This window comes from Eptatretus burgeri, chromosome 17 (assembly GCF_056783735.1).
Source record: "Eptatretus burgeri isolate ZD-2024b chromosome 17, Ebu_testis_v1, whole genome shotgun sequence".
Classification (NCBI taxonomy): domain Eukaryota; kingdom Metazoa; phylum Chordata; class Myxini; order Myxiniformes; family Myxinidae; genus Eptatretus; species Eptatretus burgeri.
In genome coordinates this window covers 44,398,110-44,647,256 of record NC_140977.1, presented here as the reverse complement: position 1 = coordinate 44,647,256, position 249,147 = coordinate 44,398,110, and the positions used below count along the sequence as shown (strand labels likewise).

Genomic DNA, 249,147 nt, shown 5'->3' with positions numbered 1-249,147 from the left:
TAAGCCCCGTGGCTTCGCCTTTGACCCCCTGCCTTCGACCTTTCACCTCGCTCCCCATTGGCCCGAGAAAAAGTGGGCGTGAATGCTTTTTGATCCATAAATTTGCATATAGCGATCGCCCTCCAACGCCCTGGAGGCGGGGCCAAATCGCCCCTCGCTCACCGATTGGACGGAACAAAAGTGGGCGTGTGTCGTTTTTGATCCGTTTTTGAAGTGGAAAATCCGAGTCGTGACCCTCTCGGACTAACGCCGGGAACCAGTCACAGGTGGACCTTTCGGTCTCACCGCGATCGAGCCAATCAGCCCCCGCGTGGGATAGGGTTGCTCGCCAAATTCGACCTACCTAAGTACCCACACGGAGGGTAGACCGGGCGATCGCACCTCGCCGCAGGTCGACTTTGGACACGGGCCACTTAAGCGACCCGTTCCGTACTATCGGGATAACCGAGCGGTGTTATCGTCGGCCTCGACGGTTCGATTTATTATCGGGCGTATTCAGCCCACTACCAACCCTTTACGTGAAGCAAGATGAGGATTCAAAGAAAGAAATGACGAAGCGAAGCGGGAAACAGTTCAACACAAAGCACATTTATTCGCGATGAACGGAGAGCACACATTCAATTCCACCAAAAGCACATAGAAAAGGAAAAGAAACACAATGCAAATTTTACACAAAAAGCAAATGCGACAATGCAGATCTAATACCGATTACGCGAGCACACGGCAACACTTATACAATTTTACTTCACAGACGGCGCCGACAACACACATTCCCAAAAACAAAAGAAAAGAGAACCCTCAAGGATGAGGCGGGCCTGAGGCCGAGACCGGGTCGGGCCTACCCGTCTGGTGATGAGACGCGGAGCGGCGATGGTGCCTCAACTCCGCGGGCCTCGCGGACAGTGTCTGGTAGGGGGTGGGAAAGGGGCCACCTTGGTCGCACTATCTCAGTGCGGGGGGAAACAGGAGGGGGTTGCTGATGCTCGGGGTATAGAGGATTTCTACTCTGCCTCGAGTCCCGCGACGAGCGTCTCCACCTCGACCAGGTCGCGCCGTCGGCCTCCCTGGTGTGCAGCTCCCGGCACGACGCGAGCACCCCCTCGTCTGCCCTCGCCGCCTCTCCACAGCTCCGTCCTCTTCGCTCCGACTCCAACGCACACGACTCCAACGCACACGACTCCGACGCACACGACTCCGACGCACACGACTCCGACGCACACGACTCCGACGCACACGACTCCGACGACGACGACGACGACGACGACGACGACCAACTCCTTCTTGCTTCTTCTTCCCAACTCCACCGACTGCGAAGTCTTAACCCTGCTCTACTGACGAACGCGGTCGCTTATATAAGCCCCGTGGCTTCGCCTTTGACCCCCTGCCTTCGACCTTTCACCTCGCTCCCCATTGGCCCGAGAAAAAGTGGGCGTGAATGCTTTTTGATCCATAAATTTGCATATAGCGATCGCCCTCCAACGCCCTGGAGGCGGGGCCAAATCGCCCCTCGCTCACCGATTGGACGGAACAAAAGTGGGCGTGTGTCGTTTTTGATCCGTTTTTGAAGTGGAAAATCCGTGGTTTTGTACACGCTGTTCGGCGCGCGCCCTGCACGAGTCCAACACCAGTACCCACAAGCGGCGCAAGAACGGTGGCGATGCGACGGTTGCGAGGTGTGACGTGAAGCGGCGCCGCGGTGGGTGGTTGATGTTGTGGTTGGTGGTGGTAACAATGGCGGTTGGTCCAAAATAAAGATAGTAAAAGAAAAACGGCTATCCTGAAGAGTCGCAGCACGCATGAATAACATTTATTCCCACTAGACAACGGGTTTGGGCCTAACTACACATATACTTACCGAGATATCTCACCTGAGGGACCTGAATGGTGGTTTGCGAATTTGGTAACCACAACAATATATATATATATATATATATATATATATATATATATATGTATGTATATGTATATATATATATATATATATATATATATATATATATAATATATATATAATATCTTCTATATATATATATATATATATAATATCTTCTATATATATATATATATATATATATATATATATATATATATATATATATATATATATATATATATATATATATATATATATATATATATATATATATATATATAGTCAAAGCTCGTTACTATGCCACCTCGCTTCTATGCCACTCTCGCTATTATACCACTTTTGCTCGGTCCAGACAAAATTCAATACAAAATAAATTTACTATGCCACCCCCTACTCTCGCTACCATGCCACTACTGTGTGACTGTTAAAAGGCACGAGTCATGAAAAAGTCTGTATTGCGCAGTGCTCGATTATCACACTCACGTCCAAAGGCGAAGCGATGAACTACAGTCCAGCTGCGCACAACATAACTCAATACGTACGCGCATAGTCAGACTGTGTCAAAACACGCGATTCTTCTCCCCGTTGCCAGCCACAACAAGCCAATCACAACACGTACAACGAGACACAAAAAAGCGCGAGCACACACACAGACACGCAGGCACACGTACAACAGTGACATCATTTTTTTTTCCAATTCAGCCCATAATGTCAGCTCAGAAATGCAAGCGAACCGACTTTACGCTGAAGGAGAAGAAGGAGATCATCGATGCCGCGAAGAAGGAGCCGAATCAGTCCAAGTTGGCCAGGGAGATTAGCAAGAAATGGGGCGTCGAAGTTAAGAGAACCACCGTGAAGGGCATTCTCAGCAAGAAGGATGCAATCGAGGCTGCAATCAAAGCTGGATTTCCATCGAAGCGCATGAAGTTGACGCAGGCTCACGACCCGAAGCTTGATGAGGGAGTGCTCATGTGGCTGAAACAATCAAGAGGACAGAATGTGCCTGTCAGCGGCGATCTGATCAAGGAGAAGGCGATGAAACTGGCCGAGCTGATGCACATCCCAGACTTCATGGCGAGCGACGGTTGGTTGGGCAATTTCAAGAAGCGCCACGGCATCACGTTCAAGACAGTGCAGGGCGAAGCTGGAGCGGTGGATTCGCAATCCCTTCTTGAGTGTCAACAACAGGTTCTCCGGCCCTTACTCGGGCAGTTCTCCGCAGACGACGTCTTCAACCTTGACAAGACTGGACTCTTCTGGCAGCTGCTTCCGAACAAGACCATGGCTTTCAGGGGAGAGCGGTGTACTGGAGGAAAGAAAAGCAAGCAAAGGATCACTCTTCTGGTTGGGGCAAACATGAGCGGCAGCGAGAAGTTCCCTCTTCTGGTGATTGGCAATTCCAAGAAACCCCGTGCCTTCAAGAACAAAGAGATCCCGGTCAAGTACAAGGCGAACTCGAAGGCGTGGATGACGGCGGAGCTTTTCGAGGAGATGCTGCATGCGTGGGACGGACGACTCGGCCAGCAGGGACGCAGAGTGCTGGTCTGTCTCGATAACTTCTCTGGCCACCCTCCCGAGCTCGAGCTGAACAACATCCAACTGGTCTTCTTCCCACCCAACACGACAGCCAATTCGCAACCAATGGATCAGGGAATCATAGAGAACCTCAAGCGCCACTACAAGAAGCTCCTGCTATGCCGCCGGCTTGAGGCCATAGACGAGGGAAAGGAGTTCAAGTTCACGTTGCTCGACGCTCTACACGTCGCCCGGCGTGCTTGGGAGCAGGTCGGCAAGTCGACTATCAGGAACTGTTTCGCGAAGGCCAAGTTCATCGAAGAGGAGATCCAAACTGAGCCACAGGATGCGGAGCTGCCCGACATCTGGGAAGCTCTGCCTGCCGAGGAAAAGATGCACGAGAACGAGGAGATCGAGCTGTCTGACTTTCTCGAAGCCGACGAGCGCCTCACGACTGGCGGGTATTTCACGCTGGAGGAGATTGCGGAGGAGATTCTGTGCAGTGAGGAGCCGGTGGAAAGCGAAGATGACGAGGTAACTGTCGAGGAGGAAATCGTTCCGTTCGAGGAAGCCCAGCGCGCTTGTAGCACCGTCCGGAAGTTCATGTAGCAGAGAAGCAGGAAGCCCGGTGTGATGCAAGCGTGCGATCGGCGAGACAACGAGATGCATGAGATCCGCCGAAAGAAGATGCACCAGCCGACGATTCTTGAAAGCTTTCTGTGTCGTGAATTTCTCGCCATGCCATATGTTAGTGTGTGAACTTTGTTAGTGTGTGTATGTTCTCCGTTCGCTTAGCTTATACAACAGTCGTGCCTTTTGTTTGCTGGAATAAATTTTGTCTAAAGATTAACTACAGATGGGTAACTTGAGAAAATAAGGCCGTTTTTACAAAATCTCGTTACTATGCCACTCTCGCTACTATGCCACTTTTGCTCAGTCCCGACGGGTGGCATAGTAACAAGCTTTGACTGTATATATATATATATAGCATTGTTATCCGGCATCTGAGATTTTGCCCCTGCCAGTTCACAAATATGCCGGGAATCTAAATGTTACATGGAATGATACAAAAGAGCAGCTTATTAAACTTTGCCTGTGAAAAATAGATTAAACAAGTAAAAAGACATAAAATGTCATCGCCCCCGTTGTTTTAGTAATTTTGGTGTATGGAGTGAAAGGGCGAGTCCATATTTACGTACAAATATAATGGACGCCAGTCTACTTAGCACACCATGAAGTAACCTGAGTTGGTCAACATGTTTACACATGCATCCACCATCGTACAACTTCACAAGAAACATCATTTCACCAATGTTATCGATAATGATGCCGGATAACCACTTAGTTCCACATCTGGAGTTCAACACGTACACAGGATCATTGATCTGGAAGTTGCGGTATACAGAAGTTTGGTTGTGATTACGTTTCTGTTGATCCTTGATATTGTTACGAATTCTGGCCCGTCCGGCATGCGATCGGCCACGTAACTCAAATCGCGACCGCGTCGCCCACCGGACGGACAATTCAGTCGTGACCCTCTTGGAACTACCGCCAAGGAGCTAGCCACGGGTGGGGGTTTAACCTCACCACAACCCAGTCCGCATTCTACCCGCGCGAAATAGGGTGAATCGCCGAATGTCGATATACCTAAGTACCCGCGCGAGTAGCGTACTGAGGAGTTTTACCACGCCGCAGGTCGACTCCGGACACGAACCGCTTAAGCGGCTCGTCCGTGCTGCAGGGATAACCGAGCGGAGTTATCGTCGAACTCGATGGTTCAGATTATTTACCGGGTGTTTTAAGCCCACTATCAATCCCTTACGTGATGCAGGATGGAGCTTTCAATAAGGGAAAAAAGGACGCAACGAAACGGGAAACAGTTCACCCAATGCACGTTTATTTCACACACACAAGCAAGCACGTAAGGCAGTAATCCAATGACACAAAATGCAACAAAACAAAAGTACTACTACCGACTATAATTATTTACAACACTTAAACAATTATACTTGTCGGACGGCGCCACAGCATTCATTCAAAAGCAAAGGAAATGAAAGCCACCCTCACAGGCAAGGAGGCAGACAGGTCTGTGGACCAAATGTGCGCGGAGCCTGGAGGAGCGGCCAGGTCCACGAGACCAAAAAGGTCTTACCCGCGTCCTCGTGACGCGATGGCGGGCAAGCCGCAATGTCCGCGCAGCTGCGCCCCGACTCCGTGCCCCTGGCGTGGTGGGTGAGCCCTCTCCGGCGTGCTCCGCGCCAGCATGCTCGGGTTGGCACCACGGTTAGGGTGGGGAAGGAATGGGGCCACCGGCACTATCTCAGCGTGGATGGGGGGGGGGAATTGTTTATGCTCAGGGTCGAGCGAGGGGAATGGCTGGCTGGCTTGGTCGCTTGTGAGAGCTTAGGTGGGTCGATTCCACGACGAGACGAGCCCAGCGACGAGACGAGCTCAGCGACCAGCGACGAGACGACACCACACTACTACTCTCCAACCTCGACGACGACCTCCGCCTTCACTCGATCCGAACCCGTCTTCACTCGACCTGAACTGCCTTCACTCGACCCGAACCCCACGCGCGTTGCCTTGTGCTCGCGTTTTTATAGACTGGAGGAGGAACCTGTATGCAGATTTTATGATCAAAACGTGACTGGAGGCGGGGCCACGCCACCCTCTGTTCAGCCATTGGTGTGGCAAAAAGGGGCGTGAGCCTCTTTTGATCCGAATTCTCTCCCGTGAAGAATCCACATTCATCGCGCTTGGAGGCGGGGCCATACCGCCCGATGCTCGCCCATTGGACGGAGAAAAAGGGGTGTGAACCCTTCCTGATCCGAATTTCTCCCTGAGAGGAACTCATTCGTACCCGCGGCTCGACGCGTTCGGCATCAATTTCCGAATGGGCCCTGGACAGCACGACGTTTGGTGTTGACTGGTGGTGTGGGGTCGATGGTTGTGGAAGGAGAAAGGCGAAGGTGGTGGCTGGTTTGCTGTGGTGGTTTGGTGGTTGGCGGGCGTCGTTTGGGAATGGCGGTGAAGCGATGTTTGCGGGATGGAGTTGTGGAGGTAAAGAGGCAAAGGTGGTGGTGTTTGAGTTGTTGGCGGCTTAATGGTCCAAAATAACAATAGAGAAAGAAAAATGGCTAACTCAAAGCGTCGCAGCCCGGATGAATCACACATATTCCCTCTAAATAACAGGTGTGGGCTAACTACACATGAACTTAATGATATATCTCACCTGAGGACCCTTTATGGTGTATTGCGAATTTCCACAGCCGTAACAATATTCTTGACCTTGACCTTTACATCTGGGTACACTAATGATAACCGTGTTGTTAATTCATGACCCATCAGAAGCTTGGCATGTGAGTGTAGTCAGGAGGCCCAATGCAGAATAGTGTACGACCCTGCTGATTCCGTGTTAGAATAGTGCAACAGGTGTAAATTGACTGTCCAGACACACAGAAACGTGAATCAACTTGTTGCCAACTCTGGATATGGATAGTATGGCCGCCATGACAGTTTACAAAATGGTCGCCATTAAATACACTTTTCGTCATATTTCAGCCGCAAATTGACATGAAATTACAAAATTAGGGTCGATTTCCATGTTTTTGAGCATGCCTGAGCTGATGGGAGTATAGAAAAAAACATTGCTCCATCCATTTTCTAAAAATAATATGACTTGTTTTTCACTATATTATTTTTAAAGAAATGTTCAGGCTCGAATTAGAATGTCTGATTATACAAACCACAATCAATGAATTTTACAACTTTGCTATAAAATGAACCTAAACTACATAACTGTGTGTTTTTCTGTTACCCAGGACTAACTGAAAAATGAAAGCCGCAAGATTTCTCACAGGGGGTTCAAGGGATCGAGAAGAAGAAGAGCATGTAGACTGGAATAAATGCTTTATTTGCCAGGACAGTTCAAAAACTAGCAAGTCAACGCCACTTCGAAAGACTACAATCGTTGGTGTGAAAACTGTAGCTGAATGTTGCAAAGAAAGAGAGAAATATAATGACGCTAAATATGTTGACTCATTCTCAAGAATCAGAAAATATTCTGTACCGGAGCACGTCGAAAAGATTCAATGGCACAAATTCTGCTATAGTGACTTTACTCACGCACAAAAAATAGACAGACTGAAGTCAAGGATTCAGCCACAATCTGTGACTTACGCAGAAGAAATACCCACAACATCAGGTTCCTCAGAGAAATACCATGTCCCAAAGTCACTAAGATCCGCGCACAGCGCTATGGATTGGTCAAAATGCGCTTTCTGCCAGACTGACATTCCTGGAAAAGCTGGTGTCCTGACAAATGTTGAATTTGATCACACATCATCCAGGATGCTTAGTTTGGCCCAATTTGACCCCACCATGCGTCACAGCTTTGCAGGTGTTTCAGACTTGATGGCAGCTGAAGGTAAATATCACCTCAAGTGTTATGTTTCTTTTCGCAGAAAGTATAAAAAGGAGAGTGGAGAGAAAAACCAGTCTCCTGAAAGCATCTGTTTCAGAAATGTGATGAACCAGCTTGAGAAAGAGCTGCAGAAGGGATATGTGTTTACCCTGAAAAACATCTGGGAACACTACAGCATGCTGTTATTGAATAATTTTGGAATTGAGGCTGGAGCCTACAAAAGCTACAATTTCAAGCAGAAAGTGGAGGTTCACTTTGGTAGTGACAAGGTGACATTCGTGCAGCCATTGGATGTCACAAAACCCCTCATAGTTGCGTCCTCAACTGTGACAAAGTTTGCCATGAGAACCGCCACGAATGATTTATCTGAAGAAGGTGAAAGTTCTGAAGAAGATGAATTGGCCCAGTGCAGTCTGCCTCATCATGAGAACGAAATCCTTAGCTGGATCTTCAGAGTGGGCATAAAGATTTACAGTGACGTAAAATACTCTCCAGGGCATAGCATTATCGGTGGACTGAACACAGAAAATGCAGAGCGAATTGTACCTGAAACCCTGTACATGCTTGTAAAGCTTCTTTGTGGTGGTGACAGCACTGACAAGATGGACAATGAAGAAGCGGATGAGACAGATACCAAGAACAAAGTTCTGAGCATCTGCCAAGACATTATTCATGTGGCTTCAGGACACTGATGTCCTCATTCTCCTTGTTGCCTATCAGCCGCATCTCAGTCCCTTTCTCTGGATGAATGCAGGGACACCCAAAAAGCAACACTACATTCCCATTGACTCCATCAATATCCCAGATTCGCAGAGGGAGTCACTTTTGGCATTTCATGCAGTGACAGGTTCAGACAGCACAAGCCAGTTTGCTGGAATTGCGAAGCGCTCTGCATGGGCTGTCTTTCAAAACAACTCCCACCTGTTGAATAACCTAGGCAAAGAGGAAATTCCTGATGAGAGTGTGATTGCAGATGCTGAGTCATTTGTCTGCAGGCTTTATGACCCTCATGGCCAAGATAACTCAATTCAGCGAGTCAGATGTGATCTGTTTCTCAGTCTGACCAAAGCTATTGAGAATCTGCCTCCAACTCGCAATGCTCTGATTCTACACATCAAGCGAGCGCACTACCAGACTTTTGTGTGGAGAAGAGCCTTGGAATCTGAACCACATCTACCTGCACCTGAGAACTGTGGGTGGGAACAGGTCGTCAAAGATGGCAACGAGACATTTCAGCCGCGACTCATGACTGCACAGCCTATTACTGCTTACTGTGTAGAACTGACGACATGCAAATGCCGTGGGTCATGCTCAACTCGACGGTGCAAATGTACACGGAATGGACTGCCTTGCACGAAAGCATGTGGATGCAAAGCCCTTTGTAGGAACCCGTTCAGTGTACAAGCCGATCAATAGCTCTGAAAATTGTACTTGGGTGTTCTCACAACACTTTTCTCTTCTGCAAAGCAACATAATTTTGTGTTGGAAAGAATCTGACAGCTGTTGAAATAACCTTTGACTGACTGTAAACCCATCTCCATCAATAGTGCTAAACATTTTCTTTTTCACATTTGTTGCTCGTATGTGCATTTTCAATTTCGTCTTTAAGTTGTCAATTATGTGAAAAGTTGTGATCCAGTACAAAAATAAAGCACAAAATAGTGTTCCTCGTGTCAGATTACATAGTATTTCACAATCATGACAAATTTCTGGCTCGTACAATTTGCAGTAAGAAAAAGACTAAATCTGATGGCGGCCATTTTGATTACTGTCATGGCGGCCATAATATTCAGATGCAGACTTGGCAACAAGTGGAACTAGACTTGGTCATGCCTAGACTCTTCAAAAACACCAGTTGCACCATTCTAACATGAAATCAGCAGCGAACCTATTTTCTAGGCTAGCTACAGATTTTGGCTTCTAGACTAGTGACCGGTGGTTTGATGTGGTCTGGTGCGGTAGTTTAGCAACACACGAGCTGGACGAGATTGAATGGAGCCTTCCTTTACGTGGCTTAGACCATTCTTGATCTGAGCAGCACGTTCGGCTTGACCATTACTGGCAGGTTTGTAGGAGGCAGATGTGCAGTGCTTAATGCCATTCATTTTACAAAAGTTCTGAAACTCTGAACTCGTAAATGATGATCCATTATCTGATACAGTGGAGTTTGGAATACCATGTTGCACGAACATGGTACGTAGAGCTTCAATTGTTACAGCAGAGGATGAGAACACGAGAGCTTCAATCCATTTTGAATGGGCATTAACTACGATAAGGAAAAGCTTCCTTTGAAATGGACCACATGGCTAATGGAGACTGTGGTGGTATCGTGGTGTGGGCTTGACAAGTGTATCAATGGCGTGCACTGGACTCAATGTCACTGTCCAAAACAGACCACTAAAAATGGGTTCGGGCAATCACCTTCATGACGACTCTACCTGGATGAGCATTGTGGAGTTCACTGATAATTTTCCAGCGGAGTTTAGGCGGAATTATCACTCGGCGACCCCCAAAGCAGGCAGTCTGCATCAATAGAGAGCCCATCCTTCTAGATGAGGTACGGTTTCACCACTTCCGCTCATGATGCCCAATTACCTGACAAAACACAATGTTTAATTTGTGACAAATCTGGATTGCTGTTGTGAGCACAAGCAATCTGCTTAGCGGTTACAGGCGCCTCATCGTGAATGACGTTAGCCAGGAGATGAATGATATCGCCAGATTGTGGAGGTTCTGGGATGGTTACGGGAAGCGGCAAGCGACTGAGCGTGTCAGCACAGGACATTTCCTTACCCGGACGGTAAACCAATGAATAGTCATAACCGGCAAGGGTCAACGCCGAACGTTGTACACGACCTGATGATGTGGGCAGAATGGCTCTGGTTTCTCCTAAGAGACTTAACGAGGGTTTGTGATCAGTCTCAATGGTAATATGTCTTCCAAAGACATATTGGTGCATCTTTAAGGTGCCCCAGATGCACGCTAACGCCTCTTTCGACTTGAGCAGAGCGACGTTCAGTGTCAGATAGGGTTGGTGATGCGTACGCAACAGGCTGGAGATTACCGGTTCCATTTCTTTACAACGCACACCCGATGCCGTATGAAGAGCTATCACAACTGAGAATAAGTTCCATGGATGGGTCGTAATAGACAAGTAACGGCGAGGAGGACAGCATGGTTTTAGCAGCCTTGAACACTCTTGTTTGGGCAACTTCCCATTTTCAGACAACGCTTTTCCTGAGGAGAAGGGGTAGAGGCTCGACGGTTGTGCTTTGTTGGGGTAGGAAATTACCAAAGTAGGTCAACATACCCAGGAATGCAAGAAGTTCTGAAATGTTTTGTGGCATTGGTGCATTCGCAATTGCTTCAACTTTGCTCGGAGAGGGAAAAATGCCTTGACAGGAGATGTGATGACCCAGGTATTCAACTTCACGTGTCATTAAAGGTACGCTTCTCACACCTTAGGCATAATCCAGCTTGTGACAGCCGATTGAGGACTTCGTTTAGGTTCTCGAGGTGTTCATGTTGTAACTTGCCAGTCACTAGTATGTTGGCCTGAATACGAGTGTCTTTGGTGCAGTTTTCAATCATGTCTCCATCTTGCGTTGGAAGATTGGTACAGCAGAGTGAATGCCAAATGGGCATCTGTTGTACATGTCGAGTCCTCGATGAGTGTTGATGCATGTATAGAGCTTGGAATCATCATTCATTTCCATTTGAGCATCGGCATTAGTCATGTCAAGCTTATTGAATGTCTGGCCACCCATGAGAGTGGTGAACAGATCCTCTGCCTTGGGCAAAGGGTAGCTATCCAGCTTTGAATAACAGTTGATCGTCGTTTTGTAATCCCCACAGATGCGCACTGCTCCATCTGCTTTGAGTATTGGAACGATACGTGCTGCCCATTCGGAGTACTCGACTGGTGAGATGATGCCCTCACTCTGCTGGCGGTCAAGCTCATATTCGATCATTGATCGCATCATGTCAAGCACAGGTCTAGCCTTATGGAACAATGGCTGAGCATCTGCAGAAACATGAATCCTCACTTTGGGCCCTGCAAAGGTGCCAACACCATCGCTGAACAGGCCAGGGTACCTGTTGAGCACGGTGTCGTATCCAGAATCAGAGTTGGAGACTCCACGTCACTCCAATGAAGTCTAATTAATTGGTAACCAATCTCGGCATACTGTTACGTTAGCTGAGCCAACTACAGGAACCACCTCCTTGGTGTATATTCTCAAGGCAGTAAATGCAGACTGGAGTGCAGAGTTCCCCATTGTTTTTTTCCTTCCCTCTCCTGCTCCTCTTGTCTCCTGCTCCTCTTGTCTCCTGCTCCTCTTATCTCCTGCTCCTCTTGTCTCCTGCTCCCCGTGTACGTTCTGTGTGTTCACTCTCATTAGCCTCGACAGTGTACACACACCAAAAAAACAATGACCGGCTAACGAGAGTGTGCTTGCTGATGAAGCCACGCGGCCGCCATATTGGGACTCCCTACCGACGGAAAGTTCCACAGTAATCGATGCAAAAAATTTTAATACCAGAATCGTTTTGCATTCTCCCTTTACATAAATCATTGCTGTGTTTACTAACGAAATATATCATGAACGAATGAATGACAGTAGGCCAAACTTTAGACATCATAACTCGGATTCAGCTCCGCCTGAGTTTAAGCTGCACTGCATCTCGATGCGGTAGTACCAAGATGGCGGCCGGTGACTTCAGTAGTTTCCAGCAAACTGGTGATCCAGTGAAACGGTATTTTGATCAGTTGTGACGTCGTATAAAAAAAAAATTAAAAACGAAAAGTAAAATTACCACCCATATTTCTCTGCGTACTGAGATGCTATTGAATACATTCATGCATAAGAAAGAAAAAAAAATACTTTTGGTAAAGATTTTACACGGGATGACACTGTAACCAGACGAAACCATCAAAACCATTCCGTGTATCCCACCCTCTTCAAGCTTGATCTAAATTCTAAAAGACTAGTGCGTGCCCATACGTGCGTGGCCGTACGTGCAAACAAAAAGAAAAAAAAAGAAAATAATTGTGATGTCATAGCACCTGTCATTGGTTTGGTAAATAATATGGGCACTTGGGAAACAGCTGAAACGGATGAAGAGGAACGATATCAAACCTTGAAAAGGCATGTACTCAGGAACTCAGCATCAATTGTGACGTCATATCAAATGTCGAAGAAGAATTGTGACGTCAATTGTGTCATATCACGGTGTCCTGTCATTGGTTGGGTAAATAAATGGCCATAACTTGGAAAGCACTTGTCCGATTAATATCAAACCTTGAAAAGGCACATACTCAGGGCCCCAGCAATATACCTGGCAAGTTTCAATTAGATCGGACCAGCGGTTGTCGAGAAACAGTGGTCGCAGACAGACAGACAGACACACAGACGGAGACACACAGAGATTTCTGGAATTACAGATACTAGTACGTGCCCGTACGTGCAAAAAATAATAATAAGAAGAAGAAGAATTGTGACGTCATAGCATCGTGTCCTGTCATTGGTTTGGTAAATAAATGGCCATAACTTGGGAACTGCTTGTCCAATTAATATGAAACCTTGAAAAGGCACATCCTCCGCGCCCCAGAAATATACCTGGCAAGTTTCAATTAGATCGGACCAGTGGTTGTCGAGAAACAGTGGTCACAGACACACGCACGCACGCACGCACGCACGCACGCACACACACACACACACACACACACACACACACACACACACACACACACACACACACACACACACACACACACACACACACACATATTGCTGGAATTATAGATAGATGTGCATTAGTGGGGCAGATCTTCTTCTTCTTTCGGCTGCTCCCGTTAGGGGTCGCCACAGCGCATCATGCGTATGATCCGCATAGTGATTTGGCACATGTTTTACGCCGGATGCCCTTCCTGACGCAACCCTGGTCGCCTCTTACGACACAGGGATCTGGTACACCTATTTTTAACCGGGGTATACACCGGCCCAGTACACTGGTTCTCATTTCGCCGACCTCGGAAGGATGACAGGCTGAGTCAACCCCCTGGTGTATTAATTCAGTGGCCCAACGGGGCTTGAACTCAGGACCTTTTGGATCCCAAGCCGCTGCCCTAACCACTGCGCCAACACCAGGCTCTAGTGGGGCAGATATGTAACAAAAATTGCTCGAGATGTTCACATCCGGCAGAAAGTTTGAAATTTTGCATATAGGGGTATTTTGACATGCTGAGTTCAAAAATTGGCGGATCCAAGAGGTCTGACCAATGGACCGGCCGCCATTTTGAATTCCAATATGGCTGCCAAGACGAAATGTTGAAAATCCCAATCTTGGGTTCTAAATGACCTGTTGGTGCTCAAATTTTGTACACAAGGGTATGTTGACATGCTGAGTTCAATAAGGCAATAATTTGAAATGTCTGACAAATGGTATGGCCGCCATTTTGAATTCCAATATGGCCGCCAAGACGAAATGTTGAAAATCCCGGGTTCTTTGCAAAAGCAATACCAATTCAATGGATCCCTAGTTGACGAATCATATAACAAGTCAAAGAGCTCATTTCAAAGTATATTTCGTACCAGTTGGCAGCCGTAACATGCTGCAAGCTTTTTTCCATCCGTTTTACTTCTCCTACTGCTCATCTCGGAAGCATTGTCCAGAGCAGAAACATAGTCGTGTGCATGGTAGATTAGCAGCAGAATATTTGCAATTTCCAGCACACCGTTTTTTACACTTGCACTTGATCAGTTCTCGGCACCCTTTTGACGCCTCTGGCATTACTGTCCAAAATAGATGCCAGACATCATCTGCATTTTTAGCCCATCCCCAATCTGCAGGTGAAGGCAGCTCTGAGTTAGCAATTTGGGACTGTCCCCAGATGTGACCGGCCTGAAAGACTGCCCTCTCCACATGTTGACGCAGTGCCCCTTTTGTCGGTGGAATATTCTCCGATTGCCGATTTCCCTGAGCAAACAGCTGCTTGCGTGCTTCGTTCACTTTCTTTAGAGGGGAAGTTCTACTGTACAGAACAACGAAGAACCTCTCTATGTTGTCCATGTCATCATCTGTTACTTCTGCTGGTGCATGTGAGAGATGATTGAAGACCTCCCCCAAGTTTGGCATGGAATTCCATATGCTCCACACAGTATTTTTGCCAATCCCACATATGGCAGAAACAGTATCGCATCCGGAAACAGTATAAAACATAAAAAAAAATTATTGGAATGTCATGTGAATGTTCAGTTCCGGCAGAAAGTATTAAATTTCGCATGCAGGGGAATTTTGGGGCGCTGAATTTCCCAAATTTCTGCTGTCTTCGACAAAATTACAAACCCATCAGTAGATTCGAGATGCAACAATTTTCCAGTTATCATAATAATGCTCAAATGATTTAACATTATGACATTACCGTACACTGTGCTATTAAAGCAATGAAAACATCAGTTTGTCTTGGCGGCCATATTGGAATTTAAAATGGCGGCCATATTGGAATTTAAAATGGCGGCCATACCGTTTGTCAGACATTTCAAATTTTGCATTATTGAACTCAGCATGTCAACATACCCTTGTGTACCAAATTTCAGCGCCACAGTTCATTTCGAACCCAAGATAGGGATTTTCAACATTTCGTGTTGGCGGCCATAGTGGAATTGAAGATGGCGGCCGGTCCATTGGTTTGATCTCTTGGATCCGCCAATTTTTGAAATCAGCGCCACAAAATACCCCTGTATGCGAAATTTCACACTTTCTGCCGGAAATGAACATCTTTTTCACATATCTACCCCACTACTTCTGGAGAATGGGAAGTGTGTTCAGTCATCAATTCGCTTGTACAGCGCTCGTCAAGCGGCTTAAGCACTCAAGCAAGCACTCTATTCGAAACGGTTGATAAGGAATGGTTGGTTTGGAAAGCGATAGCTAGCTGCTTGGTAAATGAACACACCGCTCGAGTTGTATCTGGCATTTTGGAAAGCTTGGAAAAAAAAAACTTTTAAGTACTTCACGGGATGTTTGAGCAACGAGGTGTTAAATCATGGAGACGAAGTGCCAACAGGTATTTCGTTAAAACAATTTAAAGAAATAATAAAGGGTTTTTTTTTTTTGCTGGAACAAAAGGGATTGTTCGAGCAGGGGGATGGGGGGAGTCATAATTCCCGCCATTTTCGTGTATGCGATAGATCGATACCATTGTGTACTTCGGAGATCCATGTAGATCTGAAAAGATTTTTTTAATTTTTTTAATCGCAACACAATCATGACAATACGAGGAGAAGAAGAGGAACTTTTATTTGAGATCCATCACATGGGTCGATTTATAAAGTGATTCTGTGAAATATGAAAAGGTGACGAGGAATGGGGGTGTCCTGCGTTACAAGTATCTTACTTCCGGTCTCGATCACGTGTTCTTGGAGATTTGGATCTTCGGAGCGCTTGTTCCATTGACAGCCGGTTGGACGAACAGGGAGAGGTTGTTGTTGTTGTTGCTGCTGTGGTTTGTCTTCTTCCTCCTCCCACCACCACCACTACGGACTCTGCGCTGAAGGTCATGAACCGTGATCCCCCGAGCCCGGCTAATGCAAGTCCCTCGGACTCCAAGTGGAGCTCTGTTGGATGGAACAAAGGGGGTCCAGGAGGGGCTGCTGGGATGTGTGGGTTCAAGATCCTGGACGTTCAGAACCTTCCTGTTGGATGGGATGAAACTGACACGGGACCAGGTACCGGGGTTCTCTCGTCTCTGCACACGAAGTGTTTTGTTTATGATGTGGATCGGGTTGCGTATGTCTCACGTTGCCATGGCAACCTTTAAATACAGATCGGCTATTGTGATGACAAACGGGCCGACTGCTCGTTCAGGTACATCTTGACCCGAGGACCATTAGCTTGTCCAGCGATGGGAGAATAATGTTGTTGTTTTTTTTGCAACGTGATCGCACAATGGAACGTGGAAAGAGTGGGGTTGCAGAGGGACCGATTGTTTGCGTACCTTTTATTTAGGCGGTGTATAGGTAATTGTCAGCTTCCTCGATCACTCCTGAAAATAAAATAAAAATAACCCGGGTTACTTGCATGAAGCGAAAACGTACCTACTGCTGATGATTCCAAACACCTCGCTTCACTGGAAGACGTGGGCACGTGAATAATAATGTAAATGGTGGGGACTTGTAATACCCTCCCCCCACCTGGAGGTGGCGCCACACGATACACATTTACAGCCCCTGTCCCAACACCACCAGCAAAGATTAAAAAAAAACCTACCCCCATACATTAATTGGGGTCATGCTGATCCTATGTAGCAATTTTGGAGGAGTAGCGTGACAAACGCACATCGCCACTACCATGGCCAAATTCCAAATTCCTGCCCCGACTCGGCCTGGCCAGCCCGTTCGTGAAGACTCGGGCCAAACTTTCCCCTGGCCGACCCCGCAAGAAAAGGTGGGTTAATAGTGGGTGTTGAAGAAGAAGAAGTTGTGTATTTGTTTCTACCAGGAGGGAGGGTTGTGCGCAGTGTGACCACTCCTCATTTTCATAAATGCCAAGGTGAGCCAATGAAAAAAGCCAAGAATTCACAAGGTTTCGGAAAAGCGATGACAATAGAAAACCTACAGAAAAACCAAGACGCCCAGGTGAACAACGAATATAGCCAAGATCTTGTGAAAAAAAGCCAAGGAGTGGTCACACTGGTTGTGTGTCATGGAGCATGTTCTCCACATGCGGCAAAAATCTTAATAATCCTCTCTGGAACAATCGTGTCAGGATCTGCACGTCTAAAGATCGCTTTAACATGCACATTGGAATCCTCAACGTGCGCGAGTGTCATGCCGATAGGCGACGATGTGACCGATCTAATAAGGCCGAGCAAACCTTGGACACTTAACGTGATCTTAGCCCCGCAAAGGCTCGATTGGTGTTGGATATCAGAGCCACGAGATGAAGCTACCATGGCAACCAGGATTCAACCAGGGAGGAGGAGGAGATTGGGACCATACTCTGTTGAGAGCGTTGTTGCTGCTTAACCAGTCTCCTTGGCTATTGGGCACAATCCTGGACGGGTCAACACTCCGACACAGTAAACCAGCAAGCTGGCACTCATTTTGCCGACCTCGGAAGGATGACAGGCCGAGTTAACCCCACCTGGTGTTAATTCAACAGCTGAGCGGGATTTGAACTCGGGACCCTTGGATCCAAAGCCCACCACCCTAACCATTAAGCCAACACCAGGTATACTCAGAGAGCAACTATTTTTAATTATGTATTTTGAAGAAATGGCTGTAATACAAAGATGAACCAGTTCGTATTGGGTGCCAAAGATCGAACGTAAAGGTTCATGTGCCCTTTGAGAATCTTTGCTTTGTTTAAAAGCAGGTTGTGTTTCTCGGCAGAATCTTCTATTGTGGTGGTGAAGGTGGAATCTGAACTACCAAATGGTTCTCCCTCAGAAGGTAAGAATCTAAAATGATGTCATTTCAAATGGAAGGTATTTACAGGAATTGTTTAGCAGTGCTGTACTTGGATAAAATTTTATGCCATTTTGACTGATCAAATTTGCCAGACGTCCTTAGAGTCTAGTATTGGTGACATTCAGAGAAAAATGGCGATGCAACGGCAGAGCTAACTTCAACCCAACTTCAACTTCAAGAAAATCTCTTTGATTAATGTTTCTTTTTCTCAAAGAAGAGATGCGGAAGGTTCAGCACTGGACTATTCCATTCGACCCATCGGCTTTGGATGGTTGCCATCACGCCTGCTATTCAAAGTTCACGAACGAAGCTAATATAGATTGTGCTTGGAAATGCAAAGCAAGAGTTGAAAACATCCTTCCCATGTCCTTTTTCGAAAGACCGTGTGGGGTCAGGTTTTCTATCAACTCTAGTTTGATGACCTCATTGAAAAGGGTACCCTCCGCAAAGGGACAAGCACTCCTCACCCAGTTGCAACGAACAAGCAGCATAATGCTCGAGTAGATCGCGACTCCCTTATTCGACGACATAAAGTCGATGGAGCACGTGCATATTTGTTGTTAAATGTCACATCATCCACCACCGCCACAACGGGGTCTTTTTCATGCAGGCGTTGATTGATTGTTTGGCCACCTCCCACGTCGGACCACTGGAAGGATTTGATGAAAATCTCGTCCAAGAATTTGGAGCTTCCCCCCCCTCCCCCCCCCCCAAGCAAACGATCATCTGCAGTGACATCTTGAAGACACCGATCAAGGGCCTCAATAAGAAAATGATAACCCATCGGAACCTCATCACACACCAGCAAGTCTGCACCCTGAAGAAGATGACGAGTTGTGTGCTTTCATTTATATTGCAAATATAATTATCTTGAGGTGGGATGGGCGAACGTAAAACAGGTGTACGCAGTGAGCCCAAGCTTAATAAGTGCTGAAGCTATTCCCGAAGAAGCTGTTGCACGAGCAATTTGACCATTCTTTTGAAACGTGGGATAAAATTTCTCTGCCATCAGTCTTACTTTTGATGGCTTCAAAGGCAATTGGCTGATATGCGGTAATATGTTTTAAGTACTCATTCATGAAGTCCTCTGTTGCCGGATCTATTTCCTCGACATCGAGGTCGTACTGATTGCACGGTTTGCTAACTCCTTACCCTGATAGTCCCTGTTGCTGTCTGATACCGGAAGTCCTCAGAATCATCATTAACATTGTCGGTGAGCAGCTCCAGGGATTCTGTCGGTTCATGGAAAAGTAAGATTGTTTTGAACAGGTCTCTTAAGCATAACGGTGACTGGGGTACCTGCAGCTTCGGCTAGACACTCCATTCGTTGGCGTCCTCAGGTAAGTTTAACACCTGGAAAGCACGCTTGATGGTCTCACAGACTTGTCTGTTGATTGTCTGCAGACCATCAAAGCACATAGTACAGGCCTTGTGATGTAGAAGATTTCTCTTTCTTTGGTTCGGGTCGACGGTGAAAACTCTACCTATTGAATGTGGCCTTGTTCCTACGGAAGCTACTCTCCACTGACAACGTTTCTGCTCCTTCTGCCAGATGAAGTGAACAGGGGAATTGCAATAGAGGATGATATATATATATATATATATATATATATATATATATATATATATATATATATATATATATATATATATATAATATATATCAGTATCTTCAGAGTTCTTCTCAAAGAAGGCGGTTGGCTTTGTATGCTGTGGCCGGCGCTGCTTTTGGATTGATGGGGTTGAACGTTGCGCACCGCTCATTCGGCAAATAAACAGAAAATGGTTCAACTGACATGGAGTTGCCACGCGTCAAAAAGCCGAAGATTCTCCAGGCTGCTCCAATAAATCAACACTGCTCATAGCATTTGATCTCATCTTCCCGTTCATCCATCGCAAATCTGATTTGATAAACACCTGCCTCAAAGCTGATTGTGGCATCGTTATCATATTTAAGTATATATCATATGGATGTATTTTACAACTTTTATTGAGATGCAGTGTTCAACATTTATGTAGGTGTGATACTTCAGGAACAGCCATGAATTATTATATGGCACAACGCTTTGATTGTCCACTTGTACATTTCTGCGAGATGCACTAACCACAGCTGTTAGACCGCCGTCAGCTGTACTTCAATGTATATGGTTGGATCAGAGTAATCCTCAAGTCATGTTCGAAGGCAGAAATCTTTTTGGAAGTTTTTCGAACAGACGCCGTCAACCGTACTTGGACAATTCCTGTTCAGCTTCCCAAACTGTCGATGCAGCATTAATTACTTAACGCACTGGAAAAGCTCTTGCATTTATTTGTGTATCACCAGGGTTGGGGAATTCGGCGCTGATAACTTTGTTTGTCACTCTACGTGTACTGTTCGCCATCAAGAATCAGTAGGAAAAGGGCATGAGGCCAAAAGGCCACTATTGAAACTTAACAGTATGCACGTGAGCCCTCAGATGACTGAGTACGCCGTTCTTGATGTCAGCCAGTAGTTGATGTAACTTCATTTTGAAGACTTTTGCAGTCAAGTTAGGTTGATCTGAAGCTGTTTGCCAATTTTCCAGTTCGCTTACCGTTTCATACCAATTCACATTGCAGGTGAATGTAATGAGCAGCTTTGGTTTGGCAAATTTTCGGACATTTGCCACGGGACCTGGATAATGCTTCGACATAAAACCTGGGCTTCCTGTGAATGTCGATGGAAGAATCGCATAACGACCAGCCCGTTCCACATCACTTGCAAGAATAGCATCCTGCAGACCATTGCAGAGATCAGCTCAAAGTTGATCTTGATTGAACTGAAGATGGTGCAGATGACCGGACTCAATTTTTGCCGACACAGCGACGCAGTGCTGCTGAAAAAGGTGAATGCAGCTGCGTGAGATATTATGGGTTTCACCGGTCCAGGTCATGAGCGGGCTTCTCGAACCCGCTTCCCGACCAATGACCATGTAGCCGATGAGCCGCAGATAACTCCGTGGCACGACAGGTTGCGAAACAACCACAGACGCCGTCTGAGACTATTAATTTAGGTATGGGCCTCGCGTCCAAATCCCACGTTACCTTCCTGGCAAATTAATGCCCCCAGATGAGGCCTGTGCTCTCAACGCCCCACTCCTGTCGATCAGAATGGCCAAGCGATACTGTCGGTGGGACTTTGGCTCATACAAACCATCACGGAACTGCGGGACAGAACTGCTATCCACTATTTACTAGGTTTGGGCAATTCTTAAATTTGAGAATCGATTCTGATTCTGAACTGCTGTCTCAATTCCGATTATTCAACTAAATCTAATCAATTCATCCTTGTCACACACCCAACCTGCTCAATTGGTTTTGTCCGAATCTATCTATAACTTTGAGATACCCTGCACACAGACAAACAGGGGTGAAGAACATAACCTCCATCCATCTTTGGTGGTGGAGGGAATACAGAGAAACAACATGAGCGTAAATTTTATGTTCATGCGTCAATAAAATCGGTGGCATGATTTATATTGTATAAATACAAATCATGCCAAAGTAGTAAAAGTTGATTCAAATTAATTCAAACCTCCAGGAAAATTGCATTCAATTGGATTCAAAAAAATTCAATTGGATTCAACAACAAAATATTGAACCTGGTTTACCCAGGCAACACATGACTGCAACATCGATGTATTAATGTATGACTTCGATGTATTCATGGTTTACCCAGGCAACACACGACTGCAACACACAAAATAAGGCAACACACGACTGCTCCTCAATGGCTCCCAACTTTTTTTTTTATTTGCTGTCAATAAATATGCCGCAATATATTTGCTGTTAATAAATATGATTTTGGAATTTCACAATACTCTGTACAGACATAATAGCCTGATGCTGTCTGTCGGATCCCTGGAGAAGTCCGACTCGCATGCACACAGTTCGTGAGTACATTATCTACTCATTCTCTTCACAACTTGAACAAACTAGACACACAAAAACTGACTTGTCTTTGTCTGTTTTGTAAAGAATGACGGGAGATGCTTGTGATGTAATTTGCTGAACCAACAAACGGATTATAATTAATGGACGAAGTGAGATAAGGCATAGTAGGAATCAATTTCAGACACTTGGAACTGCTACAGGCGGATAATCTGCTCTGTAGAATTTCGGGTTCGATTCCGGGTCCTGATGGAGAGCATCGATTCTCACTGGGTAATCTATTCTTTCACCTAAGCCTACTATTTACACACTTTTTTTCTAACCAATGGAGAAAAAAGATGATTGGGCAGGTTGGAAACAGTTTGTCAAAGATTTGCCACAAGCAGATATATACAAAGATTGATCTTATCCTCAACATTTAAGCCCCTTTATCAGACATCTTATCGTGAATCTACACACTTAGGTGCCTCATCCACTCCAGGAAATGAGATAAGGAAGTGTGAGAGACAGAGAGAAGAATAAGGCTGGGCTTGTTTGTGACCCCTCACTCACTCGACATAAGCCTGTCGGCTTGCGGTTGTCTCAATGTGAAACAGGGAGGAGGAGAGAGAAGAGGGGGTATTTATGTGATGCGGGTGAATGCTTGCGGTGCAACAGAGGAAATTGTGAATGTGAGTCAGTAACCCAGTCCTGAACAGGTCGTGGATGTAATTTGTGCATTCGAAGTGAACGAATTGGAGGTAGTGATATAAAGCAAAAGAGAGTGAGTCAGTGTATTGGCCAGCATGTCCAGGGAAGATGCTCGTTCTTGTAGAGGCTCCGCCTCGGCTCCCTGACTTTCCCAGGACACATACCAAGTCTTGGAATTCTCGTGCTTGTAAAGTTCCATCGGGAAGCATGGTTCTGGGGCCCGCCCTCTTGATCATGGCTTGAGCTTTGGCAATGCTGTCTCCCCATTTGTGTGCTCTTGTTGCCACGCTGCACTCATTGGCCAAGTCCATGGTCTGGCAATGAAGCTTGCACCCAAGTTCGCCCATCTGTGGTGCTTTATTCTGCTGCTGCTTATCGACAAGATTCATACTCATGGTCCGCTGTTCATGATGCGCTGACTTTGATTTGTAGTGAGTTGCAATGTGGCTCTTGTGAAGTGCAATGTTGTGTGCTGCAAATGCGTGTATGGATGCGTGCGTGCGATTTGCCCCTCACACCCCAATTAATTTTTTTTTTAATGTTGTGAACAAACATTGGTACATCACGGGTGATGAAAGTTTTGGTCAAGTTTAATCGGAATCGCGTGTGTAGTTTCAGAGAATAAGTTATGAGTGTTGACGGACGGACTGGTAGTTTTATATATTTTTCTTTATGTATAAAATGTCTTGTGGAATAAAATATGATGTACCATCCCATAAGCTCACCGGAACTACGTTCCAAGTGAGCTAAAACGAGGAGGAGATTGGGAGCATACTCTGTGCAAAGCGTTTGTGATGCCGAAGCAGTCTCCTTGGCTATTGGGCACAATCCTTGACAGGTCGCCACTCCGACACGGTATACCAGCATGCTGGCACTCATTTTGCCGACCTCGCAAGGACGACAGGTCGAGTTAACCCCACCTGGTATCAATTCAACAGCTGAGCGGGATTTGAACTCAGGACCCTTTTAGGATCCAAAGCCCACCACCCTAACCATTAAGCCAACACCAGGCGTAAGAATCAGTAGGAGCTTTAAGAGCTTTACAGAGATCTTAAAAAAACCATCCCTGGGAATATTATTACAAACTAACTGCAATTGGAAGCTGTCTGGCGATCCTCAAAAGAGCCCTTGGAACAAAATTTTGAGAACAAGAAAACCTCACGAATTGGTCCATGAATCATCATCCTTTACTGAAATGGAGGCTTATACTTCGAGGCCTGGGAAGACTCCGTTCCACCTTCTGAAACCTGCATATGGAGATAACACACACACACACACACACACACACACACACACACACACACACACACACACACACACACACACACACACACACACACACACACACACACACACACACACACACACACACACACCTCAATTGGGACAGAGAACGTATCGTTATAAATGCCCAAGACCAAGGACATTACACAAATGGCTTTAATAACTGAGCGAATCAGACAAGTGTAGTTTTTGCGAGGTAGAAACAGCATGAGCCACCTCCTGTCGGGATGTGGAAAACTCAGGTCAGAGCAGCTGTACATACAAACACACAGCAAGGTATGTCGAGTAATCCACTGGCACATCTGCAGAAATTTAAATATCTCAGTTTCACAAAACTCCTGGAAATATGAACCAAAAGCAATCATTGAAAACAAGGACATAGTGATCAAGTATGACCTGATGATCCCATCCAGTGTGAACATAGAAAATAAAGCACTGCGACTGGACATCATACTCAGATACAAAAATGAAAAGAAGACATTCTTCATTGAGGTTTCAGTACCCAGTGATTTTGGTCTCAACAATGCAGAAATCAATAAAATGACCAAATATCAAAACCTAAAGAATGAAGTGAAAAGATCCTGGAGCTGAAAAGTGCCGAAATTGTACCATTGATAACTGCAGCAACAGGAATGACAAATACGAACCTCACAAAGATCCTGCACACCATCCCTGGGGACATTACCCCAAACAAACTACAGTTGGAGGCTGTCCGGGCTGATTGACGATCCTGAAGGCGATCAGAACAAAACAGGGCATTTCCACATCAAAACAGTGGAATGTTTAACACTATCCGTTCTCCTATCATGATTTGGGCAGTGTATCAACAAAAGAATACTGCCTCGATCACCGAGGCCGATCTTCACAAGGCCTGTGATGCCTATCGGCTCAAGATCCTTTCAACTGTTGTTTTGTTCATTTTACACTCTTGTAGAAAACTTGTAGAGAGGGCACGGCGATAGTGAATGTGACTGCTTCGAAGATGTTTTTGACTTCGCATAGCAGTAAGCACCAAAAATGGTGGCCATACTACAGAAATAGCGGGTAGAGTCAGGCAAAGTGTCCAAACAATTGGTGGAACCCGCACTGATGCACGCACACACGCACCACTCCTTTTATAGCATAGATGAGCTGAGTTTTGTATGAAAGTAGAATATGGATATGAAAACAATTTAAAATGGAAAAGCATCACCCTGAACATGACATATACAGTATACAAAAATCAAGAAGCTGTGATGCTCTAAAACATTGGATTTTGTTCAGGTGCAATGGATGCCAATGAGGGGATACATCTCCATGATGACTCTCTTCCAACGTCGGACAACATCCAAGTGAAGGAAGAGCTGAGTGAAGATTCTTGGAATGCAGAGGGTGAGTTCAAAGAGGTTTTAAAATTTTCTTTTGGATTTATGTTCCTAATTCCACCTTGTTCATATTTATTTAGTCCAGAACAAGTCAAGATAATTTTCCTTGAGAAAAAAAAAAAGACGAAGGTTGCCCTCATCAGGTATTTGTCAGAATGTCAAAACTTGCCATGAAAAACAAGTGAGAGATTTGATGAGAGCAGTTTTGATTGTGTTGGTAGATTGACTTCCTGTAAGGTGTATGAATGGGGATTTTGGAAGCAAACACAATCCTAAGGTTTTCTCAGCGCCTCCTGTGTGGTGTGCGAGTTGTGGAAAGACAGTCAGTGGGTGTACCAATGAATCACCCCAAACAATGATTCTTGCAACCTTATTACAGGTATTGTAGCAGATGCATCGTGAATGCAACACCACAAATGTTTGTACAACAAAATGATTTTCCCCACATTTCGTAAATAACAAAACAAAAGAATGTAAATGTTTTTTTCTTTGACCCAAGATCCTGCATCAGGTGATCCGTTCAATTTGGGCACACTGTCTTGGTGAACCACAATAATTTGGCGATTTGTGGTTTCATATGCATCACATTACGATCACAAACGCAACCAAGTCAGGTGCATCGAGGTGCTACATTGAACTGAGTTGGAGAATAATATAAATCGGGAACACAACGTGAAATTTGATGACAATGGGAAACGGTTGAAGTATATTTATTTCATTATTTACATAAGTCATGACGATGGAAGGTAGAGCCGATCCATTAATCTTCATGGTTGTTTTACATGTGATTTCTCCAAAGGGACGATTCATTCTTTAGTTAAATTATCTATCTACCGAACTGACTGTTCACACAAGTCAAACACTGAATGTCTGAGAAAGATATGTCGTTTTCTTTCATATTGTCTACACCTGATCCTTAGCCCACACTTCAAAGTGAAGAGCAAGACTCAAAGACCTGATTACCTCCACCACCGAAAGTGGACGGACGTTATGTTTTCACCCCTGTCTGCTTTTCTGTCTGTCCGCTTGTCTGTCTGTGAACAGGATATCTCAAAAAGTTTTGTACGGATTCGGAAGAAACTTGGTGGATGGGTTGGGCATGTGACAAGGAAGAATTGATTCAATTTTGGTGAAGATCCGAATCTGAGGATTTAAAAAAAGTGATTCTTCAGCATTGAGAGATGGGGATAAAACGAGTATACAGCACGATATCTCATAAAGTTATGAACGAGTTGTGAGAAAACTAGATGGACAAGTGGGATAGGTGACAAGTACAAGCCGATTCGATTTTGGTTCAGGTCCGGATCCAGATCCAGCCTATCAGTGGGATACGAAACATAAACCGTTCAGCCTGACGCTGGTATGCACTCAACTGAGTGCCGTTCTAGTTTCCCAATGGGATCGTGGAGGTTCCCTGTGAAAATGTCGTTGAACTAATCGGTCTTAGTCCCATGTTTTGTTGCTGAAACTTTTAATTATGTTACACTTTTATACCTCTCTCCCCACTGGCATGGTTAAATATTTGCAAAGAATAAATGATTTGCTCAAATATGGGTTGATTGGATTCCAGGTGAAGTCTTCATAAAAGTGAAAGTTTACTGATTCATTGTTATTGAAAATGCATCATGTGTTGTGTGTTTCGCATTCCTGTGACAAATCTCCTTTTTTTTTTTTTCTCTTCTGGCCAATCCTCAGAGAGATGGACACCGGTCTTCAAGATGTTCTCCTTTACCAAGAATAGTCTCACGTCCACTGAGAATCCTTTGCAGCAACAGATGAAGAGTAACGGTATGAATTCTATGGATTATAAAGAGAAAGGTATTCATGGCAAAGAACCGATGAAGATTCCCACTTCTGAAAAGACACACACGTGCACCGTGTGCAATCAAACATTCGATTGCATTTCAACATATCAGGAACACACGAGGATCCACCCTTCAGAGAATCAGTTCAAGTGTTGTGTATGTTTCACATTATTCTCTGACATCTCAACCTATCAAAATCACATGAGGACACATATTGGTGAAACACCGTACACGTGTCACGTTTGCAACGAATCATTCATTCAGAACTCGATTTACCGGGCACACATGAGGACACATCCTGGAGAAAAACCATACACGTGCCTTATCTGTAATAAATCATTAAAGTGGAAGTCAGCATTCCAGGCACACATGAGTAGTCATACCGGCGAGAAACCGTTTCAATGCACTTTGTGCAACACATCATTCAATAACATCACAGACCGCCACGCACACATGAAGACTCACTTTGGGGACAAGCCGTACCAGTGCACTGTATGCAGCAAATCATTCAGTAGGAATGCGAACTGCCAAGAACACATGAGGATTCACACTGGAGAGAAGCCGTACAACTGCAGTGTGTGCAATAAATCATTTAATCAATCCACAAACCGGCAATCGCACATGCGGATTCACACTGGAGAGAAGCCGTATAAGTGCCCAGTGTGCAGCAAAACGTTCCTTCGTTATTTGACCTGCAAGGAACATGTGAGTATTCACACCGGAGAGAAGCTGAATAAGTGCAGCGTGTGCAACAAATCCTTTATTCATTATTCAACCTACAAAGTACACATGAAGATTCATACCGGAGAGAAATCATTTAAGTGCAGCATATGCAGTAAATTATTTCGTACCTACTCGACCTGTCAGAATCACGTGAGGACCCACACCGGCGAGAAGCCACACAAATGCAGTGTGTGTAATAAATCATTTATTCAGTACTCAAACTGGCAATCGCACATGAGGATTCACACCGGAGAGAAACCGTTCAAATGCAACATCTGCAATAACTTTTTTCGTACAAACTCTCATTGTCGGAGTCACATGAGAATCCATACTCGTGAGAAGTCGTAAATGTGTGGTACGTGTCTTGAATCGTCATGCCACAAGCAAAATGTCGGGTCACAATAAGCGCATGAGAATAAACACGTTTGCACCTTTGCAAACAAAACAAATAAGAGCAACAAGGATAGATCACAACGAGGAGAAGAATAATGGACAACAACAGAATGAAGAAGAGGAAAAGGAGGTTGACGATGAATAGCGCAGGCTCGAAGATCATCTGGCTAATAAAATCGAGGACATTAAATTAATATCACCCAGGCAAAGACCACAACTCCACCAAAAAAAAAAAAACAATAAACAGTTGAAGATACAGGTTAGGAGAATATACCAAGCAGTCACTAAAATGCTTCCAAAATCACCTCATCTTAGAGAAATTAACGATGTGAATTTTTCAGCAGCACGGTGTATCCAAGAGACAATAACAGGCAAACGACGACACAAAAATGATAGATCTGATAATTATCTGACCAGAGACAAAACATCACCGTGGAAATAGAGACTTGAGAAGCAGAGAGGTGAAACGCCGATCTTCAATCATGTGACCTATGACTATGGTCACTGACCTATCCTCAGTGACCCTAGTCATACGGTCACTAAGGACAGGTGTGACCGATCCTCCTCGCCATGTGACCTATGACTAGGATCACCGGGGATGGAAACGGGACAAATGGAACAATTCAAGAGGGGAAACAGAAGTCCAAAGCTCAAGGAAAGAATCAGATAAATGAAAAAGAAATAAAACAGAAAATGAGGAGCGAGAACCGTTTGCTGCTTCCAGTAAGCTCCAAATACAACAGAGAGCAGGGAAAATAAGAGCGAGGATTGCTTTGCAATACATGTCCCCTACCGGTCCCAATGAATGTCGAGAGATAAAAATTTGTTTGCGTTTTAACGCATGCTCAAGCCAAGACGAGAACAAAAATGAAGAAGAATAAGAAACCCTATAACCCATCCTGTTTGGGTCTTAGGCAAAATAAAAGGAAAAGGAATTTTCATTTAGCGATATATTTTGTAGACTAGAAACCAATAAAGACAACTAGGATAACAAACCGGAGAAAAAAAATTAGTTTGCTGTAACGCACGCTCGAGCCAATACCTGAACCAAATTTAAAAAGAAGAACCTCACTAACCCACTGTGTTTTGTTTGTTTCTCGGCTTTGCCTATTTCATGTTAAAAACTAGAAGGGCAGTCTTTGACATCGTGACGTCACCAGATATGCCTCCGCCCACATTATTACGTTATTATACATGCTTGTACCAAGTTTGATTTAAATCCCTGAACCCAGATTCAAAATACAAAATAATTCTGGTTGCTGACAATGTATCCGATTCAGGTTGAAATTGAAAACATTTATTTCCCATGACTACTTGATCATAATTGTGACATTTCATGTCGATTGATGAAGTGGTTCAGGAGAAATAATGTTTTAAAAGATTTTTATTCAATCCAATATGGCTGCCAGACCATGTGACCTATTAATTATTCATGAACACCATGGTATCCCCAAGCCTTGGGAAATGTATGTGAAGTTTCCCCTCGATCTGTCCAGCCATTCTGGAGAAGGTGGTTTTTAAAGGTTTTCAGGTAAATCCAAATATAGCTGCCAAACCATGTGACCTATGACGAGGGTCTGGCGATATATCGATATACCAGTTACATCAATATATTTTTTTCACATCAATTGCACTGGTATTGGAATTCTGAATATACCAGTATACCGAAAAAAACAAAAACCGGTATATCGCCAGCAAATCGAAGAAGATTTGTACAATCTTTCAATACCATATATGATTTTAAAAGCTTTGATGCACTCGGCGTCTCGGCTACACCTGGACCAGTGGAACGTATGATGTCAAGATGTAATAGGAAGTAAATACAGTAGGTTTTAACTTTTAACCATCGACAACCAACAACAAGCAATCGTGCTTTTCTTTGCCGTCGTGGCAGTTTCTAAAGCAATTGCCAATTGGTTATTTATATGAATTGGATGTGCTTCAGAAAGCCTGTGGCGAGTCATTGATCTGCGGAGCGACACCGGTATGATAGCAATACTGGTATAATCATACCGTTACAGCATTCTGTGATCGTCATACTGGTATGGCGATGGATCTCGGCCTGTGCCGATTGGCAGTACTGATCTCCCTTTAAAACAAAATAATTTTGAATACAAGTTGAAGTTGGAAGTAAAATAACCGTTCTCATTATGGGGGGGGGGTTGGGGGGGAGCTCCATGTGGCAATACTTAAAAAAATTACTGTGCGTCAATGATGTGTACATCATATATGGATACGAAATGGACCATTGGACCATTGTATACTTTTGGAACCTGCATAAAAATTAATTATTAATTATTATTATTATAAATGATGCTGATATACCGGTACATACAACATCATAGGTGGAGAACTTTTTGCTCCTCATGGATAGGTGATTGATTCGCGGGCGCCAGCAGTGACCACTATTTTCGTTGTCTGTCTATCTGTCTGTTTGTGACTCTCTTCAGAGCATAGCTCCGTGTCGTTTGATGCGATCTTGATGAAACTTGGACACAAGCTAGATATCATGGTCCAGTTGTGTCTTTTTGTATGAGGGGCGTCCCACACCCCTTGTGGGCGGAGCCACGCCCACTTGAACTTTTTTCTCGATTTTTTTCTCACAATTTCGTTTCCTAAAAGCTCTGTGTAATGTCCATAAGTACAACATATAAAAAATCCGATTTGATTTGGTCAATTTTTACGGTAGGGCTTCCTCAAAAGCTTCCACTAACTCAATTGTACCTATTGTGGCATTGTTAAATAATGCCCGCAAACCATTGTCGCCTCCTGGCTAGTCATACCTGTAAAGTTTCCCCTGATTCTTTTGAGCCATTTTGGAGAAGATTTTTGAAGGTTTTTTTTATGTTAAAAAAATATGGCTGCCACACCATGTGACCGATGACATCATTCCCCCCCCCCATTCAATTTAGTTCGAGATGACCCTCAAAAAATTTAATTCTGAATCGGATAAAGCGTTCGACTTGTGCAATTATGACGTCATATTGAAGCCACGTATGACAGCATCAAAAAAAAAATCACACTTCAAGTCAAATTTATTTCCACAATCATCAATAAATTACAAAAATGAGTAGTTATGACAATATGAATATGAAGTGACATGGAGGAGTCCATGTTAAAAGCCAGGCTTGTATTTTATATACCCCTATTTCATACATATGATTGAAACACATACATGTTTACATACACTTGGACTTATTTGAACAACACAGAGAGAGAGAGAGAGGAAAAAAAAAAAAAAAAAATATATATATATATATATATATATATATATATATATATATATATATATATATATATATATATATATCTAATTGATCCATATCCAGTAAATACAACATAAATTTCACCATTATTTTACTGGTGAACAGAATAAGATTGTGTCAGCTCTATTTATTCAATAGTACTCATTTCAATTAACGTTTAAATGAATAAAGGCCGGGAGTTGATTTCAGGTTAAAGTTGAATTAATTCCAAAATTTGGGTCCCTCAAAAACTAACGTTTTCTTTGCAGAATTTGTTCTAACTTGTGGGAGATTGAGCATCCTGGTTTGTCTTGTAGCGTAAGTGTGGACTTGATAATTTTCGGTCAACAATTACATGAAGTTATTCGGTAATTATTGTCTAACTAGCTGGAACATAAGGGTTCCCAACTGATACAAGTCCAATTAATTGATCTTTAAAATCTTGTTTTCAATAAATAAAGTGTGTGTGTGTGTGTGTGTGTGTGTGTGTGTGTGTGTGTGTGTGTGTGTGTGTGTGTGTGTGTGTGTGTGTGTGTGTGTGTGTGTGTGTGTGTGTGTGTGTGTGTGTGTGTGTGTGTGTGTGAGATTGATAGTCTTTGTTGCAAATAAATCTCATAACTCTTTTGAATCATTGAAATCTTATCTATCTGCAACTTTATGGAATTTTTCCAAGCAAATAAACAATAATTCAGTCTTGAAAAGATCAGAGTGGAATATAATGAAAGAAGTATTTCTTTGGGGATTAAAAAAAAACAACTTATTAATGATGCCAGCACTTCGAGAAATATTTTTACATAAGTTATTCACGTGCATTGTCAATGACAAATTTTCATCAGTTACAACACCAATAAATGTGGTGGTCTCTACCTTACATAAACATTTTTTGTGAATAAGAATGTGTCCCAGAAGCATGGAGATTGTGTTACTAAAAAACATATAGTTGGTTTTATTTGTGTTTAACCCTTTGAACCCTGAGCTCTTTGGACTTTCGGCTCCCCCACCCTGGGCTCCTTGAGGAAAAATCCGGCCACTCGGGTATATGGAGGTTTGAATAGCTGCTGGTAAACTGGCCGCTCGTTTATATAGAAGTTTGAATAGTGGCCGGTAAAACGGCCGCCAGGGTTCAAAGGGTTAATGAGGGCTTATTAGCCGCTATCCAATGAAAAACACCTTTTAGTTGAGTATTGCCATTCAACTAGAATGTATGGATCTGGGTGAGGGAAAAAAAAAGAGATTTGAGTTGTCAGCAAATAACATTAATGACTATATATTGAAGGATTTGTAAAAATCGTTAATATAAATACTGAACAACAGAGGCCCCAATATCGAGCCCTGTGGGACACCACATGTGACCAGCTTATGGCTCGATTCACAATTATTTAGCACAACAAACTGTTTTCTTTTTGTGAGGCAGTTCTCAAATCACTCCAAGGTCTTACCTCTAATTCCATAGTTCAATAATTTATGCAGAAGAATGTTATGATTGATGGTATCAAAAGCCTTGGCGAAGTCGAGGAAAATACCAATGGTATGAGAATGATTATCAATGGCATTTACAACTTCATCAATGAATGCAAGTAAAGCATGTGTGGTGTTGTGTTTCTTATGGAAACCAAATTGTGAATTATGCAGAACATTAGATACATTCAGAAAGTTAATGACTCAAATCAAAAAATAATTTTTTTTTTTCAAGAATTTTAGGAAAAATTGTTAATAATGAAATTGGGCGGTAATTGCAGATCTCTTGAGAGTCGCCCTTTTTAAAAATATGAACAATTTTGGTGATTTTCATTGTCAGGTGCAACTCCAGAGGTGAGGGACAAATTAAATATATGTGTTAACGGAACTATACTTTCAGAAAGTATATGTTAAACCAGGACATTATTCATTCTATCATGACCTGTGCTCATTTTGTTTTTGAAATGACTTTTACAATACTCTTAATTTCATCTGCATGAGTTGGAAAAAGAAATAATGAATTTGTATTGGGACGTTTGTCCAAAAAATCAGTAAATATTCTGTCTGGAACAGGAATACTCTTGGCTAAATTTTGTCCAATATCTACAAAATAATCATTAAAATGTTCAACAATAACATTTTTATCCTCAACTTGAACATTATTTATGTCAGGTTGTTTAACTGAAGTATCTTTCCTATTATTACTCATAACTCCATTTATGATTTTCCCAGTGCCCTTAATATAATTTTTATTCTCATGTATCTGCTTTGAGAAATAATCTCTTTTTACATTTCTGAAAAGTTTTGTAAGTACATTTTTATAATTTGTGTATTTATGCCGTGTTTGCTCAATGGGGTTTAATTTATACTTGTAATATAACTTTTTTTTTCCATTCATTGATCTCAATAATGATTTGGTGATCATGGAGAAGATCTTGAAACTTTCCTACAATTTGAGGATTTCAATATCTGTAGAGGGATTGTTTCATCATAAATATGAGTTAATATTTCCATAAATTTCCATAAATGGAGCACTCCTAGAGTTTTAAGCTGATGTGCAGTTTTGTTACACTTTGTCAGATATTCAATTAGTCATTCCAGATCAACCAGTTCGCTGGAGGATCACCATGCTTTCTTGTTTGAAGGAAACTTTTCGTCCCGTTAACCATAATTCTCGTTGATAGATGTTTCTTAAGAAGATCTTGGGCGACTGCTGCGAGATGACTCCTTTCTTTCTTCATTTTGGGAGGGCGGTCAGTGCTGACAGATATTCAATTGATACCGGGGTCTCACCTTTGCCATTGTTGTTCAAAAGCACAAAGTATTTCTTCACGGTCCTACATCCGGGCGAAGCTTGGGACTGGAGCGTTTCTCGATGGTTCCCTGTCTCTCGATGAGCAGATGTTTCTCTGGTTCCTCGTTGTTTTAGGCCATGGGCGAGATATGGTCCACGTGCACCCCCCCCCCCCCACAACCCTTCGACCCCATATTTTTCTGAAGCCTTAGGGTCCCCTGAGCATGAATTCAACTGGTAACAGTGAATAAACTGGGACTCACTATCCATTTTCCAACCATATCTGACGGTACCCTCAAAATGTCAACTTTTCCTCAGTTTCGCACATAAAAAATCCCCTGACTGATAAGATCTCTGCAGTTGCTCAATAAGCATTAATATTAACAAATTATATATCAAATGAAAGATTATCACATGCAGATTTTCAAAATACAGTCATCTGTCAAATTTAATAGTGTTATGTTTGTCCCAAGAAGTGATGAAGAGGAGTACCTCGCCTTTACTTTTGACAACTCAGATATCTGAAATAATAACGTACATTCATGCTCTGATTTTACATTTTACCTGACACAAACAAATAAATATTTCTATGATATCACAAATTTTACTACCTTTCTATTGATACCAAAATTGTCCCACACCAACTGAAGATGTACCAGGTATTACGTCTTAAACATAAGTTCATCACTGTTGCAACACCCAACATGAAGTCACAAGTAAGATGTAAGACTGAGAAAATATACCTTACTTCACATAAAGAATATAAATTATAAGTTTATTTTAGAAAAAAAAATTGAAACTTATTATGTCATGTCCACAAAATGTCATTGTGCATGGATTACGCATAATATTCATTATCGCTATCGTCATCACTCTCCAATGCCTGCTCTTTCTCATCAAATGCATCCATATCTGAATCCTCATCAGAGTCGGTGTCATCAGGTGTGACTTCAGCAATGTCAGCCAGTTGCCGTGGGAGGACATCTCCTTAATACCACAGAGGATCAAGGTTACCATCCTTTTCCTCCCAACCATGTCCCTGACTGGCCTTCGGAATCTGTGGTTATGGAATATGCGCGGTCTACCAAATCCGTACTTGGTGGTTTACTCTCCGAATGTGCTGGGTAAGAGCTCGCTTACAAGGTGGTAAGTTAGCCATATCCACATTCCAGTCATTAACCATCCCATAACGGAGTACAAAACTGTACAAGAATGCTTGCGTGCTGCTGAAGAGGCCACCAGAGAAGTTGGACAGCCTTATGCCATTACTACATTTGACTTGGGAGTTTGCATGAAGGCCTACCCATTAGTGTGGAACTCACCAGACAAGTATGAGAGCCACATAATTCTAATTGGCACATTCCACCTCGTATGCGCTTATATGAAGATGATTGGCAAAAATATGGCTGGGTTTGGGTTAACAGATGGTCTCCTAGAAGCAGGACTAATCAGTGGAGGATCTTTGGGTGGTGTGATGTCCGGGAAGCACTACGACAGAGCCCGACATTGTCACAAGATTATGTTGGAATGTCTTGAAAGATTGCTCATAGAGGAGTACCTCAAAGATAAAAGCACTGATGATCTGTTCTCGTCTCTCTCTGATCAATCATCAGATAAGCTACATGCCCTAGTAGATTCCCACAGCCAAGATACTTTGAATGCTGTCTTGATGGACAATTCAATTGTCCAATTCATAGAGCAGTATGCAGAATTCAAAAAAGGAGTCGCAAATGGATGTTTGGGGAAGACTGCCCAGCTGTGGTTGTCATACATGGACCATGTCTGTTTAAGTCTATCACACCTTGAAGCCGTAAAGACAAACAACTTTCTTTTGTATGCTGCATCCATCATTCGCATGACGTCTCTCTTCTTCAGTTTCGGTGGACAGAACTATGCAAGGTATCTGACATATTTCTCTGTGTTCATAGCTAATATAGACAACTCACACCCAGGGGCAGTATCACTGATCAAGAGAGGAGCTATCAGTGTCGCACGCTCTTTTATCCCCGGCAATCGTTGTGCAGTGGATGAAACCATAGAGGAGACCTTCATGAGGCACGCTAAGTCACATGGTGGTGCTGGAACTAGTGCAGCAGGTACATGTGGACTACTCACCAACTACGAGGCCTACCAGAGATGGGTTAGGACAACACATGCAAGGTCTCTTTATGTTGATGCTGCACTTGGAATGGTTCACATGTTGGACAGTGGAGAGGGAACAAAGCATTGTGATACACGTCCGACAAAGGTCACAAAAGGAGAGAAGTTGGTGAAAAGGGCCAAAGATGCCATAGGAAGTTTTCTTAATCCTTTCAATATAGAGACAAATTATCAATTGTTGATACTCTCATCAGGAAGTGCTGCATATGATGCTGTTTCAGACGATGTTCTAAAGGCTGAATCTGTTGGTGAAAAAGCACGGGATGAATTTATTGAAGCCCTACTGAAGAATAGTAAAGATTTTTTTGAGCCTGTGAAGAGACTGAACCTCAAAACTCTGAGTGACATGAACAAGGTATCTAAGATGAAGACAACCAAGAATACGGTTTTTCAGTACAAGCAACAGGGTAATGTTGCCTTTCAACTCTTTGTAAAGTCACAAAACCAGGGCTTACAAGTCGATATGAAAGAACTGTTGACATATCCATTAACTCCCATACCATACAGCATCGCTACAGCTGATGGATATCTTGCTAAGACTGACAAAGCAAAGGCATTTCAAAACCTGATCAAGGATTGTCATGATGCTGATGTACCACCAACCAATGAAACATTGACTCTGTATGATGGCAATGCTTGCTTCTATTAGCTGAAATAAATACCAAGCAATTTTAGTCAGATCTCTTACAAAGTGTTTGACATCATTGGAAAAACAGGAGATGTGGTATTTAGCACTGATTAATATTTGCCTGATTCAGTGAAGTCGATGGAGAGGCAACGTCGGGGCTGTGGAGAAAAGCTTTTACTTACAGGTGAAGCCACGAAGAGAACACCTGATTGGAAATTGTTCCTGTCAAATTATGAGAACAAGATACAGCTCATCAAACTTCTGCTTAGGCTCTGGAGTGGTGATAACTATGCATCAAGGTTGCATGGAAGGCGAGTGATCTTTGTATGTGAGGGCATCGCATATTTGCTCACATCTGCTGATGGCCAAACAACAATTAGAGAGGAGCTAGCACTGCTGAAATCAACCCAGGAAGAAACTGACTCTTATGATACTGTATGTTCAGTATGCTAGACTCAGAAACTATCACTTTGTCCGAGTGAAAAGTCCAGACTCAGATGTATTTTTCATCCTATTACACTATGCTGCCTTTGTTCATGGTACAACTGTCCTGTTTGACACAGGTAAAGGCAACAAGCAGAGGATGGTAAATGTCAGTGAGCTCGCTACAGATTTTGGCCAGGAAAAGTGCACAGCTCTCATGGCACTCCATGCTTATAGTGGCTGTGACACCACTACTGCCTTCCGAGGAATTGGCAAACTTAAACCTGTGAAAACTCTTCTGCGCTTTCCAAAATATATCTCTACTCTGGAGAAACTGGGCGATGCTTGGGATATTCCTGATGAGCTCATTGATGAGTTGGACACCTTCACGTGTGCCATGTACGGTAGAGCGTCAAAGGTGTCAAAAGTTGATGATCTGCGACTCATTCGTACAAACGAGCTCTGTGCCAGGCAAAGTCGTCTTGTGCCTTCAGGGAATGTGGATATGGCTAACTTACCACCTTGTAAGCGAGCTCTTACCCAGCACATTCGGAGAGTAAACCACCAAGTACGGATTTGGAAGACCGCGCATATTCCACAACCACAGATTCCGAAGGCCAGTCAGGGACATGGTTGGGAGCAAAAGGATGGTCACCGTGATCCTCTGTGGTATGAAGGAGATGTCCTCCCAGGGCAACTGGCTGACATTGCTGAAGTCACACCTGACGACACTGATTCTGATGAGGATTCAGATATGGATGCATTTGATGATATAGAGCAGGCATTGGAGAGTGATGACGATAGCGATAATGAATATTATGCGTAATCCATGCACAATGACATTTTGTGGACATGACATAAGTTTCAATTGTTTTTCTTCAATAAACATAATTTACATTCTTTATGTGAAGTAAGGCATATTTTCTCAGTCTTACATCTTACTGGCGACTACATGTTGGGTGTTGCAACAGTGATGTACTTATGTTTAAGACGTAATACCTGGTACATCTTTAGTTGGTGTGGGACAATTTTGGTATCAATAGAAAGGTAGTAAAATTTGTGATATCATAGAAATATTTATTTGTTTGTGTCAGGTAAAATGAGCATGAATATACGTTATTATTTCAGATATCTGAGTTGTCAAAAGGAAAGGCGAGGTACTCCTCTTCATCATTTCTTGGGACAAACATAATGCTATTAAATTTGACAGATGACTGTATTTTGAAAATCTGCATGTGATAATCTTTCATTTGATATATAATTTGTTAATATTAATGCTTATTGGGCAACTGCAGAGATCTTATCAGTCAGGGGATTTTTAACCTCCGCCATCTTCGAAGATGGATGGAGGTTACTGTTTTCACCCCTTTCTGTTTGTTTGTTTGTGAACAGTATTACGGAAAAACTCCTCGACGGATTTCGACGAAACTTGGTGGGGGGGGGGGGTTAGGTATGGTCCAAGGATCATGCCATTAAATTTTGGACTTGGTCCCCCCCCCCAAAAAAATTGAGAATTTTTTTTTTTTTGCATTTGTACATGTTTTAAGTGATTTCCAACCCCCCCCAAAAAAATTACCCCCCCCCACCAAAAATAGAGAATTTTTTTTTGCATTTCTACATGTTGTAAGTGATTTCCAATCCCCCCCCCCAAAAAAATTGTTTGAGAATTTTTTTTTCATTTTTACATGTTTTAAGTGATTTCCCACCCCCCCCCAAAAAAAATTGTTTGAGAAATTTTTTTTTTTTGCATTTTTACATGTTTTAAGTGATTTCCAACCCCTGAAAATTGTTACCCCCAAAAAAAAGGGGAAATTTTTTTTGCGTTTCTACATGTTTTAAGTGATTTCCACCCCCCCCCAAAAATTGTTAGAGAAAACAAAAATTTTGCAACTTTTTTTCAACAAAATTTCGATTTTTTTTTTCATTTTTACATGTTTTAAGTGATTTCCAACCCCCCCCCCCCAAAAAAAAATGGAGAAAAGAACTATAACTCTGTCAGCACTGTTGACATATTTAATGAATAAGTTATAAGGTTCACTTGAGTGACCCAGCAGTATTGGCGGCGGAGGTTTTGCACTCTCCCGAGTGCTCCCCCTCTAGTTTTATGTGTAAAACTGAGGAAAAGTTGACATTTTGAGGGTACCATCAGATATGGTTGGAAAATGGATAGTGAGTCCCAGTTTATTCACTGTTACCAGTTGAATTCATGCTCAGGGGACCCTAAGGCTTCAGAAAAATAGGGGTCGAAGGGTTGTGGGGGTGGGGGGGGGTGCACGTGGACCATATCTGGCCCATGGCCTATTTCTCCTGGATGGCAAACAAAGCATTTCCAAGGGGGATTTTGGCAGCAACCTTTTGAGGGATCTTAAGTTAGTTTAGGAAAACTTTCGCAGTAGTTTCGTACACGTTTTGATCGGAAGAGAAAGTAACTCCATACAATAACAGGTTTTGCTTCCTCGGATGCACTTCCTGTTGGAGAAGCTCGTCTTCGAAATCCACTCTGAGATCCAATAAGTCTCCTTTAATTTTCGGCAGTTCTTTCTAAACAATAGTGAACCTTGCTGAGGTGTCTTCAACCGAATGCTCCAATTCAGCAACCACATGCTTTGTAGCAGCCAGATCGAACTTCATTTGAGTTATCTTCGAAATAACATGGTCCAGCTTCCCATTGAGTTAGAGTGAAAGATCAGTGAATATCTTCCACATTTCTTTCATGAAGGATGAAAGCATCTCTTGGATCACAAGTGTCCCATAAACCTCTCCAACTGTCGGTGGATCATCAGCAGCAGCAGCTTCAGTGCCAATGGCTGCCACAAGCATTGTACCTCTCACATCCATCTCCATCCCGGCCGATAATACGAACAGCTTTCCTTGATTATCAGGTTCCTTGGAAGATACCTGATTTCTCCGGTTGTTGTTTTTTCTTCCTTTCTTCCGGTTTAGGCTTATAGTAGAACCTTAGGTGGTGTATGTTGCACAATAAATATATTAATAGTGAAACTTGAACAGAGCCCGACATGCCGTACTGCGTTCACCAGCCCGCCATTAAGACCACTTGCTTCCAATGAGGAAATACTTGACGTGTGCCAAGTTTCAATTTTTTCCATGGAACGGTTTCGGAGCTAGAGGTCCAAAACTTTTCTTTTTTTTCGAACATGGCTGCCACACCACATGACCTATGATGTCATAACTATCATTAAAACGTTCCACAAGCTTAGTCACACCTATGGTGAAAATTTTGTGTTAATCGGATAAGCAGTCATAAGGAAAACAAAGAAAATTAGCATGGACGGACAACCCGAAAACATAATGCCCCCAGCGACTTCGTCAGGGGAGGCATATTAACCCGATGTACATACACGAAGCAAAAACGTGCGTACGGCTTATGTGCATATATAATACATCATGGTTATATGCCTGGGATCATTCCAATTCCAGTGGGCCATGGACTAACACCCAGGCCAAAGGCCTGAATTATGCTGATCTGTACTGGTTTTTGCAATGGTGGCGCCTGATTTTATTAGGGTGGAGTCAGGCCAGCTGTCCAGCCAATGGGTGTAAAGTAGTGGGATGGAGTCAGTGCAGCTGAATGCTGACCCATATATAATGTGATGTTTTCTAAGTTGAAAACGGGTATAACTCTGTGACAAATTGATGAAATGCCCTGAAATTTTAACTCCTTCTGTAACTTATCAAAATAAAGCCATGCACCAAGTAAGTTTCGGTTGCATATGTGAAAGGATGTGGGGGGAAAACGTCTGAAAAACCACAGGTGGGATAGACAGAGAGCAAACCTATAGTCCTCTCCAGTGAACCGGTAGGGGACGAAGAAAAAAAAAAACGATGATGAGGCCAACAACAGAAGGAATGAACAACAGTTTGAAAATAACCTGAAAAAGTTCTGCCAAGAGCTCAGGAAACAAACAAAATGTGGCAACTCCCCTTAAAAAAGAAAACCTAAAAATACATTTTGGAAAGGTATATTTGAAAATGAAAAACAACAGTTTGGATATGACACTTGGAACAGAAGAAGCACTGTCTACAGGAAAGGCACCCATTGCTTTTAATTGTTGAAGAGAAAATTAGAAAACATCTCGTAAAAGTGTCAAACCTCAAATGCCCAGGCCCGGATGGGGTTCCAAACTTATGGCGAAAATAACTACATGCGCTCCACCCTCTCTATGCTTGAGCATTTAACACATTCATCCAAGGGGAACAGCCAGTGGATAAATGGTTCACAGAAGGCAGCACTCTTCCATTCCCAAAATCAAAAGAAACCCATCTACCCCGTTAAATTTAGACCAATAACATGCTTACAAACAACATACAGTGCCTATAGAAAGTCCACACCTTAACCCTAACCCCTAACCCTTTCAAAATTTTCACCTTTTGTTGCCTTGCAGCGTGGAATCAAATTGCATTGAATCGGACTCTTTCCACCTTTATTTACACATCATAATCCACAACTTCCAAGTGAAAAACAAATTTCAGAAAATTAATTGAAAATACAAAACCAGAATAATCTTGCTTGGATCAGTTGTAACATCAATTGTAAATAAATAAATTGTAACATCAATTTTACACATCACCCTTATAACATCAATTGTAAATCATGCAATGGCACTCAGGTGTAACCAATCACCTTCAAAATTAGCCCAGTACACAAACGCCACAAAAATACACAACACAAAGCTACACAAACACCACACAAGTCCTGGTGAAGGTCTGCAATCTCTGATTGCTCTTTTTCTTGTTTTCATTTGTGATGCCTGACTCATTTGGCAGTTTCCTCGACAAAAAAATACAATTCTCTGATTGACTCGTCAATTCAATGTTAAACTATAACGAGGTCGATGGCACACCATCGCAAATCCCCAGGCTTCCAACCTTAAGCTAAGTTGAAAGATGGCAAAAGGTTCCACCAATTTTTCCCCAATATCACATTTTGAGTTCCAAAAAAATCGTTCATTATTTCATGCGTCCACCAATATTGATTGCATATATAGAGTTTCATTCATAATTGCATTTTTCGACCTTTTTGATTGGAGCGAGGCCAAAATATTATTGCTTTTGCACCTTCGTGCCATGTGGTGATCATAACTACCGAGTTTGGTGAATTTCTGCACAACCATTTCGGAGGAGATAGCGTGACAGACAGACAGACAGACAGACACGATTATAATACCACCACCGTGTTTTTTCAAAAAGTGTGGGGATTAAAAAAAGGCTTTAACACTTCTCTTGATTTTCACACCAACTGTTCCCACATTTACTGTATTTGGCAATTACATTTAACCTTCCTTTCCTCTGCATTTCCCTCATCTCCTCCAATTGGCGTATCTGTTTTATTTCCGATCAAATTTTACCACTTAACCCTTCTCGGTCTCCAGCATATTCCGACTGAAAAAAATCGGAACACTTCAACCTGAATAAGGTTGTAAAAGGAAAGAATGATGAAAAATATTGTCTTCACTTTGAGGAGAATTGTGAAAATGTGAAAAGGATTGAAATGATTTTGAAAGTTCACATCTGTAAAAACCTCTTGTTTTGAAATCCCTTTTAATTTGTTGATTCTCAACATGATTATTTGCAGTGTATATTATATATGAGCTTCGACAAAGTATCCAAAAAGAAAGGAACAAAACCTTGCAGTCACAGAAAAACAATAAAAAAAACCCAATAATTTGCATCTGTTGCAGTTGCTATTCTGACATCGTTCAACACTCACTTCCATTTTTGAGAGTTAAATAATTCATGATTTGGTCGACTGGTTTGTTCTTTGTTGCAAGACACTGGTCCGACTTCACTGATCTTGCCCTCTGTTAGCCTAAGCTTCGTCGTGTTATGATCTTCAGCCTCTTTTTGACCCAGGCATCATGGAGAGATCAAGGGCTGCACAGATCTCCCTTTGCATCTGTGAACCCCGGCTTCATCGTTCTGTGTCTTTTGGACTCTTCTCCTGGACGTATACAGTGTTGTGAGACTGAACCTCTCACTGGCTCTCGTTTTCTTTATTCTGTTGCCAAGAGCGTGAGCTCCAAAGAGAATGAAAATGGGAACCACGCTGTCTCTCTTTCTGGCTTCATTTTATCTTTCAAGACAATTGCTGCTTTGGAAATCTAATGATGATTTCATGTTACAGTGCTGTATTTGTATTTTTGCCTCGAAGTCTATGTAACCAGCTTCAATAAGAATAATGCTGTCCTGATTGTTTTTGTTTTTATTTGATGGAGGTTTTCAATGTCTATGATCATTCAGCCTCAAATTTTGATTTGCTTTAAATGTTTCTAATTTTGATATTTCTGCATTGTATATTTAATAGATGTAGAATTCATTAAACACACCTGAGAATGGATGTTGTGGAGTTGTTAATATTGAAATTCTTGAGGTCAAGTTACCTTTATATATATATATATATATATATATATATATATACATATATATATATATATATATATATATACATATATATATATATATATATATATATATATATATATATACATATATATATATATATATATTATCATATATATATATATATATATATATATATATATATATATATATATATATATATATATATATATATATATATTATCCCAAAAGTCACCGAGCGATTTCGAAAATAAATAACATTTCTGTTTTTTTAAATAAATTATCATTATTTTTATATCAAAAGAAAATTTACAAAATAGAGATAAATTTGCTTTATTCATGAAAAATGATGGTGCTTAGATGTCCTCCATTTTTGGCTTCGCAGAGATGTTCTCTTTCGATAGCATTTTCCATAACAGCGGACAATAACTCTGGCTGCAGCCCTCAAATTTCTGTACAGATGTTGTCCTTGAGCTGCTGAATTGTATGGGGCTTATTGATATATACACGCTCCTTTAGGTAACCCCAAAGAAATAATTGGAGGTGTCAAATCAAGAGAACGTGATGGACAAGAAATTTCTGAATTTCGCGAAATTATTCGGTGTCCATGCTCTTTGGGTGAGAATAATTAATCGATGAAATTTAAAATAAAATTCCACGATTTTAGTTCTTTGTTCAGTTGTGAATTTTTCCATAGGTAATTTCCAAATGTTAATCTAAATTCTGAAAAAAAGAAAAGAAAAACAAATTATTAAAAAAACAGAAATGTTATTTAATTTCTAAATCCCGAGGTGACTTTTGGGACACCCTTATATAATTACACACACACACACACACACACACACACACACACACACACACACACACACACACACACACACACACACACACACACACACACACACACACACACACACACACACACACACACACACACACTGTTCCAAAAAGACCTGGACAACTTTAGTTAATATTTAGTATCTCCCAATCTCAACCTCCCCATAATTTTTATTTACACTTGGTTTTTATATCACATGTTAATCTGCATTACATTAAGACATTATACATGCCATTCATCACCCCAAGATCCGAAAACCTCACAACCCGCTAACCACAACGTCACCACCACACACGAACTGCCCACCTTCATCCATCATCACCTTATCTACACCCCCCCCCCCGGACAGACGCTGCCTCAGCTTAGAAGAACGGGCGGAGGTAGCGCAGGAAACTGCGATGGCGGCAAGCACCTCCATTCTCCGGACTTTATTAAAACTTCAGGACAACAGGCCCGAATTGGCCATTGGCGTCCTGTTGCTAAATAATTGCTCCGTTCGCTCTGACAAGCAATTATGAGCTCCCAGCGTTCGCCCCTGTGCCTGCAACGTGTCCCGAGCTCTCAATCATGTTAATCACGGAAGGTCCATTGCATGCCGTGGTTGAGCGACCAACTGGGCAGGAATCTTTGGGAAGGTCTGGCGTGGGTGGGGTGAAAGCAGTGATGCGCCAATCGGTGGCTGAAATTACCCAAACAGGCCATTTTTATCCACTTTTAGACCCCGCCCTTGCTGAATATATATTTTTTTAAGGGACAGAAGGGCCGCTCCTTGGTGTGTTGGTGTTGGCTCCTGTCCTGTCCTGTCCTTGCGCTTGCTCAAATGGTGGCGCTCATGTGGGCGGGTTGGACGTAGGAAGCTGGATTGTTGGACGGACGGCGCGAGCGCAGTAATTAGGGCGAAAGCCAAGCCACACACACACGCCCTTTAGATTCTTACACAGTAGGCTATTTATGTCACGCATTTTTTTCTTTGCTTTCACGATGTATCTTTCACCTTGAACGCAGGAGCTCCATAAGGCTTTTGCTGCCACCAACTGTGCTTTAAGGGCACCACCACTGACACTCAGTTTAGCAGTTTCCTCTTGCACCACATGCACTACGAGCACCCACTGCACCTCCATGATCAAGCACCTTTGGACACCATCAGTACTCCTCCTTTTGTCCCCTCCCTTTAGCATCTGTGTTGCGGAGGCACGACTGCCCTGCCCGGTGAGCAAAGTGGCCGATAAACCTCATCCTTTCTCTTTCTATTCTTATCTTCTCTGTCCGTGGTTGGTCTGATTGGGCACCGATGTCTCTATGTAGTCAGTAGGTTAGGCATAGAGCACTCTTCATTGCTTACGACCATTATCTTTGTGTACATTTTTACTTCCGCCACCAAAGATGTAGATTATGTATTCAAAATTCGGACAAAACTTGGTGGACAGGTTGAGTGTGTTGCACGGACGAATTGATTCGATTTTGGCGAAGATCTGGATACGGGAATTATTTAATTTTAAAAGTGATCCTTCACCATTGAAAGATAGGGCTCAAAAACGATATATAGCATGATATGTCAAAAATGTATTGGGCCCGATATGTTCTCGTGGATCGGGCATTGCATGGCGGAAGTATGCGCTCCACCGAGTGCCCTTCTAATTTTTTTTTTTTTACTGTATTCCCCCTTTTTGCTTGCTTATGCATTAAAATTCTGCATAGCACCGTACCTTCACATTTTACATTGTCCTGTCATAATAAATCCCCTTTTGGTGAACTTCATTTCCGACATGTCTGTGTTTATCTTTTCCTCATTGGTTCAGTGATGGTTGCACCGAGGTCAGTCTGGGAGGTTATAATTCCCCAATGGATTGGCTTTCATCCAAGTCCAGTATGCACTCGCGGATGCTCGGCCACCCCAGTTAAGATCTAATTAAGATAAGCTTAGTGCATAGCCAAGGGCGCGTCCCCCGATCAGGAGACTGCGTGACCTCCGGTTAAACGGAGGACACTGGACCACATGGTTGACTGGCATTAATGGTTGCCTCGCAAATCACCACGACACAACGTTATTCGTGTTCGGTTGCCTCAGGCAAGGTAAGTCTGAGGGGAACCGAGGATAGCCCCTCGTAGTAGACCCAAAACCAGTGGCCATAACAATATGTATCAATTTGCATATTAGAGCAATAGGGGTGTTAAAGAAGCTGTTCTTGTTTATTTCCAAAGACTTTAGCATCATGGAGTATGGTAGTAATCCATATCGATTATAGAGGGATGATACAGGGAAAAATGGCTGCTCATTCAAATGTGAACACAATTGTCTGCTCATAAGCTCCTGATTGATGTCAAATAAGCATTTCCGCACACGATATGTGATAATTCACATAGTGGACTGAGCCAAAATCTAGGATTGAGGAGGGAGGGGACAGGGGTCGAATGTACCTGAAGCTGAATTTAATAATATAGATGGATTTAATCCATACGAAAATAAGGAAATATTTTAAACATTCAACATTTTATGACTGAAAAAAATTGCATTCAAAAATAAAAAAACCACTGGAAATTACCGCTCTGCATAAAAAAGGTGCTAAAACAGATCCCTGCAACTACAGACCAATCAGCCTTCTCCCAATCATCAGCAAGGTTATGGAATCCATCATCGCTTCAGACATTAAATCCTTCCTCTTCTCCAATGGCTTGATTTCCGATCATCAATTTGGTTTCAGACCAGGTCACTCTACCCTGGATATGCTGCTTCTGCTCTCTCAACAATGGATGGAGGTCCTCAATGCCAGACAGGAAATCAGAGCCGTATCCCTGGACATATCACGTGCTTTTGATATGGTCTGGCACCCTGCCCTGCTCACCAAACTCTCTTCCTATTACCAAATGTCCAAGGCCATCTCCACTCTTGGCTCGCAGACTTCCTCTCCTGTCGCAGCCAACGTGTGGCCCTAAATGGAGTTCTCTCATCCCCTCTTCCTGTCCAGGGTGGAGTTCCTCAAGGCATTGTTCTGGGCCCTGTTCTTTTTCTGGTTTTCATCCATGATATCTCCGACTCTGGAAAATCATCTTTATCTCTTTTTCTGATTACTCCACCCTCTGCCGTACCATCGGTCATCCCTCATATCAACAAGCATCAACTTCTTCACTCTCTACATATATGGGTAAAATCACAAACTTGTCCAACACATGGAACATGTCTCTCAATCCTGCCAAATCTCACACTCTCACGATGTCTCTCTGAAAGGACCATCTGGAAAACCCCCATCTATTTTCTCAATAATCCTCTTGAAGAAGTCTGTTCATTCAAGCTTCTGGGTCTCACTATCTGCCATGATCTTTCCTGGAAAAGCCACATTTCCAACTTGGCTTCCAAAGTCAGTCGCCGACTGGGCATCCTCCGTCATGCAAAGTCCTTCCTCAGCCCACCTGAGCCCCTGACCACATACAAAGCTTTCGTCCACAGCCTGATGGAGTACTGCTTTCTCCTCTGGACTGGTGCTCCTGCCTCTCACCTTTCTCGGCTTCACGCTGTAGAAACCATGTAATTTGGACCATTGATATCTCTCGCGATGAGGCTGAGTCTTTGGGCCTCTCACTTTCTCACCACAGGCAGGTCGTTGGTCTTTGTCTTCTTCCGTCTCCTCTCCGGTCTCGCCCCCCTGCTCTGTCTGCGATATGTCCCCAAACCCCTCCCCCCCCGCCATATTTCCGTAGGGCGCTCAATGTCCGCCAACAACTTCCTTCTGGTAAAACTACCAAAATCACGAATCATTTCTCACCTTCACTTTCATTCTTCTTTTTTCCCGCCTTTGGAATAAACTCCCTCACTTTGTTCAATCCAATTATTTCCTCCAGGTCTTCAAAACAGCTGTTCACCACCACCTCTTGTCTTCCCCCATCCAAAACCACAATCTTTCTAGCACCATTAATCTACCCCAAACCCACCTCCTTCAAATTCCCTGCCTTCCTTCCTGAAGGTCCTGAATGTAAGGTCCTGACAGTCCTTGTGGTGTCCATCTTGTATTCCCCGTGTTCCCCACCCCATCCCTCTCCCTTCCACAGATCTCTTAATGACGCTGTTCCCCTCTGTTTTGTCCTTCCCTCTCCCGCCCATGTTTTCTGCCCTCCTTGTTGTGCGTTGTGTGTTAGCTCTCATACGAGCCTCAACAATGTATACAAAAAAAACAAAGCAAAGGCTGTCTGCATAAGCTTCAGGGATATGTATAAAATTTGGTGGTGTGTGATTCATCACAGCTTTTTTAGATGCTGAATAATATACAACACACGAAGAAGAAGATCAAAATAGAAATGCAAAATGCACAGCCTTTTATATTTAGTCTTCTTGGTTTTTTCTTCTTTTTTTTGCCGAGCGCAGGCAGGAACGCAGTCCGACACCGAGCTGGAGCGACTTTTACATGTAGTTTAAGCATTTAATGAAACCAAATCGAAAGTACAAATCAACCCAACCCCATTCCCTCTGATGTCATTCGGTTTTTAGCTCACCTGGAACGTAGTTCCAGGGAGCTCATGGGATAGCTCGTCATCCGTCCATCTGTCCGTCCATACACATATACTTCTCTGAAACTACACATCGAATTTTCATGAAACTTTACCACAACGTTCATCACCGTGTATGTACCAAACTTGTTCATAGCATTAAAAAAAACCAACCACAATCGAGCACTAAGGGGGTCTTCGGGGGTTGCCCCCCAAAATAGGTATTTTCTTTCTTCTCAGAAACTACACACAATTTCTGTGAAACTTGATCACAATCTTCATCACCCGTGATGTACCAAAGTTTGTTCATGGCATTAAAAAAACTGAAAATCAATAGGTATTTACTTTCTTCCTTGTTACATATTTTGTGGGTTATCCGTGCCTTCCAGCGGTTCCCTGGTTACCTTAACCAGCTGCTACCAGGTGAGTGCCCTCGCGTATTGCCCCTATATTTTTTGTTCTAAGTTTATCATCTGCTGTGGTTCGCAATGCCACGCGTATTGCATGACAAGCAAAGGTATGTATGCAATTAGAGTGGTGTTTAAGCAGCAAGCATGTGTTTACTTGACACAAATGCTGATCAGATTGTGGTGTCGTGTTGTGGCATCATAATGTGGTCTCATTCCCACCTTGTTAACCTCCGCCATCTTCGAAGATGGATGGAGGTTACTGTTTTCACCCCTTTCTGTTTGTTTGTTTGTTATCTTGCCAAAACGAAGTTTTTGCAAGATATGTGAGTCAGCTCGTATGTTTTGTTTGTTTGTTTGTGAACAGTATTACGGAAAAACTCCTCGACGGATTTCGACGAAACTTGGTGGGGGGGGGGGTTAGGTATGGTCCAAGGATCATGCCATTAAATTTTGGACTTGCCCCCCCCCCCAAATTTTTAGAGAATTTTTTTTTTTTTTGCATTTCTACATGTTTTAAGTGATTTCCAACCCCCCCCAAAAATTGTTACCCCACCCCAAAAGAAATTGGTAGAGAAAAAAAATTTTTTTTTTTGCATTTCTACATGTTTTAAGTGATTTCCAACCCCCCCAAAAATTGTTACCCCACCCCAAAAGAAATTGGTAGAGAAAAAAAAATTTTTTTTTTTTGCATTTCTACATATTTTAAGTGATTTCCAACCCCCCCCCAAAAAAAAATTGTTTGAGAAAATTTTTTTTTTTTTGCATTTTTACATGTTTTAAGTGATTTTCAACTCCCCCCCCCAAAAAAAAGAAATTTTTTTTTGCATTTCTACATGTTTTAAGTGATTTCCAATCACCCCCCAAAAAAACAATTGTTAGAGAAAAAAAAATTTTGCAACTTTTTTTCAAATAAATTTCGATTTTTTTTTTTACATGTTTTAAGTGATTTCCAACCCACTCCCCCCTAAAAAAAATTTTTTTTTTGCATTTCTACATGTTTTAAGTGATTTCCAACCCCCCCAAAAAAAATTGTTAGAGAAAATTTTTTTTTGTTAGACAAGGTGAAATTTCAAAAGTATTGAAATTATTTCGGAAGTTCACATCTGTAAAATGTCTTATTTTGAAATCCCTTTTAATTTGTCGATTATAAACATCATTATTTGTATTGTGCATTATTAATGGAACAATGCACTGCAGTCATGGAAAACAATAAAAAAGTGTATCTGTTTAAGTTGCATTGCTTTTATTATCACTCTTCCAACATCGTCCAACACACTTTCATTTTTGAGAGTTTAATATTCATGATTTGGTTGATTGGCTTGTTCTTTGTTGTAAGAGAATGATCTGAGTTCACTGATCTTGCCCCTGTGAACCTATGCTTGGTCGTGTTACGATCTTCAGCCGCTTTTTGACCCAGGAGTCGTAGAAGGATCAAGAGCTGCACAGACATCTCCATGCCACTGTGAACCCCCTGCTTCATCATTCTGTGGTCTTCGGGTTCTTTTGAATTCGTCTCCTGGATGTAAACATCGTGTTGTGAGACTGACTCTCTCGGTGAATCTCCTTTTCTTTATTCTGTTGCCAAGAGCTTGAGCTCAAAATAGAATGAAAATGGGAACCCTGTATATATACAAATATGTAAATCCTGTTCAAATTTTAAGTCAATCGGATGACAATTGACTTTTAGAAACTCGGCCTATGTTGACATTTAGATCTCAAAAATAATTGTTGATTGAATTCATTGACCCGATATGCAAATCCTCTTCAAATTTCAAATCAATCGGATGAAAATTGACTTTTAGAAAGTCAATTTTGTTGATCTAAATGTTGACATTTAGATCTCAAAAATAATTGCTGATTGAATTCATTGACCCGATATGCAAATCCTCTTCAAATTTCAAATCAATCGGATGAAAATTTAGGATTTCAGAAATTGAACCTAGTTGTTGACCTATGTTGACCTTTTAGCCAATGTTGACCTCAAAAATAACTCGAGGTTGAATTACCAGCGATGCAAATCCGCTTTAAATTTCAAGTCAATCGGATGAAAATTGAGGATTTTAGAAATTGCATCAAAGTTGTTGACCTTTGGCCTATGTTGACCTTTAACTAAATGGTGATTGAATTCAGTAACATGATATGCAAATTCAAAAATTCAAGTCAAAGGGATGAAAATTCAGGATTTTAGAAATTTTCAACTGAGTTGTTGACCTTTTGACCTTTTTCACCTCAAAAACAAATAGCATTTTCTTGGACCACCAACTCTTCGGTTTGGTGAAGATTGGTTTGAAATTGTGACCTGAAGGTGATTGACGGTGAGCGTACAGACAAACAAACGGAAGCGATAAACATACTTGTCAAAAAATGTTTTGTGTTGTTTTTGCCAAGTAATAACACCCGTGACCAACCAACGTATTTGCAAAATCTTCAATTTTTCGCAAGTAACAGATGGACAGGAATGAAAACACAATCTCCTTCTACTTTCGGTGATGGAGGTAACTAGGACAGCACTCCGTAGAGTGCATGCCTCCGCCAGGCTGAACAGTTTACAGTTTGTATTCCACCGATGATAGGCTGGATCTTGATCTGGACGTGAACCAAAATCGAATCGGTTTGTTCTCGTCACAAAACCAACCTGTCCACCAAGTTTTGTCATAATCCATCCACAACGTTTCGAAATATCATTCTGCATATTGTTTTTGGTCCAATCTCTCAATGGTGAAGAATCGGTTAAAAAAAATAGGACCGCGTGTCCTGACGCTCACCTGGATCAGGAAGGAGCAACAGTCACTGAAACCTCCCGCAGATCCCCTCAGAGGCTGAGACCCTGATTTTAATTTTTTTTAATTCAGTGAACAAACTTTAGTACATCACGGGTGATGAAGGTTGTGGTCAAGTTTCATTGAAATCGGGTGTGTGGTTTCGGAGAAGAGAACAAATACCTATTTGGGGGGCAACCCCCCGGAGACCCCACTAGACCCTAATGGTTTTTATTTTTTAATGCCATGAACAAACTTTAGTACATCACAGGTGATGAAGGTTGTGGTCAAGTTTTCATCAAAATCGTATGTTTGGTTCAAGCGATAACGACTGAAGTGTTGACTCACTCACGGACACTGCTCAACCGCATTTTACTAACGAATGTTTGCGAACGCAACATTAGAACATCGTCTGTGGATTGCAGGTTTTACGGGAGCTTCAAGATGGCGTCCGGTGACCTCATTACACGCACTAGACCCGCTATCCCATAAGCGCGAAGAGACCAGGTATAATCACCTGCAGGCTCAGACTCGGACATCGTGGTCTCAACTCGTGTTTATATCGGGTCGTGAGTCACGCGTCCCCACCCGGTGCTGCGACCAGTGTAATGACCTGAAGACTTGGAAACATCTCCATGCAATGCCCTCTGCACGGGAACCCACATGGTGCCTCATCCATCGAACGAGAGAGATGGGGATCAGTTCGATTAGTCGAACGGAACCATAAGCACCCTCGACTCTGCAAAGCGTTTTTAAAATTCGTTCAAGAAATGGAGAAAACGATCAAAGGTTTACCCGGACCGGATGGCCCCGTTATTGTTGATGATTTTTCGCTACGTGGCGTATATAGAGTCTCAGGTCTCTGAAAATGCCTTTTAAACCTCAAAGAAGAAGAAGAAGAAGAAGAGGTTCGATGGGAATTTGAGTGATTCCCGACAAATCAGAGGAACGTTCAATTCCTTTTGTATTCCCGGGAATCGATCGATCCACGTGGTTCGGTGACTCAAGATATCGGGATCAAGTTCGTGTCCGAGAGAGGGTCCATGAAATCGGGAGTTGGAACCGAACGTGCTCTTGGTTCGTCCTGATGGTCATCAACTGAAAGCTCTCCGAGTCCGAGCTGCGCCAACGATCCCACGTCCTGGGACTCCGAGGTCGGGTGATGATGGAGGGAACGGAGGCCGTCTGGGATGCTGGGATCTGCGGATTCAAGATCCTCGACGTTCAGAAACTTCGTGATGGAGGGGACGGCACGGATTTGGAACCAGGTACGGGGTCTTGGACAGACGAGTCACCCTCTCAGCGGAATCTATTTATTACATACGCACGGTGCGGACGGAATTGGGGAGGGGGGGAAGCACCCATGTGGTGGGGAGGGTCGAGGGTCATGACCTTTTAAAATCAAATAAAACTAGAAAGTATCTCAAAATACAAAGATGGTCCGCATTGTACTCGAACTTAGCTTGACGAGAATGAGGGAGGGAGGGAGAGAAAGAAGGAGGGAGGGAGGGTGAGAAAGAGGGAGGGAGAGAAAGAAAGAGGGAGGGAGAGAAAGAGGGAGGGAGAGAAAGAGGGAGGGAGAGAAAGAGGGAGGGAGAGAAAGAGGGAGGGAGAGAAAGAGGGAGGGAGAGAAAGAAAGAGGGAGAGAAAGAGGGATGCAGGGAGAGAAAGAAGAAGGAGGGAGGGAAAGAAAGAGGGAGAGAAGGAAAGAAGGAGGGATGGAGATAAAGAAAGAGGAAGGAGGGAGGGGGAGAGAGAGGGAGAGAGAGAGGGAGAGAGAGAGGGAGAGAGAGAGGGAGAGAGAGGGAGAGGGAGAGAAGAGGACAGATATATATATATATATATATATATATATATATATATATATATATATATATATATATATATATATATATATATATATATATATATATATATATATATATATATATGTGGAGGTGACGTTGGCAAAGATAATGATGTTATCTTTTTAAAGGCTGAACATGCACAAATGAACTCGTGTCAGAACAGCTGTACACACGACACAACAGAGTTTAAGATGTATCCGCTGGCACATCTGCAAAAACTTTGATTTCGCAGTTCCAGAAAATTTGTGGGAAAATGAACCAAAAGCATTGACTGAAAACATGGAAGTACCTACCGCTCACGTTCGACCTCATGATCCCATGGAGCATGAACATCGAAAACAAAGCATTGCAACCAGATACCATTGTACGGTACAAAAAAGAGAAGGCATTGCTGATTGAAGTGTTAATTCCAGTGATTTTGGATTAAATGATGCAGAAATCAAGAAAATGACCAAATACCAAGACCTTGAGTGAAGTGAGAAGACCCAGGAAGCTGAAGAATGCCAAAGTTGTACCAGTGATAGTTGGAGCTACGGGAATGATGGAGAAGAACCTCAGAGAGATTAAAAACCATCCCTGGGAATATTTCGATAAACAAACTACAGTTGGAAGCTGTCTGGCGCTCAGTGACGATTCTGAAAAGAGCCCTCGGAACAAAACTGAGAACAGAAAACTTCACAGTTTGGTCCATGAATCGTGACCCCTTATTGAAATGAAGGTGGATACTTTGAGCCTGCCCTGGGAGGACTCCATTCCACATTCTGAAACCCCATATATGTAGATACCAATCAACGACACACACACACACACACACACACACACACACACACACACACACACACACACACACACACACACACACACACACACACACACACACACACACACACACACACACACACACACACACACTTTGAGACCTGTTGCGGGAGCATTTAAAACCCACGCTATCTACCTGGCAAAGGCCTGCCTATGCATGCATGCTCGTACATGCAGCGACCTTTGCACCCCACCGGTCGGCTCACTCTGAATCTGATTCGTACATGCTACTCCCCTCAACAGAGGGGGAGGGGTGGGGGACCAGGGGGAGGGTTGGATGAGAGATAGAGACAGAGACAGAGACAGAGACAGAGACAGAGTCAGTGTCAGAGAGAGGGGTGATTGATTCCGGCAGATGTGATGTCCAGTTTATCGTCCATCCGAGAGACATTGATGAATTACCCTGTCTGTGAAACACCGGGATGACGGTTTATACCTGGGTCGGGATTCAAATCCAGGCTGCACAGAGTGAGCATGCATACCTCTCGGCTTTCCTGCCATGGTGTGGCGATTCATTATTTCACAACCGAAAAGATTTTTACCCTCGCTGAACGAGAGGGTATTGCATTTGGGTCCGTTTGTCTTTGTTTGTTTGTTTGTTTGTTTGTCCGCCCGCACAGAAGCTTCGTGTTTTCCAATGCAACCGCTTGTTGGATTGAGCATAGATTTTCACCATTGGTGCAACTACTCATGTGAAATGTTTTAAGGATAATTGTGACATCATAGGTCACATGGTATGGCAGCCATGTTGGAAAAATGGAAAAACTTTGGACATCTGTATCTGAAACTGCACCAAGGAAAAAATTTAAACTTGGCACATGGCAAGTACCTGTTGCAAGAGCATTTTCATGGGGAATGAGTGTGCTTTTTTATATAATGATGTCATAGGTGCCTTCATTATGATGTCATAATTACATATGTATGAAGATGAATTTCATCTGTTCAATATTCTTATCAAACAATTGATGAGACTGAAATAAAATTTTTGTCCACAGGACTGTAACAAAAAAAGGTGTGTGTGTGTGTGTGTGTGTGTGTGTGTGTGTGTGTGTGTATGATGATGATGAATGTAAACAGTACATTAATTGGCCCATATAGTGTTTTGGGGTCAACAGGTCACATTTTGATTTGGAATCCCTTGTTTATTTACTCAAGACTTCTCCCTTCAATGTCCACAAAGTGTCCACTTCCTGGGGGTGGTGGGAAGGTGGGTGATTATTTATGTGAACATGAATTTATAAGCTGCTCCATGTGGTTGTTGTTCAAATCAAGTCTACCCCAAGTAGAAGTTTTCACCCCAAGTAGATTACCCTAAGTATATATATATATATATATATATATATATATATATATATTTTTTCACCCCCCAAGTAGATTATTCAAATCTACCCCAAGCTGAGTTGACTCGACTCTTGAGAGATCCATGAGTGACTGAGGGAGGATAATGGGGAAAACTGTGTAGAGGGATGCTCCAAGCACAGTTGGAAATTGAGATTTTCAGATATTTGGGGACATAGCAGTGATTCATAATCCCTAGAATTGGGGGACATTCGGGGAGATTGCAGTGGTTAGAGAGTCGAGGATTGTGACCATGCAGGAGGCAGTCGAGAAGAGAGAAGTCTCATCCATCTTTCGCAATCTGATCCTCTGATAGCCCCGGGTTAAGTTGTGCATTCGCTTTGGTTTCAGTTCGGCAACGTTTCGGCAACATTTCCAACACTCCATGAATCTGCAGTTCGACTTCACCAGTTTTTTTTTTTTATGATGCCGACACTTCTCAATGTTCTCTCACACTGTGCAAGCCTGTGTACTGGTGGCGTCCTCAGGACTTCTTCATGGTTTCTATCAAATGGATCTGCCAAGATGGCAGTTTGTGTGCCATGAACACCTTCAGGGTTCTTGTGCTTGACCCCAGTGCACGACTCTACACTCTGCCGACACCCCCAGGATGCGTCCATTAAGCTAAAGGTTCTGCTTGTCGCTGAAAATGGTGTCTCCTTCGACGTGCTCTTCCCACCTCTCCATCCTCTGTCCCCCTACTCTCAACACCTTGAGCAGGACTAACTACTCTTGGTTTTTCTCCACTCAATACATTTGCTGATAGGGAGTTGTTACTAGTACACTTCTTTTTTTTTTAGCTTAAAAGAAAACCTTCTGAGAGATTTGAGAACATGCTCCTGCTCGGTGTGCGTGTGCGTGCATTTTAGTTATTGCCTTCTTTTTTTAAAGCATGATTTGTTTCTTGGCAGAATCTTCTATCGTGGTGGTGAAGGTGGAACCTGAACCGACAAATGGCTCTCCCTCACAAAGTAAGAATGTAAAAGTAAGAAAATATTCATCTTGGAGGTAGCAATACTGGATGATGGGAATTGTGTTAAAAGTTGTTCTGAAGTTTGGATTGCACACTATTATCTTTTGGCCTTGTATGGTTTGCTTTCCTTAACTTACCTTCCCCAAGAATACCTGGGAGGTTTTACGATGACTTGATCAAACCTGAAATGAATCCTCCCAATGTGCACATTCATATACAATCTGCTGGGTTTCTGGTAATATGTTCCTCAATGAACGGGCTTTTTAAGATGTTTTTAAAATGTTTAAATGGAAGATATGTTTGCTGATGGTTGGAAAGCTGTAAGAATCATAAACTTCAATATACAAAATTGGGGGTAAAATAGCATTGTGTGCACAAGTCTTGGGATTAATTGATACCAATTGAACATCTCTGCAAGGTTTCCTAACATCGAACCTGGTCTCAGCAGTGATAGAGATTTAAATAAACTTTTAGTTTTTTAGCCGCGTCTCGCGTAGCGAACGTGGCTCTAAGAGAGCTCGGCGTTGTTGTTCTTCTTCTTGTTTTTCTTGTTGTTCTTCTTCTTGTTGTTTTGTTCTTTTTGTTGTTCTTCTTGTTCTTTTTGTTGTTGTTCTTCTTCTTCTGGTGAAGACAAAACCTTTAGAACTCGGCTCTTTTATATACAGGATCCGGATCTTCTTAAATACTAAATAGCTGTACACATCCTCACATAGACGGTGCCTTTTGAGAGCGTGTATCATGAACTTTTAAATATATTCGGACATTTGCTTTAAAGTTTCGAAAAAGTTCATGTTACTATTTAAAGATTATTCCATTTAATGTATTGTAATTTCGTAAATACACTATATTTCGTAAATACGTAAATACACTATGACGGGTCTCACTATTGGCTTAATCAAGGCACGTGACAATTTCCAAAGAAGTTGTTGTTGTGTGTGTTTTTTTTTTTTTTTTTCCTCTTCTTGTTCTTGTTCTTCTTCTGGTGAAGACAAAACCTTTAGGACGCGGCTCTTGGACAAATTTGTCCTTATTTTATTGTTGTTTGCTGTTTTTCACGAGACAGAAGTACGTCAAATGCAGACTTCATGTGACGGACATCCTGTGGCTCTTGATCACCACATCGGCACTTGAAATGCACATTGTCTAGAAAATTATCTGACACCTTAACTGAGTTAAACTGCCGTGGATTCTCTCTGTTGAGACCACAACGGTCAACAATGGCACAAAGTAATGCCATGCTGATTGCTTGACATCAGGCATAAAATGGCCACTGGAAAGCCCTCCCTCTCTCTGTGGCGAATCCGGTAAATGGCCGGAAATTACTGACACTGCTGTGCATACAAAAAATATTGGAGTCGGCATGATTTTTGTTGGAGGTTGGGTGACCGGAAACTCGGCGTTTTCATTTTGTTTTTTTTTTTGCATCGAAGGATGTGGAAAAGAGAATGGCAAGTCAAGATTGAAAATGGGACAGACCAAAATTATTGACAGATCTGGCTAAACGACATTTCAAACAAAGAATGGTGCATTATTATGTCTTTTATCCATTGGGTCATGCTATTGTTTGTGGCAGTGTCTTTGCTACCAAAAGTGAAAAAACTCCCATCTTGAAATTCCATAAATGGCTGCACATTAATATGAATACAAATTTCCTTTTCGTTTTTGCATATCGAAGTCCAGGCTTGTGGAAGAGCGAGAACACACAACAGATCAGGACGCAACAGCATAAAAGGAACAGGAGAAGAAGAGGCAGAAACACCAACAGCAGAGCTGAGGAACTGCAAGGGGGAGTCAAACTCTCAAGAAGGATAAACTGGAAATTTGGGGGAGGTGGGATGTGGTTTAATGGGGTAGAAAAGATCATGGTTTTGGATGGGGGATGGTGGTGAACAGAAAGTCATCAGCAAGGTCTTTGTCTTACTACTTTTATATTGTCATCATATCTATTGCAATGAATGGGAGTTGAAGCCAGAACTTTTCAATGATTGTTCTTCACACAGCAACTCCAGAACTAGATTTCCATTGTGAAATACTTATTTTCCAAGATGTTGTAAATTTGTGACTGCTCCAACACCATTATGAAGAGCCTCTAATACAATATGTGGTGCCTGAAGATATCGGATCATTTGTACCACATCCTCGTGACAAGAAGACAGAATCTGGAACTGATTACAATTTGTCTGGAGATATTGGTCTGATATAATTGGAATGTCTTTTTAATCCTGAGAAATCTAACCATCTCCTGTTGTTGTGCCTGAACGATTGTTAAACAAACCCACCTATGTATATCCACAATCAGGCACTCAAAAAGGTTGGGTATTTTGAACTCAAGGTGTCACCATCAACGATGACCTCTTCAAGGCTGACCCAGATGCAAAATGGCCTAAAAAGTCAGCCGAAGATCCCACCAAGTCATTCCTTGAAAAATCTGAATTTTTCACAGCATGCAATCCTTTGTCTGTATTACAATGGAGTAGTGCTCTCCACTCTGAGCTGGTGTTCCAATTAACATTTGTCTCTCTGGAATTCTGTTAAACATGAAACTCTCAAAATTCTCATCTCCCACTATGAGGCAGAAACACAAGACTTGTTGCACTCGCATCACAGATCGGTTACAGGATCTTTGCTTTAATAATAATAATAAAAAAGGCTTTATTTTCTCTTCTTCTGTCGAGCTCCATCCCACTTTCAGCCTGTGACCCTCCTGAGCATCCACCAAGAAGTGCACATTCTTTTATTAACTGTCATGTGGAAAAATTCCCTAAATCCATGCTTGGACCACCACCTTCATCCTTTCTTCTTCTTTAAAATTTTTTTTTTTCCATTTCATGGAGCCACATTTCTGAGGCTGGTCAATTCCTCCCTTCAATTCCTGTGTTAATTTTGGTGAAGGACCACCATCTAATGTCATCTTCCATCCCCACCCGCAATCTTTTCCTTCAGCATTAATCCAACGTAACCCAACACTCTAACTTACACGTGTCCTCCCTTCCTTCCTTTTCATTCCCTTGCTTGTTGCATCCACTTTCTGCCCCACTGTCAGTACATGGCTTTATTACCTCCACCACCAAAGGTGGAGGAGGTTATGTTTTCACCCCTGTCTGTCTTGTTTGTTTGTTTGCTTGTCTGTTTGTGTGCAGGACATCTCAAAAAGTTGTGGATGAAATTTGGTGGGCAGGTTGGGTGTGTGACGAGGACAAACTGATTAGATTTTGGTGAAGATCCGGATCCGGATCCGACTACGATAATTTTTAAAGTGATTCTTCACCGTTGAGAGATAGGGCTAAAAATGATATATAGCATGATATCTCAAAAAAAATTGTGGATGGATTCGGATGAAACTCGGTGAACATGTTGGGTGTGCGACAAGGAAAAAATATTCAATTTTGGTGAAGATCTGAATCTGGATCTGGATACAAGAATTATTTAATTTTTTAAGTGGTTCTTCACCATTGAGAGAGGGCCAAAAAACGATATATAGCATGATATTTTTAAAATGTATTGGACCCGATATGTTCTCATGGATCAGGCATTGTGTGGTGGAGGTATGCGCTCTATAGAGTGTTCTTCTGGGTTTTTTTTTGTTCTCTTGTTTTTCTTGCAGGAGCTGAGATTCTGTTAATATACCAAAAATAAAAATAAAAGATAAACAATCATTCATGCTGACCATGGTATGTGTTCAAGAATTAAAAATGCTGTACTTCTTGAACATTGGATTTTGTGCAGGTGAAATGGGTCGCATTGAGGAGACAGAGCTCCCGGATAACTCTGTTCCAACTTCGAACACTGTACGTGTGAAGGAAGAGCCGAATGAAGAGCCTGGAAATGCAAATGGTGAGCTCAAAGAGTCTTTTGAAGTACAGAACAATTTTTACTTGGATTTTGTGTTCCCATTTTCACTTTTACTTGTTCACATTTCTATAGTCCACAACATAATGAGATAATTTCCATTTTGAAAAAGAGCAAAGGGTCTTGAAATGCTTTTTCTTAGAACGTCAAACGTCGCCATCAAGAAAACGTGAGAGATTTGATGAGAGCTGTTCTGGTTGTGTTTCGAGAACAATTTACTAGAAGGTGTGTCCGATTGGTGATTTCGGAAGCGGAAACGATGCTAAGATCTTCAAAGCAGCTGCTGTGTGGTGTGCTGTTTGTGGTATGACGGTCAATGGGTGATTCAGACAGTGATTCTTGCAACCGTTGTGCAGATATTTTTGCAAACGCATCGTAAAGACAATACCGGAAATCTTTCCATGACAACACTCTTTTTTTTTTCCCCCACGTTTAGCAAAGTACAAATAAAAGGAAGTAAATGCTTTTCTTTGACCCATGTTACGCCAACAGGTGATTCGTTAGATTTGGGCACACTGTCTTGTTGAATCCCATTAATTTGTGGTATCATATACAACCATAATCGGGTGCAAATAAGTGCTATATTCAACTGAGTTGGAGAATAAAATAAATTAGGAACTCAAAATGAAATGTTGATGACAGAGAGAAACGATTGAGGAATATTTATTTAGTTGTCTGCGCAAGCCAGGATGGTAGAAGGTGGAGCCGAAGTATTGATGTCCAGAGGTGATTTTATAACCGAGACTTCTCCAAAGGGATGACTCGTTCCTTTGTAAATTGTCTGTCTGCCGAACTGACTCTCCACGTCACTTGAAAACTGAAAGTCAGAAATTTTTTTCTTTTTTTTTTCTTTCAGACTGAATATACTAAATATTTTGCCCACATTTCAAAGCGAAAAGCAGAAAATAAAGACCCGATATTTTCTCAGTGGGGTCATGAAGACTCCCTGCGTCAAGGTCTCTGCACAAATCGGTCTCGGTCCCTGAAGTCTCATTAATAATTTGCATTTTTATTTTTGGACAGTGTCGATGTTCGTGGAGATTCAAGAACACAGAATAGGCCAGGAAATAACAAAGGGGAACGATGATATCGTATCCAATCTTTGCCTTTCTGCGATGGCAAAGTGATACTTGAAGGGATAAAGGATGTGGGGAAGAATAAGAGTAAGGGGAAGATACTGGGTAAGCAAGATGGTTGCAGCTGCAAATCACAGGAAGAGAAGGCAAAACCAGAAACCCAGAAAGAAGAAGTGTGCAAGTGGATGATCTGAGATGCTGATGAACAGGTGTCGTGAAGCCCTGGACAGAAGAATGACATTGAAAAGACTGAGGAAGGTGGTTCGACAGGTGGGGGGAAAAAAAGAGGATTGAATGAGTGAAAGTGAGCAGTGAGTCTGCATTTTTGTAGTTTCACCAGAAGGGGGTTACAAGCATTTGGGGAGGAGGGAGGGGAAGGTGTGGGGGTGGAGTGGATAGAAAGATCATGGAAAGAGCAGAGGGTGCAAGATCAGAAAATAAATATATATTTTTTTCTTGTATACAGAGTCGAGGCTCATGGAAGAGCTGGAACACAGAATTGATCAGGACGCAACAGCACAAAAGGAACAGCAGAAGGAGAAGGGCAAAATGCCAACAACAGGGCTGAGGGACAAGATAAATGGAGACAGACAACAATGCATGAGGGGTAGGGGAGAATTCAGGGGGTGGATAATATGGATATAGAGGCAAACTCTCAGGAAGGAAAAACTGTAAATTTTGGGGGGATGGAGGGGGTGGCTTAACGGGTGTAGTAAATATCCTGGTTTTGTGTTGGGGATGATCTGAGATGCTGGTGAACAGCTGTCTTGAAGATCTGGAGAAAATGACATTGATGAGAATGTGGAAGTTGATTCCACAGGTGGTGGGGGGAAAAAGAACAAATGAGTTGAGGTGAGCAATGATTTTCTGGATCTTGGGAGTTTCAAGAGCAGGGGGTTTCTGATGGACCACATACACTCTGCAGAAATCTGGGGGTTGGGGTTGGGGTGGGGGGGGTGACAAAGCATGGAGAGGGCAGGAGAGCAAGACCAGAAAGGAGACAGAGAGACCACCGACCTGTCTGCGGTGGCAATGTGAAAGGACTATTGCCTAAACTTCGTCGTGGGAGATTCCAATGATCTCTCCTTTTTATTGCAGGAGCTGCGATTTTGTTAAGAAGATGAGATAAAATAAAATAAAAACAATCATTAATGCTGACCAAGGCATATATTCATTCAAGAGTGAAAATGCTGTACTGCTCGAACATTGGATTTTGTGCAGGTGGAATGGGTCACGTTGAGGAGACATGGCTCCTGGATAACTCTATTCCAACTTCGAACACTTTGCGTGTGAAGGAGGATCCGAGTGAAGAGTCTGGCAATGCGAATGGTGAGCTCAAAGAGGCTTTTGAAGTACTGTACAAAACAAATTTTACTTGGAATTTCTGTTTCCATTTGCAGTGTGCATTTGTTCCCCAAAAAATCATTTCGTAACATTACAGACCGCCACATACACATGAGGATTCACACTGAGAATTGTGAATCACCTACTTACCTAATCTTAGAAAAATTAACGATGCGAGTTTTGCAGCAGCACTGTATGTCCAACAGAAAATAACAAATAAACAGCAACACAAAAAATATAGATCTGATAATCTGACCAGAAACAAGACACCACCATGGAAACAGAGACTTCAGAAGTGGAGAGACCAACGGGACAAATAGAACAATTTAAGAGGAGAAACGGGAGTTCAAACCTCATGAAACAAATCGGACTAGTAAAAAATAATTACAACATAGAAAACAATAGACTAGAACCATTAGCCACCCATAATAAACTCCAAATACAACAGATAGTCAGGGAAAATAGAAAAAAACAACTTTGAGGCTAGCAACAGAAGAAATCGAAATAAAGTTTGAAAACAACCCAGAAAAGTTCTCCTGAAAGCTGGGGAAGCAGAAACAAAATGTGACAACTCCCCGCCCCCCCCCCCAAAAAAAAGAGGACAGAAAATTTTTGGAAAGGTCGATCTGTCGACTAAAAAGAACACAAGATGGAAGCAGAGTGGATACGCACACCTTTTAGGGGTTTCCTTCCCTTTGGTGTACATATGTTGTTTGTGGTGCCAAACTCAGCACGTTTTCCAATGACTGCAATCCAAGCTTTGAGCTTCACGAGTCTGAACGAACATACAGGTCAGCTACCATACGGATGGATCTTTGTCAGTCGGTGTTGTGACTTCTGAGTGGCATTGCAGTGATCACATCAACAGCGTAATATTTTTGAAACTTGTATTTTAAATATACAGATACAAAGTCAAATGAGGAATTTCACCATTACACACAATGTCCAACTCCGATTCCCGCATCGAGTTATTTCCTCCACCCAGTGTCCCAGTCCTGCCGGCACAACTCCCACATGTTCACCTCATCCTTTGGGGCTCTCGATCCTTTGATTCCCGTTTTGGTGTCCTCTCGTATGGTGGCCCGTCCAGTTTGATTTAAAGAGCTCAAAGGAATTCTTTCCTGATACACAATCTGAATGAGTTTTAAACAACCTGATTTGCGATTGGCTTAATGCGTTAACAACCGCTCGTATTAACACCTCGTTCACTCAGAGTTGAATCGAGCATGGGGACGATGGAATCGCACAGCTTGTCATATATCACCCGTCTCTCTATACCTCCCTCTCACGGATTTATGTAGTACTAGACGACCCGTGAACCCGTTGGGTTCCCGTTGTGACAGCGGTTGATAAAAAAAAATCATTTCAAAAAAAAAGAAAAATAAAGATAGCTCAGGCGAACTATACCTTTGAGGTTGTTTGCATTGATCAAATAATCCCGAAGTATACTTGACTGAATCGGGAATTGATTTTTTAAATAATTTTTTTCGTTGCCTGATTTAAACGAAACTTGATATTGCGCGTCAATGTGAAAAAAAACGGAGAAAAGAAAGTCGAAGAAATCATTGTGCGTAATCTTCTAAACACAATTTTATTTATTAACGAACACTGATGTATTAGATCAAAATGGCGATGTTTATTTTATTCTTAAAAATAAATCGTTCTTTGTCTATAATAAATGTTTGAGATTTAAAAATAAATCATTTCAAGAAAAAAAAGATAGCTCCAGCGAACTATACTGCTGAGGTTGTTTGCCTTGATCAAATAATCCCGAAGAGTACTTGACTGAATCGGGAATTAATTTTTTAATTTTTTTTTTTTGCCCGATTTGAACGAAACTTGATACTGCACACCGCAGGTGAATGGTGAGTAAGGTGGCCCTAAAATTTTTGTGCTATCGTGTACTGTTTTGGCTGTATTTCAGGAACATACATACATGAATACAAGATGAGAGTTTTGGTAATATATAGATCACAGAACAATCCCATGCATTCCAGCAAATGTGATTCTCGTCTTTACTGGAAGGTTCATCTGAGAACGTTCCAGCATCTTCACGAATCTCACCAGGTAGTTCATAGTACAATACCGCCATCGACAGTGAAAATTAAAGTAGCTCATTACATCAAGAAGTTTTATGTTACAATTTACCCATCCGTGCTCAATAAAACTTATAACATGTAACCGTCACTTTTAATCATTCATTTACAGGCACTTATAAAAGCTTACTACATCTAAATTTTAACTGACAACTTGGAAAAGAAAAAGCACCATCTACAGGAAATAAAGCCAATGATAATTATTGATGAAGAGAAAAATGGAAAACATCTTGCAAAAGTGCTGAACTTCAAATGCCCAGGCCCGGATGGGATTCCAAACTTCTAGTGAAAGCAGCTACATGCTCTCCACCCTCGCTACGCTCGATCATTTTACACATTCATCCAAGGGGAACAGCCAATGGACGAGTGGTTCACAGAAGGCAACACTCTTTTAATCCCAAAACCCGAAGAAACCCATCTACCCCACAAATGTAGACGAAAAACATGCCGACCAACAACTTACAAACTTTAAAAAAGGTATAATTACCAATGCAATTTACGACAACCTCATTCAACAAGGAGCTTTAGAGGTAGAGCAGAAAGGATGTAAGAGAGGATGTTATGGAACAAGAGACCATTTATTATTAAACAAAACCATACTCGGAAACTGCAAACTCCGACAAACTAACATATTCACAGCCAGGATAGATTACAAAAAAGTATTTCATAGTGTTCCATATTTATGGATCATAAAATTCATGCAAGTGTATAAAATTTACCCCCAAATAATCACACTGATTGAGACGGCAATGATGCGCTGAAACACAACACTGATACTACCTTACATGGAAGGAAAGATTGAAATCCCAGCAGTAAAGATATGACATATCTTACAAGGTGATAGCCTTTCCCCCCTCCTGTTATGTTTCCCTCTGGACTCACTGAGTAACCTCATCAATGAACAAGGATACGGATACAATCTGACATGCAACAGACAAATGACCAAAGAAACAAGAAAGGTGACACACCTATTGTACAAAGATGATCTAAAACTCCGCACCGAATGATATTAAATTGTCAGATGAACAGAAACTAGTAAAACAGTACTCAGAAGACATCTGGATGGAGTTTGGTCTTGACAAGTGTGCCGAATGCACATTTGTACAAGGAAAAAACAAAAAGAACAAACAACATCTCAATCGATCAAAGTACAACAATACAGGAACTAGAAATTGAAGCATCCTACAATTACCTCAGAATAGAAGAAGGCCCCCAGGTACAACACAAAAAATGCATAAAATAATCAGCAAAGAGTACCCACACAGAATATGACAAATTCTGAAGTCATCCCTCTTTCCAAGAAACAAAACCAAAGCTATAAACCAACATGTAGTGCTGCTTTTCCAATATAGCTGTGTAATTATAAACTGGCTGCAATTGGAGATCAACAACTGAGACAATCAAAACAAGGAAACTTAACTATTCACAAGATATTCTATAAAAAACCAATGCATATTGAGGCTGTATTTACCGAGATGAGGGATAGGAGGTGGTCTGGTGAAGCGTAACTAAGTGCACGGAAGAATGTGTCGGACTAGCGGAGTAGGTGAAAAGCTTAACAGACTATCAAATGATATTTTAACACAAGCAAGAAAACAACAAATCAGAAAATGTATCCTTGATCCATTTAGCAACAAACTTCCATAAAGAGGTGCAAATTGCAGATACAACACAGGAAAATGAAACGGAAACAAATGCAGCCCCAACTGGAAGGGCACTTGGTGGAGCGCATAGCTCGCCACGCAATGCCTGATCCACGAGAACATATCAGGCCCACCACATTTTTGAATGAGAAGGGCACTCGGTAGAGCGCATACCTCCGCCCTACAAAGCTTGATCCACGAGAACATATCGGGCGCAATACATTTTTGAAATATCATGCAAAATATCATGTGTATCGTTTTTGGCCCAATCTCTCAATGGTGAAAAATCACTTTTTAAATTAAATAATTCTCGTATCCAGATTCAGATTTGGATCTTCGTCAAAATCAAATAATTTCTTCCTTGTCACACATCCAACCTGCCCTTCCAAATTTCACCCGGATCCGTCCACAACTTTTTTAGATATCTTGCACGCAAACACAAACAGACAAACAAGAAAAAGACATCGTGATGGCATACTTGCAAAATCCACCCCCTCTCCAAAGGCTGCCATGGATACATCAAATTGTCCATTTCATTATGATTAAAATTGACAATCTTAATCAAAGCTCAGGTTAATCGGATGAAAATTGATTATTTTTCAGATTAAAATTGATGATTTTAGAAGTTTGACCTTGAGTTGACCTTTTGACCTCAAATATTTGCTTTCCCAATTCAGTGATGGACTATGCAAATTCTGTTCAACTTTTAAGTTAATAGGATGTAAGTTGACAATTTTTCAGTTGAAAAATTATGATTTTAGAAGTTTGACTTTGAGCTGACCTTTGACCTTTTGATCTCAAAAACAGTTGGTTTCCCAATTCAGTGACACAATATGCAAATCCTGTCCAAATTTCAAGTCAATCAGATGTAAAATGACAATTTTAGAAATCTGACCTCAAGATGATCTTTGACCTTTGAACTAAGAAGCCTATTCATTTTGAGGTCAGACTACCTCTCCAACTTGATAAAGTTTTGTGATGATTGGTTTAGAATTGTGACCTGTAGGTGATAGACAAACAGACATACAGACAGACAGTTTGTTTATTTGCCTGACAGAATAACAAAATCGACTGACCAATGTACTTGAAACAGAAAGGGGTGAAAACATAACCTCCTCCATTTTCAGTGGCAGAGGTCATGATTGCAAAGAAAAAAAACAAAAACAAAAACGTCAAAAATAAATATCAGTTTCAGTTATAAATTCTGACAAATGGGAGAATGACAAAAGAGCATAAAGATTAAAAAAAGAGCTTTACAGGACAGGGATCGACAAGGAAGGCTCATTGGAATGGGTAAGAAGAGGTCAAATTAGTTGGGATGGAGAACGAGTCATCATAAATGCTCAAGACCAAGGACACCACGCCAATGCCTTTAAGAAAATGATGGGATTGAATCAATCAGACAAATGCAGGTTTTGTGGTGTAGAAACAAAAAATACCAGTCACCTCCTTTCGGGATGTAAAAAACTCATGTCGGAACAGTTTTACACAGAAAGACATGATGGCGTCTGTAGAGTAATCCACTGGCACTTCTGTAAGCATTTCAACATCCTGGTCCCAGAGCAGTCATGAAACACAAACCAAATTCGATCCTTGAAAATGAACTTTTCACGCTCATACATGACAAGATGATCCTGTCAAGCGTGGACATTGCAAACGAAGCATTGCGTCCAGACATGGTGTTCAAACACAAAAAGGAAAAGTATGCAATTTTGATTGAGGTTTCAATTCCCTAAGACTTGGGACTAAATGCTACAGAAATCAGGAAAGTGACCAAATGCCAGGATATGAAAAATGAGGTCAAGAGGACTTGGAAATTGAAGAAAGATGAAATTATACCAGTGATAGTCGGAGCTGCAGGAATGATTAAGGAAATCCTCAATGAGTACTTAAAAATTATTCCGGAGAATATCACTACAAACAAACTTCAAGTGTAGGCTTTCAGGGGTTCAGTGAATATTTTGAAAAGAGCCCTTGGAATGAAGCTATGTCAACGAAACTTCATAGTTTGGTTCATGAATCATGATCCTTTTACCAAAAAGGAGGTGGAGATTTTGAGTTGTGGGAAAACTTCCTCCCACCTCCTTGAAACCTGCAAATGGAGATAACGACCAATGGGATAAGCTGTGTAAGTGCACTCTGTGCATTACAGATCGCCACCTGCACACACCTCACGAGGTGTGAGGCATGGAGGGTGAGCAGTACTTCATCAAACTGTGGATGAAGGCCGTGTTGGTGGATAAGAGTTCAGCTTTGGATGACGGAGGATGTGTCAAGGAAGGTCTTTGCCCAGTTGCCCAATTGGACTCGCTTTGGAAGCTAGCTTTGAAATGTGATTTGCACAAGAAAGACCACGACTGAGAGTGAGACCCAAGAGTTTGAGTGACTGAACTTTTTTGAGAGGGATGATAAGAAAGTGGATTAGTGGGTTTGCCATCTGGTCATTTGGGGTGTTGGTGGGGGGGTGTAATTAGGATTAAGACATATTCCAAGTGTTGACCATTTGTGATTTTTTGCCAAGGTCTGAAGGGAGGGAAGGGACTGCTGCCTGCCGCCTGGTCATCAAAAGTACCTACTATGCTGTATAAATAGCAGAAGTGAAAATGGTGAGGTGGGGGCGCGGGGGGAGGAGGGGGTCTTTACCAATTTTTGCTCGCTTTTAGTGGTGAACATGGCCAAGACGCATGATTTTAACAAATTTTTCAAAACAAAGGTATACACATTCGCACAATTAAATTCCCAGGCACATGACAATTGACCTGGTCTGAATTCCTCGACAAAAAGTGACAAGCACAATTACGCGCGATCGTAATTGCACTACCGAAAGATGTCACTCAAGATGCTACAGCTGAGAGTGGAGTCATCAGCAAAGAGGTAAAGAGGATGAGGAATAGGATTCGGCCCAAGACTCCTGGGGTGTTCTCGCCTTGATAGGGAGAGGAGATGAGAGGATCCCTTGAAGAGTTACTTCGCTGCGAGAATAGGGGTAGTTGGTAAAGCATGTGTGGACTTAACTTTTTTTTTTAGTTTTTACTTTTTTATATACCTTGGTCGAGGCTCGTATGAGAGCTAACACACAACTCACAGCAAGGAGGCATGAGACAAGAGGGGCGGGAGTGGAAGGGACAAAACAGTGGGGAACAGACACATTAGGTGAACTGTGGAAGGGAGAGGGATGGGGTGGGGTACACGGGGTAAACAAGATGGACACTACAGGGACTTTCAGGAAGGAAAGCAAGGAATATGAAGGAGGGGGTTTGGGTTGGATTAACAGGGGTAGAAAAGATCATGGTTTTGGATGGTGGAAGATAAGCGATGGTGGTAAATAGCTATTTGAAGACCTGGAGGGAAGCGTGGGATTGAAGAGAATGTGGGAGTTTGTTCCAAAGGCAGGAAATGCCGGACATAAAATCAAAGCCATATCCCAAGACATATCGCGTGCTTTTGACATGGTCTGGTACCCTGCCCTTCTCACCAAACTTTCTTCCTCTGGAAACCAAGGCCATCTCCACTCATAGCTCACAGATTTCCTCTCCTGTCGCAGTCAACGTGTGGCCCTAAATGGAGTTCTTTCATCCCCTCTTCCTGTCCAGGCTGGAGTTCCTCAAGGTAGCGTTCTGGGCCCTGTTCTTTTTCTGGTTTTCATCAATGATCTCTCCGACTCTCTGGAAAATCCTCTTTATCTCTTTGCTGATGACTCCACCCTCTGCCGTACCATCTGTCATCCCTCAGACCGGCAAACAGCAGCTTCTTCGCTCACTGCAGACCTGGGAAAAAATCACAAACTGGTCCAACATGTGGAACATGTCTTTCAATCCGGACAAATCTCACACTCTCACGATGTCTCTCCGAAAGGACCCTTTAGAACCCCCCCTCCCCATCCACTTTCTCAACAATCCTCTAGAAGAAGTCCTTTCTTTCAAGCTTCTGGGTCTCACGATCTGCCATGATCTTTCCTGGGAAAGCCACATTTCAAACCTGGCCTCCAAAGCCAGTCGCCGACTGGGAATCTTCCATCGTGCAAAGTCCTTCCTCGGCCCACCTGAGCTCCTGACCACTTACAAGGTCCGCCAACAACCCGCTTCTGTTAAAACTACCAAAATCATGCGTCACTGCTCACCTTCACTCTTTCATTCCTCTTTTTTCACTCCCTTGGAATATACTCCCTCACTCTGTTCAATCCCATTCTTCCCTCCAGACCTTCAAAACAGCTGTTCACCACCACCTCTCATCGCCCCCCCTCATCCAAATCCTCGATCTTTTCTACTCCCGTTAATCCACCCCTAACTCACCTCTTTCAAATTCCTTGCTTTCCCTCATGAAAGTCCCTGTTATGTCCATCTTGTATACCCCATGTTCCCCACCCCATCCCTCTCCCTTCCACAGATCTCCTCATGCCTCTGTTCCCCACTGTTTTGTCCTTCCCACTCCACCCCTCCTGTCTCATGCCCTCCTTGTTGTGTGTTATGTGTTAGCTCTCATCCAAGCCTCGACAATGTATACAAAAAAACAATGAGGAATGAAAGAATGAAGGTGAGCAGTGATTCTTGATTTTTGGTAGTTTAATCAGAAGGGGGTTGCTGGAGGACCTTGAGCGCTCTGTAGAAATACAGATGGGACAGATTGCAGACATGGCAGGGGGGGCGAGGCTGGAGAGGAGACAGTGGAAGACAGAAAGATCACCGATCTGCCTGCGGTGAGAGAGTGAGAGACCCAACGACTCAGCCTCATCGTGGGAGATACCAATGATCTTAAATGCCTTGGTTTCCACAGTGTGAAGCCGCCAAAAGTGAGGCAGAAGAGCAGTACGCCATCAGGCTGTGTATGACAGCTTTGTACATGGTCTGGAGGTCAGGTGTGCCAAGGAAGGACTTTGCACAACGGAGGATGCCCAATCAGCGACTGGCTTTGGAGGCCAGCTTGAAGATGTGGCTTTCCCAGGAAAGATCATGGCAGATAGTGAGACCCAATTTGAATGATAGGACTTCTTTAAGTGGATTGTTGAGAAAGTAAATGGGGGCGGGGTTGGGGTGGGGATTTCCAGACGGTCCTTTCGGAGAGACATTGTGAGAGTGTGAGATTTGTCAGTATTGAAAGACATGTTCCACGTGTTGGACCAGCTTGTGATTTTATCCAGATCTACAGAGAGTGAAGAAAGCTTCAGCTTGCTGATCTGAGTGATAACAGATGGACGGCAGAGGGTGGAGTCATCAGCAAAGAGATGAAGAGGATTTTCCAGAGAGTCGGAGAGATCATTGATGAAAACCAGAAAAATAACAGGGCCCAGAACGCTGCTTTGAGGAACTCCAACCTGGACAGGAAGAGGGGATGAAAGAACTCCATTAAGGGCCACACGTTGACTGCTCCAGGAGAGGAAGTCTGCAAGCCAAGAGTGGAGATTCCTTGGATACCATAGGAAGAGAGTTTGGTGAGCAGGCAGGGTGCCAGACCATATTGAAAGCACACGATATGTCGAGGGAGATGGTTCTGATCTCATGTCTGGCATTGAGGACCTCCATCCATTGTTAGGAGAGCACAAGCAGCATATCCAGGGTAGAGTGACCTGGTCTGAATCCAAATTGATAATTGGAAATCAGGCCATTGGAGAAGAGGAAGTATTTAATGTCAGAATGCGATGATGGATTCCATAACCTTGCTGATGATTGGGAGAAGGCTGATTGGTTTGTAGTTGCAGGGATCTGTTTTTGCACCATTTTAAGCAGGGCAGTAATGTTTGCTGATTTCCAAGCATAAGGCAGATGACCTTGAACAAATGAGAGGGTGAATAGAACAGAGTACGAGCATGAGCATCAGAACAGGTTTTTAGGACACGTGGGCTGATGCCGTCTGGACCAGTTGCAGAATCGGAATCGAGGTGTGCTAGTAAGGTCTCCACCTTGTCAGTAGAAAAGAACACAGAGTCCAAGAACAGCTGGGTGCGACTTGCTAAGGTTGGTACAGAAAGCGATGGGATTGCTACACAAGATTTAGAAGCAAACACAGAGTTTAGGCATTCAGCCTTTTCATGTGCAGTCTCAGCTGTGCAGCCATTTGAGGTCCAGTGTCAGCTGTGCGGCCAAGAGAGGGGATGGTTGAGGAACATGTATCAGAGGCAGACTTAACTAGATGCCACCAGGATTTGGAGGAGGGAGACAGGTTTGAGAGTTCAGGCTTGAGATTAGAAAAAATAGTTTCCTGGCTCTCCTCAGGGTAGACACACACTTGTTCCGAGCGTTGTGGAAAGAATTGAGATTTCATCCTGTGGGATTTGCCTTCCATGAGGCGAAGGCAAGTTCTTTCAGGACAACTGCCTCACCACAAGCTTCAGTTTACCATGGGCGGGAGGAAGTGTAGGACAACTGAAGACGAGGGGGGATAAATCTGTGCATAAGAGAGAGCAAGTTTCTTTGAAAGAATTCCCGGGATGAGTTGATGTCAGAGAAAGTAGAGATGGGAGACCAGTCTGGAAGTTTGTTGGCTGCTTGAAGACCTTGCCAGTCGGCTTGAGTGAAATGCCAGACTCTGCGATGCTGAGGTGGTTCTCTAATAACAGCCAGAGATATGTTTGCTTCAATCGGTTCATCTGACCACATGCTTGTCAAAGTATAGGAAGCACAGCAGACGTTTTCTGGGAAATTGGTGATTCCATAGGCAGAAAGTTTGTAGAGCAAGGCTAGGAACTAGACTATTGAATGCTTGAAATATGTCCAGAGAGACGACTCTGGTCTCATGTCTGAGATTTCCTCCAACAATTGTTGGGAGAGTGGAAGCAGAATATGCAGGGTAGAATGACCTGGTCTGAATCCAAATTGATCTGATATGAGGCTGTTTGTGTTTTTTTTTTTTTTGGGTAGGAGGGTGGGGTGTGGGGTGAGGGTCAAGTGGAATTGAAATTCCTTTTGAAAGAAAGAAAGGGGGAAACAAAATGCAAAGTTAAGCAGTGTCAAAGTGAATGCTTAGGAGAGAGAAAAGCCAAATGAGGCACATGTCTGATCAGTGACAGAATGGGCACGCTCACTGGCTGAGGCCTTGGTGGGTCAGCCAGAAACAACAAAGACACTTCCAAACAAAGTAGAGATAATGCATGAAAATTCGATGAAAACTTAACAGTATGGGGATGAAATTAGAGCAGAATGGCACGACGATTCGCTCCGGAAAACTCAGCTTTCATGAACCGATGCCCAACATGGTCAGACCAAGAAACAAAACTTTTCTTCGTACGGAAACTTCATTTGTGTTGCACTTTTGTACCACTCTCCTCATTCGCATGGTTAAATTGCTGTATTTGCAAAAGTAAGTATTCTTTACTCAAAAATATGTTGATTGGCTTCAGGGTGAAGTCTTCATGAAGGTGTAAGTTTCCTCATTTGAGGTTAGTAGGGTGAGTATACTGATTCTGGCTCACTTTTCCCCATGTAAGTGAATGGGGAATTTTCAGCGATTCATATTTTTTTCCATAACAAATAAACCCCCTTTTTAGCCCAAGGTATATTTATTTGTCTCCCCTTTTAACCTAGTGGCACTCTATTCAAAGAACCAATGCAACAAGATAAAGATTTGTTCAAGTAGCAAAGTAGTAATGTGATTTGTTAAAGGTGATTCTGAAGAAATATCTGAAACATGTAAGCCGAGGGACACTTTTTTCAAATAACCAATGCATATTGTTTAGCTCACTCATTGAACCTATAAAGATTTGTTCATTCTCAAATTCCTTCAACAGTTTAATTTTCTTTGCACAATAATCCCCATCTAAAATATTTAAAAATAAAACATGTGAATCTTTATATTTTTCAAGATACCCCTTTTGTGTCATTATGAAATGATATACTTCTCTTAATGATCTCATCTGACCACCTCCTGAGTTGCATATCATTTTGAGATTGTAGTAAATTATTTTTCCATTGTTCAATTGATAACCATCAAATTTTTCAGTCCATTCAAGGATATTTATTATTTTCTTTACATCCTCTAACTTACTGGTTTTTAAATTGATTCGCTTATTTGTTTTATTTACCTTTGTTTTAGTTATTTTTTCAATAAGACTTATTTGATATTTTTCGCATTCATTATGTTTTCCATTTATATACCAAGACTGAGATTTTCTCCAATCTTTAGTTTGATTAATACTTGGTTCGACCATTTATATATTGTGAAAAAGACGGCGGTAGCCCTTAAAAACCTGAACCCATATTCCCATCATTAAAACTTGTGTCCATATGGAACACAATCTATTCTATTCACTCTATCATACAATATCCATATGGAACACAATCTATTCCATTATCTAAAATAAATCTATCATCAAAGGCTCCTAATGCCTTTTTATTTACTTCTTCACTATATATCTTATGTTTATAACTTCTTATTGTATTCATTTTCCTATATTCTGCTTTCTTATTCAAACAATTATAATAATTTCTAAAAGTTATTGATTTCTTTATTACATATTTCTTTATTCCCTTTAACCTTTTATCAATCTGATCACCATACTTATAAGCATATGCCTTTGCTCTCAATCCAATAAACTCACTCATTACTTTTCCACCCAACTCATCCTTAAACTTACCAATAACCTTTTCATTATTTTTTGAAAATAACTCGCTCTTCTTACTAAAATTACTTGTATCATATACTCCAATATTTTTCTTCATATCTTTATAAACATCATCAGTTTTTATATCTAGAATAAAACTATCAGTGTCCATATACAACAATGAAACATTTTCACCATTTTCTTTCTTCAAGTCATTATACAAATAATCATACATCAATATCTTTGATAAATCAAGAACTGCTGTTCCAATAAAATTGGTTTATCCATGACAATACTTTCCTTTTTCATATGAATAGCAGAAAAGTTCTCTGAAAAAACCTCTTCTCTCTCAAAACTTGGTTTATTTATCAATCTAGAAGCTTCTTTCCAAGATGTTGCGAATCTAATGTTTTGTCTGTTTCTAACATTTTCCATAGTCGTTCCAAATACAGCATTATTCATTAATTTATAAAAGTCCCCTTCAAATTTTACTTTTGTATTTGCTCTCATATCTGTATTGAATTTAATATATTTTTCCATCAAAGGACTTTGTTTAAATTTTAAAACTATGAATTTTAGCTACTCTCAACCCAGCAGATAAATATTGTCTCAAGTTCCTTTGATGCAAAGCATATCCCTCTTTATCATAGAATGTTGTTAATAACTTTTCTGTTGATTTACCTTTCATATTAAAACTTTTATGATAATCACTTAACCATTCTTTCTTTGGGGTTTCTTTCTCACATGCAAAAGGAAGGTCTTTATGCTTATTATGAAGATCACTCGGGTACCTCAAATCAACTTCAAAATAATAACCTTCTTCTTCCTCATTCAATTCCTCTTGAGAAGAAATAACAATATTCATCAAAGCCTTTTCATAATCCTTTTCTTCCACCCACTCTAATTTACCATAAGGCAGAGATTGAGACATTGCCCATCCATACAAATTATTAGCATCAAAATACATCAAATAATTACTATCTTTTTCACTCTCATAATTTGGAAGATATTTATTATTTGCTTGAGCATATCTTTTTGAACATACTTGTGATATTCCACCTCTCTTAGACTTCTCAATCATCAAAAGCATATCTACATCACTGATTAAATCTATATCTTGTTTTGTCATTTTCAGCATTGCACTCCAAGCTAAACCAGGAGCTGTGAAATAGTGGGCAGGATCTAATCCAAAACAATTTTTATTATGACAGAGTGATCTAAAAGCTTCAAACACATCAGCTAACAATAAAACATCTGTTTTTAGATCCAAATCATGATATTCTCCAAGGTTCTTTATCTTCAATATTTTCCAAATTTCTTGTGCGTGTTTATATTCCTTATCACTTATATCACTTCATAAAGGTTATTATAGAAACTTTCTTTTGAAGGAAGTTGTGTTTCTTTAAATTTCATAAATGAATCCATATAATCATAAGGATAAATTCCCTTACTTGTAAGAATTTTCTCTTTACTTTGAATTTCATTCCTTGTTTGAATTTCCTCTCCAGTTTGAATTCCCTCTTTAATCAGAATTTCATCTATAATCAGAATTTCCTCTTTAGTTAGAATTTCATTCATTGTTCGAATTTTCTTTATAATTAGAATTTCATCTTCAGTTAGAATTTCTTCATTAATTTCCTCATTAATTAGAATTTCCTCTTTACTTTTAATTCTCTCTTTAATCTGAATTTCCTCTTTAGTTAGAATTTCCTCTTTTGGAAAGAATGAATTAAGATTTGTAAAAGAGCCCGTGGAGCTTAGATTTGATGCGAGGTTGGCTAGTGGTGTTCCCATAAACTTGTAAGAATCTAGAAACCTAATACGAGTTAAAGGTTTTGTGAATATCATTTTTGTAAATGAAATATACTTTTGACTTGTGTTTGTTATGGCAGAAATATTCCCTGGTGTTTTTGAAAGTTCATTTATAAATAGATGTGTATCATAGTTGGTGCTGTTGTGAAGAAAGACTGGAATAAAAGAAGGTCATTTATAATTAAGATTACAACAGGAATGAGCGGGACCTCTATATTTACCAGTAAGATGACAATGATCCCTAAAGGCCCAGTCACACCTTGACGTTTTAGCCAGCTTATGCCGATTTTTTTGTAAAATTTGTCTAAAACGCTGGTACACGTCCAATACATTATGGGTAAGTTTTGATAACATTGAGAGCACGCTAAAAAACACTGCCATACGTCATTGTACGCTGGCTTTAAACGTTGTACTCTTCGGTTGTCCTCAAATTTTCGATGCTTGAAATTTTAAGACTTATGCCAGCGTATGACACACACGTTCCGCATAACGCTGGCCATAAGTTGTAGGCACGTCACGCGATCGTTGACACACGTCGACACACGTTACTTGTGAGTTACTCATAAGTCGAAACACGTCGAGGTAATGTTTAGTGTACCCGAAACTTATTTCTAACCTATGAGTTACGTGTTGAACTCACGTTACGCGATCGGTGACACACATCGACACACGTTACTTGAAAGGTACTCATAAGTCAAAACACATCAAGGTAATGGTTAGCGTCAGTGTTCCAGACTCCCTGTTTTTTTTTGTTTTTTTCTTCCTTCCTTCAGTATGATGGTGATTTTGACACTTCGATTTCTAGTGCGGTTATAATATAATATAATTATTAGGCTGCCGCTCAACGATTTAAATCATAACCGCACTGTACACTGAACACCGTCATACCGAAGAAAAAAAAACCGGGAGTCTGGAACACTGACGCTAACCATTACCTTGATTTGTTTCGACTTATGAGTACCTTTCAAGTAACGTGTGTCGATGATGTGTGTCAAAGATCGCATATCGTGCGTACAACTTATTCCCATCGCATGCGGAGCGTGTGTCATACGGCAAGTACGTCGTAAAAATTTCAACATGTTTAAAATTACAAGACGTACTCCATTTAATAGGACGTATGATAGCGTACTTTAGCGTTCTAGTCACGTATATCAAACTTAGCCATACTGTATTCGACGTGCGCCAGCGTTTTAGATGCATTTTTCAGAGGTTGGCATACGCTGGCAAGATCGCCAAGGTGTGACTGCGATGTTGACACTTCCATTTCTCCGGCGGTTATGATTTAAATTGTGCGGCAGCCTTTTCATAACCTGCGATGCGTGCAGCGCGCTATGCATAAGTTAGACTATCGTTGGGCATAGGTTGTGAAGGTCAACAACAGGTTCAGCATTCGTTGGTATAAGTTATCTATAACACAACGAAACGTTCTGTGTCCATTACTAATATGTTATGCATACGACCAACTCATTATGAATACATCCGAATCTTAAAAAAAAAAGATCAAAAGTTCAACGTAAGGCAGCGTTTTACATACATTTTAATACGTTGCCATTGCTGGGTAAAACGTCAAGGTGTGACTGGGCCTTAACTTTAGACTCCTCAATTTCCTCCTCACAAATATGACAGATATTGTTCTTGCTAAATTCTAATTTTTCTTCTTCGGTTAATTTCATCGGTTCATTTGTTTCTTTCATTTATTTAGTTAGTCTTATGCAATCCTTTTCTAATCGTTTTACAAACTCTTGTGAAGCTTTTTTCCACTATAATGTTCAAGTTTATTATACATTTCTCCAACAGATGATTTGATATAATAACAGAAACCACAAGGAATATGTTTTTGATATTTATTTGTATGTGATTCTTTTGGATTAGGAGAAGCAGTATTTATCTTTTTTAGGATTCATTCAAAATCAGCGTATATCACAAATGGGTGCATGATAGATTTATTATAATCTTCAAAAGAAATCTTTTCACCAGGTTTAGGCATTTTAATTACAGCTGATTTATGATTACTACAATATTTTGAATGTTGTTCTAATCGTTCTTTTGTATGAAATGAATTAAGACATCGCTGACAAGGATATATTTTGTTTGCTGTTCTGAATACCTGAGAAGAGATTAATCTTGATAAATTATTGATGAATGTGTAATGTGAATTCTTTCCAACACTAAAATATAAAAGGTCAATGTGTGTTTCTTCATTTTTATAGTTGTTTGAAATTTTTAATATTTGAACTTTGTTTGTATCCGTTAATCCATATACATAAATAGAAAGATTATTCTTCTTCTCAAATTTCAGAATATCTGCTAGTGGCATTGGGAATTTAAAATCTTTAATGTCCAAGGTATTCTCATATTTCATATATTGTTTGACTCTTTCTGAATTACATTTTGGTGGATGGAAGTGAGCAAGAACAGACCAGAGAAAACATTTATTATCATTGTTCTTAATATTAACAACTGCCTTGTTTAGTTTTATTTATTTTGGTAATTCAATATAAGAAGAAGCTTTAAGAGGGTTTGATTTTAGAATGTGTATGCTGTATATCTAAAAAGATGATTTAAAAAAATATTAAATCCACTTCCTACCACTGTATTATCAACATCCTCCTCTTGTCTTGATAGTTCTTCATAAACCCCACTATTCAAAAAATCTTCAAATGATGTTATAAAATGAAGATCTGTTCTCATATAAGGAGTTTGTTCTTCATCTTGTCTTTTCATATTCATTTTCACTCCCATATAAAACTTTAAAGTTTTCATTTCTTTTACTGTCTTTTTAATAACTTTTTCAACATCAGGTTTCACTATTTCAATTGATTCAGTTATTGATGATGGACCAGGTTCTCCAAATTGAAAAATCCTTATTTTAATATGATTCTTAAAAGCTCCATCAGTGTTTTCAATAGAATAGTCTCCCTTTACTTTAATCTCATTCTTCTTCTGTTTTTGTGATTGAAGGTGATTCTTATAACTACTCTTCAAAATATCATTTGAGCAGATATCACAATGTTTTCTTTCCAACTCAAGAGGAGATATTTGTTTGAAAAGATTGAATGTGTGCTTGTTGGTTTGAAGGTGTTTTTTATAATATTTATATTCGTGATTACAAACATCGCAGTACGTTGTATTCACCATATTTATATAATAAAACTTTGCTAAAACTAAAATTTTCTTCATGAAAATTTTGTTCAACTTATAGCTGAATCTGTGCTTAAAACCATTTTATCCTCCAACTTTTTCACTTAATAAATACAATGTTTCAAGACACAAAAGACAAGTTTCAATCAATCTCTTCATTTGTTAAAGATACTGAGAAATATGTCAAGGATGTAAAATTGAACAAAGATAAATATAACAACTATGGATCAAAACAATTATGGCGAATAATAGAGTTCTTCAATTTCCTTCAGTGGAAGGGCTTTTAGTATACCTGGAAGAACATCAATTAACAAAAGTATACCTGGAAGAACATCTCGAACAAAAGTTTCTCCTCTCCTTCTGGCAATATATTCAAAACTAGAAAAAGCAATGAAACAAGAAAAAGTATCAAAAATAAAAACCTTATGGATGAAGCTTTCGAAAGAAAAGATAAGACCATCTGTAATATGCAAGGATTTTGTATTTTTTTCAACAACCCTAAAGATATAAATCCTAATGAAATAAAGGGTGTTAATATATCAGGTGAAATGACATTTCATTCAATTGTCGTTCAGGATCATTTTAAAATTACCTTTAATATAAAAAATGTAGCAGTTGAATCTGTTAATGAAAAAAAGTATATAGATATCGATGGTAATGTTTTTTTTCTACGAATTAAATACGAGTCAATATTCAACTGAAGATTTTGAAGATTATGAGAATGAGTATGATACTGAGAGTTTGCATTCAAACGATAGTTATGATACCGAGAGTTTGTGTTCAAACAATAGTTATGAAAGTATAGATGATTCTGAAAGTATTGAAGATGATATTGAAGATGAATTTCAGTTTAAGTAAAGTTTTACTTTATAAATATGAATAGTTTACTCGATTTTGAGCCTCTTGAATTCCCTGATTCTCCAGATGACAAATTTGAGAATTGTCCTGCGTGTGAAAGGCGGGGATAAAACACAGAGTCAAAAGCCTATAAACAATGTATATTCTGTGATTATCTTCTAATTAATGATAATAAAAAATATAAAAAGGAAAATAATTCTTTTATATTTACACCAAAAATGAATTACTTTACAAGATTGATTCGAGAAATGAATGTAAAGTATGAGGGTGATAACACACCTTTCCTTACAAGGGAAGAAACTGAACGTATTAGAGAAATGTTCAAAGGATTGTTGTTATATTATTAATGGATGTGATTTTCAGGGAAATATCAACACAAGATATTGCATAAATAAAATAATGGATTATCTTGAAATTAAACCTGAACTTAGGATAAAATATAGAGTTTCTAAAAAAGCCAATAATAAATTAAATAACCTGTTTTCCAAATATATAAATGAATGATTTTTTACCCATTTGGGAAAATAAGATAAAATTTAACAACCATAAAAATCTCCCAAATTCATTAAGATGCCTCATAGTTGGTTCAAGTGGATGTGGAAAAAGCCGCTTACTTTTAAAGATGCTCCTTACTCCCAACTTTTAAGATTATGATAATTTAATAATTTTTACAAAGTCAAGTTTTCAACCTGAGTATCAACGACTCTCACAAGGTTTTAATGCTGCTCTTCAAAAAGAAGATATAATCGGTTTATTTAAACTTCAAAAAAACCGAAATGATTATAACATTGAAGATATAATACAACTATTTTGTGATACACAGAGATGTAAAAAGAAATCAAAACCGATAACTTGTATTCTTAGTGATAATACGGATGATATACCATCTCCCCAAGATTTGGATAAATCTAAAGAGAACCTCGTTATCTTTGATGATTGTGTTAATAAGAGAAACCAAATGGTAATGGACAGCTGCTAAACAAGAGGGAGACATTCTTCTTGTAATTGTATTTATCTTAGTCAATCGTACTTTCAACTTCCTCGTCGTTCCATCAGATAGAATGCTAATACTTTTATTTTATTCAAGTTACATTCAAAAGATATAAACAATTTTTGGAGAGATAATTGTTCTACATTACGTAGTAAAAAGGAATTTGGGGATTTCCTGAAACACACGACTGAAAAATATAAATATATTGTTGTGAAACAAGATGAGATATTAAATGATATTTTTCAATCAATAAATGGACGCGAAAGAAAGAGCAAGAAGATTTAGAGAACATCAAGAGTTGGTTTCAAAAGTTGTAAAACAACAGGAAGACATAAAGAAGAAACGCAGACAAAAACTAACGGGTGAAGAAGCATTTGAAAGAAAACAAGAGAAATTTTTATACCACTTTTAAAAACTTCCCAAGAAAAATTATAGATGTTTCCACAGTTCCCACAATAAAATGTACTCCTTGAAAGCTCCAAATGTTGAAAGATTTCAGTCAAATGACGGAGGAAGAATTAGAGCATATAGGAGAATTAGAATATGATGATGAAGGATTATTTCAACAACTGGAAGAGATTAATCGACCCCTGATTATATTGTGAATGCTCTTCAAAACAATGAATATTCAGCAGATTCAAAAACCAAAGCAGGGCTCATTCCAACAGAACAATCAGCAATATTTCATCTTGTTCAAGAAAAGGTATTGATATTTAATGATGAATTAAGGTTCTTGAGTTCTGCTCAACCCCCTGTCAAACTAACTCCGAGATTAATGTTTCTTCTCACAAAAGATGGAAGACAAGGTTCAACTGTGAGGGATGAATCAAAGTATATTGATAAACCATTGGATATGAGAAATAATGATGATAAAGTATATGTTGATCTGCTGAACTCTGTTGATTATAGGGTTATTCTTTCTGGTAAAAGTCGGAAGAATGAGAAGGAGAAACACATTATTCAGGCTTTAAGTATCCTTGGTTCAGGTGTTAGTTTTCTTCCAAATGACCCATCACAATTAGTTAATAGACTGCTATTGTTGTTCGGCAATAAGAAGGCTGGAAATAACAATTGTTTTAACGAAGCATCAGCCATTTTAGACCAGTTGATGAACATGAAAATAATTAATAAATATCAATATAAAGACATTTTATCTCTTATTAAATAAGATGAGAAGCACATTCCTGAGTTTCAATTTCACAACAAGCGACCACACATCTTCATTCCCATACCCACTATAACTTGACACAACAAAAGAAAATGAGGCATCTTTATTGTCCATGGAAACTTATAATACCTTATTTAATACAACTGAAAAAAAGGACAAGTTTAGTTATAATCCGGGAAGCGGATACAAAACGATAACAGTCTCACACGGCGCATATGAGATTTCTCAAATATCTTCCGACATTACTCATCTTATGAAAGAACAGGGTGATGAACCAAAAAATATTGTTATAGACATTCAAAAACATACTTCAAAATCAACGATTAAACTTAAAAATAACTACAAGGTTGATTTCACAATTGATAATTCATTTAGAGAGTTATTGGGTTTCTCCTCAAAAAAGATTGAAACTAATGGGATGTTTTACAGTGATAATGTCATTCAAATATCCTCAGGAATAAATTCGGTGTTAATTCACTGTGATTTGATTGATGGTGCTTATAATGATGGAATAAAAACAAATACAATATTTTCATTCAGCGCATACTCAACCCCAATTGGTTATAAATTCAATATGGAACCCAAAAATTTGGTTTATCTCCCTGTGTCAGGAAAAACCATACACAGAGTAAATTTTAGGATAACCGACCAAGATAATCGTATGATTTCTTATAGTGGAGAAGTTATATCCATCAGAATTCACCTACGTGAAGTTTTCCAATAAATAAATACGATGGTTATTGTGAGGAAACACGAGTTGGGAAAATATAAAATAATTACAGGGGATGGGATGTTCCTTTCCCCATACTACAAGGGCAAAGGTATGTATCTTGGTTGAGGATACTATAAACCTACAAGACAAAGGGGTGTCGGACATCAATTTAGAGGAGATGGGATAATTGATACTCTAATGGGTATCGGTTCAACTATTCTTAAACATAAAGACCGAATTGGTTCAACTGCTTCTGCTGTGGGAAATGTAGCAGGTGCTGTAAAGAGCATAAAAGATGCCCAAAAGGAATCTCATAAATTACAAGCAGTAAAAGAAATTAAGAAAGGCAAAACTCAGTTGTCCCCCCAAGAACGACAGAAAATAATTTGAATACTTGGATCAGGGTTTCAAAAGTTTTAACATCTTTTTTTCCCAAATAAATACAAGTATGGAAGCAATTAATAGTATCGATGATACTATTATTATCTCAAACTCCACTAAAAAAGAAGATTACTTCAAGGTAAATGCAATAACTGGAACAGACTGGAATGCAAATGATACAAAAAGTTTTGAAATAAATAATCAACAAACCTATTTGAATCTATCCGAAAGTTTCTTGTTGTGTAAATTTACATTCACTAAGGCTGGGAATAACACAAACTCTACACTCGTACATTATTTCTTCTGGAAATGTTTGATAGTGTTCGTTTGTACATTGGAACACAAGAAGTTGAAGCGGTTGATTATGTCTCTGCTGTATCTGAAATGATGAAATTTACACTATATTCATTCGGTGATAGAATGCAAAAGGGGGCTGTCGAAGGTTTTATTCCTGATATGTCAACGGGAACAAACACAGACCCTTGATATAGTGAAATAAAAGGAATGTATAATGATGATACAAAAGTAGGTGATAGTTTTACTGTGGCAGTTCCTCTTAAAAATATATTTGGATTTTGTGATCATGATAAAGTTCTGTATGGTCTTAAAATTAGATTTCAACTACAAAGGAATGATAATGAAAATAGATTACTTTTTGGTGTTGCTAGTGCTTTTGGTGATCAAAATAAATTTGTAATTGATGAAATGAGTTGGTATATTAGTGAATATACTCCAACATCTCTTTTGTTTTAAGATTAGAATAGAAAACTTAACTCAAAGAAACCACTCGGTGTATCATACCTCAAACGAAGATGTCAGCACGTTAAACTCAACCAAACCACTTACACGTGGAATTTGGGTGTTCTGGAAGGAAAGCCACGATATCTGTGGATCATTTTTAAAAAGCCAGATGGTGATACTGCGACTGATAAGAATAATGCATTGAGTGATAATGCTAAGGTGAAACAACTTCGTGTTTCTCTAGATGGAACATTTTACCCATGAGATAGATTGTAAATTAATTGGGAAAAAAATGATTTTGCTGAAGCATACAAGTCTTACCAAAAGGTGTGCAAAAGTAATGGAAATAAAGAACCTATTTTGGATATGACAGCATTTAAAAGTTTGTATACAATCTATGCGTTTGACCTGAGTGCTCAAAAGGAAACTATAAAGTCTAATCGAGTGGATACTTCCCTGTACATTGAAAGAGGAGAGAGAGTGAAGAATTTGATACATATTGTTTGCTTTTGGAAGAAACAGAATTGCAGGTTAATACAGATAATGGTGTTATGATTAGTCTCACATAATTTTTTTGTTAAATAAATGAGTGGCAAAGTACCAACTGGGGTATATGTTAATCAAATCAATCTTCATAAACTATCATCTTGTGTTCAAAATCAAAAGCCTTGTACGATTAACGTTAATACAATTCAGAGAAAAGGAGCAGTAAGGATTTATGTTTTGCTCACAAGAGAACAGGTTAAAATATTGAACGATGCTGGCTCACTTAAAATTAAAATGACAAAACCAATGTTGAAGAAATATTCAATAAGAGAGACGAGTGGAGGATTTCTCCCATTTCTAATTCCTTTATTTGCTGGTTTAAGTGCGGTTGGAGCATTGACGGGTGGTATTTCAACAGTGGTGAAAACTGCCAACGAAAGGAAGGCTCAACTCCAGGCTCAAAAAGAATTGGAAAGACATAACAAAGAGTTGGAGAAACAAATTTGTGGAAGTGGTGTAATTGTAGATTTTGCTGAAAAACTTGAAGGTCTGCCTGATAAAGCGAGATTGTTTGTTGGAGATATGCTTTCTTCTATCGCACAAGCAGGTGAAAAATTAACGAAAAGGGGTAATGGATTATATCTTTCTAATAAATAAATGAGCATTGATGAGTGGTTTAAAGAATTTGGAAAGAATACAACATCAAATTTACAACTTGTCAAATATTGTAAGAAATTAGAAATTCGTAATGTGGTTATTTGTATGAGAGATGAATTAACAAACGTGCCAAAACATACAAAGAATATTATTATGAACTTTGAAGATAATAATCGGAACGGTTCTCATTGGGTTTATATTTTTAATAATCAAGACAAATATTATTTTGATAGTTTTGGTCTTCCATCACCTGTTGAAGTCATAAAATTCTTCCAGAATGGTGTGTATCAAACATTTCAAGTCCAATAATTAAATTCCAAGTGTTGTGGTCAATTATGTCTGTATGTGTTGTTTCAACTCGCCAAAATTTTTTTTTATGACATTATTTTTAATCTAATATAAATGACTTCTGTTGGGAAAGATGGTTCTATCTTTGGTGTATCCCAAGAACTGAATATTGATTTATCAAATTATTACACAAAGGCACAGGCTGAACGACATAAATATAATATAACCAAAAATATTAACATGAAAAATGCTTATAAATTAAAAAAATTATCCAAGCCCGACTGACGCGAATGACTTGGTGAGATGAAGTGATTTGTCACAATATATATCCTTAAATAAAACGGCCATGTATTCCAAAGATACAGAAGTGTTGATTTTATCTCCAGGTCATACAGAATTCACAGTTCGAATTAAAATAAATTTTTATAAAGAAGGGCTTATCGTTTGCATGAGACTAGAACAATGGGGGTATGATATGAATGATTTAGGGTATAATTGGTCATTTAAAATTGACCTTGAAGACCTGGAACAATTAAATCAGTCTCGTAAGGAAGAATATTATCCACTTGGTATGGAGAATGAGTTTTGTGGAGCCACGATTAGTGAACAACAAGTAAAAGAATTTAATAAGGGTAAATATAATAATGGTTTTGCCCTAGTTTATATCATGAAAACAGAAAAAAACAGGATTATATATAATAAGTAAGGAAATACAAAATGATTTAACTATGGGAAGATGGGGAGGTGTTTCGTGTCATAATATTATTCTAACATATATTTTTAATACATAAATGACGGCAAGAAGGCTTCAAGAAAATTATCATTTCTATGTCCAAGCATAGCTTCAAGAAAAGGGTATTCTGTGTTTTAATAAATATGTTCTACAACATAAGAATGAGGTATTTTCAATAAAAGATTGGCTTTATGCTGATGTTGATAAACTGACAACTTTAGATTTAATTAGAATGTTAAATAATGAAAAAATTATAAAGTTAAGAAAATGTAAGGCTCTTTTAGAAATTCAAAAGAAATTTTATTGGTTTCCTTTTGTAAAAAAAATATTTTGGATACAGGAATAACAAGAAATCCTGACGAATATATGTATGATATTCTATCGGGGTGAAAGTGATTCAAGGATAGTAAGGGACGAGGAAGTTGAAGAGAGAGGAGGAGAGGGAGAAGAAAGAGAAAGAGCAAAGGGAGAAGGAGGAGAGAGAGAGGAGAAGAGAGAGAAGAGAGAGGAGGAGAGGGAGGAAAGAGCGAGACTGAATAAATATGAAAATATGGAAACCAGTGAGATTAGAAAAAAAATTGGTGGTATTACAGAAAATAAGTCAACCCACCGAGGAGGAAAACAAAGAATTGACAAGTCTATTCGCAGTATTTTCGACAAGACCGTTGACATCGTTTTCATGGAGAGGATATTGATGTTAATCAAAGTTTTTTTTTTTTTTTTTTTTTCTTTTTTTTTTTCTTAAATAAATGGAGGAGAGAGTGAAGGCATTTCTTATGATTCTTTATGTTTTAAAAATTAAGATTCAAATGTGCATGTTGGAAACTAAAAAGGTTTTTGCACTCTGTTGGAATTTTTCTCATAAATAAATGAGTTATTGTCTCAAATGTAAAAAGAAAACTAATACTAAAAATATTTCATATATTAAAAGTAAAAATAACAGCGTTATACAAAAAGGTATATGTTCGGTGTGTGGTTCAAAAAAAAATCAATTTACCTCCAAACACAAACTCGGAGGAGATATACAAAAGTTTTTATCAGGAAGTAAATTTACAACTACTGGAATACCAGGGGAATTACATCTACCAGGGTATTCTTTCTGTGGTCCAGGCACAAACTTGGATAAAAGATTAGATGAGGCAGACAATCCTAAATCCTGGAGTGAGCCCATCAATAGAGTTGATGAAGTGTGCATGAGACACGATATTGATTATGGGAATACCACAACTTTGGAAGAAAAGCATGAAGCCGATAGAGAAATGTTGTATAATTTGTCTCTGATACAAAATCCAACCTTGAGAGAAAAAGTTGATAGGTTCATCGTGAAGAAGATGATCAGTGCTAAATTGAAACTTGGACTTGGAAATTCAAAAAACTTATAGACTCTAATGATGTCATTAAGATTGAAGAGCAATTAGCTGATGAAGTACATAAACCAATATTCACAAAGTTTCAGAGAAGGAAGGTTTATTCCAAGGAAGTTGATTATTTCTGGTCCGCTGATTTGATTGAACTCAATTATGATAAGGGGTACAAGTATGCTTTAACCGTTATTGATTTGAGGAGTAGATATGCATGGGTTGTCCCATTAAAAAACAAAACAGGTAATACTTTTATGTTAGCCTTTCACAGATATTTAATAAAAGTAAGAGAAAACCTAAAAAATTGTGGACTGATGAGGGTAGAGAGTTTTATAACAAGACATTTATGAATTTTCTAAAAAATAACAGTATTACATTATACAGTACCTTTTAATGAAGGGAAGGCCGTTGTTGTTGAACGTTTTAATCGTACCTTAAAAGAGAGACTATATAAAAAATTCACACAACTCAGTTCACAACAATGGTCATCTTTTATTCAGGATATTGTGGATAAGTATAATAACACGATTAACACGTCATCAAATATGAAACCATCAGAAACATTTACAAAATTAAGATATGAAAAGAGATTAATGTCAGAAAACCTAAGTTCAAAGTTGGTGATATCGCAAGAATATAGAGGTGGAAATCTCATTTTGAAAAAGGTTATATTAAACGATGGACGAATGAATTTTAAAAATTGTTTATGTAATAGATACGGTTCCTTGGATTTATAAGATATATGATTTGGAACTGGAAGAGATTTTAGGTTCATTTTATTCACAGGAATTACAAAAGACAAAGATAAATTGAAAATTTTTGACTCCGCCCCTTTTTGACTCCGCCCACACAAACCCCACCCACATAAACCCCACCCCACACAAGCTCCACACAAATCCCACCCCACACAAGCTCCAGATACAAGCTCCACCCACATAAACCCTGCCCACACAAACCCCACCCACATAAACCCCACCCCACACAAGCTCCACACAAACCCCACACAAACCCCACTCACGCAAACCCCACACAAACCCCACCACACACAAACCCCCCACAAGGTCCACACAAAAACCCCACCCCACACAAGCTCCACACACACAAACCCCACACAAGCTCCACACACACACAAACCCCACACAAGCTCCACCCACATTCATTATATTCACATAATTAGTGATTAGTTAATTAGTTCCCCACACACATGTTTATTTAATTAAAAAATTATCCACCCATCCACACAAGTTCCACCCATCCACCCATCTCTCCACCCATCCATTTATCCACACAAACCTCATCCACATAAACCCCTCCCACATAAACCCTGTCCACACAAGCCCCTCCCATACAAGCTCCACCCACACAAACCCCACCGAAGCCCCACCGAAGCCCCGCCCACATAAGCCTCTCCCACACAAGCCTCTCCCACACAAGCCCCACCCCCCTCATCCCCCCTGTGCGCCCCCACCTTTGACCCACCACCTCCCTCATCCCACCCCCACCCTTCCCCACACACACACGGGGAGGGGAGGGGGTGGGATAAGGGGGTGATGGGTCATTGGGGGAGCGCACCTACCCCCCCCTCCCTCCCTTCTTCATGTCTTGATTCTTTTGTTGTAATTCAAAATCAAGTAATTATAAACAAAACAAATATAATTAATCAAAATTGAAAACATTAAATATTCATTTGCGAGAATGTATAATCTTTCCCAGCAATCTTCTTCAGATGTCTTGTGATTTCGAAACTCAGACACCATATTCTGTTTTGAAACAAAAAGTGGATAATAATTAGGTTTTATAAAGATAATTACATGGTAATATTAATAAGCCTGGTGTTGGTTCTAAGTTCAAGCCTCGTTGACCACTGAATTAACACACCAGGAGGCCGACTCACCCTGTCATCCTTCCGAAGCCAATAAAATGAATTCCAGTGTACTGGCATAACCGCGTCCAAACTAATGATGCAACCAACATAAGGCGACATTCCAAAGAGAGTGATATTAATAAAATAATAAATAAACAAATAACTAAATAATAATTCAGAAACATTTACCTCCAGAAAATCATGTGTTGTACCAGATTGCTTCAACAGCTTATGTTGTGTGATTGAGCTGAAAAAAATAAAATAATGAGTCAAGGGTATAGATGGAGAGACAGACAGACAGAGGTAGGTAGAAAGACAGACGGAGAGACAAACAGACAGGGACAGAGAGACACACACGTGTCTCACCGTTGCTTTAATTCATTTGAGATCAGAGGCCGTGATAAGACTTCGTACCAGTCATTAAAAATGTTTTTCAATTCTCTTCTAAGATCATTGACTTCTTCAATAAGAGCATTAATTTCATGCACCTCGTCGTGATATGTAAACTGCTCTTCTTCTAAGGACCTGCCAGGAAAAAATATATCAGGATAATCACGATTTAATTTATAATCAATTGCTTCATCGTTCAAAGAGGAGCCCATACACAAGCTTACCAACTTTGTGTTGAGATGTTTTGTTCGTCGGAAGAAAGATCGCTCATGTCTCAGTTGTAAAAATGAAAATCCCGTCTAGCAGAAACTTTGTCTGGCGAATCACTTATAAGGCAATGATGAGGAAATTGCCTAATCATTGGGTGTGGCCACAGGAAATGACACTTCGGGCGAGACAGCTTGGAAAATAATTGGGCAATATATTCTCAAATTGTATGAATCATTTTCAAAACATACTTAAAATGCCCTAAAATGATTTTGATTAAACTTATGTTTAAAAGCCTGTTAGTGTTCTGATTTAGTATCTATAAACACGAGACCTTGTCTCACAGAATAGTTCCTATTTTTTCACAGCATGACTGTCCAAAAACACTTCCTCATTTTCACAGCACGACCGTGTCGAAAAACACTTCCTCATTTTCACGGCACGAACTGAAAACATTTGAAACAAAACTTTTTTATGGCGTGGTTTATGCACAAAAATGATATGCAACTCAGGAGGTGGTCTGATGAGATCATTAAGAGAAGTATATCATTTCATAATGACACAAAAAGGGGTATCTTGAAAAATATAAAGATTCAAATGGTTTATTTTTTAATATTTTAGATGAGGATTATTGTGCAAATAAAATTATACTATTGAAGGAATTTGAGAATGAACAAATCTTTATAGGTTCAATGAGTGAACTAAACAATATGCATTGGTTATTTGAAAAAGAGTGTCCCTTGGCTTACATGTTTCAGATATTTCTTCAGAATCACCTTTCACAAATCACATTACTACTTTGCTACTTGAACAAATCTTTTATCCTGTTGCATTGGTTATTTGAATAGAGTGCCACTAGGTTAAAAGGGGAGACAAATAAATGTACCTTGGGCTAAAAAGGGGGTTTATTTTTTAGGGAAAAAAATATGAATCGCTGAAAATCCCCCATTCACTTACATGGGGAAAAGTGAGCCAGAATCAGTATACTCACCCTACTGAGGTTGTTTGAAATGCATCCTCATGTGTTGATGCTGCTTTTGCATCCCTATGACGAATTTTTTTTTCTCCTGACCAATCTTCAGAGAGATGGACACCGACCTGCAGGATGTTGTCCTTTACCAAGACTAGTCTCACATTCACTGAAAATTCCTTTCAGCAATGCAGGAAGAGTTATGGTGTGAAGTTTATGGATTGTAAACAGAAAGGTATTCACCGACAAGAACAAATGAAGATTCCCCCTTCTGCGATGAAACGCACGTGTACCGTGTGCAATCGATCATTCGGTTGCTTTTCAAGTTATCAGGTACACATGAGGATCCACCCTTCAGAGAAGCAGTTCAAGTGCTGTGTTTGTTTAAAATTACTCCCTGACATCTCAACCTATCAGAATCACATGAGGACACATATTGTTGAAACACCGTACACATGCCATGTTTGCAATAAATCATTCATTTACAACTCCTTCTACCGGGCACACATGAGGACACATCCTGGGGAAAAGCCGTACAAGTGCATTATCTGTAATACATCATTAAAATGGAAGTCTACATTCCAGGTGCACATGAGGATTCATACTGGAGAGAAACCGTTCCAATGTCATGTATGCAATAAATCATTTCGAAGTGACGACAAATGCCAAGTTCATGTGAAGACGCACACGAGAGAAAAGCCATACAAGTGCAGTATCTGCAATAAATTGTTAAAATCTAAGCCAACGTTAAAGGTGCACATGAGGACTCATAATGGAGAGCAACCGTTTATGTGCACTTTCTGCAATAAATCATTTCGAAAGAAGGCCAATTGCCAGGCACACTTGAGGACACACACCGGAGAAAAGCCATACAAGTGCATCATCTGCAATAAATCGTTAAAATCGAAGCCAACGTTACAGATTCACATGAGGATTCATAATGGAGAACATCCGTTTAAGTGCACTTTCTGCAATAAATTGTTTCGAAAGAAGGACAAATGTCAGGAACACTTAAGGACACATACTGGAGAAACACCCTACAATTGCACAATGTGCAATGAATCGTTTAGTAATGTTACAGATCGCAACGTACACATGAGGATTCACGCCGAGGAGAAGCTATATAAGTGCACTGAGTGCAGCAAATCGTTCACTAGGAATGCACACTGCCAGGTATACATGAGGATTCACACAGGGGAGAAGCCTTATAAGTGCACCGTGTGCAGCAAATCGTTCAGTAATATTACAAATCGCCAAGTGCACATGAGGATCCACGCTGGGGATAAGGATAAGCCGTATAAGTGCACCGTGTGCTGCAAATCATTCAATAATATTACAGATCGCCAAGTACACACGATGATTCACACTGAGGATAAGGAGAAGTCGTACAAGTGCACTGTGTGTGGAAAATCGTTCAATAATATTACAGATCGCCAAGTACACATGAGGATTCACATTGAGGAGAAGCCGTACAAGTGCACTGTGTGCAGAAAATCATTCAGTAATATTACAGATCACCAAGGACACATGAGGATTCACACCGAGGAGAAGCCGTATAACTGCACTGTGTGCAGCAAATCATTCAGGAGGAAACAAAACTGCCAGGAACACATGAGGATTCACACTGGGGAGAAGCCGTATAAGTGCACTGTGTGCCATAAATCATTTATTCAGTACTCGACCTGCAAGGTACACATGAGGACACACACCGGGGAGAAACTGTATAAGTGCACCTTGTGCAGCGAATCGTTTATTCATTGCTCAACCTACAAGGGGCACATGAAGATTCATTCTGGAGACAACCCACAAACGAAACCTGCAAATGGAGATAGCAACCAACGAGACGAGTCATTCCAGTGCAGCATCTGCAATAAATTATTCCGTACAAGCGTGATCTGTCAGAATCACAAAAGGACTCATTCTGGAGAGAAGTCATTTGAGTGTAACATCTGTAATAAATTATTCCGTACTAACTGGAAACGTCAGAATCACATGAGAACCCACACTGGCGAGAAGCCGTATAATTGTGATATGTGCAATAAATCGTTCAGCAACGTTTCAGGCCGCAAGATACATATGAGGACCCATACTGGGGAAAAGCCGTACAAGTGCATTTTTTGTAGTAAATCATACATTGGCTATTCATCCTGTCAGGTACATATGAGAACCCACACTGGAGAGAAGCCGTACAAGTGCAGTGTGTGCAACAAATCATTCGGGACTAGTACGTCCCGCCAGGTACACATGAGGAGCCATACTGGGGAGAAGCCATTTAAATGCACTGTGTGCAGCAAATCATTCAGTAGGAAGCCACACTGCCAGGCACACATGCTGATTCACACTGGGGAAAAGCCGTATAAGTGCAGTCTCTGCGATAAATCATTCCGTGAGAACTCGACCGTCCGGAAACACATGTGGACCCACACAAGGAAATGTTGCAGACCCACCCCAGGAGAGAGAACAATGTTGGCTGGCTAACCCAGATCAAATAACACGTACACAGACTGGAGGGAGAAGGGTAAGCAGAGTTGAGAGGAGGAGGAAGACCAAGATTATTATCTGCGTCGGCTGAAAGAAGAGCTGACCAACAACCTTGAGATGAGATGAGATGAGATTGATACCACTCAGGGAAAGACCATGACAATAATTGAATTGAAAACAACAAAATGGCCAAAAATACTCATGAGGGGAACCAACTGAGCACTCAAAAAGCTGATACCAAAATCATCTCCCTTGAAAGAAATGAACACTGTGTGTTGGAGCAGCACTGCTCATTTAGGAATTTTTTTTGGAGAGAGTTCATAGAACACCTTACCCTGTGCAGTCTTGCGAAAAAGAACATGTGAAGGGTCTTTTGCACTCTTGATTTGCATTTCTGAGCACGATATCTTTTATATTTTTTGTGAACGTTGAATATCAGGCACGAAGGCAACCAAAAGAAGCCGATTTATCAAATGGAACAGTCTATGGCTGAAACTTCTGTCAACTTTTCTTGGAGAAATTGACGATTCTGGAAGCATCTTTGAGAAAAGGATACACTAAGCAAATATCTTTGGACGAAGTTAGCTGTGTGGTTGTATCACTTGATGCCACCATTTTTGTCTGAATCTTGCTGTTACTCCACCCTCAGTGCACGTGGAAAATTTTTGCCTAAGTACTGCTACGCTGACGGTTTTTGGAAGTGGAAACAAGGCGATTTGTGTTCTACAGTGTTCAAATATATAATTAAATAGAAAGAAAAGAAGTTTTAAAAGTTGTAGGAAAATAGAAAAAAAATACTTTTTTTTTTCGGAAGTTTACTGCCGTTGATGCACTGTCTTTTACACCACCCTATCTAACACCAACAATAGAAATTCTAGCAGGGAAAACTAATAAACTACAATGAAGCCAACAATAGAATGCAAACAACTATCTGTTTCAAAATAACCCGAAAAGATTCTACTGAGAACTCACAAAGGGAAGCAAAATATGTCGGTACACGACTTTTGAAATGACGTGTGAAAATCTAAACGAGACCTTTTGCGCATGTGCTGTGTGTGCGTTTTCAGTGATTTGGTTCTCTCCACCAGGCATTTTTAACCTTCTGTTGCTAGTATGAAATGTGTAATTCAAATAGTCTTTTTACCATTATTTTCAGCATTTTGACGAAACAGAATCAATTTCAAAATGGTTAACCATAACTGTTCTGAACATGAATGCCAACCAGACACACAGCATTGTAGTAAATGTGAGAAATATCAGTTGATGAGAGGTATCTAGTTCCTGTCAGTTCCTGTTCATACAAGTGAACGGTGGCAGTGGATATAACACATACATGCATTCCTACCATTTCCTGTTACCAACAGATGCAAAAAGATCTAGTGTAATTTCTCCTACGGCCCTAGAACCAAACAAAAAAAAAAGTATTTATGACTGCCTTCACTGCCCATACAGCTTCCATTTACACCCACCACCCTTCCTCCTAAACATGCAGATGAATATTAAATATCATTTTAAACTTACCCTGCACATTGACAAGCCCCAGATATGACCTTCCCATCAGTGTTAAGAACCAACTGTACCAGATACAGTGTCTCCCTCTGGGAAGTCTGCCTGAATGTTGGGAATGACAGCATTGCCTTTCTGATTTGAGACGTTCATAAAATACATCTCCAATCCTGCCATGTTTACGCAAGATAATCCCGTAAGGTTCAAAGTCCACTCGCTGGTAACGATGGTCGATGGTCTGTGTAGAACGTGCCTGTCTCCGAATATTAGGGCCTTGCACCCGTCCACGTCCTTGGAAGTTTGCAGTATGGACTGCAAGCTATCAGCTTTTTGGATGAGTTGAGAATCACACCATTTGATGAGATGAGAAAAGGCAACGGATGAATGGTTCACAGATGGTAAGACCTTCCTCATCCCAAAATCTGAAGAAATGCAAATATAGCCTCACAAAGAAGCCTCACAAATATAGGCTAATAACATGTCTACCAACAACAGACAGACTTTTAACAGGAATCATCACAGGAGATTTATCACCACAGAATACAACATGGGGGTCGAGAAGCAGAGCAGAAGAACTGTAAGAAAAGATGTTACGGAATGATAGACCACCTATTACTTAACAAAGCCATACTCTAAAACTGCAACTTGTGAAGCACCAAGTGGTGCACAGCCTGGATGGAATGAAATTTTTTTTTTGATAGTGTCCCACATTTGTAGAGGGTAAAATGCATGCAAGTGTACAGAATAGATCTCCAAATGTTCATACTGATTGAGAAAGCAATGGACCTCCGAAATACAACATTAATATTACAGCACAGGGAAGAAATCTAAATACCATGGGTGAACATACGTCGTATGATCTTCCAGGGAGATAGGCCTCCCCCCTCCTCCTGCTTTGTCTGGCACTGGAACCACTGAGCAACCTCATTATTGAGTAAGGACATGAATACACCTGAGCATCCAATGGAATAACAGCTAAAGGAACAGGAAAGGTGATGCATCTACTGTATATTGGTGATTTAAAGCTATTCACATCAAATGATGAAGAATTGCAACAAAAACTAAAACGAGTAAAACTGTACCCGAAAGATTTGGCCTCGACAAATGTGCCAAACACAGATTCGTAGCAGGTAAACCAACGAAAATGGACAACATAAATATCGACTTAAGAATAATACAGGAGTTAGAAAACAATGCATCATACAAATACCTCTGAGTGGAAGAGGGCCACCAAATATGTCACAAACAATTACCAAGGAATTCCCTTTTCAGAGTGCGGTCAATCCTAAAAACATACCTCTCCCCAAGAAACAAAATCAAAGCTGTATCGCAACTTGCAGTACAGTAATACCCCGGTTTTCATCAGTGATGCATTCCTGAGAGGTGCGACGAATATCAAAACCATGGAAATCAAAGCAATTTTTCTATAAGAATTAATGGAATAAGTGGGAGTGTATTCCTAACGTCGCCACTTCAGGTATTTAGCTTTTTACGTCCAACATTACCCTTTTTTTGTGTGAGATATACTCGGATGAAAATCGTGTTGCACATTTTGCACTTTCAGGAATTACATCGGCATTTTTATAGATGGTATAATTGTAGTCGGAGGAAAAAACTTAATAACCCTGCAACATGAAAATATATTCAACAACATCTCATTTCACTTCAAAGCTAATACCTCTGCCTTTGAGCCACAGATACATCCTCGTCACTTAAAACGTGCTTAAAAGGCATGATGCTTAAGGATCATAGATATTTCATGATAAACTTCACAAACCGTGATGATATCGCAAAACATGCCATAGTCTGCATGCCACGAGAGCGAAACAAAGACAATGGATTGTATGGTGAAGCTGTGAGTTCATGCATGCATCTTCATCTTAGAATCTAGATGTACCCATGATGTTGCATTAAATTTCTAAAATACTGTTTTTGACACAAATTTTACAGGGTACAATAACATACAGTACACTCTTAAAAAATCCCCAAAATACTGTACATAAATAATATATTGTACTCCACAATACAGTACATTTCTTAATGCACAACACAAAGTCGTTTGTCAATGAGGTAGGTGAAGGCGAAGGTTGAGACGACAGATACGAGAAAAGGACACATGCTGGACCTGACTTAAGTGTGGGATGAGGCAACGGAAATCAGGTCGTGGTATAAATAAAATGACAACGTATTTGCCAAACACCATAAAAGGGGGAGATGTATATCGGAGTATTACTGTATTATTGTTCCAATGCAGTTGCAGAATAGTAAACTGGCTACAATTGAAAATTAACAAGCTCAATACCAAAACAAGGAAACTCACGATCTACCAAAAACAGTGCATCCCAAGATCGTACCTGCCAAAACAAGGAGGTGGTGGCCTGATGAAGTCGAGCCAAGTGCACAGAGCGACGATTGTAGGATTGGCTGAGCAAGTGAAAAGTTCAACAGATTACCGAATCGAATTTGTACACAAAGACAAGAAGCCAATAAAAGTATCTATATTTCCATCCATCCATTGGGACCATACTCTGCAGAGCGTTGGTACTGTCTAAGCAGTCTCCTTGGCTATTGGGCACAATCCTGGATGGGTCACCACTCTGACACAGGATACCAGTAAGCTGGCACTCATTTTGCCAACCTCATGAGGATGACAGGCAGAGTCAACCCCACCTGGTATTAATTCAGCAGCCAAGCAGGATTTGAACTCAGGATCCTAGGATCCCAAGCCCACCACCTAACCATTAAGCCAACACCAGGCATATCTCTATCTCACCTTGCAAAAAATTTCCAAAAAGTGCGAATAGAAGATGCTACACACAAAATTGAACCGTCAATGAATGCAGACCATTGATTGCAAAGAAGCCAAAGGAAAAGTACAAAAATGAAATGTTAGCAAATATACACCAACAAATGCGAGAATGACAGAAGAGCAGGAAGATTTAAAAATTAGCTGGACAGAATTGTGATGGTCAAAAAAGGCTTATTTGAGTGGTTAAGAAGAGGTCAGCCCAGCTGCGATGGAGAACGAGTTGTAATAAATGCCAAAGACCAAGGATACTACCAATGGCTTTAACCATTGGTAGTGTCCTTGGGAGGATTGAGTAAATTGGACAAGTGCAACATCTGAAAGGTAGCAACAGAAAGCACCATCACCTTCTCTTGGGATGTAAAAACAACTCATCAGAACGGCTGTCCAAACAAAGGCACAACATAGTATGCAGAATAATCCACTGGCACATTTGCAAAAGCTTTAATATCTGCCCGGTCTCAGAAAAATCATGGTTACACGATGCCAAAAGCGTATTTACATAATACTCACATACGGCTTGACCATCCCATTAAGCGTGAACATAGAATGTCATCATCATCGTCACACCATTTGAAAGCCTTTATCCTTGAGCAAGTTTAGCTTTGTGCGGGCTCCAATCATGGTACCCTTTCTTGTGGCAATATTTTTTATGGACGGATGCCCTTCCTGACACCAACCTTTTAGTCGCCTTTGACCCTGTAGGGATAATTACCAGTATACTGGTGCTCATTTCGCCGACCTTCGGAAGGATGACAGGCTGAGTCAACCCCCCTGATGCTAACTCAGCAGCCAGCGGGGCTCAAACTCAGGACCCCAAGGATCCCAAGCCACTGCCTTAACCACTGAGCCACACCAGGCTCACCGTGAACATAGAATGTAAAGCATTGCAACCGGACTTGGTACTCAAATACAAAAAGGAAAAGATGACATTGCTAATTGATGTACCTGTAATGGAAACTCTTGTCAAAATAATGTGGAGACTAGAAAATGATCAAGTACCAGGATCTGAAAAATGAAGTCAAGAAAACCTGGAAGCTGAAGGGTGCCAACATTGTGCCAGTGATTGTTGTAGCAAAGGGAGTGATGAATAAGAACCTCACTGAGATGTTAAAAATGATCCTGGGGAATATTACTCCAAACTACGATTGGAGACTATCCGTGGTTCAGTGACGATCTTGAAAAGAACCATCGGAATAGAACTTCACAAACATGGTCTGTGAAACGTGATCCTTTCCTGAAATGGAGGTGGATGCTTTGAATCATGGGAAAACTCCATTCCAAATTCTGAAACGCACGAATGGATATTACAACCAATGGGAGAAGCTATGTCGGTGAAATGTGTGCAGTGTTCATTCCTTATACATTTCTTCAACCCTAACAGCTTTAGGCAAACTCCCTTTGCACCATCGATGTGTCAACTTCACCTCTTGATCGTTCAGTTCTTTTCTCACTCTCGATCTCTGTAAATCCTCCTGTGATGAAGCTGAGTGTCTCGGCCTGTTACTTTTGCTTTGCAGGCCAGTTGGTGGCTTCTGTATTCTACCGCCTCCTTTTTAGTCTTTCACCCTCTACTCTATCTTGCCTGTGTCCTTCCCAGGTTCCTGCAGGGCACATATGGTCTGCCAGTAATGCTCTTCTTGTTACACTCCCAAAATCCAGGCACACTGCTCATGTCCACTTATTTGTTTCTCTTTTCTCTCACCTGCTGAACCAACTTCCCCAATCTGTTCAGTCCCATTCTTCCCTGCAGGGCTTCAATACAGCTGTTCCCCAGTACTTCAGGTCATCTCCAATTCCCAACTCATGATCTCTTATAACTCAAATGACCCCATTCCCAAGCCCTCCTTTCTTCCAGGTGATTGTGATATTTCCCCCTTTCCTTCACTTCTTTTCATTTGTTAGTTGTGGGTTGGTTTGTTCTTTTTCTGTTTAACCCCCACCCTGCCCTTCTTCTTCTTACTGTTTCATTCGGCTTGTTCACCCCATGTGTCCTTCTCACCCTCCCCTTTATCTCACTCTCACTTCTGCTCTGCTGTTGGTGTTTTTCCATTTCCATTTTGCTCAAGCTCTTCGAGGATCCTCAATTGTGCATACAAAAAAAACCTTTTCCGATGATTATCTCATTCTCGTATGATACAGAGCTCTGCATCGAAGCAGAAGCTGAATAAGTGCCACCTTCCACAAAATAACAGGATAAGCTCGAAACAAATAGAAGCGATGTAAATGGAGTATATAAGACAAGGAGAATGTCTTCCAATGCAAAGTGGATTCCACGCATACAGGAGAGACGGAAACATTCAGGAAAGGAAAACGTTTCAAGAATCAACTGAAAAAAAGTCCAAAATATCTTGGTGGAGACAGTTTCATTTAAAAAGATCACCACAGGGTGCATCTACGCGCTACGGTATGCTGATACCTATCAAAAGATAGAATTAAGGAAATAATTGAGCAAACCAGACAAGACCAGTGGGAAATATCCCCAGACCAAATAATATAACAAAAAAATGAAAAACTGGTCCAAAGAAGAAAAATGGATGTTGCTGTGGGTGAGGGAAATGCCAGACAAAAGTGTTCAAGATGAACGTGGGAGCGGCTATTTTGAAAACATTGCCAGTGTAAAGACCACATCTGGTGACCAATCCCAAATTTGATGAGTAAAAATATCCCAACAGAAAACGTTTCTCAGATGAAGAAAACAAATGAATGGAAGATGAGGTGAAAGAAGTAAGAAGTGACCAGTCACCAGCAGGAGCAGCACTGCTACCAATGCCACAATGGATGGGTTTGACTTTCACTTGGAATGATGGCTGCGCAATGCAGCCTTTCAATGAGAAGGTCCCAGCACAGCATCGTGCGCTACACAACCAATGAAGGGGCAGAAGACAGTTGTGACACCCGAGGGAGAGCCAGAGTGAGAAACACAAAATAAATGCGAGGCCGCCCAAATGGAAATTGAACAATGCTGTGGAAGCGGACACTCAAGAGGAAAAAAATGTGACAAATTGAACAATTCAAGAGGGGAGATTTAAGCTCCAAGCATAGACGGGGAATCCAAAAACAACTTATCGTCAAATGAAAAACCTTGAATTTGATTACTTGGAATCGATCGCATTGGAATTAATATGTTAAAACAAATAAAAACACTCATGCAGTACAAGACTCAATCAACATGGACAAATATATATATATATATATATATATATATATATATATATATATATATATATATATATATATATATATATATATATATATATATATATTGATGGAAGTTATGATTAATCTGGCAAGATATCATGATAAGAGGTTAAATTGCTCACTGGAATTAGACTCTGAATAGGTGACATCTTTTTGATTACCCAATTGGTCTCCGCTGGCAATGACCTCAGTTCAATTGGCCACTCCTCAAGTGCACCAGCTGTTGTTTTTTAAGTGCACCAACCTCAAGTGCACCAGCCTTTAAGTGCACCAGCTGTTGTTTCAAGGTGTTTTGGAGCTTCAACAGCAGTAATGCATCGTTCTATTTCCGTTGGAATTCTTGGATGAATATTTGCGTTAAACGTTTATAAAGACAATCCCGAAATGAAACAAAAATAATTGTCTGATTAAATCGTCAATCCAATGTCAAAAAACAACTTTCACACCAGTCTCTGTTTTCATATCTATTGATCACACCTATTCCCACCTTTACTGTATTTGTCAATTATGTGTTCACCTTCCTTTCCTCTTCTTTCCCATCTCCTCCAACGAGCATATCAGTTTAATTTCTCATTGCATTTTACCACTTACCCATTCTCGGTCTCCCACCTATGTGGAATGACAAAGTTCAAAACACTTTCACCTGGATTAAGGTTGTAAAAGGAAAGAATGTTGAAAAAAAAAAAACCTTCACCTTGGGGAGAATGGAAGAGAAGGTGAAATGTCAAAAGGATTGAAATTATTTTGTTAGTTGACATCTGTAAAACCTCTTATTTTTAAATCACTTTTAGTTTGTTCATTATTTTGCGTTGTGTGTTATTATCAATGTCATAAAACATTGTAGTCATGGAAAAATAAACATCTGCACCTGCTCAGTATTACCGTTTCATTATTGCTGTTCCGACATCCTAAAACATTATTATTTTTGTATGCAGTGTTGAGGCTTGTGGAAGACCTACATCTCAGGATGAAACAAAACGAAAAAAAACAGTATGAATTTGGGGGAGAGGGGTGGGGAAGTGTTGGTGGAACATATCAACAACAGGATTAAATAGAGTGAGATTGGATAAACATGGGATGTGTGGAAGGGCAAGGGGGAGGACACAGTGGTTGAACAAGATGGAGAGCCACAAACTCTCAATCACAGAAGTGGAAATACTTAACAAGGTGGGCTTGGGGTGGGTTAATGGGGAAATAAAAGGTCATGGTTATGGATAGTGGATGACCTGATCAGATGATGAACAGCTTTCTTGAAGCCCTGGAGGGAAGAGGGAAATTGAAGGGACTGAGGAAGTTGGTTCCACAGGGTGAAAAAAAAGAGGACCAATTGAGTGGAGGTGAGGAATGAGTCTGGATTTTGGGAGTTTCACCAGAAGAGGGTTGCTGGGAGACCACGTGCACCCTGCAGAAACCTGGGGGGACAAAGCATGGAAAGAGCAGAAAGGAGGCGAAAGAAGACAGAGACGACTGACCTGTTTGCGATGTGAAAGTAGTCCCCCTCCCTTGGTCAAAGTCCCCATGCTAGCTCGTTTTGGCTGTTTAACTTTAGTATGACCTGAATGGCAGGGAGCGAGCCAGGAGCGTCTACCAAGACAAACACCACCTCCACCTGCTCGAGTTATTGATTGACTGTCTTGGCTTGTCAAATTCTATATTTCTGCCATGTACAAGTTGAGGCTCATATCGTATTATTTAAGACTTTCTCGACTACTCCCTTCTTCTCTTTATTTGCGACTCCTAGCTTGATCAGAAAAGTTATCGATGATGTTGGTGCAAACCTTTGGCAACCGACTTCAAACGTGATACAATGCACATTCCAACTTCTTTCCTTGCATTTGGTTATAAGTTCTGAATACTTTCCCATCTTGGATGTTGTTTTCCCATGAGTCGGTCAGCTCATGAAGCATGACCAATTTTTTTTTCCCCTGACCATAACACAATGCCTGGTCTCAGGTTTGTTTTTGCTACTGCTGCAGAAAGACCATTTGTTCTCATAGGTCCACAGCTAGCTGCCAATTATTAGCTTTACCAAGGATTCCAACTGCCTTGGGCTTGGTTTTCTTCCCCTTGGATGCATATTTTCTCGCTTTCACAAAGGGATTCAAAATGTCTTCTTTTTTGTTTGTAATTAACATTAGCCTTCTGGACCTCTCCTAATAATAGCTGGACTTGTTTCAGCATTTGGTTGTGTCTCCAGGTGTAGAGACGCCTGGCAATTTGACAGGATATTTTTCAATGATCCTATCTTGTTACATTTCCGGCATCTCTCTTTATTCACTTCTTTTTTTTTATAAATAGCCGAGGCTCGTAGAACAGCTCGTGCACTGAACGGATCAGGACGTAACAGACAAAAAACACGATGCAAAACACACATGCATGGGGTGGACAGGATGGACACAAGGAATCTCCAAGAAGGGAAAACTGGAAATTTGGAAGGAGGATGGATTGGTGTGGGGTTAACGAGGGTAGAAAAGATTATGGTTGTGAATTGGGGACAATTTGAAATGGTGATGAACAGCTCTCTTGAAGACCTAGAGGGAAGACATTGAAGAGGATGTGGAAGTTGGATGTGATTGAAGAGGATGATGAAATCCAATGTGGCTGCCAAACCATGTGATCTATGACATCATAGGTGGGAGCGTTTTGTTCTTCATAGATAGGCGGTCATAGCAATGTTTTGCCTTGATCTGTTCAGCCATGTCAGAGAAGAGTTTTGAAAGCTTTAAAAATAATATATATGGCTGTCGAACCACGTGACCGATGATGTCATGGATTTTTTTTTCTGTTGACCAATTTATCCCAAGATTGTCCTCAAAATTTTTTCATACTGATCAGATGTAGCGTTCTACATATGCACTTATGACGTCATAACAAAGGCACCGATGACATCATGCAAAAATCACACTGATTTCCCCATGAGGAGTACTTGCCATGTGCCAAGTTTCATTTCCATGGCGTGGTTTTGGAGATAGAGGTGCAAAGCTTTTTTTTTTTCTTCTTTTTTCCAACATGGCTGCCACACCAAGTGACCTATAACATCATAATTATTAAAACATTCTACATGAGTAGTCGCTCTTATGATGAAAATTTTGTGTCAATCCGCCTTAAGCGGTTGCAGAGAAAAACCGTACTTAAGTTCTGTGCGGACAAACAAACAAACAAACAAATAGACAGATAAACTGACCCAAACACAATACCCTCTTCTCTGGTGAGGGTAATAATTCCGTGAGTGATAATGCTCATGTGAAACAACTTAGAGTCTCTCTGGAGGGATAAAAATGATTTTGCTGAAGCTTTCAAAACTTATCAAAAGGTTTGTGAAAGCAAAGGAAATAAAGAGCCTATTATAGATATGGTTGCATTAAAAAGCATATTTACAGTATATTGACATGAGTGCTGAAAAGGAAACTATAAAATCCAATAAAGTAGATACCTCCTTATATATTGAAAGAGTAGAAAATGAAGAAATTGATGCTCTTGCTTGTTTTTAGAAGAAACAATTACAGATTCATACAGAAAATGGTGTTATTAGTCTTACATCAATTATTGATACCAAAATGAGTAGGATAATGTCAATGGGAGTATATTGTTCTGGTTGTGGAAACTGACCCTGGAGAGTCACATTCAACATATAGGTAATCCTGAGTTCGTTATTTAATTAATATGTGTGTGTACATAGGACCCTTCCCTTTGTGTGTGGGATGTGGGAAAATGTGTTGTGTGAGTTTAGCTAGGCTTTCCCCATTCATTAAATTCCTCAACCTCCCACTTAGCTTCCATCTGATTTCCCATCTTTCTAACTCAATCCATCTTTCAATAGATCAATGAATCCATCGCCAATCTCCTTGCTCCAAAACTGTCATCCACTGTACCTCCGTTGCTCCACACCCTCTCAAACCCCCAAAACCTTCCTATCCTTGGTTTAACCTCCATTCCAGTCACCCATAACCATTCCTTCCGTTTTCAACACCCATTCAAATCTTTTGCCCACTTCTCACTTTCCCAAGGCCCAAACCACACTGACGCCACAACCACACCAATGCCATAATCAGGCTGACACAACATTATCGCTATCGACAAACAACGCCACCCGCCGGGAAAATCACCATCACAACATTGCCAGTCGGCAACCACAATGCCCCCACTGAACCTTGATGTCGCACAACTGCCTTGGGATTGCAATCAACGCCACTGAGATGTGACATCATGCTGCAGCAAACAGTAGCCAATGAGGATGTCCCTCATGGGGTCAAGGAATGCGTGGCGACCCTTGCTCCCTGGAGCTCCGCCTCCCATGAACTCTGCCCCCATGAAGCCATGCCAGGCCCAGGAAGCAAGTGACTGAAGCTGTTTGTGTGTGCTGGAGATCAAATCAGAAGGAAAGCTGCCTGCCTGTTCATGCTGAGGGAACTGACTGAGCTGGGACAAGCTGTGATGAGCTGGGACAAGCAGCACTGTGCTAAGACGAGTTGCACTGACCAGCGACAGGCGGCGTGGGGCGAGATGGGGCACGAGGGCGAGGTCTTCAGCGTACCATAGCTCCACATTGACTTGCACGATCTTTTATTGTGCTCTCTCTACAAACACCTAATCTCTAATTTGGGTGCACAGAAGAAAGAGTATCAACGATTAGTATCTGATGTATTAAAAAAAAATTTAAAAGAAAAAAATGCAGGTGGATGACCCGAGACAATGGAGAAGCATGGTAATTTTGTGTGCCGACGGACATCGAAGCCGGTACACCAGGAAAAATCACAGCACCATCAGAAAGCATCCATAAATGAAAATATGAATAGATTTCAAAAAACAAAGAAACAAACAAAAATCAAATGCAGGTGTGAGCGACCCGGAGAAGCACGGTTCGTTATTGCTTACAATGTGTAAGCATACCCCACGAGTATATGATGAAGACGCAATGAAAAAACGGTTCTACGTAATAAGCAATGGAATACCAACCGATTTACAACAGGAAGATGTGGAGGTATTTCATGTCAACGTATGAATCTTTCATATATTTCTGAAATATAAATATTTCTTGAAACATAATTGTTTTTTTTCTGATGCATAAATGGCAGGAAGAAGGATTAAGCTTCAAGAAAATTATCATTTTCGTGTTTAAGGATACCCGCAAGAAAAAGGTGTTTGTTATTGTAATAAACATGTTCTACTCCACAACATAAAATAAGAGATTTTCAATAAAAGATTTGCTTTGTACTGATGTTATTAAACCAACAAATACAGATTTTAATTAGAATATTAAATAATGATACGGTTCAGAAAGTTGAAAAAACAAGGAGCTCTTTTGAAATTCAGAACAAATATTATTGGTTTCACATTAAGATTTTTTTTTTTTACAAATGCATGAATATCCAGAAATCAAGATGAATATTATGTTAATTAGGCCTAAGTCACATTTTGGCACGGCGGCCGTAGGGTCTACAAAATCTACGGCCACTAGCAATTATAGGGCGGCGCAGTATTTCCACGGTCACACAATGTAGCAGTCACATATGTTTTTATTTTTCGGGGAGCCGCACGGCGTATTTAGAAATTGTGGAGACCGAAAACGTGGGGGAGCCGTACGGTCTTTGATTTGATGTCGCACGTTGACCTTAGGGCCCCCCTGCGGCGGCCATAGAATTTTCAAGGGAGACGCAAAGCGACCGCAGGGCCTAAGGCGAACGTGCGGCCAGATGGACGGTAACGAGTGGGTATATATTCCAGTTCTTTTTTTTACTGAAATAAAAATATAACAGTTCGGAATATACCAGTATATATAACTGAATATACTATAACTATAAAATATAACTGAATATACCAGTTCGGAGTATAGGCAAAACACCTATACTCCGATCTCGAGCGGCAGCGCACGGTCGACGCAGACTGCCACGGAGGCCGTACGTAGGACGCACGGGGGGCGTAGGGGAACCGTGCGTCGACCCTGCGTTGCCCGCAGGTAGTCACACAGACCGCAAGGCGACTGCAGGGGGCCCTAAGGCTAATGTAATATATTTTTTAATTTTTTTAATTTTTGTAATTTTTGGGGGATTGGCAAAATTCATTTTTCATTAATAAGAGCCTACGGCAGCCGCACGAATGACGCTAGCCCACCGTACGCCCTACGTATGGTCGACGTGGAACACATCTACGTCACAGCTTGGCTTGTCGAATTGCTACGGCCAATGTAGAAATGAAAAAGTTATAACTCCGTGCTATAATTCCACGGCGACCACTACGGCCTGTAAAAGATAGCCATACGGTGTAGGGCCACCCTGAGGCCACCTCAGAAACTCTGCGGCCACCGCACGTTTCTGTCAATTCAGGGGGGGGGGTACGGCCGCCGTATCCTAGCCGTAGAGCAAATGTGACTTAGGCCTTAGAAAGGGGGAGGGAAGGGATCCATAGCTAGAATGTGGTAAGAATAGTATGGACCATGTGTTTGAGTAGGTTGGATCTACACTTGCTTTAGATATCTGTCAGAGGTAAGAGGTACAACTTGCACCAAAGAGATTGTGGTTGTAAACCTTAGAGCAGAATAGGGTATGACTGTGTTCTGTAAAACATCTTGTCCAGGCTAGGCAAGGTGGAGGATTTAGGCACAAAGCACCCAGAAAGTGCTTTGCGCTATTGAGGGACATCCATCATGAGCTGTTTGGCTGGAGACCTGCAAGCCATGGTGGCAAAGTCAGCTGCGCTGTACTGGAGAGGATCAAAATATTTTACAGGGGCTCCTCCCTAAGGGGCAGGGTGGAAAAGGGCAGTGCCACCCACTGGAAGAGGGCGGCCAATGCTGGGACCAGAGGGTGGTCACTGGGGCTCACAAGCCACGGATGCGCATGCACCTGGTAGATTACGTTTAGAGCTGTGGAGATAACATATCTTTCTCTCTCTTTCATTGCACCCCATGGAGAGACTGTTTTGGAGACTCATGGAGACATCCCTCCTCATTGTTATACTCTTGTCTCCTGGCCTCCTTATTGTCATTCTCCCGTCCAAGCCGCACGTTGCACTGTGCCATGCCATCCTGCATGACACAAGTCCAAGACCAGCTCTTGTCTGCTTAAAGTCCCCAAATGCTCCCTTTGTTGTGTGGATCGGTATTGTAGCACCTACCTTTCCTACTGCACTTCCCTACTTCTGTTTGGATCTGGTATCGTCAGCGCCATATCAGGGAATAGTTTTTTCTTTCCCTTTTCTATTTATTTATTTATTTATTTGTTTGTTTGTTTGTTTAGAGGGTCTAGGGCATGGATATACAGACAAATGCACGCGACACAATGTAGGACTGTTAGATGAGACAAACGCAGCCACTGAGCTTGGAGGAAGTGATAACACATCTTGGGGCACTCTGGGTAATAGTGATGTCACAACAATGACATTGCCTTTCTCACCGCACTTAGCGGGGAATTTCCTAAGGAGGAATTTACTCCACCCCATGGACGCCAAACTATGGGGATTGTCTGTGCTCTATCCTTTAAAAGCTGAATGTCAATCAAAGAAGCAGAACGTGCCATTCTAAGGTCTTTGGTAGGACTCTACCAGGGTTTACGTTTTGAAAGTATATTTTACAGCCTCCGGGTTGGTCAATTGCCCGGTCCGAATCCTGATGAACCACGTCAAAGCGGTCGTGGCGGCAGACTGATTTGATTGTTCCTAGTCAAATCACAGGCTTGTCAGACTACGATACCATACTCCAAGGGAACCACAGAGCCAGTATACGTGTCACATTTGTCTGTTCACTGGGTGGCCAATAGTGTAATTGCCAGATGCCGACATAGTCTCACCCTTAATGCTCATCACCCTAACCCAATCTGCCCTTCAACAGGTTAGGTAGGTCAGGTATGGGAGCATGCACTGGAGCAATGCGTCGCTGCATCCACTTTCTGCCAGTACTCCAGGGGTCTCCGTCTGGCCATCCCCCAGGCAGATGCCTGGCCCATCCCCATCTTGAGATGCTGATTAACCTGCTGCAACCACGAGGAACGTGGTCGGCCCATTGGCCTCCTCCATTCATGAGGCTCCCTCACAGAGAGAATCTGGTGAGCAGGATCAGCATCAGGAAAACAAGTCATGTCCATACAGCCACAGCTGACGCTCATGGACTATGCAGGTAACAAATCTCATTTGAGTCTCAGCAACCGCTCGTTGGACACCAAGTCTGACCAGCGAGAGCCAAGGATTCTCCGAAGAGACCTGGTTCCAAAGGATTGAAGTCACTGTCTCAGATCCCTGGTCAGAGTCCAAGTCTCACATCCATAGAGTAAGACTGAAAGCACCAAGGACCTGAAGACTCGGACTTTCGTCCTCCTGCACAGGTACCGGCAGCGCCACACCCCATGATCCAGTGAAACCATGACTCCCCAAGCCCAACCCAACCATCTATTGACCTCGACCTCACAGCCAGCAGAGACATGAATATCACTGCCAAGGGAAGTGAATCTCTCCGTGAGCAAAACAACCTCACCACAAACGGGTGCAGACAAGATAGCAGCATCCAAGATGTCATTGAAAGCCTGGGACTTAGTTTTAACCCAGGAATCTCGTAATACCAATGGCCCCGACTCCTCATTCAGCACCTCAAGGGCCCCCAAAGAGATATTCAGAGTCTCCACAAAGAGGACTGCATCATCTGCAAAATCAAGGTCAAAGATCTTGACATTCCCAAACAATGCACCGCAGCCTTATCTGTCCAACATCCTCCCAAGAATCCAGCCCATACAATGCTGAAAAGTGTGGGGGCCAGTACACACCCCTGACTAACTTCCAGGAACAACTGGAAATAAGTGAGAGATGGTATCACCACATCTCACAGCACTCTCAGTACCAGAATATCGTTCAGACATCAGATTGATCAGTTTTGGTGGCACCCCACGAAGACCAAGAATCCTCCAGAGAGCATCCCGATTCGCTGAATCAAATGCTTTCCAGACATCAACATCAGCTGCAAGCAGCCCCTGCCGAAACTCTCATCTGAATTCAATGAGGACCCGAAGAGCAAGGTGAGGATACAGTCAATTGTTGACTTCTTTGGTGTAAAGCCTGACTGCTCCCGGCGCTGGTGCTCAAGCAGATGGTGGCGAACCCTATCAATAATTATCCAAGTGAAGACCTTGCCCAGCACTGAGAGCAGCTTCACCCCTCAGTCGTTGTTGCAGTCCTGGCGATCACCATTCCCTTTCCAGAGAGGGACAACAATGCCCCTCATCCAGTCAGTTGGGATAATGCCTGTGTTCCAGGCAGAGCACAGAACTGCACGAAATGATACGAGTACAGGTTCAAGTTCAACATGGATTCCACCAGTCTTGAGAAGTTCAACATTCCACCAGCCTTGAGAAGTTCAACATGAATGCCACAGATCCCAGGAGCTTTACCCCATTTCAACCAGTTCAACGCAGCCTGTGTTTGCACAAACGAAGGTGGATCACAGTTGATTGGAGGGTCAGCAATAGGAATAGTAACACTCTTGACATCCAACTCGACAGCTGGTGGATCAGCCTGATACAGCCGCCCAAAGTAGCTGGCTCTGCGAGCCTTCACTTCGCACTCCTCAGTCAAGAGCCCGCCACCCTCTGCTATAACTACAGTACTCCGAGGGACGGGCTTGGAGGAACGCAATGCGTGAAGTCCCCTGTAAGCAAGACGAGAATCACTTGACCACAGGTGATGCTCGACCCCCTCACAGATTCCTCACACATAGGCCTCCTTGTGCCTCATCCTCCAGTGACTATCAATGAGCACATGGTCAACCTCCTTTGCCACACCCCAGCGTTGGAATACCAAGCCCAGCGATGAGCTTGTGGGCAGTGAAACCATGAACCAGCCACCCTAAGTCCATGACTTCTTGCAAAGTCAAGGAACTTAGTGCTATTCTGGTTCACAGTTCCAGACCTATGGGGACCAACACATGTCTCATAACCATCCCTATCAGTTCCGTTTGATGCATTGAAATCCCCCAAGGCTAGAAGAGTATCTCGCCTGGGGTAATGATCAACCACAGACTCGAGCATGGCATAGAATATGTCCTTCATGGTGAGATCACTCACCTCAGTCGGAGCATAATCAGAGACAAAGGAAATGACACCCAATGAGTGATGAATGCTTCATCTCATAATACGCTCGTTGACCGGTGTTACCTCAATTATCATTGGAGTCAGCTTATTGAACACAGCTACAGCAACTCCTTGGGCATGATAAACGTCAGAGTGACCAGACCAATAGTCGGTGGAACCACCCGCCTTGATCTTGCCACAATCTGGTCTCTGAACCCCAGAGACTACTGCAATACCGATGTCCAAACGCTTGAGCTCAGATGATAACAGACAGGTGATCATCCTCTCTTAGGGATAGGACATTCCAGGCACCCACCCAAAGGGACCGCCTCAGGTTAACCCAAGGAGACCACCGTCTGGTGGACGACACCTCAGCACCACCCCGACACACATTACCACAATTTGACCCAGGAAGGTAACCCCATGGTTTTCCTCCTATCATCAAGGAGTGGAGGTCCCGAAGGCTTGCCCCAATCCTGTCATCCTGTGAGCTGCCCTGCAGAGGGCAGCTGCACAGGAGTTACTCCCACGGAGTGGGTTTTCAGATTTATTTTTTGCTTTTGGTATGTTTTGCGGAATGAAGGGTTTTACGGTGGCCAGAGTGCAAATCCTGCCACCACCCTCCGAATAAAAAAGTAACCCAATTGCAGGAGGACGTTCACAGACACAGACTTTGGGCACTAGATATGGATGTCCGTTGGCTCACAAGGAGCTCCTCTGCCCTTTGACAGTTTTGTTTTTAATCCTGCTGGGTGTCCATATTCATACACCCTCCTCATCAGAAAACCTGGTTGGGGAGATGGTTTAGTCGCCAACAACCCGACAGAGAACAGGTTAGTACAGGTTTACATGATACCTGTAGCAAGTCACAGATCTGCTCTGGCCTGATCTGACAATAAATAACGGGCCATTTAACAGGTATATATATATATATATATATATATATATATATATATATATATATATATATATATATATATATATATATATATATATATATATATATATATATATCAGAGCCACTAAAATGCATCCGGACACCACGTGGTTTTAAAATGTTTTGTCAATACCGTGCAACAATTCATTCATAACCCAAACTCTTTCACGCTCTTGACTCAACGAACAATGCACTAACACAGGCTCCGCTGCGAAGCTTCCTTCTCAAGTCACATCCTGTGGAACCTGGTCTTGCCTTTTATAGAGTAGGCTCACACCCAATTTGTGATGCACTTAACCCGTTCCCGTTTGGCGCTGTTGTTGTTACGCCCAGTTCGTAGGTGGGGCTGAGCTCCTCCCCTCCCCTCCATTCCGACCCATCACTCAGCGCTCGGCGCGCTTTGGTGTCATGGTGGCTTTTCCACCTCTCGTGCTGCCGGCCTGTCGGATGCTTTACAAGAACAAGAAAAACAGATTCCAAATGTCGGAACATTAAAAATGGAATGAAAGGAAAGCGGTTTTAGAGACACACACACACACACACACACACACACACACACACACACACACACACACACACACACACACACACACACACACACACACACACACACACACACACACACACACACACACACACACACACACACACACGGAAGACAGTATCTTTCTACACATAATATGATGCATATTCTACATGGCAATTTGGGAAATAACTACCACGATACTCTGCAAAGTTACTCCTGAGAAGGCATTTCCACAACAATATATTTTACCGCCTCTCCTCCAGTCTGATAGGCTCCCTCTGTACTTTCATCCCCAAACCCTCTCCAGCTCCAGGATGCATGCATTCTTCCAGTAAACGTCATCTGTAAAAATTCACCAAATACATGCGAACACCACAACCTTCACTTTTTTTTTCTCCAATTTGTGGAACCGCCTTCTTGAAGCTGATCAATTCCAACCTTCTATCCGGGGATTAAAGTTGGCGATACACCACTATCTTATGTAATCTCCCATTCCTACCCAAAGTCTCTCTGGTCCCCCCCCATCCCTCCTCCATTAATTTGACGCGACTCAATGCTCTTGCTTCCAGGTTTCCTCCACAATTTCCTCTTCATTCCTGTGCTTGTTGCGTCCACCTCCTGCCCCAATGTCAGTACATTGCTCTATTCGTCCTTCTCTCCTTGCTCTTGCATGAGCTGTTTTGTTTTTAATATTAATATTTTTTAAAAATAAAAAAACCATCATTAATGCTGGACAGAACATATATCCAAGAATTAAAATGCTGTGACGCTCTAACGTTGGATTTTGTGCAGGTGAAATTGGCCAAGTTGAGGGGATGTGTCTCCACGATATCTCTCCAACTTCAAACACCATCCTTGTGAAGGAAGAGCCGAGTCCAGATTCTTGCAGTGCAAATGGTGAGCTGAAAGGCTTGTTAATATATACAACGATTTTACCTTGGATTTCCTGTTCCTAATTCCTTCTGGTTCACATTTATTTAATCCATAACATATCAAAATAATTTCTGTTTTGAAAAACAATGAAGTTTGCTCTCAAAAGGATTTTGTTTCGAACGTCAAAACTTGGCATCAAGAATATGTGATTGATTTGATGAGAGCAGTTTCGTGTTACGAGATTGATTTGTTGCAAGGTGTATGAATGGGGATTTCGGAAGGAAAACAATCCAAACGTCTTCTCAGTGGCTGCTTTATGGCCGTGTCATTTGTGTTGAGACATCGGTCATCCTTTAGTGGTGATTCTTGCAACACAGATATTGTTGCAAATGCATCTCGTGAATACAACACCAGAAATCGAAATGGTATAAACTATTTTTTCTGGCTTTTGTTCAACAAATTATTTTCTTTGACCCAAGTTCCAGCAGCAGGTGATTTGTTAAATTTGGGCACACTGTCTTGTGAATCAAAATAATTTGTAGTATAACATACAACCAAACTTGGTGCATATACAGGTAAGTGCTCGATTCAACTGAGTTGCAGCAAAATCGAAATGAGAAACGCAAACTGAAATTTGATTGCCATGGGAAACAGTTGAGGCACATTTATTCATTCATGTATTTATTTGTTTATTTACTTGCTTATTTGCTTAGTTATTTACTTGCTTGCTTACTTACCAACCAAATCCATGGTGGAAGAAGGTGTAGTCAATCCATTCATCTCCAGGGCTGTTTTGCGAGTGAGACTTCTCCATCGACTCACTGTTTTGCTAAACTGTCTGTCTACCTCCCTGACTCCATATAACTCGAACACTGATATCATCGGTCAAAGAATGATGTAATGTTTTTCTTTAGGACTGATTATACAGCACTTGATATTTTACCCACACTTCAGTGGAGAGCAAGAAATAAGCACGTGATTTTCCAATGTGATCATGAAGGTTCCCTCTCAAATGGTCGCTCGACCAATCGGTCTTTGTCCTTAAAGTCTCAGTAACACGTTTTATAACTGGAACTTTCAATTAAGTTGCACTTTTATACCTCTCTCCCCACTGGCATGGTTATAGTTTTTGCAAAAATAAATTACTCCAAAATATGTTGATTGGCTTCCAGGTGAAATATTCATGAATGTGCAAGTGTCCTGATCCATTGCTGTTTCATCATGATTGTAACTTGATGTGTTGATGCTGTTTTGCATCCCTTTGACAAATATCCCTTTTTTTTTCTGACCAATATTCAGAGAGACAAACAAAGCTATTCAGAATGTTATCCTTCACCAATAATAGTCTCACGTTCATGGAAAATGATTTGCAGCAACAAAAGAAGAGTAACGGTGTGAAGTCTATGGATTATAAACAGAAACGTACTCATCAAGAAGCACAGCTGATGAAGATTCCCAATTCTGAGAAGAAATACAGATGCAATGAATCATTCTGTTCTCTTTCAACAGATCAGGTAGACACGAGCATCCACGCTCCGGAGAATCAGTTAAAGTGCTGTGTATGTTTCAAATTCTTCTCTGATATCTCAACATATCAGAGTCACATGATGGCACATCGTGGTGAAATACCGTACACGTGTCATGTTTGCAACGAGCCATTTGTTCAGAACTCATTCTACCGGGCACACATGATGACGCATCCTGGGGAAAAGCCGTACAAGTGCATTATCTGTAATAAATCATTAAAATGCAGGTCAATATTCCAGGAACACATGAGGATGCATACCGGAGAGAAACCGTTTAAGTGCACTTTGTGCAATAAATCATTCAGTCAGAAATCAAACTGCTACATGCACATGCGTACACACACTGGGGAGAAGCCGTACAAGTGCAGTGTGTGCAATAAATCATTTATTCAGTCGGCAAACCTGCAATCGCACATGAGGAGCCACACTGGGGAGAAGCCGTTTCAGTGCACAGTGTGCAGCAAATCTTTTATTAATCGTTCAAACTGGAAGATGCACACGAAGACCCATATTGTTGAGAAACCGCACAGGTGCACTGTGTGCAATGAATCATTTATTCAGTATTCAGCTTGCAAGGAACACATGATGACCCATGCTGCTTACGGAAATAGAGGTGGGAAGGAGTCCTGTCAGGGCTCCACTCCACCTTCTCAATCTCGCAAATGGGGATTACAGCCAACAGAAAAGCCATATAAGTGTACTATGTGCAGCCATTCGTTTCGTCTTAACGGAAACTGCACGGTACACATGAAGATTCATACTGAAGCGAAGTTGTTCAAGTGCAGCATCTGTCATAAACCATTCCGTACCAAGGCGCACTGTCAGAGTCACATGAGAACCCATACGGGTGAGAAGCCGTACGTGTGCTGTTTGTGCAATAAATCATACGGCAATCGTTCAAGTTACAACAGACATATGAGGATCCACACTGGGGAAAGGCCATATCCGTGCACTTATTGTCATAAATCATTCATTGACTATTCATCCCGCCTGGTACATACGAGAGGCCACACTGGGGAGAAACCATATAAGTGTACAGTGTGCAACAAATCATTCAGCAAACGTGATCACTGCCAGTTACACATGAGGACCCATACTGGGGAGAGGCCATATAATTGCTCTGTGTGCAACAAGTCATTCCGAAAGACTGCACACTGTCGTGAACACATGAGGGTTCACACTGGCGAGAAGCCGTATAAGTGCACTTTGTGCGATAAATCGTTCAGTCAGAAATCAAACTGCCAGTTGCACACGCGTACACACATTGAGGAGAAGCAAAAAATGTGTCGCCTGTTATACAACCAACAACTACTAGGTTACAGACGAATCACAGAAGATTAAATTAACAGAGCTGGAGCTTAGAGGAGAAGGAAAAAATCCTCCAATGCAAATCATATTCTGCACATGAAGCATGGGGGACTATTGGTAAAGGAGAAAGATTCGTGAACCAATTGAAACGAACAAAGCTGGCAGCCAAGGCCATAAGAGTTCCATTAACGAATTCACTGCATTAGCATCAATGTTGCAAAGATGCTTGACCCAGGAAGAGAGACTAAATAAAATGATTTGTTTCATCTCTCTTCCTAACCAGGAAAGAATAATGGAAACAACTGGCAAAGCAACACATCGAGAAATTGAAGACATAAACCAGATGACCCAAGGAGAGAGCATGAAAAAGAAAATCTGGACAAAGAAGGCAAAATAGACATTATTATTGGCAATGGAATATATCAGACGAAAAGGCATGATAAAAGAAAGTGGGAATACGTGGGAACAGGCAGCAGTCCCGCAGCACTAAACACAAAGAAAAAAGAAAAACAATATCCTCAAACAGAAAATATTCACAGAAAAGGAACTAAAAATAAGAAATGAAAAAAAATTGACGAGGCAATAAGAAATGAACCTACCATCAATGCCACAATGGAATAATGGGACATGCATTTGGGATGAGATTCCCAGAGTACAAACACCCAAAGAAAAGGAACAACCATCAGAATTTACTGGGGTTACACAGAAAATAGAACAAGAGAGGAAAACAGAAACGGATGAGATTTCAACTTTCGTCAGAATAACAGAAACGGAAATTGGGCAACAGATTAGAGAATTGAATCAAGAAACAAAACTGAAAACTCCACAACAGGACCAGAGAATGACAAAAGGAAATTCTGCAGCAGCACTGTATGTCCAAGAGAAAATAACAGGCAAACAATGACACAAAAAATATAGATCTGATAATCTGACCAGAGGCAAACCACCATCATGGAAACAGAGACTTCAGAAGCAGAGAGACTGACTGAGGGCAGAAATGGGACAAATAGAACAATTCAAGAAGGGAAACAGAAGTCCAAAGCTCAAGAAGATAATTAGATAAATACAAAAGAAATACAACGAAGCTGCTCATAATAAGCTCCAAGTACAACAGATAGCTGGGGGGGGGGGAGAACTATGATGAGGCCAACAACAGAAGAAATCAACATCAACATTTTGAAAACAACCCGAAAAAGTTCTACCGAGAGCGAGGGAAACAAACAAAATATGACAACTCCCCTCAAAAAAGCGGACCAAGAAAAATTCTGTAAAAGTATATTTGAAGACAAAAAAGAAAACAACAAGGAAGCAGATTGGATATGACACTTGGAAAAGAAAAAGCAACAGCTCCAGGAAATGTAGTCAATGATAATTGATGATGAAAAAATTAGAAAACATCTCATGAAGCGCTGAACTTCAAATGCCCAGGCCTGGATAGGATTTCAACATTCTGGCCAAAGAAACTACATGCTATCCACACTCACTACACTTGAGCATTTAATGAACTCATCCAAGGGGAATAGCCAATGGAAAAATGGTTCACAGAAGGCAACTCTTTTAATCCCAAAATTTGAAGAAACCCATTTACCCCACAAATATAGACCAAAAACATGCCCACCAGAAACTTACACACTTTAAACAGGTATAATCACCATTGCAATTTATGACCACCTCACTCAACAAGGAGCTTCAGAGACAGAGCAGAACGAATGTAAGAGAGGATGCGATGGAAAAATGGACCATTTGTTGTTGAACAAAACCATACTCGAAAACTGCGAGCTCTGACAAACCAACTTATTTACAGCCTGGATAGATTACAAAAAAGCCTTTGATAGTGTCCCACATTCAAGCATTATAAAATTCATACAAGTGTACAAAATTGACCCCCAAGTAGTCACACTGATGGAGAAAGCAATGATGCTCTGAAACACAACACTGATACTACCTCACTTGGAAGCAGAGATTGAAATCCCAGGAGTAAAGATGTGACGTGGTATATTACAAGGTGATAGCCTATCCCCCCTCCTGTTTTGTCTGGTTCTGGATGCACTGAGTAACCTCATCAATGAATAAGGACATGGATACAGTTTGACATGCAACAGAAAAATGACCAAAGAAACAAGAAAGGTGACACACCTACTGTGCATGGATGATCTAAAAGTCTTCACACCGATTGATGAGAAATTGTCAGATCAACTAAAATTAGTAAAGCAGTGCTCGAGGGACATTTGAGTGGAGTTTGGTGTTGAATAAAGTGTCAAATGCACATCTGTACAAGGAAAACAAAAAGAACAAACATCTCAATCGCTCAACGTACAACAATACAGGAACTAGAAAACAAAGGATCCGACAAATACCTGAGAATTAAAGAAGGCCCCCCCAGGTACAACACAAAAAAATGTATAAAACAATCGGAAAATAGTACCTATGCAGAATAATACTAATTCTGAAGTTACCCCTCTCTCCAAGAAACAAAACCAAAGTTATAAACCAACATGCAGTGCTGGTATGCCAGTATAGCTGTGTAATTATAAACTGGCCACAATTGGAGATCAACAAAATAGACACCAAAACAAAGAAACTTCTAACTATTCACAAGATGTTCTACAAAAACCAATGCATATTGAGGCTGTACTTACCGAGAATTGCTGAGACGAGATGGAGGCAGTCTAACGGAGCTTAACCAAGTTCACAGAACAACTTGTGTCGGACTAGCAGAGTATATGAAAAGCTTAACAGACTATTGGATGAGATTTGTAAACGAGCAAGAAAACAACATACCAGAAAAGTGATCCTTAATCCATTTAGCAATAAACTTCCAAAACAGGTGCAAATGATGGATACTACACAGGAAATGAAACAGAAACAAGTGGAGACATTATTATTGCAAAGAAAAAGAAAAAAAGGAAAACCACAAAAAGAAACATCAGCAGATACTGTATACTCTGACAAATGGGAGAATGACAAAAGAGCAGGAAGATTTAAAAAAGAACTTGACAGGACAGGGATCGACAAGGAAGGCTCATTGTAATGGTTAAGGGGAGGTCAAATTAGTTGGGATGGAGAACGAGTCATTATCAATGCTCAAGACCAAGGACACTGCACTAATGCTTTTAATAAAATAGCAGGATTTCGCCAATCAGACAAATGCAGGCTTTGTGGGGTAGAAACAGAAAGTACCAGTCATCTCCTTTCGGGATGGAAAAAAACTCATGTCAGAACAGCTGTACAGAGAAAGACATGGCAGCATCTGAAGAGTAATCCACTGGCACATCTGTAAACATTTCAACATGATAGTGCCAGGACAATCATGGAAACACAAACCAAATCCAATCCTTGAAAATGAACATTTCATGCTCACGCATGACAAGACGATTCCGTCAAGTGTGGACATTGCAAACAAAACATTGCATCTGGACAGCGTGCTCAAACACAAAATAGAAAAGTGAGTGTTGTTTATTGAAGTTTCAGTTCCCAATGACTTTGGACTAAATGATACAGGGATTAGTAAAATCACCAAATACCAAGATCTGAAAATTGAGGTCAAGAGGATGTGGAAATTGAAGAAAGCTTAAATTGTACCAGTGATAGTCAGAACTACAGGAAAATCCTTACTGAGTACTTAAAAAGCATTCCGGGGAATATCACTCCAAATGAGCTACAAGTGGAGGCTGTCAGAGGTTCAGTGAAGATTCTGAAAAGTGCCCTTGGAACGAGGCTACGAGAACGAAGTTTCACAATTTGGTTCATGAGTCATGATTCTTTACTAAAATAGGAGATGGAGATTTTGAGTTCTGGGAGAACTTCCTGCCACCTCCCGAAACCAGCAAATGGAGATAACAACCAACGGGAGAAGCTGTATAAGTGCAGTTCCCATGATAAATCATTCCATGACACGTCAGCCTGCCGTGCATGCATAAGGACCTTCCCTAAATGACCTCATTGACGAGCAAAAACATTGATATACCCTTATAGCTGACAGAAGAATGTCCAGAGGAACAGGAAAGGTGACACATCTACTGTACATGGATAATTTAAAGCTCTTCTCACTGAATAACGAAAAGTTGGCAGAACAACTGAAACTAGTAAAACGGTACTCTGAGGACATTCAATTGTAATTGTGAGTGCACATTCGTAGCAGGTAGACCAACAAAAACGGCCAACATAAATATGGATGTAAGGACAACTACATGAGCTTGAAAAAGAAGCATCATACCAATACAGTTGTGGAATAGAAGCTCGCCACAATCGGAAAAAAAAGAAACATGCTGGATACCAATTCAAGGAAGCTCCTGACGATCCACAAAATGTTCCACAAAAACCAGTGCATCCCGAGAATGTATCTGCTGAGATGAAAAGGAAGTGGTGGTCTGATGGAGCTCAACCAATTTCACGAAAACTACGATTGTAGGATTGGCTAAGTACATGAAAAGGTCAACAAACTACCGAATCCATTTTGTACATAAACATGAAAGCAAAATGTGAAGACAAGCCAGAAAAAGGAATCACTAACTCACCTTGGAAAATATTTCCAGGAACTGGTGTGAATAGAATATGATACGTATGAAAGTGAAACAGCATTGAATGCAGCCCTAATGATTTCAAAGAAGGTGAAAGGAAAGTGTGATACAAAATGTAAACAAATGGACACAAACAATTGGAAGAACGAGCATTGTCACTTCCGCTCTCTGGGTGAGATTGCCCATCTCTGCCCATTCATTTATGACATTCTTAAAACCAGTCAGTTTCCTGGTTGGAATGATTTTCAAATTTGCCAGGCATAGTAAAAAGTTACCGCACTCCTCTTTACGCATGTGATCGGGAAGAATTCAGAGCCAAAGTACTGCCTAACTACAGGTTCGTTTTCCGATTCTTGTTCCAATTCATGTTCAAAATATAACATTCAATTGAAAATAAATTATTCTTCGATCATAAATTGACGTTTGTGGATGGATGGATGGACGGACAGACAGAAGCAAACCAATTGTTTAACCCAAAACTAGACAAATTGAACAATTTCACAAGGGAAATTTAAGCTACAAACAAGAAAGAATGGAAAAAAATTAAATGGAAATCATAAAATGGGAGAAAGATGCAATAATAGTGTAATGGATTGCTGCTGAAGAAAAACCTCAAACTACAAATGTTGGCAGGACCAATCGATACACTGATGAAATAAACATCGGAATAAAGCAGAAAACAAAACCATTGTGGTTGGAGGTGAAGTGTAACGGCATTTTGATTATCATTGTCCTGGTGGTGAGAGCATAATTGGGTCGGAGAATGAGTTGCAGTCAAAGCCCAAGAAGCAGGACATTGTGCAAGTGATGTGAAGAAGATCACAGGACTGAGTCCATAGACAACAGCAGGTTCCACAAATCAAAACAAACACATGTCACCTTCTTTTGGAATGTAAAACACTCATTTTGAAGAAACTGTTCACACAAAGGTCTCACATGCGTTTTTCTTTCTGCAAAATCTTCAACACACAATCCCAGAATTGTGGAAGCATGTCACAGAATGATGAATATTTCTGACATGAAATAGACCATACCATCCGATGTTGTATGAACAATAAAACAATGCAGTACTTTCACGAATTAAAGCAATGAAAAGAAGACCTCAAAGACTAATTGATAAAGAAGAAACGATAGCGATGTAAACGAAAGTATCGACGTATTGTGAGTTTCTCAATGCATCATAAATTACTCGAGTGAATGACTATCAGGACAGCATTTACCTGATTCACCATTGATCGTAAGAGTACACTGGATGGATAAAATATACAAACATGGTGGGTATCTCAGAGATACCAGGAAATATTACAGTAATCGAGTAATGACAGGAAAGTATATCTCCTCCATGTGGAAAACATCTCTACTTCATCTTCAAAATGACAACTTAAGAAACAAGAGCGGATGCTCGGGTTCCTCGGAATGTCCCAATTCTATATTCTGAAACCCACCTTTTGATATTGTAACAAATACAAGGAACCTGAGAAGTGTTCTGTTTGTAGTGAATCATTTATAGCTGTTGAAACGTTTTGGGAACATGCGGTCAACGCATCAGTGCTGTCTTCCTTATTTATTTTTTATTATGCTGCATTTTTGTTCTTCATTGAACTGAGATCTTGGACAGATGGGGAAAATGAAAAATAAAACATCACAATTTGTCAAAAACCTCTGTGGTTTCAATGAATTTGAAGATGTATTATAAATGAGTGTGTTATGAAGCCGTTTTCTTTGTAAGTGTTCTGTTTACAATGATATTTAAACTCCTTTTGAATCAAAATAACATGATGGAAATCGAATCAAACAGAAGGGATACATATGGTCTTGTTCAGAAGTATGTTTACAATCTCTGAAATTGACTACAAAGCTAAGTCGGTGCTCTGTTTATAAACGTTTAAGGCTTTCATGTGATCAAAAGAATTGAAGAAATTGAATATGATTATTTGAAGAGATTGTATCTGAATTAATACATTAAAATAAATAGAAACACTCGTGCAAGACAAGACTGGGAACATGCTCAATATGTAACGTTGCACCGACTACCCAATCGGTTTCAGCTGGCAATGACCTCAGTTCATTTGGCGACTCCTAAATTTGATGCTCTGGTTGTTGTTTCATATGTAGTCTGTGGCTGCTGGTTGCATCATGTTCTGGAAGTGTGGCTGTGCCAGTGATGATTACCAATAAACTGATACTCATTTTGCCAAATCTCAGAAAGATTACAGGCTGAGTCAACCCACCTGGTGTTACTTAAATGGAGGGTTCAAACTCAAGACCCTAAGATCTTAAGCCAGCCACCTTAACCATTGAGCTTAACACCCGGCTTAGTCTGTGCTGTGCGGGAGTATCACTTTACAAATGATGGTGGTGAAGATCATATGATTAGTGCTCTTGGTGTCACGTGACCCTAGTTCCCATTATAAATGATGAGGAACCTCCCTGAGTGCCCATTCCTACGCATAGGATAAATTACAGTGGAGACCTCCCTTATTGCTGAGTGTCGATGTCTGCACATTTTCCCAAAGTTTTATTTTTTAATTTTGTTAACAAAATGTGCACCAAGTTTAAGTTATCTGTAAACAGTTTTAATGTATGGTTTAACAGAGTTGTGGAAGTCCTGGATAATAGGATTAAGTTTTTTAGTGTCAGGGCTTGCTTTCACTGGGTCAGTCTAAACCAGTGTTGAACAAGCCAAGTGTTCGTAAAGACATTCGGGATCTCCATAACAGCTACGTAATAGCTCCAGTGTACAAGGCTGGTAACTATTTTTTTGTGGTTTGTGAAAAGTTTTATGTAGAGGTTTTATTAAGAGCGTTAGGCATTGACAAGGTTACTTTCACTCTTATCGGAAATCGTGCATATGTTCCTTGTCATAAGTCGCTCCAAGTTATTTCTGAGCATCAGGAAGTTTAAGTTAATAAAAGAGGTAAATCTTTGTATTCCTCGACTTTTATGGATCCTTAAGCTTCATAAGAACCTGTACAAGTATAGGTTTATAGCGGGTGCCAGGCAGTGTTCAACCAAACAGTTATCAATTATAGTTACTCAGGCTTACAAGTTGTTGAGGAACAGTTCAGGAAATATTGTTTAGCAATTGGAAAGAATTCTAGAATTAACACTTTCTGGAGCATTAATTCTTCTTTAGAGTTCTTAGATAGGATTAGATGCCTCAATATCGAATCGGTTTAAGTTTTTTATTTTATAACTTTATATACAAATTTGGATTTGGTACTAGTGAGGGATTCACTCTTCAAAGTAATTAATAAGGTTTTAAAATCTTTAAATAAGATTTTAATGTGTCAGATTTGATGGAGCATTCTTTTATAAAAAAAAAAAATAAAGTTTTTATTGTTTTGATAAGCAGAAGCTTCAGGATGTTGTTAATTTTATTTAATTTAATACTTTTGTGTCTTTTTGTGAGATAATGTTTCAACAGGTTAAGGGTATTCCCACGGGTGAGAATTGCAACCCCCAACTAGCAGACAATTTTCTTACTTTCTGTGAATTTTCATTCATGCAAAAACTGTTGAAGGAGAAATAATTAGGATTAGCTTAAATATTATCTCATACATGTCATAATATAGATGATATTTGTGTTGGTAACATTAATTTTTTTGATAGGCAGCTTCACAAGATTTATCCAGACAACCTGATTGCCAACAGGAGTGGTAATGATTGTACAGTTGCTGCATATCTGGATATGTTGGTTAGAGTTGGACAGAATGGTTTTGATGCAAGTGTATATCATAAAGTTGATGATTTCAGTTTCCCTGTAGTCTTGTACACCTTTCCAGGTGTACACAATGTACCAATTAAAATGGGTTACAATGTCTTTTCATCTCAGGTACTTAGATTTGCAAGAATTTGTTCAGTAAAGGATTATTTTGTGGAACGTGCTGAGAAGGTTTTTTTCCATCATGTTAAACAGAGGATATTTGGCTGATTGTTTGATCAGGTCTTGTGAGAATGTCCTTCGACTCCATCGTTACCTTTTATTTACATTTGATTAGTTTTCATGAAAACAAGTTCCTATTGCATTGCATTTGATATAATAATAAAAAATTATTTTAGTGAGGTAAATTCTTTAATTAATATTACTGATTAAACATACATATATATATATATATATATATATATATATATATATATATATATATATATATATATATATATATATATATATATATATATATATATATATATATATATATATATATATATATATATATATATATATATATATATATATATATATATATATATATATATATATATATATATATATATATATATGTGCCTAGTGTTGGCGCAGTGGTTAGGGCAGCGGCTTGGGATCCAAAAGGTCCGGAGTTCAAGCCCCGTTCGGCCACTGAATTAATACACCAGGGGGTTGACTCAGCCTGTCATCCTTCCGAGGTCGGCGAAATGAGTACCAGAGTACTGGGCCGGTGTATACCCCGGTTAAAATAGGTGTACCATATCCCTGTGTCGTAAGAGGCGACCAGGGTTGCGTCAGGATGGGCATCCGGCGTAAAACATGTGCCAAATCACTCTGCGGATCATACGGATGATCCGCTGTGGCGACCCCTAACGGGAGCAGCCGATAGAAGAAGAATATATATATATATATATATATATATATATATATATATATATATATATATATATTTCTTCTTCTTTCGGCTGCTCCCGTTCGGGGTCACCACAGCGGATCATCCGTATGATCCGCATCGTGATTTAGCACATGTTTTACGCCGGATGCCCTTCCTGACGCAACCCTGGTCACCTCTTACGACACAGGGATATATATATATATATATATATATATATATATATATATATATATATATATATATATATATATATATATATAGTATTAAATAATGGAGATATGTTGATGAAAATACAATAAATAAATATTATTTAAAAAATACTGTTGCGGATTCGCGCCCGCCGGCGTGCGAACGGCCATGTAACTCGAATCGCGGCACGTCGCCCACCGGACGGACAATCCAGTCGTGACCCTCTCGGACTAACGCCGGGAACTAGTCACGGGTGGACCTTTCGGCCTCACCACGATCGTGCCAATCGGCCCCCCGCGTGGGATAGGGTTGCTCGCCAAATTCGACCTACCTAAGTACCCACACGGAGGGTAGACCGGGCGATCGCACCTCGCCGCAGGTCGACTTCGGACATGGGCCACTTTAAGCGACCCGTTCCGTACTATCGGGATAACCGAGCGGTGTTATCGTCGGCCTCGACGGTTCGATTAATTATCGGGCGTTTTAGCCCACGACCAACCCTTTACGTGAAGTAAGATGGAGATTCAATAGAGGAAAAGACGAAGCGAAGCGGGAAAACAGTTCAACATAAAGCACATTTATTTCACGATGAACGGAAAGCACACATATACAATTACACCAAAAGCAAATGTAAAAGAAGAAGAAACACAATATTACACAAAAAGCAAATATAAAAGAGAAACACAATGCAGATCTATTACCGACTACGCGAGCACACGGCAACACTTATGCAGTTTTACTTCACAGACGGCGCCGACAACACATATACCCAAAGCAAAAGAAAAGGACCACCCTCAAGGATGAGGCGGGCCTGGGGCCGAGACCGCGTCGGGCCTACCCGTCTGATGATGAGACGCAAAGTAGCGGTGGCGCCCCAACTCCGCGGGCCTCGCGGACAATGTCTGGTAGAGGGTGGGAACGGGGCCCCCTTGTCGCACTATCTCAGCGCGGGGGGAAACAGGAGGGGGTTGTTGATGCTCGGGGGAAAGGAGGATATCTCCCTGTCTCGGGTCCCGCGACTAGCGTCTCCACCACGACCTCGGTCGCGCCGCCGGCCTCTCCCTCCGCAGTTCCCCGAATCCGACGCGAGCACCCCCTCAACCGCCTTCGCCGCCGCCGCCTCTCCACAGCTTCGTCCGATCGCCCTCTCCGTCTCCTCTCTTGACTCGTCCAAACTCTTCACTGGCTCCGCGAACTCCCAACTGCTAACTGCGAACTGACGAACGCGGCCCCTTATATGCCCCGTGGCTTCGCCCCTTCACCTTTGACCCTTTACCTCCGACCCTTCACCTCTAACTGGCTCCCCATTGGACCGAGGAAAAGTGGGCGTGAATGCTTTTTGATCCATGAATTTGCATATAGCGACTACGCTCCAACGCCCTGGAGGCGGGGCCAAATCGCCCCACGCTCACCGATAGGACGGAACAGAAGTGGGCGTGAGTCGTTTTTGATCCGTTTTCTTCGGAAAGTCTGTGATGTTTCTGAACACGCTGCTCGGTGCGCGCCCTGCACGAGTCCAGTATCGGTGCCCACAAGTGGCGCAAGAATGGTGGTGATGCGATGGTGGCGAGTTGTGACGGTAAAGGTCGTGGCTGTTGTTGTGAAGCGGCGTTGTGGTTGGTGGTTGTTGTGTGATGGCTGTTGAGACGTGGTTGGTGGTGGTAGTAATGGCGGCTGGTCCAAAATAAAGATAGTAAAAGAAAAACGGCTATCCTGAAGAGTCGCAGCCCGACTGAATGACATTTATTCCCTCGAAACAACGGGTTTGGGCCTAACTACACATATACTTACAGAGATATCTCACCTAAGGGACCTGAATGGTGGTTTGCGAATTTCGTCAACCACAACAATACATTATAAATAAGCATTAATATAATTTATTGGTGGTTGCTAAGATATGAAGTGCAGCATGTTAAAATTGGTAATTGATGACAATTTGAATGACAGACTTTCGAGTCGATGGTTAGATGGAGGTGCTGTGTGATGAACATGCCTACAAGGTCAAGTGTTTATTGCTTAATTTATTATCATATAAAGTGATGTATGATTAAAGTTATTCATATATAGTCATACTTTAAATAGCAGTAGTAATTAAATAAGTTTGAAAAAGGATATTGCATTGTTGTGTTGATTGACTGTCTGGACAAAACTTTGGGTTGTGGGTCCATTGATGTTGAGTAATTTACTGATGTGGACCTGTGACCGGGGTTGTGGATCTGCCGTTTGGAGAGGTTCTGGGCTGAAAGGATTGAAACCTCAATGAAAAACGGTGCCCAGTTGATGATCCGGGCAGTTGGGAAATCGGTCAATTGCTTATAAGTTAAGGTTATAACTTCAAACAAAATCGCTTTTGTAAGTACTTACCAGTACATAGTGTGTGTGTGCGTGTGTGCGTGTATGTGTATGTGTATGTGTATGTGTATGTGTATGTGTATGTGTATGTGTATGTGTATGTGTATGTGTATGTGTATGTGTATGTGTATGTGTATGTGTATGTGTATGTGTGTGTGTGTGTGTGTGTGTGTGTGTGTGTGTGTGTGTGTGTGTGTGTGTGTGTGTGTGTGTGTGTGTGTGTGTGTGTGTGTGTGTGTGTGTGTGTGTGTGTGTGTGTGTGTGTGTGTGTGTCTGGCTTTCTTCTTGGGACAACGATGCAGTAATTGGTCTTTATTTTGATTTCCTTTGCTTCACACTTAAACCACTTGCTTTCTCTGCTCAGTATTACTAATTCCTTTTGTGTTAAAGATTTTGCCCATGGCCTGTAGATGAGAATACACAGCTGAATCCAGAATATATTATTCAGGGCTCTTCCAACGTTTCCATGGACTGTTGCAACTCCTGATCTAATGGTCCTTGCAGTTCAGCTGATCGCAACTACCATGATACGCCACATCGCATTTCTCTTCCTTGTGGAGTGGGGCAATGGTTCGGGATCTCATCTTTAACATGCACCAGTTGTTGTCCCAGGGTGGTTTGGGGCTTGATAGGAGTGGAGATCCCAAATCATGAAGGATCGTTTTGCCTTATCCATCTTTCTGCAGCACATGGCATCTTGACCAAAGTTATTTTACTGATGGACACAAATTCTTATCAAGTTATTTTACCGATATAAGAGGTTTGCATTGAACCCGTTTCTTAGGTTAGAGATGTAACTTACATGTTTTGAAATGGAAGAAGTGAAGGGAAAGTCACGATTCAAAACTTTTAAAATCAGCGGCAGGAAAGGCTACATACCTTAAATACTGGAGCTTGTTGTGTACAGCGATGGCTTATTGGTGAGCACACAGGACTGGTATTTTTGAGGTTGGCAGCCAGTTCAAATCCAGCTGATGACAGCAGTAAGAGGGAGTCGAATTGTAAAAAGTTACAGGAAATCGAGTGAGTTCAGTCACTGTCGCCCATCACTGTTGAATTGTCGGAAAAAGCCCAGGTGGCTCATGAACGACCTTCTATGTGGGGATAACCTGCCTACCCCAATCTGATCTGATCTACTTGTGATGCTTATAGTTGACTACTCCTTTCCCTTGTTCGCAGTATTTAATTCTTAACGACTGTGGGCTTTCCTCTTCTGGTATTTTTACTTTGACCAGAAGAGGAAATGAAAAATAGGACCACTGGACCTGTAGCTTATCTGGGCCCTGGCCTAATGTTGTAACCCAAACTTGGAAGCATTCTGACTGGTGGGTCTGGACAAATTGTTTTTTAAAAGGAATTTACGCGATTTTCCAAAAAATTTATGAAGTCCGCCATTTTGACACTTCTGGTCATGTGATCGGTATGACTTCAACAATTTAACATCCCAATCCTACTCTAATGTTGCAACACAAATTTGGTAGCATTCTAACTGGGGGGTCTGGAGAAGATTTTTGAAGGAATTTGCATGACTACCATTTTGACATACTTCTAGTGATATGATTGGCATGGCCTCCGCAATTTAACATCAGGACCCTGTCCTAATGTTGTGACCCAAATTTGGTAGCATTCTGAATGGTGGGTCTGGAGAAGAAGATTTTTGAAGGAATTTACCAAGTCCACCATTTTGACCTATTTAAAGTCACGTGACCAGAACAAGCTTTGCAATCCCCATTATCAGTCAGGAGCAGAACGTTGCTGCCAAATTTCAGTCGGATTGGCCCAGCAGTTTGGCTGGAGAAGTCAAAATAGGAGACGGATGGATGGACAAATGGATGGACAGTGCACGATGACAATACCTTCTCTGGAATTCCAATTCCAGAAAAGCTAAAAATGTTTTTAAAGAATCCTTATCTTCAGGAGAATTGAAGAGAAGGTGAAACGTCAAACCTGTAAATCTTCGTATTAGTCCCCCTACCGGCTTTACCAGAGGGGACAAGGTTTGCTCTCCGTCTGTCCGTCCGTCTGTCCATCCCGCCTGTGGTTTTTCAGACCTTTTTCCCATATCCTTTAATATATTCAACTGAAACTTATTACATGGCTTTATGATGGATGATAAGTTACAGAACAAGTTTGAGTTTCAGGGCGTTTCGTCAATTTTTCAGTTATGCCCTCTTTGGAAAATATCTCAAATTATGCATGGGTCAGTTTTCAGCTGCCTTTGTTGTTGTTGTTGTTCTTCTTCTTCTTCTTCTTCTTCTTCTTCTTCTTCTTCTTGCATATGGCAGCTTAGCTGCTGGGGTAGCTATCATTTCTTGGAAGCGCAACTGTGTCGCTGATGCAGTGCCCCTCTACCAGGGCACACTAGTACTCATTTCGCTGACCGCGGAAGGATGACAGGCTGAGTCAACCCCTTGGTGTGTTAATTCAGCGGCCAACGGGGCTTGAACTCAGGACCCAAGGATCCCAAGCCGCCACCCTAACCACTGAGCCAACACCAGGCTCTTCAGCTGCCCTGACTCCATCCCACTGCTTTGTACCCATTAGCTGGACAGATGGCCTGACTCCACCACATTAAAATGATGTGTCGCCATTCCATGAAGTAGCATGGATCGGCAGGCCTTTAGGCCTCGGTGTTAGCTCATGTCCCAGTGCAATGGGAATGATCCTAGGTATATCACCCGGAAGCATTATACAGTGGACGTACATAAACCGTACCCATGTTTCTGCTTCATGCACGTACATCGGGTTATTAGCCAGCGATGCGAAGTGTGCTGAAGCAACCAGTCGCACACGTACGTGTCTGCATTTTGTTAATGGCGTACATCGAAAATCGTTCAAAGGAGGAAATTGAAACCTTACCACATGTTGCATGACCATTTGATACAGCGCATATTGAGCGTAACGTCGAAAACCGTTCGTAAGTGGAATCATCGTTTCATCGCTTCAGCCTTCATTTATTGCGCTCTGCTCGTGGGACGGTGAAGAAGAAGAAGAAGACGTTCAGGATGGCGTTTTAACGATCGATTCTGGCGTCTCCATCAGCCTTGTGAGTTATGAAAACACTCGAGAACGAGAATAAAAGCGACTTTCTAAAGGCTTATGAATGTATTCCAGAGCAGACTTTTCAAAAGTATAATTTCTTCACATTTACCTCAGAAGTGTAGATGGATGCAATTACAAATTTGCCGCCAGAAGAGTCGGCTCACACAGAGTCCTTCTCAAGTCTGTGCATGGTGAGTATTCCATAAATACTGTTACGGCTGCGGAAATTCACAGAACACCATAAAGGTCCCTAGATCAGCTATGCCGGAAAGTGTGTGTTCAGATAGATTTCCCCACCGTTGTTTAAAGGGAACTATTCATGTTAACCGGGCTGTGATCTTTGAGATAGCCGTTTTTCTTTCACTATCGTTATTTTGGATCAACCACCTTCCACCACCACAACCACACGCGCCTCTCAACAAACCACGCCATCCTCACCACTTTACCCACAGCCACAACAACCACAACCAACATCTCCACAACCGCATCTCACCAACCACGCCATCCACACCAGCCGCGCCACAACTACAAACAACCACACCACAATCCCACCCCCCAACGAATAACATCTGCGACAGCCAGCGCAGCAGGAGGAGAAAGAAGAACGTATTCCAATAACGCCATGGGAAATATGGAGTTCCGATGGCGCACGGCTTTTCCCTCCTGCTTTCCCGCGCTGTGGTATGGGGGAGGTGCGATTTGAGCCAGAGGTCAAAGGTGAAAAAAGGTGGGGGCCTGATTTTGGGTGAAAGATGGGCCCGGCGCCCCACCCCCTTGGGGCCAGGGCAGTGAATTCTTCTTCCCCCACGGCACACGGGGGAGGGGGGAGGCGTAGTGGAAATATAAGGGCACGCGGAGCGCCGCGCCGAGAGTGAAGTTCGTGGTCCATTGCAGTCGGTGGAGGTCTGGACTTGTGTGTGTCTCTCGCCGCTGGTCGGTCGGGTGGAAGTCTGTCTGTCTTGGTGGTGGTTTCTTTTGGTGGCTTCTTCTTCCTGGTCAGGATCTTCAGCTCATGGTGGCCTGTCTGTGGAGAAGCGGTCCATGGAACGACCCGTTCGTCGGAGATCGCGGTCGGTGGGGAGTCCGGGCATGGCACCAGGGATGCGGACTGGAGGCGCTGCTCTGCCAGCTCTGTGACGCAAACCTGCGCATCCGAGTGTAGAGCGCCGGAGAGAGAGCTCGCCGGCCCCGTGGAAGGCCTGAGTCAGCCGCGGCTATCCTAGCTGCCGTGGGGACAGACGTCACGACTCGCCCATCAAGGCACCACGAGGGTGCAGGTAACCTGCAACGATCTCGTGGCGCCCGTTCGGTCACCAAGGCTCCACAGTATAAAGGTCTACGGACCTTGTCTGGCTCCCTTGTCTTTGAGGGTAGTCTTTTCTTTTCTTTGAATGAATGTTGGTGGTGCCGTCTATAAGTAGAACTGTGTAAGTGCTGTACATTGATAATTGCTTATAGTTGGTTGTAGTGCTTTCTTTGCCTGTATACGTGTTTGCATTGCTTACTGCATGCGTGTTTAGTATTCCCTGTATACGTGTGTCGTAGTAAATAAATGTGCTTGGTTAAATGTACCCCGTTCATTGCGTCCTCTTTCCCCTATTGGAATACCATCTTGCACTGTGGAATAGTAGTTGGGTTTTAAACACCCGGTAAATAGAATCGGATCCGGCGAGGTCGGGCGATAATACCCGCTAGGTTATCACTGAAGAACAGAACGGACCGCTTGAGCGGTTCGTGTCAAAGCCGACCTGCGTTGAGGTACCGTCTCACGGTAGGCTACCCGCGTGAGTACTTAGGTATATCGATATTCGGCGATTGACCCTATTTTGCGCGGGTAGAAAATTGGCTAGGCCGTGGTGGGATTGATAACCCACCCGTGACAGGGTTCCGGCGTTGTTCCGGAAGGTCACGACTGAATTGTCCATCCGGTTGGCGACGCGGCTGCTATTAGAAAAACGCGGTCGATCGCACGCCGGTGGGCGCGAATTCGTAACACTGGTGTCCAGGAGTGTGGGATTCAAATCCATCCCGCCTCCAAACTAAATTAACGGGAATCGGATCAGGGGTGTGGGAGTGACCCTCGATTCCCACCAAAATACGAGCATTTAAAAATTTATTTCCGAGATGCAAAATGGCGTTTCAAGGCGAACGGGTGCAGGGTGGATTAGAAATGTGTTTGAATGTGGGATCCATGGCCCGGGACAGTTCTTCTTTTTATAACCCCACCGCTAATTTTAATCAGTGGGGGCGCTCACCTTCATACACTGAGCACGAACTTTTCCGGCAAACGGAGTCACAACATAGCAGCGCGATCGCACCTCAACGCAACACGGAGCGGGCTGCTATTAATGGCACAGCGAACGGCACGACACGAGGCGGGGCTCCCAACCAACAATTCAAACCACGTTATCATGGCAGGCGAGGCTGGCGGACATTGGCGGGCTTCGGGCACAAAACAGAGAAATATCTGAAAAAACTAAAAGAAAACGGTGAGAGAACGAATGAAAGGAGAGAGCAAGCATGCAAAAGAAGTGTGTAAATGAGAAAGGAATTAGAAAAAAAAAGCTTCTGAGTTACAGAAACACCAAAACAAAGAGACGGGACTACAAAACGAGCTGAGGATGTTAAGAGAGGAAAGAAAGAGAACGGAGAACGAAACGTTAAGGAACCACACTGTGGAGATCCAACAGTTAGACGCCAAGGCCAGATTAAAGGAGAAAGCGAGGTTTAAGTACGAGAAGAAAGTGAAAGAAACAATGAGATTGCAGAATGAGAAACAAAAAGAACAGCGAATGAAACAAAAAAGGGAGATTAACCAAATGAAGGAAACCACGAGATTGGAGAAGGAAGGACATGAGAGGAAACAAGAAAGGGTAGTGAAAGAACAGCAAATGAAACACAAAAGGGAGATTAACCAAATGAAGGAAACCACGAGATTGGAGAAAGAAGGACATAAGAGGAAACAAGAAAGAGTCGTGAAAGAACAGTGAATGAAACACAAAAGGGAGATTAACCAAATGAAGGAAACCACGAGATTGGAGAAGGAAGAACAGGAGAGGAAACAAGGAAGAGTAGTGAAAGAGCAACGAATGAAACAAAAGAGGGAGATCAGCCAATTGAAGGAAACAACGTGATTGGAGAAGGAAGAACAGAAGAGGAAACAAGAAAGAGTAGTGAAAGAACAAGGAATGAAGCAGGAAAAGGAAATAAGCCAATTGAAAGAAACGATGAGATTGGAGACTGAAAATAATGAGAGACAGTGGGAGAGAAAACAAAGACTATATGAATTTGAAATTAACCAACTCGAGGAGAGAGCAAAATTTGAGGCCACAGAGATGGAAAAACTCCGGAAAGATAACGAAGAACTCAAAAAGTTCGGAGAGAAAGAACGACTCCAATGGGAAAGAAAATGGAGCCAGGAAGTAGAACAGCACAATAATAGGGGATGTGTGACATCACCACAGGGAGGAACGTTAGTGGTGCTGGACTTGATTGACATCACTCGTCGGATGAAACAACGATTAGGGCAAACCCTGAAAATTGAGACGAGGGAAATAATAGAGACAAGGAAGGAAATAGAAGTATTGCCAGAGACGCGGGAGATAGAAAAAGTAGAGGAGAGACTACACGATAAAGACAGGGTGAAAGACGAGCACACACACATGGAGTTAGTGAGGGGAGCTCGGGGAATGTATTGTGACCCAGTGCAAGCAGCCGGATAGCATCCTCCAGGAACGAGGGGAGGGAATATTCCCCCTTGAAGCGGATCTCGACCAGGTGGGTCCGGTCGAGCTTTGCGAGGTAGAGGGGGCGAGTGCTATGGACGGGTGCGCACGGAGCTTGGGGGTGTGAAGACCCCGGGAGCCCTTGTCGTGGCACAAATCCCCATTGTAAATGTCCCGGTGTGTGTGTTCACGAGTGTAACGAAATGCGTGCTGCAACGCACGCATAGCGTTGGTGAAAGGCGTTGTGTGAAAGAGACCGCGTGTATGAGTAAAATGGTGTGCAAGGTTGCGAGTGAGCCGAAGTGCGTGCCTCCCAGCACGCCGTGTGTGGATGAAGCACCGTGTGTGGATGAAGCACCGTGTGCGAGTGAACGGCCAAGTGTGAGTGGAACCACGTGTGCGAGTAAAAGGACATGAGTGAGTGAACGGCCGTGTGTGAGAGAGACCGTGTGTGTGAGATCGCTGTATGTGAGGGAGATGGCGGTCGGCATGCGGGAACACGCAACCGCATGTCCGAGTGTCATGTCGAGGTGTGTGAGCGTCGTGGCACGTGGAAGTTTGTGCGCGAGAGTGCGACGACGACGGTGCCTGATGGTGGACAAAGGCCGAGTAGCGGCCGTAGCTGCATTTGGGACCATGCCGGGTTTGCATGGCAGCGCGTCCAGGGTCCGTGCTGTGCTACGCATGAGGCTGCCACGTGCGCGCCTGCGGTAGTGAAGCCCGGTCCGTAAACGCACGCGGTGGATTAGCCGATCCCGCGGATTGACAGAAGGTTGGCTGGATATGGATTTGGACCGGATGGGTTCTCCAAGCGAGCGTGTGTAAAGCTCCGACGAGCAGAGCACATATGTTTGCGTGGGGAACCCCTCGAAATGCGAGGTTTGCTTTAAATGCGCAGGGTGACGTGGCTGCAGGGTTGGAATCCGGCAGAAGGAGAATCCCTGCCGGATGGTACCGTCTGAGGAGGGACGAGGTGCGCGAACAGCTGCCATGATGTTACGGAAAAAAGCGCAGGTTGCGAGTTGCCGAGCTGGTGCGCGCGCATAAAAATTTTTTTTAAAAGGCAAGCCTCTCTTCGGGTGAACAGGATCCCTGGGCAAGGGGTGGAAGACCCCCCCTGCCAGGGCACAGGAATGGAACTAGTTAGGGGGATGGGTTGGCATAGCTAGACCGGCTTCATGGGGCATGATAATTCCTCATGGAGCCCGTGGAATGGATTAGTTGGAGGGATTTTAGGATAGATTTAGGATGGATTATGGGATTTTTGGAGACATGGACAGACTATGAGTGTGTAGAGGGGACGTAGCTTAGCTACGTAGTGTTAAAAGGACATGATATAGTGTAAGGGATGACGAGGGAGCACAAATTAGTTGAGGGATGTAGTGAGCAGAATGGCAGTGATCAGCGATGTGTGAGAAGAGGAGTGAAATGAAGTGAAAATGCACTTGATGAGTGAGTGAGGCCAGCGAGCCTGTGTGTATGGAGCGAATGTGAAATGCATGGTGCGATGAGTGATTCGGGGGAGGAGTGATTCCCACCCAAGGGACCCCGAGGTCAGTGTAATGTGAGTTATGGGGTTAGTCAAATTGAAAAAATGGAGGTCGTTTTGCTGTTGGTGGGAGTCTAGGCTCGAAACCCATTTGGAGGGGTTCAGGAGCCCTGTTGATGGGCTGGGAGTGTGGCTACAAACGGTGAGTATCGCTTAGTGGGTACCCCGGGCACCGGGCTGGTCGGCCACGGTAGGCCAAGTGTCCAGTGGGGGCCGGGATAGCGTAGTGGGCATGGGTGGGCCCGCATGATGCGGGGCCGGGGCGCCATTGGCCGCGTGGGCAGTGCATTGGGCACGGGCACCCGGGGAAGGGGCCCGGGGCGCCAGCCTGCCACGTGAGCATTTCAGGGGAGTCACCAGGGAGGGCACTCCCCAGTGTTTAGGGAGCTGGTAGGCTCGGAGGCAGTTGTAGTGCCCGGGGGTGCCATAGTTGGAGAATCGGCAGAGGGTAGTTCCTGCCAAGGGAGCCACGCGTCCCAGCCATGAGACCGTGTGAGGGCACGGGAAGAAAATTTGAGGGCATGGCCCGAAATTTGTGAAGACACCAACACAGGTGACGGGAATCTGGGTTGTTAGAACCAGCAGTTTAAGCGAGAGGCACTTTTGGAAAGCCCGGGGTAGTTTAAAAGTTAATGGTTAGGTTATTAGGAAGTGTACCCCTCCGCACCATCCATCCCTTCGCTCTCGTTGTGGGCCGCTAGACCCACCTTGGGTTAGTAGATCGCTGAGATCTGAGGAGGCCGTTCTGAGGCTTGGATTGGGCCTCGGCACAGGACACTAGCTCTGCCTTATTCCCCTCCAGGAAAGGAACGTAGCAATTGGGAGTAGGCTAGGAGACAGGATAGGTTAGCCGGACAGAGACAATAAACGGGGTTCGGGAGACGAATTATAATAGGGGAAATAAAAAATAATAATAATAAAAAAATAGTAATAAGATGGACTAAATTGGGGATTTTTGGCCAATTAAGGGAGTGGGTATGGACAGAGACAGGCAAAGGCGATAGGTTGGGAGGGAGACAGTAGGGTAGGTCCGAACCTGCCTTCCGAGTGGCCAGCACCACCGCACTGCCTCCACCAACCTCCTTGAACAAGACAAGAGGCCTGTGCCGGTCCTTCATCTGCCGGCTGTGTTTTACTGCAAGGCCTGTGCCGGTCAGCTTCACCACCGGCCCGTTTTGCTACAACGGCCTTGTTTTGCCTTGCCATGCCTTGTCTGCCTGCCTTTTGCCTTGGCCCCATGCCTGCTAGCCCTTCCTTGTTGCATTTGCCCCATCCATTCATTGCCATGTGCGCCAGGATCATCGCACGTGTTGCAGGGACTGCCCTGAAGGCAGCCGCATCACGGGACTGCATTGGCGGCCCGTGCACCGTGTGTTCTATCCATCCATCCATCCTACATTGCTTGTGTTTGCTTGCGCCAAGATCATCGCGCGTTCTGCAGGGACTGCCCTGTAGGCAGCCGCATCACGGGACTGCACTGGCGGCCCGTCCACCGCTTGTGTTCACTGCGCTCATTTCGAAGGGGGAGGCCTAGGACTGCGTGTGAGCAGCCGGCCACATTCCCTGTCACCTGCAAACCAGAGACTGCGTGTGAGCAGCCTGGCTCCCTGCTTTTTCCCACAGAGTCCATAGATCCTGGGCCATGGTGTAGTGTATAATGTATAAGTTAAGTTAAGTTGTAAATTGTAAATGAGTTGCGCCCCCTGCATGTTTGTTGTAGCGCCGGCAATTTATTTAAGTCGTCTGTATGAGTGGGTTTGTTTAGTTAGTTACTCAGCCTGTAGGATGTAGGTTATTTATTTTTGGGACACAAATACACTAAATGTCGCACTCAGGGATCCAAAGATAAAATGTACTAGGGGAACTTACACTTGATGGCACACGAAAATTCGATGACTCGGGACGAGTCTGTAAAAAGGGTGGGGGTAGTGTTACGGCTGTGGAAATTCACAGAACACCATAAAGGTCCCTAGATCAGCTATGCCGGAAAGTGTGTGTTCAGATAGATTTCCCCACCGTTGTTTAAAGGGAACTATTCATGTTAACCAGGCTGTGATCTTTGAGATAGCCGTTTTTCTTTCACTATCGTTATTTTGGATCAACCACCTTCCACCACCACAACCACACGCGCCTCTCAACAAACCACGCCATCCTCACCACTTTACCCACAGCCACAACAACCACAACCAACATCTCCACAACCGCATCCCAACAACCACGCCATCCACACCACAACTACGAACAACCACACCACAATCCCACCCCCCAACGAATAACATCTGCGACAGCCAGCGCAGCAGGAGGAGAAAGAAGAAGGTATTCCAATAATGCCATGGGAAATAAGAAGTAGTTCCGATGGCGCGCGGATTTTCCCTCCTGCTTTTCCCGCGCTGTGGTATGGGGGAGGTGCGATTTGAGCTGGAGGTCAAAGGTGAAAAAGGTGGGGGCCTGATTTTGGGTGAAATATGGGCCCGGCGTCCCACCCCCTTGGGGCCAGGGCAGCGAATTCTTCTTCCCCCGCGTGCTGCGGGGGAGGGGGGAGGCGCCATGGAAATATAAGGGCGCGCGAAGCGCTGCGCCGAGAGTGAAGTTTGTGGTCCGTTGCAGTCGGTGGAGGTCTGGACTTGTGTGTGTCTCTCGCCGCTGGTTGGTCGGGTGGAAGTCTGTCTGTCTTGGTGGTGGTTTCTTTTGGTGGTTTCTTCTTCCTGGTTGGGATCTTCGGCTCATGGTGGCTTGTCTGTGGAGAAGCGGTCCGTGGAACGACCCGTTCGTTGGAGCCCGCGGTCGGTGGGGAGTCCGGGCGTGGCACCAGGGATGTGGACTGGAGGCGCTGCTCTGCCAGCTCTGTGGCACAAACCTGCGCGTCCGAGTGTAGAGCGCCAGAGAGAGAGCTTGCCGGCCCCGTGGAAGGCCCGAGTCAGCCGCGGCTATCCTCGTTGCCGTGGGGACAGACGTCGCGACTCACCCATCAAGGCACCACGAGGGTGTAGGTAACCTGCAACGGTCTCGTGGGGCCCGTTCGGTCACCAAGGCTCCACGGTATAAAGGTCTACGGACCCTGTCTGACTCCCTTGTCTTTGAGGGTAGTCTTTTCTTTTCTTTTGAATGAATGTTGGTGGCGCCATCTATAAGTAGAACTGTGTAAGTGCTGTACATTGATAATTGCTTATAGTCGGTTGTAGTGCTTCCGTTGCCTGTATACGTGTTTGCATTGCTTACTGCATGCGTGTTTAGTATTCCCTGTATACGTGTGTCGTAGTAAATAAATGTGCTTGGTTAAATGTACCCCGTTCATTGCGTCCTCTTTCCCCTATTGGAATACCATCTTGCACTGCGGAATAGTAGTTGGGTTTTAAACACCCGGTAAATAGAATCGGATCCGGCGAGGTCGGGTGATAATACCCGCTCGGTTATCACTGAAGAATGGAACGGACCGCCTGAGCGGTTCGTGTCCAAGCTGACCTGCGTCGAGGTAGGGTCTCCCGGTAGGCTACCCGCGCAAGTACTTAGGTATATCGATATTCAGCGATTGACCCTATTTTGCGCGGGTAGAAAATTGGCTAGGCCATGGTGGGATTGAGAACCCACCCGTGACAGGGTTCCGGCGTTGTTCCGGAAGGTCACGACTGAATTGTCCGTCCGATGGTCGATGCGACTGCTATTAGAAAAACGTGGTCGATCGCACGCCGGTGGGAGCGAATTCGTATCAATACTATCTAGTTATTATTAGCTCATCTGGACTTCAGTACAGTGAGCTTATGCGACGAGCAGTGTCCATGAATGAGTGAGTGAGTGAGTCATCATCGATTGAACCAAACACAATTTTGATGAAACTTCGCCACAGCCTTCATATTGAATGCCTCACGAAGCTGTATTGACCGCATCACAATCTGCGCTCATTAATGGGATCTGTGGCGGGGGGGGGAGGTTTGACCATACCACCCCCCCAGCCCCCCCACCAAAAATAGGTATTTTCTCTCTTCTCCGAAATTACAGACAGGATTTCGATGAAACTTTACCACAACCTTCATCACCCGTGATGTAACAAAGTTTGTTCATTGCCTTAAAAAAAAATCGGGGTCTAAGGGGGTCTGCAGGGGTTTGAATGACTGTTGCTTCTGTTCCACGTGAACTTCCGGACGTGAGGTCCTATTTTTATTTTTGGAACCAACCATGCCATTATACACCGCCCAAATTAGGGATGTGTTTACTTTATGCAAAAAGTCTGGCTTCAACCGAGATTTCGCACAAAAACCTTAATTTGTTATGTTACACAAGTTTTTTTTGTCAATTTTCACAGTGATGCCCTTTTTGGACTTCGAAAATATTGTTCCGAATCTGGCAGCCATGAGCACACAACACACGGGTCCCCGTAGATCAGTTATATCGGTAAGTATGTGTTTCTAGTTAGGGTCCCGACCCTAGTCTAATGGGAATTAAATGTATGTGCGCTGCGGAGTTATTTTTATAGTTAGGTTATTTAAATTTCCAGATCCCTCCACTTGCAGCCACAGAGTCTTTCAGCGCTTGCGCCCTCGCCTCGTGGCCGTTGCATACGAGGCGAGGTCCTCGCATGCTTGATTCGACTTCCTCGAATTGGTATGCATTCCAATTCCACGAGGCAGAATTGTTGTTTCTCTAGCAAGAGGGGTACAGACACAAGTAGAGGGGGCGGGGTTTTCCTGGCTCGGCCATAACCCCGCCCACAAAGGGCGGACCCATGGAGTTCCCTGTCCAATCAGTGCGTCAGCTCCACCAAGGCCCCGCCCCGCTCAGAGCAGTCGATAAAGGACGACGCGACCCTCTGTGTGTGTGGGTGGAGAGTTCGTGTGCTCGTTCAGAGTTCAGAGAGTTCTTGCGTGTCCTTGCGAATTCTTGATAGTTCTTTGAAGTTCTTTGGAGGGAGCAGTTCTTGGAAGGCAGTTTGTATGCGCTGTCATCAGTGCCGGAGCTCTCAAGCCTGGAGTCTCCGCTGGCCTTTTACAAGGAGCGACCCTGGATCCGCTACCAACCATCCAAGCTCCCATGGACCACGAGTCCCACACATGCAGTCGTGGGCCAAGCCGCACTAACTCAGTCAGGTACCCCGACAGACCTCTGACCCCCAGCTCGACTAGACCAATTGGGTCCTTTTTCTTTTGAGTGTGTGTTTGTATGTGGCGCAATCCTATAAATGTAAAACTGTTTAAGTGTGTATGATCATTGTACATTGCATTGTACATTGGAATATACAATAGTCGGATAATTCTGCTCTTCTGTGTTCCCCTCCCTGCTTATTGTAAATAAATATCCATTTTGTGAAATGTATCAGCTCGTTTCTGTGCTTCTTTCATTGGCTTAGCATGGTGCGTGTTGGGAAATTGGGAAACGGTAAAATGTGCATTTGGACCGACGGGTGTTGGTAACCATCCGCTCGGGTTACGCACGGTTCGAGCACGATAACGGCTCGTTCCGCTCGAGGCCTGCTGAGGGTGTGAATTCCCCGGTAGCTTTGCCGCGTGGATACTGAGGTATATTGAAGTCAGCAGTTAACCGTATTCCACACGGCCGAATTATTGGTGATTCACGGTCCTGTAAGGGACCCGTGCCTTTCGGAGTTCTCCGAGGAGCACGATCTAAATTCTGGGTGGTTGGGGGAGCCGACTGTACTGCTCCACCTAGCGGTCGTGCTCGCCGCCGACGCACGGCCCACAATAATATCACATCTGTCGGGGCCATGTATTGCAAAGCAATTCTCAGTCTTGTTTTTTTGGGGGTGGGGGGGTTGTTTTTGTATACATAGTCAAGGCTCGTGGAAGAGTACACTGAACGGATCAAGACGCAACAAAACAAAAGAAACACAGTCTCGTTCAGGAGTGAAAAATACCACCAGCAGAGTTGAAGGCCAAGATCGAGGGAGACGGACAAACAATAGGTGGGATCAAGTATGAGGGGCAGGAGAGGATGTGTTGGGTGGACAAGATGGACACAGAAGGAAGGAGGGGAAACTGGAAATTTGGAAAGAGTTGGGATTGTAGGTGGGATTAGGGGAAGGGAGGGTTAATGAGGGAAGAAAAGATCATGGTTTTGGATTGTGTTACAATTTGAGATTGTGGTGAACAGCTGTTTTGAAGACCTGGAGGGACAAATAAGATTGAAGAGGATGTGGAAGTTTGTTCCATAGGCAGGAAAAAAGAGGAACTATAAAGCATCTGAAATTACAAAGTCCATTGGTGTCCGCTTTGTTTTCGGACTTCTTCGTCTTCTTCCGTATGTTAAGCATCTCAAAGAGCTTAAAAAAAAAATTTGACAATTTTCGGCGACCTTGACCTTTTAAACTTTAAAGTAATAGGCTTTAGTGACTCAATATGCAAACCCTGTTCAAATTTCAAGTCAATCTGATGAAATTTGATGATTTTATGCGACCTTGTTCTTTTGATCGCAAATAAACAAATTAAATGGGCTTCGAGCTCTGATTAGTGAACTGAGCTTTGATGAGTGACCGGATATGAAAATTCTTAATATTTCAGGTCTATTGGATGAAAATTGACGATATTCTGCAACCTTGAACATTTGATCTAAAAATAACAAACAATTTTTTTTTTTTAATACAATGTCAAGGCTTGTAAAAAAAGCAAACACACAGAACGTATGACAAGGGCAGCAGCAGACAAGAGGGATGGGAGAGGGAAGCACAAAGCAGTGGGGAATAGACACATGAGGAGATCTGTGGAAGGGAGAGGGATGGGGTGGGATACACAGGGTAAACAAGATGGACATTACAGGGACTTTCAGGATGGAAAGCAGGGAATTTGAAGGAGGTGGGTTTAGGATGGATTAACGGGGGTAGAAAAGATCATGGTTTTGGATGGGGTGGTGAACAGCGATTTTGAAGACTTGGAGTGAAGAGTGGCAATGAAGAGTGTGTGGAAGTTTGTTCCAAAGGTGGGGAAAAAGAGGAATGAAAGAATGAAGGTGAGCTGTGATTCTTGATTTTCGTCATTTAACCAGAAGAGGGTTGCTCGCAGACCTTGAGCTCCCTATGGAAATATGGTGGAGACATATCGCAGACAGAGCGAGGGGGGAGGCGAGGCCAGAGAGTAGACAGTAGAAGACAGAAGGTCCACCAACCTGCTTGTGGTGAGAGACCCAGACTCAGCCTCATCGTGGGAGATACCAATGATCCTAAATGCCTTGGTTTCCACAGCGGAAAGCCGAGAAAGGTGAGAGGTGGGAGCACCAGCCCAAAGGGGGGAGGAGTACTCCGTCAGGCTGCAGATGAAAGCTTTGCACATGGTCAAGAGGTCTGGTGTGCCAAGGAAGGACTTTGCACGATGGAGGATTCCCAATTCGGTGACTGGCTTTGGAGGCCAGCTTGGAGATGTGGCTTTCCCAGGAAAGATCATGGCAGATAGTGAAGCCCAAAAGTTTGAATGAAAGGACTTCTTCAAGAGGATTGTTGAGAAAGTAGATGGGGGGAGGGGGGTTCTAGACAGTCCTTTCATAAAGACATAGTGAGAGTGTGACATTTGTCAGGATTGAAAGACATGTTCCATGTGTTGGACCAGCTTGTGATTTTCTCGAGATCTGCAGAGAGTGAAGAGGCTGCTGTTGCCGACGTGAGCGATGACAAATGGTACGACAGAGGGTGTAGTCATCAGCAAAGAGATAAAGAGGACCTTCCAGAGAGTCGGAGAGATCATTGATGAAAACTAGGAAAAGCACAGGGCCCAGAACGCTGCCTTGAGGAACTCCAGCCTGGATAGGAAGAGGGGATGAGAGAACTCCAATAAGGGCCACACATTGGCTGTGATAGGAGAGGAAGTCTGTGAGCCAAAAGTAGAGATTGCCTTGGATAACCATAAGAAGAAAGTTTGGTGATCAGGGCGGTGTGCCAGACTGTATCGAAAGCACGCGATATGTCAATGAAGATGACTGATCTCATGTCTGGTATTGAGGCAAAATTGTTGGGAAAGCAGTTGCAGAAAGTCCAGGGTAGAGTGACCTGGTCTGAATTCAAATTCAGGTCAGGTCGGGTATGGGAGCATGCGTCAGAGCAGCGCGTCGCTGCGTCCACTTTCCGCTGGTACTCCAGGAGCTTCCATCTGGCCATCCCCCAGGCAAATGCCTGGCCCATCCCAATCTCCTTGAGATGCCGATCAACGTTCTGCAATCACGAGGCACGTGGTCGGCCCATTGGCCTTCTCCACTCACGGGACTCCCTCGCTGAGAGAATCTGGTGAGCAGGAACAGCGTCAGGAAAACGAGACACGTGTCCATACAGCTGCAGCTGATGCTCACGGACTATGCAGGTAACAAATCTCATTTGAGTCTCTCTCAGCAACCACTCGTTGGACACAAAGTCCCTCCAGCAATAGCCAAGGATTCTCCGAAGAGACCTAGTACCAAAGGAATCAAGTCTCTCTCTCAGATCCTTGGTCAGAGTCCAAGTCTCACATCCATAGAGCAAGACTGGAAGCACCAAGGACTTGAAGACTCGGACTTTCGTCCTCCCGCACAGGTACCGGCAGCGCCACACCCCATTATCCAGTGAATCCATGACTCCCCAGGCCCGACCCAGACGTCTATTGGCCTCTGCCTCACAGCCAGCAGAGACATGAATATCACTGCCAAGGAAAGTGAATCTCTCCACGACCTCAACATCCTCACCACAAACAGGCACAGCCAGGACAGCAGCATCCAAGATGTCAATGAAAGCCTGGATCTTAGTTTTGACCCAAGAAACCCGTAATCCCAGCGGCTCCGACTCCTCATTCAGCACCTCGAGGGCCCCCAAAAGGATCTCTAAAGTCTCTGCAAAGATGACTGCATCATCTGCGAAATCAAGGTCAGAGATCTTGACATTCCCAAACGATGCACCGCAGCTTGAGCTCTCCGACATCCTGTGGGATAAATCTGTGCATGAGAGAGAGCAAATTTCTCTGAAAGAATTCCCAGGATGAGTTGATGTCGGAGAAAGTAGAGCTGGGATTCAAGTCTTGTAGTTTGATGGCTGCTTGAAGACCTTGCCAGTCGGGCTGAGTGAAATGCTTGACTCAACGATACTGAGGTGGTTCTCTAATAACAGCCAGAGATGTCTACTTTGACAAGCAAAAGAGAGATGTTCACTTTGAGAAGCAATTTGCTTCTCGCTTTGATTGAAGAACCAATTCAGTGACCCAGAATGCAAATTCCTAAAATTTCAGGTCAGTTGGATGAAAATTGACAATTGTATGTGATGCTGACCTTTGACCTTTTGACCAAATTCTTATTTTGTCTTTCCCATATTCTCATAAAGATTTGATGACAAAAACTCAAATGGTAAGAAATTACGGCCTGGACAGACATGTCCATACAGCCGTAGCCCCTCCACAAACTACACAGACACACACACACACACACACACACACACACACACACACACACACACACACACACACACACACACACACACACACACACGATTGCAAATCCCCATCCCCGCTGCATGGGGGATGAGTTAGAGATGAGTGGAGGTGAGCAGTGATCCTGGATATAGGTAGTTTCACCAGAAGGGGGTTGATGGTAGGTTGTGTCTCCCCTGCATAAATGTGGTACGGTGGGAGAGGACAAAGCAATTTTCCAGTTTCCCTTTTAAAGAGGATTTTCCAGATGGAGAGATGATTTATGAAGATCAGGAATAGGATTGGGCTCACAGGACTGAGTTGATCTTGGATGGCACAATGAGAGAGTGTGGAGAGTAAGGTAGGATGCCAGACTGGATCAAAGGCATGTGAAATGTTCAGAGAGATGGCACTGATTTCATGTCTGACATTGAGAGCCTTCATCCATTGTTGGGTGAGTAGAAGCAGCATGTCCAAGGTGGAGTGATCTGGTCTGAAACCAAATTGGTGATCTGAGATGAGGTTGTTGGAGAAAAGGAAGGTTTTCATATCAACTGCAATGTTGAATTTCATGACCTTGCTGATGAATAGAAGTAAGCTGATTGGACTGTAGTTAATGGGATAAGTTTTGCACCTTTTTAATGTAATTCAGTAATGTTGGCGGATTTCCAAGCAGATGGAGGATGACCTGGTGCAAATGATAGGGTGACGATAGCAGAGAGAGGATGTGCAATATCAGGTTGTTAGGACACGTGAGCTGATTCCGTCTGGTCCAGCAGCAGTCAGAGTCGAGGGATGAAAGAACTTTCTCAGGTGCAAAACACCTCCACTCAATTATTCCTCTTTTTTTCTGCCTGTGGAACCAACTTCCACATCATCTTCAATGTCATTCTTCCCTCCAGGTCTTTAAGACATATTTTCACCACCATCTCAGGTCATCCCCATCCACAACCATGATATATTCTACCCTAATTAACCTTCCCTAATGCCAACTCTTTCCAGTTTTCCTTCCACTTATGTCATTGAGACTTTGCTCATGTCTGGATCTTGTTCACCCACTGTGTTCTCTCCTTGCTGTCATTCACCCCATGTCCCTTATTTGTCCAAGTCTCCCTCTATTTTGTCTCTCAACCCCCTCCTCATCCATTTTATGTTCTAACTGCTGCACGAGCCTTGACACTGTCTACAAAAAAATATTCCAGCTACTCCATGAACCTCAATACGCAAGGTGGAGCCATGGGAGGGGGCAGCGCTGGCTCGACGCTTCCCCTACCAGGGTTTAACCACCCTGGCCCATTGTCCTCCCCTCTTTCTCCTCCGATGCACTCCACCGCATATCAGGTGTTGACCGCCACGGCACAAAGGTGATTGACCGAAGCTCCAAACCACCGGAGTGGACGTCTGTAGCAGTTTAGTACTGTGAACCATCTCAATATTGGTTCACTTGTGGTCCCCTGCAATGAATGTCGACCCAGCACCCAGATCCAGTCCATTGGATCTGCACTACTGGCATGGCGGGCAAGCCCGTCTGCCCGGAAGAGTGCAGGGCATGGTGATCACTGAGATTGCCGGGCCGACAGCGTCTAGCATGCAACAACCCAGCGGTTAACCACATGCGGTAGGCCACCCCCGGTCAGGAGTCCGAGGTTGCCAATGGAATGCCCGTTGATTGGTGCATGTATCAATACGGTTCATCTGACCTCTCTCCCACCCACCGTATCGTTCGCCATGCCCATTTGCTAGGTGCCCCTCCACAAACTACAACTGTATGGCCCAGTGAGTACATCAAGCTAGACCTCCCTGATAATTTTTCTGATTCTACATACGCCCTAGAGCCTCACAATAATGTCCTGAAAGTTCCCAAGATGATACAAGACCCATCACATGCGCTCCCAAATCGTTTTAGTTTTAATCGTTCGTGTTTTTGTGTTCCATCGACCTGATGCTGTCCGTATAGACAATCGTTTAGTACCAAAGGGAATCGATCTGTTCGATGATAATACAAGAAGGGTTTGATACAATGTGGATTTACCTTTAATACACATTTACAACCAATTACAGATGTACTTTGGTAATGGGTTCCTTCATTTTGCAGATAATGAGGCAGGAACATCTGTAAACATGTCAATGTAAACTTCGGTAAACATTTCAATGAAAAATGAGGCACATGTATGAACATTTCAACATCCCAGAATTCCCAGTTCCAGAACAATCATGGAAACACAAACCAAATCCAATCCTTGAAAATGAACATATAATGCTGACACATGACAAGATGATCCCATCAAGTGTGGATGTTGCAGCCAAAGCATCGCGTCCGGACGTAGTGCTCAAACACAAAAAGAAAAAGTCAGCGTTGTTGATCGAGGTTTCAGTTCCCAATGACTTTGGACTAAATGTTACAGAAATCAGGAAAATGACCAAATACCAGGATCTGAAAAATGAGGTCAAGAGGACTTGGAAATTGAAGAAATTATACCAGTGATAGTCGGAGCTACAGGAATGATAAAGACTACCCTTCCTGAGTATTTAGAAACCATTCCAGGGATTATCATGACAAACGAGTTACAAGTTGAGGCTTTCAGAGATTCAGTGAAGATTCTGAAAAGGGCCTTTGGAACGAGGCTTCGATCGAACGAAGTTTCACAGTTTGGTTCATGAATCAGGATCCTTTCCCCAAAAAGGTGATGGAGATTTTGAGTTGTGGGGAGAACTTCCTCCTACCTCCTGAAACCTGCAAAGTGAGATAGCAACCAACGGGAGACAAGGTGCGAACGTGTACTTTGTTTATAAATTTTAAAACTAGGTCATAATAATTAACCCGGAAGGGAAAAGGGTTCATTCAGGGCAGGGGTACAAACTCCCGCCAATCTGTGTACGTCATAGATAAATAGGATTGTGACGTACATGAATCGGTGTGGAGCTGAAAAGGAAAAACATTTACTTGATGAAGGGAAGAAAATTATTACAATACGTGGAGAAGGAGAACTTTGATGTGAGATCCATGAGGTATGTTGATAGAGAGTGATTGTGTAAATAGATGTAAATGTAATGAGGAAATGGTCACCTTGGTATGTTATCTTACTTCCGGTCTATATCCACGTGTGCTCGCGATTTGGATCTTGAGACAGTTTGTTCTATTGAGAGTTGGCTCGACCAATAGGGAGAGATCGTCGTGGTTTGGATTTGTTGCCCCATTATGGACTCCGTGTTGAGGGTCATGAACCAAGACCCTCCGAGCTGCGCCCACGATCCGAGATCCTCGGACTCCAAGTCGAGCTCCGATGGAGGAATCAGAGGGGGTTCAGGAGGAGGTCCAGGAGGGGTTAATGATATCTGTGGGTTCAAGATCCTGGACGTTCAGAACCTTCCTATTGGAGAGGACGGTATGTACCTGGGACCAGGTACTTGGTTTTCTCGTCCAGGTGTATATTTCTGCAACATGGGAAAACTGCACACCAAGTGTCTTTGTAAAAAAAAATAACATTCTACTCTTGTATTGTTCTTAAAGACCCAGCAAAATGCCCCTCACTGGATCCCTCTCTCTGTAGCTTCCCTTCCTCCATGCTGTCTGGTCCTGGATTTTATTATCTTGACTCTTGAGAGTCAAATTCGACTTCAGCCTGTTGTGTGTTTCCGCCAGGACGAAGGGTTGTGCACCATGAAGTATGCTGTCTTCACGTGTGACAGAAAAAAGCTTAACAATCCTGTATAGTGTGACGGTTTATTCAGGGTGGAAACGATGACACCATAACTATTATACAGGAATAAATGAAATATCAGGAATATCTATTATTAGGTCCTTGTTCGTTTGAGTACCAACGTGTTAATATGTTTCGCTTTTCCCCTTATATGTGGATGAAGCTGCACACAAGTAGATGTTTTTACCCTTTAATGTTATGTGTTTGTTCATAATCTTTATCCTAGTTCTCTTTGCTTTGTTTAAAGCATTGTCTTGTTTCTTGGCAGAATCCTCTATTGTGGTGGTGAAGGTGGAACCTGAACCGACAACAAATGGTTCTCCCTCACAAGGTAAGAATCTAAAATAATAATATTCATATTGAAGGAAATGATACTTGATGATGGTACTTGTGTTGTGAGTTATTGAGTTTGAATTCCACAAAGTTAACTTTTGGCCTTTTATATCGTTTCCCTTCCTTGACTCGCTTTCCGAAATGTTACCAAAGGTTTTTGGACAGCATAGTGGAAGCTTTTAGCCTTTGATATGAACTTCCAACTCTGAGTTTATCCTTTACTAGCATAATCCGCGCTCTGCGCGACATGTTGGGGTGGGTGTATTTGAGAAAGGAACTGATGCAGAGTATTAGTAGTAATTTTACTTTAATGCAGTAAGTGGAATACGATTTCACTGTTTCAGAATCATTTTATTTACTTTTTTTTGTACCATGCACCTCATATGGTCTTTGAGATAATGTAAGCCGAATTTCACGTTACTCGAGCGCAGAACAAAGTCGAAGATAGCGCGACACGAAACCACAAACTCGGAAATAATATATAAGATTGAACCGCATCGGTAAAAAAAAAAATAATAATAAACAAGCAGTCATAGACTGGTACTTACGAAATCGTCAACTTGACCTCTGACCTTGTCGAATAAAAGCTGTCTCTCGAGAAGGTAGCGACGCAAACCAGAAGTTTCTACGATGATTCTGTACCAAACCATCAAAAATCGAATATTTGACCTCACTGTGACCTTGACCTTTGACCGATTTTAACCAAAATCTAATCAGCACTAGCCATCACCCTCCTGAATCACGTGGTGTAATTTGACATTGGTAGCTTCTTCCGTTCTCGAGTTATCGTGCCTACAAACAAACAAACAAACAAACAGAAACGGAAGTCATCAATATACTTACGAAATCTAAAGATTTCGTAAGTAAGAAACCAAACTTGATACGATTAAATGGCGAGAAAAGGAAGCGCCACAGACGCACTGCTTAAGGTAATAAATAAGTTATTGCATAAATGAGAGACCAGGATGAAATGAAGAAAACCACTACAAATGCCAGCAAGTATGACAATAAAATAAAACACAGTAACCTTACGATACTAGTAGAGGTGTATTTTTAAAGCAATAAGTTTCACTTAGCATTGTAAGGTGCCACAGTTGCTCAACATTCGCACGAACAAAGAACCAGTTAGCTGAGATACGATGTTGCCGGACACTAGCAGACGAGGGGACGGTTCGATGTCAGGACAAACTAGTACATAGCTCGAGTTGTAGTGGGAGCCTGCTGTGAGTAAAGTGACCTGAGGGTGCAGAGCCAGAGGCAGTGTCCTGGACACAAGTACAAGGTAGTTTGAGAGAGATTGCTTCTCGTTGGCATGATGGCGTCGTCACTCACTCTATTGACTTTTGTGGGGGCTAGGCTCTGAGTGGAGCTCCCTGTTGCCTTTCAGAGTCCACAATACCTGTGGCGGTCCTTTGCCAGCTAATCCTGCCACGCCACCTGACGAGTGGCCGTCGGCCAATCCTTGCTTTTCCTTCCCAAATGCCTCCGTTAATGAATCTCATTTTTTATTGATGATTCCAAGCGGTAAAGAACTGACTGATCTCAACATCAAATGGTTATTTGTGGCTAGACATTCACAACATTTCCATCACATTGGGCTTCCCAAGTCAACTCTGGCTAAATTATGAAGGATGTGTAAGAGAACACGTGTTGAGTTTCAAAATAAGTCAGGCATTCCAAAATTATTGACAGATCTTGCCAAAAGAAACTTCAAAGAAAGAATGGCGAAATATTATGTCTGTTGTAATTTTGGTCAAGACAGGGTCCGAAATGTCTCTGCCAACAAAACTGAAGGAACGCTCAATTTGGAAATTCAACAAATTGCTCCATATATGCAAATAAATTTCCTTTTTATCCTCATACTTTTGTGATGTCATCATGTCTAATACAGCTGTTTACAGTGACCTCGAGGTGAAGCTAGAACTTTTCAACGGTTGTTATTCACATAGCAAGTCCAGAACTAGAGTACCCGAGCAAGATATTGAATTTTCAATGAGACATCAATTTGTCGTTACCTTCGTCCAACGAAGAAGAGCCATTAAGTCGGTATTTGGGGAATCAAGATATCGGATAGTTTGTGCCCCCTTCCTCTTGACGGGAAGATGAATCTGGAACTGATTATAACTTGTCTGCAGATGTTTGTCGGATAGTTGGTAGACAGTAATACTTCACTTAGCGTTCAGGATCCGTTCCTGGAGAAAAGAGCCCTCATCGAAAATGCACTAAAAGTGGTTATTACCTCTGCCAGCGAAGGTGGAAGGAGGTTGTTTTCAACCCTGTCTGTTTGTTTGTTTGTTTGTTTGTGTGCAGAATATCTCAATAAGTTGTGTATGGATTCGCATGAAATTTGGTGGACAGGTTATGTGTGTGACGAGAACAAATTGATCCCCTGAGTGCTACAATGCATACATGTCCCACCTTTGAGAATAATGAAAACTAATGCGTTGGGTTCCTTTACTCTAACACATTCATGCAAGACAGTTCTAAATGCAGTTCGACACCAACTATTTACACACTTCACACTGGTTCGATCCCTGGTACACAAATGAAAATTACAAAAACACTCTTCAGCCCTCTTCTGGGCAACAGGTGGCCATCAAATGGTTCTTCCCTCTTGAAAACAGTCCTTAGGGGGAGGTTATGGGGGGAGGGGGTGGAAACGAAATGCAGGTGGGACCACATGGCCATTTTTTGTGGCAGTCTTCATGACCCACTTGGCCCATGTTGCACAAAGATCTTCTTTGGCCTGGAAGGCATCATCGCAGGGCCATCATAGCGGTAGACTACTACCCTGAGAACGGGCTCAGCTCTAACCTAACCGCCCCCCCCCCCGTCACTATCTGTGCCTGTTCTACCCTAGCCTCACTCTTTAAATTGGCGCTATGTCTCCTAACTAGAATCTGTCTCTGGAGTTCCCCTCAGTCGCTGCCAAATTCCTAATGCAATCCCTCTGATCCCGTAAGAATTCCTTAGGAAGAAAAGGTGGATCTGTGGGAATCTTAGTGAAAGTTCGAGATATGTCTGCAGGTTCCACGGCTTCTCCAGGTGAGTGAATCCAGCGGCCGGTGGTTAGCTGAGTGGTGGATGGTGCGAAGGGGCAAATACAGCACTCTAACTACTCTATCCATTATCACATCAAAAATTAAGCTTCCCCGAGACTTACCAATGTGTATCTTTCAATTATGTGCTTTTAACAACATAATTCACCTGTCGCGCCACGTGTTGGTGCTCACACTAGTTCGGGCCTCACTCTCTGTTTTTCATCCGTGCCTCCGCACAATTCCCCGGCTGGGCAGTGTGGCTCCATTAGCAGGTCTGCACACCTGCGTACTCACACAATGTCACCCTTGGCACACTGAGGCCACCTCCGAGATTACCTGCTCAACTCCGAATTATGGGGGGAGCTCTCCCGAACCCCCCCCCCCGTGCTCTCACTGACAATTGAGGCTCTGGGTCCCTTCTCCGTGGGGACCTGGGTCATACACTACTTTAGCATTCCCACCACGAGCTCACGGCCTACCCTGGCCGATAGACCCTCCAGCGCATGTGGTGCCTTTTTCAACAATACTCACCTCTCGTGAGCCACACTCCCAGCCTATCAATACTCGTACACCTGCAAAACAAAAACATTCCAACACATGGCACCAACTGCAAAACAACCTCCATTATAAATTTGACTACATCCCCCTAAGTAATCTCTTAACGAGCCCCGGTTTTCCTTGGGCAGGGGTCATTCCCTCCCAATCATTCCTTCGCACCATACATGCTGCACTCACATTCACTCTTGGGCCGCTGACCCGCATTCATTCCATACATTCTCGTTCACATTTATACACCTCCATTCACACTGGCACCATCGATCTAACTAATTCCCAATGACTCACTCGTGCTCACCCCGTCATCCCTCACACTACGCACGTTCCTTTTAATGCTACATTGCTAAGCGAGCTATGTCTCCACAAATGTCAACCGTCTTTATCACTCTGTCTTTAACACCCCATCTCGTGCTAATCCCCTCTTCTAATAAATGCTTCTGTGCCCCCATGGAGGCAACTGTTTCTCGTGCCCCCATGTGGGCATAACTATTTTAATAACCAATGGCGTAGCGAGATGTCAAATTGCCGCCCCCTCATATGAACTCACATGCTGAATCAAACACAAAGCCTAATGAAATAACTTCATTACAAATCGCATTAAGTGCAGTGCATTTGCAAGTAAACAGTTACACCTTTGTTCTCCGCCTTTCTAAATCGTCATTGTCCTATTAAGCGTTCAGTTGTTGTTGTGACTGTGTGGTTCATATCTTCCTAGCCTTCAGTGGAGCAAACTCGTCTATCACAGCTTCAAAGCCAATTGATTCGGCTGGTTCACACTCAATGGAGAGGATAGCTGGATTATTGAGCCGAGAGTGGCTCATTGTGGATCTGATGTTGGTTTTTTATCAGTTGCAGTTTGGAAAAAAAACTCCTCTCACATACTGCATCGCTCACACACATGGTGAGAAAAGTCTTCAGTATGATGCGAAGGTTTGGGAAAGATTCCTCATATTCCCACTTCACAACATATTGAAGGATTTCATATGTCTTCCAGTCCACCGTTTCCTTCGCAGTGGTTTCCTCACACATTTTTATGTGTCGACGAGGACGGTGAATCTCCCTCTGCAGCTCGCCGGTGATAATATCGTCATACGTGTCTGTGAGATGGTGGATTTTCATGGTGAGATGGTGGATTTTCATAACAATGTCGCTGTCGTTCAGTGGGTCCATCAGTTAATTGAGTGACTTGAGAAACCCAAATTTAATGTTCATGTCACTTATCTGATTAGTGTGTCGGGTCGTTTCCTCATTTAGCTGATCCAAGATTTCATATTGCTCCCATTTTCATATACCTGTATTTCTGCACTGAAATATTGTCGTGTCCTGGGGGTTTAACCCCAACCTGGACGGATGGCCAAGCTTCTCCCTTGAAGGCCTACAGCCGAGACTCGGAGATTAATGCGCGCGTGGGAAAACAGCCCAAACGATGTACCAGAATGGCCCAAACACACGGACACAAGCAAATCAAATTGACTAAATAATAATTTAATAACAATAATCAAATATGTACAATAACGACAATTCAAATTATTATAATGAAAGAAAAACATGAGATAACCTAAATCTAATTCTAGTTGAGGTACCTCCACATATCCCTGTGTCGTAAGAGGCGACCAGGGTTGCGTCAGGAAGGGCATCCGGCGTAAAACATGTGCCAAATCACTATGCGGATCATACGGGTGATCCGCTGTGGCGACCCCTAACGGGAGCAGCCGAAAGAAGAAGAAGAAGAGAGGAGTACCTCCACACAGACTTGACGACAGACAAGGGGGGGGGGGGCAGGTATTAAATCAAAATCATTCCTTCTTTATTTTGGCACTTGGCTTCGGGTCGAGGCGAGATTGTCTTTATGGAACGTGGAGATTGAGGAGCTTCATAGATGCGCCCAACAAAATGGCGCCAAGCCGTTCGTCAGGCAGCATGGAGATGGCACTCGATGTCACGGCTCACGAACCGTGCTGTAGTTTATTCTCCAGAATGAATATCGCCGACGCTCCTCTCCCACACTCGGTCTGTTCACAACAATGGTCCACCCGACGAGACAATCTCTGAGGCCCCGTGAGGAGGCCACGAGGCACGCTCTCCTTCCCTCCTCAGAATCGTACACACTTCACGACTCAACCGAACTGTCAACGGCCAACGTCCTGCTCAGCACGCGAGCCAAATTCATCAGCACGGATACGAGAATTGTGCAGCCTTCGTCGTGCCAAGAGCAAAAGCGAGATCCTCCGTTCGAGTGCTTCCCTCCTCAACTACTCGCCTCCTCCGCCCTCTTCCTCTTTTTGCATCTCGCGTCACACCCATCAATCGTCCCTCGGGGGCGCGACTTCGCCTGTTGTCACCCTATAAAGGCGGGGTTTTTTGCCCGCTTGTACTTGTTTTAGGGACGTGTCCCCCACCTTTATTGCTGATCTTCAAATATAAAAAAACAGGGAAAAGCCACAGAGGGTGATTACATACTGGGGAAATTATCCTTAATCCCTATCAAATTAGCACCTCACCACCCCCCGTGTGGTGACATGTAACACTTAAGCTCACAAGCTCCCTACTTACATCGAGATGTCTTCTGCACGTCCATGGGCGAATCAACTCTACACAATGCTATCTTTCTTATGAAATCCCTTCATCTAACCCACAAACATAACAATATTCTCCGCAAGCCTGTCTGCAGCTCTGTCCGACATAGGCACATTGCATGTCGGCAGTTCCGGGTCGGCACTTAATGGAAGGTTAATTTGCATAATTTTGGATTCAGGGCGAGTTTTCAAGGTTGAATAGTGTTACAATAAAGAAGGGTTGCCCTTCATTCTGACAGACTTTTCTGCTGGTGTACAAATAGTTATGTTCGTCACTGTACACCCGGTCGAGGTCAAACCGTGAAGGTGAGGTGGAACAGTTGATGAGTGCAAACAAAAGCATGCTTACCAATAACACGAGGCTTTCTCAATACAGGAATGAGATGCGAACGGTGAACTGGAATGAGATGCGAATGCCTCGCTGCCTCGTCTTCGTGTTTAGTTTCCCAGCATGCCGCGCGCTCCTTTTTGCTCGCCCTCTCTCGCCGGGACATCGTTCACCGCAACCATTGGTCAGCAAACGGAGGGCACAATTTGCACAATTCAACCCCTCCCTGCGATTTCGCTTCCATGCGCCACAGGAAAATTGTCCTCAGAAGCGTCACGAGATGATAGATGAGAGATGCAACAAAACAAATTTTCCACTCCCAAAATTGCTGCTCGGGGCAACCGGCCCCGTTCGCCACCCCTCGCTACACCAGTGCTAATACTAACCCCCTTCTAACCTAATCTAGCCTCGTGCTCCTTTGCCTGGTAAGGGCCACTTTTAGTGCCCTCACTGGCATAATTATTTTTACACTACCCTCCCTCTAACTAATCTATAACTTTCTAATGCTCCTTTACCCTGTATGAGTGGGGGGAGGGGAGTTATTCACCCGCACCCACACTGAGGTCCTGTCTGTGCTCCCTACCCTACCCTCCTCTAATGAGCCCCACGCGTCCGTGGAGGTGCTCGGCCTAGCCTCCACCTCAAAGGTCGGAGTGATCCATGAGGGTGTTTTGTCGCCCCTGTAAGGTCATATTCGGTCAGCATGGACAATCTGGGAGAGGGCCTGTGGGCCAATTTTTTAATCCAATTTTAATCGGCACATCACAGATTTATGCCAGGACGATCCCTGGGCCTGCCAAGGTGAGGTGAGCATTGGGCATTTGCCCTTCCTTCTCCGGCGATCCTAACCCTAACTCTAACCCTAAACCTAACAGCCTGCCAAGTGGAGTTGGTGGCACGCAAAAGTATGGACCCATTCCATGCCTTCCTCCATATGATGTGCGTAACCCTCCCTCGGTGGTCTATCAGGGTGTTCTGGCACTGGAACGCACATCAGAGACAGGAATCTGTAACTCCCGTCCATACATGAGCAGTACTGGGCTGCATGTGGTGCCTCTGTGCTGATTGGTCCTTTAGGCCATCAACAAATATGGGAGATGCAAATATTGTCCTAATCATCCTGATGGATGGCGGTGAACTATCCCAATTGAACAAGTGAACAAATATCAAGGTCTTGTTGAACCTTTCCACCATCCCGTCAGATTGTGACCTTAACCCTTTGAACCCAAGCAGCCGTTTTACCAGCCGCTATTCAAACCTTCATAAACCTGAGCAGCCGGTTTACCAGCTGATATTCAAACCTCCATATACCGGAGCGGCCAGATTTTTCTACAGGGAGCCCAGGGTGAGGGAGCCAAAAGTCCAAGGAGCTCAGGGTTGAAAGGGTTAAGGGCGTTGTCCTGGTTTTCTGAATTGACAAGAGACTGCACACTTCTTTTAGGAATTGGCTTTCAAAATTTCGTCCCTGGTCTGTGTGCAGTTCTTCCGGAATCCCATGCCGACATACAAATACTTCCACGAAAGCCTGTTCCACAACCCAGGCTTCTAGGTTGGGGAGCGCATAGTCTTCTGGCCATTTGGTAAAATAGTTCATAACCACGGAGGATGTATTTGTTACCTTGGTGGGTGTGGGGTGGCAGTCCTGGAATGTCTATAGCCACCTGCTCAAGGGACCCCCCAACTGATGTAATTGAAGGGGGGCCCTCATCCTCCATGCCGGTCACTTTTTAGCAGTACAGGCGTCGCATACTTGACACCAGTCCTGTATATCGCGCCCCATATTAACCCAACAGAATGGCCGACGGACCAGATATGCTGTCTTTGGCCTGCCCAAACGTCCACCGGGGAGAGTAATGTGCACTTCTTGTAAAATTGTGGTTTTGAATTTACCTGGGATTTTTACCAGCGATGAAGTTCTTTCAGAGGGAATTTCCACCCATTTGCGATAGAAGATGTTGTCTTTCAAATCCAAGGTCTTCCATTGAACCCAGTACTCCTTTGTTCACACTCCAAGGGGGGTGACTTCCTCCCCACTGGGTCGTTTACCTGTCCAGACCCACTCATACACCGGTCCCAGTGTGGGATCCTCCTGCTGGGCCATGCTCCATGCCAACGTTCCAAATTCCTAATCCGTGGTTTGTGACAAAACTGGCCCTATCACCCAGGCTGCACGGACTAGGATCTTATGGTCAGGGTCTGCCAAATTGTCCTTGTCCTCATGCCTTGTGCAGAATTTGCAGTTTTCCCCCAGACAAGGGCGCCGAGAGAGTGTGTCGGCATTCCCGTGAGCCTTCCCGACTCTGTGGGCCACATTAAAATCGTATTACTGCAATTTCTCTAACCACCTTGCAATGTGGTCCTCAGGTTCCTTGAACCATAAGAGCCATTGCGTGGAGGAATGGTCTGCTCTCACCAAAAATTTCCACCTGTACTAGTACGGGTGGACAATAGTCATAGCAGACAGCATGCCCAATAACTCTTTGTGAGTGATGCAATAATTTTGCTCGGGCCTACTCATGGCCCGACGCGATCAGTCTTTCCATGCCCCCCCCCCCCACGTGTCTGAGACAAAACTGCACCCAATCCTTCCTAGCTTGTATCCGTGTGTCCAGGGCAAAGGTCCCATCATTGGTGGGGAAAGCTAAAATGGGTGCGGATGTCAAACACCCCTTTATTTTGAGGAAGGCATCGTTGCACTCCTGTGTCCAATTAAACCTCGTCTCCTTCTCTGTAAGCTGGTGAAGGGGCCTGGCTATCTCTGCAGATTTTGCCACAAAGCGCCAGTAATAGGAGCAGAGTCCCAAAAAACTCCGCACTTCTTTGATGTTTGATGTTTGTTTCCTGATTCATTTTACCTGGGACGGTTTTCACCCACTCGCGACCAATCACGTGACCAAGATAGGCCACCTCTTTTGCGAACAAAGTGCATTTTTCCAGATTCATTTTCAAAACCACCCATCTGAGGCACACAAACACATGGTCCAAATTGGTTATAGCTTGGTCAAATATATTAGCTTGCACCAAGACATCATCCAGGTACACCAGGCATGACTGCCATGGCATGCCGCCTAGTACACGCTCCATCAATCTCTCAAAGGTGGCGGGGGCGTTACTCAAAACAAATGGCATCACAGTGAACTCATACAGTCCCTTACCTGTGGAAAATATAATTTTCGTCTTCCCTGCCTTATCAATCTCCACCTGCCTATACCCACTCTTGAGGTCCAAAGTTGAGAACCAATTTGAGCCTGCAACGGCATCAAGGGCACCATCATTTCTAGGCAGTGGATAGGAGTCTTTGAGTGTCACGTTGTTAAGCTGGCAATAGTCCATGCAGAAACATGTGGCTTCATCTTTCTTTTTAACCAACACAACCGGTGACATCCAAGGACTTCCCGAGGACTCAATGACACCTGCCTCAAGCATCTTTCCCACCTGCTCATTAGCTTCCTCCCTTTTGCTCCAGGGGAGCCGTCAGGTGGTTTGACGAATAGGCCGGGCCTCACCGGTGTGGATCTGATGTTTCACCAGCCCCGTACGCCCAATGCCCTCGGAAGACAAAGAGAAGATGTCTAAATGCCAATTAATTTGTGTCAGGCCTCCCGCTGGGCCTCCTCTAAATCTATGCTACTCTGATTTACCATCACAAATGTATCGGGCCAATTCCTGCTAGTTTCTGGAGATTCCATCTGGAGTTGGTCCGGCTGGATGTTTTTGCCTCTTACCTCTGTAATGTTTGCAACTGGGGTGCAGCCGGCTACCTTCGTGCCACGTCCTATGGTACGTGGTTCTGTACTAAGGTTAATTATTTTTACCGTCACAATGGGGCTCTTGGTGCTCACGAGGGCACGGTCCATGATCAAATCTGGGATGGCTCGTCCCACGAGTGGCTTGACCAGTCCACAGGGCTCCCTCCAGGTCGGGTGAGCCCACCATTGCGCCGGGACTATTGGGAGGTCCTGTTGGTGGCCAATTTAGGGTCGCAGCAAAATAAGGTAGGGAACCTCTGCTCTAGACCACACTGCCAGCCTCAAAGTCCCCACCATACCTTCCCTATTACCGTAATATCTTAAATTGTTTCCCTTTGTAATCTTTCAAAGTGTTTCTCTTCTAAATCGTTCTGCAGCTCCTAAACCAACGAATAAATAAGATAAAAGAACCACTTTTTTCCATCGTTTTACACTTCAGCATCTTTATCAGTGTGCGAGAAACAACAAAAGGCTCGTGGTGCGAGATAACCATCACAACTCATCTCAAAAATCGCGATCTGTTGAAATTGAGTTCCACGATAACTAAATCGGTACATAGAGGTCAAAACCGCGATGCGATACACCCGTGATATTTAAGGGCTTACTGTATTTTATACCCTCATTAATCCAATGTAACCGAAGGCTCCTACTTGCAGGTTTCCTCCCCCTCTTTTCTCCTCATTCCCTTGCTTCTTGTATCCACCTCTGGTCGCACTGCCAGTATGTTGTTCCTTTGCCCTCTCTCCTTGCTCTTGCATGAGCTGAGTTATTGTATTGAATATGAAAAGAAATTTTAATCAAGAACAATCCTAAATGCTGAATATGGTATTTATTAAATTATTAAAATGCTGTACTGCTCCAACATTGGATGTTGTGCAGGTGAAACTGATCAAGTTGAGGGGAGATGTCTCCATGATAAATCTCTTCCAACTTCAAACACAATCCGTGTGAAGGAAGAGCTGAGTGAAGATTCTTGCAAAACCAATGGTGAGCTCACAGGCTTGTTAAGTATAGAACTTTGTTTTGTTTAGTCTCGAACATATCAAGATCATTTCCCTTTTGAAAAAAATCAAACTTTGCTCTCAAAAGGATTTTGTTTAGAAAGTCAAACTTCGGCATCAAAAAGACACGAGAGGTTTGATGAGAGTAGTGTTGGTTGTGTTTCGAGATCAATTTACTGTAAGGTGTGCGATTGGTGATTTTGGAAGAAAAACCAATGATAAGATCTTCTCAGAGGATGATGTGTGGTGTGTGCTTTGTGATAAAACATTCACTCACCCTCAATCAGTAATTCTTGTCACTGTTGAACAGATATTGTCGCAAACACATCGTGAATAGTGAATACACCACCAGAAATCTTTCTATGACAAAACTGTTTTTCCTGCATTTGTTAAACTACAAAATAAGATGAAATATTTTTTTTCCCTTTCACCCAAGTTGCTGCAGTAGGTGATTTGATCAATTTGGACACACTGTCTTGTTGAAATACAGGAACTTGTGGTGTCATGTACAACCAAATCAGGTGTAAAGAAGTGCCAGATTGAACTGAGTTATATAATAATACAGGAATAGAAATCAGGAAATCAAAATGAATTTGATGGCAATGGAAAATGATTAAGGTTTATTCATTTACTTATTTCCGTGATCCCTGACGATAGAATGTGGAGCCGATGTATTCACATCCAAGACTATTTTATAAGTGAAATTTCTCTTTAGGGAAGATTCACTCTTTTGTAAAATTGTTTGTCTTCCTCTACCCGACTCCACATGACTCGAACACCGATATAATTGGTCAAAGAAAGATATGCTTGAAATTTTTTTTTTTAATGAATATACTCTATATTTTCCCAACACTTCAAAGTGAACAGCAAACCATAAAAACCTGATCATTTCCCAATGTGATCATAAAGGTTCCCTGTGTAAAGTTCTCAACACTAATCCATCTTCCCAGTTTCCTGACGTCTCATCAATAAGTTTTATCATGGGAACTTTCATTCTGTTCCACTTTTGTACCTCTCTTCCCACTAGCATGGTTAAAGTATTTACAAGAGTAAATGGTTTTCTCAAATATACATTGATCGGCTTCCAGGTGAAGTTTTCATGAAAGTGTAAATTTCCTGATTCATGGCTGTTAAAAAATGCATCCTCATGTGTTGACGATGTTTTTGCATCCCTGTGACAAATCTTTTTTTTTCTGACCAATCTTCAGACAGACGGACCCCGGTCATTAGGATGTTGTCGTTTGCCAAGAATACTGTCACGTTCAATGAAAATTATTCGCAGCAACACGAGAACATTACGGATTATAAACAGAAAAGTATTCATCGACCAAACGAGATGAAGATTCCCACTTCTGAAAAGATACACACGTGCACCATGTGCAATCAATCATTCGGTTGCTTTTCAACCTTTCAGGTACACCTGAGGATCCACCCTTCAGAGAATCATTTCAAGTGCTGTGTATGTTTCAAATTGCTTTCTGACATCTCAACCTATCAGGATCACATGATGACACATACTGGTGAAACACCGTACACGTGTCACGTTTGCAACGAATCATTTAATAAGAACTCATTCTACCGGACACACATGAGGACACATCCTGGGGAAAAGCCGTACAAGTGCCTTATCTGTAATAAATCATTAAAATGGAAATCAATGTTCCAGGCGCACATGAGGATTCATACCGGAGAGACGAAAAACCCCGCGATTGACGGTGCATGTCAGAGCAGAAACTCTACCATGAAGTCCAAGGAACTGTCCATAGAACTCCGAGATAGAATTGTGAGGAGACATAGATCTGGGGAAGGGTACAAAACAATTTCTAGAGTGTTGAAAGTTCCCAAGAGCACAGTGAGCTCCATCATTAGGAAATGGAAAGAATATGGAACTACCCAGACTCTTCCTCGAGCTGGCCGTCCGACAAAACTGAGCATTGAACCCATTCGGGCCGAGCCAGGCCAAGCAACGGCAAGCTATTAAGCTTCCTTGGACTTTCACCTTGCACACGTATAAGAAAACAACAAACCAGAAAAGGGATCCTGAATCCATTTAGCAACATACTTCCAAAACAGGTGCAAATGAAGGATACTACACAGGAACATGAAACAGAAACAAGTAGAGCCCCCTACACACTGACAAATGTGAGAATGACAAAAGAGAAGGAAGATTAAAAAAAAAAAGAGCTTGACAGGATCGGGATCGACAAGGAAGGCTCATTGGCATAGCTGAGAAGTGGTCAAATTAGTTGCAATGCAAAATGAGTCATCATAAATGCTCAATACCAAGGACACTCCACTGATACCTTTAAGAAAATGGCAGGATTGAGCCAATTGGACAAATGCAGGTTTTGTGGGGTAGAAACAGAAAGTACCAGTCACCTCCTTTCGGGATGTAAAAAACTCATGTCGGAACAATTGTACACAGAAAGACACGATAGCGTCTGTGGAGTAATCCACTGGCACATCCGTAAAGATTTCATCATCCCGGTTCCAGAACAATCATGGAAACACGAACCAAATCCGATCCTTGAAAATGAACATTTCGTGCTCACGCATGACAAGATGATCCCATCTAGAGTGGACATTGCAAACAAAGAATTGCATCTGGACATAGTGCTCATACACAAAATGGAAAAATCAGCACTGTTGATTGAGGTTTCAGTTCCCATTGGCATTGGCATAAATGTTACAGAAATCAGGAAAATGACCAAGTGCAAGGATCTGAAAAAAAATGAAGTCAAAAAGACTTGTAAATTTAAGAAAGCTGAAATTGTACCAGTGAAAGTCAGAGCTACAGGAATGATAAAGAAAACCCTCACTGAGCACCTATAAAGTATTCCTGGGAATATCACTCCAAAACAAGCTCCAAGTGGTGTTTGTCAGAGGTTCAGTGAAGATTTTGAAAAAAGCCCTTGACACGAGGCCGTGAGAATGAAGTTTCACAGTTTGGTTCATGAATCATGATCCTTTATCGAAAAAGGAGATGGAGGTTTTGAGGTTTGGGAGAACTTCCTCAGGTCAGGTCAGGTATGGAAGCATGCGCCGGAGCAGCGCGTCGCTGCGTCCACTTTCCACTGGTACTCCAGAAGCCTTCGTCTGGCCATCCCCCAGGCAGATGCCTGGCCCATTCCCATCTCCTTGAGATGCTGATCAACCTGCTGCAACCGCGAGGCATGTGGTCAGCCCATTGGTCTCCACTTACAAGGCTCCGTCGCTTAGAGAATCTGGTGAGCAGGATCCTCCTGAAAACTTCCTTCCACCTCCTGAAATCTGAAAATGGAGATAATAACCAAAGGGAGATGAGATAACAACCAACGGGAGAGGAGGAGTTTGGTTGTGGATTCCTCCCCGATGAGTGATCCCGAGTGGTGGCAAGCCATTAAGCAAACCAGTGAGGAGAAAGGGAGCAGACAGATGCACAACCCTGGTACATACCTTCTTTGCACGACTCCTCTGAGTGCCATCAGTGACCTCTGTTAAGCAGCCAAGGCCCTACGACCTCTTGGGGAAAGCAAAATGGCTGGTTGTCACAAAAATATGCCAAACAATGACAATCAGTCACATAAAATGACTAGAGGGACACAGACCCCTCATACGCTGACACCTAAGTCTGTGCGTCCACACCGATAGCCGGAATGTTTGCTGAAACGGACAATGACTGCACCTTCTCCAGTGAGGGAAGGGATGCCTGCCTCACGATAGGACAGGACTCTGCACCAAAGGTAAAAAAATGTCGCCTGTTCCACAACCGATAACTACTAAGTTCCAGATGAAGTTCGGAGAAGATTAAATGAAAGTGAGCTGGAACTTGGAGTATAAGGAAATCATCCTCCACAGCAAAGTGTATTCTGTGCATGAAGCATGGAGGACTAACAGCAAAGCAGAAAGATTCATAAAGCATTTGAAATGAACAAAGCTGGCAATCAAAGCCGAAAGAGTTCCTGGAGATATGAGAACGAAGTTTCACTCTTTGGTTCATGAGTAATGATTTTTTTTACCGAAAAAGGAGGTGGAGATTTTGAGTTCCCACCTTCTGAAACCTGCAAATGGAGATAACAACCAAAGAGAGAGTCCATATAAGTGCGCTGTGTACAGCAAATCATTCAGAAAGATTTCACACTGCCAGGTACGCATTCACACTGGGGTAAATGACCAAAGAAACAAGAAAGGTGTCACATCTACTGCACATGGATGATCTAAAACACTTCACCAAATGATGAGAAATTGGCAGATGAACCGAAACGAGTAAAGCAGTACTCAGAGGACGTGCGAATGGAGGTTGGTCTTGATAAATGTGTCAAATGCACATTTGTATGAGGAAAAACAAAAATAAAATATGCAACATCTCAATCGTTCAAAGTGCAACAATACCAGAACTAGAAAACAAAGCATCCTACAAATACCTCGGAATAGAAGAAGACCCCCCCAGGTACAACACAAAAAATGTGTAAAACAATCGGAAAAGAGTACCTACGCAGAATAAGACTAATTCTGAAGTCATCCCTCTCTCCAAGAAACAAAACCAACATGTATTGCTGGTATTCCACTATAGCTGTGCAATTAAGTACTGGCCACAATTGGAGATCAACAATATAGACACCAAAGCAAGGAAACTTCTAACTATTCACAACACATTCTACAAAAACCAATGCATACTGAAGTACTTGCTGAGACGAGAAGGAGCAGGCGGTCTGATGGAGCTTAACCAAGTACACAGAACAACTTGTGTAGGACTAGCGGAGTATGTAAAAAGCTTAACAGACTATCGGATGAGATTTGTAAACGAGGAAGAAAACAACAAACCAGAAAAGGAATCCTTAATCCATTTAGCAATAAACTTCCAAAACAGGTGAAAATGAAGGATACTACATAGGAAAATGAAACAGAAACAAGTAGAGCCCCAATGATTGCAAAGAAGAAGAAAAAAGAAACCTACAAAAATAAACATCAGCAGATACTGTATCGTCTGACAAATGAGAGAATGACAAAAGAGCAGGAAGATTTTTAAAAAGAGCTTGACAGGACAGGGATCGACAAGGAAGGCTCATTGTAATGGTTAAGGGGAGGTCAAATTAGTTGGGATGGAGAGCGAGTCATCATAAATAGTAAAGACCAAGGATACTACACCAATGCCTTTCAGAAAATGGTGAGATCGAGACAATCGAACAAATGCATGTGCTTTGGGGGTTGTAACAGAAAGTACCAGTCGTCACTTCCTTTCGGGATGTAAAAAAAACTCATATTGGAACAATTGTACACAGAAATACATGACAGCGTTTGTGGAGTAATCCACTGGCATGTCTGTAAACATTTCATCATCCCGGTTCCAGAACGATCATGAAAACACGAACCAAATCCGATCCTTGAAAATGACGATATTAGTGCTCACGCATGACAAGATGATCCCATCAAATGTGGACATTGCAAACAAAACATTGTGTCCAGACATAGTGCTCAAATACGAAAAGGAAACGACAGCATCATTGATTGGTTCAGTTCCCAATGACTTTGGACTAAATGATGCAGAAAAAAAGGAAAATGACTGAATACTGAAAAATGAAGTCAAGATTACTGAGAATTTAAAGAGAGCTGAAATTGTACCAGTGATAGTTGGAGCTACAGGAATGATAAAGAAAACCCTTACCGAGTTCTTTAAAAATCATTCTGGGGAATATCATCACAAACGAGCTGCAAGTAGAAGCTTTCAGAGGTTCAGTGAAGATTTTGAAAAGAGCCCTTGGAACGAGGCTCTGAGCACAAAGCTTCACAATTTGATTCATTAGTCATGATCCTTTACCCAAAATGAAGTGGACATTTTGAGTTCTTCGCACAAACGATACAAAAAAAAATTACAGAACAACTAAAACAAGTAAAACGGTACTCTGAGGACATTCAAGTAGAATCCATGCACGTTCGCATCAGGTAAACCAACAAATTTGGACAACGTAACTATGGATGCAAGAATAACGACCTGAGCTGGAAAAACGAAATATCATATAAATACCTTTGAGTAAAAGAGAACGAATAAATGTCACAAACACATGCTTACAACATTTGCCAAGGAATACCTACGTGGAACGAGGCTGATCCGAAAAGCATATCTCTTTCCAAGAAACAAAATGAAACGCAAAAACAGACTCGTGCGACCATTGTTCCAATAAAGTTGTGAAATAGTAAACCTGGCCACAATCAGAAATCGACATGCCAGATACCAAAACAACGGAGCTCCTCACGATCGACAAACTGTTCTACATGAACCAGTGTATCCTGAGAATGTATGCTGAGACGAGAATGCGGCGGTGGCCTGATGGAGTTCGACCAATTGCACAAAAACAACTGTAGGATTGACAAAAAAAAAAGATAAATTACAGTTTCTGGGGCTTAACTTGGATGAAGAACAAGTCAGAATGAATGGTCAAGATGAAGGATACGTTACCAATGGCTTTAATAAGATGACAGGATTGAGTGAGTCAGGCAAGTGTCGGTTCTGCAAGGTAGAAACAGAAAGTACCAATTACCTTCTCTCAGGAGGTAAAAAAAAAAACAATTTCATGTCAGACTAACTGTACACACAACGACAACATTGTCGACAGCGTAATCCACTGACACCTTCTGAAAACACTTCAATATCCCAGTGTCAGAAAATGAATGTAAGCACGAACCAAAAACGATCGATGAGAAAGGGAGGGTGGTGGGGGGGGGAGGTTTGTTCAAAGACCTTTGTGGTTTCAACAAATTTTAAGATGTATTTGAAATGAGGGTGCGATGAAGCATTTTTTTGTTGTTGTTAGTGTTCTGTTTACAATGATGTTGAAACTGTTTTTGAATCAAAACAACATGATGTAAATCAGTTCAACGAGAAGTGATACATATGGTCTTGTTCTCAGAGGTGAGTTTACAATCTCTGAAATTGCCTACAATGCTAAGTCGGTGCTCTGTTTATAAACGTTCTGGCTTTCATGTGATCAAAAGAATTGGGGGAAATGAATATGATTATTTGAAGAGATTGTATTTGAATTGACACATTAAAACAAATAGAAACACTCATGCAGGACAAGACTTGGACCTGCTCAATATGTGATGTTGCACCGACTACCCAACTGGTTTTAGCCGGCAATGACCTCAGTTCATTTGGCTACCCCTTGATTCTCTGCTGTGCGTGAGTGTCACTTTATGATCGATGGTGGTGAAGGTCATGTGATTCATGTTGTTGATTGTCACGTGACCTTTGGTTCCTGTGATAGATGACGAACAACCTTCCTGAGTGCCCGTTCTCTCGCATAGGATAAATTGAAGCAGAGACTTCCCTTATTGTTCAGTGCCGATGTCGGCACTTTCGCTAAAATAGTTTCCTTTGCTTCACACTTAAACCACTGGCTTTCTCTGGTCAGTATCACTAATTCCTTGGTGTGAGAGGTTTTGCCGGTAGCATGCAGATGAGAATACACCGCTGAATCCGGAATATATTCTTCGGGGCTAACATTACGACGCTGGTTCATCCGGCACTTTTGGGGTATGTTACATCTCCAGATCTAATGTTCCTTGCAGTTCACCTGATCGCAACCTATACTATACGCCATGTCGCATTTCTCTTCTTTGGGATGGAAGTGAGGGGGGAGACGGTGGTACCGGAGTCTGAATCTTTCTGTGCACCAGTTATCTCATGGTGTTTTTGGGATTGAATGAAGTGGATATCCCAAACCGTGAGAAGGACCGTTTTCCCCTATCCATCCTTCTACAGCATACACCCCATACAGCATCTTTACCAAATTATTGTACCAATGGACACGTAAATTCTTAAACCCATCTGCGGCCACCATTGCACTTGTTAACAACAAACGTTGAGGTTTGCATGCAACCCGTTTCTTTGGTGAGACATGTTATGTAACTGACATGTGTTGAAATGGACAAATGGGAAGAGAAAATCACAATTCAAAACTCGCAAAATTAGCGGTAGGCATACTGTATCGGGACCCTGGGTGTTCGAGCTGGAACCCTTTTGCATCCTCCCACGGGTGCAATTCTTCTGTAGAATTGAAGAGGTGAAAATTTGATTCGTATTTTGGCCTCACAAAGTCTGTTGAACCAGTTTGTGTTCAAGTAGAATATTTCCATCGTGATTGTGTTTGTTTTGATTTAAATGTTGATTTTTTTTTTAATGCATATTACCGACTGTTAATGCGACTCGGGTTTTAGGTTGGTTTAAATGTTTCCAATTTTGATGTTTCAGCATTGTGCACATAATAAATCCGGAAATCATTCAACGCACTTGACAATGACTCTGTTGTGGAAATGTTGAAGGATTTCGATTCGGAATTTTGATGATCGTCTTGTTGGGCGTGTTCATGATGTTGGTGATGCATTTGTAAAAAAAAAAAAAAAACAAGGTTAAACGAGGCCACTGGTCCAGATGGTATAGGCCATCAGGTTTTGAGATTGTGTCGCCAACAAACTTGTCCCAATGTTTATCTGCATTTAGCAACTAATTTTGGACAATACTATCATACCTCAATATTGAAAATCTTCAGTCATCATTCCAGTGCCAAAGGTAAACAAACCCAGTGAGTTGAATGAATACTGCCCAGGAGCCTTGATATCTAATACAATGTGCTTCTTGATGATATTGTTGAAATTCTGGAGAAGTGGTCAGCTTTTTTTGATAAATGTAACATCCTCCCACGGGTGCACATCTCGGTCTCACACACGTGGGCAAACGCGAGACCAAGATGGGCACTATCGGGGAGGATGTTACATTTGGTGCCTCCCCTATGCCAAGCAATACATGGAGTTTGTCTCCCACAGGCTCTGGGAGTGTGGTCCAGGAGGCTGGCATTATGTCGATCCAGGCCATGTTACAGCAATTGATGGCACAATTGGCAGCACAGAGGTTAGAAATGAACAAATATAAAGATTACTTGAGGAATGATTGGGATCACGTTGGAAACACTTCTGATTGGGGACTCAAATTGTACAAGGTAATATCGAAAGAAGGAAGAAAATAATTAATTACAGAACAAAATTAATAAAAAGAATGAGAAATTGGTGAAAATTCGACAAGAGCACCGCAAAATCCTCCAACAATGTGAAAATGGCCCGGACCACCGTCATGTTGAAGTGGATGTTGCCTGCTGTGGAAAGCACAGTCCATCCCTGAGAGAAGGCAGGTGAAGGGATTAGTGGGGGCGAGGAAAGCAGCCCCCATGATGTGTGACGCAACCTCCGTGATGTGTGAGGCGACACTCCTAGAGGCATAGTTAAACTCTGCAAGGTTAAGCCTGTGCCAGTGTTTGAGGCTGCGTCCACCGAGGTGGGGCTGGTGACAGTCGCATCGGGACCCAGGGTGTTCGAGCTGGACCCCTTTGGCAGCAGCCCAGTGCTCGGAGTCATTGACTCGCTGTTCATGGGGTGGGTATTGATGCCCACTTGGTAGAAGTTGAAAGAAAAAGAAATTGCCATGAGAAAAGGACAGGTCAATGCAGGACACCGGGCAGCAAGATCCCCAATTGGCTGTTAACTGTTCTTATTTTTGGTTCAAGCTGGCCGCTCGTGGCAATTGGGAAAGAACACCAGAGTAGGAGGCTCAAGGCCAGCCAGCTGTGGCTGTAGGGAGAGGCAAAGAGGACCAAGAGCCATGGGGCCATTTCCTGCAGCTAAATTTGGGCACCCAAGGCCGTTAAATTTATTTTGGGACAGCCTTGGAGAGATTCCCCCCCTCCCGCCATCGCCCCTCCCCCCACCCCGGGAAATTGGGATGCAACATGCAGTCAGGGGACTGGCCTAACATGATGCGGGGTTTATTCATGGGTGTAGTATGGTCCGGGCTTCATGTGAAGTCTGGTGTTGTGGGTATGAGGCATCCATCCCGAGTCCATGGGGACATCGCCTGAGAGCGGTAGTCTCAGGCCGATGGGGTCGATGGACCACGGAGGAGGGCAATAGGACCATTCGATTTTCAGGACATCAGTAATGGTGTGGCGTGAGGACCACTCGGGAGAAGTGTTGCGGGGCCATGCTTTAGCAGCAGTGCCTATGAGGGCCAGTGATGGCATGAAGAAAGGGGCTTAGCCATTCGCTAAGCACATGATTTTGGTGTGGAGGTCCTTGTAGCCTACAGTCAACGTGGCAATGTAATATCAAGTGCGAGTTCATGTCTTAATTGTGTTATCAAATATGCAGATAAAACAGTAATTATCCGATTCCTATTGAATGATATACATGAATATGTGAATGAAGTTCAGAAGTTTATAGAATGGTACACACCCCTCATCATTTATAGGCCTATAGGCCTTAAGCCGAGACCTGAAAATGTGGCAAAAAAAAAGTGTCATTCCAAAATAGTCGGACTACTTTTTCTGCACTGACTTTGAGAGCTAATAGCATGCCTAACCTTCTTGCAAGTTTAGCTCTGATATCCTGCCAGTTATCTCAAAGGAGGAGGTCAAAGTAGGCCATGTAGAGCCAAAAAGTGCCATTTTTAGCCTTGATGGCAACTCAACCACGTTGTATTTTCCATTTCAAATGGAGTTAGTGCTCAGAGTTTTGAACATTCTTAGACCTCCCGTGATACTACCAGCCACTAACGTTGAAAGCTTCTAGTAGTGTCTACTTGACATTGTAAAAATGTGAAAGTGGTACTTGTGTCAAATACAGTTTTGTATACTGTAAAATTTCTCAAAAATTGAGCCTGAATATCTCCATAATGATCCCAGATAGACCTTCAAGAAATTGGTAGACACAGAATTTGAAGGCTAAGCTTCTTGAGATTAAATTTGTGCCCGACACTTGAGAGGCGAGGGTCGGGGCATCAACACAAATGGTTGGTCCATACCTCCAAGGGTTGTACCATACTGCAAATCAACCTCCAAGGTTGTACCAGACAGTCCTTTCCCTTTGCCCTTCCCATAAAATGCGCTCATAAAATCCAATACACATTGCTCTTTAATCACTTCGCAAACTGGATTACTCGAGCCAATATAGCATCTACAAGCTCAACAAATGTCACGGGTACGTTCTGCAAACTATGGAGAATACCTATATTTCATCAATTGTGAGCACACAGTCATCTGATGCTATCAAGACCAAGCAAGCCTTCTCAGAGCTTTCAAGAGCACAAATTCATGCAGACTTGGTGATCATTCTAGCAAGTAAATGTTCATTGCAATGCGACACAATCTCCTTGACTGACTTCGTTTTTGATTTGGATATCGCCAGATCTGAGAAAATTTTCAATTTCTTTGCGTCGATTGGAATAAATACATTTTCGGTAAGTGTTATCACACAATTGTTCACAAACTCTTTTGGGGTCCTCTCACCTATTAACTTGGCTGACATAAAGTTGTGTGGTACTTCAACACTGGTGACAACACCCAAACTAATACAAATCAGTTCTGGACGACTGGATTCACAGAAGTGACTCCATAGTAGACGTAATATTTTTGACAGCCATTTCATCGTCAATGATTTCACTCTTATACCGAGTTCCTTTTTACCCCGAAGGTGTCTGGCAGAATGAATCAGAGTTGTGAAACTCCCGGGCAATGGCAGAACGTTCATTTTGACTCAATATCCATCGTTGCTGGACTCCGCGATTCACGCAAATTTCAGTCAATTCTGTTGTGAGCATCTTGTTTATGAAGTGCTGACAGCAGGCTAAATGAAAAAAAAAGGGGGAGGGTCTAGTTTTTTACTTTTGGTTGGAAGGGCCTTCTTCTTTTTTTAAAAATGTGTAATCCCCCCAACCGCCCCAATCATATACAAACTATATCGGATGCTTATTGAGTGCAAACCTGGAAGCTTTGCCGCTTGTTCGTGAAGTCCCACAAGCAACTTGCCATGGAGTACCTGCATCTGCGATTTAACCACATCTATCTCAAAGAAAACCTGCTACCTCGCTCGCTGAGGTTTTGACCCCCGGTGGAGAGCTTTGAGGAAAACAACATCATGCGAGCCATGGGTTTCCGTTTTCTGAGACTCAGACTTAAGGACGGACATCGAAGACTTCGACACCTCATTGAGGATGAAGAAGTTTTACAGGAGAAACTTCGTGGAGTCGTGGATGGGGCACTGTTCGAACGCCTCCTCGGAATGGCAGCAGACCGAGCGATGGCGACACGTGAGTCTGTTACATGCACACACACCAGGAAACTGGACACATTACAGTCTATTGTGCCTGAGGAAGCCGGCTGTGAAACCGGCGAAACGTTGCCTGAGACCGGGTCTGCTCTGACTTTGTTGCTCAAATTAGTGGAGTCGATCTAGTTTTTTTAATTTTGGTTGGAAGTGCCTTCTTAAAAAATGTGTAATCCCAACCACCCCAATCTTATACAAATATATATATATATATATATATATATATATATATATATATATATATATATATATATATATATATATGTCAATGTGTGTGTCTCCTCCATAACACCAAAACCAGCCAAGCTGGCCAGCCAATCAATGGCCATATCACGTCACTTGTGCATTCTGACCGTTAGCAAATTAAAAAAAACCAGTATCACATCAACGGACCAAACAACACACTCATGTAAACCAATTTGATTGCACCAAACAACATTTCAGATAACATGAGCAAATCATTAATCGGTCACTGTCATTGCAAGTAAAAAGCATTAAAAAAAAAACATGATCAGGAGTCATCAAGCGTGCCGCTAAATGCATGTAGGAAGTAAATTCACAACAGTGCAAATGTGGCCATGGGAGAAAGAGGTGGGGGAGGGAGGTTGGGTGGGGGGAGGTGAGGTTAGTCCTGATGGACCAGCCAGGTGATGTACTACGTGGACTCCCAATGCAATGACTGGGATTCACTGGTGCGTTTATGGTTTATGGTTTATGGTCCAAACGCTAAAGGTAAATCCACCACCTCCTGTGTGATCGATGTGACCACCACCCCAAGCCTCCAGAATCCATCCTCTGGTCCTGTTCGGGGTTGAGCCCAAAATGCTAACCCTATCCCATAAATGTGGGTGTCCTGCCTTGAGCCTATGTTTGGCAATGGCCGACCTGTTGGGATAATTGCACTCAAAGGCCTTGCGGTGTTCACCAATACGTTGGCCTCAGGTCTTCCCTGTCTCTTCCACATACGCAACCACAGGGTATCGCATACACCACTGTGGTTTCCAAGTCTTCAGAAAAAAAACGTCCCAAGTCTTCAAAAGTCCACTTTTCAAGTCTTCAAAATAGAACCCGGTTTTTGAATCTCCAAAGCAAAACTCTTTTCCTGATTTTCCCGAATTTTGTGATTCATCGAGGTAGAACTCGTCTTGTGATTATCCAAGGTAGAACTCGTATGCTGTGTCTTGGTCAATCAAAAGGTCTTCAAACAAATTGATGATTTCACCCTGAGTTTTGGTAAGGGTATTTCTATTTTATGTCTCCAACATAATTTTCTCAACATTGTCGAGGTTTGAGCCCAATACATCGACTTGGAGGTGTAAATCAGCACAGGGAGAACACTGTTTATCCAAGGCAATTCAAAGTCGTCCCAAACCTGTTCAGCAAACTCCATTCTCAAACGCAGAGATAAAAACAAGGTGTTGGAAATTAGCCTGTTCTTTCTTGGCTTATATTCAGTAGATGGTTGTTATAGGGGAATGGTTTATTGGTGAAAAGATGTGATTTGTTCAGGCAGGCCCTGGCAAGTTGGGGCATAGGTGTTGTGAAATATGATATCATTAAGTTCACATCAAAATCTTCTTCTCATCCTCTTCCTTTTATAAGGAGTGAGGTCCGATGGCACCAAGCTTCTTCCTTGCCTGACCACGATACTCCTCCAACTCTGTCCTCAGCCAACTCTCTCCACTCTCCAAACACCCATACCTTATGGATATCCCTCCTCACACAATCCTCCCATCTCAACCGTGGTCTACCTCTTTTCCTCCTACCCTGCTCCCTCAACCTATCCATTCTCTTTGCCATTCTCTCTTCCCCATCCGCACCAAGTGTCCAGTCTACCTCATCCGGCATATCACCAATCTCCCTGTCAAACTCATCTGCACACCAATCTCCTTCCTTCTATCCACCCTCTTCACTCTCACAATCCTCCTGACCCAGTTGTTCTTGCAAACCTACAGCCTCTGTTGTTGTCTCTGTCAGTGCCACCATCTACAAACCATAAAGGTAGGCCAGCGTTAGACATGACATCAGAACCTTCCCTTTCAATTTTTTTTTTTTTAAGAGTTCAATACCAATACAAAGTGAATACAGTCTTTCAACTCAACAAAGTTTTTTTTTTTTCTTCTTCTTTCAGTTCTGTCTCTTGAGAATTGAATCCTCCTCCGCATATCTGCTTCGGACTTAGCATCCCCAGTCACTGTTCCTCCCAGATACTCAAACCTATTCTCTCGCCTGATCTGCTTCCCATCCAACGTGATATTAATTTCTTTTCTTTTCTGTGCAACCCACATCACCTCGGTCTTCTCCTTCCTCATATTCAGCTCATGCTTCCCAAATGCCTCCTTCCACTCCCCCAGTACTTCCTGCATCTCCCGCACACTCTCCACCACAACAGCCAGATTGGCTGCATTCAGCATCCTTTCCATACGACCCCTCAAGCTCACCTTCCAGTTTACCAGCTCCATACCAAGATAAATATGAGTGCGCTGGGAGCACTTCCCTGCCTCAAACCGATGTTCACGCTGAACTCCTCAGACATCCCAGGACCAACCAAAACTCTTCCCTATGCTTCCCTTGTACATCCATTCCACCAACCTCACTTCTGCTTCCGGCACTCCCATCCATCTCAGTGTCGTCATCACCATCTCTCGGGACAGTGTCATAGGCCATCTCCAGGTCCACAAATCCTATGCCATCTCACCTTGCACCTTCAACCACTTCTCACCAACTGTCTCAGTGTGAACATCCCATCCATCATTGCCCTACCCTTTCTCAACCCCTGCTGCTCTTCTCTGATCTCCATCTCCACACTTCCTTATCCTCCCGTCTAAAATCCTCTCTAGCACCTTCAGAACATGACTTAGAAGCGTAATGCCCCTGTACTTCCCCGGATCTTCAGCGTCGCCATTCCCCTCCTATATCAGCACAAATAACCCTGTCCTCTGCTCCTCTGGAATTGAACCCTCTCATACATATATTCAACAGCCTCTTCGTCCAAATGACTTCAACTTTTTATGCTGCAATTATCTCTGTGCGCACAACTCATCAATGCCTGCCGCTCTCCCCTTCTTCATTCTTTTCAATGCTGTCTGCATTTCCTCCCCTGTGATCTCCACCAACTACACTTTCCCCTCTTCTCTATTCCTCATTCCCCAACTAAATTTACCAACACATTCCTCTTCACCCGACTCTGCTACTCGAAATGTATGATTAACATAAAATAAAATCCTTTTACTTTGAGTGTGGTTTTGACAGGGAGTCTGGACAGGATGCCTGGGCATAGAGGCACCAGTTACGTTCAACGAGCGAACGGATGCTATCCGGTCTCTGGAGGGAAAGGACCGCTACATGTCTAATAACGGAGTACCCACTTCAAATATACTTGCACGCAATGTGACGATCAACTCTACTGGTCACGAGAAGGACCAATTCACCGTCATGCTCACCTGCTCTGCAGACGGTGGCAATCTTTCCACGTTTGTTGTGTTAAAGAGGAACACAATGCCCAAAGACAAGTTTCTAGCCAGCGTTGTTGTCTGTGCGCAGCAGAAGGGGTGGATAGATGAGGGACCGGTCCAGGACTGGGTGCGCACGGTCTGGAATAGTAGGCCGGATGCCAGTCTCTCCCGACGATGGAGGATGCTCGGCATAGATGCATTCATTTGTCACAAGACCGATGACTCCAAAGCTCTGCTCCGTCAGACCAACACCGATGTCATCATCATCCCAGGCGGAATGACATCGCTCCTGCAGTCCCTCAATGAGTCCATCAACAAGCTGTTCAAGGACGGGCTACTTCGCTGCTGGTCCGACTGGATAACGAGTGGGGAGAAGACCTACACCAAGAGTAGGGGGATGAGAAAGGTCGACCTTTTGGATCGTGAAGGTGTGGGAGGAGATACCGTCGGACATCATCAAGCGAGCATTTCTGAAATGCTGCATCTCCAACAAGGACAGCACAGATGATGACATAATTTGGGAGAAGGCTGCGAATGATGGTGACAGTGACATGGACAGCGACGGGAACTTGCTCCAACCTGATTCGGACAAGGAGTTACGTACTGTCTTCGACGAAGAAAACTTTGACGAGGATTTCCTCGGATTTAGCTGAAAAGCTTCATCAAACCCAAACGGCCCTTTTTAGGGCCACAAATCCACAAGAAATATGTATGGTACCGGTAGGAATCCCTTTTCTTCTTTTCTCTAGTCACAAAAAAAAAATCCTCTTTATAATATTAAAAAATAAGAAACAAAAATAATACTTCTTTGTATCCCCTCCTGTCTTGAACTTCTTTAAAATGAGAATACGACTGTTGAACGAAATTAAGCGGACATGGGAGGGAGTAAGCATGTTGATACCTCTGTCACTTTGTTCCATACAAAGGTAATGTACAAACATATTTTGATCTAGATCAGAAAATAAAATTATCAACATATTCATTTATTTTGAGGGTGAAAAACAGGGGTGCGGTTAATACACGGCCCGCGGTTTACACACCGGAGAATAAGGTACTCTAACAAACATTTAGTGAAGAGTTTTGTAAAAGTTATTACACGATGTACTCAATGCTTGATAATTGCTTATTGATAAAATTGATAAATGCTTATTGATAAAATGCTTATTGATAAATTGATAAATCCTTATTTATCAATTTATTGATAAATGCTTATTGATAAAATATTATTTTGTTTATAGACAGTTTAATCAATTTCCACCCTGCTTTAATTGAAAGTTAGATGAAAGATGTGATGCTTATTTGATTAAAAAATAAGGTTTTTTTTTTTCGGAGACAATTTTATTTATTAATTTCCATCCTTTGGATTTGGAAGTCGGGTGGGATAGTCTATAAGTTTTAACACTTTTTCATTTATGTTAATGCTAAATACATCTTGGTTTTGAAATCGATTAAATTTTTTTTGACCAGAACTCTAATTGAGAGGTCTGGCTTCCTCTGCATTTTCAGCTTCCATCCCCATCATCAGTTCCTGCACTCGTGCATTCTTCCCATAATCTTCACCTGGAAAAATTCCTAAAATCCATGTTTAGATCACCACATTCACTCTTTGTTTTTTTTGTTTTTTTCTCCAATTTGTGGAACTTCCTTCCTTTGGCTGTTCGATTTCACCCTTCCATCCAGCGATTCAAGTTGGTGATATTCCGCCATTTGATGTAATATTCCATCCCCACCTGTAATATTTGATACCCCCATTACTCCAATGTAACCCAACACTTGCAGGTTTCCTCCCCTCTTTTCTCCTCATTCCCATGCTTGTTGCATCCACCTTGGGCCCCACTGTCTGTATGTTGCTCTTTTGCCCTCTCTTTCTTCTTGCTTTTGCATGAGCTAAGTTATTGTATTGAATATCAAAATATATTTTAATCAAAAGCAATCCTTAATTGGTGAACAGGACATTTATTGAATAATCAAAATGTTGTACTGCTCTAAGATTGAGTGTTGTGCAGGTGAAACTGGTCAAGTTGAGGGGAGATGTCTCCATGATAACTCTCTTCCAACGTCAAACAACATCGATGTGAAGGAAGATCTGAGTGAAGATTCTCGCAATGCAAATGGTGAGCTGAGAGGCTTGTTCAGTACAGAATGATTGTTAAATATCCTAATTCCACCTTGTTCACATTTATTTAATGGAGATCAAGAACGAAGTTTAGAAAATCAAAACTCGGCATTAATAAGATGCCAGAGATTTGATGAGTAGTTTTGGTTGTGTTTTGAGATTATTTTACTGGAAGATTGGTGATTTTGGAAGGAAAGCCAATCCAAAGATATTCTCAGAGGCTGATATACAATGTGTGCTATGTGTTGAGTCAATCAACAGGTGGACGAATTACTCACCCCGAGTCAGTGATTCTTGCAACTGTTGAACAGATATAGCAGCAAACGCATCGTGATTACACCATCAGAAATCTTTCTGTGCCAAAAATGTTTTTCCTACGTTTCATAAACTACAAAATTAGGTTAAACAATTTTTTTTCCTTTCACCCAAATTCCTACAGTAGGTGATTTGATCAATTTGGACACACTGTCTTGTTGAAATACAGGAACTTGTGGTGTCATGTACAACCAAATCAGGTGTAAAGAAGTGCCAGATTGAACTGAGTTGTATAATATAGGAATAGAAATCAGGAAATCAAAATTAATTTGATGATGAAGGAAAATGATTGAGGTTTATTTATTTACTTATTTCCATGAGCCCTGACGATAGAATGTGGAGCCGATGTATTCACGTCCAAGACTATTTTATAAGTGAGATTTCTCCAAAGGGAAGATTCACTCTTTTGTAAATTGTTTGTCTTCCAACCGGACTGCACATGACTCGAACACCGATATGATCGGTAAAAGAAAGATAGATTTTTTATTTTCTTTCGGACTAAATATACTTGATATTATGTCTACACTTCAAACTGAAGCAATAAATAAATAAACACGTGCTCATCACCTCCGCCACCGAAGGTGAAACGGGTTATGTTTTCCGGATAAGTTGTGTACGGATCCGGATGAAATTTTGTGGACAGGTTCAGTGTGTGACAAGGACAAACTGATTAGATTTTGGTGAAGATCCGAATCTGGATCCGGAACTGATGATTTTTTTTCAGTGATTCTTCAACATTGAGAGAAAGGGCGAAACCGAAGTATAGCACGATATCTCAAAAAATTTGCAGATGGATTGGGATGAAACTTGGTGGACAGGTTCGTTGTGTGGCAATGACGAATTGATTCGATTTTGGTGAAGACTGAATCTGGATCTGGATCCAAGAGTTATTTAATTTTTTGGGTGATTCTTCACCATTGAGAGATGGGGTCAACATCGATATAGTACTGTATAGCATGACATTTCAAAAATGTCTTGGGCGTGCTATGTTCTCATGCATCAGGCATTGCGTGGTCGAGGTATGCGCACTGCCGAGTGCTGTTCGAGTTACCCTCGCCAGAGGAGAGGGTATTGTATTTGGGTCCGTTTGTTTGTCTGTTTGTCCTCACAGATCTTTCATGTTTCTCTACTCATGACTCATGTTAACAGCTCGTGAAGAATATTTTAATGATAATTATGACGTCATAGGTCACATGTTGTGGCAGCCATATTGGAAAAACGGGAAAACTTTGGACCTCTGTACCTCTGAAACCGCACCCAGGAAAAATTTGAATCTTGGCAAATAGCAAGTACTCCTCATGGGGAACGAGGGTGTTTTTTAATGACATCATAGGTGCCCTCGTTATGATGTCATAATTGCATATGTAGAACGCTACATCCAATCAGTATGAAAATTATTGAGGGTCATCTGGAGATAAAATGGTCCACAAATTTGTTGATTATGTCATCGGTCACGTGATCCGGCAGCTATATATATATATATATATATATATATATATATATATATATATATATATATATATATATGGTACAAAATGAGTACCAGTGTACTGGGCCGGTGTATACCCCGGTTAAAATAGGTGTACCATATCCCTGTGTCGTAAGAGGCGACCAGGGTTGCGTCAGGAAGGGCATCCGGCGTAAAACATGTGCCAAATCACTATGCGGATCAAGATCCACTGTGGCGACCTCTAACTGGAGCAGCCGAAAGAAGAAGAAGAAGAAGAATATATATATATATATATATATATATATATATATATATATATATATATATATATATATATATATATATATATATATATATATATATATATATATATATATATATATATATATTGTTACGGCTGTGGAAATTCGCAAACCACCATTCAGGGCCCGTAGGTGAGATATCTCTAAGTACATGTGTAGTTAGCCCAAACCCGTTGTATAGAGGGAATTTATGTGATTCATTCGGGCTGCGATCCTTTGAGTTAGGCGTTTTTCTGTTCTATCTTTATTTTGAACCAACCACGTCTCAACCGCCATCACACAACAACCACCTTAACCACCACGCCAGCCATCGTCACCAACTACAACCACGCTCCAACCCTCAGACAACAACAACGCCAACAGCCACGACCTTTACCTTCACAACTCAATCCCGCAAACATCGCATCACCGCCATTCCCAACGGCACCATAACCATCAACCACCACCGAAAACCCTCCACCACCTTCACCTCTCTCCTTCTGCGGCTATTCCCGCACCACCTGTGAACACTGAACGTCGGGCTGTCTCGGGCCCGTTCAGCGACTGATGCCGAGCGCACCGAGCCGCGAGCGCAAATAGCGGCCTTTCCGAGGGAAAATTCGGATCAAGAACGTTACACGCCCACTTCTCCTCCATATAATTAGCAAGCCCGGGGCAGCTTGGCCCCGCCTCCAGGCGCGTCTGTGTGAAATCGATATATGCAAATTCTAGGATCAGGGGAGGTTCACACCCCCATTTCCTCTGACAAATGGGCGAGCATGGCTCCGCCCCCGAGGTCATCCTGATCCGAATATTTGCATATTAGCTGCTCCTGCCAGCCTATAAAACGGCGAGTGCAAGGCGAATCGTGGCAGAGTGAGTCAGTTTTGGTTGGAGAGTGGAAGAGAGCCGGGGGAAGAGAGTGTGATCGAGAGAGTTGGGTTCTGGAGTCGGCTGATAAGAGTTGCGGGAAGAGGCAAAGGAGCTCGGGTCCGAAGCGAGAAGGACGGCGGTTGGCGAGGAGGTCGCGGTGTGGCATCACTCGTCGTGGGACCCAAGCCAGCCAGCCATCTCCCTCCCCCAGGGCATCAACAATTCCCCTTTCCCCCACGCTGAGATAGTGCAAAAGGGGGCCCCGTTCCCATCCCACTCCAAAAGTCGTGCCAACGAAACCCGCCAAGGAGCACGGAGTCAGGGCACAGCTGCGCGGCCACATCTGCGGGTAGGACCCCCCCCCCCGTATCGCGGACCTGGCTGCTCCTCCAGGTCACGCGCATATATTGGCCTACAGGCCTGTCTGCCCCCTTGTCTATGAGGGTGGCTTCTTTCCTTTGTTTTTGTGTAAATGTGTGTTGGCGCCGTCTGTAAAGTAGAACTGCATAAGTGTTGCGGCGTGTGCGCATAGTTGGTAGTAACTCTGCGTCGTTGTTGCTTTTGTTTTGGTTGCTATATGTGCATTTTGACTGTATGGCTGTATATATGTGCTTTCCGTGTGCCGGGAAATAAATGTGCATTGTGTGAACTGTTTTCCCGTTTCGCTTTGTCTTTTCTTTATTGACCCTCCATCCTGCTTCACGTAAAGGGTTCGTAGTGGGTGCAAAACGCCCGGTAAATAATCTGAACCGTCGAGGTCGACGATAACACCGCTCGGTTATCCCGATAGTATGGAACGGGCCGCCCAAGCGGTTCGTGTCCGGAGTCGACCTGTGGCGAGGTACGATCACCCGGTTTACCATCCGCGTGGGTACTTAGGTAGGTCGAGTTTGGCGAACAACCCTATCCTACACGGGTGGCCGATTGGCACGATTGTGGTGAGGTCGAAAGGCCCACCCGTGACTGGCTCCGGGCGATAGTTCCCGGAGGGTCACGACTGAATTGTCCGTCCGGTGGGCGACGCGGTCGCGATTCGAGTGACGTGGCCGTCCGCATGCCAGCGGGCGCGAATTCGCAACAATATATATATATATATATATATATATATATATATATATATATATATATATATATATATATATATATATATATATATATATATATATATATATATATATATATATATATATATATATATATATATATATTTTAACCTTCAAAAATCTTCTTCTCTGAAATGCCTGAACCGGTCATCACTGTCAGCAGTTTTAAAGTGGCAGGTCTAATTATTTCTCATTTTAATTACGTAACAAACCAGTACACAAATGACACAAAATGCACCACACAAAACAAGTCCTGGCAAGGGTCTACAATCTCTAATCTGATATTTATTTGTTTGTTACATCCGCCACCGAAGGTGAAGGAGGTTATGTTTTCACCCCTTTCTGTCTGTTTGTTTGTTTGTTTGTCTGTGTACAGGATATCTCAAAAAGTTATGGACGGATCCGATCCGACGGATAATTATATATGTAGAATGCCACATCCGATCAGTATGACAATTTTTTGAGGGTCATCTCGGGATTTAAATGGGCCACAGGAAAAAAAAAAATAATGATGTCATCGGTCACGTGATTCAGCAGCCATATTGTTTTTTTATTTTATTTTATAAAAACACCTTTAAAAATCTTCTTCTCTGAAGTGACTGAACAAATTAAGGCGAAACTTTCCACATATGACCGCTTGTCCATGAGGAACAAAAGGTTCACACATTATATCATAGGTCACATGTTTTTTTTTTTTGTATACCTTGGTCGAGGCTCGTATGAGAGCTAACACACAACTCACAGCAAGGAGGCATGAGACAAGAGGGGCGGGAGTGGAAGGGACAAAACAGTGGGGAACAGACACATTAGGTGAACTGTGGAAGGGAGAGGGATGGGGATGGGACGGGGAACATGGCGAAGAGAAGATGGACATTTCAGGGACTTTCAGGAAGGAAAGCAGAGGAATTGAAGGAAGTGGGCTTGGGTGGATTATCGGGGGTAGAAAAGATCGAGGATTTGGATGGGGGAAGATAAGAGGTGGTGGTGAACAGCTGTTTTGAAAGCCTGGAGGGAAGAATGGGAAAGAATAGAGTGAGGAAGTTTATTCCAAAGGCGGGAAAAAAGAGGAATGAAAGAGTGAAGATGAGCAGTGATTCGTGATTTTGGTAGTTTTACCAGAAGGGGGTTGTTGGCGGACCTTGAGCGCCCTGTGGAAATGTGGTGGGGACAAATCGCAGAGAGAGCAGGGGGTCAAGGCTGGAGAGGAGTAGGTAGAAGACAGAAAGACCACCGACCAACCTGCGGTGATTGAGTGAGAGGCCCAAAGACTCAGCTTCATTGCGGGAGATGCCGATGATCTTAAATGCCCTGGTTTCGACAGCGTGAAGCCGAGAAAGGTGGGAGGCAGGAGCACCAGCCCAGAGGGGAGAGCAGTACTCCATCAGGCTACGGACAAAAGCTTTGTAAGTGGTCAGGAGCTCAAGAGGGCCGAGGAAGGACTTAGCACGACGGAGGATTCCCAGTCGGCGACTGGCTTTTGAGGCGAGGTTGGAAATGTGACTTTCCCAGGAAAGGTCATGGCAGATAGTGAGACCTAGAAGCTTGAAAGAAAAGACTTCTTCCAGAGGATTGTTGAGAAAGTGGATGGGGGTGTTTTGTAAACGGTCCTTTCGAAGAGACATAGTGAGAGTGTGAGATTTATCTGGATTGAAAGACATGTTCCACGTGTTGGACCAGTTTGTGATTTTATCCAGATCTGCAGTGAGCGAAGAAGCTGCTGCTTGCCGGTCTGAGGGATGACAGATGGTACGGCAGAGGGTGGAGTCGTCGGCAAAGAGAAATAGAGGATTTTCCAGAGAGTCATGAAAACCAGAAAAAGAACAGGGCCCAGAACACTACCTTGAGGAACTCCAGCCTGCACAGGAAGAGGGGATGAAAGAACTCCATTTAGGGCCACACGTTGACTGCGACAGGAGAGGAAGTCTGCGAGCCATGAGTGGAGATGGCCTTGAATACCATGGGAAGAGAGTTTGGTGAGTAGGGCAGGGTGCCAGACTGTGTCAAAAGCACGTGATATGTCCAGGGATACGGCTCGGATTTCCTGTCTGGCATTGAGGACCTCCATCCATTGATGGGAGAGCAGAAGCAGCATATCCAGGGTAGAGTGACCTGGTCTGAAACCAAATTGATGATTGGAAATCAAGCCATTGGAGAAGAGGAAGGATTTCATGTCTGAAGCGATGATGGATTCCATCACCTTGCTGATGATTGGGAGAAGGCTGATTGGTCTGTAGTTACAGGGATCTGTTTTTGCACGGCAGTGATGTTAGCAGATTTCCAAGCAGATGGCAGATGACCTTGGGCAAATGAGAGGGTGAATAGAACAGAGAGAGGGTGAGCAAGAGCAGAAGAGCAGGCTTTGAGGACACGTGGGCTGATGCCGTCTGGACCAGTTGCAGAATCTGACTCGAGGTTTGAAAGCAAGCTCTCAGGAGAAAAGGATACAGAGTCCAGGGACAGTTGGGTGCGACTGGGTAAAGTGGGTAGAGATAGTGATGGGTTTAGGACACAAGATTTAGCTGCAAACACCGAGTTTAGACATTCAGCTTTATCACGTGTGGAATCAGCAGTGCGGCCATTTGAGGTAAGGGAGGGGATGGAGGGGGAACATACACCAGAAACAGATTTGATTAAACGCCACCAGGATTTTGAGGAGGGAGAGAGGTTTGAGAGTTCAGACTTGAGATGAGAAAGATGTTGTTTTCTGGCTCTCCTGAGGGTAGATACACACTTGTTCCGAGCTTTGTGGAAAGAACTGAGATTGCCCTCAGTTGGGTTTGCTTTCCATGAGGCAAAGGCAAGTTGTTTCAGGACAACTGCCTCGCCACAAGCTTCAGTAAACCAAGGGCGGGAGGAAGGGTAAGACAACTGAACACGAGAGGGGATAAATCTGTGCATGAGGGAGAGCAAGTTTCTTTGAAAGAATTCCCAGGATGAGTTGATGTTTGAGAAAGTAGTGATAGGAGACCAGTCTGTAAGTTTGATGACTGCTCGGAGACCCTGCCAGTCGGCTTGAGTGAAATGCCAGACTCGACGGCGGTGAGGTGGTTCTCTGATAACAGCCAGAGAGATGTCCACTTTGACAAGGACGTGGTCAGAAGAACCAATTGGAGCGAAGGAAGAGCAGCAGATATTGTCAGGGAAATTTGTCAAAATCAGATCCAGAAGAGATGGAGTACCATTGGTTGAGATCCGGGTCGGGAAGTTGACCGATTGAGTCAGTCCCAATGAGTCGCAGAAAGCTTTTGCTGAGGTGCCATGGCAGGTGAGAGAGGTACCCACACCTCACCAACTGGCGTGATGACAATTGAAGTCACCACATAAGAGGAAGAGAGAGTTTGGATGAGAAGATAGAAGATGGTCCATGTTTTCGGATAGTGAGGTGTAGATGGAGTCATCACTGTTCGGTGGACGGTACAGTACACATATAAACATGAGGTGGGAGTGGAGGGGAAGCCGAAGCCAGAGGTATTCCTGGGGGTGTGGGGGAGTGAGAGCAGTGCATGGAGAGTGAGGAATAGAGTCTTTGATGAAGAGAGCAACACCTCCACCAGGACGAGGCTCAGGTCTGTCATACCGTAAGAGGGAGTAACCAGGGAGAGATACTTGGGAGTCAGACACGCCTTGGGAGAGGAAAGTTTCTGTTAGGCAGATAATGTCTGGTTTGTCAGTGGCAACCTGGATGGAAAGATCTGAAAGGTTTGAGCGAAGGCCCCGGATATTAGAGGTCCACACTTTTAATGAAGAGGAAGGGGAGGAGGCTTTGGGTGCAGGAGGTGGAGGGGGAGGGGGAGGGTAGGACAAGGGACAAGGGGGGCAGGTAAGGAGGGTTGCTGAAGGAGTGTGGGGTATTGCAGAATAGCGAGGGGAGGGGGCTGAATGAGGAGGAGAAAAGGCTCTGTGGTGCTGGGGGGGAGGGGGGACAAGAGACAAGGAAGAAGGCAGTTGAGGATTTGAGGAGGTGGAGTGAAGAGATGGAGGTGAGAGGGCAGTGGAGGGAGGCAGGTTGGTGGATGAGAGGGGGGGAAACTTTGAGAAGGAAGAGTGAAGGGGATGAAAGGTGGGAGAAAGGTGAGGGGGGAATTTTTGAGAGAGGTGAGAGGGAGGATTGGAGGGAGAAGAGTGGGATGGTTGCTTTGAGAGTGAGAGTGAGGGGTGAGGGGGTGAGTTGGCACTGAAGTTGGAAAAAAAGAATGGTTGATGGAAAGCGAGCATCCATGGCAAACTGTGGTTTTTAAAAGTTTTAGGTCAGCGATGCGATTTAACACAATTCTTGATGGATGCAATGAAGGCGAATTCAGAGCATGGAGAGAAGAAGCGCTGTAATAGTTGGATTTTTTAGGCAAGGAATGAAGGAGAGGTCGAAATGAGAGCAGTCTGTTAAAATAGCAGAAGAGTAGTGCATTGTGAAACAGTAAAGAGTACCACATGTGTGAGAGAGGAAGATGAAGCATTATAAGATCGTTTTTGTTGTTAAAAATAATGTATGAGAGAGTTCAACAGATTACGTCATGGAAGTGTAAAAAAACAAATCGAGGAAGAAGACGAGGAGGAAGTTAAGAGGAAGAAGAAGAAGCAGAATCGGGAGAAGGTGAGCGTGTTGTTGTTGTTGGGTATATATATATATATATTTTTTGTTGTTGTTAATATTAATGTATGAGAGAGTTCAACAGATTAGGTCATGGAAGTGTTAAAATAAAAATAAAAATCGAGGAAGAAGACGAGGAGGAAGTTAAGAGGAAGAATAAGAATCGGGAGAAGGTGAGCGTGTTGTTGTTGTCGGGTATTTTTTTTTTTTTTTTTTTTTTTTGAGATAAGAAAGAGATGAGTTGGGAGAATGGGGGATGTTTGGAAAGTGGGGAGGATCAAAATTGAAGGTAATGGGGAGGATAGAAATTGAAGGTAATGGGGAGAAAAAACAAACAAACAAACAAAAAAAAAAAAACGATCGAACACCGAGTGGAACCGGTAGGCCTCAAGCCTAGGTCTAGGCCTCAAGCACCAGGTAAGAACGTCGACAAAAATACTCACAAAATAGCACGATTTTTGAAACAAAACCAAACTAGCAACACACAGTAACATGTAGGTGAGAAAATTAAACAGTTAAAACGGGACAAATAACAACCGGAAACTTAGCTTTGAGAACGTCAGCAGGGAGCCCCGAAGGAGACCTCTCGCTGCTCCAAAACCGGAAGCGGAAGTCCTTTGCAGTTTGGCAGCCATATTGGATTTACCCTAAAACTTATAAAAATACACCACTCAAAAGAAGTCCTGGTGAGGGTCTGCAATCTATGATTGCTCTTTTTCTTGTTTCCCAATGTGACCATGAAGGTTCCCTGTGTAAAGATCTTTACACTAATCTATCTCAGTCCCTGAAGTCTCATCAATAAGTTTTATCATGGAAACTTTCATTGCGTTCCACTTTTGTACCTCTCACCCCACTGGCATGGGGAAAGCATTTCCAAGAGTAAATGACTTGCTCAGAAATATGTTGATTGGTTTCCAGGTGAAGTTTTCATGAAAATGTAAGTTTTTCGATTTATGGCTGTTTTTAAAAATGCATCCTCATGTGTTGACAGTGTTTTTGCATCCCTGTGACAAATCTCCTTTTTTCTCTGACCAATCTTCAGAAAGGCAGCTTCTGATCATTAGGATGTCGTCATTCACCAAGAATACTATCGAGTTCCCTGAAAATTATTCGCAGCAACACAAGAAGTCTGCAGATTATACACAGAAAAGTATTCATCAACAAGAACACATGAAGATTCCCACTTGAAAAGATACGCATGTGCACTATGTGGAATCAATCATTCAGTTGCATTTAAATCTTTCAGGTACATCTGCAGATCCACCCATCAGAGAATCAGTTCAAGTGCTGTGCTTGTTTCAAATTACTCTCTGACATCTCAACCTATCAGAATCACATGAGGACACATATTGGCGAAATACCGTACACGTCTCATGTTTTCAACCAATCATTCATGCAGAACTCATTCTACCGGGCACACATGAGGACACATCCTGAGGAAAAGCCGTACAAGTGCCTTATCTGTAATAGATCATTAAAATGCAAGTGAATATTCCAGGTGCACATGAGGATTAATTCTGGAGAGATTACTTCTGGGGTTTGATTATGGATACCTCCCCTGTGAGCGATTCTGAGCGACGGCAAGCTCGTAAGCAAACCGGTGAGGAGAAAGGGGCAGGCAGACACACAACCCTGGCATATACTTTCTTGGCACGACTCCTCTGAGTGCCATCGGTGACCCGTCAAGCAGCCAAGCCCCTACGGCCTTTTTAGGAAAGAAATATGGCTGGCTGCAACAAAAATATGCCAAACAATGACAATCAGTCGCAGAAAATAACGAAAGGAACACAGACCCCTCCTATGCAGATGCATAAGTCAGTGCGGCCATTCCGAGCAGCCGGAAAGGGTGCTGAAAAGGAAAATGACTGCAACCTCTCCAGTGAGAAAGGAGATCCCTGCCTCATTATAATACAGAGTTCTACACCAAAGCTAAAAGCCAAAATGGTGTCATCTGTTCTCCAAACAACAGCTACTAGACTCCAGACGAATCGTAGATTAAACTAGACAGTACCTGCCCACAGGGCGGGGAGGGAATGGAAAGACAGTGTTAGGGTTAGGGTTGGGGTTGGGGTTAGGGTTAGGGTTAGATAACCCTAACCCTAAACCTAACCCTAACCCTAACGCTAACCCCAACAGCTTAGGTATCTCATTCTATCCAACGGTTTGGCTGTCTATAAAGGACAAACAAATATGAAAAATTGACGTTTTAGTCAATTTATTATGTCATAACTCGAAAACCGGAAGTCAGAAGTGAATGTCGTCAATCAACTGTGTCATTTAATTTTGATTATCTGTCGAATGGCGTTGGTCCCGTCTCAATCAGATGAAATTGACCCAGTGACCTTGACCCCGTGACCTTTGACCTTGAACTTGACCCCCCCCCCCCCATGTCCGTTCTCATGTCCCAAGGATCACTCATGCCAAGTTTCATCTCATTCCATCCAACGGTTCGGCCGTCTATAAAGGACGAACAAACATACATACAAACATATTCTGTTTTTTTAGTATAGTAGATGAACAGAGCTGGAGCTTAGAGGAGCAGGAAATCGTCCTCCATTGCAAAGCGTATTCTGCGCATGAAGCATGGGTAGGGGGACTATTGGTAAAAGAGAAAGATTGATGAACCATTTGAAACAAACAAAGCTGGCAGCCAAGGCCAAAAGAGTTCCACGAACAAAATTCCCTGCAGTAGCTTCAACGATCCCAAGTTACTTGACCCAGGAAAGAATAAAGGAAATAACTGACAAAGCAAGACAGCAAGCAATTGAAGACATAAACCGGATGACCCAAGAAGAGAGAATCAGCATAAAATAAAAAAATATTGACAAAGAAGGAAAAATGGATGGTATTATGGGCAATGGAACATGCCAGACAAAAAGGCGTGAGGAAAGAAAGTGTGAACACCTGGGAACAGATTATCCGAAGACTATGCTCTGATAAAGATCATTTTAATAAGATAAATAGAGGTTGAAGCCTCTATTATAATAACCAAGGAGTTTCCAACAATATGCCGTACGTGTATAGTAAAATTACGAATATTAAATCAAACAAAAACTACTCAAAAATACATTAGCCTTTTTATTACTGTTTCTCGCGGAACCCCTAGCGACCTCTTGCGGAACCCTAGGGTTCCGGGGAACCCCGGTTGAGAAACACTGGTATAGACTAGTCCGATAAATCCGTCGTCCGTCTGACTAGGCCGATAAATCTGACGTGCTGTAGCTTTCTTTTATTATTCTCTTTTCTTCATTGTTTTCTACTGGTGCTACATGACGACAGTAGGAATAAAATAAATAAAAATGCAACAGAATGTCAGATTTATCGGACTACTCGAGACAATTGTGTCACAAGGTGTGTTCTGCACACAAGTTTTCATCATATCCGAACAGCGAGATTGCTTCATTTTATGCGCAAAGAGATACGGCCGATGACATGCGCGGCCTTGCTTGTGATCAATTCGCCACGGAGAAACATGTCCGCTAAGCTGCACTGGTCACGTCACCTCACTGAAATATTTCTGATATCGAGCAGTATGCAAGTCGAATTTACATTATTGAATTATGAATAGGATTTAGTCTAACCAGTTGTTATTGCCAAGTCTTCCTTTGATGTCCTCCCGATCATCATGAACTCCGGGAATTTCATTGCCATTTTCCTCTGCTTGTCCTGCTTCGGGCTCGAACTGGTAAGGCCGTACTTCATTTCCAGCTGCCTGAACTTCACCTCCCGCGACTATGTTATCCGACAATTTTCCATGTGATTCAGACTAAAATCCTTCATTTCTCTCACACTCACTGTCGTTACCAGACAAATGAAAGTCCATGTCATCCATTATTCAAAACCAAATGTTCGATTTTATTTTAAAGCAGAAATGAACGAAGCGATTGAGTCGACCAATCAAATGTGGAAACACACAGAAAGCCAATAGAATCACGTAGACCACCAACCGAGTAATTTACGTGCAGCCTTTGTAATCCTGTAGTTGACATCATGTGGGTTACACCCCTTTCAGGAGAATTTTTAGGGGCGTTCCCGAAGAGGTTTGTTTTTATAATTTTACATTTTACAGAATGAGTATTGTGAAAAAACATTGTCAGATCTGAAATCACGATGAAAAACTCCGATAGGACATAATATATATAAATGAAATTTCAGTACTTTTGCGTGTCATAGGACCTTTAAGGGTGATAAAAAATAAAAATAAATAAAAATGTTGCCAATTAAACTTGATTGATAATCAACTTGAAAAAGTAAATGCTTTTAGTAAAAAGCACAATGTATTGTTCTCATCCTTTAATGGCAACTGTACTCAAATACAACATGATTTGATGCGTTGTGCTATATTCTAAATATAGCACATATTAACCATCGATGTGCTTGAACATGTATTTATTTTAATAATAAATTTGCATTTTAAATGACCTTGTATCTCTTTTCTGAATTGGAAGGTAATCAATCTGCCCAGTAATAATGCCCCTTGTTCCCCAAAACAGATTGGCCTTCCAAATAATCTTTAATCCTTATTCAGTATAATAGAATCACCTATTCTTTTATTTTTGCTTATTAAGGGATCTAATATATATATATAAAAAAATTATACACTGGTGCCTGAAAGTCTGGCTGGAAACAAGAGTCTCGCTTAAATGGAATGTGTGTGGAGGTAATATCTAAAACTCCTCTCAACCTTCAGGTCATAAATATTCCTTAGTCCTTCAAAATTAAGCTGACCTCCAAATGGCTGCTGCCACAAAGCTGTGAGTGATCTCTCCCCTGAACCACAAAACATCAGCTGTGGTTCCAGGATGTCTTGAGGATGAACAGACATAGTCTCACTGAATACTATGTTAGAATTCAAAGTCTCCATGTATGGCAGAATCAGAGGAAGACTGTGTTGCTTATTGAAACTCTTCTGAATTCTTCATATCGATATGTTTGTGTTTGTTTGCAAATGTTTTGTTTTAATAAACGACTCAAATGTACAGAAGGAATTGAGAATTCTTCGACAGTGCCTACCCATATTTTTTTAATGATAACTATGACATCATAGGTCACGTGGTATGGCAACAACGTTTGAAAAAAGGAATATCTTTGGACGTCTTTTTTTTACTGGAACCACTGTACGAAAAAAATTCATCTCTGATAAATTTATTATGAGATTTATCTCCATCACCCGTTCAGAGTAGTGACCCATCGGATAATACTGTTACGAATTTCGGTCCGCCCGGCGTGCGATCGGCCATGTAACTCAAATCGCGACCGCGTCGCCCACCGGAACGGACAATTCAGTCGTGACCCTCCTGGAAAACTACCGCCAGGAGCTAGTCACGGGTGGGTCTTTCGTCCCCACCACAATCGTGCCAATCGGCCACCTGCGCAGGATAGGGTTGTTCGCCAAACTCGACCTACCTAAGTACCTGCGCAGTTGTTAACCGGGCGATCGTACCTCGCCGCTGGCCGGCCGAGGACACGAACCGCTTAAGCGGTCCGTTCCATGCTTCAGTGATAACCGAGCGGTGTTATCGCCGGCCTCGACGGATGTGATTATTTACCGGGTGCTTACACCCCTCCTACCAATTCCTTCCGTGATGCAAGATGGAACTTTAAAACAAGGAAAGGACGCAACGAAACGGGGAACAGTTCAACAAGCACATTTATTGCACACTCAGACAAGCACATATTTTACAGCCATACAGTAATTCAGGCACGTATACAGTGAAGCAAGCAAATGAAGAGCTACAATCGAATAAAGTCTTTATTCCACACGCACACTTAGACAATTCTACTTATAAGAAAGTGCCACCACATGCATTTACACAAAAGCAAAGGAAAAAGCTACCCTCAAAGGCAAGGGTGGCAGACAGGTTCGTGGACCAAATGTGCGTGGAACCTGGATGAGCGGCCAGGTCCACGAGACCGAAGGGTCTTACCCGCGCCCTCATGGCGCGATGGCGGGCAAGCCGTGATGTCAGAGTAGCTGCGCCTGGCTTCGTGCCCCTGGCGTGGCCGGTGAGCTCTCTCCGGCGCTCCCCGTCTGCCTTTCCGTCGGCTTCGAGCTCAGTCTCCTGACTCTGCCCCACCGACACTGCCGCACCGACACTGCCGACACTGCACTCGACTTGACTGCCGACACTGCACTCGGCTTGACTGCCCCGTCTCCCGACTCTCCAGACTGCCGACACTGACACACTGCACTGCCGACCCTGCACTCGACTTGACTGCCCCGCCGACACTGCTTGACTTCCACTCCACCGACTCCAGACTTGACTGCCACTTGACTGCCACGCTCCAGATCCGACTTGACTGCCACGACTGACACACTGCCACACTGCTGCTGCCACTCCACTGCTCCCACTTGACTGCCACGCTCCGCCGCTCCCACTTGACTGCCGACGCACTGCTGCTGCCACTCCACTGCTCCCACTTGACTGCCGCGAGCTGCATTGTACTCGCGCTTATATAGGCCGAGGGAGGAGCGTATATGCAAATTTGTGGATCACAGCAGGTTCGGAGGCGGGGCTATACCACCTGATGCTCAGCCATTGGGTGGAAGAAAAGGGGGCGTGAAACATTCCTGATCCGCTTTTCGAGGCGAAAGGAACGCATTCACAACCCATGGCCCGACGTGTGGTAGAAAGGCGGAGGTGGTGGGAGTTTGCTGCGGTGATTTGGGAAGGGTGTTGGTGGTGGCGATTTGGGTGCTGGTGGGCGTCGTTTGAGAATGGCAGTGAAGCGATGTTTGCGGGGTGGACTTGTGGAGGTAAAGAGGCGAAGGTGGTGGTGTTTGAGTTGTAGTTGTTTGGGAATGATGTTGGTGGTGGTGATTTGGTTGTTGGGGGTCCAAAATAATGATAGAGGAAAAAAAACGGCTATCTCAAAGGATCGCATCCCTGTGAACACGGAAATTCCCTCTAAACAACGGTGGGGAAATCTAACTACACAGATACTTATCGTCATAACTGATCTGAGGCCCTTTAAGGTGGTCTGCGAATTTCCACAGCCGTAACAATACGAAGGGGACAAAGTGAGTAAACAGTGGGTAAGATAGGAATATAGTGTGAATATAGTGAAACTTTACAACTTTTTTTGTAAAGTTGTAAAGTAAAGAATTTTTTTCTTACAACTTCATTCTTTGATCAATTTATCATCCTTTCACTATTTTCTCAAACAAAGTGCACATCAATCTACATACCGCAGTGTGAATACGATTTGGCAACTGCATTAAAATGACAATCGAAGCACTCAAACTGTGCAAATTCAAAAGAACAGGTTGGAATGCTATTCATGACAATTTTCCATCATATTGAATTACTCTTAAACAGAGCATTATGTATTTACTTGTTCAGCTTTGAAAAATCTATTCTGTTCCAGTAATTAACGTTTTGTTTTGTTTTTCGTGTTTGTGGATTATCCTTACAGAGAGCACAGTGAACGGTGAAAGCTGTTCAAAGTGGTCTTCTTTCTGCAATAATGTCACTTCAAAACAACCCCAAATGGAGAAGCACCACCAGGGATCACCACAGCACAAGACCCATTGTAGCTACTTTACTTTTATCTGCAAAAGTAAATTTGATCATCATGTGGGAAACCATTTGAATGAAGGGCCTTTGAAATGCACTGTTTGTGAAAAAGCCTTTAAAAGTTTAAATGATCTGAAAGAGCACAAGAAAATTCACAAGTGCGAAAGGCAATATAAATGTTCTGTTTGTAAATGTTCTTTTGCATATCCTAAAAATCTAAAGGCACGTGAGATTATCCACATGAACAAAAACCCAGATAAGTGTACTGTTTGTCAAAAATTATTCCCAACTCCGTCTTCTCTGAAAATACACAGGTTGATTCTTGCTGGTGAGAAGCACAAATGTTCTTTTTGTGGAAAGGTTTTTTTGGAATCACGTGAGATGGAAATGCATAAGAGTGTTCATGCGCTTAAAAAGCAACACAAATGTTCTGTTTGTGCAAAGAGTTTTCAGTATTTCTCGTACATGAAGAAACATGAGAGAATTCACTCAGGAAAAAAGCCACATGCATGTTCTGTTTGTGGAAAAGCCTTCAAGACTTCCTTATATCTGAAACGGCATAAGAACATTCACACAGATAATAAGCCGTATAAATGCTTCGCTTGTGAAAAATCCTTCAAAAGTTCCTCCTGTCTGAAAAGGCATGAAAATCTTCACACAGGCAAACACACGTGCTCTGTGTGTAAGAAAGCTTTTTCAACATTATCTTATATGATTAGGCATGAGAAAATTCACAAAGGCAAATACACATGTTCTGTTTGTAAGAAAGCTTTTTCAACCGTATCTTGTATGAAGATGCATGAGAGGATGCACACGGACAAACCAACATGTTCTGTTTGCCAGAAAAGTTTCACAACATTATCTTATATGAAGACGCACGAGAAAATGCACACGGGTAAAAACACGTGTTCTGTTTGCAAGAAGGTTTTTTCGACATTATCTTATATGAGGATACATGAGAGAATTCACATGCGTGAAAATACACACAAATGTACTTTTTGTAATAAGACCTTTGCGTTATTGTCATGTTTGAAGAAACATGAGAGAATTCACATGACGTACAAATGCCCTGTCTGTGACAGGGCTTTTGCAACATTCTCGTATTTGAAAACACATGAGAGAATTCACACTGGCAAAAAACCCTACAAGTGCTGTGTTTGTGAAAAGGCTTTTCGGTCAATATCTAATAAGAATGCACATGAGAGAATTCACATCAGCAAATCCTAGTCATGTTCTTTTTGTGAAAAAGCCTTCATGACTCCCTTTAGCCTGAAAGAGCATGATATAATTCACATTGGTGAGCATTTGTACAAATGCTCTGTTTGTCACAAGACTTTTACATCATTATGGGATATAAATGCACAAGAGAATCCACACGTGCAATTATAGATGTTAAAGTACACTGTGATAACTTTCCGGGAAATAGTCTCCCCTTTTTTTATTTATTTGGCTTGCTTCTTTACTCCTCAAGTAATCTGATGAACGACCTAGCAAAACAAGTTCGTTGCTCACGAGCCGCAAAATCTTCCACGAACAACTGCATCCTGAGATTGTAGCTACCATGACAAGAAGCAGGCGGTGTGGCCCCGTGGAGCTTGCCATGGTGCACAGATTGAGACCGTATGATTGGCCGTATATGTGAAAAGTCCAACAGACCATTGTATCCTCATGATAAAAGGACTGGACACACTTACAATAGAAAAGGAAGGTTCATTAGAGTGGGAAAGATAATGTCAGCTTCACTCGGATGGAGATGAAGATATCATAAATGGCCAACATCAACAACACTACTAATGGCTTTAGGAAAATGGCAAGTGTGGGTTCTGCAACGTCAAAACTGAACACACCAATTACCTTCTCTCAAGATACAAAAAATTCATGTCAGAACAGCTGTACACACAAAGGCACAACCATGTATGCAGAGTAATCCCAACACTTCAATATCCCAGTCTGAGAAAAATCATGGAATCGCAAAACAAAAGCAATCATTGAAAATTATAAAATTGTGCTCATATATGATCTGACCATCCCATCATGGATGAACCTATAAAATGAAGCATTACAACCGTGGAACTCAAAAACAAAAAGGAAAGCATGGCATTGGTCATCGTGCTGTTAGTACTCAGAGACTGTACTAAATAATGCCGGAATTAACAAAACGATCAAATACCAAGATCTGAAACATGAAGTCGAGAGAACCTGGAAACGGAGAAGTGCTGAGTGACACTGTGCTCTCAATAGTTGGAGTGACAGGAGTAATAAACCGGCACCTCACTGAAATTTTCAAACCTTTACCGGATTATTACAACCAACTACCTACAATTGGAAAATAAAGAATATAACATGTTGAGGTAATCTGTAGTGAAAAAGTTAAGTGCCGACTTTTCAAAACTTGTCTTTTCTCGGAGCTTGCCCAAGATCCTGAACATCACAACTTGGATATTGAAACGTTATACTTGGTAAGTTGTGGTCGACACCTGGAAAGTCTGAAATGTGCAAATGGAGATTACAACAGATTCATACCTACCCAATTTTAACACTAATTGTTGACACTTTGTCCCACCCTTATCTTATTTGTCAAAACAATATTTGTTTTAACATCTTTTTGTCCCCCTTCTCACATCTCTGATTGTCGCAGCCCTTTCATTTTCCATTCCAATTTACTGCTTCTCCCCTGCCATTCTCCTGTGTATGAGGATATGAAAAAGTTTTAAATGCCTGTATTTGAACAAGTAACGAATGTTCAAAAGAATAACTTCCCTAAAAAAAAAAAAAATCATCCGACAAAAACATTGATGGGAATCATAAAGAAGAGAAAATGTTAGAAAGGATTGAAAGTCGTTTGGAAATCAATATTTTTAAAAAAACAACCGACATTTACAAGGTTTCTGCAGCAACTATATATTTTAGTGTTTTAAAATCAATTTTCATATATTGCTGATTATAAATGTGATTATTTATGTTGTACGTAATCACTGAAAGAAAAGCATTGCAGTTATGAAAAATAAAAACAATAAAAATAGAACAAGAAAGAACAATCAGAGATTGCAGACCCTCGCCAGGACTTGTTTTGTGCGGTGTTTGTGTACTGGTGTGTTATGTAATTAATACGAGACATAATAAGAACTTCCGTTTTATAACTGCTGGGAGTGATGACCAGGCACAAAGACATCCCCCTTTGATGGGATCAGTATGTGTGGGAATTAGTTCGGGTTCTTGAATAAATAAAAAAAATCACCCTGTGTAATACATAGATTGTGGTTACATAGCTCAGATAGATTCCAATTGCACTTACCAGAGGCCTGAAGCATGCCGTTACAAAGGCCGGTAATGCAGATTGGCTCCAACCTTTCGATATTTGATGATCATTTTAACAGTCCCATTGGTCGTTTTACACTGAAGGGAAAACGTATAGGGAGGGCATTGCAATTACGAATATGACCGCTTTGAGTAAGTCTCTGGCTTTGCATAAGATCAACATGGTGGCTGAATGATGTTTCCTGACCGAGGCTTTTTGTAAATAAAAAAAACGGTAGAAAGACCATGCCATAAAAAAAAAATCAATAAAACCAGAAACAAGAAATCAGAAAGCAAGACATCTTGGTTTCTGTGAAACGTAACGTGGCACAATTCTGATCCGGGGACACGTTATCTCCCATGACACTGTGCACCCACCGAGATGACACCTTGGTTAGTATTTTGTAGTCGACCTTTAACAAAATGATCGGGCGCCAGTTCGACAGGTCCTCCCAATCACCTTTCTTATGCACAAGGGTCACCATGCCACTGCGCATCAAATCTGGTAGCCTGAGAGAGGTCGCTAGCTCCCGCACTACTTGCAAATAATCCTCTCCAAGAACGTGCCAAAGGCAAAGATAAAACTCCGCAGGGAGGCCATCATCTCCCGAAGTTTTATTCATAACCAGACTCTCAACAGCAGAGGACAATTCTTCCAGACTTACTGGTTTCTCTAAATGCTTCCTCTGTTTGGGGCCCAATCGACTTTCGGTGGCCGAGGAAACCAGCTACTGGAAACTTTGCAAAAAGCCAGGAGGAATAGTCCTACATAACCTGAGTAATCTGGCCAAGATCAGAAAAAAGGCCTCCCTCAGTTCTATTTTGTGGCAAAAAGCCTTCTCGCTGGCACATTGTTGGAAAAAATTCCTGGTACACTTTTTTCTTCCTCTCCAATACCTGCACTCTGCTCCAGAAGATAAAAGTCCTCACCTTGGCTTCGACGAGGCAAAAAATCCTCTCTTTCACCCGGCGGATTTTTTCAGACACATCGATCCTGTCGCAGAGTTTCTTATGCAAGCATTGGAGGTACACCTGCAAACGTCTCAAACATTCTCATTTCCAGTAAGACTACCGAGGAAGGGAAGAGGAACCTAATCGTTTTACCAATCCCTATACCTCCAAACGTAGGAACACACGAAACTGCCATCACGTAAAAGGCGACAGTTAAGTTTCCAGAGTCCAGAGCACCGGGTGCACACCCCATCAAATTATATGCCCAGAGACAGATAACAGTGATCTGAAAAGGCCACCACATGAAGTAGCCTACCAGGTCTGTGTCACCAAAAATAAGTTATCGATCCTCGCCCAACTGGCACCAGCTGCGTTGTTTCAGGTGATATTACTCATTGTTGCACCCATGTCCCTCAACCTAAAATCCTGAACAAACCTTTTCAGGGCCCACATCTGAGTCTTGGACCAATCAGGTCACATTGATTTTATCCAGATCTGCAGTGAGTGAAGAAGCTGCTGCTTGCCGGGCTGAGGAATGACAGATGGTACGGCAGAGGGTTGAGTCATCGGCAAAGAGAAATAGAGGATTTTCCAGAGAGTCCGAGAGATCATTGATGAAAACCAGAAAAAGAACAGGGCCCAGAACGCTACCTTGAGGAACTCCAGCCTGCACAGGAAGAGGAGATGAAAGAACTCCATTTAGGGCCACACGTTGACTGCGACAGGAGAGGAAGTCTGCGAGCCATGAGTGGAGATGGCCTTGAATACCATGGGCAGAGAGTTTGGTGAGTAGGGCAGGGTGCCAGACTGTGTCAAAAGCACGTGATATGTCCAGGGATACGGCTCGGATTTCCTGTCTGGCATTGAGGACCTCCATCCATTGATGGGAGAGCAGTAGCAGCATATCTAGGGTAGAGTGACCTGGTCTGAAACCAAATTGATGATTGGAAATCAAGCCATTGGAGAAGAGGAAGGATTTCATGTCTGAAGCGATGATGGATTCCATAACCTTGCTGATGATTGGGAGAAGGCTGATTGGTCTATAGTTACAGGGATCTGTTTTTGCACCTTTTATGCAGGGCAGTGATGTTAGCAGATTTCCAAGCAGATGGCAGATGACCTTGGGAAAATGAGAGGGTGAATAGAACAGAGAGAGGGTGAGCAAGAGCAGAAGAGCAGGCTTTGAGGACACGTGGGCTGATGCCGTCTGGACCGGTTGCAGAATCTGACTCGAGGTTTGAAAGCAAGCTCTCCACCTTGTCAGGAGAAAAGGATACAGAGTCCAGGGACAGTTGGGTGCGACTGGGTAAAGTGGGTAGAGATAGTGATGGGTTTGGGACACAAGATTTAGCTGCAAACACCGAGTTTAGACATTCAGCTTTATCACGTGTGGAATCAGCAGTGCGGCCATTTGAGGTAAGGGAGGGGATGGAGGGGGAACATACACCAGAAACAGATTTGATTAAACGCCACCAGGATTTTGAGGAGGGAGAGAGGTTTGAGAGTTCAGACTTGAGATGAGAAAGATGTTGTTTTCTGGCTCTCCTGAGGGTAGCTACACACTTGTTCCGAGCTTTGTGGAAAGAACTGAGATTGCCCTCAGTTGGGTTTGCTTTCCATGAGGCAAAGGCAAGTTGTTTCAGGACAACTGCCTCGCCACAAGCTTCAGTAAACCAAGGGCGGGAGGAAGGGTAAGACAACTGAACACGAGAGGGGATAAATCTGTGCATGAGGGAGAGCAAGTTTCTTTGAAAGAATTCCCAGGATGAGTTGATGTTTGAGAAAGTAGTGATAGGAGACCAGTCTGTAAGTTTGATGGCTGCTCGGAGACCCTGCCAGTCGGCTTGAGTGAAATGCCAGACTCGACGGCGGTGAGGTGGTTCTCTGATAACAGCCAGAGAGATGTCCACTTTAATAAGGACGTGGTCAGAAGAACCAATTGGAGCGAAGGAAGAGCAGCAGATATTGTCAGGGAAATTTGTCAAAATCAGATCCAGAAGAGATGGAGTACCATTTTTCAGGGTCTCTGCCGACTTTCTCAAAGATAAGTTTTCCGGTCGTTTTGGGTTTTTTTTTTTTGTTAATTCGGTCACACCTTCATCCATAAAATGCAGTGCTGATCTGCATCCATTATCACATGGATGATATTATCACTGCCAAAAGATCTGGTTAACATGCAGTCATACACCTCCACTCTCTGAAAAGCATTTGCAGAATTTTTCCCTGTAACTAGCACAATTAAAAATAATTCTGACACCAAAATGTAATCGAAAAATGCTGTCTGATTATTAAACCATAGCGATGTCATTTAACCATCAAATGTAATTATGTTTACCTGGTTCGATAGAGGAGGGAGTAAAAGTAAAATTTGGAAAACCTCGGCTATATTAGGGGTAGGAATGATGAAAATATCCCCACCCCAAAATATGGTTTCAAAAGAAAGAAAGGGTTAGGCTTCAAAGTATGCATGATAACAACAACATATACAGACACATACCTTTACAAAAACATGATCAGAACTTCCCAGCTCAGGTGGTACCGATGGGCCAAACTTGGGATCCTGAACCATCGACTACCAGGGATTCAAGACAACTGTTCATCACTACCTCTGGTCACCTCCCATCCATACTCATGACATTTTCTGCCCCCAAATTACCCCATTGCCTAGTATTCCCCTTTTCCAGGTTATGATTTTTTTTTCCCCTCTCCCTCACCTCTTTTCATTTTTTCCTTTTTGTGTCCTCCCCACTTTCTCCCTTCCTCTGTTTCTTTCAGCTTGTTCACCCCATTGCATTCTTTTCCCCTCCCCTTGATCTCACTCACTTCCACTCTGAGGTTGGTGTTTCCTCTTTCCATTCTGCTCCAGCTCTCCCATGAGCCACGGTAATTTATACAATTTTTTGTCAATTAACATGCGTGGTATTTGGGGATTTAAGGCACTTATCGAATTATCTAGTTCCGTCAAGTTGTATTCAACTTCTGGTGACATTCATGATCAGATATCTCCAAACATCGCCATGACGCACTGCTTCCCGCAGCTCTGGCCAAGACAGCTTACAACAATACAACCTTTAACCCATCCATCAATCATATACAAGATATTGCTTCCTCTTCTTCCCTCAATCATCCCCAGCATGGTTGACTTCTCCAGACTTTCGTTTTCTGCTTGTATAATTTGTCTAAAATGTGACAGTTTCTGTTTTAGCATCAGCGGTTGCAACGTACATTCTCGAGAAGTCAAAAGACACTGACCTTACAAAAGACTTCAGAGTATATATTCTATATGAAGGTAAAGTCTTTGGAGATAAACACGAACAGCATCTTCAACACCTCCTATTAGGTACTCTAATGTGCAAATTGAGATTTATATCAAAAAAAGATAACTTGACTTCTCAAGAATTTCAACAATATCCTTTTGAGACACATTACCCGAGATGTCAAGGCGAGTGGGCGCGAATCATTCAACTCAATGAGTTTGTTTACCTTTAGCACTGGAGTGATCAGTGAAGCACAATCCTGAATCTAACCTTTTAACAATTCCATAACATCCATTCTCAGGTGTGTTCAATGAATTCTGCATTTATTATTTATACAACGCAGAAACGTCAAAATTAGAAACATTTCAAGGAAATCAAAATTTGAGGCTGATTAATCATAGACGCTGAAAAACTCCATCAAATAAAAACAAAAACTATCAGAAGGGAATTATTCTTATATCACCTGGTTACACAGATGGAGGAAAAAACATACAAATACTGTAAGATGAAATTATCATTAGATTTTTAAAGGAGCAATTGTCTTGAAAGATACAAGAAATACAAAAGGGGAAAACTAAGCCAGAAAGAGAGAAAGAGAAAGTGGTTCCCAATTTCATTGTTTTTTGAGCTCAAGTTCTTGGCAACAGGATAAAGAAAATGAGTCATTGAGGGTCAGTCTCACAACACTCTGTGTACGTCCAGGAGACGAGTTCAAAAGACACTGAAGACCACAGAACGACGAAGCCGGGGTTCACAGAGGCAAGGAGATGTCCGTGCAGCCCTTGATCTTTCCATGATGCCCGAGTCGAAAAGAGACTGAAGATCGTAAACATGACTGACTAGGCATAGGTTCGCCGGGGCAAGATCAGCGAACTCGGACCAGTGTCTCGCAACCAAAAACAAACTAGTCATTCTTTCCTTTTATAACCCGATTCCGGTTGAAGCGTTTCAATATTTTTCATTCCGCCATCGCAGGAGACCGAGAAGGGGTAAGTGGTAAAAGGCGATCGGAAATTAAACACATATGCTAGTCGGAGAAGATGGGAGAAGTGGACAGCAAAGGAAGGTCAAAACATAATTGACAAATAGACAACAGAGTAAAGGTGGGAACAGGTGTGATCAATCGGTGTGACAATTGAGACAGGTGATAAAGCGTTTTTGTTGACATTGGATCGAAGAGTTAATCAGACAATTGTATTTTTGTGTACAGTGTCGAGGAAACCGTCAAAAAGGACCAAGATATAACAAATTATATGGTGGAAGATGGTGGAAGACCATCTCAACCATCCAAAGACATAAGTGAGTTTGAGAAAAGACTTGAAAAGGAAGATCCAGACCTCCAAAACGCCCTCGCAAAGATGCTCAGTGTGCCCCAGGTTGAAAGACAAGAAAGACAAGAAATGTCTGTCGGAAGTGTTCCAAGCCGATTTGCTAGGAACATGCTACACAGGTTTGTGTTGACTGCTCTTCTAAGGTTGAGGAGGATGAGTAAACAGTGAATATGAAAGAAATACCCCAAAATACATCAACTTTGGTTTGTTAACCCTTCTTATGTTGCTTGTAACATGAAATAAATAATTTAGTTCCATTACTCTTTTTATTTTTATGCATTTATTTCATGCTAAATACATTATAGTATGTTTATTTGTAAAGTAAATCGTGTACAAACACATGTCATATCATAAAAAATAATAAAAAAAAACAACTGGAAAGATGATTGGGGTTTGTCATACCCGCTGCACTAACAGAAGGTTAAGGGAGGATATTGGGGGTGAACGAGAGAGATGTAGCTGCGAACTCTCAATCACAGAAGTGGAAGGGTTAATGGGGATAGAAAAGATTCTCCTGGACCTTGACTTCAACACTGTAACACATTATCCGAGCCAATTATGGTCTCACCACCATCACAACGATAATCAAAATGCCGTTGCACTCCATCACGACTCACAAATGTTTCTGTCATCTCTCTAATCATTTCATCAATTTGCCTTTAATTTGTTGGACTCTCCATCTTTTTGGGGTTTGCGTTTGTTGAGGATACAAGTTGTTTTCTTGGGTGTTGTTTGCGGGTTACTTTCTCTTCCGAATGTATAGCACTGCAGGAAAATTTGTCGTTGATCTTCTTTAAGATGGATGTTCTTGTAAGCAGTTTTCTCAGTGTACAGTTGGTGCTCCTTTTTTAGCTGGTTATGCACACTCTCCTCCGAACTGTCTTGCGTGGGTTAGAATCCCAAGCCAGCTATAAACTGCCAACCTGGTGTTTCGCAGGAAGCGTGAGGCATCAACGTGTGTGCCCTCTGTCGGATGGATGTTAAACTGTGTGCTCTGTCTGCCAGCATTCGCAGGTGAATGTTAAAAATCCCACAGTGACCTTCGCAAAGAGAAGGTGAGCCATCGTTGACATGCTGCACAAATTCCTGATCTAAGTAACAAGCCGGAATTGCATCAGCAGCAAGGATGCACACCGATAAAATGATGTTGGGTTATTATTGCTTTCATTAAACTTAATGTTTTTTTTTCTGCCAACGTGGTCTTTAAAATGGCTGTAATTTTCGAATAGCCACTTCTTCATCTCATGCCCTTATCTTAATTTTGTACCTTCATGTACTTCAACATTCCTTCTGAATGCTGTAATGTTCTCCAAGTATCTTGGAGCTCCATTGCTTTCTCAATTCGTTTGATTATTTGGGGCTTGATCTTGTACACTTGCATGCATTTTTCCATCTAAGAAAGCAGGAGACTTTCAAAAGATTATTATTATTTTTCAGAACAATAGACCATCTATTACTAAACAAGGCCATACTCAACTGCGAGCTGCGAAGGACCAAATTGTCCAGAGCCTTGATAGATAGATAGATAGATAGATATATCTATTGACGCTCTGGACAATTTGGTCCTTCCCAGCTCACAGTTGAGTATGGCCTTGTTTAGTAATAGATGGTCTATTGTTCCGAAATATTATTTCTTACATCCCTCCTACTCTGCTTTTAGACACATTTGGTGTGTTCAGTGGTGGTAGATCATTCCTATGCCTGGTGTTGGCTTAATGATTTGGGTGGTGGGCTTGGGAACCCAGGGTCCTGAGTTCAAATCCCGCTCGGCCGTTGAATTAATACCAGGTGGGGTTGAGTCGGCCTGTCATCCTTCCAAAGTCAGCAAAGTGAGTACCAGCTTGCTGGTATCCTGTGTCGGAGTGGAGACCCGTCCAGGATTGTGCCCAATAGCCAAGGAGACTGCTTCGGCAGCATCAACGCTCTGCACAGAGTATGGTCCCAATGGGATGGGATCATTTCTGTGATGATTCCTGTTAAATGTTTGTATGGTGTTCATAAACATGTTATTGGCCTATATTTGTGAGGTAGTTGGGTTTCTTCAGATTTCGGCATGACAAAGGTGTTATTTTCTGCAAGCCGCTCATCCATTTGCAATTCACGTTGGATATGCTTATTAAAGGGTCAAGCGTAATGGTCAGTGGGTTCTCCCAATTGTGGATCCTCACATCTATTGGGGCCTGATATTTTGCTGAATGATTAATTATACAAACCACACTTTTATGACTTCTCACGAGTATGGATTCTCATGTGAATCTGACAATGCGAGTTTGTACGGAACAATTTATTGCAGACGCTGCACTTAAACGGTTTCTCTCCGGTGTGAATCCTCATGTGCGACTGCCAGTTTGTGTACTGAACAAATGATTTATTGCACACACTGCACTTGTGTGGCTTCTCACCAGGATGGGTCTTCATGTGATTATAACAGTTCGAGTTAGTGCGGAATAATTTATTGCAGATGCTGCACTTGAATGACTTCTCTCCAGTGTGAATCCTCACGTGTTCCTTGTAGGTCGAGCTACGAATGAAGGATTTGCTGCACACAGTGCACTTATACGGCTTCTCCCCGGTGTGAATCTTCATGTGTTCCCGGCAGTTCGCATTCCTACTGAATGATTTGCTGCACACACTGCATTGATACGGTTTACCCCCAGTGTGAATCCTCATGTGTATGATGTAGTCTCTTCTGTTATCGAATGATGTATTGCAAAAAGCGCAGTTAAACAACTCGTCTCTGGTATGAATCCTCATGTGCGATTGCCAGTTTGTGTCGAGAGTAAACGATTCATTGCATACGCTGCATTTGTGTGCCTTCTCATCAGTATGCATCCTCATGTGATCCTGGCAGCTCTTGTTATTATGGAATAAAATATTACAGATGCTGCACTTGAATGACAACTCCTCTCTGGTATGAATCATCATGTGCGATTGCCAGTTTGCGTCGAGAGTAAACGATTCATTGCATACGCTGCATTTGTGTGCCTTCTCATCAGTATGCATCCTCATGTGATCCTGGCAGCTCTTGTTATTATGGAATAAAATATTACAGATGCTGCACCTGAATGACTTCTCTCTCGTGTGAATCCTTATGTGCTCCTTGCAGGATGAGTTACGAACAAACGATTTGCTGCACACAGTGCACTTGTATGGCTTTTCTCCAGTATGAATTTTCATATGCCCCTTGTATGTCGAATAATGAATAAACGACTTGTTGCACACAGAGCAGTTATGCCGCTTCTCCCCGGTGTGAATCCTCATGTGTTCCTGGCAGTTCACATTCCGAATGAACGATTTGCTGCACACTGTGCACCGATATGGCTTTTCCCAAAAGTGAGTCTTCATGTGTGCCTGGTAGAATGAGATCTGAGTAAATGATTCCTTACAAACATGACACGTGTACGGTCTTTCATCAATATGTGTCTTCATGTGATTCTGATACGTTGAGATGTCAGAGAATAATGTGAAACATACAGAACACTTGAACGGATTCTCTGAAGGGTGGATCCTCATGTGTACCTGATAGGTTGAAATGCATCCGAATGTTTGATTGCACACGGTGCACGTGTGTATCTTTTCAGAAGTGGGAACCTTCATCAGTTCCTCGCTGTGAATACTTTCAGGTTTATAATCCATATAATTCACACCATTTCTCTTCTCCTGTTGCTGCACAGAATTTTCAGTGAAGACGAGACTATTCTCGGTAAAGGAGAACATCCTGAAGATCGGGCTCCGTATCTCTGAAGAATGGTCAGAAAAAAAAAGGAAATAAAGAAAGAAATTCATCACAGGGATGCAAAACACACAACACATGACAATGACTTTTCAACAGCAATGAATAAGGAAACTCACACTTTTATGAATACTTCACCTGAAAACCAATCAACATATTTTTGAGCAAGCCATTTACTCTTGCAAATCAATTCCCCTTCACATCCTTTAATGGCGTCAAGCTCCTGCATGTTAGTAACTACCCTCCAACACATCTGCTGCAAGCGTGTCATCCTTCCAACATTACCCCTCTTATGTGTCCCCCATCTTCAGCATTTATCGACTTCATATCCCATATTTCTGCATTCGTGTCCCTCACCTCACTCTCTCTCAGCTCCCCCTCGTCCCGCACACACCCAGCCTCCCCACCAATGCCTCCTAACCTCAAACATCCAAGGCCTCCACTCCAACCTGACAGATATCTCAATCCAGGTTGCTGTTGAGAAATGGGACATCTGTTTCACAGAATTCTTCATCCCACCAGATGCTCCTGACTCCTTCGAGTCTTTCCATGGCCATTGTCCCCTCTGATTTGATAGGCCGAAACCCCACCCTGGTAGCAGAGTTGCACTTCACATCAATAAGTCAATTTTTCACTCTCCATGTACTGATTTTACACTTCCCAACCCCAAGGAGTACCTCGTTTTCTGGCTCCTTCTAGCGGCATGAGGAAGTTTGCTGTGAGGCGGGTGAAACGTTGCCTGAGACCAGGTCTGCTCTTGCTTATTGCTCAAATCAGCAGAGTAGATCTAGTTTACTTTTGGTTGGAAGCACCTTCTTCTTCTTCTTCTTCTTTTGAAAAAAACAAGGACAAATGTGTCCAAGAGCAGCGTCCTAAAGGTTTTGTCGGCTTAAAAAAAACAAAAAAACAACAACAACAACAACTTCCGATATTTCGTCACGTACCTTGATTAAGCCAATCGCGAGACCCGTCACAGTGTACTTAGGTATTTACGAAATATCGTGTATTTACGAAATAAATAATGTATTTACGAAATTACTATATATTAAATGGAATAATCTTTAAATAGTAACGTGAACTTTTCGAAACTTTAAAGCAAATGTCCGAATATATTTAAAAGTTCATGATGGACGCTCTCAAAAGGCACCGTCTATGTGAGGATGTGTACAAGAGCTTAGTATTTAAAGAGATCGGGATCGTGTATATTAAAGGAGCCGAGTCCCAATATGACGGTTTGTCAGAAGAAGAAGAAGAAGAAGAAGAAGAAGAAGAAGACGACCGCCGAGTTTCTCTATGAGAGCTATATATACAGTAAGTCCTCGTTACCCGGAAGTTCGCATATCGTAGTTTCGATTACTCGTAATTTAGTTTTAATGACCAATTTTTCAATTATCGTAAACATTTTATGCCTATCGTAATGTCATTGCAAGGAAAACACGCAACAACCAAAAAAAAAAAAAAACTTTCAAACTGTCTGCAAAAAACAACAACCACACAGGATGCGCATAAAGCCACTTTCACTTTACTGCGCATGTACTGTACGCTGTACAGTATTCTCTTCACGCTCGCCTGCAAACCTTCCAGTACGAATCCCAAGCGACCCGCAAGCCTTTTGCCGAGCACACCTCGTTTCAAGAGACGACGAAAGGCTGTCACATCGAAGGTGAAATTGGATATAATTAAAAGACATGAACGAGGTGAAGGGACAACGGAAATCGGCCGCGCGCAGTAATCGCTGCATCGACTGTACATTCGATCGTTCAAAGTTCGGCAAAGGACAGGCTGACCTTATTACCAGGTGGAAAAGCAGAAGGGGATGTAAAACCCAAGCCGCTTCTTGTTTACGTTTCTGAAAACCCACGAGCGCTAAAGGGTTTCCTCAAGCCACAACTTCCCATAATATGGCGGTCAAATACAAAGGCTTGGATGACTGGGGCATTGACCCACAATTACGTGATCAATTACTTCTCCAATCATGTTGAGAAGTACTCCAAGGAGAACAACATCGACAACAAATCTTTGCTGCTTGTAGACAATGCTCCTGCCCATCCTCAGCATATGGAAGACTGGTGTGAAAACGTGCAAGTAGTATTTTTACCACCAACTTCTACCTCACTTTTACAGCCTATGGATCAGGGAGTTATTGCTGCTTTTAAAGCCTATTATGTTAAGCATACCAATGTGCAGCTTAGCAAAAATACTGATAAGGACAAGCTATCAATCAAAGAGTTTCTGCGAACATGCAACATAAAAAATGGCTTTGGAAAACATTAAGGATTCATGGGCAGAGGTGAGTGCCTCCACAAAGAACATGTGTGGCCTGAGTGTGTCCACAATTTCACGGGGTTTGCTGATGTTCCGTTGATTACAAGTCAAATTGTAGACCTGGCACAGGACGCTGGTTTTGACGAAGAGGACGTGGATGACTTACTGGAGTCTCATTCTCATGGAGTTTGAACAGCAGTGGGCTCTTGAGGAAGAAGAAGGAGAAGAAGATGCTGTGACACCTTCATCCAAGCATCTCACCATGAAAAACCTCAGCCAAATCCTCAGCTCGTTTGAAAATGCCATAGAATTTGTTATCGAGCAAGATCCAAATCTTGAAAGGAGCACTGATTTTAGCTGTGTTGTTAATGATGCCCTTTGTTGCAACAAGGAACTTTATGCGACAAAGAAAAGGAAAGCCGCCCAGCCCACTCTCCACGCATTTTTCAAGCCAAAAGACGCAGCACCAACTACATCCACCATCCAGGATGCTCCTTCAACCAGCTGCCAAGAGACCGTTCCCGCTGGTGAAGAAAGTGACAGCACAGTGTCGAGTGGAGAGGGGGACGATTCTGCCACTCCGCAAGTGTGACTTGTCCACCGCAATCAACTCCGTTCCTCCAGCCTCGGGGTAAGTCGCCACTACTCGAGGAGTGCGTTTTGTTTATTTGTGTTTATGTCCAAAAATTTGTGTTTATGTCCAAAAAATTCTGAGCCAAAAACGCATCCCCCACTTTAACACATTGGTTTATATGGGAAAATGTGTTTTGTTTCACACAGTTTCGCTTATCATAAGGTTTTCCAGGAACATAACCCTTGCGAAAAGTGAGGACTTACTGTGTATGTATATATATATATATATATATATATATATATATATATATATATATATATATATATATATATATATATATATATATATATATATATATATATATATACATATACACAGTATATAACTAGAAGGGGAGCACTCGGTAGAGAGCAAAACCTCCGCCGCCAATACTGCGAGGTCACTCAAGTGAACCTGATATCCTATTCATTCAATTTGACGTCAACAGTGCTCACAGAGTTATAGTTTGCAACTTTCCCTTTTACTTTTACATACTCAATTCATTCGTCATAACTGGATTCCTTGAGACAGAAATAGATTTTACTTAGGTATATCCACCTGAAGTTCCAAAATCAGCCACAATTATAATTTTGGCATGTTTTTTGTTGGAAATGGAAATCATTTATAACATGTAGAAATGCAAAAAAAAAAAATAAAAAATCGAAATTTTGTTGAAAAAAAAAAAGTTGCAAAAATATTTTTTTCTCTAACAATTTTTTGGGGGTTGGGGGGGGGGGTTGGAAATCACTTAAGACATGTAGAAATGCAAAAAAAAAAATTTCAAATATTTTTTCAAAATGGCTGCCATAGCGGCCATATTGGACTTTGGACCAAGTCCAAAATCTAATGGCATGATCCTTGGACCATACCTAATCCCCACACCAAGTTTCGTCGAAATCCGTCAAGGAGTTTTTCCGTAATACTGTTCACAAACAAACAAACAAACAGAAGGGGTGAAAACAGTAACCTCCGATCTTCGATGGCAGAGGTTAAAAATGCAAAAAAAAATTCGAAATTTTGTTGAAAAAAAAGTTGCAAAAAATGTTTTTTTTGGGGGGGGTTGGAAATCACTTAAAATATGTCGAAATGCAAAAAAATAAAAAAAATTAAAATATTTTTTCAAAATGGCCGCCATAGCGGCCAAATTGGATTTTGGACCGAGTCCAAAATGTAATGGCATGATCCTTGGACCATACCTAACCCCCCCACCAAGTTTCGTTGAAATCCGTCAAGGAGTTTTTCCGTAATACTGTTCACAAGCAAACAAACAAACAAACAAGCAGTCGTCGACTGGTACTTACGAAATCGTCAACTTGACCTCTGACCTTGTCTAATAAAAGCTGTCGCTCGAGAAGGTAGCGACACAAACCAGAAGTTTCTACGATGATTCTATGTCAAACCATCAAAAATCGTAATGTTTTGGATGTTTCTCCACACAATTATATTATACCTTGACATAACTCAAAATCTAATCGAGCGCACTGCATCATCCTCCTGAATCACGTCGAGTGAAATATTTTTTATACAATCTTAAAATGTCTCCAAAATATCCGATTTTTACCAGAATTTCGACAACCGAGTTTTAAGCGTCCTAAGCGATCGCAAAAACCGAAGACAAAATTAAAATCGAAGTTAAAACGAACTCGTAACGTCGAGCGAAGCAAAAATACTCCATTTCGCCACATGAATTTACGGAATTATGTTTGACCTCACTGTGACCTTGACCTTTGACCGATTTTGACCAAAATCGAATCAACACTAGCCATCACCCTCCTGAATCACGTGGTTTAATTTGACATTTGTAGCTTATTCCGTTCTCGAGTTATCGTGCCTACAAACAAACAAACAAACGAACAGTCATAGACTGGTACTTACGAAATCGTCAACTTGACCTCTGACCTTGTCTAATAAAAGCTGTCTCTCGAGAAGGTAGCGACGCAAACCAGAAGTTTCTACGATGATTCTGTGTCAAACCATCAAAAATCGTAACGTCGACCGAAGCAAAAATCTCCATTTCTCCACGCAATTATATTATACCTTAACATAACTCAACGACGCGTCTGCTCGAGCGCACTGCATCATGGGACGACCCGTGACACGTTGAGTGAAATATTTTTATACAATCTTAAAACGTCTCCAAAACATCCAATTTTTACCAGAATTTCGACAACCGAGTTTTAAGCGTCCTAAGCGATCGCAAAAACCGAAGACAAAATTAAAATCGAAGTTAAAATGAACTCGTAACGTCGAGCGAAGCAAAAATACTCCATTTCTCCACGTGAATTTACGGAATTATGTTTGACCTCACTGTGACCTTGACCTTTGACCGATTTTGACCAAAATCTAATTAGCACTAGCCATCACCCTCCTGAATCACGTGGTTTAATTTGACATTTGTAGCTTCTTCCGTTCTCGAGTTATCGTGCCTACAAACAAACAAACAAGGAGTCATAGACTGGTACTTACGAAATCGTCAACTTGACCTCTGACCGATTTTGACCAAAATCTAATCAGCACTTGCCATCACCCTCCTGAATCACGTGGTGTAATTTGACAGAAGCTTCTTCCGTTCTGCGATGATTCTGTACCAAACCATCAAAAATCGAATGTTTTGGATGTTTGACCTCACCGTGACCTTGACCTTTGACTGATTTTGACCAAAATCTAATCAACACTAGCCATCACCCTCCTGAATCACGTGGTGTAATTTGACATTGGTAGCTTCTTCCGTTCTCGAGTTATCTGTACCAAATCATCAAAAATCGAATATTTGAACTCACTGTGACCTTGACCTTTGACCGATTTTGACCAAAATCTAATCAGCACTAGCCATCACCCTCCTGAATTATGTGGTGTAATTTGACATTGGTAGCTTCTTCCGTTCTCGAGTTATCGTGCCTACAAACAAACAAACAAACAAACAAACAGAAACGGAAGGCATCAATATACTTACGAAATCTTTAGATTTCGTAAGTAACAAACAAACGGGTGAAAACAGTAACCTCCGATCTTCGATGGCGGAGGTTAAAAATCGCCTGTTCCTTTTGTTTTGTTGTGTCCTGAGCTTTTCAGGGTTCCATCTCTTCCACAAGCCTCAACCGTTTCCCAAAAATAGAAAATAAAAAAAATAAACACAGAGATAACTACGTCCAGAACATGTTTGTTTAGACTTTAGTGCATCTTTTCTCAAAGATCATTCCAAAATAATCAGTTTTCCGAGAAAATATGGCAGAAAGTTCAGCACTGAACTGTTCCGTTTGACCCATCGACTTTGTATGGATGCCATCGTGCCTGTTATTCAAAGTTCATGAGCAAAGCTAATACAGATCATGATCGGAAATGCAAAGCAAGAGTTGAAAAAACCCTTCCTATGTCCGTTTTCTCAACACTGCGTGGGACAGTGTGTTCCATGAACTCTCTAGTTTCCTATATTTTGTTTACTAAATGTGGGAAAAATCATTTTGTTCAAGAACGATTTCTGTCGGTGCATTCACCATGCGTCTACGACAATATTTATACAACAGTTGCAAGAATCACTGTCAAAGGTGATCAATTGGTCCACTCATTGATTGTTTTAAACACAACCCACACAAAACATACAAGCTTAAGGCCCGGTCACACCTTGACGTTTTAGCCAGCGATGGCAACGTATTAAAATGTATGTAAAACGCTAACTTACGTTGAACTTTTGATGTTTTTTTTTAAAGATTCGGACGTATTCATAGCGACTTGGTCTTATGTATAACGCATTGGTAATGGACACAGAACGTTTCGTTGTGTTATAGATAACTTATACCAACGAATGCTGAACCTGTTGTTGGCCTACACAACCGATGCCCAACGATAGTCTAACTTAGGCATAGCGCGTTGCACGCATCGCCGACGATGTCGTGGCGTAGCCTATTAAAAGGCTGACGCACAACGATTTGAATCATAACTGCCGTAGAAATGGAAGTGACAACATCGCGGTCACACCTTGGCGATCTTGCCAGCGTATGCCGACCTAAGAAAAATGTATCTAAAACGTTGGGGCACGTCAAATACGGTATGAGTAAGTTTGGTATGCGTGAGTAGAACGCTAAAGTACGCTATCATACGTCGTAGTAAGTAGAGTACGTCAAGAAATTTTACGACGTACTCGGCATATGACACACGTTCCGCATGCGATGGGGATAAGTTTTACACACGATATGTGGACGCTTACACACGTCCACAAACGCTACTTATAAGCTACTCATAAGTCGAAACACGTCGCAGTAATGTCTTTTTTATGCGAAACTTATCTCTAACTTGTGTTTGACGTGCTTTGAATCAATTCTTTATGTAGTCCCAACACACATCGACGTATGTAGACGTATTCCAATGACGTCTTCCGGTCGACAAAAAAAAAAAAATTAACGTGTTTCTAGCTTACAACTGCCATATAAAGACGTGTTCCCAGCGGTTTTGGGAATTGGTATATAAAAATGCTGCTCATAAAAGGGGAACCTAACAGTGTTTTCGAGTCCTTTTTGAGTCGATGTCCATGTCAGCAGTAACAGTATCAGTATCAGTATTAGTATTAGTAGTAGTTTGTTCATGTTGGCAGTAGTAGGTGAGTGTGAGGGGGAGGGTGTGGGTTATGATGGATCGTCCTTGCGTTTAACGATTTAAATGATAAACTCAACGATTTAAATGGCTGCATCTCCACTATTGAAAGTGGGCAACACGCTCAACAATTGGATTTTTTTTTACACTCAACGACTTTTAAACGGTACCACTCTGCTATTTTCATTGTTTACAATGAACGATTTAAATTGCTGCCACTCGCCTTTGTTTTTTGACGCTGGCGCTCGGAAATTTTAATCGTTTCTATTGAACGTGCTAAATCGCTCAAACCCCACTATTGAAAGTCGACGCTTGCGCTCAACAATTGGATTTTTTTTACACTCAACGACTTTTAAACGGTACCACTCAACTATTTTCATTGTTTACAATGAACGATTTAAATTGCTGTCACTCGCCTTTGTTTTTTGACGCTGGGGTTTGGAAATTTGAAGCGTTTCTTCTGAACGTGTTAAAACGCTCAAACTCGACTATTTTAAATAGACGCTGCCGATGGACAATTGGAATCATAGCCAAGCTAGACATCGAAGTGTGAACATCCTCGTCATGCCGAAGAAAAGTTTGAAGAATGCTGCAAATAAGTGTCCTGGCCGTGGCCGTAGGCGTAGCGCAAGGGCGATCCATTATACCGACGTCTTTCAGCCTATGAGTAACTTAAAAGTAACGTCTGTCGATGTGTGGCAACGATCGCGTAGTAACGTGCCAACAACACGTTAATCATAGGTTAGAAATAAGTTTCGGGTACACTAAACATTACCTCGGCGTGTCTCAACTTATGATTAACTTACAAGTAGCATGTGTTGACGTCTGTCAACGATCGCCAGACCGTGCATACAACTTGTGGCCAGCGTAGCGAGAACGTATGAGTCATACGCTTCGGCATACGTCGTGAAATTTCAAGCATGAAAAAATTTGAGGACAACCGAAAAGTACAACGTTTAAAGCCAGCGTACAACGACGTATGGCAGTGTTTTTCAGCGTGCTCTCAATGTTATCAAAACTTACCCATAACGTATTCAACGTGTGCCAGCGTTTTAGAAAAAAAATTCAAAAATCGGCATACGTTGGCTAAAACGTCAAGGTGTGACCGGGCCTTTAGCATTGCTTATTCTTTCAAAATCCCCATTCATACGCCTTACAGAAAGTCAATCTCACAACACAACCAAAACTGCTCTCATCAAATCTCTCAAGTCTTTTTAATGCCAGGTTTTGACATTCTAAACAAAAACCTTTTGAAAGCAAACTTCGTTCTTTTTCAAAAGGGAAATTATTTCAATATGTTCTGGACAAAATAGATGTGAACAAGGTGGAATATTACAAACAGGAAATTCAAGGAAAAATTGTTCGACACTTTAAAGTCCTCCTTGAACTCACCGTCTACATTCAAATAATCTTCACTGAGCTCTTCCTTTACATGAATGGTGTTTGAAGTTGGGACGGAGTTATCATGAAGACCTCTCCTCTCAACTGGACCCATTTCACCTGCACACAATCCAATGTTGGAGCAGTATAACATTTTAATTTTGAATATATTCCAGGTTAAACATTAATGATCGTTTTTCATTTTAGTTTATCTTCATATTCTGTACAAAACCCAGGTCATGCAATAGAAAGGAGAGAGAGGGCAAGAAAGCAATGTATTGACGGTGGGGCAGGAGGTGAAGGTGAACCCAACAAGCAAGAGAATAAAGAGAACACCGGGTTACGTCAGATTCATGGAATGAAAGAAATGTGATGAGAATAAATATAGTGCCTGACCGGGGAACTACATAGGTGGGTTTCTTTGACAATCCTGCCAGGACTAAAAGGTGAGACGGTCAGATTTCTCAGGATTAAAATTAATATCTATATATATATATATATATATATATATATATATATATATATATATAGATATGTATATATATATATATATATATATATATATATATATATATATATATATATATATACATACCGTGGAACCCCAAAATTCATGGACCCCACGTATTTGTGATTTACAAAAATGTGACCTGTTTCTACATTCACGGGCCTGTGCTTCGCATATTCTTTTTTGTTGTTGTTTTTTTTTTAACACTTCAGGACTGGTCGCCCATGTTCACCACCACTGATATTAATTCAGCCTGGGGATTCTTCCACAGAAACCTGCTCTCTCTTTTGCACAGATTCATTCCATCTCGTCTTTAATTATCTAAGCCATCCTCCCACTCTTGGTACTCCGAATCCTGTGGTGAGGCGGTTACTTTAAAACAACTTGCTTACTCCCCATGGAAGGCAAATGTGACCGAAGGCAACCTCAGATCATTTCGCAATGCCCACAAGAAGTGTGTCCATCTTCAGGAGAGCCAGAAAAACAACATCTGTCCAATCTCAAGAATGATCTTTCAAACTTGTCTCCCCCCTCTAAAACCTGGTGGTGCCTTGTCACATGTGTCTCTGGTGTATGCTCCCCTTCCATCCCTTCCCTCACTTCAAATGACACAACAGCCGACTCCGCTCGTGAGAAGGCCGAATGCCTCAATTCTGTGTTTGCTTCAAAACACTCTCTCCATGGACCCACCATCATGTGTCCCTAAACCCTCCCTCTATGGACCCATCATTCACAGTCAAACCCAACTGCTCCTGAATTCTGTCTTTTGCACCTAAAAAGGTCGAAAACTTTCCGGCAACCCTCAATTTTGACTCTGCAACTGGATCAGACGGCAACAGCTCACGTGTCCTAAAAACTCGCTCTGTTGCTCTTGTGATTCCTCTCTCTGCCTTTTTATCCTGTCATTTATCATAAGTAATCTTCATTCTGCTAGGAAATCAGTAAACATCACAACATCACATAAAAAAGTGCAAAAATGGATCCTCTTAACTACAGAACAACAAGAAAAATAGCAATCAGAGATTGCAGACCCTCACCAGGACTTCTTTTGAGTGGTGTATTTTTATAGGTTTTAGCGTAAATCCAATATAGCTGCAAACTGTGTGCCCTATGATATATGTCAACCTTTTGTTCCTCATGGACAGGCGGTCATACGTGGTAAAGTTTCGTCTCAATTTGTTCGGCCACTTCAGAGAAGAAGATTTTTGAAGGTTTTTACTTATTTTTTAAAAACAATATGGCTGCCGAATCACATAACTGATTTTTCTGTGGACCATTTTATCCCAAGATGACCCTCAACATTTTTCGTACTGATCGGATGTGGCGTTCCACGTATGCAATTACGACGTCATAAAAATCAAACTCATTCCACGTGAGTACTTGCTATGTGCCAAGTTTCAATTTTTTCCTTGGTGCGGTTTCAGAGAAACAGAGGTCCAAAGTTTTTCCATTTTAATAATATGGCTGCCACACCACGTGACCTATGACATCATAATTATCATTAAAACATTCTACATGTGTAGTTGCACCAATGGCGAAAATTTCGTCTCAATCCAACAAGCGGTTGCGGAGAAAAACACGAAAATTCTGTGTGGACAAACAGACAGACAAACAGACCCAAATGCAATACCCTCTCCTTTGGCGAGGGCAATTAGCTTACATCAGCAAGGTCATGAAATCCATCATCAGAGTTGACATAAAATCCTTCCTTTTCTCCAACAGCCTCATCTCAGATCATCAATTCAGATTCAGCCGTGGTCACTCTACCTTGGACATGCTGCTTCTACTCTCCCAACAATGGATGGAGGCCTTCAATATCAGACATGAGATAAGGGTCGTCTCTCTGGACATATCTCCAGTTTTTGATATAGTCTGCCTTGCTCTCCAAACTGTCTGCCTATGGAATCCAAGGCCAACTCCACTCTTGAATTGCTGACTTCCTCCACTCTCGTAGCCAACGTGTGGCTCTCAATGGAACCCTTTCTTTTCCTCTCCCCGTCGAGGCTGGAGTATCCCCAATCAGTATTCTAGGCCCCATTCTATTCCTAATCTTCATCAATGATCTCACTGACTCTCTGGAAAATCCTCTTTACCTCTTTGCTGACGACTCCATTCTCTGCCATGACATCCCTCATCCTTCTGACAGACAGGCAGCAGCCTCTTCCTCCTGTTCAGACCTTGACAAAATTCCAAACTGGTCAAACACTTGGAACATCGTCTTTCAATCCTGAGAAATCTCGAAATCTGTCTGTCTCTATCTCTATCTCTATCTCTATCTCACCAACCCTCTCAAAGAGGTTCAGTCACTCAAAAGTTTGAGTCTCACTCTTGGACAAGTCACATTTCAAAGTTTGTCTCCAAAGCCAGACGCTGACTGGGTATCCTCCGTCATGCAATGTCTTTCCTTGGCACACCTGAGCTCCTATCCACCGACAAGACTTTCATCCGCAGCTCGATGGAGTTCCGCTCTCCCCTTTGGGCTGGCTAATCTGCCTCACATCTTGATCAGCTCAACACCGTGGAAACAAAGACTTTCAACATCATTGTAATCTCTTGTGATGAAGCCGAGTCTCTGGGCCTTTCACTTCGCCATCACCGACAGGTTGGTGGTCTGTCTTCCTCCACCTCATTTCTGCACTTCCACCCTCTGCCTGCTTTGTCCCCCTCAAGTATCTGCAGTATGCACATGGTCCATCATCAACCCCTTCCGATTGATGCTGTCAAAATCCAGAACCACTGTTCAACCTCCACTCATTTATTCCTCTTTTTTCCCTACCTGTGGAACCACCTTCCATACCCTCTTCAATCTCATTCTTCCCTCCAAGTCTTCAAGACAGCTGTTCATCACCATCTCCAGTCATCCCCAATCCAAAACCATGATCTTTTCTGCATGTTGAACCACCCCCTCCACCCCACCCCTCCCAAAATTTTGCTTATGTATCCATATTGTCCACCATTTGCGTTCTCCCTTAACCCTCATCCTTACCTGCATCCCTCGTTTGTCAGTCTCTGTCTACTTTCTCCCTCCACTCTGCTGTTGGTGTTTCTCCTTTCTGTTCCCTTTATTATGTTGCGTCCCCATTTGTTTTGTGTCATAGCTTTTCCATGAGCCTAGACAATGTTAAAATAAATAAGGAAATAAAACCCTCCCCATTTTTCCCATTGAAACAATGCCCCGACATTCGCGGATTCGACATTCACAGCATTTTTCAGGATTGTATCCCTGCGAATGTCAAGGTCTTACTGTGTGTATTCCAATTATCAGAGCAATATTGCCAGACCAATTATAAATAATCAGGTCTACATTATCTGTTTGTCACTAGGGTGAAATAAGAATGATCCGATATCTCGCGTCACCGAATACCATGTTAATGGCTCTTTGTAATTGTATTAAAGTTCTGAGAAAATTTTTACAACTCCTTGGAAATTAATTATTTTGCTCAGAAAATCTAGTTCTGGAGTTGCTGTGTGAAAAACGATCGATGAAAACTTCCGGCTTCCCCTCCAAGTGACTGTAAACATCTAACAAGAGACATGATGACGTGGCAAAGTATTCGGACAAAAAGGAAACGTGGATGCCAATTAATGTGGAGCCAATTATTCAATTTCAAAATAAACGTTCATTCACTTTTGGTAGCAAAGACTTTTGGTTTGGTGAGGCCTGTCAATAATTTTGGAACAACTATCTCATTTTCAGCCTTGTCATGACATGTTGTCCTCCACATCCTTTGTATTTTACACAGAGATGACTTGGAAGGCCTGATATGAAGGAAATGTTGTGAACCTTAGGCCACAAATAACTATGTGATGTTGAAACTCAGTTATTTATTCCTTGGCATCTTTATTACAAATAAAATTCAACAAATGCATTGAGAGGAAAACATTGTGTTTCTGAGCAAGGTGGCGGTAAGTTATTTGATTAAGGCCTTAACACTGTCTGGACCATTATGTAGGTTAGTTATTTTCTCCCTGTATGAAGGAGCTGTGGTTAGGGATATGTTGTCCTGAGTTTGTGTGCCACTGGGAGATGGTAATGTAACCTGAAGTTGTGAGAAAGGATGGAGTTTGTGTCATCTTTTTCTCCATATCTCGAACCACAACATAAAGTGAGTGAGAATGGTCTTGGATTGTGCTGAGCACTTGGGCTGGTGAGACAAACCATTCTGCGACTCGGGACTTCTTCGAGAGGAAGAGCAAGGAAGAGCAAGGATTCCCCAACAGCCCCTTGCTGAGCCGTTCCCAATGCTCGCTCTCTCAAATCCTGTGTTTCCAACTTCCTCGAATGTTCTCTCTCTCCCCAACCGCCGATTTTGGCCCCTCGCCGTCTTTTTTTCTTGGGAAGCGATCCACCGCTCCGCCCTTGGGAAGCGATCCACCGCTCCGCCCTTGGGAAGCGATCCACCGCTCCGCCCTTGGGAAGCGATCCACCGCTCCGCCCTTGGGAAGCGATCCACCGCTCCGCCCTTGGGAAGCGATCCACCGCTCCGCCATTGGGAAGCGATCCACCGCTCCGCCATTGGGAAGCGATCCACCGCTCCGCCCTTGGGAAGCGATCCACCGCTCCGCCCTTGGGAAGCGATCCACCGCTCCGCCCTTGGGAAGCGATCCACCGCTCCGCCCTTGGGAAGCGATCCACCGCTCCGCCCTTGGGAAGCGATCCACCGCTCCACCCTTGGGAAGCGATCCACCGCTCCACCCTTGGGAAGCGATCCACCGCTCCACCCTTGGGAAGCGATCCACCGCTCCACCCTTGGGAAGCGATCCACCGCTCCACCCTTGGGAAGCGATCCACCGCTCCACCCTTGGGAAGCGATCCACCGCTCCACCCTTGGGAAGCGATCCACCGCTCCACCCTTGGGAAGCGATCCACCGCTCCACCCTTGGGAAGCGATCCACCGCTCCACCCTTGGGAAGCGATCCACCGCTCCACCCTTGGGAAGCGATCCACCGCTCCACCCTTGGGAAGCGATCCACCGCTCCACCCTTGGGAAGCGATCCACCGCTCCACCCTTGGGAAGCGATCCACCGCTCCACCCTTGGGAAGCGATCCACCGCTCCGCCCTTGGGAGGCGATCCAATGCTCCACCCTTGGGAGGCGATCCACCGCTCCACCCTTGGGAGGCGATCCACCACCCCACCCTTGGTAGGCGATCCACCACTCTGTCCTTGGGAGGGGATCCAACGCTCCACCCTTGGGAGGCGATCCACCACTCCGTCCTTGGGAGGCGATCCACCACTCTGTCCTTGGGAGGCGATCCACCGCTCCGCCCTTGGGAGGCGATCCAATGCTCCACCCTTGGGAGGCGATCCACCACCCCACCCTTGGTAGGCGATCCACCACTCTGTCCTTGGGAGGGGATCCAACGCTCCACCCTTGGGAGGCGATCCACCACTCCGTCCTTGGGAGGCGATCCACCACACCGCCCCCACTTCTTTTGTGCCAAGCCTCCCAGCGCCCCCAGGTGGAGATTTACAAAGGGGTTTTACATGCAATTTCCTTTTCCATAATCCCTAATTATTAACACCACCATCCCCTGTATGGTGTACAGGCAAACAAGATAATGCTTAAGCTGACGTTTACCAAATTATTCATCGAGATGGCTAACTACTCGCACATAGACCATGCTACACTATCCATTCCTATCTGTTCTATGGTAATATCTACCCCCCCTCCCCCACAGCCCACCCCTCCCCACAAACGTAACATTATTATTTTAGATTCTTACCTTGTGAGGGAGAACCATTTGTCGGTTCAGGTTCCAACTTCACTACCACAATAGAAGTTCCTGCCAAGAAACAAAACACATGTTAAACAAAATAAAGAGAAATAAAATAAAGATTATGAACATACATACAGCATTAAAGAACAATGATATTCAAAGTGCACATGACTGTTGACCCATTGCACCCAAAATTGAATCAGTTAATATTCATCTTTGCATTGCAGTTCACAACTGGAGGGGGAGCACTCGGTAGAGTGCAAAACCTCTGCCACCAACACTGCTAGGTCACTCAAGTGAACCTGATATCCTATTCATTCAATTTGACGTCAACAGTGCCCACAGAGTTAGTTTGCAACTTTCCCTTTTACTTTTAACTTTTACATACTCAATTCATTCGTCATAACTAGATTCCCTGAGACAGAAATTGATTTTACGTGGGTATATCCACCTGAAGTTCCAAAATTAGCCGCAATTATAATTTTGGCATGTTTTTTTGTTGGAAATCACTTATAACAAGTAGAAATGCAAAAAAAAAAATCGAAATTTTGTTGAAAAAAAAGTTGCAATTTTTTTTTTTCTCTAACATTTTTTTTGGGGGGGGGGTTGGAAATCCCTTAAAGCATGTAGAAATGCAAAAAAAAAAATTCAAATGTTTTTTTCAAAATGGCTGCCATAGTGGCCATATTGGACTTTGGACCAAGTCCAAAATCTAATGGCATGATCCTTGGACCATACCTAATCACCACACCAAGTTTCGTCGAAATCCGTCGAGGAGTTTTTCCGTAATACTGTTCACAAACAAACAAACAAACAGAAAGGGGTGAAAACAGTAACCTCCGATCTTCGATGGCGGAGGTTAATTAAACCAAATTTGGTTGCAACCCTGCAGTGTTTCACATGTTATTGCAGTTACAAAAAGTGTTCAACCCCTTTGCTATGACACTCCAAATTGAGCTCAGGTGCATCCATTTTCCTTCGACCATCCTTGAGATGTCTCTACAACTTGATTGGAGCCCACCTGTGGCCAATTCAATTGATTGGACATTAGAGAGAAACACACCTTTCTATACAACGTTCCACAGTTGACAGTGCATGTCAGAGCAGAAACTCTACCATGAAGTACAAGGAACTGTCCGTAGAACTCCAAGGTAGAATTGTGAGGAGGCATAGATCTGGGTAAGGGTATAAAATAATTTCTAGTGTTGAAAGTTCCCAAGAACACAGTGAGCTCCATCATTATGAAATGGAAAGAATATGGAACTACCCAGACTCTTCCTAGAGCTGGCCGTCCAACCAAACTAAGCAACTGGACAAGAAGGACCTTCATCAGGGAGGTGACCAAGAACCCATTGACCACTCTGACAGAACTACAGAGTTCCTTGGCTGAGATGGGAGAACCTGCCTGAAAGACAACTGTCTCTGCAACACTTCACAAATCTTGCTGAATGGGAGAGTGGCCAGCCGAGAGCCACTCCTGAGAAAAGGGCAAACAATAGCACACCTGGAGTTTGCAAAAAGGCACGTGAAAGACTGGAGAGAGCATGAGGAAAAAAATCCCAGACTTGAATCCCATTGAGAATCTGTGGAAAGACTTGAGGATTTTTCTACACTTACACTACCCATCCAATGTCCCAAAAACATTTTCACGCCATTAAAAAAAAATCTCCGTTAAGGATGTCTTTGGGGGTGGGGGGGGATTGCCCCCCCCCAAAATAGGTGTTTGCCTTCTTATCCGAAACTACATGCACAATTTTGATTAAACATGACCACAACCTTCATCACCTGTGATGTACCAAAGTTTGTTCAATAAATAAAAATAAAAAGTAAATCAGGCGTTTCCCACCCCAAAATAAGTATTCACTGTACTCTCTTCTTCGTTACATATTTTGTGGGTCATCCCTACCTACCAGTGCTTCCCTAGTTATCTTATCCAGCCGCTACCACATGAACGTCCACTGGTGTTGCCCTTATGTTTTTTTTTAAGGAAGCTACCAAGAGAAAAAGAGAGGGGTATGTTGCTGGGTGTTTATGAACATGAACAAGGTTGACTTTCCTTTGAAACAAGGTTGATTGGACTTTCAGAAGAACAAGGAGAAAAGACAAAATGTCATAGCCCCCTTGGTTTTTGGGTGGTCACTAGACTACCCTTATTCTCAGTTTTTCCATCTATCTGTATGTTTGTTTGTATGTAATGGACAGCTCTGGAGGCCAGAGGAGTCAACCAATTTTGATGAAACTTGACAGGTAGGTTCATACCAGGATGTAGTTGTATGCTTTTGAGCACTGATGCTGCGGACGCCACCGTTGCATAGCAACGGGACTTTGAATTTTTTGATAAATCCTAAAAAATTAATTTTTTCGACAATCAAAAATCGGCTTGCGTGCTTTTATGCGCACTATAATCAACCTCTTTGTCAAAAAATTTCAGCCTGATCCGTAAAAACTATGACTGGTATGCAATTATGTCGCGACCACCTATGTCGCCTACCGGCTTGTTGTAGTTTTCTGTACAGAGTTAAAGGGCTAGCCAATATTTGCAAGATTTATGTGTATGCACAACTGACTTGAGTGATCATGTGACATGGAAGATTGCAAACGGTTGGTTTATTTGGTCATGAATATTAATGATGTGCGTCATGTTGATATTTTGTGTGAGATACTTGGTCACGTGACATGTATGAAGTTTTTCAATTGGGAATGCAAATTTCGCACAGAAGGGATTCAATGTTCATATATTTTGGGGGAGACACACTGAATTACGCAAACAGTATAACATTTAATAATAGTTATTTGTGTATAAAAGATATCTATAATTGTGGACAATAGGAAATTATCATTCAGTTGAAAAGGCTGTCTCATAAGTTTTTGAAAATTGCACTTCAAGGTGTTTGGGGTGAAAATGAAAAGTAATCAGAATTTTTTTTTCATGAAAGATGCTTCATGGTGTAGGTATGAAAAATGAGAACATCAGTAAATGCATGTCTGAGCCATGGTGGAGGACTTGTTCAATCAGGTCTGGTCAAGTCAAGTAGAGGAGCATGTGCTGGAGCAGTGCGTCACTGCATCCACCTTCCGCCGGTACTCCAGGGGCCTCCGTCTGGCCAGCCCCAGGCAAATGCCTGGCCCATCCCCATCTCCTTGAGATGCCGATCAATCTGCTGCAACAACATGGCATGTGGTCGGCCCATTGCCTCTTCCACTCACGAGGTTCCATCGCTGAGAGAATATGGTGAGCAGGATCAGTGCCAGGAAAATGAGTCACAAATCCATTCACCTGCAGCTGATGCTAATGGACTATTCAGGAAACAAATCTCATCTGAGTCTCTCTCAGCAACCGCTCGTTGGATACATAGTCCGACCAGCAATCGCCAAAGATTCTCCAACAAAATCTGGAAACGAAGGAGCCAAGTCAGTTCCGGTTCTGACTTTGCAGCAACGGCAGGTTCTTTCAGGGATCTCTGCCGACTTTCTCAAAGTTAAGTTTCCGGTTGTTATATGTGACATTTTAACTATAAATTTTCACACCTATATGTTTCTGTGTGTTCCCAGCTCAGTTTTGTTTCAAAAATCGTGCTATTTTTGTGAGTTTTCGTCGACCTTGTCTTAACGGGTTCCTTGAGGCCAACACATCCTTCCCCTCTCGGTGTATGATCGTTTTTATTTGTATTCTCTCCCTATTACCTTCAATTCCTATTTTCCCCACTTTCCCAACGTCCCCCCATCCCTCGCAACTCAACACTATGTTTCATGTCTTAAATTTAAATGAAAAAAAAAAATAACGACCATACTCACATGTCCCGATCCTCCTCCTTCATCTGATTCTTCTTCTTCTTCTTTTTCTTCCTCCTGCTGGCACACCATCTTTCTTCTACTTGAGCTGACCCTCTCTCACCATTACCTTCACTATTTCTTCCTGCAACCTTCCATTCCTGAATCTTACCTAATCTTCAAAAACCTATCAAAAAATAATAAATTTTCCTTGTATCCTTTCTATCAAAACGCTTCCTGTAACCACGTGTCTCTCTCCACCCTCTTCCTGCTACCTTCCGTTGATCCATCAGTTTCACTCTGCGTTCACCGTTCCATATTGACCATACGGCTCCACGATTTTGCTTCAACCTTCCCTTTTCCGAATGTTAAGCAATCCTTATTTAAAATAAATAAATGAATAAATTCACTCTTGACGATACATCTCCCATAGCCACGTGCTTCTCCCGTAACCACGTGCTTTGTTTACACCCCCTGCATTTACCGATCCAAATTCACCATTCACCTCACGATTTTTTCTTCAACACTTCCACTACCTAATCTGATGAAAACTCTCTCAAAAAATAATCATAATAATAATAATAATAATAATAATAATAATAATAATAATAACTAGCCGAAACCCCGTCACAGACGGATTCCCTTCATTCAACCACCCTCACCAGCTCACCCACAATCGAGGGACATGGACTGGACAGGGCGTGCTTTCCCCCGCCTACTCATCCCCCGCCCATGCCCCATCCCCCACCTTCAATTTGCTTACCCCCGCCCAAAAATTTAATTACCCCAGCCCCGCCTCCGCCTCTTCACTCCACACACACACACACACACACACACACACACACACACACACACACACACACACACACACACACACACACACACACACACACACACACACACACACACACACAGGTCTCTTGATTCCCCACCCCACTTGCCCCCGGGCCCCCGCCCCCTGTCCACCCCCTCACATTCAACCCTGCTTAATTCACCCCAGCCCCCACCCACTCATCCCCCGCTTTCAATTTGCTTACCTTGCCCCCCCGTTTCTTCATCCCCCGCCCCCACCTCTTCACTCCTCGCCCCCGTCTCACCGAAAAGTGTTTATTCTGCTTCAGAGTTTAAAGTTGGCTATTGCCACGATGTGCGATGCACTCTTACAGGTACGAAGTTTCTTTCAGTCCAGGTCACAGTACCGAGAAAAACGTGACACGACCGCTAGGAGGAGCACAAAATTGGTCCTTCAGTTTTAATATATAGAAGATACAATGTTTCTTGTTAGATTTTTGTGTCAAATTCACATTCTGAGGTAGTCAGCATGTGCAGAAGAGGGTTTTACATTGCAGACGCTATTTTCGAGGGGTGGAATTACACCTCTCAGCAGTGACGGTCTGTCGACGACAGACGTAATGATGTCAGCGAATGACCGATGATGTCATGACGTCCTGACGCCTCTCAGCGGTGACATCACACGTCGCTATGTAAAACGAAAAGTGTTTATTCTGCTTCAGAGTTGAAGTTTGACTATTGGCATGATGTGCGATGCACTCTTACAGGTATGAAGTTTATTTCAGTCCAGGTCACAGTACCGAGAAAAACGTGACGCGAACGCTAGGAGGAGCACAAAAATCGGTCCTTCAGTATTAACATATAGATAAAAACGATCTCTTGTAATGCTTCATCTTCCTTTTTCACATGTGTGGTACTCATGACTGAATCTTACTTTACTACTCTTCTATTTCAACAGACTGCTCTCAATTCGACCTTTCATTCAAACCTTGCCCAAAAAATCCAACTGTTACAGTGATTCTTCTCTCCATTCTCAGAATTCGCCTTTATTGCATCCATCAAGAAATGTCTTTAATCGCATCTCTGAACGAAAAAAAATTAAAACCCCAGTTTGCTATGAATGTTCACTTCCCATCAAACATTCTTTTTTTCCAACTTCAGTGCCAACTCACCCCTCTCACTCCTCCCTCTCAAAGCAACCATCACACTCTTCTCCCTACCAGCTTCCCTCTCACCTTTCTAAAGAACTCCCCCCTCACCTTTCTCCCTCAACTCTCCCCACTCACCCTTCTCCCACCATTCACCCCCTCACTCACCCTTCTCAAAGTTGCACCCCGTTCACATCTACAAAGCTGCCTCCTTCCCCTGCCCTCTCTCCTCCATCTCTTCACTCCACCTCCTCAAATCCTCAACTGCCTTCTGCCCCCTCTCTTGCCTCCCCTCTCCCCCAGCACCACAGAGCCTTTTCTCCTTTTCATCCGGCCCCCTCCCCTATGCCTGGTGTTGGCTTAATGGTTAGGGTGGCGGGCTTTGGATCCGAGGGTCCTGAGTTGAATCCTGTTCAGCTGTTCAATTAATACCAGGTGGGGTTAACTCGGCCTGTCATCCTTCCAAGGTCAGCAAAATGAGTGCCAGCATGCTGGTGTCCAGGCTGTGTCGGAGTGGTGACCTGTCCAGGAATGTGTCCAATAGCCAAGGAGACTGCTTAAGCAGCACCAACGCTCTGCACAGAGTTTGGTCCCAATCTCCTCCTCCTCCCCAAGCGATTCTGAAATCCCCCACACTCTTTCAACAACTCTCCTTACCTCCCCCCCCTCCTCCCTTGTCTTACCCTCCCCCAACCCAACAATCCCCTGCACCCAAGCCTCCTCCCTTCCCTCTTCATGAACAGTGTGAACCTCAAATATCCGGGGCCTTCACTCAAACCTTACAGATCTTTCCATCAAGGTTGTCACTGACAAACCAGACAATCTGCCTAACAGAAACTTTCCTCCCTCAAGACGTGTCTAACTCCCAAGTATCTCTCCCTGGTTACTGCCTCCTCCGGTATGACAGACCTGAGCCTCGTCCTGGTGGAGGAGTTGCTCTCTTCATCAAAGACTATATTCCTCACTCTCCATACACTGCCCTCACTCCCCCACACCCCCAGAATACCTCTGGCTAGGGCTTCCCCTCCACTCCCACCTCATGTTTATATGTGTACTGTACCGCCCACCAAACACTGATGATTCCATTTACACCTCACAATCCGGAAACATGGACCAACTTCTATCTTCTCATCCAAACTCTCTCTTCCTCATATGTAGTGACTTCAATTGTCATCATGCCAGTTGGCTGGGTGTGGGTACCTCTCTCACCTGTCATGGCACTTCAGCAAAAGATTTCTGCGACTCAATGGGACTCACTCAATCGGTAAAGTTCCCTACCCGGATCTCACCCAATGAGACTCTATCTCTTCTGGATCTGATTTTGACAAATTTCCTTGAAAATATCTGCTGTTCTTCCTTCGCTCCAATCGGTTCTTCTGACTATGTGCTTTTCAAAGTGGACATCTCTCTGGCAGTTATCAGAGAACAACCTCAGTGATGTCGAGTCTGGCATTTCACTCAAGCCGACTGGCAGGGTCTCCAAGCAGCCATCAAACTTCTAGACTGGTCTCCCATCACGACTTTCTCAAACATCAATTCATCCTGGGAATTCTTTCAAAGAAAGTTGCTCTCCCTCATGCACAGATTTATCCCCTCTCGTCTTCAGTTATCCTACCCTTCCTCCCGCCCACGGTTCACTGAAGCTTGTGGAGAGGCAGTTGTCCTGAAACAACTTGCCTTTGCCTCATGGAAAGCAAACCCAACTGAGGGTAATCTAAGTTCCTTCCATAAAGCTCGGAACAAGTGTGTATCTACCCTCAGGAGAGCCAGAAAACAACATCTGTCAAAGCTCAAGTCCGAACTCTCAAACCTCTCTCCCTCAAATCTAATCTGTTTAGATTTAGGTGGTGTCTAATCAAATCTGTTTCTGGTGTATGTTCCCCCTCCATCCCCTCCCTTACCTCAAATGGCCACACTGCAGATACCGCACGTGAAAAGGCTGAATGCCTAAACTCAGTGTTTGCATCGAAATCTTGTGTCCGAAACCCATCACTTTCTGTACCCACCTTACCCAGTTGCACCCAACTGTCCCTGGACTCTGTGTCGTTTGACTCTGACAAAGTGGAGAGTTTGACTCTGTCAATCCTCAACTCAAATCCTGAAACCGGTCCAGACGGCATCAGCCCACATGTCCGAGAAAAACTGCTCCTCTGCTCTTGCTCACTCTCTCTCTCTCTGTTCTATTCACCCTCTCCTTTGCTCAAGGTCATCTGCCATCAACTTGGAAATCAGCAAACATGAGTGCCTTGCACAAAAAAGGTGCTAAAACAGATCCCTGCAACGACAGACCAATCAGCCTTCTCCCAATCATCAGCAAGGTAATGAATCCATCGTCACTTCAGCCATTAAAACCTTCCTCTTCTCCAATGGCTTGATTTCCGATCATCAATTTGGTTTCAGACCAGGTCACTCTACCCTGGATATGCTGCTTCTGCTCTCCCAACAATGGATGGAGGTCCTCAATGTCAGATATGAAATCAGAGCCATATCCCGAGACATATCGCATACTTTTGACACAGTCTGGCACCCTGCCCTGCTCACCAAACTCTCTTCCTATGGTATCCAAGGCCATCTGCACTCATGGCTCGCAGACTTCCTCTCCTGTTGCAGCAAACGTGTGGCCCTAAATGGAATTCTTTTATCCCCTCTTCCTGTCCAAGCTGGAGTTCCTCAAGGCAGCGTTCTGGGCCCTGTTCTTTTTCTGGTTTTCATCAATGATGTCCAACTCTCTGGAAAATCCTCTTTTTCTCTTTGCCGACGACTCCACCCTCTGCCGTACCATCTGTCATCCCTCAGACCGGCAAGCAGCAGCTTCTTCACTCACTGCAGATCTGGATAAAATCACAAACTGGTCCAACACGTGGAACATGTCTTTCAATCCAGACAAATCTCACACTCTCACTATGTCTCTTCGAAAGGACCGTTTACAAAACCCCCCCATCCACTTTCTCAACAATCCTCTGGAAGAAGTCTTTTCCTTCAAGCTTCTGGGTCTCACTATCTGCCATGACCTTTCCTGGGAAAGTCACATTTCCAACCTCGCCTCAAAAGCCAGTCGCCGACTGGGAATCCTCCGTCGTGCCAAGTCCTTCCTCGGCCCTCTTGAGCTCCTGACCACTTACAAAGCTTTTGTCCGTAGCCTTATGGAGTACTGCTCTCCCCTCTGGGCTGGTGCTCCTGCCTCCCACCTTTCTCGGCTTCACGCTGTCGAAACCAGGGCATTTAAGATCATCGGCATCTCCCGCAATGAAGCTGAGTCTTTGGGCCTCTCACTCAATCACCGAAGGTTGGTCGGTGGTCTTTCTGTCTTCTACCGACTCCTCTCCAGCCTTGCCCCCCCTGCTCTCTCTGCGATTTGTCCCCACCACATTTCCACAGGGCGCTCAAGGTCCGCCAACAACCCCTTTCTGGTAAAACTACCAAAATCACGAATCACTGCTCATCTTCACTCTTTCATTCCTCTTTTTTCCCGCCTTTGGAATAAACTTCCTCACTCTATTCTTTCCCATTCTTCCCTCCAGGCTTTCAAAACAGCTGTTCACCACCACCTCTTATCTTCCCCCATCCAAATCCTCGATCTTTTCTACCCCCGATAATCCACCCAAGCCCACTTCCTTCATTTCTCCTGCTTTCCTTCCTGAAAGTCCCTGAAATGTCCATCTTCTCTTCGCCATGTTCCCCGTCCCATCCCCATCCCTCTTCCTTTCACAGTTCACCTAATGTGTCTGTTCCCCACTGTTTTGTCCCTTCCACTCCCGCCCCTCTTGTCTCATGCCTCCTTGCTGTGAGTTGTGTGTTAGCTCTCATACGAGCCTCGACCAAGGTATACAAAAAAATAAAAAATAAAAAGAAATAAAAAAAGACCCAGACATCTGTTAACATCTGGCACACAGCCAGCGGAGACAAGAATATAACTGCCAAGGTAAGTGAATCTCTCCATGATATCAACATCCTCATCACAACAGGTACAGACAAGATAGCAGCATAGACAAGCCTGGATCTTAGTTTGGACCCAGGATGCCTGTAATCTCAACGACTCAGACGCCTCATTCAGCACGTCGAAGGCACCAAAAGGATGTTGAGAGTCTCCGCAAAGATGACTGCATCGTCTGTGAAATCAAGGTCAGAGATCAAGACACTCCCAAATGATGCACTACAGCTTAATCTCTTCGACATCCTCCCGAGAATCCAGTCCGTACAAGCACTGAAAAGTGTGGGGGCCAATACACACCCCTGATGAACTCCAGTAACAACTGGAAACTAGTTAGAGATGGAACCACCACATCTCACAGCACTCTCAGTACCAGAGTAGAGTTCAGACATCAGATTGTTCAATTTTGGTGGCACCCCATGAAGACCAAGAATCCTCCAGAGGGCATCCCAATTCACTGAATCTAACACTTTGCAGAGCTCAACATCGGCTGCAAGTAGCCCCTGCTGAAATTCTCGTCTGTGTTGGGTGAGGACCTGAAGAGCAAGGATACGGTCAATTGTTGACCTCTTTGGTGTAAAGCCTGACTGCTCTTTACGCTGGTGCTCAAGCAGATGGTGGCGAACCCTATCAAGAATTATCCGAGTAAAGAACTTGCCGAGCACTGAGAGCAGCGTCCCCCCTTAGTAGTTGTTGCAATCCTGGCGATCACCCTTCCCTTTTAATAGAGGGACAACAAGGGCCCTCTTCCAGTCAGTTGGGATGATGCCTGTGTTTTGCGTAGAGCACAGAACTGCATGCAATGACATGAGTACAGCATTTCCACCAGCCTTAAGAAGTTCAGCATGGATGCCACAGATCCCAGGAGCTTTACCCCGTGTCAACCGGTTCACCGCAGCCCGTGCTTCCACAAACAAATGTGAATCACAGTTGATTGGAGGGTCAGCAATAGGGACAGTAACACACCTGACATCAAACTTGACAGCTGGTAGGTCAGCCTGATACAGCCGCTCAAAGTCACCGGCCCAGTGGGACCTTCACTTTGGACTCCTCTGTCAAGAACCCACCACCCTCCACTCTCACTGCAGTAGGTCGAGGGACGGGCTTGGAGGAACGCAATGCGCGAATTCCCCTGTAAGCAGGATGAGAATCACTTGACCAGAGGTGATGCTCTACCCCCTCACAGATTCCTTGCACAAAGCCTTCCTTGTCCACCCTCAGCACACATAGTTTTATGCCTCAGCTCCCTGAACAGCTCAGCCCTGCTATTAAGCCTGGCCCTGTGACTCTGGTCAATCGTATCCAGTGTCCCTTGAGAGGCAAAATTCTTCTTCGCCTGATGGTGGGTTCAAATACATCCACCGGCACCATCAAGTATGGTGGTCTTGAAGGCACTCCACAACTCTTCAGGATTCTCCAAAGCACCCAGACCCCCCAAATCCCTGCTCAGCCTGTTCGCAAACTCCTCAACTACTCTCTCATGTTTGAGCTTGCCAACATCCACCCTAAAGGCCCTGTCACACCTTGACGTTTTAGCCAGCGTATGGCAAGGTATCAAAATGTATGCAAAACGCTGGCGTACGCTGAACTATTGATGTTTTTTTCCCAGTTTTGGACGTATTCATAATGAGTTGGACGTTTGCATAACACATTAGTAACGTACACAGAACGTTTCAATCACATATAGATAACTTATACCAACGAATGCTGAGCGTGTTGTCGGCGTTCACAACCTATTCCCAACGATAGTATAACGTATGCATAGCGCGCGGCAGCGTATCGCCGACAATCACGTGGCGTAGGCTATTCACAGGCTGCGGCTCGACGATTCAAATCATAACCGCACTAGACATCGAAGTGTGAAGCCGCTGTCACACCTTGACGTTTTAGCCAGCGTATGCCGACGTATGAAAAATTTGCCGAACCAAGCTGGCACACGTCGAATACGTTATGGGTAAGTTTTGTATACGTTAAGATCACGCTGGCATACGTCGTCGTACGTCGAGAAATTTTCAGCATGTTGAAAATTTATCGACGTACTCGGCGTATGACACACGTTCCGCATACGCTGGCCATAAGTTGTAGGCACGTTACGCGATCGTTGACACACGTCGACACACGTTACTTGTAAGTTACTCATAAGTCGAAACCCGTCGAGGTAATGGTTAGCGTCAGTGTTCCAGACTCCCTGTTTTTTTTTTTTTCTTCGGTATGACGGTGATGTTGACACTTCGATTTCTCGTGCGGTTATGATTTAAATCGTTGAGCGGCAGCCTATTATTTATATTATATTATAACCGCACTAGAAATCGAAGTGTCAACATCACCGTCATTCCAAAGAAAAAAAATAAATAATAAAAACAGGGAGTCTGGAACATTGACGGTAACCATCACCTTGATGTGTTTCGACTTCTGAGTAACTTACAAGTAACGTGTGTCAACGATCGCGTAACGTGCCTACAACACGTTACTCATAGGTTAGAAATAAGTTTCGGGTATGCTAAACATTACCTCGACGCGTTTCGACTTGAGTAACTTACAGTAACGTGCCTACAACTTATGGCCAGCGTTATGCGGAACGTGCGAGTCGTACGCTGGCATACGTCGAAAAATTTAAAGCATGGAAAATTTGTCTAACAGCTCGGCGTACTACGCCGTATGCCAGCGTGCTCTTAACGTATACAAACTTACCCATAACGTATTTGACGTGTGCCAACGTTTTAGCCAAATTTTTCATAAGTCAGGCATACGCTGGCTAAATCGTCAAGGTGTGACAGGGCCTTAAGCAGGGATGGTACCATTCTCCCAGATTTAAGCTGAAACAAGTCTGTGGTCAGTATTGAGGAATTGAGCACTCCGGTTGACCCTGCAGTTCTGGATCATCCTCCAGTAACCATCAACGAGCACATGGTCAATCTCCTTTGCACACCACCAACGTTGGAATACAAAATCCAGCGATAAGCCTGTTGGCACTGAAACCACGAACCAGCCACCCTAAGTCCATGATCTCTTGCAAAGTCAAGGAACTTCATGCGATTCTGGTTCACAGTTCCAGACCCAGGGGGCCAACACATGTCTCATAACCATCCCAATCAGTTCCAGTCGATGCATTGAAATCCCCCAACTAGAAGAGTGTCCCGCCTGGGGCACTGATCAACCACAGACTTGAGCGTGGCATAGAATGCGTCCTTCACGGTGAGATCACTCGCCTCAGTCGGAGCATAAACAGAGACCAGGGAAATGACCCCCAAGGAATGACGAATCCTTCGTCTCATGTGCTTGTTGACCGGTGTTACCTCAATTATCTTTGGAGTCAGGTTATTGGACGTAGCTGCAGCAACTCCTTGGGTATGGTAACCATCAGAGCGACCAGACCAATAGTAGGTGTAACCACCCACCATGATCTCGCCACTATCCGGTCTCCGAACCTCAGAGTGCTGCAATACCGATGTTCAAATGCTTGAGCTCAGATGATAATAGAGACAGGTGATCATCTTCCAGGCAACCAACCGAAGGGACCGCCTCAGGTTAACCAAAGGAGACCGCCGTTTTGTGAACGACACCTCAGCACCACTCCTCCACACACAACCGCAATCTGACCCTGGAGGTTTATCCCATGGTTGTTGGAGGTTTTTCTCCTATCATCAAGGAATGGGGGTCCCGAAGGCTTTGCCCCAATCCTGTCATCTGGTGAGCTGCCATGTGAAGGGCAGTAGCATAGGAGGTACTCCCCCACAAAGTGGGTTTTCATATCTCCTTACATTTGTGCGTTTTGCAGAATAAAATGTTTTACGGTGGCTGGAGTGTAAATCCTGCCACGAACCTAAAAAAAAAAAAAAAGTAACCCAACTGCAGGAAGACATCCGCAGACACAGAAGGGCATGAGAAATGGATGGCTGTTGGCTCACATGGAGCTCCTCCATCCTTTGACAGGTTTTGTTTTTAATCCTGCTGGGTGTCCATATCCAAACACCCTCCTCACCAGAAAACCTGGTGGGGGAGATGGTTTAGACGCCGACAACTCGACCATGAAACAGATTAGTACAGGTTTACATGGTACCTGTAGCAAGTCACAGATCTAATCTGGCTTGACCTGACCCTCCTCCCTGCAGGTCTTCAAAACAGCTGTTCACCGCCATCTCATGCATTCTCCCATCCAAAACCATGATCTTTTCTACCCATGTTAATGCACCCCAAACCCACCTCTTTCAAATTCCCTGTTTTCCTACCTGAAAGTCCCGGTAGTGTCCATCTTGTATACCCCGTGTACCCCGCCACATCCCTCTCCCTTCCATCGATCTCATGTCTCTGCTTCCGACTGTTTTGTACTTCCCTCTCCTGTCCCTCTTGTCTCTTGCTTCCTTTGTTATACATTCTGTGTGTTAGCTCTTATATGAGCCTTGACAATGTATACAAAAAAGAAAAAGAAAAAAAAAGTTCAACAGGGGCTCATAAAATCCAGTACCAGACAGCGATCAGAGGAAAGGAAGCTCTTGCTGAGTGTTTAGGCATCGATGGCAAGTGACTTGGATTTTATGGGTTTGACTCGTTTTGTTTGTGAAGACCCGCAGACCCGTTTTGGCGAGGTCAAAACCCGTATTGGATGGAAAGTATGATCAATTTTAAAAACGCAATGTTTCACTTCCATTCCACTCATAAGCACTGACACAGACTGATCGACCTGTAGTCAAAATGCAAGGTATCGAGTGTCTAGTCAAACGGCTGTGTGACGTCAGGCTGTGTGACGTCAGGCTGTGTGACGTCAGGCTGTGTGACGTCATGAGCTTTCTCTCACTGAAGGCCACGTCGACGTCCTCCAGGATTCCCCACGCAGTATCACTTCACTTCTGATCACGTCCACCATGTTGCCGTCACCACGAATCAATCGATCTGTGATTTCCAATTCGCTCCTCCACTTCCTGGTGATCTTTATCAGTCCTTTTCGAGGACATATTTTAAATGGCACGGTTTTATTCCATTTCGATCGTTTTCATTCATACGAGGTGTCCACAAATTACCAAATTCAAACCGTAATAAAAGAATAATTAAATAGGATACATGACACCATATTATGACAAAGACCGACAGAGAGAGCTGCAGGTTTGAGTACAGTGCAGTTTCACACCCTATTCCATCTCATGAATGTTCATTACCGTTTGAATTTGGAATGGTAATTGGTGCCATGAGAAATCGTTTTATGTTGTTGTTTTGTATGCAGTCTGAGCCTGCTGATTGCATCATTTTTCTGGAAGCACGGTTGTGCCGCTGATGCAGTGCCCCTGTTACGAGTAAACTTGTACTCATTTTGCCGACATCTTAACGATGACAGGCTGAATCAACCAACCTGGTGTTATTTCAACAGGCCGACAGGGGCTCTAACTCAAGACCCTAGCTCTTAAGACAGCCACCTTAACCGTTAAACCAACAACAGGCTTGTATCGTCGATGATAAGGACAGACGGGGAGCCACGATTTGACCTCCAGTTCACAGTAGTTCAGCAACTAGACTTATCCTGCCTCACGGTAATGCCGAAGAGGAAAGTCTCTTCTCACAAGTTCCCAAGAACAACATCGATTGTCGAGGGCGCTCGTCAAATGAGGTCACGTGCTCTCCTCACATACAAAAGCAACTCCTTCTGTAAACCCCCGCCCGGGTCACACGTTTGATCCTCCGAGAGATCTCGTCACAAAGGTCAAGAAAGCCTGTGGTGAATACAATGCCGAGAATACAGTGACGTGAAGTCCAAGAGTAGAATGTTATAAACAAAACACTTGATGTTTGGTTCTACCAGATGAGAGGAACATGAATCCGACGAGATGTCGGTGAGAACCTGCTTCATGGTTACAATCTGATGTCCATGAGTTACAACGTGGACAAAACACTGTTAGAATTACTGAGAAAATTACATTCACCTGGACGAGAGAACCACGTACCTGGTCCCAGGTGCGGACCGTCCTCTCCATCATGAAGGTTCTCAACGTCCAGGATCTTGAAGGCACAGATCCCAGCAGCCTCTCCTGTACCCCCTCTGATCCCTCCATCGGAGCTCGTAGTGGAGTCCGAAGACCTCGGATCGTGGGCGCAGCTCGGGGGGTCTTGGTTCATGGCCTTCAGCACGGAATCCGTTTTAAAGGGGGAAGAAGTCAAAACCACAACGATCTCTCCCTTGTTGTTGGTCCAGCCCGCTCTCAAGAGAACAAACTCAATATCCAAATTGCGAAGACACGTGGATATAGCCCGGAAGCAAAATACTTGTAAGGGGGTACCATTCATAGCCACCTTTTTAATGTATTTACCTATCGAGGTCATCGATGGATCTGAAATAAAAATTCCTCTTCTTATCGTAATGTTATGATTGTGCGGCGAGAAGAATGTTTTTTTTTTTTTTTCAAATCTACACTGATCCCCAGATTACACAATTTGATCGATATATTACGTACACAAAATGTCGTTAACAATCTCTTCTGATCGAGCACAAACACCTCTTTCCCATTTTAATTTTTTTTTTATAACGATGAACCCATTGGCACTTTGTGTACATAATTTAACACTTCGTTGATCACACATCCCCTGAACGAAGTTTTGTCCAAGCTTTCCAAATGCCACCGGAGTTCAAGATTCAAGATAATTTATTGTCCAAGTAATAAAAGAGAGAAGTTTTACATCCACTGTCAATTCAATAACCGATAACATTTTATAGCCACTGTCAATTCAATAACTGATAAAATTTTATATGCACTGGCAATTCAATAACTGATAAAATTTTATAGCCACTGTCAATTCAATAACCGATAAAATGTTACATCCACTGGCAATTCAATAACTGTTAAAATTTTACATCCACTGGCAATTCAATAACCGATAACATTTTATAGCCACTGTCAATTCAATAACCGATAAAATGTTACATCCACTGGCAATTCAATAACTGTTAAAATTTTACATCCACTGGCAATTCAATAACTGTTAAAATTTTACATCCACTGGCAATTCAATAACTGTTAAAATTTTACATCCACTGGCAATTCAATAACTGTTAAAATTTTACATCCACTGGCAATTCAATAACTGTTAAAATTTTACATCCACTGGCAATTCAATGACTGTTAAAATTTTACATCCACTGGCAATTCAATAACCGATAAAATTTTACATCCACTGGCAATTCAATAACCGATAAAATGTTACATCCACTGGCAATTCAATAACCGATAAAATGTTACATCCACTGGCAATTCAATAACCGATAAGATTTTACATCTCCTGGCAATTCAATAACCGATAAAATGTTACATCCACTGGCAATTCAATAACCGATAAAATGTTACATCCACTGGCAATTCAATAACCGATAAAATGTTACATCCACTGGCAATTCAATAACCGATAAAATGTTACATCCACTGGCAATTCAATAACCGATAAAATGTTAAATCCACTGGCAATTCAATAACCGATAAAATGTTACATCCACTGGCAATTCAATAACCGATAAGATTTTACATCTCCTGGCAATTCAATAACCGATAAAATGTTACATCCACTGGCAATTCAATAACCGATAAAATGTTACATCCACTGGCAATTCAATAACCGATAAGATTTTACATCCAATGGCAATTCAATAACCGATAAAATGTTACATCCACTGGCAATTCAATAACCGATAAAATGTTACATCCACTGGCAATTCAATAACCGATAAAATGTTACATCCACTGGCAATTCAATAACCGATAAAATGTTACATCCACTGGCAATTCAATAACCGATAAGATTTTACATCTCCTGGCAATTCAATAACCGATAAAATGTTAAATCCACTGGCAATTCAATAACCGATAAAATGTTACATCCACTGGCAATTCAATAACCGATAAGATTTTACATCTCCTGGCAATTCAATAACCGATAAAATGTTACATCCACTGGCAATTCAATAACCGATAAAATGTTACATCCACTCGCAATTCAATAACCGATACAATTTTACATCCCCTGACATTTCAATTTCCGATAAAATTTTACATCCACGAGCATTTCAATAACCGATAAAATTTTACATCCAATGGCAATTCAATAACCGATAAAATGTTACATCCACTGGCAATTCAATAACCGATAAAATGTTACATCCACTGGCAATTCAATAACCGATAAAATGTTACATCCACTGGCAATTCAATAACCGATAAAATGTTACATCCACTGGCAATTCATTAACCGATAAAATGTTAAATCCACTGGCAATTCAATAACCGATAAAATGTTAAATCCACTGGCAATTCAATAACCGATAAAATGTTACATCCACTGGCAATTCAATAACCGATAAGATTTTACATCTCCTGGCAATTCAATAACCGATAAAATGTTACATCCACTGGCAATTCAATAACCGATAAAATGTTACATCCACTCGCAATTCAATAACCGATACAATTTTACATCCCCTGACATTTCAATTTCCGATAAAATTTTACATCCACGAGCATTTCAATAACCGATAAAATTTTACATCCAATGGCAATTCAATAACCGATAAAATGTTACATCCACTGGCAATTCAATAACCGATAAAATGTTACATCCACTGGCAATTCAATAACCGATAAAATGTTACATCCACTGGCAATTCAATAACCGATAAAATGTTACATCCACTGGCAATTCAATAACCGATAAAATGTTACATCCACTGGCAATTCAATAACCGATAAGATTTTACATCTCCTGGCAATTCAATAACCGATAAAATGTTACATCCACTGGCAATTCAATAACCGATAAAATGTTACATCCACTCGCAATTCAATAACCGATACAATTTTACATCCCCTGACATTTCAATTTCCGATAAAATTTTACATCCACGAGCATTTCAATAACCGATAAAATTTTACATCCAATGGCAATTCAATAACCGATAAAACTTTACATCCACTGGCAATTCAATCTTTATATTACTAAAACTCTCATCTTTTATGTATGTTCCCGAAATACAGCCAAAACGGTACATGTTGGCGCAAAGATTTTCAGCCCACCTTACTCACCATTCTCCTGTGGTGTGCAGTATCAAGTTTTGTTCAAATCGGGCAACGAAAAAAATTATTAAAAAATCAATTCCCGATTCAGTCAAGTACTCTTCGGGAGAATTTGATCAATGCAAATAACCTCAGTGGTATAGTTCGCTGGAGCTATCTTTTTTTAATGTTTTTTTTATCAACCGTTGTCACAACGGGAACCCAATGGGTTCATGGGTCGTCTAGTAACTGTTAAAATTTTACATCCTCTGGCAATTCAATAAATAACAAGTGGTGCCAGGCACAACAAATCCCGCCCATTTAAGGCATAAAGTTATTTTGGGGATCAAATTTAAATTTGATATCTCCTTAACCTGAATGTTGATTATAAGGAATATTTTAGTCTTAGTTTGAGGTCAATGAATCCATTTTTGACGAAGTTATGAGCGAAAAAGATTTTGACCTTTTCGTGACCTGACCTTGACCTTTGACCTAATTGGACCCAAAAGTTAATGGGGTCGTCCGAGGTTCATTACCCGCCTGTGGATACAATTTGACAGTGTTTGAGCCAGCCGTTTTCCCGTAAAGTTGTATTTTCGTAACCATGTTTTAGTTTTAATGGAAAATTTGTAATTTTGACCGATGGCCATGACCCCCAAAACTTCGGACCCTACCGATCTTCACAAATATGCATTTTTTCACGATAGGAATGGGTAGGATTATAAGTGACAAATAGAATAAAGTTCACTATAAGCTTAGTTTGAAGTAAATCCGATCATTTTGGACGAAGTTATGAGTGAAAAACGATTTTGATCTTTTCGTGACCTTGACCTTGACCTTTGATCCAATTGGACCCAAAAGTTAATGGGGTCATCCAAGGTTCACAGGATTAAATTTGATAGTGTTTGCTAAAGCCATTTTCCCACAAAGTTGCTAACAGACAGATAAACAAACAGACAAACAAACCGGACGATTACAATATCCCATTCCCTCCCTCCAGGAGGGGGCGGGATAATGAAATTTTACATCCACTGGCAATTATATCAAGGATCAAATTTTACATCCAGGTGCGGACAAGGCCAATAACCGATAAAATTTTACATCCAATGGCAATTCAATAACTGTTAAAATTTTACATCCCCTGATAATTCAATAACCGATAAAATTTTACATCCACTAGCCATTAAATCAAGGATAAAATTTTACATCCACTGGCAATTCATTAACCGATAAAATTTTACATCCATTGCCAATTTTTTTCTTTCTTTCTTTTTAGGTCATCTCTTCGAGCATGACCTAATAATATTGGTGTCGATGTCCTTCGATCCATCCGTCCGTCCGTCCATCCGTTCACAATGAAGTTGAAGCGGGAGATCTGGTCATTAGTGATCCTGATAGAGGTCGATGAGACGTACACGATGGTATGACTTTCAAGGTCACCAAAGGTCAAGGTCACGAGGCCTTTGAAGTTGCGAAAATGACAATTTTCAAATTCTATCTCCTCCGCCATTTCTCAAGCGATCTTGAATTTGATTGTAGCATATGAATGTCTTCATCTTCTTCTTCTTTCGGCTGCTCCCGTTAGGGGTCGTCACAGCGGATCATCCGTATGATCCGCATAGTGATTTGGCACATGTTTTACGCCAGATGCCCTTCCTGACGCAACCCTGGTCGCCTCTTACGACACAGGGATATGATACACCTATTTTAACCGGGGTATACACCGGCCCAGTATACTGGTACTCATTTCGCCGACCTCGGAAGGATGACAGGCTGAGTCAACCCCCTGGTGTATTAATTCAGTGGCCCAACGGGGCTTGAACTCAGGACCTTTTGGATCCCAAGCCGCTGCCCAAACCACTGCGCCAACACCAGGCTCATTGTAGCATATGAATGTATGGGACAATATCTAAATTTGGTCGGGACGGATTTTCGAATTTCGCTTTCGTTTTCGCGGCACGTGACTTCAAAGTTTGCAAAAACTGCCTTACCTTCAGGAGGCTATATATTCTCTACTGGGTATGGTAAAAGTTAGTGAATTGTGTCACTGCATAGCAGCTGATCTTGTCTTTCATGTCCATTCAAAAGAATACCGATATCTTTGAATTCGTACACGTCACGTGACTTTGAATTTTGCGAAAACTGCTTCATGTAGTTGCAAAATGACGATTTTCAAAATCTATCTCCTCCTACATTTCTTAAGTTATCTTGAATTGTATTGTGGCATATGAATCTATGGGACAATATCTAGATTTGGTCGGGCCGGATTTTCGATATTCGCTTTCGTTTTCGCGTCACGTGACTTCAAAGTTGGCTAAAAATCCCTCCTGACCCGAGAACACCACACCCTAGTAACAGGAACTCATGCTTGTAAAGGTCGTTCTCGTGCTGGGTATTCGTTAACTCTCGGTTTGTGACTCCTATTATACAATCTGCCCGCCTGCCCGCCCACGGCCCGCTTGCCTGCCCATAGCATAGCTTTTTAGGTACCCCCATTAATAGCCGAATGTCCCCACCAAATCGGCAAATCGCCATAGGCCTAGGTCATAGAAGCTATCAGAATCGAAAAATATCGGATGGCATATCGTTATGTGTTTAATATACGTTAAAGTGCTGGAAAACAATAGAGAGATCTCCATTGTTTTCCAGCACTTTGATATACGCCATCCTTCTTTTGATACGAATATTGATCGGCAGCCGACACTACGGGACAGATGTCCAGTCATATGAAGTTTTTACGTTTTTGTTGTGTTTTTGATATTTCCGGTGTTTAGCACTGCTTCGTCAAATAATCGCCATGTGCGATTGCGATATTTCCGGTTTCCTTCCGCGTTTATCTTATGTCGTACACATATAAACATTATTCCTGCATATAGTGCACAGTCATCGGTTGGTCCAGTGGAGTCCACTGGAATATTCTGAACGAACAGAACTGTGGATAGTAAGAGCGAGTAGTGTGGTGTCGTCAGTGTTGTTATTGCACTTTTTATAAGAGATTGGAAAACAAAAAGGCTCGGCCTACGTATCTACCCATCAAATCTACTGACTGACTGGTTTGTGTCATAGTTGTCTGTCTGCCATTTGCTACTGTACCTACCTACTCTACTACATAGAGTGATAGTGATTATACCACCTACTTCTACGGACTCTTGGCCATCTACCTACTGGACATTATTTGACGGACTCGTTGGCATTAGTGCAGAGGAGAGTATAGTATATAAATTTGGTGATTGGTGTCCAGTAGACAGCTACAGCTGTGTGGTAAGTCAGGAAATAGACCCTATTCGGCTCTCGTTCGGAACACTGCAACACTTTTTTATTTTAACAGCTAGAAGGCTAGTTTTGGTTTTACCTTGTAGAGAATTATTTTTTAGTACAGATCGCCGAGTTTCAGCAACTTTGAGCTCGTGATAGATGAGAAATTGACCAAAATTTAAGGCTGAAAATGCACTGCGCATGCTCAGATGTTCCGAACTCGGATGAGGAATAAGGTCTATTGGAGAGCTTTTCTTGCATTTGCTATTTCACTATTAATAAGGGTGTGCGGTTTGGTTATTTCTCACAGAGATGACCGTCACTCCTGCACGGGTGTATTTTTTGAAATTGTTTTTCTGTGATTGAAATATTTTGTACCATTGATTATACAAAACACAAATAATCACATTTATAATTATAATCAGCAAATTAAAAGGGATTTTAAAAGAAGTGGTTTTACAGATGTGAACGTCCAAAATAATTCCAATCCTTTGAACATTTCACACTTTGACTCTGATTCTCAACAAGGGAAGGTATTTTTTTTTCTTCATTCTTTCCTTTTACAACATAATCCAGTCGAGGCGTTTTGATCTTTTTCATTTTGCATACACAGGGGAATCAGAAGATGGGAAGTGGTAAAATGAGATGAGAAATTAAAAGGCTATGCTTGTCAGATAAGATGAGAGGAAAGGAAGGTTAAAACCTCATTGACAAATATAGCAAAGGACCTCCTGAGAGTTTACTTCTGTATCCATCTTATCCATCTCGTGCATCCTCTCCTGCCCCCCATTCCTCCCCACTCCCAGTGTTTGTTAAAGTCTCCCTCTGTCTTGGCCTTCAACTCTGCTGTTGGTGTTTCCACCCTCTCTCCACTGTTCCTTTCGTCCTGATCCATTCCATGTACCGTACCAAGCTCTTCCACGAGCCTCGACTATGTATACGAAAAAAGGTATGACCAATCGGTATGAAAATTGAGACATTTTGACATTTTTGTCAGATTGCAAGAGTAACAATGATATGAAGATGTCTACAGTGTGTTTGAGGTTGTTATAGATTTGTAGTGTGGGTTGGTGTAATTGTGTATTTTATTTGTTGTTGAATTGAGATGGACAAATATCAAAAGATGTCATGAAGGCAATTCATAAAAGGGTTGTGATGTTGTATTGTGGTATCATGCCTACCTTATGCTTGGTGTTGGCTTAATGATTAGGGTGGTGAGCTTGGGATCCAAGGATCCTGAGTTCAAATCTTACTTTGCTGTTGAATTAATACCAGGTGGGGTTGACTCTGCCTGTCATCCTTCCGAGGTCGGCAAAATGAGTGCCAGCATGCTGGTATGCTGTGTCGGAGTGGTGACCCATCCAGGATTGTGCCCAATAGCCCAGGAGACTGCTTTGGCAGCACCAACGTTCTGCAAAGAGTATGGTCCTGATTGATGGATGGATGGCTACCTTGTTTGGTTGTTTTTTGGGGGGGTTTCCATGCCTACATGTTTTTTTATTTTTTTTTGTCCTCCACCACCGAAGGTGGACGGAGGTTGTTTTCACCCGTCTGTTTGTTTGTTTGCCTGTGAGCAGGATATCTCAAAAAGTGACAGATTCAGATGAAATTTGGTGGACAGGTTGGATGTGTGACAAGGCCAAATTGATTAGACTTTGGTGAAGATCCTGATACTTGATCAGAGAACTTTAAAGTGATTCTTCATCAATTGAGTGATGGAGAGAATAACGATATACTGTATGGCATGGTATTTGAAAAAGTTGTGGAAGGATTATGACAAAACAAGGTGGATGAGTTGGGTAGGTGACACAAACAAGCTGATTCGATTTTGGTTGAGAAAGATTCTTGTTAGTTATGAAGACATGAAAACGTTCGAGAATAAAAGGTATGGCTAATTAAAACTCATGACTTTACTCTACAGTAGATTTTCAGCATGTTGTATAATTTTGTACACATTTGATGGGGTGGTCATTTTTTTGCCATGCCATCCCGACATATGGAGTACTACCAAACTCCATGATATTCGTCCACATTGGTTCTTGTCCTGCATAAGCGATTTCATTTGTTTCAACAAATCAATTCAAGTGCAATCGCTTCAAAATAATCATATTCAATTTTCCTGCTTCAAGTGAACACAATTAAGCCTGGATATTTACAAATGGAACACGGATTTAGCTTTGTCTGTCTGCTTTCTTGGAGATTTTGAAGACATAATCGTGAACTGCCTTTTGAAAAACAACATATGTTTAACCTTTCTTTCATTTGATGAACATCATGTTGTTTTGGTTAAAAAGAAGTTTAACTGGCATTTTAAACTGAACATTTACAAGTGGTACGTGTAAACCTCGAGGCACCACAGCAAGTGCACTGGAAACCCAGAGAATCACCAGTAAACCAGAGGGTACATCATGGCAGAAAATAAATAAAGACACTGATGTTCCCTTAGTGTTGTTTTATGGCTGAAACCAACATATGACAGGAGGCAGAAGGATAACTTTATAACTAATATTTATTACTCCCTACTGTCCACCTAAAGCACAATAATACAAATTAAATGGAACACTTAATGACTTTCCAAAGAATCCTCAAATTTAATAATTACAACCGTCACAGACAACAATGGAATGATAATTTAACTCATGACTCTTGAGGTGACAACATATCTCAAGCAAGCAGTTTGTACAGTAAACCCCAACGGGTTATAAAAGTATGAAAATGTCAGCGGTGAGTACAGTCGAAAGGATCTCGTCCGGAGGGTGCAGAAGATTAAGCTGACTGGACAGTCGCATCTTACAAGTCTTCAGAAGGTGAAAGCCTTGTATCACTGAAGCATGGAGAATAACCCGAATCCACAAGTAAACTTGTATGAGAGACATTGCAGCCTGGTGTTGGCTTAGTGGTTTGGGTGGCTGGCTTGGGATGTTAGGGTCCTGAGTTTGAGCTCCGTTGGCTGCTGAATTAAAACCAGGTGGGGTTGACTCTCTGTCAGCCTCCCTAGGTCGGCAAAATGAGTACCAATGTACTGGTAGAGGGGCACAGCATCAGTGGCACAGCCACGCTCCAAGAAATGATAGCTACCTGGCAGCCAAGCTGCCATACACAAGAACAGAACAG

The 249,147-nt window shown here is 42.6% G+C and overlaps 3 protein-coding genes and 1 pseudogene across 20 annotated transcripts; 3 read left to right on the top strand and 1 right to left on the bottom strand.

Annotated features, from left to right (window-relative positions):
• The first annotated feature begins 16,105 nt into the window (after window positions 1-16,105).
• Window positions 16,106-208,659, top strand: LOC147009936 (uncharacterized). 15 transcript variants are annotated; one of them, XM_085863211.1, is made up of 13 exons: window positions 16,126-16,543; window positions 18,209-18,268; window positions 25,433-25,540; window positions 27,229-27,321; window positions 57,442-57,501; window positions 61,230-61,337; window positions 63,650-63,757; window positions 115,103-115,207; window positions 151,330-151,392; window positions 162,523-162,630; window positions 163,853-164,058; window positions 180,235-180,342; window positions 207,823-208,659. In XM_085863211.1, the coding sequence occupies exons 1-12, from the start codon at window positions 16,375-16,377 to the stop codon at window positions 180,304-180,306; spliced, it is 1,260 nt and encodes a 419-aa protein (XP_085719337.1). In that variant the 5' UTR covers window positions 16,126-16,374; the 3' UTR covers window positions 180,307-180,342; window positions 207,823-208,659. The 15 variants fall into 15 exon arrangements, with proteins under 15 accessions (XP_085719327.1, XP_085719328.1, XP_085719329.1 ...); XM_085863210.1 differs by lacking the exon at window positions 207,823-208,659 and adding an exon at window positions 196,371-196,506 and having other exon boundaries at window positions 16,128-16,543; XM_085863209.1 differs by lacking the exon at window positions 163,853-164,058 and adding an exon at window positions 196,371-196,487 and having other exon boundaries at window positions 16,139-16,543; window positions 207,823-208,647.
• On the top strand, window positions 37,378-39,138 carry LOC147009938 (uncharacterized; annotated as a pseudogene).
• On the top strand, window positions 115,214-124,248 carry LOC147009937 (uncharacterized). Its single transcript, XM_085863299.1, has one exon. The coding sequence runs from the start codon at window positions 116,506-116,508 to the stop codon at window positions 118,048-118,050; it is 1,545 nt and encodes a 514-aa protein (XP_085719425.1). The 5' UTR covers window positions 115,214-116,505; the 3' UTR covers window positions 118,051-124,248.
• LOC147009935 (uncharacterized) lies at window positions 149,101-239,986 on the bottom strand. Of its 4 annotated transcripts, XR_015053076.1 has the most exons (6): window positions 239,689-239,986; window positions 224,120-224,179; window positions 217,898-218,005; window positions 154,967-155,007; window positions 154,602-154,717; window positions 149,101-152,186 (listed from the first exon to the last, which is right to left on the bottom strand). XR_015053076.1 is itself a non-coding variant. In XM_085863323.1 (5 exons), the coding sequence occupies exons 1-5, from the start codon at window positions 239,858-239,860 to the stop codon at window positions 154,655-154,657; spliced, it is 444 nt and encodes a 147-aa protein (XP_085719449.1). In that variant the 5' UTR covers window positions 239,861-239,986; the 3' UTR covers window positions 149,101-154,654. The 4 variants fall into 4 exon arrangements, 3 of the variants coding, with proteins under 3 accessions (XP_085719449.1, XP_085719450.1, XP_085719448.1); XM_085863323.1 differs by having other exon boundaries at window positions 149,101-154,717; XM_085863324.1 differs by lacking the exons at window positions 149,101-152,186; window positions 154,602-154,717; window positions 154,967-155,007 and adding an exon at window positions 194,587-197,020.
• Between the last annotated feature and the right edge of the window lie 9,161 nt (window positions 239,987-249,147).

Coding starts and splice junctions, on each gene's coding strand:
- LOC147009935 (XM_085863322.1), bottom strand. CDS start 239,860: ATGAACCAAGACCCCCCGAGCTGCGCCCACGATCCGAGGTCTTCGGAC. Junction 224,180..239,688: donor CGGTCCGCACCTGGGACCAG/GTACGTGGTTCT, acceptor GTTTCTTGGCAG/GAACTTCTATTGTGGTAGTG. Junction 218,006..224,119: donor AAATGGTTCTCCCTCACAAG/GTAAGAATCTAA, acceptor GATTGTGTGCAG/GTGAAATGGGTCCAGTTGAG.
- LOC147009936 (XM_085863201.1), top strand. CDS start 16,375: ATGAACCGTGATCCCCCGAGCCCGGCTAATGCAAGTCCCTCGGACTCC. Junction 25,541..27,228: donor AGATTCTTGGAATGCAGAGG/GTGAGTTCAAAG, acceptor GCCAATCCTCAG/AGAGATGGACACCGGTCTTC. Junction 57,502..61,229: donor AAATGGCTCTCCCTCACAAA/GTAAGAATGTAA, acceptor GATTTTGTGCAG/GTGAAATGGGTCGCATTGAG.
- LOC147009937 (XM_085863299.1), top strand. CDS start 116,506: ATGTTATCCTTCACCAATAATAGTCTCACGTTCATGGAAAATGATTTG.